General features: G+C 41.3%; 4 protein-coding genes across 8 annotated transcripts in view; 3 read left to right on the forward strand and 1 right to left on the reverse strand.

Annotated features, from left to right (window-relative positions):
- The first annotated feature begins 16596 nt into the window (after window positions 1-16596).
- Window positions 16597-162926, forward strand: kcnh5b (potassium voltage-gated channel, subfamily H (eag-related), member 5b). Its single transcript, XM_086183672.1, has 13 exons — window positions 16597-16826; window positions 23044-23167; window positions 26977-27083; window positions 29461-29589; window positions 43161-43276; window positions 48757-49149; window positions 63531-63688; window positions 66143-66414; window positions 101359-101558; window positions 106518-106577; window positions 109461-109653; window positions 125454-125650; window positions 153848-162926. The coding sequence occupies exons 1-13, from the start codon at window positions 16754-16756 to the stop codon at window positions 154922-154924; spliced, it is 3099 nt and encodes a 1032-aa protein (XP_086039798.1). The 5' UTR covers window positions 16597-16753; the 3' UTR covers window positions 154925-162926.
- A 13562-nt stretch (window positions 162927-176488) lies between these two features.
- On the reverse strand, window positions 176489-180903 carry gphb5 (glycoprotein hormone subunit beta 5). Of its 3 annotated transcripts, XM_086182572.1 has the most exons (4): window positions 180337-180398; window positions 180063-180214; window positions 178827-179028; window positions 176489-177093 (listed from the first exon to the last, which is right to left on the reverse strand). In XM_086182572.1, exons 2-4 carry the CDS (start codon window positions 180107-180109, stop codon window positions 176902-176904), a joined length of 441 nt encoding a protein of 146 aa, XP_086038698.1. In that variant the 5' UTR covers window positions 180110-180214; window positions 180337-180398; the 3' UTR covers window positions 176489-176901. The 3 variants fall into 3 exon arrangements, with proteins under 3 accessions (XP_086038698.1, XP_086038697.1, XP_086038699.1); XM_086182571.1 differs by lacking the exons at window positions 180063-180214; window positions 180337-180398 and adding an exon at window positions 180820-180903; XM_086182573.1 differs by lacking the exon at window positions 180337-180398 and having other exon boundaries at window positions 180063-180290.
- A 17409-nt stretch (window positions 180904-198312) lies between these two features.
- On the forward strand, window positions 198313-205340 carry nubpl (nucleotide binding protein-like). Of its 2 annotated transcripts, none has more exons than XM_086182283.1 (11): window positions 198313-198475; window positions 199696-199840; window positions 200153-200187; window positions 200972-201062; window positions 201227-201266; window positions 201369-201459; window positions 202333-202426; window positions 202826-202911; window positions 203135-203255; window positions 204119-204201; window positions 204306-205336. In XM_086182283.1, the coding sequence occupies exons 1-11, from the start codon at window positions 198347-198349 to the stop codon at window positions 204366-204368; spliced, it is 978 nt and encodes a 325-aa protein (XP_086038409.1). In that variant the 5' UTR covers window positions 198313-198346; the 3' UTR covers window positions 204369-205336. The 2 variants fall into 2 exon arrangements, with proteins under 2 accessions (XP_086038409.1, XP_086038410.1); XM_086182284.1 differs by lacking the exon at window positions 198313-198475 and adding an exon at window positions 198755-199076 and having other exon boundaries at window positions 204306-205340.
- A 42082-nt stretch (window positions 205341-247422) lies between these two features.
- Window positions 247423-288358, forward strand: part of arhgap5 (Rho GTPase activating protein 5) — a 63788-nt gene continuing 22852 nt past the window's right edge. The window contains exons 1-3 of one of the 2 annotated variants that reach the window (XM_086182258.1): window positions 247423-247728; window positions 259451-263394; window positions 266738-266891. In XM_086182258.1, the coding sequence (XP_086038384.1) occupies window positions 259657-263394; window positions 266738-266891 (3892 nt within the window). In that variant the 5' untranslated portion in view covers window positions 247423-247728; window positions 259451-259656. The remainder of the gene's footprint in view (window positions 247729-259450; window positions 263395-266737; window positions 266892-288358) is intronic. The other variant, XM_086182259.1, reaches the window with a different exon arrangement.

The raw sequence follows: 288358 nt of genomic DNA on the forward strand, positions 1-288358 counted from the left end.
ATAAACATTAAGACAGAAAATGCTTTTCATAATGAAATCATTTGATATTCATAGGCTAAGAGTAACAGCAAATGCAGAAATTGTGCATTAAAATGTGAAAAGTACAAGATGATAGTAGAAAGATAGTAGCTGATTTGTCCGAGGAGGGTCAAGCGCCAGGTCTGCCCACCCTTCAACAAGCTCAAAGCCCCTACAGTCTGTCACCCCCAGTCACTCCACTCATATGTTATTATACATATATCACATATGTCATGTTAATATCAAATCAAGTCAATCAGCAAGGCACTGCAAGGGATCGAAACCCGTCCCAGTAAACCAGGACTACCACCAGTGCCTTTTACTTTCTGATGGCTAATGAAAGGAAAAGCAAAACCTGTATTACACCAGCATGTGTGAGTGCCAAGACTTGATATCACGGCTTCATGATCAGAAATTTGCTTCACCAGATGTGACCAGAGCTCGATTCGGACAAGCCTAGAACAGGAAGCAGATCCCATGTGGTTTAGAAACATCCTTGTCTGTTATGCTTTTATTACACACAGCTAAAATATGCAAATACGCTGGTTCTGTTTCTGGCATTTCTAGAGAACCCAGCAGCAGGATCCTGTCCCCTGAGAAGTGGCATCCCACAAAACAGGTCAGGAAGAAATGATCAGGAACTTTGACATGCAGGACACGAGCGCATTGTTTGTCAAAACATTAGTGGGAACTGTGGGGGACGACAATGAGGAATCCTGTGCTGAGTACATCTGACTACACTAATACTGTGTTTACTGGTAATTCTGCTAACATGGAATAAACACTAGTTTTCAAAGACTCCAGGTCTGAGCGGCTTCTTTATCAGCGTCAATTCAGTTTTGACTTCTAAAAGCTGTTGTAAATCGAGATAAAACCTCATTCCCACGCCTTACCGTCTCCCCGGTTCCCCTTTACTGCCTCCATACCCCTCCTACTTCCTTCCTCACACCCTTAAGTCCAGACTACTGCTTCCTTTCCTTTATACTTTCTTCCTCCTTATGATGTATTAAACTCTGCCTTACCGCTTCCTCCATGTCTAGAATTGCCTCTTCTCAGCCACCCTCCTATGGCTAAAGCTATAGTTGCCAACTCAGCTTCCAGTTTCACCACTCAAACTAAGTCACCTCACACTCTGGTTGTGATACTCACCTCTCTTCATGAACTCACCCCTCTGTTTTACCAACTCTCTTCTTTCTATCGCCAAGTCCCAGCTTGGTATGATTTATTTATCTCTCTGAAGCAAACAGGCTGCTGGTGAGGTGACGTGAGCATCTGACAAAGGCTGACTCTGAACACCAAACTCAAACATTCAACTAATGATGCAACAGAAACAGGTGGGAGAACACAAGGGCAGGGAGGCAGCAGGGCGTGAGAAACACTAGGAGCAGAGCTGTGACTGTCAAGGACTAATTACATAACTAGACCCAGGTGAGTTGGGGGAAAAGACAAAGACGGGAAATGATGAGTACACAGACACAGGAGAGAAGAACTAGAAAAATAAAACAGGAACTGAAAAGAATGAACAAAAACACAAACTAAAAACACGGTGGTGAAAAACAAGAGACACATAAGAACGACCGATCCAAACAGTCAGAATACAAAAAAAAAAATCAGAAACTAGAAGTCCATAACCAAACAAGACAAAGTCCTGACGGGACTGCGACAACGTCGCGGTGAAATATCATGGTCAACTCACATGATGACATGTCTAACATGCTAGCTGCATACCAACATGCTTGCTGCTTTCTAAAATGTTCAGATTTATTTATCCACGCATGCATCCACGTGGTTCTATGAATCACCGTGTGACTTCTCTCTCAATCTTTCTTGATAAAAAAGCGCCACTTTTGGTTTCCCCCTCTCAGTTGTCAGTGATGCAGGGACACTGTGCCCTCACTGGACCAGGCTCACATGTCCCAGGAGTGGGAGGACCAAAGAACAATGCCTCCACTACATTTTTTTTTGGGGGGGGGGGGGGGATTAAAAAGTAAAAATAAAACTAAAAATTTCACAGTGAACAAGTTGTTTAATTCAAATTTAATTCCCTCTGAAACTGCTTTGAAAAAACAATTAAAAAAGCAAATGTTATTGTGCAGCATTTGTTCATGGCGTGAAGAAGGAAGAGCCTGAGAAAAGGGGGAGAGGCCTGTACTTGAAATCCTCCTGCATCCCATCTGCCAGCAGTTTAGCAGAGATGCAGTTGTAGCACCCTGCTGCAGAAGCAACCTCTGCTCTGAGTTTAGGTGGAGTATCTGCACTGACCAACATGTCAAGTTTTAGAGAACCCACGCAGGCACAGGGAGAACATGCAGACTCCACACAGAAAGACAGTGCTAACCACTGCACCGCCGTGCCACCACATTACCAACATTCCATCCATCCATCCAACCATTTTCTTTCGCTTATTCCTCTTAAGGGCCCTAGCTGACACATATAGACAGACAACCATTCACAGTCACAGTCACACCTACAGTCAATTTAGAGTATCAATCAGCCTCGTCCTCAATTGCATGTCTTTGGACGGTGGGAAGGAGCCGGAGTATCCAGAGAGAACCCACGCAGGAACAGGGAGAACATGGAGACTCACACAGAAAGATCCCATGCTGGAGCCGGGACTCGAACCCTTCTTGCTGTGAGGCGACAGTGCTGACCACTGCACCACCGTGCAGCCTTACCAACATTCATCGTCGCCAAATAGTTCATCTCACCTCAAACAATCAAAACACTTCAACTTTGTATACCTTGTAAAAAGCACTTCTAGTCATATTCAATGTCATCTCAGTAACATCTTGAGTTAATGTTAATTTAAATAAAATTGTCAGAAGTCTGTGTTAAAGATGGCCCAAGTTATAGAAAGTAAAATCATCAGTATTGCAAGATGAATACCATTAATATTGTAGTATTATTGAAGTATTCATGTGTGAGTGGTTATTTGTCAATTTATTCATCCTAAGATACAAGATATTGTGTTGTGTAAATAGACAGATCCATAATATACCACAAAAATATGAGTGGTATTAACGTGTCACACGATGTCGAGGCAACTTGACAAAATAAATCATAAAATAAATGACTACTCTGTCTTCATCTATATTCATAAAAATGTTCCTAAGATAAAGTACTAGCGGTCAGAGCACTTGAGCACATAATTCCTATGGAAGCCTTTACAGCTTTCTAACACGCCTTTACGTCTTAGTCTATCATCTGTTGTTGTTTTTTGTCTTTACATTTGTGAAATGAACTAAAGAAATAAACGAAAGTACGGGGCATTTAACAGCTTTAATTGGCTGCTGTTAATGATCGGTGACTTAAGCAGCCTCATGAGTAGCGTTAGCTGCTGCCAGATCTAGGATGTCAGCTGTCGTTTCTCTCTTGCTCTGCTGGCTCAGAGCCAGAAGGAGGTTTAATAAAATATAAAAAATAAAAGAAGAGTACTTCAACTTGCCATATCTTGTTGTACTTTAATATATTTCAATAAGAAGTGTTTTGTATTTGGTATATTATATCGATGACAATATGCTCAGTTACGAACTGGTTAGTTCGTGTTCAAAGGTTCAGACACATAATACACTTCAAAATTCACGAGTGTGGTATTTACCGACGTGTTTCATGTTTTACGAAACAGTGCACAAATATCTTAAGTTAGTCTTAACTGCAATGTTCAGGCATTCTACAAAACCCATCAGCTTAAAGAAGAAGGAACCCTGTGTGCAACAATGCTCATTTATTTCTGTGTTTCAGGACTCATTGCTGAGTTCATGCAAGTTTCACTCTAATATAAGAATTGGAGTGAAACTCACAATTTCACATACAAACTTAAGTTTGAATGCTTAAAAAGAAAATGTCATCATTGAAAACGGGGATGTTTTCACCTATTTATGAAATTTTCCGCAAGACAGCCACATGAGAAGAATTTCACGTGAGATTCGGCTTCCGTAGGCCAATAAGATGTCTACTCGGGGCCCTGCAAACTCATGCATCATTTACTGAACCAACTGAGCATCTGACCTGGAAACCCTCTGTTGCTAATGTAATGCCAGTTTATGACAGTCCTTCAAGATGAAACATTAAGAGAGGATTATCACAACATCTAAGAAACTGCAACATGAAGCCAGAAGCTCCCTCCTTGATCGAGTTACCAGTATTCAAGCTGGGAGATTGGATGCAGACAAAAAAAAGAAAGGTAGAAAAGAAAAGACATAGATGAGGTAATGTTCAGCAGCTTTTAAGTGCTTCCTCGCATGTGAATGCAATGTTGAAATTTTTTCCAAAAGAAATTCACATTTTCACGATAATATCAAGGCGGCCTGGTGGTGCAGTGGTTAGCAGTGTCGCCTCACGGCAAGAAGGTTCTGGGTTCTCGGGCACAGGGTCTTTCTGTGTGGAGTTTGCATGTCATCAATCATCGAGTCCAACACCAAACGACCATCTCATCCAGCCATGGAAGAGCCAGCATCCATGAGTGCAAAGGAGCGCTTTTATTGACCAGTAGGCAATTTAGACATCCTGCTAGTTCCCTGATAGAGCAGCTTGATGCTGCAATATAGATGCATCTATAAGGAACAAACCCGTTTACCTCCTCTCCCCTCTGCCTGCTCTACCATCATGTTGGCTTCACACAGAATGCTTCTTCCCCAGGTCAACCTTTGATAGAACTCATAATCGAGCCTGGAATTAAGGTGTCGGGGCATCAGGGGTTCATCTAGGGATCAGCGTATTCAACTTCCCTCGCTTCCTGTAAGGGCCAGTGAGCTCCCGCAGCACGGAGGATGGACTCATTAATTGTGAGAGCCATGAGGAGGGATGCTCCCTCCAGATGTGCAGGCAGCGTTCAATACCTCCGTCTTTCCCCACTCTTCCTCCAGGCCGAGGCCTTCATCTTGCTGCCTCTGATCTCCACCTTGTGGCTTGTTTCGACTGAAGGAAATAAATGACATTAAAACCCTCCTCCTACAAGATGTTCTTTTTTCATGTTAGGAAAGAAGGGTTTGTTCTGTTGATGATGGCAGTTACAAACATCTTTCTCTGGCATCCAGAAATATATTAGTCAGGCTGGCGTGCTGCTCCCTTTCGAGGCCGGTGGCCACAAGCCTCTGTTCCGCATGAACAATGCTGTCCTGACTACTGAATGCTGATTAAGCACAATTGGGGGTTAGTGATGTGGTGTAATTAGAATGATTACAGTCATCAGATTCCTGTAGAGACTCTCCTCGCTGCCCAACACGCTCGACCAGAGACACGTGTGGCAGTGTTGTGGTGAGATGCAAAAACATTTGGGAGTGAGTGTGGATGGGATCGTGCTCTCGCTTTAAACAGTTTATGTTATGCACGGAAACTTACAAAGCAGAATAAAAACAAACTATTTTCGACTGGCTTTGGAAACATTCTTTAAGCAGACAGACTCAACAAAACAAATCGAACCTGAAGGTTAGTTTTAATTACAGGAGAAGACCTTATCTTTGAGCGAAGACACTAATAATTTCCATTTTTGCTGTTGTTTTTGCTAAATACCCTGACTGTTATCCCTCTCTCTCTCTTTTTATATATATATATATATATACACACACATATATATATATATATACACACACATATATATATATATATACACTGTATGTGTGTGTATGTATGTATTTAAGAGAACCCATGGTAGCTTGCAGGTTAATTCACTAAAATCCTACTTTGTATATCACATCAAAGGGGAATAACTTTGTCAGCCTAATGTCTCAGACATGGTTAAGTAAGAGGAAATAATTGTCTGGTCTTTTGTAATTGGAAGACTCAGAGATCAAGGGGGAAACATGGCACACATGGATAGCAAATAAATGGAGGTAAGACGTAAACATTAGTCTAAAAAAGTGAATTTCTAAACCAATGACAGGAAACTCATGCTTCACAACTGAAACTCTAAATCAATAGGACCAGAAGTTCAGGGTTTCCACTGTCATTGTAAGAAATTTTCAGCGTGAGCTGTGGGTAAAATCTCAGTTCACCAGTCAATTTACACTCCAACACTCACCTGATTAAAGGCTTTGGTTAGTGGCTGAAAGAATGAAAAGCAGTAGGATTCCACACGGAAAAAAACCTATGTGTAACATATATGTTTAACATATATGTCCACATATAGGTTCGACATATAGGTGACATATAAAGTTTTGGTGGATTACCTAAATTATAGGTACATATGTACCTATAATTTAGGTAATCGGCCAAAACTTGATTATGTCAAACATATGGTTGCATATGATGGTTACATACAATGGAAATGGGCCAATTTTTTTTTTACATTTCACTTATATGTCAAACCTATGTGGACCTGTATGATATACATAGATTCTTTCCCATGTGAAATTTGCAATTTATTCGCAATTTCCATATTGTTCATATATGATTACTGCCTTTTGAATTTGCAGATAAAAATACAGACACAAGACTTACTAATGTGAGAGAGGTTACCATAGTGTGCTATATCAGCTATTATTGGGCACTGGTATTGTTCCTCATTTGGCCTACATGGATATTAACAAGCTATATAGGCACTCAATCTGATTGCTGTCCTACCATTGAATAGGCATAATCCTTACACCCTCAATCAGGAGACCTGTATGCCCTGTATTATGAGCATATATGACATATATGTGGATATAAACAAGATATATAGGACACATATATGGCCTGGAAATGAACATATATGCAACAGAACTGAACATATAGGCAACCAAGATGCAACATATATTAAGCCGGTTTGGGACCTATATGTGGCATATATGTGCATACATGCAGCATAGAGGTTCTTTCCATGTGGGATGGGAATCGAAGCCCACTTCTTGTTGAGGGTTTCAGTTCCTTGGAATCATTTGCTAATTTTGCAATTCCAGTAGGCATGAATGACACGCACGTTGCATTGCTTACACAAGCTAGTTCACCAGTGCAGCCAGCAGGGAACATTGCGCTGAAGCGTCACAAACGCTCGAAAGTTAAGTTACATTTCACGAGAAAGGATGACAGCAAGGCAACTTGCAATACTTGCAATGTGGATATTTCATTGAATGAATGCTGTGTTTTCGTTCTGCTCCGGACTGAATCTCAACCCAGCAGCAGCAGCAATGTTAGTGCGTCCTCTGCTGTTAATACTGCAGGTAACTAACCAGCTAACACTGCCTATCATGTTAGTGCCACCTCACTATTGGGTTTGTAAGTTTAGGCTAATCGACCTGTTTGTTCTCTTATTTTTCCAAATGAGAACTCGATAAGGGAATCAATAAAGAACAGAATCGCCGAGCAGAATCGAAAACGCACTCGGAATCGTAAAAATCTAGTCAATTCCCATATACTATACATCAGCTGGTCTGGAGTGCTGTAATCTAATGAAGACACCCACATACCTCTGACTTTGGTGAGTGACATACTTTCCTGGTGCCAAGCTACAGATTTGCTCTGATTTTCAGTCACAGCTGGATATTCCTTTACACACACTGCAGGTTTGTTTTACATTTGTGGTGTATTAGATTTGTTAGTGTAACCTGTAACCTGCCTCATTAGCGCTGTTTAGATACAAATATCAGAATGAAGGTCTAATCAGAATAAAAATGTTTAACATAGATATAGCAGAAAATTCTGATCCGAAAGTGCAAGAGGCCTTGTTTTATTTATTATATTCATTGCTTAACAACAACTTGACCAGCACCCCCATGCTTGCTGCTGTTCTGATGTTGTCCCGCCAACCTCACACACATTCTGGGAAAGTGACTGGTCTTGACTGGGGAGACTGTGGAGAAGGAATGGGAGGAATGCTGCTGACTGCAGTGATGATCAAGCGCGACAATGAATTTTGGTTGTTTTCAACAGTTTCATTCAGGACACCAGGGGAGACTGGGAGGGCTTGATCTTGAGCCAGTGCTTGATCCAGTGATGAAAGAGAGCTGTTGACGGGAGATTCTGTTCCAGGGATGCAGAGGAGCCAGCATCCACTTATACCTCTCCTCAAAACATAACAGGAAGGTCCAACTGTTCGACATCTCAGAAGCACAGCTGATAGGGCGACTAATTCTCAGGCTTTGGCTTCTTTACTGGTGAGAGTCCTAACATTTTCCCGACTTCTTATCAGCACCTCAGATTTCATCCAACAACCCGAACTTTCACAACAATTTGTTCCTATAAATCTCTTCACTTCACAGTGACATAATAGTAGATGGCAATCTCAACTTTGCCCTAGATTCCAAACTAGATTGATCCTCAGGTTGAGATGTGTCTTGCTCAAGAAGCAGGAAGATTATGAATGGGTTTCTTAAAAGACATTTGGAGATTCAGAAACCCCACAAAGCAAAGCAGTCTCACCACCTATTTGTCAAAGAACAACGTTTTGTCAAGTCCCCTTGTGTCCACAGGCGATGAGGGTACGCCCTCTGCTTTGCTTGACAAGGTAGACAGCAAATCTGGCATCGTCGGATGATGGCGGAGGGGGATTTTCCATGCCAACAAGACGGTGTCATGGCGATTACCGGTCCCCGACCCTAATCCTAACCCTAACCACGACCCTTACCCTATCTGTAATCCTATCAACACTTGTGTCATAAAGAAAAGAAGAAATAATACCATGAATTAGAGATTGTATGTATAAGAGCATCCTACCATCTAAACATGCTTTAATCTTGCTCAAGTACCTGGATGATGCCACTCTCAGGTGCCAGACTAGTTGGCATCTCAAACCACAATGGTTGCAAAATGCTAAGTTTCTGGAAAGGCCTTCAAAGCCAACAGTCATGGCCAAAATGATTAATTAGAATGAAGCAGGCTTCTTTTTTACCAGGGAGAGCAGAGAGGAAAACACCTGGCTTGGTGTATTAAAACACTGCAATACGAGAGAACAATCAATGGGACCATAAATACAAATGGGGATGAAATAATTAACCCCCGATAAATTAATGAGATTTTTGAGGCATACTGTTCTCATTTATACTCAACGGAAAGCTGTATAACCACTGAATCTCTGCATAATTTTTTGGATCAAATTAAGATTCCTTCACTCGGAGCTAAAGCTGAGCTAGATTCCCAAACTACAAAAGACAAACTGTCTGGGGCAATTAAAAAAAATGAAGGGGGGGGGGGGGCGGCCTCTAGTCTTGGATGGGATTCCTACTGATGTGCTTAAAATTAATATCTCCCCAATTCAATATGTTGGTGGATAGCTTTCAAACAAGTGAACTTCCTCCATCTCTGAGTAATGCTCTCATAGTTCTATTGTTAAAAACTGGGAAACCACAAACAAAATGTGAGTCATGTGGACCAAACTCACGAATAAACTCTGATGCCAAGAAATTAGCAGAAGAGTTCCAACATCAGCCCAAAAAATACCTGTGTTTTCTTATCGATCCCATTCAAAACAGGTTTGTTCAGGGACGTGTCCGTAGGGTGCTAACTATTATTCCTACAAGGTCTGATCGTCAGAAAAAACTTAGATCAGGTGGAGCAAAGCTCTCTCCATGAAGGGCTCTCTCTCACTTTGGTTTTGGGAATTACTTCTCGACTTGCATTAAATATTATGTAATAACTCCAGAGCTTTGGTGGCAACTAATAATATAGTATTAATATACCGTAGTATCAAAAGAATTTAACCGCCAATGCTGCCCCCTTTCCCCACTCCTGTTTTTGCCTTCAATAGAACCATTGGCAATTGACATTAGGCGCAACCAAAAGATAATACATGTTAATATTGATATAGAAATATTAATGTTATAACATAAATATGAATAATATGGACACACACACACACTCACTCACAAACACACACACACACACACACACAAACACACACACACACACACACACACACACACACACACACACACATACACACACACAGTATATGCTCAAATTTATTTGATAAACGGTGAGGGTCTAATTTATTTTCATATTAACTGAATACCAATCATAATCAAATTCAATTCATAATATTAATTGCAATCAAATTAAAACACGTCACTTCTCATACCAGATGGATTTTAATCTTTTCCTATCAGCAGTTTTGTTGTCGATTAGTGAGAGAGAGTGAGACAGACAGACAAACAGACAGACAGACAGAGACAGAGAGTTAAGTCAGATCAGGAGCCAGCAGTTGCCCAGTCTGCACTGTAACATATGTTTGAGACCCCATGATGCAAGCGGGCAAATTAGGCTGTCCCCCCGGAGTGTTTGGCACCGACAGCACACGCTCATTCCCCTTGCTGTAGTATTATTCTGGGCCGGTGTTAACAGGTGCAATATAAGACGTGATATTTGTAATAGTTGAACAGTACAGTGAGCTCCACTCAGGCTGCCGCTCAAGTTTAGGCCCTTAAGCTCCCTGGGGCCCCAATTTACCCTTCATACAAGCTAACGAGCATCCCTTGGGGGCTCCTGCAGGGGGAGACACTGTTTTCACCTCCTCATGGTGGCAGAAGTTGTTATGATTATTCTTCAATCATCTGGAGAGTTGATGCATGCCACTGTTTCTGGCCTGCAGAGAGTTCAACTAACAGATCAATGAGTGTCACTTTCGAAAATGCTGAATCTGATTTGGGCTCACATGAAATTAATTTAAATTGATCCAACCCACTCATGAGATTCTGCAGTATGTTGTGGCAGCAGTCATCTCTTGGAGGAGTGATACTGGACAAATGTTGGCAGTCATAAATAGATTCCTTCGTCAGTGACCCTTCTATCACCTAAAAAGCAAAACACAAGCTGTTTATGTCTCATGGCTCTGAACCTTTAGCTTTAGGTCAGCTCTATTCAAATGGTGTCACCTCTGCTGCTTGCTGGAGGGATGAGCTGGCAGTGACCGCCACAGGAGTTCACTGTTATCACACCCGACCGTCTGGGCATGTAGACACTTCATTTATTCAACCTACATTGGTTGATCTTCAGCCGGCAGGTCATCAAAACTGTATGAAGTTGATCAGTGCTGATCTGAAGACTGTGAGTCCAGTATTTGAGTTCCTCCGCGCTGATATTACCGTGTCTATTAGGCGTGTCTTTCTCCTGCAGCTCGTCTCTCTGACTGCTGCTCAGCTCTGGGGAAGGTCAGCAGGTTCATAAGAGTGGACTGACTGAGGCTCTACAAACGTAACAAAAAGCCAAAAAAAGGCAGAACTCTGGAGTCTGGTGATAATTCCCTGTAGTTCCATTGAAATGTTTTACAAAACTTACATTGATCCATTGGTCTTGTATTGATTATGGTAACTGAAATGGTTTGTATGTAATCTATTTTTGGAAAGACATTGTTATAGATTAACAATGACAGTTGTTTTCCTTGAGTATTAATGATTCAGCAGCATTCTGCTCTGATCTGTCAAGTCATTATTTTACTGAGTATTAATAATTTGTGTTAATTCTAAAGAGAATGTCACCTTCCCTCTAATGCAACATTGATAAGACATCAAACAAGGTGAGCATGACACCATGCCAACATGCAAGCGAACACAGGCATGCATGCATGCATGCACACCCAAATGCATACATTCATGCTACACGTGAACAAACAAGGCATGAAAATACATACGAAGAAACACAACAAACACAAGAAACAAACCACATGAAAACAAAAACAAAGACTTGCAGGCACGCTCTCATGCACACAACATAACACATACACAAAACCCCAAAACATAAAAACATCATGAAAACAAAATCATACATACAAGCTCACTCATCACACAAACAAAACACGTATGAAATCTTTCATAAGACACAACTCTTAGTAGCTGGAGTTCCTTTTGCCATTGTCAAACTATTTTTCTTAACCACATTACCCTCAAGTCAAATTTCTCCAAGAGCACCTAAAGCAAAGTAAATTAAAAGCCATTCTCGAACCATTTTGGAGTAAATGAATAATTTTAGTCTTTTTGAGAGGTAATACTGAAGATTTTTGCTGAATTGTTAGATCCAGTAAGTGCTCCTGGCAGTGAGTAGCAGAAGTATGAACTGAGAAAAATTTAAGATTTGTATTCTCCCACAGATTTTTCCCTGAAATGAGGTTCCTGCAGATGAATAGAGCCAGAATGCATTAGCTGGAACAAAGAATTGGACCATAGCATCAAGACTGACTTAATTTAGTTTCAAGTCTCATCAATATATCATAGAAAATGAGTATTTAACTTGTGTTTTTCTCCAGGGGATGTCCAGGCATCTAGGGTTGGAGATGGGCGAACACAAACATGACAGAGGCTGAAGACTGCAAGCAACGTCAGGCATGAAGGCAGATGTCTGGCAGCATTTTGGAAGAGCTGGACCAAAGCAAAATATTAGGCAAGAAGTAGAAACTAGAGGTCACACATTTTGGAAACACCACAGATCCGTGACATTGCCCATAAACCCAATCGTTTTACACCAGTTTTACATATACTAATTCTTCAAGAGACTTCAAAGCCACAGATAAATTTCGAAGGTTAAAGTAAGATCATTACAGTCTCACTAGAGTTGTTGTGGTCATCAGGTAGTGGTCCTGAAACTCAAATCTAACTGTTGTGAAGCAGTCTATCTCTTCTCTTGGCATTAAGATAACATCCGACGTGGTTAATGTCATTCCAGGTCTTTTGTCTTGTCTTATCTAAATTGTCCTGGTCAATGACATGATCACTGACCTCTGGCCAGCACAAACAGGAAGCTGCAGTCCTCTCAAACTAGTGATGGGAGGGAGGTGAAATAGCAGTACTATTGGATTGTGGTGAAGTTGGAGACATGTCCTCCCACTTGTTTGCTGTTTATTCACTAGAAATGTAATTTGATTCAACCACCAATTTGGAAGTACACAGAGAAACTCAAAACTGCTGTGTAGAACCCCACTGCAAATTGGTGCCTCGGTGGTAAAACTGCAGTGCGACACAGTCAGACCAACACAGATATATCACTGCTCAAAAAATCTCAGAGAGAAACTACCTTAAAATCTGTCTATAACGTCAGACTTTAGTCTATTCAAAGTCTCTTTAAAGTTCTGTCAAAGTCCTCTGGCACATTGGAGGCATAGGACGTTCAACCCCGCATCAACAATCCGCATCTGTGGAGGCATTTTTCTATTGTAGCCTGCATTGCGTAAACTCTGTATGCTCCTGGATTGGAACTCATCATTGGCCCAGGAGGGGGATATACTATCAAGGAGGCTAACCCCTAACCCATAGCTAGTGTCAGCACCCCAAAGTACCCAGTAGGGTGCCCGCTGACCAGCATTATACTGCCAAATGAGCATCAAATTGTCCACATACCCAAAAAATAATAGAGGCTGTTTATATACAGCACAGGTATATACGCCAGTGCAATGCTGTTGAAAACGATGGGTTCCAGCAACTTGCCAATATACTCAGACTGCGCTATGTGTTGCTAACTTGGAAACCTGAGTAAGGTTGTTATGACTTGTTAGGCAAGAGTTAAAAATGGCTTTGTCATTTCACTTAAGTTGGCAGAAAGAGGTACCTTTACTTGATAACAACTGAGATATTTTCATTTTTATTCATATTTTATTATTTCACCTTTAGAATTGTTCTGTCCCTTTCGCTGTCTCTCTCTCTCTCTCTCTTCACAAAATTTGAGTTATCCCCTGCAGTTGCAGTGCAGAGCAGCACAGTGTGTGATATTAATTAAGAACTGCTGAATTCAACTGCATGTTACAGAATGTAATGGTAAACTGTGCTCAGTTTTTAATGTTAATAACATCACTAATACACCAGACTAGAGAGTTATATAATCGTATCTTTGTTGGATTGTCTCTGCCTTTGGCAATGTTAGAAGGTTGAGGCTGAATCTAAATACAAAGATTTATTCACAGGAATCATAGCTTTCACATGATGTGCAGCATGAGTGACAACTGAAGGCTGGTGTATGTGTCATGCTATTCCTAAACAGTCAGGATGGCCCATAGAGGGCCCTTGTAGCACAGAGATATGTAACATCATGGCTCTCCATGACACAGAATGAAGGTCAAACAGCAGAATACTCCAAAAAGACTACGGACAAACATGGCCACAAAGTGTACAGTTTTGGTTAAAGGCATTGGTCAACACGTGTCTTTTTTTTGCAAAACAGTCTGCAGTACCAACATTCCATCCATCCATCCATCCATTTTCTACCGCTTATTCCTGTTAAGGGTCACAGGGGGCTGGAGCCTATCCCAGCAGCTTTCGGGTGAGAGGGTTCACCCTGGACAGGTCGCCAGTCCATCAAAAGGCCAACACATACAGACAAACAACCATTCACACCTACGGTCAATTTAGAGTATCAATCAGCCTTGTCCCCTCTTGATGTCTTTGGACTGTGGGAGGAAGCCGGAGTACCAGAGAGAACCCACACAGGAACAGGGAGAACATGCAGACTCCACACAGAAAGATCCTGTGCCCGAGTTGGGGCTTGAACCCGGAACCTTCTTGCTGTGAGGCAACACTGCTGACCACTGCACCACTGTGCTGCCTCTTTTAACCAACATTCATCTCAGCCAAATAGTTCATCTCACCTCAAACAATCAAAACACTCCAACTTTTTATACTTTGCAAGTCATGAAGATTCATTTCCATCCATTTATCACTGTTTTGTCATAGAATATGACCATCACTAAACAAGAATGAAGATGTTCTTACACTGTTTTTATTGTATTGTATCTGTAATTGTGGAGCACGGTGGCTCTGGGAGAGCGCCCTTCACCGGTTTTCATTGTACCCCCCAGTACAGTGACAATAAAGTTGATTCTGATTCTGATTGTAAAGAAATTTTCTTGTCTATTACTTTAAATAAATTGATCTAAATGCACATGTGAAAAGTACAGATTTGAAAAAAACAACTGCCCTAAATGTTTGAAAATATATATTAGGAATGCAGAATATTAGGGTTTTTTTTTTTGCCAATGGACAATATATTAATGCAGCATTCCATTTTAATTCTACACGTTTAGCCTTTGTGCTTGGTAATGCAATACAGCACAAATTAAAAAAAATCATGAAAAATGATTACTGTTGATTCGTGATAGAGTGAAGATTTACCTGAAAGCAGTTCATCAACCTAGCAGACATTGACAAAAACATTTAGGTTTGACAACTTTATGTCACTTTGTCCAACCATCCTGCATCTAATGACTTTTGCAATCAAGTAATGCTGAGATCTTTTTTTTGGGGGGGGGGGGGGGGGGCTCATTTCACAGAGAACAGACATCATACATTCTGATTAACATTATGATTGATAATATTCACAAAAATTGAGAATTGCTTTTATGAGGTACACAGGAGACTGGAAGCTAATGTCAATTAGGATCTGACAAAAGCACCAAACCATTTATGAAAAACTGCAGTTGTACCAGTAGTGGTGGTGGTGGTGATGGTGGTACAATATAGTTATAATACTAAAACTACTACTACTACTACTACTAATAATAATAATAAAATTAATCATAATTATTATCATGTTATGATGCTTGATGAAAATAATAATAAAAAGAAGAATATAAACATTGGGTTTGTTATGATTAACTATGGTTGGAGGTATTAGCATTTTAAATGACAGGATTAATCCAACTGAGTCAGTAAAGTGTTTCTGATTCTGAATTTCTGCTTCAACGTAGTGACTGATGTAAAGATTCTTTGTGTTTTTTATGTGTTTTAATGGTTTTGAAAACAATGTGTTAGCAGTTGAAAAATAAGCTGCAAAAATACAATGTTTTACAGGTGATGGAGTATGACTGAGACCAGAGCATTAGATTTGACCAGTGTCAAGCAATAGAGACAATGTAAATTGAAGACAGATACTTTTTTCTTAACCCTTCACAGGAAATACCAGTGTCACAGCAGCTTCTAGGCAGACATACCCCACATATTTCCCAAAATAGTACCCATACTTGATTAAAAAAGCTCCAAAAATAGGTTAAGTGAAGTTTATTCAGATGAAGTTAAGTTCAAAGTAAGAAAAATACGTGCAAAGTTAAACTAAGAAAGTAAAAGTGCTGGTTTGCCTTAAACTATATCCCGCGTTGTGTTCAAGGACACACATCAATTTGAAGGGTGTAAGATGATATGGATGTTCTGAGGACAGAGGAACGCTCTGATAGACAAATTTAGACTTTTTTTGTTTGACCTTGAATTTTTGGTGAGCTAATGTATCCATTGAAAATGTATTAAACACCAAATAATCACAAGATGTTTAAAGGGGGAAAAAAACTATTTGATGGAGCTGTTTTCAACTTGTCTACATCTGAAATGGGACCCTGACCACACACTTTTTGGGAAAAGTCATAAGTTAAAACACTTGAAAACCATCTTTAATAATGAGTAGCAGGACTGTTATATTATTCATTCCATTACATCCTCCTAAAAGCAGCTGAAGCTGTCAAATAAGTGAATAAAATGTACAATGTGTCTTTCCGTCAGGTAGAGGACTGGAGGTATAAACAAACTAATTCAACACTAAAGTAACTTACGTGGAGCCTACTGTGATGCAGTTGTGAGTAAATGTACTCTCCACCCCTTCATACAGCAGCTACCGTCACTCCTTATTTTTAGGACTGAGCCTACAGCAGCAGACACGCATGCGTCCTGGCTCTCCGGGCAGGCTGCGGGATGCAGCGCCGCCGCCGTGGCTCAGTGCGCCCCGAGCATCCAGAGCGCACGGCTACAATGAGCTTCTCCATCGGTCCGTCTGAGAGCCAGCGTCCGAAACGAGCTCCGAGCAGCACGCACCCCGCCGCCGACCCCGAGCCACACCACCTCCGCCCGCCCGTAGCAGGATGCCCGGGGGAAAGAGAGGGCTTGTGGCACCGCAGAACACTTTCCTGGAGAACATCGTCCGGCGTTCAAGTGGTGAGTCCATGCGGCTCCGACCCAGACTCTGCTGGAATACCGTCCGGTTCCGGTGGAGAATTTTCACTCACTTTATGTGTGTGTGATTTTGGAGTTCACCTTCTAACATGAGTGTTTCGGATCACAATAAACTGAGTCGGAGAGGGGACCATTTCCACTCCAAGAAAGAATTTCCTGTTTTGGATAATAAAATTTTGCTCATCTGTGCTTGAAGACGCTTGGGTCCGGTGTCCCAGTTTACAGTTCTGCGTTAATCTTTGCATGGATTATTTTCTAACTTCATTCCGCGAAACAGCATCGTTTCTGACGCGTCATTCGATGAAAATTAAAAGTTAATTTTACTCATTAAGACGCTTCCATCCCTTTTTTAATAAATCTTTTCAGTTGTGTTCTATTGTGGTTATTTTTCCTTATACTCGCGTCTCCACACGAACTGAAGAATAAACCGACGTAGATATATTATATAAGAGACTTTCTGGAAGCAAAGTGGCAGTTTAGGGTGAAAGGCAGTCATGTATTCATCATCTTAATAAGCAGTTTTACTTATTGTGCTGCCTCGTCTCGGCTCAGTGTTTGCTCCACCAGGTTGCAGCTCATATTTTATTCTCCATCTGCGCTATGAACTGCGCCAGACTTGGCACCGGCCCCGCAAATACGCGCCGAGCTGCGCTTCCCCGGCTGATCGATAGTTTTCTGTGCTTGATCCTGCCAGGAAAGTAATTGGCAGGAATGAAAGTTGAGGATGTGTGGCAGGATGGTGCAGACGAGGTCACGAAGACGGTTCCAGAAGTGTGTGATTGGCACGTCTTGACTAGCCGTGGGGACCTCTCTGGTGAAGTTCCAGCACTAAATGGCGATTATTTGTGTTGTTAGTGTGTATCCTGAGCAAAGCCAGGAGATGTTTGATCCATGAAAGGGACGCTGATGGCCCTCAGGTGTGTGCGCACTGCAACGGTCACACGCACCTGCGTGAGCTTTTTAATTAATACCAGAGGGCTTGAAGGAATGGCTCAATTTTTTATTAATTGTTTTAAAAATGTTTCAGCTCTTCGCGCTTTTAATTTTATTTCGTTTTTGCTTCATTATCAAAATCTGATACACACTATAGCCGCTTATTGGTACAAAAGACTGAAGGAAATGTTTGACCAATAAAATTTATTTTCATCTGCCAAGTATTTTCACAGTTAATTGACGAATTGTTTGATCCAAAAACGATCAAGAAATTTAGAAAGATGGTAATCATAATTCCCCATAGTCCACAGGGACATTCATTCTTCTGCAGGTCCAAAAATCTGAAGCTTCTTAATTTTCTGACATTGATGACAAAAAGGAGCAAATCTGCTGTAAGATTCTGGAAGTAGCAAACGTTTAACATTTTGCCTGAAAAGCAAAAAGTCAGACACAATTAATCTGTGATTAAAATAGTTAGCGATTGTTTTTTTTTTCTCTCAATAGTTGTTGCAGCTCTACTTTATTGTTGTGGAAAACACTTTAAAATCCTGAATCTGCTTTGTTTTGGAAGAAAAGGAGTTCCGTGCAAAGGAAATTTAAAGTGTAACTCTGCAGTTTTCCCTCTGAGGTGCTTCGGGTGGTTGTGGCAGTGGAGTGAAGACTGCAGTATTTGTGAAAACGCTGGAAATGGGTGGTGCAAGGTGGAGGAAACATTTACATGCAAGAGTGAGGATGGAGTAATTAAAGAAAGTGAGAAAAGCATACTTTTTACGTATTGATAATTATCAGATCTCAGTGGTTTCTTGGCCAGAACTTGGAAAAGCTTCAACTTGAGGCTTTATTTTAGGTATATTTTTGCATACAGATGGTTTTTACTACACAGATAAAACATCCAGCTATATGGATAAAGGCTCTGAATATGATGAAGGTTGGCATTTGGAGTGATTGCCGGAATGGATCCATCATCAGGTTGATAAAATGTCAAATTGATTCTTTACCCAAAAGTATTTTTTTTTCCTTCAAGCTCTGATGAAAAGATGTCTTGCGCTCACGCAGATATTTTTCTCTTCTGCATTGCTTCTTTTTGACTCCCGAATGCAGAAAGAGCCAGCCATGTATATTTAGCTTGACCCTTGCTGGTGCTTCAGTGAGGAGGGCTGACCCACCGCTGTGCTCAGATGAACCAACTTACTCGTGCTTGTCCATGTTTGGTAATGGTAGCTATGAACTGGAAGTTTTACAGTTTGTTTTTGCACAAATCCAAGTGTTTGTGGATGTGAAGATGTGAACTACACCGGACAATGTGCTCAAGAGTTTGTAAACTCTGGTTTTTGGACAGTTTTGCTGCCGATAGCCATCATTAGCTCTGCAAGCAAAGTATACGTGGCTGTCTCTTTCTGCATTCTGGAGTCACAAAGAAGTGATGCAGGAGGGAAACAAAAACATCTTTGGGAGACACCTATTAGTGAGATGTTGAAAGGGAAGGTACACATTTTTGGGTGAAGTATCTCTTTAACTTTTAGATTAAATTTCAAAGCTTCTCATTGAAGTTAATTCATCATCAGTCCAAAATATTTTGTGGTTTAGGGTTATGGCAGCGAGTAAAAGCTGGCATCATTTAAGTGTCCGAGGCTTGATGTAATAAATCATTAAGAGAGCCCTGGACCCTGTTGAACCCTGTTTAAACAGTAGTTTATTTAGGAGCATGCATCATTAAATTTTGACACATGTAGACAAACAGGATTGGCAATATGTGGTGTATACTCATACATTTAATGAATATTCCCAAACCAGTAATATCAATTTATCGTAAATCCTATGAATGAGGGGCCCCTGAGGGTCTGAGGTCTGGAGATGAGTCATTTTGAAAGAGAATAGGCTGGGTTGGTAATCTTGTCTGGCTCAGGAGTGCAGTGACACTGACAGAGCAAGAATATAATACTCAATGAATAAAAAAAGACAACAGCAACCCTTATTAAGAGTGAAACAAAGTCAATTTTGTGTTATTTCCTCCTTGAGAAGCTATTTCATCTGCATCTGTGTGGTCAGTCAGCAGGATTGCATAAAAACCACCAGGGCAAGGATGGGGAGGGGCGAAGAACAAGCCATTAAATTCTGGGACCAGCCCAAACATTTTCATTAATTTCTCAGGAAATATTATGGACCTTGGCAGACATCTTCACTTGCTGAGTCCCTTCGAGGTCATTTTATGTATTTCTGCCTATGAGTGAGGTTTATGAACTGTCTAAACCCACCAGAAGGACTGAAAGACAAGGACAATCTGTAAAATTACACCATTTGTTGCAATCCGAAGCCAAATGAAAATTTCCTCCACTAATTTGTCAAGATCACTTCTTATGTCTGGACAAATAAACAAGCTTTAAATGCTGATATGTCATCAATATCACATCATTCTACACGTCTCTTTTGAAAACACATCAAATATCAGTTCTATGCATAAAGCAAACAACTTTTGTGCCTCTCTTTACAACTTGGAAGTCAGGAATGACTCAGTTTACACCAGCATTCAAGTGCATTTGCTCAGTATGTACAGTAAATTCTGTTGTTTTTCAAATTTTGTATAATGCGATAAAATATATAAAAATAAATATGTGTTTTTTGGACTTTTACCTTCCACTAGTGGTGATTGTGCATCTTTTTTTTTTAAGTAATAAAGGATGTAATATTTCCATGAGCATTGAGCCCACTATAAGTATTTTTCCATAACATCTTTATGCAGTTTTCCTGAGAAAGTTAATGAAGATGATGTTAATGAAGTGACCAAAACTTCCTGGACCCAACCTCTGTCATCATCTGTGTGAGGCTGTTGAAGTAACTTTACTTGAAAATGTGTGTACAGTGGTGGAAAGTAACTAAATGAAGCTGAAGTATCTTTGCTTATGTGGAGTATTTATATTTTAGGGGATTTTGTACTTCGACTAAACTACATTTCAAAGGAAGAATTGTACTTTTTATACCACTACACTTATGCGAACCCAGATGGTGACTTTTTTTTTTTTTAAGAGACAGATTTTACCTGATTGAGATGATGTACTGATGTACTTTCGTATATGAAGCCTGAGAAACTTAATCAGAGCTACTGGAACACAAACCACTCCCAAGCACGGGAAAACACATCAACACCATGTAGATAGTAGACGTAGTGGACACATTACAGCCATGGAGACAGGTACAGATACGTCTACTTGTCACAGATATATGTATGCATTTAGAGATTTGTGAACACATTTAGGGATCTCTACACAATCACACATCCAACTACAGTTGCAAATTTTAATACAGATATGAATATTTATTTAATTTTTATTAAACATGTACAAATCTGATCAGCTGATAAGCCCCCCAAAAAATAGTGTGACCACATCTCTTTGGCTTGAACACACCCATGGGGTGAGCGCAGGTGCACTTGCTAGTTAAACAAAGTGGGAGCAGGGTGAGAAAATAAAACTAGCAGTGACACCTGTGCTGCATGCTGCCTTGTGCCGGGCTTAAGATAGCATCCTCAGAGTCAAATGGTCAAAACTGAAGTGATGCACGCAGTACTCAAGTTGGGTATTTGATTGATATGAAAGATCTTAATCACAGTTTTGAAGCACACGTGATCCGTAACTGCTGTCTATCAACCAGTTCTAATGCATTTGCAACATCAGGATAAGAGCTTTTTAGTTCTGCGCATCTATGAAATAAAAGATTTGGTTTCTCAATTAAGTTTGCATGTGCGACCTTGGTCTCTGGCTGCAGTCAGGGTCATTATTCTCTGATCGTAGCTAGATAGCTAGCTAGAAGAGAAACCTGCAGTGCTGTAACTTTGTCTTACATCTGCATGAATTCCTCCTCTGGGTCTTCTATTCTTCTCTAAACAAGATCCAAATTTAAATGATCTCATGTTGCCAGTCGTGAAACATCCAGGCAATTGAATCAGAGCTTAAAATAATTCAATCAGTGGGTTTGACCAAAGAGTTTCAGTTTGACGATGATCTGTACTTAGGACTGATGCCTGCTTGCCTCTCTGGTAGCCACGTTAGTCAAACCTAGGTTCAGCCAAGTGACTGGTCATGATTCAAGAGGAGAGCAGGAAAGGTCGAGATGATTCCAGTCTTCCTGCACCGCACTAAATCTCAGCCAGCTCTTTAATTCAAAGGGCACACAGGAGACTTCATTTGGCAGGGATGAAGCTTGAAACAAGAGGGTGATAAATTTAAGTAACTATGGTTCATTTTTGTGCTGAAAAATCACTCAAGTCATTGTTCTGAAGGGGAGTCAGCGATAAGCTGGAGATTCTACTGGATTGGTTTGCCGCTGCAGCCTGTTCCAACCAATCGTCAACCAACAGAACACATGCACTTTGTGCCATTAATCAGTGTTTCTTAATGGGCAAAGCAGTTTTTGGGTATATTTTTCATGAGGTAAGTTGGGTGATGCTGCTAGGAGACATACTGCCAACGCTTGTTTTTAGATTCCCAGTATGTGGTCAGTTTATTCAACATATTTATGGCACCACGTTTTTGACAGCTGGAGGAATAATGTTTTTGGGTTGTCTGTCCATCTCATTCTTGTGAATGCGATATCTCTGGAACACTGCTAGATAAACACCTTTCTTCAAATTTGCCACAAATATCCACTGGGACTCAGATCGTCAATCTGACAGCTCAGGTTTCTCCCTTCCAGGATTTCAGTGAGCTCGTCAAGCATTGGAAACAAATCAGTTTTTATTTTCATGAAACTGTCTGAGACAATATTTGTCACTGTCCATCTGTTTATGTGCACATCCTCACTAGAAAAAGACAGGATAGGATGATAAATGCTTGCTGCCAAACGTCCTCCAATTCAGGTGACAAGACATGTTGTTTGATCAGATGTCGCATATGTTTAGTGAAAAAGCAAGAGTAGGCGGGTCAGAGGAGAGGTGTGATGTTCAGACTGAAACTATCGGTCCCAATTAGCAGCCAAAAATAAAGATTATGACATCAGAACACAAAACTACTGTTCATGTCTAATGTTAAACTGCTTTCTTCAAATTAAAAGTCAACTTGCTGGGAATAAAATGTGACTATTTTAGCTCCGTGTGTTTTGTGTTTGACTTGCGTGAGTCACATTTTTTTTTGTTTCTGTTTTTTTTTAATAAAACACAAGACTTGGTTGGCCGCTGTTCATAACCAGGACAAGCAAGTGACAATATTTCAGCAACTCTATGAGTCATGTGTAATGTGGTTCTGACCTGAACTCTGTCCTCTTCTTCTGGCAGAGACCAGCTTCCTCCTGGGAAACGCCCAGATCGTTGAATGGCCTGTAGTTTACAGCAATGACGGATTTTGCAAGCTGTCTGGTTTCCACAGGGCCGAAGTCATGCAGAAGAGCAGCACATGCAGGTAGGAAATCACAAGAACATTTTATTGTGCCAGATGTGTTCTTGCAGTTAGAGTTCCATCCAGTGAGAGGCGGGGTTCACCCTGGACAGGTCCCCAGTCCATCACAGGGCCAACACATAGAGACAGACAACCATTCACACTCACAGCCACACCTACAGTCAATTTAGAGTATCAATCAGCCTCGTCCCCTCTTGATGTCTTTGGACTGTGGGAGGAAGCTGGAGTAGAGGAGAGAACCCATGCAGGAACAGGGAGAACATGGAGACTCCACACAGAAAGACCCTGTGACAGAGACTCGAACCCAGAACCTTCTTGCTGTGAGGCGACAGTGCTGACCACTGCACCACTGTGCCGCCGCGGTTAGAGTTATTACTTTTATAACAGCTATTGTTGAATATGTAAATCATGCTAGCCCCGCTTTAGAGGACATTCAGGATTTATATTTCAACAGGTTAATAGCTGACAGTTGGAAACTTTGTAGCAAGCTTACTTGCACTGGCCCTGTCTGAGAGTTTATATGAATTCGATGAGTCCTCATCATCACCCATCTAGATTCATAGAAATGGGTGAAATCCCCCCCCCCCCCAAAAAAAAAGACCACGCAGCCTCTGATCATCATTACTCAGTGGTGGCCTAATTGGGTAAAATAAAGTTCTAGCACCATGGAAACGATTCTCATCCTCAGTTAGGCCTCCTTGTATAATGACATACTAGTTCAGACAGTGTAAAAGCTCCTGCAATGGACTGGAGACCCTTTAAGGGTGTACCCCGCCTTTCACCCGATGTCTGATTGGCTCCAGCCCCCTCCCGCCCCCGCAACCCTTAATGGATAAGTGGTATAGAAAATGGATGGATGGATGGCGGTAAAAGTAGTAGAGTATGTGATCCTTTATCTTCACTGAATCATGCAGTTTGTGGGTTCTCACTATTAAAACTTTTAAACGTGTTTTATCTGTTTTTTTTAAAAAAGTCTACAAAGATTTGAACATCCTCTTGAGTGCACCAGACGTTATTATAAAGTTCCAGTTAAGTTTCCAGTGTGCTAACAGAACAAAAACAACTCTTGAGTCTTGCTTTATTGTTATTTCTCTCACGGTGAAACTAAACATGTAATAATATTCATTCAAGATTAACATATAGTTGCAGCTGAATGCATAATCAGCATATGCTTTATTTGACTGCTGTGTTTTACGGCTCAACTTCTTTAGATAATGTGAAACTCATAAAAACTAATAAAATTCTTCATCAGTGCCTTCAAAACCACGCGAGTAGTTGTTTTTAAAACTAAAACCACGTCGTTGTGAAAGTGTCCCATTTATCCTGCAAACGTCACTAAATAATTGAATTTCAGTTTCATGCATTATTGAGGCACTAAGAGAGGGAAACTAGATTGAAATGTGAAGGTTTATTTTGAAGCTCTGCGCTTCTGTCATAGTGATCATTAAACTGCGTGGTCATGTTTACATGATGATATTAGCTTTGAAACTGCTTGATAGCTGCTCTGGTATCATGCAAGAATTAAAAAAAAAAAAATTTCCTCTTTCTGATAGACGGGCAGGGGAGGAGATGCCCCACTGCTCTGATATGAATCCAATTTCGAGCTGCCGGGGGAATTGTACCAGGTCCAGCTTGAGGACAACGTTTCACTCGCTTGTCATTCAAGACATTTAAAATGTGACTCCTCTCAGATATGAGCGGGGTTGCCGCCCTTGACTCGCCTGATGGCTAAAAGGGGCACCTCCAGACACTGAGCTGAGTGGGAGGAGGGCCTCTGTAATGTATCCATCTCTCCCTGCATCTGTTGTCTGAGATGAGGCTGGTGGTCCCCTCAGACGTGACTATGGGAGAGACAAAGAGTTTAAAGCTGCAGGCCAAAGTGAAGGAAGATGCTTGATATGGTCCCAGTGCCTCTTTTTGGGAATCATTGTTGATATTTTTATTGAGGGCAGTGACTTCTTTCTCATAATCCCACAGGGATTACAGAGGGTCATAGGCAGTCAAGTGTGACATGAGTTTAGGCGGCCGTAGTCTGCTTCGCTCAGTCTTCAACCGAGCTGTGTTAAATTTTGAGGAAGTTTTATGCTGTCAGCTTGCATCACCTCACAGTCGGCTGATTCACCACACCAACCATAGTCACCAAACGGTTTCCAGAGTGGGGGCTGGGTGCTCCCAAGGGTCCTTCTTCAGTAAAACAGCTAACAAAGCATCTCTGATTTAACCTTAAACTGATTAAATTTTTTTTTTTTCAAAGATGTATTGTTCCTAATTTTCTGTTGATGTCTTTTGCTAATTTCTTGGTCATTTTCCTGTGACCTTTTACTTTTTTTCTCAGTGATTCCTTATTATTCAGATAGTTTTTATTTTATTTTGCCTCAGATCTTCATTTGAACTCACATTTTTTCAAATTTTCATGTACTTTCTTGCATACTTTCAGGCATTTTCTTCCCAGTATATTCATTGCCCTCTGACATGCTTAAAATAAGTAAATGCTGGAAAAAGGGGACCATGGCTAAGAATGTTTACCCCTGGATACTGTATATAAAGCCAAGATGGTGAAAGGAAGTTGCCAAACATAAGGCTTCATAACAAGAGAGTCCACTCAATGATGGGAAGTATGATCCTTCAAACAAGGTTATATTTTTGGTGCTGTTTGTCAGAGGGTGTTCTGCTAAATTAAAGGAGTCTGATTTTTCACCAAACTAAAAAGAAGGGTGTGTGTGCATGCTGCATGGGCTTAGGAAGAATCCAATAACTGTTTGGACAGATAAGTCAGCAAAAAATGGAATTTTTTTAACTTTATGTTTGGCTGAGTTCGCCTTGTGTGTGCTCTGAGTTCTTTCTAGTTTTTTTTCTGAGTGCAGTATCTGATAGTCTTTTCACATCTTTGGCTCACTAACAAATTATTGAAATGAAACACTCTGAGATGAGAGTGGAAAATCAAGCAGTTTATGTGTGACAAAAGATCCTGCACTCACATTTGCTGTGACTCAAACAACTCTGGTGTCCGTTGGATCAGAAGGACTAACAAACCACATGTGACACCATCCTGGCTATTTGTGATACATTCAGAATTTGAAATTGGGGATGGGATTATTTCATGGACAAGATTATTGTGCAGTAACCCTTGTGCTGAAATAGTCATGAACCACACACTTTCTCCCAACTTCATGCTGCAACTCAGGACAAGATGAGGCTGTGATCTAAACCTCCTGCTTTAGAAGCCCTCGCTTAAAGAGTTCAGAAATTCACTATTCTTAAAAAGTTATCGCTTTATGCAGACGAAACGCTTCTTATGCTGCATTCCCATTGGTTTGTTAGTGGACATGCTGTCACACAGTGATCACACAGTGAGATGTTTTTCCTAGATTTCAGTCTTCTGTTCCAGGTCATCTTGGGGCGGAAGACTATGATATGTCTTTGAATCTCTCACAGTGCGATGTAGGACCACTGTTTTGGAGCTATGACCAGAGATTTTGCCACATTTAATCATTTATGTCTGAGATGGCCCAAAATCGCACAGTGCATACCCGGCTCTACCCAATCAGCCTTTTCCCTGCCCTTTTGTTCCCACCTGTTTCTTGTTGTGCAGAATCTGTATTGAAGCTCAGTTCCTTGGTATGTCCTTGCTCGTCTGTTTGTCCACGTGTGTGCCTCCCTGTGGCTTGGAGTTTATGGTACCTAGTTGGAGAATTTGTCTACTTTGCCTGTTGTACTTTAGTTTAGTTTTTTAGTTTGATAGTCTGACTGGAGCAAAGGTCAAAGGTCAGGTCAGTACTGATCATGTTCCCATACCTCCATCTTCTGTACAGTTTTATGTACGGAGAGCTGACGGACAAGAAGACCATCGACAAGGTCCGACAGACGTTTGACAACTATGAGTCCAACTGCTTCGAAATCCTCCTCTACAGAAAGAACAGTGAGTGTTTGTTTCATGTCTTGCATCGAGAAGTGGACAGGTCTATATTGTCCTCCGAATGTCATAAAATAATAAATGAATAAAGCTGCAAGTAGCAATTAGTTAGCTCAAATTCACAAACTATTTGCCCATTTTGATAACAAACAAACAAACAAACAAAAAAACAGTTCAACTGCTCAAATAAAAATAACTCCCATTCATGGGGTTCTGAGGAACTATTCATTTAAAGGATCATGCCATCTTTTGGGGAAATGCTCTTATTTTCCATCATTCCCAGATCCAGACATGAAGATGGATCCCCTTCACGCCTCTGAGCTTTAGGGAGCTGAGACCAGAGACCAGCTTAGTTAGCTTAGCACAATGAATGGTGTGAAGCGTTAGCAAAGCTCCTTCAGAAGACAAAGTGATTCAAAGTAATGAATAGCAGCTGTTGCTTTTCATCAACAGTCATCAGTAAACAGTTGCTTTTATCAGCCCGTGTTTTGAGGTGCTGCGTCATGTCACTACGCCCAGCCAGACAATTTGCTCTGGCTTTTTGTCTGATTCTTACAATGAAATATAACATAATTTAATAGATTTTATTGAGAATATCATGCACAACTTGTTCCATGAGTGCAGGAAAAGACAATATTTTAGAGAGGTGTATTGATGACTTTTGACAGGGGTATGCTGTCTCCATGTCTTATCTTTCTAATGTAATTTTGTTTTTTCTTTTGTAGTGCAATTTCTTTATAAAAGTCACTGATTAATCTGATAAATATATTCGGGATGAATTTGTTGATGTGAGAAAACATTGGGAAAACTATTCTAGAACAACAAAGCAGGCAACTGTAATGGCTACCAAAACTCACAATCTGAATCACTGTATGCCAATTGTTTATACATAATTTTCTTCATTCACACTTGGAATTTGAACCTCTTGAGTAGATTATCAACTTAAGCAAGCAATTCTTCTAATGAAGTGGTGTTTAACCAATTAAATCAGCACCAAAGAAGTTCCAAGCCCATTTTTTCCCATTTAGGAATAAAACTATACCCCTGTCCAAATGTGAAATATAAATCTCTGATAAAATGTGCTGACAGAAATAGTCCCAAATGTTCTTGTCTCCAAAGAGTGATCGCAGAAGAGAGCAAAATGCAAGGTGTAGGAACACAAGGCGGGGAGGGAGGAACAGTAAAAAATGAAAGATCAATTTTGAAATGGCACAAATTTGCTGACAAATCAGAGTGGGACTCCTATAGAGGCTGGACATAAATGGGATGGATCAGGAGGTGTGTGAGACTTTGTCTCTCTTAAAAGTGTGTGTGGAGGCAATAAAGTCCTGAAAAACCTCAGCAGGTTTTGGGGTTTTCTGTACAAAAAGAACATTGAGTTCTCAAAACATGATGACCCTAAGGCTAGGTTGGTAAAACCACATGTGGGTAACTCTGAAAGTCAAATCCTACACTTTTGCATTCTTGAACTGAAGCTGCTTTTAAAATGTAAAAGTCATCCAAGCCTCCCGCCCACATCGGGTTTGACTGGCGACTGTACAAGATAATGGACTCTGGCCCTCAGTGTTCAAGTTAAGCACAGCACACCTTCGTCTTTACTGATGGGTAGAAATACTACCACATCAGCTCAGGGAGAGATGCTAAATTGGTGGTGGGGGTCTTTGAAAACTTTACTATATATACTACTATGCTATATATACTAACTATACTATATATATATATATATATATATATATATATATATATATATATAACTTGCAACCTGCATCAAGTCTTCAAATGAAAATTAGCAATAATGCTACAATTCAGCATGTTTACATCTGTCACCAAAGTTTAGGAATGTGTATTGTTCCTATTAAAATATGTAAATTACTGTATAGGATTTCAACCCCTAGTCTGTGAAATAGGAGCACGTACTACAGAGTTCCTGCAGAGATGGTGGTGGCCTGTTGATGTCAGCGTTTTGCTGGCACACTGTTCAGTTTTGCAAATAGATGTTTGTTTTTTTCACCATGGGCTACATGTGGCACGTATCTGACTACAATGAAAAGAGAGGGGAGCTTTGCAAATGTATCTGAGATCACGAACTTTTGAGCGCGAATGAATGAATTTAATTCTGGTTGACCTCCATACATTCAGAGGGCTACGTAGAAATGAAGTCAAGCCCACGCGACTCAACTCTTTTGGATTTATTTTATGTAATTATCCAGTTTTTTAATGGGAATTTGACCAGAATGGGGTGATGTGTCACTTGGTGGTTCCATGCTCTGCACTTTATGCCGTGGTCATGTCTCAACTCCATTAAAAAGAAGTGGGGAGAAAGCTAAAATAAATTAATGAATCAGATTTTGTATTGCTGGTCCTAAACTATGCATTTCTATAGGAAGTCCTGTCTGGTTCTACATGCAAGTTGCTCCCATCAGGAACGAGAATGACAAAGTGGTCCTGTTCCTCTGCACGTTTAAGGATATTACACTCTTTAAGCAGCCCATCGAAGACGAGACCACTAAAGGTGAGTGTTTACCCGCTTCCTACAAATGTCTCTACTAACAGGTCTATTTGTATCTTTGTCTTCTTCAAGATTCACTAAAAAGATTTGTAGTCTAGTCTTCTTGGAGAGTTTTAAAAAGGTGATATTTAATTGAGATTATTTGCAGAAACGCTCAGGACTCCCTTCGTCAGAATGGTGCTGTAGATAGTTTTCGTGTTGTATTTTACCACTAGGTACCAGTAGAGGGTGGTGCTGCTGAGCTAATTGCATAATGTTGCTTTAACAACAAAAGATCAGTATCATTCTCTATTCCGGGGGCAGCATGGCTTGCAGGTAGAGTTGCCATCTAGCAACCGAAGGGTTGCTGGTTCGATCCTCACACATCTCCATGACAATGTTGACATGTCCTTGAGCAACATACTGAACTCTTAATTGCTCCTGATGATGCTGTGACGGACTGGTGACCCGTCTAGGCTGAACCCCACCTCTCGCCCAATGTCAGCTGGGATAGGTTCCAGCCCTCCCACAAGGTTCCTTGACCCTTAATGGATAAGCTATACATACATATATATACACACACACAGTGGATGGATGGATCCTATTTTCGCTTCAGCTGTTATTCCCCACTATGTTCCATATTTTGTTTTGTCTCTTAATTTCCGTCTCCCTTTTCCTCTTTGTTTTCCTTTTAATGCTCCAATTCTCCTTAATTTCCGTCTTCATCTTTTACAATGTTCTGTTATATCCTCGTCCTTCTCCCCACCTTGCTTCTTTAATATACTTCCAGTTTTACATTTTTCTTCTTTTTCTCCTAGTTTTCCTTGCTGTGCATTTTCTTCTGTCCTTTCTCTGCCCTGGAGAAGTCTCAGAGCATTTTATATTATTACAAAACCTTTCTTCTTTGCATTCTGATCCCAAGCTGCGGAAAAAACGAGTCGGGTCTTGTTTTCTCGTAAAGCAGAAACGTCTCCAGCTGTCAGCTTGCATTTGAAGAGGTTGTGATGCTGTCAGGAATCACAGGAGATGTGGGTAACGGCGGCGTCCTCTGCATCCTGACTGATGCACAGTGTCAGGTTCCTGCCTCGGGAGGCGTTTGCAGCGCTGCTTAGCGGGTTTATTTGCCCTTTGACAAGGACCCCCCCTTTGGTATTTTTGGAATTAACACACGTGAACACGTGTGCTACATACATTCGTAATCTACGCTCATGCCCCCCACCCCTCCCTCCTCTGAGTGTTGTATGATTTGTTCTTTCATTAGTGTGCTGGAGGACATGTGAATAAACATGGTTTGAACATGAAATTAGTGCTTTCGATGGAACTAAAATTGTCCCATTCGTGCATTGACATGAATATGAGTTAGCTGCTGCTGTCACTCTCAAAGGCTAGAGAAGAATGAATTAGATGATCTCTGTTCAGATCAATTTGTTATACACTTTGCTCCTTCCTGTTCTGATACAGTTTTGAAGGGGGTTGAGGTTTTTCAGGGTCAGAGGATTAATATATGTTTTTATCACTTTGCATTAATGTTATAAGTAGGCCTCATTTTTCTTTTCATTGAACAACTTCCAGATGTAAATTATGACCAAAGCTTTATAAATATGTTTACATGATGTCAGAAGAAGTTGGTTTTGTTTCGGTGTGACCAAAAATAGACGTTTAAAAAACTTGCAATTGTGTTAGTATGAAGGGGCAGCATGGCTCAGGAGGTAGAGTGACCCCCTAGTAACTAAAGGGTCGCTGGTTTGATTATCGCTTCCCCTGGTTACCATATTGAAGTGTCCTTTAGCAAGATACTGAACCCGTAATTGCCCCTGATGGTCCTGGACAGACTGGGGTGAACCCTGCCTCTTGCCCAGTGTCAGCTGGAAAAGGCTCCAGCCCCCTCCCTCAAGACTCTTTAACAGATAAGCAACATAGAAAATGGATGGATGGATGGATGTTAGTACGACTGAAATCATAATTCAAAGCAAGATAAACAATGCTAGATAACACTGTTGCAAATGTATTTACTCCAGTTTGTATACTTCAGACTGACCTGGTCAGGGTTTGAAGACTTGCCCTTTTTTTTGGAGTGCTGAACGCTGCTTGGTTCAACCACAGTTTGATCTGTTTATTCTCAGCAGTTCCACAGGAGCAGTTGGGATTAACAGTCTTGCTCAAGGGTTTCCATCCATGTATTATCATGCAAAATTTTTTTGAAGTCTTGCATTACAAAAGGCTGGTGGAAACTTTAACACTTTTTTTTTTTACTCCTGCTTGAGGTGGTTTATACCTTTTTCAAAAATGAATACATTTGGAAAACAGGAGATACTGTAGAAATCCCTTAAATTCTGACAAAGTGAACCTTTAAGTCATATGACTGGCCAGCTGTCTCTGCTGGGGTTTTCTTGCCAGATAGTTCCTAGTAGTATTATAATGTTTCAAATTGAAGTTAATTCCCTAAGACTTCCCTAAGCTAATTTGCATTTCCTTTTGTTTGACATGGTACATAGTTGTTTAATAATTGCTTTGAAATTTTAATGGGAGCTGCATGGTGGTGCAGTGGTCAGCACTGTGGCCTCACTGCAAGAAGGTTCCGGGTTCGAGTCCTGGCTCGGACACGGGATCTTTCTGTGTGAGTCTGCATGTTCTCCCTGTGCCTGTGTGGGTTCTCTCTGGTACTCAGTCTTCTTCCCACCATCCAAAGACATCAAGAGGGGACGAGACTGATTGATACTCTAAATTGACCGTAGGTGTGAATGTGAGTGTGAATGGTTGTCTGCCTATATGTGTTGGCCCTGCGATGGACTGGCGACCTGTCCAGGGTGAACCCCGCCTCTCTCCCATAGCCGCTGGGATAGGCTCCAGCCCCCCGCAACCCTTAATAGGAACAAGCAGAAGAAAATGGATGGATGGATGGATTTTAATGGAAACACAAGTAGTGTTTACACTGTCCTTGCCCAGATGAACCTCAGTATGATCACTAAACAATTGGAATACAATGGTCCCTTGCTATAACGCGGTTCACCTTTCGCAGCCTCACAGTTTTGCAGATTTTTTTTGGTGCAATTTTGCATGCTCCTTTTTTTTCCCCCCTTTTTTTTACAGCACATTGTGTTCTGTGTCCTGATTGGCTGTAGACCGTTGTCAATCAATCCCCTCTGTGCCATGTCTCCTGTACAGTACAGAACGCGTTCAGTTTGCCAAATTTGCATAAATCTTTGACCGCTAGCAGTGGGGCTCTGAAGTGCTGTAATGTATGTTTGCAAGTTTATCCCCAACAAACCCCACAATGTCGATGAAACATTCTGTACCGTCAAAGGCACCCACAGTAGCACCCAAAAGGCAGAGGAAGATGCTAATCATCGCACAAAAAGTTTGGTTGTGGACATGCTAAAGGAAGGTAGAATTTACGCGGCAGGTGGTTTGTATGATACTGACGTGGATTTTTCTGATATTTTCTACAAAGTTTGAACTTTGAGAGTGTTTAGACAAGAGAGAAATTTGAAAATGTTAATGCGTGTCTGAGAAAAGTGTATAAAGTGTGTAGTGAGGGGTTTTATAGCCTTAAAACATCTATAATAATCGTAAAAAAAATAAAGCTGACTACTTTGCCAATTTGGCCTATTGTGGTTTTTTTTTTAGAACGTAACTCCTGCGATTAACGAGGGACCACTGTATTCCATCCTTTTCACACACAAAAGGAATGTAGGGTTTTTCCTTCAACTTGCATTGAACTTAAACATTTTTTTCATTTAGACTGATTTCTAAATGGACGAAAAGGTAATGTCTCACACCAGCGGGTCGTTGCTAATTTGGGTTTGAAGACTTATTGGCATTTAATGTAATTCCTGCTTTGAATATTGTATAATTATAGTTATGATATCAAAGTGATATATGCTTCTGTTTTAAATGAGAAGACGCAGACATGAACGTGTTTCAAATGTTTGTTTTCAGTCAACAATAAATACGATATTGAGCTGTTTCCAATGTGGCCTGTGATTTATTTAATTTCAGAGTCTGACTTACTGTAGACTCAAATGAAATATGAAAAGTCACATGCACAGATGCTTCTTCATTGTTGACACATTAAACATCACCTTAGCTCGATCAGGGGATTGATTGATTGACCTTTAGCCTGGACGTATCCAAATAATTCCTATCAACCCAGCTTGTTTTCAGCCAGTGTGGACACAGGGTTACTATGCTGTGTCTCAGAGTGGCATTCTGCAATTGAACCCGCTTGGTGCTTAAAGGGGTGGAAGAAACCAAGGGAGATTCACTGCTTCAGGCTTCGGCAGCTGAGTTCACTCATGCTGCAGACCAAAAACTGCTCTCAGCTTCTTCTTTGGCAGCTCCGATGGCACAGCACGCTACAACGTGTCAGAATCAGATGCATGGGGGAGAGATCCTGGTCTGATAGTCCATCCTCATATTAATAGACTAATATCTAGTTACATGAATCAAAAAGTAAAAGAGAAAAAGATGGAAATAACTAAAAACAAATTTTGACAAGCTCCACTTCACTATCAGTCTTAAAGTATATCATGATGTCATTTTCTGATTACCCATCCATTTTCTTCTGCTTATTCCTGTTAAGGGTTACGGGGGGGGGGGGGGGGGGGGCTGGAACCTATCCCAGTGGCTACAGGTGAGAGGAGGGGTTCACCCTGGACAGGTCGCCAGTCCATCGCAAGGCCAACACATAGACAGACAACCATTCACACTCACAGTCACACGTACGGTCAATTTAGAGTATCAATCAGTCTCGTCCCCTCTTGATGTCTGGACTGTGGGAGGAAGCAGGAGTACCAGGAGAAAACCCACGCAGACACAGGGAGAACATGCAGACTCCATACAAAAAGATCCTGTGCCCGAGCCAGGACTCAAACCCGGAACCTTCTTGCTTTGAGGCGACAGTGCTAACCACTGCACCACCGTGCCACCTCATTTTCTGATTATATAGATGAGAAACATCTTGTATTATATGACGTGTTTATTAACAGCAGTTACAAGTCAGCTAGCAACAACAAAAAATCGTCAGGTGGCCACAAAACGTTACAATGTTAGGAAAAATAGTTTCCAATGCCTCTCAGAGTGAGTAGTTCCTTACCTGTTATGACAATTATGTCGCCAACTTTGTACCTTTTGCTTTTCTCTGTTTTCCAGCTATCTTTTGTGCAGTATTATTTGGTCCTGATACATCTGCTTTCTGGAGAAAATAAATGGGAAATTAACTTAAGCCAGCAGTCACCAACCTTGTGTGCTCAAGGCACCTGCATACTGATGGGACTCCCATTTCTGAACAGAAGTATCAGTGTCTTCTTCCTTCTAGAGGAAGTCAGTCAGTTGTTGGGCTCAAGTCTAAAAGAAAGAAAATCCTTCCTTCAACTCTGAGCAGAAAGATGATCCCAAACTGCTCGGTTCCTCTTTCAGTACTGCTTGTAAACCTTTCAGGGGACTCCGCTTGGTTGAGTGATGGAACTTGCTCTTTAAGCACTGAGCACCCTTTTATATGCCCTTCACCTGTTGATGTGATTTCCATGATCTTATCTGCATCCTCATCAAAATGGAAACACTACTAGTTTGTGGCAGGCGACTTCACCCTTTGCTTTACAGACTTCCTGCTCTGTCAGGGAAGTTGTGGTGCTTGGAGGCGGAGGGTAATTTGAGGTGATTCAGGGCCTGGCTCCTCCTCCATTTCACCGGGTTCTGTAGACTTCCAGAGTACCTGTAGTACTGGCTACTGTTCGTGCACATCACTGCACTTGTTCTCATCTCAAACAATTGCCTTTCTCTGGTGGATCTTCAGACTTTTTCTGCACACTGTGCCACAGATACATGTTGTACCCATCGTGATTGTCCCTTTGTTTCTGCTGTTGCCAACAGTTCAGTCCGTTTGGAATGTTTATGTGGCCCCTCTCTCAGGCGACTGTGGTTGTATGTTTCAGAAGGGTTCTTCATAGCTTGCTTAGGTGCACCCTCACAGGAGATACAGTCTTGGGTGATAAACCTTACTGTACTGGTTATCTTCATACCTTCATTTAGTGCAACTCATACATGTCTTCAGTGATGAACCTGTGGTAAAAGGGTTTCAGGTCTTAAATCATGAGACACTCACCCAGGTAACCCACCCAGGAGTGATTAGCCCATGACTTGGGTGCAAGTGGGGCATTCATTCATGGATGTCACCTGAAAGAACATCTCAGCTGCTTCCTAATATTCTTGGTGTGTTTTCCGCATGGCAGTCCTGAAAATCCAAGGATTTTTACATAATATGACAAAAATATTAGCTGAAATCTTTGTATTTAATAGTAGGACATGAATTTTTGGCATTTTGCTTTAAAAATGACTGAAACGATGAATCAATTATTAAAAAATAGATTAATTGTTACAGCTACATATTTATCCTTGCACTTGAGATCTGTATCACAAATCCAGAGCACTCAAAGCAGTTTAAGTGGTGGTTACATTATTTAGAAACTGGACCCTGAGGAAGAATTTCAATTAGGGCTGAAATGATTCCTTGAGTAACTTGAGAAATTTGATCTCTAAAATTGCTTAAGGCAAAACATTTTTAGCCTTGAGGCCTGGTTTAAATCTTAACTGTTCTTTGTTTTGCACCAGCGGGTGGGCACTGAAATTTGGTATTAATTGGCTGAATTACTTAAGACCAGAATATTGATGAGCTTCAGTTTAAGTTTTGATATAATTTATTTTCTCACGGTTGCAGCGTCTCTCCACTCTGCGTCAACACAGTTCCTACATTCACGCTCATGCAGTACACACACAGAGGAGGTCAGTGAGTCCCTCTCACCATGTCTGTGTCTGATCTGGTGACTTTCTCCATCAGCAGGATGATTTATAAAGTCACCCCAAAACCCAGATCGTGTTATGTTTTCCATGCATAAATTCACCTGTGAGTCAGTTTCCACAGCAGAAAGCTGCGTGTGGAGGACACTTGTTGTTAATGATGGAGTTTATTAAAACAGTCTAAACTCACGTGAAGGTGAATGACATTGACACCAACCAGATGTGCTTATAATATGAAACAAGTAGAAACGGAGGCCTTTACATTAGACAGGAGAGTCTGAGTCTCTCTGTCAGAAACTGTCAGACCTTCTCGGAGCAGAGAGAACAGGTGAGGGAGGAGAGGAGGGCAGACTGATCACTAACCAATCATGGATGCTGTCGTTGTCTCCGACTGATTAAAAAAATAAAAATGCTAAAACCTTAGTGTCCGCACAAATCGAGTCTGAGTGTGTGAAACACTGCAGAGTGGAACATCCTGCTGTTCACACACAGGCTGCTGTCATTAGTTTGACAGAAAGACAGAGAGGGTCGTGTCTATGAGGGAGCCCCAGACCCGTGAAAGATTGTGTGAGTTTGATTATTTTAGTAGAAACAACCGACACAAATCTTGCGACAGTTGAGCAGATAAAGAGTTTCCTAAAGGTGCGCATCTCTAGAAATCGAAAATCATGCTGTGGTGTTTTAATGTGGCAGGTCACCATAAATAAAACACTATTTACTGAGCCACAGAGTCACTGAAACACTGATCACTGTTGAGATGGAAAACCTACGCAGATCCTTTACTTAAGTAAAAGCATTAATACACAATGTAAAAATACCTAATTACAATTATAAATCTTGCATGTAATTGCTCCCCCTTTTTGGAAAATCAAAATTTTTTGGGTGTATTTTGATTACGAAATACAGACACGCAAACTCATAAGAGGAGAAAAAGGTGGCACGTTGGTGAACCAATCCCCTGCAGGACCTTGTTTTTACTTCAATTAAAAGTAAAGTAAAAGCAGTAAAAGTAAAAGTACAGTCAAAGTAAAGTTACTTCACTCAGTACTTTTACAATAGCATTTCATACTTGTCCATTGAAGAGACCTGTCTTAGTTTCTCTTTTATATAGGACCATTGCTCTTACATAAAGCACATGTAACATCATCCAAAAAAAAAAATCGCAGAATGCGCCATGCTTCATATCCAATTACTTGATTAATCACCAGAATAATCGATAGATCACTTGATTGCTAAAAGAATCGATAGGTGATAGCTTCAGCCCTAATTTGAATGCAAAAGTTTTTTGTTTTAGAAGTTATTTTTGGAATCTTTGGGAAAATAAATTTTAGGTGGAAACAAATGAAATCGCTATTTCTCCATGAATAGGTAGGGATTTGAGTGCAAAGTGGTGGATTTAATCGCCCAAGCTCAGTATCCATACAGTAAACCTCAGTTTTGCGTAAGTATCGGACTTCACTCACAGACTACAAATGAAGTATTAAGATGAAAACCTCCTGGTTTTGTTTAGCGGATGTTCACATCTTTATTCAAGTCCCCTGTGTCCGAGCTTCGAAAAAGACCCCAAGTTAGATTTTAGTTCCAGCCCATTAAGTTTTTAGAAACATCACAACAGCTGTAAACAAATGTTGCTTCGTGACTCATTGTATCATGAGCACTTAAAGAACCTGCAGGGCAAAACAAAGTTTATTTTAAATGTGGCTTCAGCAGAAGACACAGAGAAATATCTGGAATTTGATGTTGGGATTTATCCATTGTGCATGATGAATGATGATCAGCTATGAATGACGATGGAAACAAAACCAAACTGTGTGAAATAAGCCTTAGAGCCCACAGTTGTGTTTAACGAAGATGACAGAATTATCGCATAGCAACAGACATGTAAATTAGCCTTTTATAGGCCATCCTACGTAGTGCACATGTGGAGTAAATTCAAATTAACATCTGTAAGGGCTTGAACAGAAACCATGAACACCACAGCAATGATACATTTTAAATAAATCATCAAAAAGGAACAATTTTGCTCTTTAACTTTTATCTGTCCGTCTATCTGCTCATTAAAAATCAAATATCATTGTCGTCAGAATTCCCTCTGGTTCTACTACCCTGTTTTTATTTTATTTCTTAGCTTAGGCCTTGAACTTTTTCTTTTTCTATTTCCATTTCTATTTTGCTCTAGTTTAACATCTCATACCCCCAGAAATCATCGCCGTTAGCCATAAAAAGACATCTTATTTACTTGTCCTACATTTTTCCTGGTCCCTCCATGTGTGGTCCCTTTGTCCTCACGTGTTTGTGTGTACAGTAGAGGCTGTAAACTGTCACTATGTATTTATACGAGTAGCACTGAACAAGTTCCTCCATTGTACCTCGAGATGAAAGTGGTGCTGAGTCTGAAAAAGCACACTTTCCATGCCAATTGTTCTCTGTTATTCTGTAACACACCAGCTCTACTCTATAATAAATGGACCCTGGTACAGTGAATTATGCAACGGCCGTACAGTCAGAATAAAAGGAGCACCTAATACGCTTGCAAAAAGCAGTAAAGCCACTGTGGAAAGCTCCACTAGTCACAGTAGAAGTCCATTTAGCATAGTCTTTGGGAAGTAAACAAGCCTTAACTATGAGGAAAAAGTAGCACAATTTTTATAGAGTAAACCTTGTAATATAAAATTATTGGAAAATGTGAAAAAATACGCAATGATTGGCATAGTTTCTTGTGCAGAGCTTTTATTTCTTACTGAATTTTGAAGAGTTAGCTTACATTATGGGTTGATACTTAGAACTATTTTAAAGGAATTGTTGCTGTTTTCCAGTGAAGGCAACATCTACAAATGATGGTTTGGAACAGTCTAACATAAACATTTACAGGTTGTTATGTAAGCATGCTAAGCAGCGTCAGCTACCTGCCTAATGTTAGCAACATAGTGAATGTGATTGAGATAGTTCATGTGGTGATGTGAGCGGCACGGTGGTGCAGTGGTCAGCACTGTTGCCTCACAGCAAGAAGGTTCCGGGATCGAGTCCCGGCTCTGTCACAGGATCTGTCTGTGTGGAGTCTCCATGTTCTCCCTGTGTCTGTGTGGGTTCTCTCTGGTACTCCAGCTTCCTCCCACAGGTCAAAGATATGCAAATGGAGACTAGGCTGATTGATACTCTCAATTGACCGTAGGTGTGACTGTGAGTGTGAATGGTTGTCTGTCTATGTGTGTTGGCCCTGTGATGGACTGGTGACCTGTCCAGGGTGAACCCTGCCTCACACCCAAAAGATGCTGGGATAGGCTCCAGCCCCCCCATGACCCCTAACAGGATAAGCGGAAGAAAATGGATGGATGAATGGTTGTGGTGAGGTTCAAGTAAAGGCATCCTCCAAAAATGTAGGGTTTCGTAAACGTGAAATTTTAGCAATATGAGCAAGCCAGCTAGTATTGGCTAGTTGCCTACATATCCTATCAAACACATTAAAGATTTTGGGGGGTTATTATAAAAGGAAAAGGATTCTGCTGAAATGTATTTCTTGGTACCTAAAACAAGGCTTTCATCAAGTTGTCTTTATAGTTTGCCAGCGTTCCTTTTTTCCATTTTTTTCAGGGAGCTCATTTATGAATTGTTGGCAACATTAAAGACACAAGTTAAAAAACACATATTAGCATATGGTTACATATGGTTACTATGTGACAGAGACGGGTGCCAGAAATGTTTCTTACCATCAGTCAGCGGAAAGCATTAGCTTTGGTTATTCTATGGAAGTGACCAGCGACAAAGAAGGGACAGGAGTTGGGAGTGTTTTGGTTCTTCTGGGAGCTACGGCTTCATCGTGATTGCTTCGAGGTTTATTTCAGGCTGATCACTGCCAGGATATTTTCCTTCTGCCAGATTTCCTGCTATTGAATTGCTGGTGTTGCACATATTTGAACTGTGGACCTGGACTGCTTCAGAGTGTCGTGTCGTGCTTTGTCTTTCAGCCCTGGGGTGTTTGTTTAAAAGGTGCCATCTGAGGCACTGGTTTCATGGATTCATTACTGAGAACTTCACCACATCCCACAAACTGGGGCCTCAGCTGTTCCTCAGTCCAACTGAATCCAAATTGGAGATAGCATGAGCTAAAGCTCCTTATTGTCTTGGGCTGTATTTTGCTAACATTCACAGGAACAGGTGCACTGTGCTCTGGTTGCATGCACAAAGGGAATTGACCCCAAAGCAGTCTGTCACAAAAATATCTCTAAAAATACTGATTGTGAAGTTAACGTATTTTCATTCTTCTTCATTATTCTTCGCTGTTGAAATGTTGAAGGAGACACTTGAGGGAGAATGTGTTCCACCAGAGGTTTGCGAACTACAGTTTGAGAACCACTGTTCTAGGTGATCGATTCCATGTTTCATAGTCATTGCAACACAGGACAGAGGACATCTGGGACATTCCCATATGGTTCACTTAAGTTGAGATTGAATAAGGAAATCAGATAAAAAAAAAACGTTCCCCATCTGGCATGGCTGGGAGGTAGAGTGGCTGTCTAGCAACGGAACGGTCACTGGTTCGATTCCCACTTCCCTCGATGACCATGGCGAAGCATCCTTGAGCAAGATACTGAGCCCCAAATCGCTCCTGATGGCCCTGCAACGAACTGTGTCCTGACAAGAGTGTACCCTGTCTCTCGCCCTGTGTCCGCTTGGGGTAGGCTCCTGCCCCCCCCCCCCCCCACCCGCAACCTTTAACGGATAAGCGGTATAGAAAATGGATGGATGGATGGAATATTCCCCATCTACAAAATGTACACTCCCAGAGTGCTTTTAGAAGGACTTGCTTGGAAGAAGCTTGGAACACGTGATTTCAAGTTGGCTATCTCCTTCTGACTGCCGACTTCCCGTCTTTTCTTTGCGTGTCATGTCAGGTGACTGTAGAAACTGCGACTGGCTACTAAGCAGCACTGTCAGTGAGGAAGAGAAATGAGAGAATATTGATTCAGTTGAATGAAAAATGTCGAATGAACTTCTGTTTGGCTTTACATGGCATAACTGTGACTGATACAGCAACTGCGATTGTTCCAAAGTGAATGCTGTTTGACGGTAATGCATACAAGCGTAAAAGCAGGAGTATCCTCCCGATTTAGAAATCAGCTTGCCTACTGAATTGAGATTGCAGTTTATTGTACAATGAATGTAGCCCTACAGGATGTTTTTCATTTGCAAACGCACGCGATTGTTGTCCTGAGCATCGGTGGAAAAGCGGTGGTATTATCCTTTGAGAGGTGTGGGCTGATTGACAGTCATCTCCTCAGCTCAGATGACTCTGGCCTGTTTCCAAGGCTTTTCAGCAATCTACAATATATAATACAATATATGGCAAGTTACACAAGCACTAGCGCAGCAATTTCTCCCCTAGGGAGTTATTGAAAAATGTCCACTTTAGCTCCCAGCAGCCCTGCTTATTATCTTTTGTGGCCCAGAGCCAAGTTTAAGTATTAACATAAAGAAAATCACTTTCAAGATTCTGCTCTGAAACTGAAGTTACACAACTGAGTTTTCCTCAAGGGTAGAGGAGTGGTTGGGACTCAGGTATGTTGTTGATTCTTACGCCTTTAAGGGTCTCTTTGACTTTGTTGCACAGAGAGGTGAGTGGGTAAATCTGCTTCCATTTGAACCGAGAGCAGAGGGGGATTTTAAGGCAGTTGGAGACCCGAGGGTTAAAAGCTGTTTCAAAGTCCACTATTTATTCGTAATGGTGCCTTCAAAAGGTCAGGTCGATGGGGATGTGTGACTGCTGAAGTGATGTGTCTCTGTTCTGCCCTTTCAAACATTTGATTTTATTTTTAGAGCAGTTAAGTTGGAGCACCCACACTCCCAGATTGAGTTTGCCCGCACTCATCTCCATTGTGGCCTGTACCATAGCGAGGAAATGACCACTGCCAGACAAGCGTGTAATATTTCGATAGACATACAACTGAAATTGGGACATTGAAACTTATTGTTCAGCATTGATATAATAAGGACTGCAGCACTGCAAGAGGGAACACTTTGGACGAGTATGATGATGTTTCCTTTTCTTGCGATGCATTCCTAATAAATCATAACATTATAATCAACTGTAATTTATAAGATAGAAACAATCATGATGAAGAAGTTTCATTCTGATCTCTATGCCTGAACTTCCACAGCAGCAGAATTTTTGTTTCAGACAGATGAAATCACTGGAATTGAAACAGTGCTATGTATGGGTTGGTGATAGAAACTGTAATATTAGCTCAACGGGCCACTAATCAACTGTGGTGCAGATGTTAGCTGCTGTTTGGTTGCATGTTTCGTCAGTCCATATATTAGTTCCTCCATGTTACAGGACTACCGGTTGTGATTGTGTGTAGTTTTGACATTCTGGCCATTTGCTGTTTCCATAAAAGGGGCCATGAAAAGAATTGTTCGTTAACAGATGCTTTCAGAAGGATGGTTTTTGCTCTAAAGGCAGGCATCATGCTGCATTCACATCTTGTTTTGTTTGCTCTAAAACTGAATGACCGACTGGGAAAACTCCTTGTTCTTTTTCATCCCTTCAGCTGAAGGCACACGAGCAAGCTGTGGGAATATTTTGCTCTGTCACCGATTCCCTGCTGTTGTTTTAAACCAGGAACTATGTCAACAACATGTTGGCAGATTCAACCATAAAAAATAAAGTCTCATTTGTGTTTAACAAAGCACTTGCCACCACCTGAGACATGAATAGCAAATTAAAGCTGACGTTCATCCTGAAAGCCTGTTGAGATGTGACCAAAATGACTCAAGTAGTGATTGTTGTGTCATTTCTGCAGGATGGACCAAATTTGCGCGGCTGACACGAGCACTGACCAACAACCGCAACACGCTGCAGCAGCTCGCACCCATCAGCAAACATGAAGTCAGCCACAAGCAGTCCAGACTGGCAGAGGTAAGCACTAACTATACATTTAACTTAAGACACTGGAAGTGCTTTCTTTAGCCACTCATTTATGAGGGTGCATGTGATTGGTAATAAAAGAGTACGAAAGCAAAAAAGGCTGAAAATGGCACCAAAACATATTCAGATTTATAAAACAGTGTGTGTGCTCACCTGCAAGCAATTTCCCTTCTTAAATCACAATGTATCTGGAAAAGTGCGCTTGTGAACTCAGTCAACCATAAGCCTTAGCCTCAGATGCTTGAAATTTTCTTTCAAGCTGGAGATGTTTGATTTAATAAAATAAAAAACAGAGGGGTTAGAAACACCACACCATTTCTTATAATTAATCAGTATCATTATTAATCTAAAGGTAAGATTACATTAAATACTAGGGATCCCCTCTGCTCCAAAAGGTAACCTCATTAGTATGGAGTCAGTCAGTTGGGAGCTGCCTCAGCAGGCCCAATGTGAACCAAACCTCCCTAAACACTCGGCAAACACGCCACTATAGCAACTCTCTGCTCCTGACATTATTTCTGCACAGATAAACCCTCATATAAAACATTAACCACTACATTCAAACCATTTTACCCACTCCGACTTCAAACAACCATGCACAGGCATTAATAGAGGCCTAGTTTCTCCACCACACCCTCAACAAAACCAGCTGATGCGCGCACACAGTCGCAGGAGCGCGCGCACACACACAAACACACATTAACACACACTGTCAGTCTCCCTGGAACTGTTTGACACAGCAAGTGGTTCCTATGCTTCCTGGGAATGCTGCGCTCCTGTGGACTGCAGGCATTGTTAATATTTCATGATTGGTAGAGAGACAAAAGGAGCAGGCACTCTGAATGATTGTGACTGCTAGAAATTTAGAAAATGGATTTCCTGAGAAGAAGGCATATGTCATCTCTCAGCTCACACACCTGTTTTATTCATGAACATTCAAGTGAGGTGATTCTTTTAATCAAAATGATTTCATCCCTGCTTAAGACATGAAGCAAGCAGCTTTGTGGGTTTTAGCCAAATGTTGCTTCCAGGGCGGTTTGGAGGTGACGATGGCAGACGAATTGCAGAAGGTAAAAGTAAAGAGATGAAAGAGAAGGTAGAATGAGGAAGGAGGAATTATAGAAAAAGTAGTCAAAGGAGAGAAACAGCGAGGGAGAGGGAAAGAGAAGCAAAGGAAGACAAATGAAAGGGAAGAGACAGAAAGTGCAATGACAGAGAAAAAGGGGATGAATTAATTACCAGAAACATAGCACTTTGGTGATACACCTCTGCAAGTGTGTGTGCCTTTCATGGTGACCGAAATTGTTCCAGTTCATGCTTGAATCAATGTTGCGGTGTTTGCCAAATTTAAGGAATTTGCTCGAGGTCTTCCTGAGAAAGGTGCAAAAATGATAACAATGATGATAACAATAAATAACAATGACAACAATGACAACAAAAATAACAATAATAAAATAGAAATAGAATTGTAATAATAATTAGGGTTGTCCTGATCATGTTTCTATGCCTCCGAGTCATTTGATTTTGATCTGCCAATGCAGAGTCCCGATCTGAAATTTCTTTAAGGTATTTAGAGGGGAAAAAAAGCCTGTATCCAAGTTGTCCACAGCTCTGAGCACAATTCAAATTATTCCAGCACTGATTTTAAACTAAGTAAACAAAATAAAATCTCTCAGTAGCTTATCAGTGGTACAGCACAAAACTCCAGATGTCTGTAGTAAACACGAAAGATGGAAAGATTCCTTACCACCGCCTCCCATTAACTGAATGAATTTTTCTGTTTCTGTGAATGTTGATGGTTTGTAACTTCAGACTTGTGACTTGTAGGTTTTAAGTTAAGTTGTTTGGGTGCCAGCTGGGACTCTCTCCAGGCATTTAAGATATCAGTTTGTATTTTGTTCGTTGAGTATATTTGGGTAATACCCTGCTAAGGACATATATTTCAAAAGTTTACACCCTCCATACTGAAACACAGTAATCACAAAATAAAAGCATACATTTTCAAGCGATTTATTTTTAAAGGCATTTAAAAAAAAATTCTAACTAACACAAAACCAGCTTTGAAGCTTTAAATGCACTGGAGAGGAATTTTGTGTGATGAAGGAATTCATCAGACACAAGAAACAGGCTGGAGAGTCGGAGATGGCCGACGCTGGACACTTTACTGGATGTCCGTAACAGATGTACAAGGTTTGCTGTGGGATGAAGTTTAGTCAGCTCCCACAGAACATCTGAGTTCCACCCCTCGTAACCAGTCATACCAGTACTGTCAGACACTACCAGTAACAACACCTTGGAATGTTACCTTCATACAGTCTAAACACAGCTATGCATCAGGATAACGCTGGCGTCGTAGGCATCAGCTTTACTATCAGTAAGTATTCTGACAATGAATTTATGATTATAAAAGGAATTATAGGTGGCACGGTGGTGCAGTGGTCAGCACTGTTGCCTCACAGCAAGAAGGTTCTGGGTTTGAGTCCCAGCTCGGGCACGGGATCTTTCTGTGTGGAGTCTGCATGTTCTCCCTGTTCCTGCGTGGGTTCTGTCTGGTACGCCAGCTTTCTCCCACAGTCCAGACATCAAGAGGGGACGAGGCTGATTGATACTCTAAATTGACTGTAGGTGTGGCTGTGAGTGTGAATGGTTGTCTGTGTATATGTGTTGGCCCTGCGATGGACTGGTGACCTGTTCAGTGTGAACCCCGTCTCTTGCACGTTGACACTGGAATAGGCTCCACCCCCGCGACCCTTAACAGGAATAAGCGTAAGAAAATGGATGGATGGATAAATGGATGGATGGAAAAGAAGTATGGAAGATGCCACAGGTTCACTCCCAGCCTCAGGTCAAGGCCCTGTGATGGACTGGCGACCTGTCCAGGGTGAACCCCGCCTCTCACTCGCCGAAGGCTGCTGGGATAGGCTCCACCCCCCCCCGCGACCCTTAACAAGATAAGTGGTAGAAAAGGGATGGATGGATCGATTACGCTCATCATCATCATCCATCTACAGAGCAGGACATCAGTGCGTGAGAAAAAGATGTGGAACACTGAGCAGAGTGCAGTACAAAAAATGTGAAACTAGTTGAAGAACCTCCCCTCCATTTTTTGCAGTCTAGTGTCGGATGTCAAAAGGTTCATGAAGGTTGTGTGATGTCCGGAGCATGCTAAATAGATACCCCAGGTGATCCATCTCCTCTTCAGCCTGAAAGGCACAGCTGGCATCTTCAGTCAAGGATGCTGCTGAGAGTCAGAGTTTTTCGTTCACTCGCCATGACGGTGCTTGACTCCAAATTGGCAGTCTTATTTTTGAGCGGCAGCAGTGCTCTTGACCACAGACCGTCTGATTTGCAGCTCTGATGATGAGGATTAGATGAGATGCAGTGTATTCTCAGTTCTGCTGGCCCGCCCTGTTATTTAACACCAGACAGAGTCTAAATGTGAGGACAAATGAGGCTAACCACAGCTAACAGCGCTAGCTGGGAATGTCCCTAGCATCAGTGGAGCAGCAAGTGTAAAACAGAGCAACGGTGCGGCTGTTACATTAGAGCGAATGTAATTATGGACTGTTTAGGATCAGGTGCATTACACACATCCTCTTACCATTATCCAGCAACCCTCTCTGATTGTCATGGAAACAATAAAAAGCATAGAAACTCTATCAAGGCGTGTACAAGACATTTAGGGTTGTGTTAAAACCCATAAACCAATATGGCTCCTATCGGAGGTAAGCAACAGTCACCAGCAACAGGAGGAATGAAGTGAATCCATAGTGTAAATAATACTGTAGCTTTAAGGTCTCCATATACCCAGCATACCTGTGATCACCCTGAAGAAAAATAGTTCACATCTGATAAAGTTGCTTAACGAAGCAGCTACTTTTCACCCAACACAACAGAAAAACAAATTATAAAAAGGTGATTGTTTTTGTTACAACTAGAACAAAGGTTTCCTCGTACCAATGTTGTTGCTACAGCTGTTAAATAGATGTGTTAAAATCAGTGTGATATATATGGAAGCATAATCATTTAAAATGTATGTTCTACAGTTTATTTCTGTCAAAAGCAGAATAAAATGTAATTTGCAGTAAACCGAAAGTGCCGTGTGTGAACCCTGCACAGGAAATCAAAATGTTGTCTTTTCGATGTCGTCTGAGTTCTGCAACGATGGCGATCGTCACACTGCAAACTCTAATTACTACTTTTGTGTTCTTTTTTTGTTAACTTTCTGACAACCAGTTTTCTTTTTCTCATTTTACTCCTCTTGTGTCTGTGTCTCATTTAATGCCAGATTTATTTTAATAATTATACAGTTTTGACACAGTAGAGATGCATACAAAAGGAAACTGGAGTGGGAACAGAAAATCACAAATTTTAATTTACTTGTCTAGAACTACAATCCAGCCTCTCCACACAACAGCATGGGGTAATTATTGCCCAACCAAAAACAAAAAGCGTTTTTGACAGTTTTTTTTTTAATCTGCCTCATCTATCTCCCTAATCCTGTCTTTTCTGTTCCATCAATTCACAATGGTGAAATTATTAATGTTAATATGATTGACAATTAAAATTGTTATTGACACAATTACTCAAACTTTTAATAATATATGGAAGGGATAAATCCCAACAAGGTGTGCGTTATGAAGGAATTAATTAATGACAACGTTTGCGCTCTGCTATAATCCTATTATGAGTACAACCCACAGCTGTCCAACTGCTGTTACACAGCTGGTAGTGTTTCACTTTAAACAAGGGGCATCTCTATCGGACATATGACATGTTATGATGGATTTAAATTTTGTTTTTAACTAAGCTTAAATGACATATTTGTATTAATATTGCAAATTACTCCATTCATTTAATAGCCAGAAGCCATAAAAAACACAAACTATCAGCAGATTATGAATTTTTTGACAAAAATAATGAATGCATTATTTGCAAAGTTCTCTTCAGGCGAGAAATAATCTAGCCTATGCTTATAGGCATCATGTGTCACAATTCAAATTTTGTGAAAAATAATGTGTTTGCACGAACCAGATCCGGTAAAAACATAAAATTATGAGCAAACTTGGATACCCCCAAAAAATCAGTACAAATTCAGTTGAAAATATGTTAATTCTTGAACACCTAGTTCATAGTGACTGAAAAAAGAGAAGATATGTGTCCATGTGATATTGGTAACCCTTATGGGTACTGGGGAAAATGTTGTTTATATTGATTTTATGTTTTCCAACTTTTGTAGAATAAATGATCAAAGGAATCCGATGCTGTTTTTTGTGATTCACAGCATAACTGTGTTCTGTATTCACAAGACAATACACAAGACTGCACAATTCCCCCTTCGTTGATCCATGATTGTACTGGCTCCTTGTAGGAGAAGGACAATATATTGCATTGAGTTAAAATGCCTTTAAATGTATCCAGGAATGTTGTGTTTTTTTGAATAAACATTTATGGTTTCTTCTCCTCTCCAGGTTCTACAGCTCAACTCTGACATCCTCCCGCAGTACAAGCAGGAGGCTCCTAAGACTCCTCCCCACATCATCCTCCACTACTGCACCTTCAAGACCACATGGGACTGGGTCATCCTCATCCTCACTTTCTACACGGCTATCATGGTGCCCTACAATGTCTCCTTCAAAACCAAGCAGAACAACATTGTGTGGCTGGTGCTGGACAGCGTGGTGGACGTCATCTTCCTGGTGGACATCGTCCTTAACTTCCACACCACTTTTGTAGGGCCTGGAGGCGAGGTCATTTCGGACCCCAAGCTCATCCGCATGAACTACCTGAAGACCTGGTTTGTCATTGATCTACTGTCCTGCCTGCCCTATGACATCATCAACGCCTTTGAGAATGTGGATGAGGTATGTTTGCAGGTGTGAGCACGTGGATGCCAGTTGTGTGTACTGTAGAGAGGAATCCAATAATGATACAATGAGGTGTAAGTTATATTCTGTGTTTAATTTATCGTAGAGAAACAGTTTTGGAATCGTATCAGTACACTAATAAGAACTGTTATGTGCTCTTTGATATGATTGAGTTGCACCATCATGCACCATCGAGCCCAATTATGAACCGGTCCACAATCGTTTTTTTAAATTCTTGTTTTCCTTTTTTGAGCGCAAGACTGCTAGCATCACACAAAGCTTTTCTTCTGTATGCTATGATTGACAGCCCTTGACCCACCTCCTTGACCACCTACATATCTGCACATGGTCGCGACAACTGTAGATGAGGTCATGACTACAAAATGCAGTATTTGCAAATTACCACACATAACTCGGAAGGAGGACGGGAATGGTAACTTGAGTGAAAAATAAGTGAGATGCTTAAACTTACTATTTCCGGATCATTTTAAAAATATCTTCATGAGGAGTGTAGATTTGTACCGTGGGTGGTACAAAGGGTTGCTGGTTCGATCCCCGACCCTGGTGACCATGTGAAAGTGTCCTTGAGCAAGATACTGAACCCATAATTGCTCCTGATGAGTAGGTTGACACCTTGCATGGCAGCCTCCACCATCAGTGTGTGAGTGTGTGTGTGAATGGGTGACTGAGATGACACTGTAAAGCGCTTTGAGTACCGCTAAGGTAGAAAAGCGCTATATAAAACTGAGTCCATTTACCATTTTACTGTGTCTTTAGCTAATTTTTCCAAGTTGTGGTATGTTGCTGTGACTACTTTGGTGGGGGGCAGCCTCTGCTTGATAAAGAATATAGAATGATTGTTGGGATGATGATGGTTGATGCACCTCGCAATGACTTTGGTAAGTTAAACATGCCTGTTGCCAAAGTGTTGCTGAAAACAACTGTGGCTGAAAATGTCCTGAAATCTCACAGAAATCAACAGCGGTTTTTCAAGAAACATGAATGCCCTGACATCTCACCCCTGGCTCACAACTTCATGGATGATGTAGGACTGACTCAGAACAGTGAATGAGAAGAGAGTGGGGAAGCTGACTGAGTGAGCACTCTCCATGATGCTGCTCCTGCTCCTGTGAGAAGTTATCATTGCTGGACGAGGCTGAATAATTAGACAGTGGTGTGTCCCAAATTGCATACTTCCATACAGCATACTTAAAATTTTCAAATTGAGTATACTAAGCATACTATGTACTCAATTGCACAATGCGCGACTTTAGAGGTTGCAGTCTTGTCCCAAATCGCATACTGCCACACTGAAATGATGACACGATGTCTTCTTCTTCTATGGCGATTTGTGACCGGCTAGCACCGCATCAGCATCAGCTAATTACTGCCACCTTTTGCCTGTGGTTTTTTGTTGATTTTTGAGGCAGTAAAACAGTGCGCATTGCGCATTGTTATGCCACAATCGGCGCCGACAACACAATGTCCTCCTTCTATTGGCTGAAGATGGAATGGTTTGTGTAGTTTATTTGTGTGATCCATCCATCCATCGTCATCTTCCGCTTATTCCTTACTCGTAAGGGTCGCGGGGGGGCTGGAGCCTATCCCAGCGTCTACGGGCGAGAGGCGGGGTACACCCTGGACAGGTCGCCAGTCCATCGCAGGGCCAACATACAGAGACGAACAACCAGTCACACTCACATTCATACCTACGGTCAAGAGAATCCAATCAGCCTAGTCCCCAAATTGCATGTCTTTGGATGGTGGGAGGAAGCCGGAGTACCCAGAGAGAACCCACGCAGGCATGGGGAGAACATGCAAACTCCACACAGAAAGATCCCGCGCCCGAGCCGGGACTCGAACCTGGAACCTTCTTGCTGTGAGGCCACAGTGCTGACCACTGCACCACCGTGCAGCCCTATTTTCGCAAAATATTTCCATTTAATTTTTTCAAACCCATGACCACTCTGTTCTATAACTTGTTCCCGTTATATAATGTAAAGATGACACTATACAAGTCAGTGTCAACCGACTCTCTCCACAGCTGTCCGCCACCATTTTTTATCGATGAAATGAGTGCGGTGAATGTCCACAGTCGCATTCTCAAAATCTTGACCGATTTGAGTACATCATCTGGGTACTTTTGCATACTCAATTTTTGCATACCATCCATACTTTTGTCCATTTTGAGTTGAATATACTCAAAATTTTAAGTATGTAGGATGGAAGTATGCCATTTGGGACACACCAAAATGAGTTTGTTTTTTTTATTTTCAATGAATTCGCTTTTTTAAAAGACATAAACTTACTCTCTCACTTTATCCCTCTCTGTAATAGCACACTAAGATCACCCCTTCCCCACTGTGAAGAAATTAGTTTTAATGACAGATGAGCAGCAACTTCTGTCCCTTTGAACTTTCAGTGTCATATTGATGCAAAATCATCAAATATCAATAAAAAACATCCATCCATCTTGTTGTCCTTTTGGGAGAGGCAGCAGTAGGTGGCATTTTATTCTTCAGTTGTTGCCATCGTGGGAACTGAGATACAGTATCTTTATTTTAATGGAAGTTTGATGGAGACAGCAGGCAGTAAATGTGGACTCTTAAAACAGTTCTTCTTTTTGTTTGTTTGTCTTTAACATGCTCGGCTGTAATGTTTTGGAATCCATTACTGAAATACTTTAATAGAATACCCCGTTGGCCCAAATGTTGTATGTGTTTAAATTCACTGGGATGTAGAATTGACTTTGGACTCAGTATAATGATCTTGGGATTGTATTCCCAATTTTCTAAAGTGACTCTCAAGAGGTGTAAAAAACAAGAGTCGATACGGATTTAGGAGAGGAACTCATGTCTCATCAGCTGCTCAAATTCAGAGACGTTAGGATAGAAAACCTTTCATGGAGAACTTAAATACTGATTAGCAAAGAAATCTGCTGTATCTGTTGTTTGATCTGTGGTGATGTGTGATCAGACTTCTTTTGAGTCTTTTTTCATGGTCTTCATCGACGTGGCCAAAAGCCCATTAAAGGTGATTTTCCACTTGGTTTCCCACTGAGCTAATTAGACCTCAGCCAGAGCGGAAAGACCAATCTATTTGTAGTCAAATGAAAAAGGAACAAATGATAGCTACATGCTGTTTTCACGTAATTTTACTGGAACAACTTTATATTTTCAAAAGGGTGTGTAAACATTTATGAAAAGCGCATAATTTTTATTTGCGTGCATGTAATGCAAAAATAACCATTGTGAGTGTTTTAAATCTGTAATATTGTGTGTATGTTTGGTTCTGCTGAGTGGGATTTAAATCACATGAGTTTCTGAAAGCCATTAATTATTATAATAGCAATATTTAAGCTGCCAGCTGCTGATTTTTCAACATCAATTAATTCTCAATGACAGAAAGTATCAGACACCTCCTTCTGGCTTTTATTGTTGTCTGGAACATGTGGAGCAAAGCGTTTCGCTAAAACTCAGCTACGCAGATGGATTATTACCTTTAGCAGTGCTTCTTTAAGAACTCAGAATGCAGGAAAAGCAAGCCGTGTATATATAGCTTGAAGCTGCTGGTGCCCCTTTGCTAACAACGGCTACAGCAACAGAACAGCAACTCTCCCAAAAGCCCATTTACAAACTGTTATGTGCATTGTTCGGTAAATCTCACGTCCTCTTTATCCATTTGCACGCTCAGTATTCCACAAATTCTTTGATTTCACTTAAAAACTACTACTGTGCACTAAAGTGGATGGGTTCATAGGACGCAGTGCTCAGGAGCTTTTAAATGGATGTTTTTTGACAGCTTTGCTTTTTTGTCTGTAGTAGGTGGGTATGGAGCCCATTAACTTAGAGTACAATATATGTTGCCGACTCTTTCTGCATTCCCCAGTCACAAAAAATGTGATGCAGGAGGGATGAAATGTCTTTGTGAATTCAAGGCGGCTATTTATGAGTATTAAATACTTATTGGGTGAAGTATTGCTGTAAAGCTAAATTGATGCCAACTGCGTGGATTTATTTTATCAGGTTGATGGATATTTTATACTAAACCATTAATCATAAAAATATCAACCAATAAAGTAGAATAGCAGAGGACTTAGAGCTGGAATAGAAGTAATCTTCTACAGATATTTTGGTAATATTTAGTTCAATTTTACCCTTCAATCCAATTTGAAAGAGGTGTCCTTCACGCCAATCCGACAGTTGTTCAAACATTTTTGTCTTTGCAGAGATGGTGGTTCAAAGCTGTATGACTTGTTAGCTGCAGCCCGGCTGTTCTTGTTTTTGTTTTAATGAAAAGCAGCATTGATCTCATGAAACTTTAGTGTATCTTACAATAAGTCATGTTCAGTTATTCCTGGATGAGTTTACGAACCAGTAAAAGATCAGAGTGTAACAGTAGCTTGCTGGGTACACCTGAAGCTGGAATTACATGTTAATACTTTAATCCAGGATTTTATTTTGGATTCACAGTGGAGTAGATTTTGCACTTTTTACTTGTTTGGGTCATCTGGCTTGTTACACACACACACACACACACACACACACACACAAATCAAGTCAAGTCAATTTTATTTGTATTGCGCCAAATCACATCAAAAATTATTTCATGACACTTAACGAGTCGAGCAGGTCCAGGACCTCATTCCATCAATGAATTTACACCCAACAGTTCTCCATGAGTGAGCACATCCTGCAATAACGGCGACGAAAACCTTCCTTTTCAACGTTGAGCAGGTCCACGCTCATCAATCTGCTTTGAACGGTTGAGGGGAAAGAGAGCTGGAGAGCGGGGCAAGACAAAGACAGATAATGGAGGAAGACAGATATAATAATGTGTGTGTGTATATATATATATATATATATATATATATATATATATATATATATATATATATGTATATATGTATATAGATAGATAGAGAGAGACAGAGATGAATATAGTGGATTATTTTTCATAGGAATAACTTTGAACAAGCCATAACATTACACATTAATACTCACAGTATCATAGATGTGATGGAGACAAAGATGATTTAGTCTCCATATTGGGATGCTTCAAAGTGCATGATCAAACCCAACAGGGAAGAAAAGTTTTTCAAATTGGCATCCTTTTTTGTTTACAGTCAGTTTGACTCCTGATTGAATTAGTTTTGCCTTTGAGAATTAACTTTGGTGCTGTTGCCGTGGTTACCTACAGTTTAATATTCCTTGAGCACAGATTTAGGAGAGCAGTTGTGCTTAGCAGTGTCTCATATGTCCTCATATACCTTTTTTAATGAGGAACTCTCAGCCAGTAAGGAAGAGGGATTTTTCACGGCTTCAGTGCGTTTGGGTAAAATATCCTGGCAACATTGTCTAACAGGCTGTGAAGGACTTGAGGGCGTAATGGTCCTCCTGGGATGGACAAGCGCTTTTATTTAACAGAAAACAATATTGAATGAATAATTAAAACCTACCCGGACAATAAAACTTCAGCATGGTGTTACAGACTGTTTTTACAGCACTGTGGTCAGACTGAAACCTGATTCCATTGGCTGAAGTATGGATATTTAATTCAAGGCTGCTATTGAGCCTGTAGGTACAGGTTGAGCCTCAGGCCTCTTTTACAGTGTGTTTGTGACTCGTCCCCCTTTCCCCCGTTGTATCCTCAGAGTGTGTTGGACCAGTAGTTCAGAGGTCACTTCTCCGTTGTCCTCTCTCTGCTGCTCACTGATGGATGCGAGGGGCTCCCACTGGTTGGGGTTTTCTATTTCTTTATTTAAGACAGCAGTGAGTGAAGGAGACAAGGAGAAGAAATCAATGACACATAAATTTCCAGCCACTAAAGAGGACGCAGCCAAATTCTCTCCTCCACTCTCAGCTAATTGACATTTTTGTTGCTGTTTTCCCGTATTAGCTGGCTGGAAGAATATATGACTGCTGACTGAGGACAGTGTGTGGGAGGCTGAAGGTGCGCTGTGAAGGAAAATAGCAGAGATTATTATAGACCCGGTTCCTATGTTGCTGCCTCTGATGCGGAAGAAGGCAGGATGTAATTTTAGTTTTAGTTGAATGCAGGTTTCAAGGAAAATCTTCAATGTTTAACCATTGAATTTAACCAGAAATACCCACATTGCCATCAGTGACAGTTTGGGGAAATGACACAAGCGCAGTGTGGCATTGGGCTGGCAGGTAGCTCAGCAAATATGTGGTTCAGGAGAAGGCAGCAGGTGAAAACTGGCTTAGTGGTGAGGCTAAATATTGTAATGGATTAAGCAGAAAGCAAAGCACACTGAAAGACGCAGAGAAGACAAGGAGCCCTTTCACACTCTAACTCACATGGTCTGGACCTTCTGACTTTTCAGTTTGTCGTCGTCATTGGTGTTGTCGTCCTTCGCTTATCCTGACTTTTCAATTTGATCAGGGCAAAAGTGAAAGGTCTGACACCCCCCTGGGACCCTCTCCAACCAAACCTTTTGGGTTTGGTCCTCTTGGAAAGTCAGAACTGAGTATGTTTTCAAGTCACCCACCATATGGTTCTCCACAGGTGAGAACTTTATTCAGGACCTACACAAAAGGACAACAGTGAAAGTCTCCTAAGAATGTTGACAACACAGCAAATGAAAGGGGAGAAGGCAAAGGGCAGATTAACAAGAGGGCGCCCAGGAAAGGCATTAGCACTGCAAAGGTGATATGTCATCAGATCTGGTTCTGAATTCCAAATCTGGTTTATTGTCTCTCAATCTAAGTTCTGTTATTGTACCCAATTTAATCAAAATCCATCCACAGTTTTTGAGTTTTCTGAAGAAATGCAGTTACGTAAAGCTCCCTACCCCACAAATGCCCAAAGAAATACTCAACAAATACTGAGTTTTTACATTTTTCAGGAAATATTACTTGGATCCTCACCTTATTTTCTGCCTTTGACTCTACCATACATGGGCACAATGCCACAATAACAAGCTCTCCAAACTGAACAAAGACAGAATTTTCCTTCACCATACAGTAAAGGAGAGATTATTTTTTTCCTGTTGACATTTGGACATACAAAGTGTTTTACATGGAGAGCAACAGCACCTACACAGAAACACATACAGGTCAGCAGTAACCAACCTCACAAGTGAAGAAGGACTGTGAAACAATAGCAGCAGCAGCCGAGTGATGTAACATTCTCACGAGGAGTCTGCTGATGCTCCCTGAGGCGGCAGGGGTGTCAGGATTGTGTGTGCGATGACTGAGGAGGGGCGGAAACTCCTGTGGATTGTGAAGGCACCTGCTGTCATGCCGGAGCCCGGCAGGCCAATGGGAGCTCACATTTTGCGTCTTCAGGCACCGTGGCAACTCAGAAAGTTCTAATCCAGGCTGACCTTTCTGTGTGGTGTGCATGATGCCAGAGGAGGCAGGGAACTTGCGTCGTACAGTCGGGGGTGTGATAATAACACTCTGCGTGTTAACACAGACAGATGGAAGGATAGCAGGGAAGAAAAAAAAGGAAGGGTAGAGTTCTGTGCTTAATGACTCTTCAAATGGGACTTTTGAATGTGAAAGGATGGAGTCATGAAGAGGAAGAACTCAGCTGAGCAAGTGGTTTCAGAAACTGGGCTCTCTGTCTGCGAATCTTTTTTTTAAATTTCTCTTTTTGTCAGCAGGATTACACAAAATGTTGGTAGGTTTTTACCAAACTAGGTGTCGGATGTAGAATGGGCCAAGAAAGAAGTTATTTTAACGCACCTTAAGAACTTGTGGTAAGATGGCCAAAACAATAGGATAGCTAACTGTTGTAACTGGACTCCACATCAGAGCTTTTTTGAACTTCACATCTTTGATGAGAGTCCCTATCTGGAGATATGTACAAGCTAAATTTAAGTCATGGTCATCGTGCCACCTAGTGGTCACATGGCCTGTTAGGTTGTTAGGTTTCACACGTTATGCCCTGCACGCAGATGTGAGGGCTCACTCATTGTTTCTTTTAGTTGTAAAGTTCACCTTGGACCTCGCTGAGTTCTGTCTAGTTCTCAGTACACTTTGCCTGCATTAACCATCGTTAAAATACTTTTTCCTTTACATGGACAGGATATACAGCTCTGCTGAGTCATCACAAAAGTCTACTACCAACAGAAATAAAATTTAAAAATGATAAAGGTGCTATTTCTTCTTGGACCAATGTCTGATGCTTGATTTGGATAAATTATTATATAAATGCTGTGGCACCATTTAATTAAAATTGACATGAGTTCAATATGTGTTATCGCTGTATCTAATGTTAATAAATCATGGATATACTGTAGCTGTGCTGTGATTTCTATTATGCTGAGATCTAAACAAAAACGGATGTATGTTGCTCTTAAGTTTGAAGTTGATGAGCTGTCCTACTATTTTGGTTAAAAGTTGACTTTAATGCTGAACATTAAAGTCTCTAATGGTCCTTGCCAGCTCTGTGGCCTGTTTCATCGTCAAGGTCAAATACAGGTGCACTCCGGCATTCAAGGGCGGCGGGTTTGATGACAGCGTTGGTAAATAGGTTGGGCTGGAACTGAGCTGCAGCTAGTCCTGACGACCTATCTGTCATAACTATCAGATGTTCCTTATCTGTTTACTCAACATGTTCAGACTCTATCTGTACTATCATGTCATGTACCTAAAGCTCAGAACACAGTTGGATTCAAATTTCAGGGACACCTGGCTGGACTGTGTCCTGGATGTTATCTCTTTTCTCCCATCACTTTGCTTCTCTGCGCTACATGGTAACGATCAGCTGTCCTGCAGTATTTTGTCACCTTAATGTTTATTTTAGAGCAAACGACTAAAATTTGGATTTACATTCAATTGCTTTGCAATTATTTGCCTGGTAGCAGCTACAAGCTCTTCACCAGCTTGATTTGAACAGGCCTTGTGCTTGTTGTTTGGATTCAGTGAAGGACTGCAGACAGAAAATATCAAGTGATTTTGAGTGAAATATCAAGTGATGGATAGTGGGGACATGTTGAGAGGCTTGTAGTGAGAGGTGAAGGACAGAACGAGAAAAAGCAATTGTGTGCTCCAGTTGAAGCAGTAAATAAAGAAGAAAGCAACCAGCTCCATGTCATCTCCGTGCCGTCTCACTCTCTGGCGGTTAGAAACAGGTGCCACTGTATGCCTTGCGCTCTCTTGACTCATACTCTTTTCATCTGTTTCATTGGCTCTGTCCTGGTGCTACTTAATTTAGAGGCATTTGCATATGAGCTGGGAACCATGCAAGCCCCTGGGGAGGCCTTTGAAGCTGTGGCTGGAGAGAGACAGGCGGGGAAGGTTTGGACCGGTCGCCTGGGTTTGGGGCATCAGGGTAAGCTGAGAGGAAGGTGCAGTAGCGATATCAATGTTATTGCAGAGGTCAAAACCAGGTCCAATTCTGTCAGAGTCCAGCATCAATAACAAAAGGGATTTCACATCACTTGATCTTTGTTTGATATTTCTTCGGTTAGGGTTCATGCTGTTCCGTTCAATAGAACCGACATCTGTAAACACAAGAAAGACAGAAAATCTACAAGGAAATATCCCTGTCAATCTCACTGTCACAGGCAGCACTGGAATGACAGAGGTACACTGTGGTTTCGTTAGGAGCTTGACATATTACACTCTTACATACGATGAATTAATGTACAAAAATTTAGCCAGAGGGTGTAATATAATGAAGGACCATAGTTTTTATTATGTTGCAATCTCTTTTTCCTTTTATAAGTGTGGAGAATATTGATTGGCAATTGCATTTGTCAGTACTAGCGCTGAACCTGTGTAATCCTCCTCACGTGTAAGAGCAGACACACCTGTGACTCACGCAGGCCGAACAGGCTGTTCGATAGCAGAGGGCTAATGAATGTAGATAACTAATTGTACAGCTTTCCAAATGTTGTCAGGCCAACTGGATCACAATGCAGTAATGACACAAGTCATATCACCAAAAGGTTCTGTGATGCTGTTAACAGTTCATATCCTTTTTGGCAACCTCTTTTTTTCCACAATGAAAGTCCGCAATGGAACACCTGTCTTTGATCTAGTAAAAAATGTCATTTTCATTGGACGCCATATTGTGACAAGGCTGTAAGTGCTGGATATGAATAGTTTTAACAGGAAAAGACAAGGAATTTGCTGTGTTAAAATACTCAGGTAGTGATTTTTGACATGTATTTAACATCTATCAAGAGATACTGTAATTAAACACCAAATTCAAATTGGCAGTGTGTATATTTCTTTTCATGAGACCTTTTAACATTTATGTGTTATTGCAACACTACTCCCGCCCTCTCTGTCCAGCTGCAGCATCCATTTTTAACCCACATACTGGGTCTTATATCAAGTGGGATTACTCCCAGCCGGAGCCGACAGAACTGTGGTTCACTTGAAGTCCCAACCTTTCAGGGTGACTGCGGCTTGTTTGGTTCAACAATGGTTTAGACCGTGGGAGGTTTCATACCTGTAATTTTGGTTCAGATCAAACTAAAAGCCAAAATGTGGCGGGTGTGAAGACTGAGAGTGCATCTCAGTATAGAGCTGAAGATTGAGCTGAGGGTGAAGAGCTCAGATGAGGGAGCAGCTCAGCGGTCTCTCTCTTTATTATATAACCTCCTACATCATTAGATAACCCTGCTGTCCTTCATCTGTTTCTTTCCCAGTCTGTTTCTAAATGTGAGAATCATTTTTTTAAATGCTGGTAAATGTTTAGCTTTGGGTTACACTGTGTCCTCCCCAGCTGGCCAAAACACTCAGCTTTGTTAATCGTATTCAGATTGGTTGTGTAGAGCATGTCAGAGCCTCAGGGTCTTGGCCGCTGCCTCAGTTGTTATAAAGAGTTTTTTTGTGTTCTTGAGCGTCCTTTTCAGCTTGCTGGGTTTGGGTGTAGAGCATAGGATGTCCACTGTCTGGTTTTACACTTTTTCCATACAAGGCTAAGGCTTCATAAAATATAGTGGGCATTAAAATACCATAAAAAGAGGCTTAGCCTATATTGCTAGTGTCTGTATGTCTGTATGTGTAGAGTCCATAGGTCACATGATGGAAGCTGGAGAAAAAGAAAATGCTGAATTTTAATATTAATAATAAATAATGAATTTTGCATCAAATAGAATATAAAGAATATTTATATAGAATATAAGAAGTGATAAAATGAGATAAAAATGTAATGAAATTGAAATAAAAACGAGGTGCCTCCTGTAATTCCAGTCTCGTACAATTGGGGAACCTAACAGTATTGTTAGCCCATGGATCGCAAGACTCTATTAATGTAATAATATGCTGAATTTTGCGATACTTAAAAAGAATGATGAATTTTATACTAAAATATTAATGCAGAATATAAGGGCAAAGAAAAAAAAAACAAAAAGAAAAAAAGTTGTTTTAGTCGGAAGAAGAGCGGCAACGTTCGTAACGTCGCTGTGTTGTGATGTGCTAAAATAAATGCACAAAAGGGAGCTGATGTGTGCGGACTCTTCTTTTTTCTTTGTCTTTCTATTTTGAGTCCAGCACCTGTTTATGGGACGTGGGCGACTTCTCTACTTTTGCAGAATATAAGGGGCAATAAAGAGAGGTGTGTCTCATGTCTGTTAATGTTGTTTTGCATTACTGCAGTGTGTTTAAAAGTAGGTGTGCTTTGAGTAACTATGCTAAACATCCCTTGAGAGCCTATTTCTGCTTTTAAATCTTTTGCATTGACCGCCTGCAGCAGTGACCAACATACTCACTAACATTATTTAAAAGAGGAACGGTGCTGTATATTAACTGTGAACCATTCATAGGCACTGACGTGAAAAATACGGCTTCTTGTTGATGCTCCAGGCCTATCCTCTCACAGTGGTCTTTATGAATTACCTTTCCAACATGTGTTAGAGGGATCATAAAGAGACACTGGTGCTTTACTGTCATGTGACCAGGGTGGCATCATGTCCTGTTAAAGCTCCACTGCATCATACCGTATATTCATATAACTGTGTGCCATACATTAAAGCCCTCAACGAACCAGTGCGCACAGTTGTTGTGGTTCATGGATTGCCAGCAGGATCCACTGAGTGTGTTCTCTCTGCTTTGCCTTCTGCTCATTTGAATGTGGATTCATGTTGTTCATGAAGACTTCCCAAATGTTATTGGACCAGATCTATCTATCAAATTGTGATTGTAACCTTCTCGGGTTACGTAACACTCTCCACAATGTATGTACTGTAACTTTTTGTTACAGTTGAAATGGTGACAGTGGGGTAGCCGATGGCTGAACTTATGGTAAAATGTTCCTCACTGTAGCTGTAATTAAAAACAACCAGCATGCCCCCTTTTTCCTCTGTGCTCTAGTATTCATTCCTCAAGGCTGTTGATGGTAGCGATATGGTCTGGATTATCTTCCTGTAGTCTCTGTAAAATGCTTCAAATTACACTAACTGAAGCCCCTTTAGTTCCTCACAAGCTCGCCGTTGTACAGCAATCACAGGTTGATCACAACAATAGAACACTCTCCTCTCCGTCTGTCTCTGTTGTCTGGACCATCTCTCTTCCCTTGTTGCTCTGGTCATCCTCTGCATCCTTGGTCATATCGTCTCCACCAGACTGGCATGGGTTTTTGAACCAGTGCATGGAACAGCTCAATCAAAAACAAGGCTAACTCATTTCGCAGGCCCACAAGCATGTAATTCAACATCACACACATGCATCAATGTGGTGGAAGATGGCCATGCAGGAAAAAGGGGAGGAGGAGAGGGTGGAATTTCAACACTGTTCAAAAGAAGAAAAAAAAAGTGTTGTTGTTTTTTTTTTTTAAAGCCAGCTACAAAGTCCAAGTTAATACATTTTTGGTGAGAATATTGTTAGCTGTTCATAATAAGATTTGTGAAAGGGTTTGGAACCTGTTCCCCATTTGTTGGAAAGCCCTATGCTTGACCTTGTTATGTCCACAGGGATGTTCATTGTCATGGGTTACTATGGCAACCAGAATTGGCAAGATCAGTTGTGAACAATATGAGTTGTTTGTAAAATCAGAGGACAATTATCCTGACTTCTTGTTTGTAGACGACGGAACTTAAACAATTTACGACCAGAGAACTGGAACCGGAGCCAAAGTTCTGTGATTGAAAAAATATATTTTATATTTCACTTCCACCAATAATTTATCTTAAATAAAACACACGGGACCTTTAACATTGATGGTATCAAGTGTGACGTCATAGGTTCAAGAAATGTAAGTTTCACTTTGCTGTTGAGTCCCCACCCCTTCTTTCACTTCTTAGCCAACTTGGAAACTCTGTTTTAGAATCAAGATTGTGCCTCTCACTTGGAGCCGAAGGCCAGAGATGGTTTATTTTGAGAGGCTTGTGGTTTGTTTTTTCTTGGAAGAACTGTAGGCCTGTCGAGGCCCTGAAAGTGAAAGTTGTCTTTCTTGGTTTTGGTTTCACTGACTTGAGATGAGAGAATGTTTGGCGTACATGCTTGATATGAACATCTACATATTTTCACTACTTGTGGTTGTTGTCATTTGTGTAATTTTGATGTTAGTATTCAGAACTGAATTAGTAGTTATTTTATTGTATTCACTTTTTTGTATAGATAATTCTCCTTTCCACATAAACCTTTATGGTATCTTTAACTTATTCTTCTAACGTTTCCTTATTTGTTATGTATGTTAACATTAGTGATTCATTAGCGCTCCCTCCTTGTTCTTGTGTCATTTGGGTCACCTGATAATGAATTTCCTGAAGTGGTCATAATTACTGTGGCCACTAGGTGGCCTTTATCACTTGTCAGTGTAGTTTTACTGCCCTCATTTGTGATCTATTCCAGTCAGTTCTGTCAGAGTTACAGTCTGAGATTACTGTCACAATATTTGTGAGGTTTTAACTCTATGCTTCTCTTAAAAAAGAAAGAAAAAAGCAAGCTAAGAAAATTATTGCCGACTAGAGGACACATACTGTACTTCCCCCAAAGTGAATTCAGTAAACCCAGTGTAAAAAGGGAAGTAAAGCAAATTTTGCTATGAAAAAAGGATCGCCCAAAAAATAGATCACTTCTCCTTTGACCCATACTAAAACCCTTCTCAAAACCTGGTGAAAATCAGTCTCATAGGTTTTGCATAGTTCTGCTGGGAGACATATAACACCAAAAAAAAAAAGAAAAAAGACTTCATTACTGGCAGAGGTGATTAATACTCTGGCAATTAACAAATCTATTACGAGTCATTTCAGCCCAACTAAAAGAGGACCAACCCCTGGGGCCCAGAGGGAACCATAATTATTGACTTCAGTTAGCCATCATAATTTGAATGCTGTTGTGTCTAGATTATTACCCATACTTACACCTTTGCCATCCCCTCCAACAAACTGTATCTTCTTACATTTATTCTTTCTTCTATTTCTCCTCTCCCATCATCTCCCATCTTCCCCTCAGGGCATCAGCAGTCTGTTCAGCTCTCTGAAGGTGGTCCGCCTGCTGCGTCTAGGCAGAGTGGCCAGGAAACTGGACCACTACCTGGAGTATGGTGCTGCTGTTCTGGTCCTGCTGGTCTGCGTCTTCGGACTAGTGGCTCACTGGCTCGCCTGCATCTGGTGAGGAGTTCTCTTTATAGAATTTCCCTATTTTTCTCACAGTTTAGTGCAGTTTAAACACCCCGACTGACTTGTGGAAATTTACCCATTTTCCTAACTGTTCCTGATTGGTTATGTATGTAAACATTAGCACTTAACTCCCCATCTGGACATAACACAGCACCTGCTGTTCCTGTGCTTATTACAAGCCTTACAGCTCCAAGTGATATGCTCATCTATTTACACATTCCATGTTCTTGTTTTTGCTCAGTCAGCTGTACTGTATAGCAAAGCCTAACACAAGGTTTATTAAACACATAGTTTATTGCAGAAACTCCCCAGCATCTAACAACAGCAGTCATACCTGCGGCCATCGGGGAACACAGGGTCAGGTGTCGGGGGGCCTGGGTCTTTGAACCATTAAATAACCTAATCTGTTGGAATAACTTGTCAAAAATACTTTTGCTTTGGAAGATTAGGGGGCTTGTGAGATCCTCTTATCCCAGGGAGGAGCAAGATACAGACTGGGTCTGAAAGCAGAATTTGTCAGATTCTGCCATATTTAATTGTGTTTATGAAAGGATTTCAAACTTCCCGTCAGAAAGAACTAATATTAACCAAAGAAAAGGCTTTTCTTTTAAGGTTGAAGTGATATGCGTATTAATGTGTATGGCTCAATAATGAAATATCAATACTTTTGATCCCAACAGCTCGATTGTGGCATTGGTTCTCGTTTGAAAAGATTAATATTTAAACTCATTTATTTGGGAGTCAGTTTGATCATCAACAGGGGGACAGTAAACAGGAGCTACATCATTACTGGCATCTTGTCTAATTAATTCTCAGCTGAACAACGTCACCTTCTGCTCACCATTTACTCACTTCTGTACTGCAAAAGCATGGGTCAACACCACTTCTCTGGCCAAAATCTGTACATTGCTCTCCACAAATGCGAGTTCCTTGTGTCTAAAGATGCAGGCGGAACAGATGGAAGTGAAGCCCTGATTGCTATTATTGTTCCTCTTTTAGGTCTATCAGAGATTCATGATTTTAATAACCATATTTAAGGTGTACTCTCGTGGCATGGCACATATTCTTAAAAGTTAATTAAGCAACGTGAGAAGCATGAAGACAAGAGCTTTATTAATCTATTAAGGAGAGCGAGAGAGAGAGAGAGAGAGAGAGAGAAAGAGAGAGAGCGAGCATGAGAACAAGATCATGGGATGTTTATCCTCTGTGTTGCCTGGGAAAGAATAAACACAAAAAGGTATATTCACATTGTACAAAAAGGCCATATTATCCAAATGTAAGGGTTTATATTTTACTAAAAATAGACATGCTTCAGTGTTTAAAACTCCATTCAGAACACAAGCATTTTCATAGTTGTTTGCTTTCATTTTGAGGAAAGACATAGCAAAGCATACTTTGTACAAGTCAGCATTGTGACATAGTTTGACATTATTCTAATCTGTTTATTACAATTAAATCACAATATATTTACATCGGGAGCAGCAGTCATTCAGGCTCAGTTCCTGGAGACGGCTGTGTGGCCTCACATCATCTCTACTCCTGCTCACACTCACTTTTCACATCAGTTTCATTCCTCTAACTGCCTTCATGTTAGAGGGTCACAACAGCATTGTTTACTGGCTCAGAGCAGCAATGTAGTTATTCTGGTCATGGCGGCTAATAAAACATTGAACATAAATGGCTTATCTCTGAGGTACATTGGGCCTAATGTGTTTTTCGTTTGGAAGACCAACCTAAAATGTCGTACAGATCAATCATGCAGTCACTATTGACAAGTCAGTAGACAGAAAAAAAGTAATCAACAAAATGTAATGAATCACAACCAGGTTAAAATCCACAGTGCTTATCCCAGGATGCATTATAACCTATGTTCAAATGTGAATGATTGTTCCTGTCAGAAGTGAGCAGGCCTGCCCTATGAAACATCAAATCTTAGTCAAAACATGCCATTTACATGGAGTAGGTTGCTACAGTACTAGCTGCTTGGAGGTTGTTGCAAGGAGGACGCTTAAAACAGCAGCACACAAAAAGTGAAAGATAAGCTCACACCGGCAACATTGTTCTGACATACTAAACCCCCACCCCTTAAACTTTTGGGAAACTAGAGTGAGTACGTAGGACAAAGAAAAATGATGAACAACACTAAATCAGTAAGTGATAAGAATCTATCAAGCATAATTAAAATAAAAAGTGAAGTGTCTTTGTTAATTTAACCAGAAATGTTGGGATCGTATGTGATGCACTGCTACAAAACAAAACAGAAAACAACAACACAAACAAATGTAGACTGACTAATGACTTCCATAGTCTGGGTTAAAAACATTCGGTCACAGTTGGTTTGAAACATGGAGCCATTTTCGCTTCAACTCTGGTGTAATAATGTATCGTAAATCGTATTTTCTGAAGCCACTAAACAGGCTAAAGTTGAATGTCAATTGTCTACAGGTACAGCATCGGAGACTATGAGGTCATAGACGAGGCCACCAACACCATCAAGAAGGACAGCTGGCTCTACCAGCTGGCCATCAACATCGGATCACCATATCGCTACAACTCCAGTGGCTCTGGCCAATGGGAGGGCGGCCCTGGCAAGGACTCCCTGTACATCACCTCCCTGTATTTCACCATGACCAGCTTGACGACTATCGGCTTTGGAAACATTGCCCCCACCACAGACGGGGAGAAGATATTCTCTGTGGCCATGATGATGGTTGGATGTAAGTATCACTCTTCAACTTATTATCAGTCGCAGCCTTTTGGTGGTTTCTGTTGGAAAAGCGTGTGAGGGAGCTGGTCTCTCTGGGAAACCTGGCAGTGGATAAGCAGATTGATTAATGTAATGGTGATGGCTCTATTAGTGGTGCAGCCTAAGAAAGTGGATGTTGGTTGGCACATTTAACATTGAGCAAGGAAGAAATGTGGTTGAATATTTTGGATTACTCCCTCTTTTGCTAATGTCAGACCAAAATGTCCTCTTGTAAAAAAATGTATTCACATCATTGGATGAACAAGACAGTTTTCCACATTGCCCCTTTGTTCTGTCCGGTGGGAATGATGGACCAGGCACAGTTGGGAAATCGTTCCCTAATAAAAAGGACAGTTTTACTCTTCTCTGTAGTGCTGCTTATCCACATAGAAGAATTCAGATATGCCTCCGATATAATGGATACTTGAATTCTTGGTGTGCTCAAAGAATTACACATGCTTAAAAAAACAATATATGATTAAAAAAAAAAACAATACGGGAAAAATACATTAAAAAATGCAGTATTTTCTCTTTTGAAAATGAATAGCCCAGCCAAAACACAGACATCGTACATACAGTTTCGTGTATGGATGTGACTGAGAAAGGTGGTTGTGGTCAACATTTCTGAGGCATTTATCAATGTGCTTGTTGTCTTTAAAATCAACAACAAATGACGAATAAATCAGTGTCTCTAATTAACATTCCTCTTCTTCTATAACCCCAAAATTAATATTGTTAGGTCCTGGAGCACAAATGTAATAAAAAATCCTTTCATTCAATCAACATCCATTCGTCTGTCTGGCTGTCCATCCTGCCAACCAATAATTTCATTACTGAACTACAACCCCAAAAGTTCTGCAAGACAGTAGTGATTAAACTCTTTTCAAATTTCAATCTCTATTTGGCTCTTACTCCATTAACTCAACAGCTTTCAGACCAGCATGTCGCAAGTGGTTGCGAGTATCTGCCAGTTTCTTTCAACCAGTCGGTTGAGAGGTGGGGTTCACCCTGGACAGGTCACCAGTCCATCGCAGGGCCAACACATACAGTAGAGACAAACATTCATTCACACTCACATTCATTCCTCCGGTCAATTTAGAGTATCAATCAGCCTCGTCCCCTCTTGATGTCTTTGGACTGTGGGAGGAAGCCGGAGTACTGGAGAGCATCCACACAGGCACAGGGAGAACATGCAGACTCCACACAGAAAGATCCTGTGCTTGAGCCACAGCTTGAACCTGGAACCTTCTTGCTGTGAGGCAACAGTGCTGACCACTGCACGTCCATGCCGCCCGACATATTATTTAATGTAATGTAATGAAAATCAACTGTTGCATTAACAACAATGATGATAATATGAGCATCCAACTCAAGGATCAACCGCATTGTTTTCTTTACATTGATGCCTAACATGCTCTGCTGTTGTGTTTCAAGCAGATTCATTTGTGATGTTTGTTAATGCAACAACACCATGTTAAACATGGGTTCCTTTGTTTTTCTTGATGAAAACATATGCCAGTCATCATTAGTTAAACAGTTTTGTCATCAGGAAAGTTAAAGGATAATTATTTGTTCTTTTTAAACTCTCGACCTCAAGCTTAACCTCAAAGAGTCTTTGGATAAATGTTTATCTAATTGATCACACAGGCTTTTTGTCTCTGCTGTCCTTCTCTCTCTCTCTCTCTCTCTCTCTCTCTCTCTCTCTCTCTCTCTCTTTTCTCTCTCAGCTCTCTGCCTTAATGGAGCTTGTGCAACAATATCTAATTCCTAGAGGAAAAGTCCCTTTCAGTGCATCAATTATTAAACCATATGCACATTCTGCAAAACCAAGAGCATAAATTCCTGCAGTGAGTTTTTTAATACCCAGTGGCCTTGCTGAGGTATGAGGAGAAACAAACTGTAGACTTGTTTTTATATTTCAATGTTATGGTCAAACAAATATCTGGAATGTAGTTTTATTAATAAGTGTAGACTGTTGATGATTTCCTCAACATGAGAGGAGGTTGTGTGGCATTTCAGTCTCATCTCAAGTACCCATATCTCGTGTCTTGTGATATTCTGACCTGGTAAAATGGTCTCACCCCTATTTGTCAAAAAACAATGTTTGGTCAACTCCCCCTGACATCCACAGCCGGCAATGAGGGTACCCCGTCTGCATTGCCAGCCAACGTTGAGGGTTCCTCCTCTGCATCGCGTGGTTGTGTCTCTAACGTTCTCATCCATTTCAACCAACAACACAGGACTCTGTCCTACAATTTTTTATTCTGTCTGCTCCAATTTGCTTGCTTATCTAATATTATTTGTAATTAGGGTTAGGGAATAGCAGCGACACTGAGTTACCTGGATGGCTAATCCCCTTTCGTGAAAATCCAAAGATGAGGGATTTGCACTCAAATCTATTGGATATCCCTGTACGTTGTCAAGCAATGCAGAGGGTTACCCTCAATGTCGGCTGTGGGGAGTTAACCAAACACCAGTCCTTGACGAATAGGGGCGAGACTGCCCTGGACCTGGTGACAAATTGTTTGTCAATCGTGTTTTTTCCCCCTGCTATTCCATCATGCAAATAAGTTGTTGGTTTGTGAAACAGCTTAGAATTGTTGCTTGCTGTCCCACATGAAGAAAGTCAAGTGAGGAGCATTCAGTGTATGAAATAAGCGATGGAGAAACAACCTTGAAAACTTTCAGAACAACAGCTTTAATAATTACCATCACACAGCTGAACATTTTTGGTGGTTACATTACCTACACACTGATATTCAGAATTTGATAAGGGTCATATAAACAGCATTTGACCTTTTTCCAATAGCAATTTAGTCAGGTTTTAAGGGCTTCCTTTGGATGCGTATACAGAATATTCTCATGAAATTTGGGTTTTTACAGCTGTTTACAAGGCACAGGACCTCTTGCCTGTTTATGACCAGATATGTTCATCTGCTAGCCTAATGCCATCATGTAGCCTGCTTATACATTCATTGATAACATCATTGGTACAAACATTGATTATGCAACAGCCAAGGTATTTGCAAAGATGCAAACTTTTACATTGATCCTACACTGACATATAGCTAGCTGTTATAACATAGATGTGTCAATATATATTGAAATATACTAATTCTACAAGGGGCGAACATTTGTGAAAAAAATTGCTATGTAGGTAGTGCTATCAATGTTTATTGCACAGGTTTATTGTTTTTGCTTGCATTCTGACCACAGTGCTTCCAAACTCCAAATTGAGTATTCTCAACATAATCAGGGTAAACACCAGACAGAAAATAAACAGAGGGAGGAGTTTTTCAAATACATCTGAGATGATGGAAGATTCCAAGAGAAGTTATTGGACTTCTATTGTGTTATGGTTCTGGACTCTGGATGTACATGTGTGGAAACAGGGCTTGAAACATGGATAAATGTTAAGATTAGAAATATTGTTTAATTTTGTATCCATCCATCCATAGGCTGGAGCCTATCCCAGCGTCAACGGGTGAGAGGTGGGGTTCACCCTGGACAGGTCGCCAGTCCATCGCAGGGCCAACATATATAGACAAACACATTCATACCTATGGTCAATTTAGAGTATCCAATCAGCCTAGTCCTCAATTGCATGTCTTTGGACAGTGGGAAGAACCCGGAGTACCCGGAGAGAACCCACGCAGGCACAGGGAGAACATGCACACTCCACACAGAAAGATCCCATGCCCGGAACCTTCTTGCTGTGAAGTGACAGTGCTAACCACTGCACCACCGTGCAGCCTAATTTTGTATCTAAATGAGTTAAAATAATAGAGGGATATATAAGTGCATGTGGTCTCGTCACTTGTGGTATGTCATGTAATGGCCCTACCTTGGTGTCATCCATCAAAACATGAAGAGAAAAGCTGTTTTGTTTTTTGTTTTTTTTTACAGATTGAAGCCAGATGCTAACTGCAGTCTCCCCTCCAAATCCAATTTATTAACATTTTTAATCTTTATGCAGTAGGAGCACATTATTCCCACTCAAAGGAGAAAAACTGGAACAGTCTTGCCAAAGAATATGTTCAAACCTCAAAGAGCAGAGGAGGCGACAGGGTACAGAATCTGAAAGCTGCTACAAGTCTAGCAACAAAACAGTGAGGACTATTATATTCATCTTCTCAGCCATTTTAACAGCTTAGTCAGAATATTTTCATCAAGTTGGAGTAGCTGTAACGTTTTAAGTGCTACATTGCTCTCCGCTGTTTTTCATCGTTCCGGTGGTGTTCTTATTCAGGGACTGGCATCTCAAATGAGTTAGTAAGTTAGATGCAAAGCCATCTACATAACTAGTTGCAGCTGAACAGTGCCGGCATGTTGCACAGTCAGATCCATCTTTGTGTCTTTGTCTTTTTGTAGTGAACTGAGAAAGTGTCATTTTGCTCAAGAGCAGACTAATGATTCCAGAGGGTCTTAGAGCGCTGCTCTGTCTCAGTGAGGGGATGTTTAGTGGGGGCGGCTGAACAAAAACAATCCGGCCCTCTTCAAACTCTGTGTTTTGAATTACGTTTGACTCAAGTCTGACCAGACGACAATAACCAAAAATGCTGGTATGAATATTTAATGTTGCATTCTGAATATTTATCCAGATTAGACAACAGGGTGGGGAGCGAGGCTTTAGGTCTCTGATGTCATATCATAGTAGCTGCTTACGTTGTACTTCAAGCTGTTAGAGACAGACGTCTTTGTGTTTGAGCAAAAATTTGACAGCCTGGTAAAACTGAGTACAATTTTTGGTTGTTTTATCTGCGAATGTTTTCCATGGCAAGCGTTACTTTGCAAAGCAGTACTTTGCGAAAGATTACTTTGTGACTCTTAACTTAAGAGTCACATTGTCTGAGGGTGTTGATATAATTATCTGTGTCACTTTAGGTTTAAGGAAGAATCAGTCCATTTCTCCATTTGTATGCCCCACCCCTGAGTATTTGACAGCTAGGAATAGACTGAGCATGTGTGAGAAGTGAGAGTATTTGATTTAGGGGGAGATGTAAAACTTTATACCTGAGGGCAATATAATGTTCTCTTGGGTGAACTTTAGGTTAGCTCTGTATCTGTAAGTGTAGGATTTCCTGTTATCTTATTTGGAGTCCGTCTACACAGCTTATACTTACAGTCAACCATTTATATAAAGTAGTGACTAAAAGGCTAAAGCAGTTTACTTTTGCTTTCATTTCTTATACATTTTCTCTGTCCTCAACAATACAATGTAACTTTACCCTCCCTTCTATCCTCTGTTTGTATTTTCTGCTCTACAAAGTTGACGTTGTCTGGGATGCAGATACAAACCTCATGAACACCTGCAACTCCCCATGAAATTTTGAGTGTGTGTGTGTGTGTGTGTGTGTGTGTGTGTGTGTGTGTGTGTGTGTGTGTGTGTGTGTGTGTGTGTGTGTATATATATATATATATATATAAAGAGAGAGAGAGAGAGATGTAGATATAGATAGATATAGATATAGATATACACACACACTCAAAATTTCATGGGGAGCTGCGTGTTTATATATATATATATATATATATAGTCCTGTGGCTTTGGGATTGCTGTCTCCTGCTAAGGAGGTCTTTGTTCAGTTTCTTCTTGAAGGCATGAACACTACTTGATACGATGTCTCTGACAACAGTGTGTGTGTGTGTGTGTGTGTGTGTGTGTGTGTGGGGTTCTATGTTGTTGCAGCAGATTGGAGGAGGCTCCTGTCATGGTATTTTGTGTCAGCCCTGCGGAGTGATGAGTCATGGCTCGCTGTAACCTCTGGGTGATTCCACCTGGGACTTGAGCTGAGGTTATTGGGGCTTTTACGTATGCTGGACAGTTGGAAGTGTGCATCTCTAAGTGGTTGCAATAACTGTTCCTTGATGACTCAACTTATCAACGACATAAGCATGTAGGACATAGCTTTCATTCACATCATCCATCTTGGAGAGGTCTTGTTCCTGGGTGATATCTAGCTATTTGAGAGGATTTAGTGAGCTCATCAACTCTGAGCAAGGAGACCTCCATGATGCTTCTGACCTGGATTTTGTAAATGTAGAATCCTTCCTTCTTCAAATTTGGTGGTCACATCATGAATGTTTTGAATTGCTGTCTAATGCATGTGCAGATGTTATTTTCACACCAAAAGCAGTAGGGCTGCAGCTATTGATTCTTTCTGTAATTGAGTAATCTATCATTAATCGAGTAATCGGATAAGAAGTATTGTGCATTCATTCATTTGAGTCCATTTTCCATTCTGCAATATTTTTGATTATGTTACATCTGCTTTTTTAAGAGCAATGGTACTATACAAGTGATGCAGTGGTTCGCACTGTCGCCTCTCAGCAAGAACGTTCCGGGTTCGGACCCCGGCTTGAGCAAGGGATCTTTCTGTGTGGAGTTTCCATGTTCTCCCTGTGCCTGCGTGGGTTCTCTCTGGTACTCCGGCTTCCTTCCACAGTCCAAAAACATGCAAATGGAGACGAGGCTGATTGATACTCTAAATTGACCGTAGGTGTGACTGTGAGTGTGAATGGTTGTCTGTCTATATGTGTTGGCCCTGTGATGGAGTGGCTGTTTCTACGGTACTAAAATAATCAAACTCACACAATATTTCACGGGTCTGGGGCTCCCTCATAGACACGACCCTCTCTGTCTTTCTGTCAAACTAATGACAGCAGCCTGTGTGTGAACAGCAGGAGGTTCCACTCTGCAGTGTTTCACACACTCAGACTCGATTTGTGCGGACACTCAGGTTTTGGCATTTTTAATTTTTTTTTAATCAGTCGGAGACAACGACAGCATCCGTGATTGGTTAGTGATCAGTCTGCCCTCCTCTCCTCTCTCACCGGTTCTCTCTGCTCCGAGAAGGTCTGACAGTTTCTGACAGAGAGACTCAGACTCTCCTGTCTAATGTAAAGGCCTCCGTTTCTACTTGTTTCATATTATAAGCACATCTGGTTGGTGTCAATGTCATTCACCTTCACGTTAGTTTAGACTGTTTTAATAAACTCCATCATTAACAACAAGTGTCCTCCACACGCAGCTTTCTGCTGTGGAAACTGACTCACAGGTGAATTTATGCATGGAAAACACAACACGATCTGGGGTTTGGGGTGACTTTATAAATCATCCTGCTGATGGAGAAAGTCACCAGATCAGACACAGACATGGTGAGAGGGACTCACTGACCTCCTCTGTGCGTGTACTGCATGAGCGTGAATGTAGGAACTGTGTTGACGCAGAGTGGAGAGACGCTGCAACCGTGAGAAAATAAATTATATCAAAACTTAAACTGAAGCTCATCAATATTCTGGTCTTAAGTAGTTCAGCCGTTCATTAATGAATTTCAGAGTCCACCCTTATGTGCAAAACAAAGAACAGTTCAGATTAAAACCAGGCCTCGAGGAAAATTTTTGCCGTGAGGAATTTTAGTCATCAAATCGTTCAAGTTACTCGAGGAATCGTTTCTGCCCTAAAAAGCAGACCAAATTTTCATCGTACTTCTCTCCCAGAATAATTAGCTTTTTTCTGTGTTACTTATATGAGTTTGGCCAAAGGCTCATTTGTTTTTCCTTGAGAATGGGAATGTGCTTGTTTACATACATTTTAAACATCTTTTAGGTGAGATTGTGTGTGTTTGAACCTCAAGCCTGTGATTGTTTTTTTCGATTAAATCTACAATGTAAGGTTTTGTGGGGCATGGACTGATGCAAGCACTGGTGAGACATGTCAAGTAAGCAGTCCTGGTAACTCCCTGATGATGTAAATCTAAAATTTCATTAAGCGAGAAATCACTAGCTCTTGCATCATACGCTGAAAATTTCATCGTATGAAAAATTCGCTCGCGCCCAGCGTGATCAGAGCTTCAAACTTTCTGTCAACGCATTGTCCTTGGACTTCCATGTGCTTGCTAAGCTCTTTTGACAGCAAAAAGGGTGGGGCTGCAGGATGTAAAAAATGAGTACAATTTAGTTTATAGAGGTTGTGAAAGTATTGATAGTGTGTCTCAATATTTCACAATTTATGAAAAAAATTCAGCTATTGGAACCATAATTTATTGTATTAAAGAAAAGCACCTTTTTCGAGCCACAATTGTGTATTTAGAGGTGCAGGACTTTATATCGATGCTAAAACAGATGACAGAGGGGTTACAGGAGCAAATGAAAAACCCCAGAATGTTAAATTTAAATGAGCCAGATTTCATTTTGAAACATCTCTGAAGGTCTTGTCATGCTTCAGTGATGAAGTACCCCAGGTTGCCATTCTGTTTGTTTCCAAGCTGTGTCAGCGTGGTGGTGAACAATCCAGAGACATGAGATGCTCTTCAGCATCTGCTGTGTCTGGATGTGACTGATGGTTGTCTTGGCGTGGCGGACCATCATGCCGACTGAGTGGGTGGGTTCCTAATCTCAGCAAGTAAGGAAGCTAGATATGGTACATCGATGTTTTTATAACATCAAATCTCATTTTCAAAGATTTGACATTGTACATTTCATCTGAAGTCGGTTTGTGTGCACGCTGCAGCATAAGTGAAACATTTTGGATATAAAACTTAAGGGTTTGCAGAGGGATCAGCATGAGCTGCCTCAAATCATGTTTGTGATTGAGTGCTGTACCAGGTTTGGACATGGAGGAATTCACAGAATAAATCTGATTATTGTTGCACTGATATTGATCCTTTGTGGTGCATTGTTGCATCAGTATAGTTTTCTATTGAGTGGATAATGGCAGGGGATCCATGGAAAAATGGCAAAATACAAAACTTAAAGAAAGGAAGATTTTTGTGCCAGAAATGTGTTCAGGGGTTAAGAGGATTATTATTCATGTCCATGTCCAGTTTCACGTGATTTGTAAATTTCCCAAGTGTGGGATGAATACATAAAATAAAGTACTCTTATTTACTTGAACAGTTTGTGGAAATTTTAGAGTTGAGGTGATTCTCCCTCTAAAGGTAGTGAGGTTGTCTGCTGTGGTGCATACCATCACAGGGCTCACCAGTTTGAATCTTAAAGTCATTGCAGCGAAACTAACCAGCAGCCAGTGATGAGGGTCTCTGTAAAGAAACAGGTGGATGGTGAAACCATCGGAACATTTTTATGGAACCAGCCTCCTGATCAGTGAGGGACAGCTTCAGTTAACCCACTAAAGTTGAAGATGAATATTTAATGACATTGATCTTTTTAGCTCCCTTTTAAAAATGTATTTATAATTGGATTCTATGTGAATTATGTAATTTCTATTTGTTATATCAGATGTGATTTTAAAATATTATGAGGTCACTTTGTCACTTTTGGCGGCTCCAGGCACCCGTAAAATACCACTGCAAGAACAAGAATCACAATCCAAGCTGCAGCTGGCTTGACACAAAGACAAAAAGGCAAAAAGTGGCCGATGAAAACTGAAGTCGACGCGTGGGTCAAGTGCAGCATGTGAGGTCACTTGTCTGTTTGCTTTTTTGCAACCCCTTTTTTTGTCCTTTAACTCAAAGTTAATCTCACTTGACAAATGTTCTTGGTCGGTGACGGGAGGCCAAGTGCGACACAGATGTCGTGTCTTGAGGGAAAATGACAAAAAGCTGCGAGGCCTGATTGGCTCTCTGGTCTGGTCTTGTGCTCTGACTAGCCAAGTTCAGAGTCGGCCAGCTTGGCTGTGAAGACCGATGCTGGACAATTTACTCAATTCATGCTCTTAAAACATAAAACGGACAAGATTATCACCATATGTCATACATATCTTTAACGGTCTGAAGAGAGGAACTGTGATGTTGTATCTTTATTTTTAGCTGATTTTTTTTTTTTTTTTTTTTGGCCAGTGATTAGAGGTTGAAGCTTTAAAATATAACTGTCATGAAGCTGAAATAGATATGAATCCATCGGAGTGAATCACTGCAGCAGTGAAAAGCTGCTGATGCAATAATAACCTCACAATCGCAAATGTTTTGAAATGAATCTCTTCATCTGGAGTCCTTCTCAGCTTTTCATAGGACTCATTCAAATTTATTCTAAACAAGTCTGACTTTGGAATATTTTCACGTTGGTTCCAAAACTTAGTGGCTTGTTAAATTGTGCCACAGTATCTACATTCAGTGCCACTAGATATCACATGAGAGCACCAGCAGACCCTCCACTCCATTCTTTGTGAAATGATCATGAAGACATTCCTAACAAGAAGCACAACCAAATAGTTTCCTGTACGTAAGAGCCATGAAATTAAAAGGCGATACAGCCATAACTTTTGTTCCAGATTAACACTGCAGCAGGTAAATAGAATTATTTTGGAACAATTTGAGACTAAATTTTCTATGCTTGCATGTCATTTGTGTACATGCAGCACTCTAGATCTTTTGAAAATATTAAATAATAGAGAATCATGCCTTGTGTTGCTCAATATGTAGTTTGGACACACTCAGATGTGCAGTTACCAAGTTACACGAAATAATGGACCAATTCAGAACGGTTTTATGCTTTTCTGAGTATGAAGTCAGCAAATTTGTTCCACACATGTGACTTTAGTCCATGCCACTGATTTGCATTATTAATCTAAGTCAGAAAGCTGATTTTAGCTGCCTGACAGATACCTTGAAAAAACATTTTTGGTTACAGTAGCAAGTACAGAAGGTATATTGGATTGGAAATAAGGAATTCTGGTGAAGGTACTGACTTAATTCACAGACTGGAAATGGGAATGATCGTACCCAATCACATTCTGATCTAGATTCCATTCTATATCTTGTGCTGGACCATGAATGCATCCTACCCTGTCACAGATACAGTTTAATTAGATTGCTCGGGAATGGAGGTTAAATGGTATGCATTTTAGTATATTTCTTGCTCTTTGAAAAGAATTACTGTGATTTACTAAAGTTATAGTGATTATACCTCTGGTATCTGAATCAGTATCTACATGTGTTTTGGAACTGAAAAAAATGTGGATTGGTGCATCTAAGTTACAGGTTCATAATAGTCTGCTACTATGTTTGTTTCTAGGTTAACATAGTTTAGTAAAAGCCCCCCAAAATTATGATTGCAAACAAAATCACCATTCAGTGTGGTTCGGTCTGCCATCTTTTATTTTTCCTTTTTCCCAGATTGATGGGTAAGAAATATAGTAGGGATGTGAAGATTCATAGATTCATTTATGTGTAAGATGTGGCTGCATGGATTCAGACAGTCTGTATTGTTAAAAGTTGCAAATAAATTGATGCGGCATTTATTGTATAGATACATTTCAATGTGACCTGCATACCTTTAACCTTTGGCATCATTGAACTGCAGTTATTACTTTGCCTTGTTTTCTCTTCTCCTGTGCCAAACAAGCATTTCACTTGCTTTTTCCTGTTTATGCTTTTTATTTCCTCAAGGTTTGGCACGAAGTGAAGATTTGACATCACAAATGGTATCTTACCCGATCATTGTGTATTTAAGATGTAAAAAGATGTATCCTATCAGTGGAAATGTATTGAGATTTTAGTCAAATAAGCCTTAGCGGGTGAGATGGCAACTCTGAGCAAGAGGCAACACTGAAGATACATCAGCACTGCCTTTCAAATGGAGGCAGTTTGAATATCTTACTATATAGGAATAAAAATTTGAGTGTCAAACAGTCCTTGATACCTTGCTGCCATGTTAGACAGTGTGTCCTCCTGACCGTCTGCCATTGTCGCACATAATGGAGCAGGACTGAGTCGGAAAACTGAAAGTATGCGGACCTCAGGATGACTTTTCTTCCTGTTAGTGTGACCGAGGTTGATCTGAACCTCTCCTCCTCCTCCGTCATCTCCCAGCTGTCCTCCCACATGTCTTCAGCCCTGTTTGTCAAGAGATGGCTCAGGATTAATGGGCCACTTATGTGTATCTGTGACCATCAGCAAAGAGCTGACAGCTTCTCTGAACTTAGAGGGCATGAGATCACATTCGAAGCACTGGGAAAGACACACAAAGGCTTGGGTGTTGAAATTTGGATATGCACAAAGACAGTCTCAGTCAAAAAAGCATGCAACATTATACAACCCAGATGCACTGAGATGATGCATATATACATGATCACAGCAGTGTAGTTCTAACATAGATATATATAGGACCATGCAAACTTGATCAGCGCCATTAAAGATGAATTTGCATAATGGCCGGTAATCTATTCCGTGTCACTTCATTATGTGTAATTACATAATAGCATGAGTATATTGTAGCAGGATATTTTCCATGGTGTGCAAATTTGCAGCCCAGCCACCCTCAACACGTGTGGTTTAACACCCCTCCAGATTTATAAAACATCTTTGACATGGATAAATAAACTCAAAATCATGTTTTTGGCCTCACTAAAAACATGGCGTGATGCTGGGAGCTTCAGACTACAGTGAACAGCAGGATAACAACAATAGGATAAAACAGGATGTTAATGTTTTTTAAACAACTTGGCATGTTGAGGCACTTAGATTACGTCAGACGAGAAGCATGGAGGAATTTGATGTTTTTTTTTTATGATGATTGAATTTCATTTTTGGAAGAAATATTCCGTTAAGTTTTCCTCTCATTTAAAATGACATAACCCTTCCTTAAATACTTACTTACTACCTCCAGTAGATACATACTCTCTTCAGCAGGGTCTAAGGAAAACACACGCACTGCTGTCACATGGGAATGTTATTTGGCGTGTCGTATATTAAGAGTCACTAAAACATTCATGCAGCATCATGAGGTGGCTTGATGTGAGTTGACTTTGTTCTTTTTAATGTTTCTGTGATGCCGTGGAGTCAGCAACACAGATGCTAATTAGAAGCACTTGTTCCAGCCTGTACGCTGCTGCTCATGCGGCACTAACAGCTCTGTTACTGCAGCGCGCCAGGAAGGAGTTGGTAGCCGCTCAGGTTTAATATACTCTAGCCACGGCACCTCACAATACCCAGAGACAACCCTAACTTACTTTCTTTTTCATTCAGAGAAGAAATACATCATCATAATTACTTTAAAATATCATCACCTTCATAAATTAATTGTCTAAGTCATTTTTTGACAACCTTGTTTTGCCTAGATAAAGTCCTTATGATGTTTTGTCTCCAGTTTTCTGCTTTCTCTGAACAATTGAAAAAAAATGATTTAAGGGATTATTTGAAGAATGACAAGTTTTCTACATCGTACAAGTAAAAGTTAAGTCAAATCATAGGGTTTAACTGGAGAGGTCAGGAGATAAAAGATAGAACAGAGGCAATGTCACTTGAAGCCTTCAGGAATAACAGTGATTTTAGAGAACAAAGCGGTTACAGTCTGAAGGAACAGCTCAAACCTCTCTATTAACCCGAAACACATCTGATTCCTGTGATCACTCTGCTCAGACTGACTCTTAGTTGTCACTTAAGATCTCTCCATACTGTATTTCCATCTCCAGTTGAGCCTGCATTGTTGACCGTGATAATTTTTGGAGTATAAATAGCAGACGATTTGTTCCTTTTGAAGAAAATGCAGCTTCAGGTGCTGTTAGCATCCCCCTGTCAGTGCTTTTCAGGATACAGAACAGAAAGGTGTGAATGGAACAATTTACTGGAACAGCTGGATCTCAGAGGTGAGGTTAGTTAGAAGTGATGGGAAAGGCTGTCGCTCTGGTCCTGGTTAAACTGGGCAGAGCTGTCAAGTGCCACAAAAAAAAAGAGACATCTGTGTTAATGAATTTAGTTTAGCCTGAGTCTTTTAAGTTTCCTCCTGATCAAAGTGGAAAAAATGAAGAGCTGAATGAAGTAAGTCCACAGGCTCCTGATTACCTTTTGTGAAATGTTTATTGGCCATTAAAAGAGTAATATAACTTGACTAATAAGAAACACAACTGAAATTCTTCACCCACATTGTTTAGTTTACACAGTCTGGATTGGGCTAAAGATGCACAAATCCACGTTTTACATTGTAATCTGTTTCTCCCATGTTATTTCCAATCCAATTGACATACACATCTGCCTATACAGATACTGACTCTGATACTGGAGCCCTCATTTTTGGGGAATCTGGATCAGTATGTGGATCAGTCCCATTATTCGGATATCCCAGTGCATGAATTTAGCTGATATGTAAATAACATTGGTATAGGCAGCCAATTCCAAGAGCCAATCTCTAGTTTTGGCAGTAGAGAACACATCAGTCATAATATGATTCAGCACCAGCAGTGGACCAAACAAGTAGCCTGAAACATTGTTGAAAACATTGTCTGTACTCATAAAACCAACTGTGAAATTTTCCATTTGGGGAAAGAACATTTTCCAATTCTGGTCCAGAGGACTCTGCTAGTTTGAGCCTGTATGGCTCCCGTTACCAGGTGGACTTTGAGTCTTTGTACATGTTTGTGAAAATAAAATAAACAGCAAGTCTGAACACAGGAGCTTCTTCCGGTATTTACTCTTTTACTCTGGCACAGATGACCAATAAACATATGGAACATTTTCTCTTCTTCCTTTGGCTGTATTGGCAGTAAACCAGCTTATAGGTGCATTACTGCCCCCCTGATATTACGATGTTTATGTGGCCCTTCCCAAAGAAGGAGAAGATGATCCAACACCGTATTTAGTTGTTGAATGTACTTCTTTAATGTTAGTAATGGATCTGGGATCTCCTGCTCATGCATCCCAGGCAAAATAACCAGTAAGTAACCAGACTAGTTGGCACCGTTCCCACAACAAGAAAGTACTCACATATGGTAAGGATTACATAGAAACACATTCCAAGAATATTTGTCTTTAGATCCACGTAAACTTATATCATATGTATGCTTGACTTATAAGTATACGTGAGTTCAAATTATTATCAAAAGATAACATATAAGACAACAAAAACACACTTGATATCACCCCCTAATGTGGTTTGCAGTGATGCGTCTTTGTTTGGAGTCTTCTCAGTGTCAAAACAAACCATACGAGGAAGGATACACTACGAGTTGACAGACTCGGCAACTGATTCAGACCAGAGCAAACTATCCATGCATATAAAACAGTTCTGAGACTCAACCTTAGATGGCATTACAAAATCTTTAATGTTCTGCCCCCCAATTTGGCTCAGTAATCTGCAGACCTTTGTGGTTGAGGCTGCATCACATTGTAAAAACATATTAAAGATGCAGCATCCCTGAGCTGATCCTAAATCCTAACCAACAGAATTAAATGACCATTTCCAAGCTGTATGTCATTTCTAATTTACAAGTGGTTTAATGCAATTTTTTTTCTTTCTGCTACTTTTCTTCAGGTTTTTTTGTCAGTAGTTTGTTTTTCTCAATTCTTCAGTAATTCCATCATCAATATCGGAAACAGTCATACGTTACTGGAATCACTGGTAAATGACCTGTTCTATATGAGAATGTGTTGTGAAAGAACATGGCGTGATGACTATTTATAGGTGGAGAGACGTGGAAATATCAGGGAAATGAGGCCCACTTGACAGGCTCCAGCTCGCAAAGGATTATGGGAATTACCTGGGCTCAAAGAGTTTTTGCGGTGCCAGTGATACGCTCAGCCGGGTGGAAAGATGCAGCCAATTTGGCCTGAGGAGCCTGGTTGATGGCCGTGTAGAAGCAAAACAGAGACTCAGCAGGGGAAACGGTGGGGGTGGGGATGAGGGGGTGCACTGAGCAAAGATCTCCTCTTATATGTTCTCACCTTCAGCCACGTATTCATCCAACTTAGCTGCTGCATCAACACAATCCCAGGATCAGTTTGAGTTTCACTGAGTGGATTGGAATCCTTCCTGAGGGGCCACCCCCACTTATATATCCCTGTCCACATATCTCCACAGAGGGTCGTGTGGGGAGGAAAAGGGAGGCGGATGGGAGATGAAAATGATGCCTTTAGATGAGGAGGTTAGGAGAAGGGGCAAGAATAAGAGAGAGGGGTATAAGAAGAAGAGGAGGGGAAGGATTGGAGTCCGAGAGAGAAGGAAGCGGGGGGGGGGGGGTTCATCCTCCCCTTGGGCTCGCTCTTCAGCTGATACACCTTGATCAAATGCAACACAACCATTGAAAAGAGAGAGCAACACACTTAGAAACAATTGATTGGGGAGGGGGTGGGGGAGGAAAAGAGGCTGAGAGAGCTTAACATTATTTGAGTGGTCCAAGGAGAGGCTGCATGGTGTGGCCTCTTGCTCTGACAGCAGTGACACCAAGGTGATTAGTTGTTTTTTTTTTCAGATAAAGAGCCATCTTTCATTAACATTAACATTAGTCTCCCTGTCCCACTCTCCCTCTCATCAACACTCAAACTCCCACTACTCCTTTAAACACTTGGCAATCCCTCACTATCTTTGTTCACTGAATGTGTGTGTGTGTATTTGTGTTGTCTCTAAATGATCAGCATCATATCTGATATGTGGATGTCAAGTGGCCCGATTCTGCAGACAGGCATCAGATCCATTATTTTAGGGGTGTAAATCCAAATCCAAACACTTGATTCAAGCTGAATGTTTTACCACCAAACCACATAGTTGGCAGTAGGAAAGGCTTTCAGTCCCAGAATTGAAGTGACATCAAGTCACAGGTTATGACAAGTCAAATCCTTTATTATGAGTTAATAACAGTGTAAAGTAAAGGATATGACTTTACTTTACACTGTTATTAACTCACAATAACTTTGCTTTCTGATTTTCAATTTACAGTCCAGCATTTGTAAACCAATATTGACTACATTTACTGTTTTGAACTTGTATTTACTTTTAAAAACAGACTTTTATTTTACCCAGTTTTATAGATGTTAACTTCATTTATTCAATGTTCAAAACCTTTAATAAATGTACCGTTTTGGCACATTTACTCAATTTTAGACCCATATTTATTTCATTTGCTTTGTTTGAACTTATATTGCTGCTTAAGCATATACACTTATTTTACTTAATTTTACAGATAATCACAGCATTTATATTTATCTTCTGTTTACCTTTTGAGTACTCCTGAAAACCATGTTCACTTCAATAACTTTTTTTTAAATGAAAACATAAAATGAATATCATCAATCATTCATTATGTTTGCAGTCAAGTTGCAGGTCTTGAAGTCAAGTTAAGTCAGGGTCTCAGTGACGAGCCAGAAGGGAGCACTTGGAGCTGACACCATCACACAACAGCACAACTATTTGGTTGAGAATGGAGGAAACATCATAAAGTTAAAGTTCTGTTTTGCCACATTGTGAATTGACCATGAATGTTCCTGCACATAATTCTCATAGAGTCTTTAACACTTTACGTGTGGTGATGGTAAAACTTCAAAAGAAATTACCTTGTGCCTACATGCACTTGTACATCATGTGGCAACAGTACAAACAGCAGTCATTTTATGGCGGAGGCTCATTGTTTGGTAGTTGTTCTGTAGTTACAGCGACTGGTGAAAAGACTAAAGCTCGCATCAGGTAAAAAAACAAGCATGAAAATGTAAAGCAAAAAGAGAAATTAGCCAAACAAGCTAAACATATCCATTTTGACATCTTCTGTTTCCAGCAGCTTTTACTCAGGTTGAGAGTTCATCACATTTGTGTTGTCATGGTTACAATAATAATCCATGTTGAAAATGTAAACTGGAGCAAACGTGACAGGAATTGCCTGATCTATGACTGCATTTGCACTTCAGTCACTCGTTTCTTCACAGCAGGAATGATCTGTATCTCAAACATGTACAACATCTCCATATACTTCTTGCTTGCACAACAAGTTTCGTTGTGTGGTTCTTAGTTTTCTTTCTGGCCTACTCTCTTTTTTTTCAAAACTTTACCTCAAAAGTTTTCTGGGCACGTTTGCTATTTTCCAGCAGCAGCACCCTGCTTTGCATTCACACTGTTCCTCACAGTTACTCCTGGGAGCTGCCCACTGGTACTGCACTCCTCTGTTGTTGGACGATCAGCAGCTCTGCCAGGTTTAAAGGCAGCTGCTGTGTTGGGGATGAACCTCAGAGGTGGTGCAGGGTGTTATTTGTTTACTTAATCATGCTGCTCCGGGGTTTTGCAGCAACAACTTGCTGTTGCCATTCATTTGTTTCTCTTAAGTCTCCTCTGTGACTGGATACTGTAGGGCACATGATTGGCTATGAATCTCATGCTTACTTGTGCATCCTTTGTTCTGTCCTCTGGAGGTGGCATTACATGCATGGTTTCATAGTCTTATTCTCTTACATCACAGAACCGTCCTGTCCTCAGCAGCTGCAGAAAGTCACAGTGGTTACTTGTAGCCAAGAAAAAAGATGGGTGGATTTTTGAGAAATATGATGAGCCACTTGGTGAAACAACCCTGCAGAAGTCGCATCAAATTTTACTGTATACATACACAGCCAATTCACAACAAAAGTTAAGAAACTTTGCTAATAGAGCAACCACAACTTTTAACAATGCTTAACATGGTCGTATCTCCATGGAAACTATGACAATGTAAAGTGAGTTAGGAATCATGGAATGGTCTGAACTGATTTGTATGTAAACTCTGGGTTGCAGTTATTGTGAAGGTTAAAAAAAAACACCTTCATTTTACGTTATTCACCGACAAAACCTTCTCACAATGAAATTCATTTATTCAGGTTAATTCAGAAAACTCCTGGTTCAGATTGGTGAGGATGATTTGATTTTATTATTTTATTGAATTTTAAAGTCACATCATTTTGTTTTCTGAGAAAAGAAAAAAGTAATGACTGATTAATTCATTTCAACAAAGAAAGATAAACAATATAAGTTCCTTCCTGGTTTTAGGGAATATATTCTGAGTTAGTATAATTATGTATAATTGAGTGCAATGTTTCACATGCTTTTTCTGTACATATCAACTTAGATATCTGAGTGTACGAGGTGTACCTGAATGTACCATGAGGTCACTTGTTTACATCTGCGGTTGGTGTTGTAGACACACAATCATTTTTAAGTGGAAATCCTCCAACTTCCCTTCTCAAGTGGTTAAAATGATGTGACCTGCTGGGTAACAGCTCAGAGTTTTTGTGACTTGGGATGGGAACGAGTCACAGTGCAGGTGTCCGCTTCCATATGGGGTGGATGTTTATTTCAGACCTGTTTGTTTGTGTTACTTTACAGAACCAGAATGGGGACCAGAGGGTTAGAGTGAGGAGAGGTAATCCCAAAGTAAATCCATTGGCGTGTATATCATTCTCTTAAATGTTGTAAAAAAATGTTAAAATAGGTTTACTGATATGTGATATTTAATATGTAATATAAACACTGTTAGATTCTCCACATATGCAGCATTTCTAAACAATGAATACGAGTAAAAGGTTTTTTTGAAGCAGCTGAATATAAGGCTCTTCACATGGACACACACTAAGACACCAGTGACAGTGAAGCTGTTGTCCTGGCCACTGAGAGCAATTTTAGCCTCTGGATGTTTCTTATTGGCTATATATGGCTGGGAGGTGTGAGGGCTCAAACGCCAACCCAGAGATTAATGGACAACTAGCAGCTTATTAATGCACTTCAATAAAGTCAGGGAAAATCACCAGAGACACCAATTTAAAAAATCGATTCAAATTGTAGCAGAGGACTAGATTGTTAGTTGATATGTGTCAAACTCCAAAAACCCTTGACCCTTCCACTGATAATGCAATGGGATTGTGTCAGTCTCTTGCTGCCCAGAAGAAGCTGGAACTTTATCTTAGAAATGTCAAAACCAATAATCATTATCATGTCAGTCAGTGTCCATTCTTTCCTCAGAAGACACATTGAATGACTGTGTTTTACAGGCAGATAGAGAATAAAGAGACCATACGTGTGTTGACTGTTGGGTTGGTAAAAGGAGTCTGAGGTGGGAGAGGTTGATTTGTGGTCATTGTCTTCCCCAACTGAGGAAGATTCTTGGAGTGGTGAAATATTGATTGAAGAAAAATAGATGCTCTTGTTTTCATATCCAGACACCACATAGGATCCTTTTTGTTTCTTTAAAAACCCATCTCTTATGATATTGACAGACTCATCCATTAAGGAACCCTCTGAGGTACTCTCACTTCCACCCTGACACACTGTATCTGGCCACAGCAGGAAATTAACTCAACCACTGGCCACAGATCACACTCAAATGTCAACTACTGAAACAGATAAGCTATCAGGTGGATGGATAGATGAGCCGATGGACAGATGGCTGTCGGGAAGTCTGTTATCAAGACATTTAACATCAAAGAGAAGGAAACTCTCATTCTTGACCTGCCTCACTTAACTTGTTAACTTCCAGAAAAGCTTGAACACACACAGTTTGGTTTAAAGATTCTTACTGGTTTAATTTTCGACTTCAGGTGCATGGGCTTTGATACTGGTGAGCTTTCTATAACTGTGTAACTGGCTTGTGAGACACTTGAAGAATGAAAAAGAACAGAACCCTTGTTTTAGATCCCCACAAAAAAAAAACAGGATGTTACATTCAAGGGACAGCACCCTCTAAATATGACTGGAGACTAATGGCAATGTATCATGACAGTAGTGCATGCATCCAGAAATATGTGTATTTACAGTATTCTAATGCTGTGCAATAATATCTGCTCATACAAAGCCCACCCCTAGGAAATATGTTGTGATTTTAGAGGACGTTTGTAAAGCCATGTTGCTTCAGGCAAGAAATGTACAGTTCTATGATCCAGGGAGTCCAGTTTGACTTATATGATATATGATGGAGAAAAAGGATAGGAAAGTTATGATGACGACCATCAACGCTGCCTCTTGATGGATGATATCAGTCTTTGGCGCTGTGACCTCACTGACATGAATGAGCGGGTTGCAGATGCAGCGCCGTCGTCTGGGCGGCTGCAAATCTAATACAAAGTTATTCTGAGTGATCACCTTTATCCCGTCATAAAATATCTGCAGGTCGTTTGGGCTCACCGAATCACTTTCAAAGGGTAATGCGAATTTTATCCTTCAGTCTTCAGGTGGATCTCAACACCACCAAACTCAGGTGGGAGATTTCCACACGATCACAACATATATTGAAGGAAGTTCTTTCTCTTTAAGTAAACTTTTTAAAATCTATGGCAAGGAGCACTGCGGTGGATGGAGACCTTACTTCATTTACTTTTCCTTTCATTTGTCACTGTGTGAGAATCTTTGTGTTCTTGGCTAATCAAGAGTGACAGGAAAAATCCTGTTGGGCTGCACTGTTTAAAGTGGCTGTTGACAGTCAGTAAGCGCAGTAATTTAAATACCTCATTTAGACTCATATCGTAGTTTGCACACATAGCAACTGCTCCTCAGAGGTTCTCCCAGCTTCAACACAATATGAGGGGGAGAGAGTGGCTCGTAATTGGTGTGTTCCAGCCCAGGAGGTTATGATTGGTCTTATCACCTGCATGACTGGTGTGATGTGATTGCGAATAGAGGAAGAAAAGGGAGAAGCAGAAAAAGCCAGCCAGAACAACAAAAAGAAAAACCTTTGAAGTTGATGTGGCCAAATCAGCGACTTTTGTAAAGAAACATGCCAACTTTTTGGATTTTTTTTTTTTTAAATCTATTGTCCTCAGAGCCAGCGAGTAAGACAGATACCCCTCTCTCCCATGAGCAGCATTAGGGAGCTGAGAACTTATGTGACAAAACTTTTTTTTAGTGCAGGAAAAAGCTTCTATTTTGGACTATTAAAGTTATTTGTTATTGTAAAATGTTCCGCCTCCAATATCTTATTACATATTTTGGAGATCTTTGGAAAAAAAAACAAAAGTTTTATGCATACATTCTCTCTCCTTAAAAATCGTATTATGGTTGGCCCTGGTCTTGAGCTGATGAGGCAGGTCTGTGCAGTGGCAAGAAGTGGTGCACAACAAAATATAACATTCTGTATTTTATAGCCTTTATGGCATTTAACATTGGAGTAAATTCTTTCAGTTGTTTTTCTTCCCAATGTGCATGATCGATTGTTCATTGAAAATCCCTAAGATAAGGAAGACGGAACACTATTACATGGTTCATCTATTGTATGCCAGCTGCTTCTTTTTGCCAGACAGGGAAGATTTTATCCAGGGGGACACGGGGGGATCGTGCTATTCCCCCACTCTTGGAATAGCTGTCAATTCCCTCTCCACTGGCGCCTGGTTTTGGAAGATTGCGGCATCACAAGTTCACGTGATCTCTTCAGGCTTGAAGTTCTGTGTTTTTAAGAGGAGATAGGGGTACGGTTTAGGTGTGAAACATCAATGGTGGAAGCTGAGGTTAGCATAGATGCTGCTTTAGCATTTCTACTTTCTATATCTTTCTTTCTCAGCAAGAAAGAAGACAGAATGCCGCCGAGTGTCATTCTCAATGGAAAAGAAGTTTTTTTGGCTTCTACGTAAGCTCTTTCATCTGACAAAAGTTAGCTAGACAGTGATATGCAGATAGCTCATACATCACTTGCCCAGTATGTGTTTAAAGTGTCTGCTCTTTTCTAAACAGTTTCTATGGTGATGTCTCAGATGGTTACAAGACAGAGTTAGAACCAGTAATGAGCCCTAAGGGATCCCTGCTGTGGAGGGCACAGGTCTGACATGATGAGATCCATGTCGAATTGTGACCTATGATGCTTCCTATCATCAGCTAATATACTGTACATATAATGGTTGAACAGACTTGGATTAGAAAAGCAGACTAGTACAGCTCTAATTGTATGTCATGCACATGTACCTTTTTTTTTTTTTTTTTTTGACCACTCTGTGGGTCGGTCTGAGGCATCAAACTCCCAGGCTGGAGATGAGTCCCTCTCATGCCCTGATATGAAGGCACTGCTGTGTGTTGGTGTGTGTCGGCGGATTACTGCCGTGTGTACGTCTATTATTGTATGTGAATACTTGAATGTTAACACACTGGCACGTGTTTGAAAGTGTGTCAGCGTGGTGTTAGCACCTTTGAAAGAAAATACTAAAAACATGGAGCCTAGCAGCGATGAATTCTACAACTCTACACTCCAGCTAAACCATAAATAATTAATATCACTTTTATTTATTTTACGTGTGCTGTGTAAATCACCCAGGGGTTTTGGTTTGTAGTGATTCCAACCCCATTTCCATAATTATCAGAGGTTGTAATCGTCCTTACGGCGAATCTCTTCCCCGCTCATTCCTTTATGAACACAATCTCAATCGTTCCCACACTGAAAAGCCTCTAAAGGAGGCAATCACTCCTATTTTTATTATAATTTTTTAATTTTTCCCCTCGTGATTTATGTCAGAGCCAAAAGTGTGGCGCATGCTGTCAGATGGCGAGCTGGTAGAATTGAATAAAGCAGGTGCCAGGCGAGATAGATTGGATCTACTCAAGTATAATTGCTGACATTGGGGAAAATGATCAAAGCCCACATGCTTGAGGACTCTGCATCCACCTCACCTGCTGATCCAAGGCACCGCAGTTGAAAAGCCACTTTACAAAGCCAAAGAATGTGAATAATGCCCTCAGATGTTAGATCCCCGACATGTTGGCTGGTAACTGGTGTCAGTGAGACCTCAGCTCCTCCCCAAGCAGCCAAAGTCAAATGAAACCAGGAGCTGGAAGGTCAATCAATGTCTGCTGCAGGTGTCATCTGATGCTAACGCCCGGTACAGGAGCTATCAAGGACTGATCCAAGAACAACAGTAACACACACTGTTTCCACAGGCAAGGAGGTCACTTCGGGTTTAAATTTAATACTCTTTACTTGAACAGCTGAATTTTATTCCTTCAGCTCACTCCAAGAATCGGAGTGGAAGTGACAAGATTGCAGTAAGGAAATTATATTTAGCTTGAAGCTAATGGTTACTCACGGCTAAAAACAGCTACAACAAAAAAAACAACAGCAAAACTGCCCAAAAGGCGCAGTTTACAAACTCTCAAGGTCATCGTCCGGTGTAATCCACATCTTCTATATCCAGCTGTATGCTCAGTAATCCACAAACACTTTGCTTTGAGCTCAAAACAAACTATAACCCTTCTGGTTCAGTACATGTGCTCACCATAAACAACCATATTCAGGGTTAGGGTTATAAAAAAAATGGAAAATGCACTTGAGAGTTTAAAAAGAGATTTTTTGGACAGTTTTGATGTTAACCCTCAGTCTTCGTCAGCTTAAAACTAAATGTATGAGGGTGCTCTTTCTGTATTCTGGAGAAACAGAGAAGTAATGCAGTTGTGAAAAAACATCTCTGTGAACTCAAAACAACTATTATTGATTACTCGAAAGACAAAATACAAAAAATGTTCGATCTATTGCTTTAAATGAACAGTTTTTGAATGCTGCTCAGCAAATCCATGACGCAGATTTTATTTTGTGAATCTAAAAGTTTGGTCTTTTTTACTTGTCATTTCTTTGGGATTTACCGACAAATGTTTGCAGTGAAAATATATTCAATTTTAAATATGTGACTTACAATCATGCCAAGGAGGCAAGGATCATAATTATGTCAGTAAGACACCTTAAGTGGAATCATTCTGTTGATCAGACTCTGTATGGCATACAAGGAGCTATTCGATTGACTTTTTCTATCATAGGTTGAGAGCAATTGAATTTATCATTAAGAATTAACTGGAGGAGTCAATTTTTGTATTTATTATTCAAACAACTTCGTACCACTGGTAATGTTTGCAAGTTTTCAAGGTATATGATTTCCAATGAGTAAATTATTAAAGCTTTGGTTCATTCCCCGGAAAACATGCGAGCACATGGACCTTCTGGGATTTTATTGACCGCTGAGACATCCTTGATGCCATGAGGAGACTGCTCAAAACAAAGGTAAAGCTCAATACCACAATGGTTGTGAAAAACTATTTTCATAAAACAGGATGAGTAACCCTTGCCCCCCTCTGCAGACTCCACTCATTTTCTCAACACAAATTCCTGAACCACGAACTGCTGTCATCAATTCTTTCATATTGACTGTTGTCCCACCGTCAACAGAGCAGCGAACATCTTGGAAATGATGCTGTCCCTGGTCCTCATAAAAAGCATCCTATTGTTTACCAGGTGCTCATGCTCCTCCATGGGTTCATTACTCCTGCAGAGGCCCGGTCACCGGTCCATAGGGACATCCCCCCAGCCCCTGATGGCCTTGTTACCTGCAGCAGTGAAGCCGCTGAGCCTGTTTATTTGTGCTGTGTTTTAATTTGGTCCCATTAGTGAAACAGCAACACTCTGTCTTCTTGACTTCAAAACATGTTGGCGCTGTGGGATAAAAAACACACGTGCACAACCTGACAAGGATTTATTGGTGCTGTTTGCTGCTGTTGGGGTGATTTTCTTTTTCAGAGTTGTTTTTTTTTTTTTTTTTTTACTCGGCAAATCAGAATAATTGAAAGGATAATAATCCCTTATTTCTTTGTGCCAATGGTTTTTAGTTTCATTATTTCTGCTTTGTTGCTGGAGGAATCATTGATATATCTGCCTCCTTTGCTGCCATTGTTTGAGTATGAAAAATAGATTGAAATGACCAGGGAGATTTGAGTGAATACATGGAGATGAACGAAGAAAAAAATTGGTTTGATTAATGTTTGTCTTCATTTCATTTTCTTTTCAAATAAGAATTAGTATCAACTTTCTGAAAATAGAAGGTTACTGGAGATGGTGAAACAGAGATTGTTGCCATTTTGACCAAATAGATTGTGTGAGGATGACGTGCCACATGACAACGTTCGTGGAACAGTTGGGGATTCCAGTGGTGTCCAACTCAAGGGTACCTCCAGTTAATTGAGACCTATATAACTGACATGTATAGAAATCAACACAACACAAGTTAAGAGTATTGCCTCGTGATCAAATCAGAACAAGCATTTTGAAAGTTGTTCACTTGTTGTCTTGTGGAAACACAAGACAAAGCACAAATAAGCATCATAATGTTATTAAAGTATGTTGGCACTGGTTTGATGCATTTATTAGGTCATGTTATCCAAACAGTGGGGTTTTTTTTCCCCTTTTTTTTGTTAGATGATGTCTTCTGTTTACAGTGAGTGAGAAAGTTAGAGCATAGTGTAGGTTGGAGTGGAGGTGGCTGGCACCAACCCAACACCGAGGAGGGAGGTCTGAGCTGCTCTTGGTTAGTTTAGCTGCTTTGATCAGGTGAAAGGTGTGTGGAGCTGCACTTTTTGTTTCACCACCCTGACAGCTGCAGCTAAGCTAAAGTTAACAGCCATGGAAGCCTAACCCTATCCCAGCTCTCACTGAACCCTGATCTACAGTCATATATGTTTTTGAGCATATTTGTTTTTGTGTTGCTACGCTAACATTATTTCGTCTCCCTTAAGCAAACTGACGCAAGGTTCCATCCATCCATCCATTTTCTTCCGCTTGTTCCTATTAAGGGTCGCGGGGGGGGGGGGGCTGGAGCCTATCCCAGCGGCTACGCGTGAGAGGCGGGGAACAACCTGGACAGGTCGCTGACAACGCAAGGTTAGAATAACAAAACAACGGAAGCATATAAGGGCGGCATGGTGGTGCAGTGGTCAGCACTGTCGCTTCACAGCAAGAAGGTTCTGGGTTGGGCATAAGACTTTCTGTGTGGAGTTTGCATGTTCTCCCTGTGCCTGCCTGGTAAATGGACTCAAATGAACTTCAATTTTCAAAGCTCTTTACAGTGTCATTGCATTCACACACACACTCACACACTGATGGTGAAGGTTGCCATGTAAGGCGCCAACCTACTCATCAGGAGCAATTGTGGGTTCAGTATCTTGCTCAAGGACACTTTGACATGGTCACCAGGGTCAAGGATCGAACCAGCGACCCTTCAGTTGCTAGACGGCCACTCTACCCTGCGCCATGCTGCATGGGTACTCCAGCTTCCTCCCACAGTTCAAAGACATGCAAGAGGGGACTAGGCTGATTGATACTCTAAATTGACCGTAGGTGTGGCTGTGAGTGTGAATGGTGGTCTGTCTGTATGTGTTGGTCCTGCCATGGACTGGCGACCTGTCTAGGGTGAACCCCACCGCATGCCCGAAAAGTGCAAGGTTAGGCTCCAGCCCCCCCGTGACCCTTAACAGGATAAGCAGAAGACAATAGATGGATGGATGAAAGGATGTAAGATGGAAGCAGGTTGAAATGAAAGTTATGTGAATTGCAAAACCTAATAGGTCATTCCCTTAAAACCAAACAAACATCACCTTAGACTTCCCGCTTATAGAAGTACTGCTACTGCAGTTCATTTCGGCATTTATTTATTTTTTATTTCTTGAGATTTGTTTTACATGTCTTTATTTCTTCATTGCAGCTGTTCCATGGATTAACTCCTTTTACTGAAATACAATGAACTATTTGCATTTGTCTGTCCTATAGGTTTTTTTTAAACAAACAGTAAATATACATATCCTCTTTAGAATGTGTTTCTTTTTCCTTCATTTGAAAAATCTTTTGAGTAATGTTATGGAGCTGATGGTGTTTTGCTCTCTATATGCCTTGATTTAATCTGAAGTCAAACAAATCCTTAAATTGTACTGCTTTCAGTTGGTTGGATGACACTGTGTGCTTAATCAATCTTATCATATGAAACCTCTTTGTGACAATCTTTTGTTTGTTTCGGATCAGTTCTTTATGTAAATAATGACTGATTGTTTTGAATGACAACATGTGACGAATATGTCGCTGTCCCACATGTTTCAAGTAGTTCATGTGATTACTCAAGGTGGGACATCTCTGGTGCAATTGTATGATTATTCTGATTTAGTGAGGTCTTTAAACAAAGTCAGCTTTGTCTTTTATACAGCACTAAGTTAAAATTAGTTTGCTAATAGTTCACGCAATCTCCTGACGCCACCAGTGTAGCGACAAACTATATAAAACAGCTTTTTAGTTTTCCTCCCTCGTGAAACTGTTGGAGACTTTTTCTCTTGATAATGGCTGTAAATGTTAAATCTCACTCGTGTCTGGAGTATAATATTACTTACTGGTTGGATGCACACGCACACATTTGTTACACATCAAGCTGAATCACTGCCCCGTCCACTCCCTCCAAAACTCATTATCACTTCTGCACAACCCTAAATAGTCTATTAAGTTGACCTAATGAGGAGTAAACAATGTGGCGTTGGAGAAAGTGCTGAAAAAAAGCATTGTATTTACCGTGTGAGGGTCACGTTACAGACATGATGACTGTGTCTTGAGGATGGGCCGGGCTGTGACTAACACTGCGATGCCTCTGTAGATCTTTCAGTCAATATTTATTTGGAGACAATCAGCCAGAATGTTTTAGTGACCTAGCGAGTGGCTGATGCACAATTACTGCTTGTCAAAACAGATTTATACAGTAGTGGTTTTTCAGGGCGCTGGACTGTGACGTGGCTGACTGGCTCTCTCCGTGTTTGGCTTGCGGAGCGCTGTGTCCTGTCAGTGTGTAATGTGTTGTGATGCAGCATGGACGCCGACTTGGCTGACTGAGCAGCAAATGGACCGGGCTCAATGGCTTGTGATGGAGGCAGCTCCTTTGTCTGGCCTTGTATTGCTTTTATAGTTGGTTTCTCATCTTGAGAGCTGTCTTCTCAGGGAAATTCCTTTGCAAGCTTTCTAATTATATTTATTTATTTGCCTTTATTCCCAGGTGAGATCCAGAATCACTTTCAAGTGAATTCTGACTTAGACAGTGGCATAAATACTTGCACCTAAAATTTCAATAATACACAATATACTTACAGTACACAGCAAATTAGAAACTGCACAAAAGTACATACCTCGGCCATGGTGAACTTTTGGCCCCTGGTACCTTCGTATTTTGATTCTAATTATAGCTCCAGGATGCGATGAGTGGGCCCTTGCAAATCTGCACACATTGGCATGTGCATCTCTTCCATTGAGCAGGAGGGAGGTGAAACCTGATAAAATCTGGATTTGAAAGGAGCAGAGTAATGCTGCACTGTGGTGCAATTATCACTCCCTACGGTCACGGGGTGGTGCGAGGAACACACACGAATTGTATTACACTCTTTGCTGTACACTAGGGCTACGTTTTAATCCATTTGAATCAATTTTCCTTTTAATGGTTTGATATCGATTCTTAAAATCCACAGATCGATTTCTAACTCGCAGAGAACAGCCTGTTTATGAACTCTGGCAGTCTCGCGTGATCAGCGGTTGGCGTCAATTAGAATGGAATGTGATCTCGCGAGAGTTCACTACCAGTCAAGCAAACATGGCGGAAAGAAGCACAACCCTGAAGGGCCCCCCCCCGGTGAGATTAAAGGCTGATGTTTGGGTGCACTTTGGTTTCAAGGACGGAGAAAATGACGACTTGAGGGGAAAAAAAGCAATATGCAAACTGTGCAACGGGATGGTAAAGTACTGTGGGAATATGACAAATCTCCGCAACCACTTTCAAAACATCACCCAGCAGAAACCCAGTCGACACGGCTCAAACAACGCAGCCTGGAGCAGGTATTGGCCCCTAAATTACCGGCAAACTCACAACGCGCACAGAAGATAACCGAGGCTGTAGCAGTTTTTATGTGCAAAGACATTCGACCTTACAGCGTCGTGGAAAACGATGGTTTACGAAGTCTCATAAAAAAACATAAAAACTTTGGAGCCGCGCTACATTTTGCCGACTCGCAAACACCTAAGTGAAGTGACAATACAAAACATGTACGCAAGCTTAAAACAACGCATCGAAACTTCGCTTCAGTCAGCAGAGAATGTGGCATTGAATTGTAATTGTTGGACGTGTCCTGTTTATGTGTCATCTTTGTAGATACTTTATTTACATTGTCTATCTTGTAATTTATTTTAATTTATATTCATTCATTTTTTTGTGTTGTCAGTCACTTGGTCATGTTTAAATAAAAAATCGATGTCGAATCGAATTGAATCGGGAATTGAATCGAATCGGACCTTGGAAAATCAAATCGAATCGATTTAGAAAATCTGAATCGATACCCAGCCCTACTGTACACCATGGTGACACTTGGTACACAGTAGTTGGTGACGCTATGACCATGACTCAAATTCAGCTTGTAGATGTCTTCAGGTCAGGACTCTCATCAGACATGTGACGTTTGGAAAAGATCTTACTGTGTTTTTAAGGTGTGTATGACAAAATTTGGATCATGATTGAGCTACAGTGGAGTACATCAAAGTGTAAAAAAGAAAAAACAGGGCATTTAGCTGTTGTCACTGCAGCTAAATGGAGAAAAAGAAACTGAAGATGCAAAAAGACAGTAAGTGAGCACTTAGGAACAGCATGGGCAAAAAAAGCCGCTGCTGCCAGTTGGCCAAAATATACCAGCAAGATGATCCCTCTGATATATTTTCCCTTTCAACATCTCAGTCAGTTCGGAGACAAACTTCCCTCTGTAGTTGATGAGAACTTTGATAGCGTCTGGTCTTCCCTCCCTGAGGCCATTCCATCAACTAAATATGAGAGGAAGACACCCTCCATCTACTCGCCACCACCCTAACCTCCCATTGCTTCATCCACCAGAGAGGAGAGCAAAGTCAGATTTAAATAAGTGGAGCCATGGGGGACAGATCATGTTTCAGAAATAGTTACAGAATGACAGCTATAAACTTCATCAGGGTTGCTTTGATTGAACCATCTAAAGTTGTCGGGTTTCAACAGGAACAGAAATGTTTTCTGGGAAAATATCTTGGTTCTATAAGAGCCACTTCTCTGCAATTTGGGTCTTTTTAAAGCTCAGTGCTTCTATATACCGTAAGAATGTATTGATGCTTGAAGCACTAACATCAGCAGAATCACTGAGCTTTTTAATCTGAGGATTCTTTGAGTTATTTCGATCCTGTATAACTCTTCACATTCTGAGCTGGTAGAAACAAAAATATACATCTCTCAGAGGATGCTACTGCCTGATCCTGTGCTGTTGTGTTTGATAAGTTTGGCTGATTGATCCTGTTAACGGCCTGTTGTACAGGACCATTGTGAGTCATCTGTCAAAAGGTTTATACCATGTGAGTAGTTGCTGCACGTTGTTGTCCTCAGATGCTTTACTGTACAAACTGTAAGTGTTGAGTATAAAAACAGGTACTCACATGTTAAAGCATTTGCTTTCAGGGGCGGTGCGCAGAATTTAGAGTCATTTTTTAAAAAATTGAATATAGCAGTTAAACTATATTTTATCGGAATATAATCACTTGAAACCATATGATTTGCTGTCTTTGTAGCTTAGAATGAACCTTCATTTTTACGTTGTTAGTGGGTACCCTTCAGAAATGTATAAAGAGAGCAGGATACAGAGTCAGAAGAGGGCCTCCGTTCATTCCTATGGAAAGCTGCTCAGTGGTGCATGAAGCATTTGTTGCATTGTTGAATATTCAGTTCCTTTGTCTCCTAGTCAGTGTTCTTTTTGTTAGATATCTGAAATAAGGTCTGTGGGTTAAAACAAGATGAAAATATTTTAACTTTTTTTTGCAGCATAAAAATGTCTGTAAATATCACACTCTTAAGGTTTTGAATGATGAAAAATGGTGGTTGCTAATAAGCTGCTAAACAAAAGTAGAGATTGCTGAGGACATTAAACATCATGTTAAACAGAGTAGCGTGAAATTTAAGTGTGGCGATGCTGAAATAATGTGTGTGGTGTAGTTTATTATATTTGTTCTTCTAATGACTGTGTATATAAAGAAGAATAAAAGTGGTGGTCATTCATGTTGACTATCTTGCTGAACGAAGCAAGTAGGTCTCAATAGTTGATTTTCTTCTGTCATCAAAAATCAAATCTAAAACTCTCATTGGACTTTGGTTTAGGCAACGTATGGAGATGTTAACTTCTGTATTGGTCAACAGAACTACCTCATCCTTTTGGCACTTTATGAAAGTCTTATCAAAATTTCAACTGAAGGCCCACTGTTTTGTTTTTTTTCTTTCTCTCAAACCAAACAATTTTTGTGCCTGAGCAGAGCTCAACCACCCCATTCATACATGATAAGACAAAACTATTTCTGAATTCAGATGTATTTTATTTTGGAAGGCAACATACTTCCTGAGCAGTTTTTTCCTGCAGTGTTTGGGCACGTTGGAGCAGCAGATTGAAATCATTAAAGCTGGCTTAAAACAACATACAATACAGTCCATACCTTTTTTCCACAACAGCTGTTGAAAAAGTGAAGTGTTGCACACTCTGGCTCCATTCAATTTTCTTTTGTGCAGAGGATGTCCAAGCTCTGCGGCCTTCTTCAAGATCAAGCAAACTATCGTCTAATGCTAAATCTGCAGCAAATCGAAACGGCTCTACCCACTCATTAGGATGTGCTAGAGAACCTCTTGAGACTTCCACAGTTCTGCTTAGTTCAAGCTCAGAGGTCAAAATTCCTTCATTTCACCAGGATGAATTAACCAGATGGGGAAGTGATTAGCTCAAAACTCTCAAACTCCAGGCATGAGGTCTGTCCAACTCAGCATGAAAATGAATGCAGGGGTCAAACCTCAGTTTGTCTTTGTAATGGGGTGGCATTTGCAACCTGCTGAACCTCCAAGTCACCCAATTAGGGGTCTTGTGTCTGGTGGAGGTGGGAGCTGAGTCGCTGAGCTTGCAGTTCCAGCTTGCCAGTCCTTCATTATAAAGTGACAGGGTCCCAGAAAGGTCCTGGAAGGATTTGTATTCGTAGGGACTACAGGGGGACAGTGTTTATCTCCCCACCTGTATTTTTGTTGCTTTCTTTTCCTGCAGTATAAAACACACAGGAATACTCAGCCTTTGTCCATCCATCATTGCCTTCATCCCTCTATTGTTCTACTTTGCTCTGTTTTCCTGTTCTTTCACCCCTACCCTACCCTCTTGGCATTTTTTGTTGCTCATCACTAGACCCTGCCAGTCTTGATTTTTCAACCCAAACATCTTTAAACTTATTGCTTTTCCTCATTGTTGTGTCTTTTGTATTGGCCGGGAGGCGGTGGAGGAGGAGGGAAAAAAGAGGGAGAAACTATTTCGAGTGGGGTATCTATGGCAACAGAGTAGAAGCAGAAGGATGTGGCGCTGGCTGACAGGTCAGCTCAGCAACGCCATTGCACAATGGCTCCAATTTCGAAAAGTGTCCAAGATACTCCCGCTTGCCCTCCAGAAAATCTCCTTTACTGCAAAAGCCACCATTAATGTAGCTTTCACTCAAAAAAAACCCCAAAACATAATTTTCCGTCTTTTACTCAATTTGCTGAGTCATAAGTTTCTCTTGTCTCGATTACCAGTGTGAATTCAAATCAACTCGATCATCAACAAGAAGACACTGGATTTTCTGTGTCATAGGAGCAACAAGCTTGAATAAAGGGATCGTTATCAGAATATGATTCTTTGACGAGTTGCTGAAGGGTTGTTTGGACCTTGTTGCTGAATCTTTTCTTGGGGTTGAAAGATGCAGGCAGCTAATAGGTTATACTTTGTGTTTGACTGATAGATTTACATACTGTAAGTGCTTCAATGATGTGTGTGAGCCATAGGTGGTAAAAATACACCCATTCATTGTACTCAAGTAGAAATTTTTGATCATTTTCTACTCTTCCCTACGTTATTTCTCAGCTGTCATCCCTGTTCTTTTAAAAGACTGAGTATGGCAGATGTCTTCCTCTTCATTTTAGACATTTTATTGAATGCCAACCAATGTTTAGGTGCCGTACTGCCACTTAAGTATACTAGAGTTAACTCTTTCTTGTGCTGTCTTGCTCAAACTTAAGTAGAGCATCTGTTTTTAAAGTGTAAGGAGCAGAAAGCACAGTATAGAAAGTACCAATCGTTGTTAAAATGTAGGAGGTAAAAGTAAAAAGGTATCAGAAAAATACTCAGTCAAGTACAAATACCTAAAAAGTAATAAAAACAGTAAGTACACTTACCTCCCATCTGCTGTGAGTGCAAGAGTGTCTGTTAGGCAGTGATTTGATCCCAGAGATTATTAGTTTAAATATTTCTTAAACTTCCAGCCATGTCCCATGTACTTTATTCGAAGATGAAAAGATAGTACAGTAGATGTAAGCAAAAGATCATTTCCAGTAAATGCTCAGATTTTATTAATCAGATTGATACAGTTGAGCCTCATCGACTGTTGGTTGTTGTTGTTTTTTTTTCTTTAACTGCTGAACAAGCATGTGAAAACTTTCAGAATAATTTTGTTAAATGAAACCTCCTCCTGAGAGACTGTTGGAGTTACGTAGCTGTTTTTGTTTTATATTTTATCCTGTAATGTGTTTAAAGTTTAATCAAGGTCTTTTGTTTCAACCTGCTTTTGTCTTTTGTGTAATTATTTTATGCAGTTGTTCTTGAATGTTTTTTTATGCAAACAAATGACTCACACAAAATCAGTGCGAATCAACTTCAAACCAATGAACTAATTAGTAACCAGAGGACTTATTAAATGGGTCTGCTCCAAAATCAAAATGTATGGCATTTGTCCTTGGCAAATCTATCTATGTCTCTATCTATTGTGTGTGTGTGTGTGTGTGTGTGTGTGTGTGTGTGTGTGTGTGTGTATGTGTTTGTATATATATATATATATATATATATATATATATATATATATATATATATATATATAATATAAATTGCAGTTCAACATTTTTGTCAAGGGTGAATGTGATCTAAACAAGCGGTTGGTTAATGATGTCAGGTCACTGTAAAATCCGTGATGGAGAAAGTAGCAGTACTCATTTTATTCACATTTCACTTTTGTAAGATAGAGATCAAAGTTAATTAACCAGCACAAACACAACTCTTTTCTATTACTGGTGTCAGTAACAAATCATCATACCATTAAGACATAGCAGATTGGTGTTTGCTCTGCATATTGTTTTCAACACAGGAAAATAAGATGCCATTAAAAACAAAAAAAAAAACCTTCAGAATTGATTTTATGTCTACATGAGTTTCAAGGGAATGCACCATGAATGTTGTTACTGTGTGAAGCCGTCTGTCCAGACTCCTGGACTAGTAAAAAGGAACAGAGTTGTTCAAGGGCAGTTTTGACTGTGTAAAAACAAAGGAATACAACGCTTAGGAACAACATCCCCATGACCTCACATTACGGTCATGACGTATGTGCCTTGATGGACTCGCTTATTTCTTCTCTCTGTGTCTTCCTCTCCAGCTCTGCTCTACGCCACTATTTTTGGAAATGTGACCACCATCTTCCAACAGATGTACGCCAACACCAACCGCTACCACGAAATGCTCAACAATGTCAGGGATTTTTTGAAGCTCTACCAGGTTCCCAAGGGGCTGAGTGAGCGAGTGATGGATTACATCGTCTCCACATGGTCCATGTCCAAAGGCATTGACACGGAAAAGGTGAGACTAAAAGGTCAAAGGTGGGGTTGTTGAGCCAACCAACCTTTTATGATTTATAAAAACAATTTGACTGGAGAATGTGCACAGCAGTATGAAAGTAAACAATGACCCTTGTGTTCAAAATTGTGGACACATGGGTAGACTGGCAATGCAGATAATGAGGTTCCAGATTCTCTTAACATTATCATTATCGTTAACATCCAAAACAGCAGTTGTCAGGAGAGTTTTCACACCCATTTTGTTTAGTCCATGTGAATCCAACACTGGTCTGTTTCCTCTCAGAGTGCCTTCATTTTAAGCGGATGTGAATACAGAAATCAAATTGGGTTGCAGATCAGAGCAACCAGCCTGAGATTTCCTTGGAGAGGAGGTCTCAGTCTATTACAGACAAACTCGAGAGTGTTTATTTCTGGTTTATCACGTGATTTTTGATCTATGAACGGGCGACGGCTCTCTCTGGCTATTGGTCATACATTGGGTGCACTTAATTTTTCCTGTGTTAAACCATACAGTTCCGAGACAGAGACACATCGAGTCTACCTACTTATCAACCGATTCAGACAAGAGCAAATTAACTATAAGTATAAAAATGCCTGTAATATATACTAGGATGCAGGACAGTGCGCCTGTAGTGAGCCATAATTGTTTCTTTGAATTTGCGAGTAAATATAGAGAGAATCAAACAAGTCAAATTAAAGTCTGTTCAGTATTTCATCAGTGTTTTTTTTTCTCTTTCGCATTCTCCACCACAGGAGCAGAAGCGTAAAGGACTGTAGTTATCGTGCTGTTCCTATCAAAGATCACATTAAAGCAGGGTGTGCAGGAGGGGCGCGGAGCGGGCACGTCACTTAGATTCATGGGACTTAGAATGTTTTGGCTTAAAAACCATTCACTTTGTCATGTTGTGATCATTGTTTCAGTTGTGTTCAGAGTTCGAATTGTTTTCCGTGAAATACATGTTTTTGTGGTCAGGAAATGTGCTGGTCCAGAACTGCCGTGCACAACCATTAGTGAGATGCCTGTGAGAGTAGGTGAGACCTGGCACCTCATGCACGATTGGTGTGTACATATAATTGTGTGCTACATTTACAGAATTATTGCTTGTTAGTGCTTCAAGGTAGTGACAGACTGTCTTGACCTTTTAAACTAAGTATTGGCACCTACCAACAAGCCCCTAATTGTGCATGTGTGTCATTTACTTTCAACAATAAACAAATGACTTGGAAATTATTCTGTCAAGATCATGTGAGAGATGACATACACAGAGGCAGGAAAAAGAACTTTTCTGAAAAAAATTAACTTTAAATTAGTTGATCTCATTACAAAGAAATATTTTATCCTAATGTGCCAATGTTCTGATGCTGATATGTGTAGATTGCGATGACGGTATATGCTCTCTTAGTAGAATTAATTTACTGAAAAAGAAAAAGCATCCTCCATTTCACATTTATATCAGGGCACTTCTTAGTTGACTGTGTGCAGGGTCCTCGAACCCACCCTCGTGACAGTCTCTGACGTGCTTATTAGGGCCTGAGTTAGAAGGTACTTCAGGCGAAGACCCTATTGAGTTTTTTTTTCCTGTTACTATTGATGTCAGTGGAGACAATGGCAGCTATAACTGTTCTACTATCATCAAAGCACTTTATTTTTAACTTGCTCTCGGTAAAGTTTCCATTTTTGCCTGACTATCCACTCGTCTCTCTCATGTGATCCATGGGTATAGTCTGTTCATTCTTAGTTACGTATTAATATCAGGACAGGGAAGGGGTGGAGCCTGGTACTTTGCTCAGTTCCTGTAATGATCTGCAATTTTGTAGCTCTGTTGATGATATTGTTTACGCACAAACCCACAAACATAATCATCCACCTAAGAAAATTATGCTTTCATGGGAGCATTTGTGGCTCTAGTTACATCCCTGCTATCCGTCAGAGGGCTGTTGTTACCTGCTGTGGGTGCATTAGCGCACTGTGCCCCATTTTGTAATTACAGCCACAGTCTGAGCTTTTTGACCACAGCTTAAAAGATCTGTGTTCAGTTATTGTATCATTTGTGAGGTGTTGTTCATCAATGGAACATCTTCATTTATGAAGAATTGCAGTGATGCTACTCAGTGCTTCATATCCAGGGTTATAAATGGCAACTTTGAGATGAAACTCTGAATAAAGATACTTTTAATTCTAGGGAACACAGAAAGACAAAGCAGCACAAAAGATAGAAAGACATTGGTAGGAGGAAGCATCAGGATGCCACATGACAGCTTATGACCAATCACAGACTGTTCAAAACAGCTGCTTAGTGAAACTACTTTGTCAGACTGCAGTTATGCATGCACATTTCAGGGCATACAATTGTTATTTTCTGTAAAAGTCAATCTTAAGCAGAAGATTTCACACCTCCTGTAAAGCATTGGAGCCATTTATTGAGATATGCATCACCTGCAGCACAAGCAGCCCTCAGCTGGGTCAAAAGAGTTTAATGAAAGGACACACATCAAAGTGTGTGTTTGTGTCAAATTTAAAAGCAGTCATCCCCTTCTCTGTGGCTCCTTTATTTCATCCTGTATTATTTATCTTACTTTAAGCTCTCAGCACAGAGCTGCAGTCAGGGGAGGGATTTAAATGTTGAACTCCCACCTGAAGGATTCTCTCCATCCTCTATTTCCCACCCTGCGTGGCTGCAGGTTGTTTATGTGTATCACTGCATTTTAGAAGCTTATTATGTTGCTGGATTCATTAACTTTGAATCTGCCAAAAATCCTAAACTGTAAATTGTATTTGCTTTGTCCAGCTCATTACACAAATTGCGGAATCCAGCCCAATTAACTGAAGCATTTAGGTAAAACTGTTCTTCTCCCTAGTGTCCTGCCTTGTTAAATATGAACAAATCGACCAGGAGGAGGACAATTCATCATCTTATAGCCTCTGCGACATCAAAACACAACGGTCTTTGAAAGTGGAGGATAATAGTGGCACCAAAACGCTCTGGTATTTTTTGGTTTTACTGAAACAGCTGACTGTGTACCACGTAAAAGCTCCCAAAGTGACAACAGTATCGACTAATTGGCCCCAGTTCTGACTGCGAGGTATTTATACTGAGGGTATAAGACTCGCCTCATGTGTCCTCCAGAAATGCTCATTATCCCCAACAAAAACATCGGAAATGGGATTCATGGGGGTGAGAAGGCTCCCGATCATGAGAGAGAGAGACTTAATGTGGAGGATAAAGTACTGGGAAGATTACGTGAAGACTGAAAGACTCACGAAGAGACAAATATAATGAGGTTATGTGGAATGATGTTATCTGAAATCACCTTTTACATGAATACAGCCGACTATGTCCACAGTGCTATGATTGACAGTTTTTTCTGATGAGTCAATAATACAACTTAATTTAAAGCCGTGATTCTCAAACTGTGAACCACCCAGTCAGAGAGTGTATCAAAAAAAAGTTGTAGTATCCTCTCAAATAACTGAAAAGGATGTTTTTGTTTTTCCTATCAGAATACTACAAAGAACTGCCCTCACTCGTTCATTTTGTGGGGATGTGCATCCAGCCTATCACCATCCACCTTTTTAGGAAAAATACGGTCCTTGAGGCATGGCATGGTGGTGCAGTGGTTACCACTGTTGCCTCAAGAAGGTTCCTGGTTCGAGCCCCGGCTTGGGCAGGGGGTCTTTCTGTATGGAGTCTGCATGTTCTCCCTGTTTCTGTGTGGGTTGTCTCCCAGTACTTCAGCTTCCTCACACAGTCCAATGTGATTGATACTCTAAATTGACCGTAGGTGTGGCTGTGAGTGTGAATGGTTGTCTGTCTATTTGTGTTGGCCCTGCGATGACCCGACCAGAGTGAACTCTGCCTCTCGTCCGAAAGCTGGATAGGGTAAGCGGTAGGAAATGGATGGATGGATGGTCCTTGAGTGATGTCACCTAACTTGCTAAAATATGGATAAACAACTGAATCAATCTCTCCCAGCACCCATGGGAGCAGCACTGGATGCAGGACATCAGGTAGAAACAGAATCATGACTTGCAATAATGTGTCTACCAGCACTATCATTAGCAGTGCTAGCTTAGCGACTGGTGTTAATATCTGTGGAGGTAGAGGGGTACACAGTTGGAGGTTAAATGTTTCCTTGGGAAAGAATTCAAAAAAGTTTGGGAACAACCGATTTAAAAGATAAATCCAGTATTTTTTCAGTTGGGTAATATTGTTACCTATTTCCAAGTCTACATTATTCCTTAGAATTGATCCAATATAAAGTGAAAACATTGTGACAGTAACCAGGAAACACCTGCAGAGTAACCCTTAAGGTCAACTGTGTGTATCAAAGTATGTCCATGTCAAAGTCCATCCACTGAAGCAGCTTTTCGAAAGGATGCAGTGAGGGTTGAGCCCTAGTTATTAACAGAGCACAGGAATGCAGGCACAACCCTTTTGCTGGTTTCTGACGACACTGGCATTCTTGTCAATTTAAATGCCAGGAGAGCCAAAATATACTGTACCTTGTGCACAGAAACTGATGTGTTGCATGGTGAAAGGTCAGAGTCATGGTGAGATCTTGATTTCACCACCAACATGTCTAATTGAGAGAAACTTTCTGTTGGCCTTTGAATTCCTGGGCACCCTACTGACTTATTCAGTGATTGTTTAGATACTTCCATCTGAACTTGCAGTCAATGCTCAGGCTGCAGTCTGGTGACTTGTCATGAAATCATTCTCATGATTTTAGGGGAGTAGCACTTAGCCTCAGTCTCAGTGGCTAAAACTCCATAAAATCAGTATATTGAGCTGCCCAGCACCACCTGGCACTGCTCTTGCACTTCCATCCAATACTATTCATCATTGTCGCTGGAATTCTGGGCAGAATTGATCTCATTAAAGCTTTCTGTATTGTTTGTTTTTTTCATCTGGGAATTTCTGCAAACTCCAGCCTAAACTGCTCTGTCTTTCTCCTCCAGGTTCTGTCCATCTGTCCCAAGGACATGCGGGCCGACATCTGTGTCCACCTCAACAGGAAGGTTTGTATGTATTGGTGCACATTACATGAGAGTTCTAAAAGGATTTTAGCAGTATAGTCATAATAATAATGAATGGGTGGATGAGAATGAAACAGATTTCTGGAGTAGCACGTTTACTCACTCAACTTACTAGACTCAGCATGCGTCCATGGGGGAGTGTTACATAAATGAAGCCTGGGTGTGTGTGGTTCGAGGCTCCCGGGCATCACTTGACAAGACTGACACTGGTCCAAAAACTTTGGCAGACTCAGTTGCTAAACTGGCACAGAGTGAAGGACACCTTCAGTTGTGTAACAGCAACAAATCCTCAGAAGTCACTAAAATTTGTCATTCAGAGCTGCTGACTCTCAATGTGGAGTAAATATCTTAGTGACCCTGAAGACAAGATGGAGGCACTTGGGGATCTCGTTAGGTCATTACTGTCAGATAAAACCCACCATCAATTAAGATCCTGAATTGATGGTGGCGCGAATGAAGAATATACTGGAACACATTTTCTCTGGGATGTGCATATATGTGTGTCAGGCTTGTAATCATGTAGCTAATTAGCCTCTCGGTGTAGCACAGCATGTAAACACCTGTAAGTATCACTTTGGTCCTCTTAGGCATCATATCATTGCTCTTAAAATGCATGTTAACTCGCTGTCTGACTTGTCTCTCATTCCCTTCGGTGTACCACTGACACTCTGCCTGCAAGCTGCTGTCAATCATACACAAACACTGCCGTGCTTCTTCAGTTGACAAAAAAGGATGTTTCATTTGAAGCAGGCATGACAGCAGGAAAAGCCTCATCATCATGAAGCTTCATTGACGACAAAGGCTTATTATTTCACTTTCATGGCTGTCCTTTAGTAACCGTAAAACTATGACCACAAGCACATGGGATGCAGGATTACAGTGTAAATAATATGAGTTAAACCTTTTGAAAGCCACTTTGAAGATGTGTCAGACAGAGATTCTCACAAGTCTTTGAGCTCAATTCCTTCTAACAATATAGTGCAGTAGTATGATGGCAGTGAAGCGTTTACACCATACGCTGGCAAGTGGGGAAACAACAGTTTTCACACACCAGTATGATAAAGGTTAGCCTCCCTCCTTAGATATAACACATTCAATATGCGAATATTCTCACTGAGCTGCCTGATGCTATAATGTGAGTGAGCTAAATTAAACATGTCTACTGACTGTTGAGTGACTGACCTATCAGGATGTGTTCTAGGTACCTTCTAAATTTTGAGGTCATCGTCCTGCATCTTCTATTTTTATGCCACAGACTTCGCCCTTGGCAGTTTTTTTTCGGTTTTTGTTTTTTTTTTTAGACTGAGTGAAATTGCAAAGGTTAATATGAAAAGTTAAAAAGTCCACTTCAGCTCATTCTCATTCCAAGTCCTTAGAGAGTTTTAATCATCACAGTCCTTGTGAATGATACTGGTATCTGAAGCCACAGGCGCATATAATATATCAGGCCTCATATGGGAGGAGTATCACAGTACGGGGTGGCATCTGGTTTTGGCTTAACTGGTTCAACACGTTGGCCAGTCTCATTTTATAGCTAACCATTACACTAAAGTATGTTTCTGAATTTGTTTGGAGCAAGAAATCTGCAAATTCATTCGCAGAATCTTGTTGCACATTTGAGCAATGCTACCCAGTTTGATTTTTGTGCAAAAAATTGTAACCCAGTTGTGTCTTTTGCATAAAGAGGAGCTGAATTTGCGTTTGCAAATTTGGATACAGTGACTTGTCCATTTACTCAGTGGGGCTCTCTCATTGAATTTGGCATTACATCAAATAAACATATAATTCTTGCTCTTTATTTTATTTTAATTGTATTTTTTTGTTGAAGTTCTACTTTGTGTGATGATTCTGGTTATTTTTTTTTTTACAATTTTTTCCTATTGATAGGAAAATTGAGGATGTGTTTTGTATATTTTAGCATGCACTTAGTTACATTTTGCTTTATTTGGATTTATCTTTAATGTTTGTTGGTTGTTTTCTCATTTGGGATAATTGATTTTTGTTTATTGTTTTCTGTTAATTGATATCTTCAGCTTTGTTTGTCTTTGTTCTCATTTGTATTTTTCTTCCTTTCATTTTGTTATCTACGTTGTTTTTTATTGTTTTTTTTTGTTTTTATCGTTTTTATTTATATTTTTGTATCAATATAACTTTACATTTATGAAAATGAAATTTGTATTGTTGGACCCTTGGCAGAATAGCTGCTGCTTAGGCAGTGACTAATGGGGATCTGAAATAGATGAATAAACAAATAAAGAGGATGAATCAGATCTGTCAATCATGTAGCTCAAAGCAGCCTATAGCCTCTGTATAAGGAGCAGCATCTCTCATTGTAAAGACTTTCATGTCATATGAAACACCCAAACCATGACCTTCTTGAACCCTGAGTATTTTTATGATTTGCCAAAAATCAATCAAACCTCAACCACCATGGAGGCATCCTAAAAAACATTTTTCTATTAAAAATCGTTCTGAAAAGTGTTGTAAACAGCTTATGGTCACAGCCTTTTTTTTTTTTTTACAGCCTTGACTTGTTGCAAACACGACTCAAACCCCATCTCCTGCTACAGCTCTTAATGTTTGCAGGAACCATCCATCTCTGCAACTTACCTCCAGACTTCCTCATTAAGTTTACCTTAAAGTAGTTGAGAGAATTCTGTTCGTGTCAGTGATGCCCTGTGTCTTTATATGAGACGTATGGGGAGTGAGCTGTTTGTTAGCCAGCATTTCTGTCTTCTGAACAGCCAATGAAAACATTAGAACCAGTGGTAGCCAGTAGGCATCACCTCTGCTTGGCAATGGTTCAGGTATCAGAATTTTATTGATTAGATAATTAAAGTCCATTTTGCTTCCTTCCTTTCTCAGGTGTTCAACGAGCATCCGGCGTTCCGGCTGGCCAGTGATGGCTGCTTGCGTTCCCTGGCAGTGGAGTTTCAGACCACCCACTGTGCCCCTGGAGATCTGATCTTCCATGCTGGGGAGAGCGTTGACACCCTATGTTTTGTAGTTTCGGGGTCGTTGGAGGTTATTCAGGATGATGAGGTCATCGCCATCTTGGGTATGTGGTCATGTCATCCAGTGGAAAGACCCTCCATTGCAAACCCTTGAACACTTCCTCTCAGCCATAACTCCTCCTTGTTGTTGCAAGTTTCCAGCAAGCTTGCTGAGAGAGTCTGAAAAATAAAAGTGACGATTGCATGATCAAGAAGGAAGACAAAATGGAGAAAAAAATGAATAAAAAGATTTATTGCGATACAGGACAGAGGTTATAACAGCGGTGACAAAATGTGATGGATCGGACAATTTGAAGCCCAAACAGAGGAAGTGCAATATGAGGGAAGGAAAAACTAATTAGTGGAGAGTAAAAACATGACAGAGTAAACCGCTTCTGCAGCTGTTCTTTACATCATTAGGAGTCAGACGAGACAACAGTCAGATAAAAAAAACTTATTAGATGCCTGATGAATAGCTTCATCACACAGAAGACATTCATCACTGAAGTGTTGGAGGGTTGTCATCGAGGGCAATAGGGTCACGTTCACATCTACACGACTGCTGCCTTCACATCCGATGTTTCCGCCAGACTGAGTTTCACACCGCGTCGCTACTTTTGAAGATTTATCATAAAATAATGTTCTGACCACCTTTGAGAGAGCATTCTGTCATTCTCCTGCTGGAGAAACTAACATAGGAGTCTGAGACTCTAGAACAAAGATCTTCTTTGTTACTATGTCATGGATGAGCTGCCACACTACTTGAGCTGCTTTAAAAATGATTCATCACATTTCTCCTCAGAAAGGAAACCATCAGGTCCTCTGGTGGATTTATATACTTTGAGGATGTTTTTGTTGTTGCATCTTTGTCTTCTAGCAGGATTATGCAAAAATGATGGGGTTGATTTTCACCAACCTTGGTTGACCTTATGATATCTTCAGATCTTGATAATGGCTTGCTATGAAGAGTTTTCTTGAGCTTTTGTTACCATGGTAAGGCAGGTGATTGTGACATCAGTATTAGACAAACTGTACAAAAAACTGCACTTGAGTCTTCAGTCTACAAGAAAGATGTGTTTCCTCTACATCCAGAATTTTGATGATCTGATTGGGTGCAGGTCTGTGGCAAAACAGAAAAAAAGGATCAGCACACAGGATTTAAGCTCTCAATACTTGATTGAGTTCAAAATATTGCACAAATACAACTGTATGTCTTCATCAGCTATACTGCTCACATGACTGACAACAAAGACATATCTAGCCTGTCTATTCATAGTCAGCTGGTGACAGTGCTGACAGCAGATGTCCATCAATGAGACTAGATATTAACCATTTATTAGAGGCCAGTGTTTACAGACTCACATGGAGCTCCACCAATCAGAGGAGAGCATTCCATCTACATTAATAGACAGAGCATACACGTGAGTTAATAATAGAAAATCCATCAGAAAAAATACACGGGGCACACACCAAACAATAAGCTACGGAGCTAAGAGGGAAGTGAGGTGGATGAAGAACTGCATTTCTCATTGCTAAAACACGTTTCTTGAAACCCACACCCTTTTTTCTCTCAAAACTTTAAAAAAATCCAAAAATTTAAACTGCATTCACAAAACTCCAGGCTTTTCCATCAAAATATCACATCAAAACCAGGAAAATGTTTATGATGCGCTGGTTGTTGGTGAACCACTCATGTAATCAGACAGCACAGTAAAAGCTCACATTGCCCTAAACTACAGTAACATATACAGGATGCACTGTTTGCTGATCAAGCTGCATATGCACAGCCATGATATCCTGTAGACCATCCAGAAATGTAAAGAGATGTTCCGAGTCATATGGCCCCAGGTTTGCATGATGGTGGATAACCCCCCAGTTACATTGCTGCCATGACATCCGGGCAAGTTGACCAATGATGTTCCTGCCTCTCCACCTAAAATATAGTTTACAGTAGGCCTACTGTAAAAGTAGCAACTGCTAGCCTATAGTAAGTGTAGGTCTATGAGCATAGAATTGTACTGGAAGTGTCAGTGCTGAAAGTTGGTGTAGGTTATACTTAATTGCACATACTGATATTATAGATCTTTGACTCTCGCAGAGTTGCTCTCAAAGGAGGTAAAGGTACTCTGTAGACTTGTTTCATGTTAAGTTTGTTAAGTTGGAGGTCATGGTCAATAGTTGACAGACACACGATTGATTCAGTCAAAGTTGGCATTGTCTACAATCACTCTCTGCTGGATTTCAAGGGGTCAGATGGCATTATTTTGAAGGATCATGTTGAAAACGAGTGGTTCTTGTTATTGGGAGAAGGGGCAGTCATTCCACCTTCATTTGGTCATCTTTCAATTCTACAAAGGGGAAAATGAACTCACAAATATATACAGCTAAGTAAAAAATATTGTAATGGACATCACAGTACTAATAGTATAGTATTGTCTATGTCACATGTTGGTCAATAAGAAAAAAAAATTACCAGTTCTCTTCTCTGAATGTCCTCATGATGCTGGCTACAGAGAATCTGCTTCCCTCATTGCCGTGAACAAGGAGATAGTGTACAATAGTTGCTGAATGTCATTAGTAATGATGGTTCTTGGTCTCCAGACAACGGGTACATTCTTTTAGCAAGTGGGAAAAATTGAAAAAAACAAACAAACAAAAAAACATGTACGATGTCCAATTGAAGTTAAGGATGTAAATCCAGAGGTTAATTGGTTGAAGCAAATTCAGTTTTTCCCAGAGGCATAAAAGCACTAACTTTATGTCGTCCTCAACAAATAAACCAGTATCCAATCCAGATTTTGATTCACACAACAAACCAAGGATAATGAATAAACATTGATATGAGTGACTGTGTAAATGCGATCAAAGATGTCCCAACAACCACTACTTGTACAACGGTAGTGGAAGGACACATTCATTAATTTGCGTGTTCCTTTGTTTTGCCTTCCTAAAACTTCTGATTCTTTTTTGGAAGTCCACCTTCTGATGTTTAGTACTTGGTTTACAAGTTGTTGTCAAAGTTTTTGTTGCATAGCAACCAGAAAAGTCTACCCTAGCAGCAAAGCTTCGCTATGTTTTGTGTTTAAGGGCAGAGAAAAGTAGAGAAAGAAGGGAAGGGTGTGGAGGAGGTCAGTGGAGGAGGGGGAGAGGAGGAAGGGAAAATTGGAACGAGGGAGAGACGAAAATGTTGACAAGTGTAAAAACGAGGGAAGAGAGATAAGCGGAAGGGAAGCAGGCATGTTTGTGTCTCGTCTCTATTGAAAGTTAGCGTCAGCCTCTTGTCTTTGCTCTCAGCCAACTTCCTCTCTCTCTCCTGGTGAAAAAGAAAAGCGAGCTGTGGCAGCAGAGGAGCTCGTGTTGGGAAACAGAAAAGTGGTGAGAGAGAAAAAAGGAGAAAAGGGAATGTGTCTTCATCATCTATCATGTTGCCATGATTCAGACTCTGTGGATGTACACGGGGAAGGTCTTTTGTGTCACTGACAATGATCATGATTACATGCAACACATATTACTATATCAGTCAGAGTACGACAGTATTCAGATTCCATATGAGTTGTGTAAACACCTAAGAGTGGGATGTTTACCCGGTGATCGAGGTTTGCGATTCTAATACATCTGTGAAGTAACGACTGTGTAATTATGTCACATTTGCTTACAGCATTTTAGACTATTTGTTGGTTAACTATGCGAGCTGGAAGTTTAGCAAGGTTGCCATAAGGGAAGTGGATTAGCCTCATTGTGTGTGCCATTTCCCTCATGCAAAGAATAGTTTATTCAGAATGTGCCAACTAACATGTAAAAAGGAATGTTCCCACAGCTGCAGCACATATTTAAACACTTTAATCTGAATATGGACCTCAATCAGAATATGGTGCGCATATAAACATACTCAGTGTTAGGGGAAGTGGACAGTTATTGAGTTTTGCTTATCCTTGTGGAACAACATTACATTTCAAAGAAGAAGCCAGCAGGGCAGAAGGGGAATAAAGAGAAGATGAATAGAAAATGATGACACCAGGTACAAAAGATAAGAACGATAGATTTCGAAGAGGACTGATCCAACATTATGGAGGCCAGTAAAGAACCGGTTTTTCAGAATTTTGATGAGAAAATCTCTCAACACCACGTCAACACACCAGCATCGTGAGAACAATGCCTGAGGAATGATACTCAGCATCCTTTTTTTGGAGTGAAAACAAATTTCCTGAATTTAACTTGAGTCAGTAAATACCTTCTACAAGCCCTGTACGCCCCCACGATTGGTTGGTGGAATTTTACACTACACACAAACACTGCTGTTGATTTTGCCAGCTCTGCCAAGGATTATTACATCTCAATAAATGCGACCTGCTGTTTGCTGTTATTAGTATTTCTACATCTGCAGTATTTACTCTGCCAAAACACTAGTTGGCGGTGAGGCTTCTATGCTTACTTCTAACAATGGCTGCAGAAACTGAGAAAATCATTTTGGAGTTGAGGAAATTTGTAAGACGAACTGTGCTTAATGAAGCAGACCAGTCACAGCTGTTATGGTCTGGGTTGCTGTGACATGCACTTATGTTTCTACAGAGGTGCATGTTAGACTGCAGAGTTTATGTGGCTATGTGTACTTCTGCCATGGTTTTGATAAAATAAATAAATAGATAAAATAAGTAAACTTGAGGTTCGTGTTAACTGATCTCCTGGATGTGATATTAGAGAGACCACTAAGCTGGGCAGGGTCCCTTTTAAGGCTGATAAATTATGTTGTATCAGAGGTATACATGTACTTTATGTACACATTTGGTATCACTACAACTCTACTAAAGAGGCTGGGTCAGTGAGCTTGTAGTCGCCGGTTGTAGAAATGTCAGGAGGCCAAATATTTAGGAGAGGAAGATAAGAGGAACTGGAGAGTTGACATGTCAATGAGAAGAGGATGAAGAAGTTTTTTGGTGGTGCTTTTAAAGCCTCTGATTTCCCCCGAGCTGAGCGATGAGGCAGCTCCCTGAGGCTGCAGCATACTCTGCTCTCATTAGTGCCCTATGGCATCCAGTGGACATATCCTCACACATGCACGCACGCACACTGGCGCACACACACACACAGACTAGCACGAGCGTGTGCAAAGCAACAAAGGTACACATAGGAACGCTGGTGGGATCATTTTAATACCTCCTTGCTGTGAGAATGAATTCTCTCTTGGGGACAATGAAGTAAACACAGAATCTCATATACGGCACATGTAGGATGATACACACAGTATACACAAACACACGTCCCAGAGTAACAAGGCAGTACCATGTCACCTTTGGTAAATACTCATACTGGTCTTATTTCTCATCATCCACTGGGCTTAGTGAGGTCCCGGTCCTATCCAAATCACTCACCTGGGACAGCTTTGATGTGCAGCACATCTCAAAGTCAGTAGATGAGGTTTGTCCTGATTAAAAAGACCCTCATTCTGGAGGCTCAGAAACAGTCTAAAACCCAGTTCTTTAGCTTTCACAGCTGCGTCAGACCTGCTGCAGCCAGAAAAAAGTCAAATAGGTTGACTGGAACTTGAGGTATATTGGAGTAATTCGGGCCTGCATGTATGACAAATGTCTTCTTTATTTGTTTTTTACTGTTTGTTAGTTTGATTAATGAGGTTGAGGACTCGTGAAAAATACACAACTATTTTGATCATTTTCATCAAGTGAGAAACAATCACTAACTGTATGTTCTTTTCAAACTGAACAGCAAATAACTTCCTTGGCCCATGCACAGATCATTTTATTGCACCTTTCAGCAGGATGTCAAGATTACTATTTTGTAATGTGCTTAATCTTTTGCTTTCCAAACAAACAGGGGGCAGCATATTACCTGAACATTGGTATGACTACCCCAATTACAAATAAAAGAATGCTGGCATCCTTAAGTCATGTTCATACACAACACAAATTACATTTTTGCCTCGTTCTATTTGGGGGGGATTTGATTTTTACTTTTTCTCATGAGTGTGAGTTTGATGCCTGATCATTTGAATCTATTTGCCCCTCAAGCTCGGATCTTCAAGTGCCCTCAGCCTCAAGGACTCCCCTGCCCCCATTCCACCTCTTTGTCAAGCTTACAAACCTACCTAAACCTACCTCAGTGTGCTGCGTTAGGGTCCAAATAAGAATAAGAATACATTATTAATCCCTCACTGGGGAAATTTAGATAGTTTCAGCAGCATTTACAAAGGGAAGAAGAAAGGATGATGTAAATTAAAGGAAAGAAAAATATTTATGAAATAAGAAACAAAAACTAAAATAGATATTAAAATTTATATTAAACAATTACAAAAAATACTTTCATGAAGTATGAAAAATAGGGGCGGCACGGTGGTGCAGTGGTTAGCTCTGTCACCTCACAGAAAGAAGGTTCTGGGTTCGAGCCCCAACTCGAGCACAGGATCTTTCTGTGTGGAGTCTGCATGTTCTGAAAGCTGCTGGGAAAGGCTCCAGCCCCCCACGACTCTTAACAGGATAAGAGGTAGAAATTTAATGGATGGATGGATGAATGAAAAATAGGATTTTTTTTTTTAATGCACCATTATTGCACATTGCTGAAAACAGACACATTCACAGTGTGCAGTTGTACAGCCTGATGGCTGCAGGCAGGAATGGCCTGCAGTAGCGCTCCTTCTTGCACTGAGGGTGCAGAGTCTGGAGCTGAAGGAGCTGCTCAGGGTCTCCTCAGAGTGGTGCAAGGTTTGGGAGGTGTTGTTTAAGATGGATATCATCTTGGCCAACATCCTTCTGTACACCTCCTCCTAGATGGAGTCCAGTGGACAGTCTAGGACAGAGCAGCCTCTTCTCACCAGCTTGTCCAGTCCCTTCCTCTCCCTGTCCGTGACTCCACTAAATACAACAGAGTAGAGCTGGTAGAGATGGTGGACAGTCGGCAGACAGAGGCTGCTGACACTTGAAGATCTGAGGCACAGGGAAATTAGTGATGAGATTATGATGAGCCTAGGCCAGGGGTGTCTAAACTGGTCCAGTAAGGGCCGGTGTGGCTGCAGGTTTTCATTCCAACCAAGCAAAAGCAACACCTGATCCAACAAATGAGCTGTGTGGACACAGCTTAGTTGATTTAAGTAGAATCAGGTGTTGCTTTTGCTCAGGTGGAATGAAAACCTGCAGCCCTTACTGGACCAGTTTGGACACCCCTGGCCTAGGCTGATTGGATTCTCTAAATTGACCGTAGGTATGAATGTGAGTGTGAATGGTTGTTCGTCTGTGTGTGTTGGCCCTGCGATGGACTGGCAACCTGTCCAGGGTGAACCCCGCCTCTCGCCTGTAGATGCTGGGATAGGCTCCAGCCCCCCTGTGACCCTGACTAGTAAGGAATAAGCGGAAGACGACGATGGATGGATAATTATGAGCAGGTGTGCCAGCGGCAGGTAGAGTCACTCAGAGGCAGACAGGGAACAAAACCACCCATGGTGCCACCATGACACGATGATGTTTGCAAGCCCTCAGGTACAGTTGTTGCTCCTCTGATTGGAGTTATTGTAAAGCAAAACTTTTTCTGTACACCCCCTTTGCAAGAGGAAAAATTTCCAGCCCCCCCACACACACACTCCAACAAAATTATCACAAAATGGGTCAAGTTTACCTTTTATTGCAAAAAACTTTAATATACTCTTGGTCATCTGCTGTGCAAATGATAAACAACTTCAAGTTCAACTCCATCAGACTGTCTCAAATAAAATATGACAAAATGTGCAAACACCGTTTTAGAACAATGACAATAAATTCAATCTGTCACAAATACAAATATTAATAAATGTGCAACCACCTTTTCAGAACAACAACAATAACGTCTCTCCTCATCTCCAAAATACCAAAACCAAAATAAGCGTTGATTATCACCACTGGCCGACTTCAACTGATTTGTGTCTGGCGTGTCACTTTTCTTTTCTTTCCCATTCCGTACTTGTGCATTTGTGAACTGTCTCTCTGTGAGTGTGTGTGTCTCTCTCTATACATTTATACTGGATATATGGGGGACCCCACAATCTGAGAATCCCTGATTTGAAGTGACAAAGTCCACCACATTCCCCATTTCCCACACATAAGTTAACATATTTTAAAGCATGCCAAATGTTTGCTTTGTTAAAAAAAAACACACAAAAAAAGATGAAAAGATGCCAGTACTCTTAAAGACACAATCTTTATTTAGACGTAAGAAAACCATGAAAAGCTCCTCCATATGAGAAAGTTTACAGTTTCTGTCGCAGGTTTCCTTTTATCATGGCCTCTTTAACCTACACTTCGAATGTATTCCTCCTCTAATCCATGCCATGTCAAAACAGCCTGGCAGATCTTATTGCTGGATGTTGTAATAGAGCCAGCCTGATATGGTTGGAGGCTCATTTAATTCTCCATGCTGATGACGTATCACTTTCTAGTTGTGGGTTAGCATCAGGGTTAGGGAGCAGGGCAATGGGCCCTTGTGGCTACATTTCAGTGACATTTGTGGTCATGCTTTAAAATGTGCTAACTTGTGTGGGAAAGTGAAAATGTGCTGGACTTTGTCACTTGAAATCAACAGTCTAAAACCAGTCAAAGGGATCGGCTCACTGATTTTCCAAGGTCTCAACAAGATCTTTCTGTGATGCAGCTCCATTTACTTTTGATACACTTTTGTATTTACTGTTTTACAGTCTTCAACCATTACTGAAAATAAAACTCCATCATGTCTGGGTCTGTAAAGCCATCTAGAGGCAGTTGAGATGAGGAAATTGATGTGAAAGTGTTCTACTGTGAGCAGCAGTAAAGATGATGGGAGGTCACATAGTCTGGTGAGTCACAAATGTCACCAGGAACTGAACGCCTGCTGCTTCCAACTTACTGAAGTTAATAAAAACAGATTGAATATTGAGGGAATTCCATCCATCCATCTATTTTCCTCTGCTTATCCTGTAAAGGGTCGCGGGGGGGGGGGGGCTGGAGCCTATCCCAGCAGCCTTCAGGCGAGAGACGGGGTTCACCCTGGACGGGTCGCCAGTCCATCACAGGGCCAACACATAGAGACAAACAACCATTCACACTCACAGCCACACCTGCAGTCAATTTAGAGTATCAATCAGCCTAGTCCTCATTAGCATATCTTTGGACTGTGGGACAAAACTGGAGTATCTGGAGAGAACCCACACAGGCACAGGGAGAACATGCAGACTCCACACAGAAAGATCCTGTGCTTGAGCTGGGGCTTGAACCCAGAACCTTCTTGCTGTGAGGTGACAGTGCTGACCACTGCACTACCATGCCGCCTTATTGACGGAATTATTTTGTCAGATCTTTTTAAAAGAGTTCAAGCAAACAACTTTTAAAATATTTTTCTTTAAATGAGGTTGGGAGTTGATCAGCTGCAGTACGTTTGGTTTCAGGCTACATACGTTGTCCCAGCATTAATGCAGACTGCACATTTAAAGTTTTCAAACACGTTTTCTTGCAGTTTTTATTTTGTATCAATACATGGAAACCTTGGCAGTCCCAAAATAGTGAGGTACAAAGGTCCAACAGATCATTCAATTATATGGTTTACGATGTGTAGTGAATGTTGTGCGGTCACAATGTCCTGCATCTGTAAATGTAATCACTGAAATATAGTCAAGCCTCTTTTATCTGCTGGCTTTCATTGGATTCCAGGTTTAATTGTTTCATGAAGCTCCAAACATCGCTTATGTGTATAAAAGTCTTTACAAATGTTGGTCTTGCTGGAGTGGGCAGGATAAGCAACCATTCACCTCCCACCCTGTAGCCTGAATAATCTATTAATGATTTCTCCTCTTGTCTCACTCTGGAAAAATCCACTCACTTTTTCTGCCAAAAACGATGAGCAGATTAACTTCTTAATCTATTATTCATGTTTGGTTATGAGAAGGGGATCTTAGTGGGGCCATCTATTCACACTAATATGTTCTGCCCCTGCAAGTGATACGACGTCAGCGCGGAACATGAAATGAGCCTCCAACCACATGAGGCTGGCTCCATTACAACATCCAGCAATAAGAATCTGCTAGGCTGTTTTGATCTAGGATAGATTAGAGGAGGAATACATTAGGAGTGTAGGTTAAAGAGGCCATGATGAAAGGAAACCTGCGACAGAAACTTGTGTAAAATTCTCTCATGTGGAGGCGCTTTTCATGGTTGTCTTAAGGCTAAACTAAGATTGCGTCTTTAAGAGGACTTGCATCTTTTCATCATTTTTGGACTTTTTTTCAACAAAGATAACATTTGGCAATGAGAATTATTTCATAGGTTGTCACATGAAGATGTACCTATCAACATGTAGAGACACTCTTCTTAACTTGATTCAAGATAGACAGCTTTGTTAGTTCTTCACCACGTGTAAAATATCAGGTTCATTAAGACACAGGGCTCCATATTGCACCCACTGCAATTGCCATTGGTGTCTGGATTTTCTCACCCACATTACTTACTGTTAAATGTCCAGTCATGAATGTCAAAGCAAAGGCTCCTATGTGGTATACAATATATATTTGAGTTAAAGAGATGCAAAATTTCCTGTGTGAAGTATACCTGACCTGTGCCCATCTGTGTATATATATTAGGAATATAGTGTATATAATATGTAATATAGTTTATTTTCCACTATTTATACACACGCGGAATAAATGTGCAGTCTGTCACAGCATTTCAGTGTGCGTGATTGTTATTGTGAACATCACATCCACTTCAACTCAGGTAATTTCTGTGGATTCTTGTTGGACCTGTAGACGGTCCGCTTGCCAAATTTCACAGCTGCTGCAGTTTCCCCCCACAACACATATGGTTAAAGCATCTCCGTGGTAGTGAGAACTGTTTGCATTTACACAGTATAACTTTTTTAATGATCTAACTCACCGAGAGGATTGGTGTCTCAGGACCTTTCCGGATGATGTCTTTACTGTGTTTGTTTGTTGTTGAACTGGTCTATATTTTATATGAGAGGCTGCTTTCAGTGGTTGGAACCATTTCATATGCACAAAGTCTCTACATAAACCAAATATCATGGGATATTCAATCAGAAAATCTAAAAGCAGTAGTTTTAGATTTTAAAGGACAGATGAGCCTCAAGTATACAGAGGGAGCTCTCCAGGGGATAAAGAATGGAGCCTCTGGAACAATTTTAGACAGACAAGCAAGAAACCAGTTGAATTCTCTGTTGAAACCCATTAGCTTACAGACTCACCGGATGCACCAGCTAAATAGCAAATGACTGAGGCTCTTAAGTGCCAGTTCATGCCAAAGATTTTCAATCAGACGAGTTGAAACCACTTCCAGTGTGCAATCTGCAACATTCCGAAACCTGCCAGTTGACACGGCTGCAACTTGATGAAACTGAATGTTTTTTTTCACAGGGGACTTGACAAGCTGCGACAAGTCAGTTAATAATGCTGCAACTTTGAATATTTGGCCACCTTTAGTCACAGTCCACACCAAAGTTTTTTTGCCACAAGAATAGTTTAAACTTCCAACAACTTGCAGTGAACTAGTTTGAATCCTGCTTGTATATGCCACTGCAAATTTATGAGACAGCAGCCTGGTTTCTCTCAAATCTTTTGAAAGTTTGCAAAAAAGAATAAAGACAGATGTAAATTAGCATCTGACCGTAGGTGTGGTGGTGAGTCACCATGCAATGGACTGACTACCTGTTCAGGGTGAACCCTTCCTCTCACCCAAGGGTTGCTGGGATAGGCTCCACCCCCCTGCAACTCTTAACAGGATAAGGGGTATAAAATGGATGGATGGAGGTTATAAACTGGAAACTAAACATGTAGTCGCCCTGGCAATATGCACATTTTTTTTATTCATGGACTAAAGCAAGGAATACTTTGGTCTCCTCGTCAGTCCATTCTTGTCTCTCGTCGCTCTTAGCCATGTTGCCACACATTATGGAGAAACTGGCAAAATGCCATCAGCAGAAGCTTAAGTTGATGCTGTGTCAGAACCTAATCAGCAAAGTTGTCTCCATTCGCCAATTCTTTTACTCACACATCCAAAATCACCTCATGCAAGCATATTTATTGCAAATTAAAGGATTTTTCTTAGAATTTTGGTGTGTCCATCCCCATTTCTGATGTGATACTTCAAATTTTGGAAAAAAAAACAAAACACTTTGATGGAAACCCAGCTAGTGTGCTGTTAATGGCTGGTGATAAATGCAACAGTAGCCTTAAATGATTAAAGTCTAATATCCTACAAATAGCCCATACCCATTGCTTGGAGACTAATGGCACCTTTGCACCGTATGGTGGACTTTTTCATTTAATTGATTTGAATTGATTGGACTTTTGAGCAGAAAGCCAGTTCAGATCGATGAGACAACATGGCCATTTGACATTCTTAGACTTGGTTTCAGATGCTCTGCAAATACCAGTTCACACCAATGGTATTTCTTTTTCTGTGTTGTGAATCATGGGGTTCCACTGGCCTTTAAGACGAGCTTTAAATGGTTTAAGTCAGGCCCCTGGTGTGTACGTGTTGTAAAATGATTCTGTTCATGAACTGATTCTGTGGTTGAAAATAATTAAGTCAATAAGTCACGGATCATTAGTCAATGTGTCTAAAACTAGACACAAATGAAAATATTTTCAGACTTATTAGTCACTATAGCAACCATTTCTCTTGAGTCTGAAACACAATAAGTAGAAATGGAGCTCAAACAATTATAATCAATCAGTCAATCACATCTTATTCTCATAGCACCTTTTGCGGAGGTTGGAGTTTGACTGACAAGCTACTAATGAGAGTATAAATGTAATCAGTGCTTATGCTGTTGTTTGTGGACATCAGTGTCACAGCCGCTGGATGGGTCTCCACCCACTCAGTCTTCCAGAAGAATGGCCTGGCAGGGGTAACAGCAGCAGCAGCAGCAGCAGCACACAAGCTGTAAGTGAAAGCCTGAATGGCCTCTTATTAGACCATTATGTGGCGAGCTGCAATGCAAGATAAAGCCATACGCCCACCAGCCATTTATGTTACTGCTGATGAGGGCAAAGGTTCTGGCGACCGCATTAGTCAGCATGTTAGCTGTGACCGACTAAACATCAGCTGGGGTCATGCTAAACCACACGCATGAAAACCACAGCATCTGCTCTGATTTCCGTTCACTCTGCGACTGTATCATAAATATCTTCATTCAGAAAAATAGTTCATGTCATTGTCTTTCAACAACAACCATGTCCGTTGTGTTAAATCCTCACATCAATGACATGATTAGTGGTCATCGGGACTTTCTGAAGGCAGAACAGAACTGCTAACATCTTCAAGGTCTGTTACATAAACTGAACCTAATGGTGGCTTACTGGTCAAATGTAATTATCTATAATTGTGGAAACTCTCCTGTGCTGTTAAAATCTGTCAAGAAGGAACTCAGCTCTTCTTCATGTTGCACCTTTTGTGTTGTTTTCAACTGGCTGCACTTGCTCCTGTCAAATAAATGGATACAACAGTAAGGCAACTCATCCTGCAGAAACGTGACTTCAAATAAATCTGACCATCTCAAATGTATCTGCTGCTCCCCTTTGGTTTCAACCCAACTGCAGCCACCTGGACACTTGACTTATCAGCTGCCAGCATAAATTCCCCATGCTAATCACCTGTAGCACACAAACACATGTTTACACTTGCAAGCATCTCCTGGGCAACACCACGCTTGTAATGATAATAATAAGAGAGTCAGGACTAATGAAGAGCATCATCAAATGTGTCACAGCAATAATCAACAAGCCAAATCAGATTACTTACATAAAGAACTGTTATAAACATAAAGTACAAAAATATTTATGCTGTTGATGTCCCTTACTTTGCCTCATCTTGGCTGTGACAATAATCTGGGCCAATCAAAAGTGTGTCAACCCTGTCACAACCATCAGCTGGCTTTCAGCTCCGGATGAGACGTGACAAGAGGCAGTCCACATTGTCCACACGCTGTCAAAATACCAGAAGCTTCCAACATACAAAGTGCCTGCCGTATGTGTGTGTGTCACTGAGTGTGTGAGTAAGTGGATCTTGTCTTGACAATCCCTCCTTTGCTCCCCCCTGAGGGCCCTTTTCTCTCTGAACATCCAACAGTGGCACAGGCTGCAGGTCTCCTCTGGAATGAGCTCCCCAGAGACCTGCAGCTCCACGCCAATTAGCTGTGTGGATATGGATTCTGCAGCATGGGCAGGAAGGTGGCTGTGTGCACCCACTGTGACACTTACAGTGGGGTTGAATATCACAGCAATCATCGTTGTCGTTGGGTTGGTGGGACGCATATTGCTGGCGTGACCGCAATTCAGCCACAACAGAAACCCATTGCTCAAGTTCTTCTGAATGACAGGCGTGTGATGCCGATGGTTACACACTGAACGTGAGGTGCAGAAAGGTCCGAGCCTTCTGTTGTTTGCTGAAATTGTAATGTTTTATCAAAAAGCTTCTCACTGCACTTGGACATTGATTTGGGTGCAGCAAGGACAGTTTAGGATTTTTACAATAAACAATACAAAAGGATTCAGGATTCCATGCTGAGACAGCTTGATTTGCTAATGAGAGAATCCCACTCGCCAATCAGGTTACGTGCTTGTCCTGGCTGGAGTCGTGGTGCAGCCAGCATCTCAGGAAGAACCGTCAGACAGAGCAATGGTTGAGGTGTGACTGCAGAGTGATTCCCTGGTTTGTGTTATGATGCGTATTGTGAAGTGTCACATTAGAAAAGATTAATGGAAATGGTAACATTTGATAACCTGCCACCAATTTTGCAAATAAAGATTCATCCCTTGCTTGAAGTGTTTTTTTTGTTTTGAATAAATGCATGGATTTATTTGTACAAATTCAATATTTATCGCCAGTGGGCAACCCAGTTTAAAATAGTTTTCTGTGATTTTTTTTTCAAAAGTCTGGTATCAGTAATGACGAGAGTCTCTGAGCGCACAATATAACACTTAACCAATTCATGCTGATTCCAGTGCTAGTAATTTTTTTAATGTCTTTTTCTCCTGAAGAAGGCCCTGAAAATGGCAACGCTTTAAGTGAGCCCTTATGTTGTTGTCCTTTCTCATAAAGTAGTCATGTTGCTTTTAAACCTCCTCAGTTTTGCGCTGTTCTCCCTGATGATTATCTCTGCCTGTTACTACTCATGTCTTCTCACTTGCTGTGCCTCTAAAGTGATACTTCATCCAAAAGGTGTAGAGTGGGAAAGTGAGAAAGCTTGGTTTGAGTTCAAATAAGCACTTTTGTTAAATGATACTTAACACAAAAAAGCATTTTGAATTTTAAGTACGCACAAATCAGTGTCTTGAGCTCATAAAGACATTTTCCCCTCCTGCATCACTTCTTTGTGACTCCAGAATGCAGAAAGACTTTACCCCATATATTTAGACAAATGGCCACCAACTACTAACAACAGCAAAACTGTCCAAAAATGTCAGTATACAAACTCTTGAGGGCATCGTCCGGTATAATCCTTGTCTAATTTATCCAGCCTTATGCTCAGTAATCCACAAACACACACTTTGATCTGAGCTAGAGCTGGCATTTTCTGACTTATGGATTCGCAAAGAAGTGACACAGCAGCGACAAATATATTTATCAGCTTAAGACTCCTATTTGTGGGTACTTGAAAAGCCAAATACACTTTTTGGGTAAAATATCGCTTCAGTTTTCCGGAAATAATGTGAAAATTACATTATTCCCTCTGTTTTCAGGAACGATTTTCATGAGAAAATTGTCACAAGTATCATCTTAATTTAGAAAAGAGGGCTTTTCTTCAATAAAAAGATCATTTTTCTTGGTATTTCAATAAATAGGGCAAAAATCAGCTCACAATCAACATGCAGTAATCTGTCAATGTTTTGCTCTTCCCTTAGGTAAAGGTGACGTGTTTGGGGACGTCTTTTGGAAAGAAACGACCCTGGCACATGCGTGTGCTAACGTCCGAGCACTAACATACTGCGACCTACACGTCATCAAGAGGGAAGCCTTACTGAAGGTGCTTGAGTTTTACTCAGCCTTCGCAAACTCCTTCTCCCGCAACCTAATCCTCACTTGCAACCTGCGCAAGAGGGTAAGTAAAAAAATTCAAATGTTTATCTAAGCTGCATCAAACCCAATGACATTAAGACAGCTGAAATTTACTTTTGGCTCTTTAATATCTGCATGAGCGTGTAGCAAGATGACATCTTCCCTGCCGGTGAGACTCGCATGTCTAGTCTTGCCATGATTTTGGATAGAACAAGCTCAAGGGTCAGAGATGCCGGTGTTCTTAACCTCTTCCTCTCGCATTCACTTCCTTCACACGTGATTTTTTCTAATAACGAGGCTGTTATTGACTTTCAGTTGTTTTTCTTACATCATATTCCCTCAGCTCAATAAGCCTTTATCTCAGCGTGCATTGAAAAGAATAATTAATACATAGTTAATGACAGCTTCATTACGTCCTGTGCCCTTTTGGCAGCTCTCACTTATGTCCTAGCAGGATGTCTCTTCGCTCGCAGCTGCAGTTTTCACTTAGTGCTGATTTGTGTGGGTTCACAGTTTTATCGATCATCATTATTTACTCCATGATATATATCTAATTTATTCAATTGTGCCCATATGTAGGTGAGTGTGCATGTACTGGACATACAAAAAATTGTTTTTATTTGATTTTCATAGATTTTCGAACTATTTTCTCACTTTTTTGATTTAAAGGGAGAGAAAGCTTCTTCGTGTTTTTTAGCCGCTCTGGCATTTTTACCCTGAGCGCAGTGTAGAGTTTTACCACTGTCTTGAAACAGCACAATCATGACTAGAAGTAAGGAAAACTTTGGTCAGTTTTTTAGGATTTACAGTAATGCAACTGAATTTACTCCAACTGACCAAGTGCACAGCAGAAAAAGTTTGATTTAATTTTTACAATCTCAGTAAAGGTTTTTCACAGTTTGCAGCTTTTTTGCATCCTGCTGTTCTGCTGAGTTTTGAGTTTTTCAGAATCTGTTTCCAAGAAATTTCGTTTATTTCGGCATGGCTCGAGGCGGCATGGCTCGGCGGTAGAGTGGCCATCTACCATGTCAAAATGTCCTTGAGCAAGATTCTGAACCCCTAATTGCTCCTGATGATTAGTGTGGCAACTTGCATGTCAGCCTCTACCATCAGTGTGTGTGTGTGAATGGGTGAATGAGACAACACTGTGAAGCACTTTGAGTGTCGCTAAGGCAGAAAGGCGTTACATAAAAAAACAAGTCCATTTTCCAAAATCTTTAACAAGTCATGTGTCGCCATTTTAAGCTTAGTTTAGCACATCATGGCAGGGTGGCCATAGGGAGGTTTGGGAGGTTCCCTGAATGGCTAGTCTAGCTGGAACATTTTTTTTCAACTCCCAACGCCACTTTTATATTACAGCATACTGGCCACGACTTGTCTCTGTGCCAACGATACACAGACAGCCTGTTACTGGGTCACACAGAGTTCAGTAGCCAAACGCAATTTTTTTAGCTTTCACTTTTGTTTTTGGAGCAGTTTTTAAAAGTTGAATCAGTTTGCTAAACTGAAAGGGACATTTGGTTTGATTTTGGCATCTATGTTAGTTTGGAGTTCCTGTGGTGCTTGATTCACTTTACGACAGAAATATATTTTTCCTTCTTCCTCATGGTTCTTTGTGTTTATATTTCAAAGAAAAGGGTTCTGAACCCCTTCCTGACCTATTTGTTTAGGATTCATGACAGGGGTCATGTTTTATTTTATTCAACTACTTATTTGAATTTATGTCAAAATGGAAATTTCATTTTATATTAGTTTGTATTTTTGTTGTTTTGAATGAAAAGGTCATTTTGTTCTGATTATTTTAGTATTATCGCATGTGGCCTGATCAACATCAATAAATGGACCTTTGACTCATTGAAAAAATTCTTTGTGGCCCTTGAAGATTTAGATTTGCGACCCCAGGTTTAGGTTATCCTTACTCACAGATGGTGCACATCAAGAGCAGCACATTTTTCTAGATTATTTAGTGGACGTCTAGTGTAATTTATTTGTGGTTTTTGCCCCTCCCCTGCCAGCACTAGCACCACCGCCATCCCCACCATCAATTAATGATGTCTAAACTGTGTTGTGGTTGCTCCGCCCCCTCCGCTGATCAAGGGAAGGCTTTACATTCCTACATACTGTATGCACAGAATCACCAGTTCCATTTTTTTTTTTACCAGACAGTGAGGAGTTTCACCAGGGGGATGTGGCACATGGGAAGATCATGCACTTTCGCTATGTTCCCTCCACCACTAAACACATGCCTTGGCTGACCAGAGGAGGCGCCAGTGCAGCAACCAGAACACATACCTTCATCTGGCTTCCGACCGACAGCCATTTTGGTCTGTTGTAGTGCTTAAGTGGGCTTGTATCCACTCTTATGCAGTACCACAACCTCAACATTTTGCTCGCTGGCAGACTGGGACTTTCTTTTGCATATTGGCACCTCTCGCAAGCTGCCAGTACCCAGTTCACTACATTCCCCATGATCACTCGTCATGGCTTGCCGCTATATGGATGCACTTCTACACTGCCATCTTTGACTGCTAGGTTGCTCTGAGCTCTTCTACTATGCTGCGCTTGCTTGCTTTCACACTATGCACATCATACATACACTGTACACACTGAGCTAATCATAAAGGACCTATGTTAAAAGGGTTTTCTATGGAGTTTTTCCTCAGTCGATGTGAGGGTCTAAGGGCAGAGGATGTTGTTATGATGCCACGTGAAGCCCTTTGAGACAAACTGGTGGTGAAAACGGGCTATACAAATAAAATTGCCTTGCCTTGCCATGTATCTCTTACTGCACAAGGTTAAATAAGTCAAGCCATTCATCTTTACTGGCTTTATAATTCGTAGTTAACATATGACTGACAATCGTCAACACACTCCTTGCTGCAAGGAGTGGTGCTAACGTTAGCTTGCCGCTCCCTGTTTGAATTTAATTGTGGTTGAACACATGTTGTCCGACTCACCTGTTCTCTTTGCAACCCTTTGGAAGCAGAAAAACATGATTGACAGATGTGTGATTTACCATTAACACTTCATTAACTTGATTGCAGACAGATACCTAAAAGGAATCATGTAGGAATCAATGAGTGAATGAAAGAAATCTTGACAGCACCAAAGGAATTTGCTCTGTATATAAATCATCAGTATCAAGTCACAAATACACAGTATCTATACTTAAAAGCAAGAGTTGACATTTATAAACAAGAAATAAGGAAAACACAGTCATTGTCACTGTATAGGAAATTGAAGTATGAACTTTCCACTCATGCTCGTAATCACACACACACAATAACTGTAGCGTACAGTTTAAACTACGTATTATTATATCTAATACTTTGATATACTCAACTTGACTCTAATATATGTTACAAAATTAATAGTTTTGCTTTTGAGAATAAACAGTAAATTTTTCCAGTGAACACAAGTGATATCTGAGTTTAATATTTTGCTGATACGTGCAAATATATGAACATGGGGAGTACTGGCACTATACCATATTGCAGGTAGCATGAGGATTCAAACTGGGGACTGCTGTGTTGGTGGGCAATGTAATAAACTGCATTTTTGGAGGGTTTTTTTCTTTAAGCACCTTCCCCTTTTAGCCATGATTGTGTTGTTTCCATAGGGGTGCAGAACTTTATATTGCAGAGAAAAATGAGCCCAGAGTCCACCGGAAGGAATGAAATAACCTTTGATGGCCCTTTGTTTTAACCAGAGTTCCCAGGCTTTCTCCCTTGTTGGCTCTTTTATTTGTATTTAAGGAAGCTAAGATGTCGACTGAGTTCATTGTGAAGATGGACACTTTCCGCATGAATGTAACCCCACTGTACCCTCATGTAAAAACAACAGAAATAGCATGTTGGCACCACTTCTTCCCTTCGCCCTTTTGTTCCCAGCGTGTACGACAGCTGCTAGATTGCCACCATGACGAAGATAAAGCTCTTCCAGCAGCAGGTCTGACAGGTCTGTTGGACTCTGAGGAGACCAGGATGTGTGTTGGTCCTAACTGGCCCTGTCACTCAGATGATTACTGCTGGCTCCCAATCTGCCGCCTTCAGCACTTTCTTTCCCCTCACCAGTACATCTTTGTCCTCATAATTCCCTTCTCCCTCTGCGTCCTCTCTGACTCCAATTTCCATCTTGCATACATTTTTTTCTTTTTTTTTTTTGTAGTAACATACATTGTTTATACAGTATCTGGCCAGGAGCGTCCCTCAGAGGGCTGCAAGCGTCCAAATTCCCATCTATATTTGATTGTCCGGAATTGCAGGACAATTTAGGCATCAAAGTTTTCAAAAACATACTTTAATTAATAATTACTTGCTACATATTTAATAAGGACAGGTAATAAAACACCAAATGATTTGATCAGTCCAGCTAAAATATGAAATGTATACTTTTCATAAAGGTTTTACTTCTTGTGTTCTATGCTTGCAACCCTGTTACTTATACTCATGAACTAGTGAAAAGCATATTTTGAAATATGGTTTAATAAATCCCTTACCATTATCCCCCCCCCAAAAAATCCCATTGAATATTTCAGATATAAGCTGACTTGCTTTCAGGAGGACTTAAATTTGGTCTACCCGTAGTGTTAGCATTTAGCTTATGCTGTAATTTTCTTTGTGTCATTCGAACCATTGTTTCTTCTTTTCATGTACTCAAAAAGGCTTGAGTAGCAGGTTTTTCAACTTCAGTGCACGATTTCTGCAAAAACATGATGATAATTCAAAAAAATTCTCTACATGCACAGTATATAAGCACAAGTGTAATGTACATAACTGCATGTTTATTGTTTTGTGTGTAGAAAACTTGAAATTTAACAACAAACACAAAATCCCTGGTTCATTAGTGTGGTGCTAATGTTTCTTAGTAATTTAGAAAAGTTTTTTCCATCATTATTCAGTGACAAAAGCATCTTGACATGAAATTCACTGTTATGAAATAAGTTTTAAATATTAAGGACAAAAATAATTGGCTAAGGTCAAGAAACATTGTGGTGTGGGTTAAAGCTGTATAACGCAGTGCAGAAAATGAGCCTCGAAACACTCCTGCTACACAGTCGGATTGTTGTTGCCACCACCCACCACTTCAACGTGCCTCCAGGTGCAAACTTTTCCCATGAGTGGATGACGGCATCTTCTGGCACTTGCCAGGTCACATAATTGAAAATAAGAAACTGTTCTTAATGGTTTGCCTCATAAATGGAGGTCAAATAAGAACTAATCAATTAAATGTCTACATATTTATTAAATGTAGTTTATATCCCTTAATGTTTGCCTCGTAACATGTTCATAAACTGCAGACTTCTATATAAATCCGTCATGAGCATCCACATGGGAGCCAAAGACTGGACCAGACTGCTGTGACTGACATATACAACCTTTTATTGCATCTATAAGTGGAAGTGTTTATGAAAACAAGAAGTATGCAGGGACAAGTCTTTACATACCGTAACTGCAGCATCAGCAGAGGATCCTACAGGGATCTCCTGCAAAATTAACTCAGTCTTATTGAAGCGCTTCAAAACTCAAAAAGTCATTATGCAGATGACTTTTAAATACAGTATATTCAAAAGTTTCTTAACTCTCTGAAATTAGAATCGGTTTCACGTTTCCGTTATCTTTTTGGAAATTATTCTTGTCTTTTTTTTTTCTAACTTCTTTCTTCCTTTTTTAACAATTGGGAAAAAGTAGTATATTGAAAAATAACAATTTTACAGACACAAAAGACTCAATTTTTTGTCATATATTCTTTCAGCTTGAATTTAGAATTATTTTAGAACTATTGCTCAATCGATGTGTTGAAGAGTGTGTTCTAAAAACTTGGTAAACCGTGAAGATAAAAGGATTCCTACTGAGCAAAATGACTTCCAAATGGGGTCTGCAGCTCATTCATTGTCAGTTTTGAAAAATTTGCAACCCCAGTTTACGGTTTGGAACTGGCCAGGCGTTTTGTGCATGTTCTGTTAAATTCACTTTTTTGACAAGAACAAAAACTCTTAATTGCATTCATCCGGCATACTGCCGCCCATAAATGTGGACATATGATTAAATTGAACCTCTCACGTAGGAATACGTCAGTACAGAAGCCTTACTAAATTACTTAATGGAGTTTTAACTGTAGCTCTACTGCAACTGTGGACTGACTGACTGACTAATGGTTAAATGCATTGAGATTTAACTTGAATTCTGCTCGCCATCTCCATTTCTGTGTAATCTTTTTTTTTTTTTAAGTTAGAATTTCTCTTGCTAACGCTGCAGGTGAATCTGCAGTCTCAGCACCCTGTAGGTCGATGCCTCTGACTCTAATGTTTCTGAAGATTTAATGAAGAAGTAAAAAGAGAGAGAGAGAGAATTAAACGATTCAACAGCACAGCGGGAGTCAAAACAGCAAGCAGCACCCTGGTACTGCAGTCACCAGAGCTTTTATTATGAAATTACTCTAATGTGCAGCTCTTTTATAGCTTCTCCGCGGCTCTTTGACACATTTTGCCCTGTCTGAAGGAGTTAGATTACCTTGAGAAGAAAATGCAGATCTGCTGTTTCCTGGTTGCTGCTTCAGGGTGTCTGCAGGGCTTCTTTTCCTCGAGTCCCACCTCTGTAACTACTTTTGACTGAGAGAAATGTCATCCTCACCAACAAAGAATAATGATTCATCACAGCCAGAATCATGTTAATCAGCAGATCCAACACACACACAGGACTTTACCAGTTGAAACAAAGCCAACACAAAAGACTTTACATTTCATTGTCCATTTACATATTAGACTGATGTTTATATATTACAGTTGCTGTTTGTGTCCATTCAATATGGGTCATAGGCTGAGTTTTGGGCCGACCAGGACTTGGCCAGCTCCAGAAATGGGTTTATCACTGATTGGTGCAGCAGTCGAGTGTTGGCTGTTTAACAGACGTGCCCCTGGGCCTCTTCTACTCTGCTCCACTCTGTGTTGCCAGTTAGAGGATGTTTAACAAACCTGAAAAACACTTGTTCTTCACCTCAAGGGTTCCACTGAGGCATCATCACTAAATTACTGTTTGAAAGAAACAAAATAGTCATTATTTATCATAGCACTTTACAGTAAGGTCACATTTGCTGACAGTTAATGATTCGTTACACATGAGTTCTGGATAAGTATTACATATGCATAATTAATCATTTGTGACCCTCACTGTAAAATGGGGGACACGTTTCAAAGTGCAAATGATTAGTGAAAAAATATGATTGTAATAATTGTACCAAGTCATCCTCATGGCATCACTATTTTGATAGCAAATGTGTTGTGAGTAGCAAATTATAAAATAGTTTCCAATGTCATGTGATGCAGTGATTGAAGGAACTTCACTACACTACACCTCTTCAGCATGTGCAGTGTGATGTTTTACGTCCATGGCAACTTCTGTTCAGTTGTTTAAGCACCATCCTCCGCTGGACTCGACTGTAGACCACTGCCACAGGAGCAGGACGTGCTTACCATGGAGGCTAAAACGCATGAGCACTAGCATCTGTAAACAGTGGACATTTTAAGGTGTTTGGGAGGGAGACTTATTCACTCCACAGCAGTGCCTGCTACTGTGTTAGAATTTTTTTTGTTCTGTTTTTGTTATGAGAATACTGTGTTCTGTTTTTACAGTGGAAAGTTTTTAATTTGTTCCCAGAATGTTCTTCACTAAAAAGAATAAACTTCTAAAAATGTTAGTTGAGGCAACAATGGTCCTAGAACATTCTCAGAATGTTCCAGTTATAACATTTTGTCTGAGTAAATGTTCATCTTTAAAGTACACCATTTGAAATTATTTGACATTCTTTAAACATACTTTAAATGTTGGATTAAAACATAAGAACTGGCAAATGTTAGCCAATGTCATGGGAACTTGGCCTGCAAGATGGGTGGCCTCTATTACACTGGTGCAGCTCCTTAGCAACTGTTTTAAAGACACATAGAAGTTCATAATCGTGCTATTTCCTGATATATTTCATGCTGTGGAACAAAACATTTAAAGCTTAAGTCTGTTTACCACAGAACTTTTCAGGCATTTAATTGAAAACCCATTGAATTGGAAATGGGGGAACCAGATGTAAAACAATACTAACTCATTCTCACGTTACTCTTTATCAGGTATTTTTGTTAGACTCCACAAGAAGGCTACCCTGATAGCTCTATTTTATATTAATATTTGAATGGAAAATAAATGTTTTCCCAACAGCTTAAATGTTGTATGACCGAGTGAAGCCAAATCAATATCAGGTATTATTATAAGACTTGAGAGTGAGTTTCATATCTTTTGAAACAATTTTTTCCTATATTGTATGTTTGCTGAAATGGTGTTTGCTGCTAAGTAAGCTAATGCATCCACTATTATTATGACTGAGGTCATTGATGGCCTCATGTATCCCTTCATCATTCAGCTAAAAGCCCAAACAGCTAAATGCTTAGTGAATTAACCGCTGCTGATTGTGCGTATCTGCTGAACACCGGCCTGCTGCGGTAGACAGCACAAGCTGATCCGAATCCACAGCAAGAGAAATTGGCGGCGGTTGACTCACCGTGTTTGGTCTTTGTTGTATCCGTCCTTGTTCTGCAGAGTTTTAGAAACCTAAATAAACAAGTAAACAGGCCTCGTAACTGTTTCTTGATACAGTGTGTGTGTGTGTGTGTGTGTGGTGTGTGTGTGTGCTGTGAGGCAGCTTGAGCGCTGGGAGGCTTTTACCAGCTCTCTATTGGATTATTCATGTGACCGACAATAAAGGCAGGAGGGTGTGTGCGTGTGTGTGTGTGTGTGTGTGTCTCCACTCATGCAGTTTCTTTTTATGTATTGAGGCAGATTCACTAAGCTGTGTGTTTTTTTTGTGTGTGTATGTGTGCGTGTGCAGTCTTACCATGTGACAAACAGCAGAACACACAATTATGAATTTGCATTTCTCCAAAGTTCATTCCAACAGCTTTCCTCCCTTCACCAAGGAGGTCACGTGATCAGCAGAGTTGGTTTGACTGTTTGAAGGATAGCGCAAAACATTGGATTTTGATCAAATTTGGTGGGATGATAGAACTTTGGTAGAGGAACAACTGCTCCAATTTTATAATTGCCATTGTTACTATGACCACATGAAAATATTATGTCATGTGATGTCAAGCTATGGGGAGAAAAGTTTAAAACAAAGTGGTGAGGATGGACAGAAATAGGAGGCGACTGCACGACAGGAAACTCATGTTGGAGGCTACTGAGTGTAAAAATTTGTTTTGTCTCTGCTGTATTGATGGGTTATGTGTGGTGAGTGTAGGCTCAGTGATTATTTGAAAGCGAACCCTGCTCATTTCCTTTCTTCTTCTTTTTGAATGTTTCATGTGTCAAGTTGAGAGGTGAGATGGTTTTTGAATGGTGCCTCTTCATTACAGGCTGTTGGCCAGCGGCTCACTTGGGGCACAGCTTCCCAAAAGCTTCATCCCCACTCTGTTCACTCAAAGCAACAACAAAGCAAATGTGATCATTAATTTATTGCTGAGAGGAATTTGTTTCAGCCTTTACTCCTCTGCACAGTTGCTTTACAAGCACAGCAGAATTCATCATTACAAGTACGCAGGTGTAAACAATTCTTGGGAGTTTTAGCAACAATACATTTTAAAAAAACATGGCTTTCTGACGTGAACATAATCGTTGTCATGCGATATCAACATCTCTGGAGCTTCAGAAGGCCTGAGGCTCTCTGTGGCAGAATTGATGCAGACTAATTTTGATATATTGGAAAATTTAGCCATTATTGCCGTCATTAGTAAGCTTTCCTCTCTTCTTCTCTGCTACTTTCTGTGTTTTACTATTGACTAAATGTGTCGTTATATTGCCACAAAGCCGGTGTATGAGAAGGATCTGTCACCTTATCTTTATTTGAAAGTGAACAAAACAGAGATAAACTGAGGTCTCTGTGTCGTCCAGGCTGCAAATGTGAGCTCTTCAGAATGCTTGCATCAGCATCATCACACGCTATGCTAACTATTTTTCACATAAACTCACAGAGGCAATCTGTGTCCTCTCAGGTGACTAATTCTTTTATCAGTTTTTGTTTCTTAGTTGTGCATTTCAAAGCTAGTTTCTCCAGTGCTGACAGACAGACTCAAGAAAGTGTTGATGCACATTTGTTTGATCAACTTTATTCTGTATTTGTGTCTAACACTCCAGGCTAAAAGCATCATGGGATATTCAGAATTAATTGACTTGTAGGCCATGGTGATCACTCCACTGTGATATGAGCTAAAGTAGGCTAAAGGCTTGTTTGGCAGCAGGTTTGGCTCCAATTTTCCAGGGCTAAAAATAGAAACGTAGCTGCAGGCTCACTTGCTTATTGTGGAAGAAAGCTTCAGGCCAGATCTCTGCTCTCTGAAAACGATGTCCACAGGCGATGGAAACAATGTACACGCCATCATATGACCACATTAATTAGTCAGGCCAGTTCCTATCTACCATCACCTGTTCTCCTCTATACCCGTCAGCTAAATGGGATCAGAAACATCAGAGTTACGGTGTTTACATGATACAACAAATGAGGCAAAATCTTTTGATGCCATTAAATTCCAGAAAACAAAATTGCTGCTGTGGAAAAATGCAGAGACATCCTCTTAAACCTCACCACATGTGGGGAAAATCTGAAGTTCACATATACCTCAGTCCTAAACAGTCAGGCTGCAATAATAAAACTAGGGTTGTGCTTAACATTCACTATTAAAACGCTGTTGAAAATAACAAAATGTTATTCATCAGATGGGTATCTATCAGCTTGTCTAGCACTAAAAATTATGGGAAATAAGCTGATTTCCTAAAAAAAAAAAAAAAAAAAATTGGCATATTCCTTTAAAGTGGAACCAGAGGACTGTATATGAAGAACAGATAAATCTTCAACTGCCAAAAAGTGAAACCAAAACATCTTCAAGATTAATTCATATTGAAGTCCAGTGCGTGGTTGCTAACATTTGCACGTGAACATGTGTAAAGTTAGCATTTGGGATGCATGAGGATATTTGCACGTCACTGATGTTGGCTGTCATTTTAAAATATATTGGCATCGGAGTTTTGCTCAAGGCTCTTCTTCATCACATAAGGAAAACATTACTTTTACAGATGATTTCACATGATTTTCATAATGTGTGAAACGGGAAGATCATGTACACAACGCTTTCAATATCGTTTGGCTACCTTTTCAAGTCTGTCAATCAGTATGACCTGAGTTCTGCCTAACAGATTTGCGCTATAGCCTTCCTCATGTATTGCTTGTTTCAGCTCTTTCCTGCCTTAACCTTTTCATCAGCAGCTGAAACACTAGAGCTGGGATTAATGAAGTAATTTAACCCATCACACACTCGTAATTGTAAAAAAAATCTGTAAAAAACAAAAAACAAAAAAAAAACTCCCAGAACAATAAGGAACAGTTTAATAATATTTCAGTCACCCTTTTGTTTAATAATAGGACTCAGCAGTATTTTACAAATTATGCATGAAAATACATCACTGTCCATAGAATAGGAGTCACTTCACTGAGCTGCTGAATCAGATGAAATTGGAATATTCATGTGAAGCACCAGTACATAGCCAGTACCTGTGTGAGAGCTTCAGTGTGTCCAAATAAATGTGAGCTGTCAAGCGTATCAAAGGCTTCTATGGGCCCATATAGGGGAACGTCTACAGATGACTGCTGGCATGTGTGTTCATACAGTATGTGCATGAATACATTAAGTGTGTATGTGTGCAAAGTTTGTCAGGGGTCGTCGAGAGCAGCGACAAGGTGCGGTAGAGAAGAGAACAAGTCATCCATGCATGCAGTCTCATTTCCCGCTCTGTCCTGTTTGGTAAATAATGAATTGCTGAAGTTAAAAGCAAAAAGGAACCCATTTTTTCTCCTGAGCTTGTGTCTCTGGAGGAGTCGGAGCTGCATTAAAGAAGGTCAGCCAATGATTTTCCACAACCAAAGATGAGACAAAACTAATAAGCTCTTTAAAGGACTGACAGAGTCCACATCTAAAGTATGTTTTTTTATGTTGCAGTAATGAAGTATGGGGTGTGTTTGTTGTTATAGCCAGGTTCTACTACAGTATCACTGTTGTGTTGCTAGAGCTGTAAAGTAGTCAATTGCCATTAGCAGCAATCTAAATATATGTGGCTGGCTCTTTATGCAGTTTTTGGGGAAACATGGCTCCTACCAACAGTTAATAATGTGCCTTTACTGTCCAGTGACATTAAAAACAACATAAATGTTGACTTTTTTTGAACAATTATTTACGCCTGGTGGGCGGCACAGTGGTGCAGTAGTTAGCACTACCACCACACAGCAAGAAGTTTCCAGGTTCGAGCCCCGGCTTGAGCACGGGATCTTTCTGTGTGGAGTCTGCATGTTCTCCCTGTACCTGCGTGGGTTCTCTCTGGGTACTCCGACTTCCTCCCACAGTCCAAAGACATGTAAGAGGGGACGAGGTTAATCCATACTCTAAATTGACCGTAGGTGTGGCTGTGAGTGTGAATTGTTGTCTGTCTATATGTGTTGGCACTGCGATGGTCCAGGGTGAACCCCACCTCTCCCCTGAAGGCTACTGGGATAGGCTCCAGTCCCCCCACGACCTGTTACAGGATAAGCAGTAGAAAATGGACGGATGGATGGATTTATGCCTTGCAGGCATATTGAAACCTTATGGTTGCGCAATTTTGGCAGCACTGTCACAGAATTTTCTCATTGCAATATTTATATCCTACTCTAAATAACCCTTACAAAATATGAGTTCCACTACAAAAAAAAAAAAATCATCTGCATGTAATATCAAACAATGGAAAGTCTGGAAAGCCTAGACTGTTCTGGAGGGAGATGTCTATCTCCTATAAATACCAATGATAAGAGTGTGTAAGTAAAAGGTTGGTACCTTCATTAATTACTGATTGAACAGTAACAGTACTGTATGTTAGCTTGCATGTTTATCTCGCATTCATTAGAGTCATGCAGACACATAATCCAAGACCCTCCGTGTCTCTTAAATCAGACCTTTCATGTTTTGCCTTTGTGTTTCTACCCAGGCGTCTCTCTCTCACTCGCTCGTCTATTTTTAGAAGCTTCGTGATACAAGCCTCTTCCACGTCTGCCAGAACCGAGCTTGAATGCTCTTCCTGATGCTTACTTGTATTGTTATTTCATTTTCTAATTGATTCAGGATTGCAGTCGATAGTCAGATACAGGACCGCAAAGCAATCTAGAGCCTTTATTCAGTCCAGCTATTGTTGTGAGAACCAATCCAGTGTCCATCCATCACTTTGACTGCTGCTGTTGTGTGATTGTGTGCAAAGAACTACAACTCCACAAAAAACCCCAGATTTTAATCATGTGGAGGATTGTGAGTGCCCCCCCCCTCCCCCCCCCCCACACACACACACACACACACACATACATACATCTACCTCATGTCTTGAAAAGACATGCACACACGCAGGCGGGAACATTTCTGCTTTAGTATCCAGCATTAAACTGCCCACCAACACTGACTCCGAGGTATTACTCCGCCTGTCACGCTGACGCCTACATGGCCATGTAACCAGCAGAGGCAGCTGAACATGAGGCTACTTTAATGAAGCCTTCACATCTGACTAGTCTGCTCCAAGGTGTTTGACCATTTCGTTTGTGTTTAGACTGCTGTTAAAGCTGTCAGTGCAAGAGGATGCAGATAAACGTCTGGGGTTCGGAGACCCTTATGTGTGAAAGGTATACTGCAAGGTGTATGTATGTTGTTCTTCCAGTACACAAACACAATAAATGAACAAATTGCGGAGGCTGACATTTAAAGGGCCAACATGGTCTAGACAGCGCCTGAGCCATACCGCCCCTATGTAATTAACTCTATATGATGTATATTTTCTATATCCCTGCACTGTATTTCATTTTGTTTTATGGTTTAATGAATGCCCTGTTCATTAGAGCCCGTACCAAACACCATCAGGTATTTTACACTTGATGGGTTTAGGTCTGTGGAGACATGTCTTTGCTGCCGAGCAGACGCTCACCGAGCATGCCCTATCAGCAAAGCTGGCAGCTTCTTGTTAGCCTGCTGCTAACGAGCACGTGGATCAATATTTAAATCACCCAGTTCTTCTAAACTTCCATATGTAAATTAATTTGTGGTCTCATGACATAACTTGTTTCTCACAATTTAGTTAATACATGGTCACAACATATCACTTGTATCTCCTAATTTAATTACATTCAGGCCACAAAATAGAACTCAGCTCCTCAATTAATGTATTTGATATTTTTGAATAAGTTATATGGAGAAGCCAACATGTGCTACGTGTACCCTGCCCAGAGGGGCACCGGGGCCCCACCCTGGAGCCAGGCCTGGGGTAGGGGCTCGCAAGCCAAGGCCCGGCCAGGCCTAGCCCGAAAAGGTGGCACGAGCACGTCCAAGGCGGGGGCCTCGGCTGTCTGAACCCCAGGCATGGAAGCTGGATTTTGGGACATGGAATGTTACCTCTCTGGCGGGGAAGGAATTGGAGCTGGTGGAAGAGGTTGAGCGTTACCGGCTAGATATAGTCAGCCTCACCTCGACACATAGCTCTGGGTCCAGAACCTGAGTCCTTGAGAGGGGTTGGGCTTTCTCTTTTGCTGGAGTTGCTCCAGGTGAGAGGCAGAGGGCGGGGGTGGGCTTCTTGGTTGCCCCTAGACTCTCTGCCTGTACGTTGGAGTTTACCCCGGTGGACGAAAGGGTTGCTTCCCTGTGCCTTCGGGTCAGGGAACGGGTCCCAACGGTGGTCTGCGCGTAAGCGCCGAACACCAGCTCAGAGTATCCACCCTTTTTGGAGTCCTTGGGAAGGGTACTGGATGGTGCCCCGGCTGGGGACTCCATTGTCCTACTGGGAGACTTCAACGCTCACGTGGGCAATGACAGCGTAACCTGGAAGGGCGTGATTGGGAGGAACGGCAGGCCCGACCTGAACCCGAGTGGTGTTCAGTTATAGGACTTCTGTGCAAGTTGCAGTTTGTCCATAACGAACACCATGTTCGAACATAAGGATGCCCATCGGTGCACATGGCACCAGGACATCCTAGGTCGCAGGTCTATGATCAATTTTATACTCGTATCATTTGACTTGTGACCGCATGTTCTGGACACTTGGGTGAAGAGAGGAGCTGAGCTGTCAACTGATCAGGTGGCAGGGGAAAACGCCGTGCAGACCCAGCAGGCCCAAACGAGGAGTGAGGGTTTGTTGGGAATGCCTGCTGGAAGAACCAGTCAGAACGATCTTCAACTCCCACCTGCAGCAGAGCTTTGACCACATCCCGGGAGGGACATTGAGTCCGAATGGGCCATGTTCCACTCTGCCATTGTCGAGGCGGCTGCTGTGAGCTGTGGCTGTAAGGCTGCTGGGGCCGGTCACGGCGGTAATCATCGAACCCGCTGGTGGACACCAGAAGTGAGGGGAGCCATCAGGCTGAAGAAGGAGGCTTAAAGGGCATGGCTGGCCTGTGGGTCTCCAGAGGCAGCTGACTGGTACCGGCAGGCCGATCTCCGGGGCAGAAGTCATTGAGGCAGTTAAGCAACTCCGCGGTGGCAGAGCTCCGGGGTGGATGAGATCCGCCCTGGGTGTCTCAAGGTTCTGGATGTTGTGGGGCTGTCCTGGCTTACACGTCTCTGCAACATTGCGTGGACATCGGGGGCGGTGCCTTTGGAGTGGCAGACCGGGGTGGTGGTCCCCGTCTTTAAGAAAGGGGACCAGAGGGCGTGTTCCAACTCTCGGGGGATCACACTCCTCAGCCTCCCTGGTAAGGTCTACGCCAGGGTACTGGAGCGGAGGGTCAGGGCGATAGTCGAACCTCAGATTGAGGAGGAGCAGTGTGGTTTGTAAAGGGCCATTCGGTCATTCTACCGGAGGAGCGAGAGACTGGTCCGCATTGCCGGCAGTAAGTCTGACTTGTTCCCAGTGAGGGTTGGACTCCGCCAAGGCTGCCCTGTGTCACCAGTTTTGTTCATAACTTTTATGGACAGAATTTCTAGGCGCAGCCAGGTGGTGGAGGGGGTCGAGTTCGGTGGCAGGAGGGTGTCGTCTCTGCTGTTTGCAGATGACGAAGTCCTCTTAGCGCCATCGGGCCATGACCGCCAGCTCTTGCTGGGACAGTTTGCAGCCGAATGCGAAGCGGCTGGGATGAGAATCAGCAACTCCAAGTCTGAGGCCATGGTCCTCAGCCGGAAAAGGGTGGTTTGCCCAATCCAGGTCGGGGGGGAGGTCCTACCTCAGGTGGATGAGTTTAAGTATCTCGGGGTCTTGTTGAGGGTGAGAAGCTCAGTCATTCGGGAGGGGCTCAGAGTAGAGCCGCTGCTCCTCCATGTCGAGAGGAGTCAGTTGAGGTGGTTCAGGCATTTGGTGAGGATGCCTCCTGGACGCCTCCCTCGGGAGGTTTTCCAGGCATGCCCAACCGGGAGGAGGCCCCGAGGCCGACCCAGGACACGCTGGAGGGATTATATCTCTTGGCTGGCCTAGGAACGCCTTTGGATTCCCCCGGAAGAGCTGCTTGAAGTGGCTGGGGAGAGGACAGTCTGGGCTTCCTTGCTGAGGCTGCTGCCCACGTGACCCGGACCCACCGGATAAAGCGGAGGACGACGACGACAACAAATAAGTTATATCCCAATAACAACATTGAGATAATTAGTTATATCTGGTGGCCACAGATTAATTAAGTTGAGCGAACTAGTTGCAATTTGTGGCCTCAAATAAAGTAGGGCTGTTGTCCATCCATCCATCCATCAATTTTCTTCTGCTTATCCTGTTAAGGTTTGCGGGGGGCTGGAGCCTATCCCAGCAGCCTTCAGGCGAGAGGCGGGGTTCACCCTGGACAGGTCGCCAGTCCATTGCAGGGCCAACCCATATAGACAGACAACCATTCACTCTGAAATTTGAGCAAAGTAAAACAATGTTATTGTGGTGTGTGTGTTTGTGTGTTTACAGAAACAAAGGCTATCAACTGTGAAGTTATAAGATATATCATAATATTTAGAGCCTAAATAAATCCATCCATCCATCCATTTTCTTCTGCTTATCCTGTTAAGGGTTACAGGGGGCTGGAGCAGTCACCAGTCCATCACAGGGCCAACACATATAGACAGACAACGATTAACTCTCACTGCCACACCTACAGTCAATTTAGAGTATTCAATCAGCCTCGTCCCCATTTCCATGGCTTTGGAATGTGGGAGGAAGCCAGAGTAGCCAGAGAGAACGCACGCAGGCACAGGGAGAACATGCAAAATCCACACAGAAAGATCCTGTGCCAGAGCTGGGATTTGAACCTGGAACTTTTTTGCTGTGAGGCGACAGTGCTAACCACTGCACCAGCATGCCGCCTAATGCTGCTGTGTGACGCTCAAAACAATTTATCAGTCTTTTCAGTATTTGAATTCAAAGCTAATGGTGAAATTATGCTGTGATTGTGTGCCTCAGTGTGAGTTCAAACATGGTCCTGTAGTGATTCTGCTCATGTGTAACTGCAACTGTAAGATTGTATTTTGCCTTTGTTTGTTGAGCCAGACCCCCAATGTTCTTTGTTCAGGCGTCAGGTCTCATCAATTTTGTAGCTCAAATAAGTAGAGCTGTGCAGTTGGAATGGCTGACAACCCGTCTCAGCTGCTTCACATTTGTTCTGACTGCTGCCAAGTTAAAACTGCCGTAACTCAATCATACATTTGGATCTTTCAGCCTTCAGTTCAACTACTGCTCTGCAAAATTTTTTATTGTTGTTTAGGAACAGATAAAGTTGGATAAAAGCAGAAATGCCTTCGCCACAGTTGGATCACTCTTTATTACTCTGAGTACTTAAATTAATATAATTTACACCGTTTGACAGATGCAGCTGCAGATGGGAGTGTTTGGATGTGTTTCAGTGCACTGAGCTGGTGGTGGCTTCTTGCCGCCACACTGCTGCAATTGCATCAATTCCTTTTACATCAGAGCTTGCAGAGGAAGGTGAATTACCACAGCTGGAGTCCAATCATCCTCCTAATGACTAAAGCAGACACAAATACACTAGTTTTCATCATGTGTGTGTGTGTGTAAGTGAGAGAGTGTGTGTGTGTGTGTATATATGTGTGTATATATATACATATATATATATATATATATATATATATATATATATATATATATATATATATATATATATATATATATATAGTGTGTGTGTGTGTGTGTGCTTTAGAAGGGTTAAAAATGTTTGCAAACTAGTTTCCTCCCAACTTGAGAACTTGAGGCTCTGTCTCTGTCTCGTGTCTGCTGGTTTATCATAAACTGTTTAACAAACAAGTCACGCTCCTCTCTAATGGGCTCCTCTGTCATTCCTGCACGCAACTGTGACGTCCTCTCACCATGTTCTCACACAGCCGCTTCTTGCCGGACAATTACGGTGATGAATGGGGGAGCGCGAGCGGTGTGTGACCGCCAGCAGCTCTGCATAAACAACAAACCATCAGCGGTAAAAGTGATGGTACAGTGGGAGCGATGAAGGGTGACATCAGCTGAGAAATGTCTGAGAGAGAGAGAAAAAGAGAGAGAGACTGGCTGGAGGTAATCATGACCCACCATTGGAGCCACTTATGGAGGCAGAAATCGCCCTCTCATGCTCATCATATACAGTAGACAAGTTTCTTTTTCACAGTCATGAGTGCGCTAGTTCAGAAGGCAAAAAAGATGCTGACAGCCTGAAGTGACTATGGTCAGTCTTTCTGATAAATGCAGATTTTGCATTGTATTTATGCACCTTGTCATTGTAACGTTATGTGAAAAGCCGGCTCATAAGTTATCTGATGAAATTGCTCTTCTAAGTTTGCTTGTCAAGATATGGTTATGCATTTCAGTAAAATGTTATGCAAATATTAGTAATCTGTGACTGGAAGCTCCCAAATAAGTTTGCTGATAAATAAACCTAGCTACGTGGGCTAGCAGAAAGCTTTAATCATCTTGCTTGGTTTTGGGTTAGTGTTGATCGGTGAAGTCTTTCTATCTCCTCCACATTTGACGATATCAAAGAATGATGGTAACCTGTCAATAAGCGAATTAAATCAAAGAAGAAATGGCATGATGACCCAGATAGCAGGGACATATGGAGCAGGTCTGCAGATTCAAGGCTACTTTACACTGACCACATACACACACACAGACTGTATGATATACTAGGTGTATGTGTATATATAATATATATATATATATATATATATATATATATATATATATATATATATATATATATATACAGTATATATAAACCTGTGAACTGTGGATAAAAGAGGTTTTTGCATCCCTTGTCTGAAGAGAATGTGTGTCACCACCTTGATAATTGATAGTTGAAGCTGTAATAGCCTTGATTGATATTGCAATTATATCTTTCCTCCTTGTTCTAGAACTTTGTTAGTTGTGGATAACCTGACGATAGGCATCAGATATATTACTGTCCCTTGGTACCGTGCACTTTAAGATTCATGGGAAACAATTTCCTCAAGTAATTCCTGTGATTAAGCATGCTGGGAAAACATTAATACCTTTAACCATCCAACCAACCATCCAACAATCATCATGTCAAAGTTCAGCTCTCATTTGTCATGTAAAGACAGGTGTGCCCCCATAAGTGTGTGTTTCTGTGGATGATAATCAAAGACCCATTAGACACAAGTATTTATCAGCTTAAGCACCCATCAGCATTAATGTATCTTCCAAACCCAGGTGAACATCTTAATTTCATCCAGCTCGATGCTGTGATTCATTTAACTTCTACTTTTTGTCACAAATTCAACCCACTGAGTTCAAGTAGCACTCTAACGGTCCTGGGCTTTTAGAACATAGACAGGAGCAAAACTGGTGACTGAAACACTGTTGAATGTGACGAAGCGGAGACAAAGCATGGGCGACTTTACCTGCAGTGGGTGAGTGTTCAATTGGCTTCATTACCCAGCTTATAAAAAGACCTGCATGTACAGTGGAAAATGTACATCTAGCGTGTGCAGTGGAAAAGGGAGAGTCGTTGCTCAGGAAAAATGTAAATGTCAAAGAAACAAGATATGAATGGAAATTTTTTTTTTTTTTTTTTTTTTACCACCAAAACCTTTTACAGTTGCTGATGTTGTCTAAACTGACATAGGTCAATGGATCCAGTAAGTTGATCCTGTTATGCTTCCTGTTTCCTGTAAACTCCGTTCCTGAGTTCGTGGGTTGTTGTTTTTTGTTTGTTTTGTACTTGTGGCTGAAGGTGTTGCTTTGTGGCACAGACACAACCCTTCCCCTTCTTCCTCTGCCATAGTTTGTCTCTTTCTTGCTTTTATAATTTTGCTTTTCTTATCATAATTACTGTCTTCCTGAGTATTCTCTCAGTTAACTGACAGACAAGATGAAATTGTGTTAGCCATGCATGTACATATAAACAAAATCTATTCTTTTTGTAGACATGATGTAAGCCTCTTCCCTACTTCAGTCCCAGATTTATACTGTGGTAGTGGTGATAGCGTAATGTTTTCTCTTTCATTCCCACCAGTTGAAATATGGCGGCCTGACTGAAATGAAAACATTACTCAACCTCACAGCGTCTGTCTTTTAAACCCGAAATAAACCCTGACTCGTTCCTTCTGCTGCACTCTTTAATATTTAAACAGTTCTGACAAAGCAGTACATAAATATAATGTTGCATCTGTTCCGTCTCGGCCTGCTGCTCTCTTTCTGGGGAAGACGGTGTTATCCACTCTGAAATCCACTTTAGATTGAACTCTATTCTCATAATGAGAGCTTTGAAGTCGCAGGCCTAAAATAGATTTAGTTCCAAGATGTTTAGAGCCTCTGAAACTGAGGGAGCGCACAACAACCACTTGCTTCAATACTCACTGTTCCTGTTCTTCCTCTTTCACAGAAGCAGATTCAGTTTATTCATTTATTGCCTCTGACACGAGCAACATTCTGTGACAGCTTAAAGGAAAATCATGCATTTTTCAACATGAGCTCTATTTTCCTGTGTGTTTGGATAAAAAAATGATTGATAGCAACCAAAATAGTTTGAAAACAAGACAAGGCAATATATTTTGTGCTAAAATGCCTTATTTTTTTCAAGCTATGAGGAAATGGCCACCTGGGTGAGAGGACGCGCCCTTATTTATATCTGATTGGCTTGTACTCTGTGCCTTCGGACATGTAGAAAAAGATGTATCAGGGTCAGAGCCAATCAGAGGAGAGGGCGCGAGTGTTTGCTGAACATGAATGGGAAAAAATCATCACAGTTTGGGAATCTTGGCAGCAGACAAACTTCAATATTGGTTTGTGAATAGTTTTGGAAGTAACATGACTTGCTCTCAGGCACGGTGGTGCAGTGGTCAGCACTGTTGCCTCACAGCAAGAAGGTTCTGGGTTCGAGTCCCTGCTCGAGCACGGGATCTTTCTGTGTGGAGTTTGCGTCTTCTCTCTGTGACTGCGTGGGTTCTCTCTGGTACTCCAACATCCTCCCATTGTCCAAAGACATGCTGCTATTACTGACTCCTTTTTACACTGTGTAATTGTTTAGATCTTTTTATCTGATCAGTAAATGTCTTCAACCACTGTGCACTCTATCTGTTTTTAGCTGTCTATATGTCTGTCCTTATTTGTTGTGCTTGTGCACTTTAGTGTTTAGTCTACCTCAGTGTCAGTAGATGTCTTGTCTTCACTGTAGGATAGAGAGAAACATAATTTCGATTCCTCTGTATGTCTGGTGCATATGAAGAAATTGACAATAAAGCTGACTTTGACTTTGACTTTGAAGAGATAACTTAGGTTAAATGGATATTCTAAATTGACCGTTGGTATGGATGGGAGTGTGAATAGTTGTCTGTCTCTATGTGTTGGCCCTGCAATGGGCTGACGACCTGGCTGGTGAAACACGCTTCCTGCCTGAAGGCAGCTGGGATAGGCTCCAGCCCCCCCACGACCCTTAATAGGATAAGTGGTAGAAAATGGATGGATGGATGGATGAATGGATGATTTGATCTCAAATTATCTTTCCTGAAATACTGTGTCATGCAAAGGAATGGCAGCAACATATTGATGCTACCATTTATACTTCAACCTGCAGGGGTTTCTTATGTGGTTTGGGAGATTTGTGTCACTGTCGTCGTGTAAGGCCTGCGGCACCATTTTCTGTCTTTAATACAGGCATATTTCAGATTCATTGAAGTGGAGTTGAACAAAGTTATTCTGGAAAACTGGAAGAATGTAAGGAATTAAGTTTGGATTCTCCACTTCTTACACCTTTTAGTGTGTTAAGCTCATGAAGCTGAATGCGTCCTACCTGTCCTGTCAATCTTTCTTCGCAATGGTCTTCATGATAGCGGTGGCACTCCCTTCCGTATGCTCACCTCCTTTGAGTAATCAAGAAAGGTTTACCCCACATAAAAAAGTTTATATTCCCAAGTAATTAGAAGTAAGGCAGAAGTGATAGAGATAGAAATAAAAATGTTACCGTCAGCGACCGTATGGGATCCCATGAAAACAGCCTGTTCACTCAGTAAGCTCCAGCATGAGTCTGGTGCGCTGCAAGTTTAACCTTACTATCAATCCATCCATCACTCCCTCCAACTCTGTTATACGACTTTTTTCCTGCCATATGACTTCCTACATTCCTGTGGTCATAATTACTGCTGCCAGGACCGCCTAGATGGCTGGATGACATCCGTCATTTACTGTATATGTGATTACAGGTTGTTATTGCCGCTGGTGTTTACAACCTCTTTGCTAATTCAGGGTAGAACAGACTGAGTGAAACATACAAATGTCTATCCAACATCTATCACAATTTAATGTGCTGCATCAAGGTTGCTTGAGTGCACCTTATACATGAAAGTCAGCACATCTCACTGCATTTGTGAATCTTCGCCCCGAGAAGGATTTTTTTTTAACAAAACCCATTGCAGCAGCATCCTTTGTTTCCAATATTCTCCTGCTTTTTTAACTGCAAAGAAAGCAGACGTTGTTCTTAGTCTGGAAGTAGAAAACAAGTGGTGGTTGGCCTCTGTGGGGGAAAGAGGATCAGTCTTACAGATGATAGCAGTCCTTCATTCTATTTTCTTTTCAAGGTTTCATTTCCACCTCAAATTAATTCCTATAGATTATTTAGCAAATGAGAGTTTTTGGCTCCAGAAGCTGAGCTGACGTGCAAATTGCTGTTGCATCTTTGTATCATTGAATCTAATGGATCTGAACGGCTGCCAGATTGGTTCTGCAGCTAATGATGGTGCAACACAGCAGCTTCGACTCACACAAATACTGTCTATGTAAGAGAATTTACCAGGCAGCACAGATCAATGAAGACTTAGTGTGATTATAGTATTGACATGCAGTAGTAAATCAAGATGTTTTTTACAAGATAAACATATTATATAGTCCAGACTGTGTCATCGTTGTCATCTCATCTCGGAGGGTTTGTAAGCTGCTACAGACTCAGCTTCCTAATTTCTCATGTCATTAAGATATTTAGCACTGCTGAGGTCTCTGGAGAGCAAAAGGAGGAAACCACTGGGAGTTTAGGATGAACTATGAAAGGACCACACTAACATCCAGGCTATTACACACTGGTTGAATAAAAGAATTGGACATAGCTGTGACATCACCTCTTGGTTTGTGGACCCCTGTTGATCAGTGCTTTTTCCATTTTGTGTTTTTTTGTTATGACTTGAGTGCGGGACTGGGAAAGAGAGATGCTATATTTTGTAGCAAGTTTAAAACAAACTGTACTTGGTAGAAAAAAATGAACTGCTGCCCGCAGCTGCACTGAATGGGGATGGGATTTAACAGAATTTTATATGTTTTACTTTCCCTTAAGGATTCCTGATCATTTAAGTGTTTCAACATTTTATTTTCTTTCAGAACACATTGTAAAATGACTGCTGCCTCACACAATTTGAACTTGTTAAATCCACTTACATCGTGTATCTGTATCAGACACATGAGATTTTTCTGCATTTCTTTCATAGCCAAAATTTTAATTATATTCCTAATTTCCTCTGCCATTTATGATGCCAAACTCTGTGTTTATCTAATTCAGACAGCATGCCAACATTCAGATACAACTGGTGGCTGGACATTATTATAGAGCTATTTTTACATTTACACATATAATACTTACAACATACATAAAATAATGGAAAGTACCATATAATGATCCCCTCAAATAGATGCTAGTAAGTTTTTAATCTTCTCGAAAAAAAATAAACCCAAGCGGCTTCACTACCGTGGAGGAATAAACATTTTGATTTACATGAGTTCCGTCAAAAATCTGTCTATTACCATTACTTCATTTCAAAATGAACTCAGGTAATAAGCTAAAAAGTTTTTATGTAAAGGTCTTACAAGTTATATGATTCATGACTTCAGCGACAATTCCATCCCAGAGTTTCAGCTCTAGCTCTGAAGGCGAAACCATTCTGCTGGGAACAAATGTTTATCAAGCGTGAACGGCTGATCCCATATGTTCATTTGTATTATTAGTGCTAAATGTAGACACAAGCTCCTGGTTTCTCAGCCTTAACATGACAGCTGCTCAACTGAGTGGTGCTAAGAGGCCATTTATCTATTGCTTTGTGACTTCTCACACTGACAAGAGGTTCCATATGTGAGCGCTGGCTGTCGACTAAACAGAAGGACGGAATAATAAGGTCAGCAGAAATTAGGCTGAATGCGAGAGATGAGTCAGGCCACTCAACCTTGCAGCCATCTCACACAGCTTTTAGATGCATGAAGCTGCCAGCTGGTACTGCATTGCCAAATTATTTTCTTTAGTCTTAAAAACTCTCTGACTGAGAGCCAGAGGCTTTATCCTGATGATCAGGGTGAATTACAGTGCATCTAATGCCTCTCTTAAAGTTTCCTCTCACTTGAGGAAGCAGCAGCCCGGATGAAGAGGGGGTTCTAAACCAGAGGCCGTGGGTTTAAGCCCCTATGAGTCAACAAAGGGACATGTTGAAGTTTCTTGAAGCAAGATAGGTCAAGTTTTAGTGATTTATGTAGCCGTGACAGAGGTCTCAGGAGTCTACACGATGTACTCCCTGAAATAGACCATATTTCTATGATGATGATGAAATGTGACATGGGAATACATTGTGACATGTAGTCCATTGTTTCCAAAGAGCAGTTGTGCCAGCTCCTTTGAGATCATTACAATTACAATTATTGTTATTAATTATCAATTCATCGACGCATAAAAATCCAGCATGAAAGTAGGGCTGCACTAAATAAACACCCCTGCTGCAACAAACATGTGCTCCTCATCTCTCCCTCCACAAATAGCACGAGAGAGACATGTTGCCAATTAATAATGGTTTGGAACCAAGATTCATAAACTGGGGTAAAAGGTACCAATGGGAGTCCATACAGTTACATCAAAGGGTACACCAAAAAAATTGCAGTGTCCCCTCAAATTCCATCTACAATAAACTAGTGCTATTTTCCCATCTGAATTCTGTTAACATCTGCTGCTTTTTCTTAGCTTCGGACCCTGCTCCATCTCCTTCCTCATGCCTAAATGTACCAAATACTAGAGTAGGGGTACGGGGACAGTCTTCTGGGGCTGTATGCCCAGTTCCTCTTGAGTTTGCAAAAACACAGCCCTTTCGCATATGTTGCCCAACTTGCTCAAATATGGATAAATGGTTGAATCAACTTCACCCCATGCCCACCACAGCAACAGAAACTTTCCATGGATGCAGTACAGGAGCTGAATACCAATTCCCAACTGTCCAAACCATCTGCTTGTGTTTCTGACAGAGCTAGCATAAACTTTAGCAGTGCTGGCCTAGCCACTGATGGTGTTAGCACCATCTGTGGAGGTACACAGCAGGAGGTGGAACGTGCCAGGGGTACAGGGATTAAATACATTTAGAAACAACTGGTTTCGAGGATAAAATATCTGACGAAATTATTGCGAGTGAATTCGTTCGTTTAGCTACACTTGCAACACACAGTTCTTGTGTTTTATTGTACAGTAATTGTTGAAAATAACTTTCTGCCATAACATATATGGGTCATGATCAGAAATGAGCAAGTGCACTTATATCTTTATCAGTTAAACCATAAAATAATCTGCATCTGTGCTCGGGGTGAGTAGAGCATAAATTTGACGTGGATGTGTTTGGTGTGAACTGGGCAGGGTTTAGTCTGAAATCAGTATTTGAAGCCTGAAATGGCTATGGTTTGATCATAAGTTGAAATATATATAGTTTTTTTATTTACAATTTTTAAAATAAATGTACACAAATAAAACGAGTGAAATTTTAGCAAAGTAAAACAATGTTATTGTGGTGTGTGTGTTTGTGTGTTTACAGAAACAAAGGCAATCAACTGTGAAGTTATAAGATATATCATAATATTTAGAGCCTAAATAAATCCATCCATCCATTTTCTTCTGCTTATATTGTTAAGGGTCACGGGGGGCTGGAGCAGTCACCAGTCCATCACAGGGCCAGCACATATAGACAGACAACCATTAACTCTCACTGCCACACCTACGGTCAATTTAGAGTATCAATCAGCCTCGTCCCCATTTCTATGTCTTTGGAATGTTGGAGGAAGCTGGAGTACCAGAGAGAACCCACGCAGGCACAGGGAGAACATGCAAACTCCACACAGAAAGATCCCGCGCCCGAGCCAGGACTTGAACCCGTAACTTTCTTGCTGTGAGGTGACAGTGCTAACCACTTCACCACCGTGCTGCCCTAAATAAATCCTATACTATCATATATTACCTTCAAGATAGTGATTAGATCCATACTTATTTCCTTATATGGTGTGAGCCAAGGTGAGGAGCTGCTCCTCACGTAATAACTTGGGAGTGGGCCCAAGGAAAAATAAAGGTGAACAGGTAGGTTAACTTGTAGGAAACTGTTGAAGAAGTTGGGAAACTTGTGAGCTGATAGATCTGTGTGGACAGCAGAGTGGTTGGGGTGTGTGTCAGCTACTGTGAGGTCGGGGAAGGGAGGCGGGGGCACACAGCTCCGTATTCATCACAGGAAAATGGATAACAGTTTAATCTTGTGACACTTGCATCCATAAAAGTTATCTGTCCAGGATCCAGCTCATCCTTAGGTATATACAATTTTATTGTAGTACTAGGGGGTGGAATATCAATAAAGTATTTGGAAAAAAAAAGAATATTGAAGTTTTTTTTGTTTTTTTTTTTGTCAAAATTCCCTTCAGTCATTCCGAGGACATCTCAAAATTGTAATGCCTCTGGCCCAAATCTGTTGCCAGCACAGAGGCTTGACGAAATACACCTTTCAAAGCCCCTGGCAGGTTCGAATGATTGAAGAGTTTTAAGATTCATAGTTTTTTTTAACTATTTTCTTAAGATGCACATTAAACATTTGACCAGACAATGGGAAGGAAGTGAAGTCACCTAGGTTAATGAGAAGTAAGCAGTCCATCAGTCTGATCCATCATATAAGCTGTGACAGATTCCTGATTTCTACCGGTGAAAGACTTTTTAGTCTTGGAAGGAAACGAGCAAAGGAACAAACCCACCGGTGATAACTTCTCATTTACTTGTCATCAAAGCTCACGTTACTTGTCACAGTTAATTTAATTAAAATCTTACAGGTTTTGCCTCTAGGTAGCTGTGAAGATTACCTATAATTGATGTTCATACGTATGTCATGGTGCTGAGACCTTGGTGGTTCAGGAAACTCCCAGCAGCGAAGGGTGAGAATAGAAGGTGAATGTAGCCAGTTGGGTAGATGAACAGAACAACCCAGCCCATCTTAAACTCAAATGTCAACTCAGTGTGCCATCTATTGGCTGCATTATAATTTAACCTAGAATATCACTTAAAGTGCCAGTTGGCTGGCTGGCTGGCTGCCTGGCATATGTCTCTGTCAGTCCCGATGTAATTAGTGTGAAAGAGAAGCCAGAAGAGAACCTGGCGCCAGGCTGAATAATACAGGGGAGGTGCTGCTGGATAATTTAACACAGATATCCAGGAGCACCTGAGAGCCCTGCAGAGGGAATGTGACATGTGAATGTGCTGGAGTGGAAAAGTCAAGACAGACTGACAAGATTTCCATAATAATAAACCTGCTTTTTTCTGACTGTTGTAGAAAACGCCTTTATCAGCAGGACTGAATGTGAAATGCACTGCAGAGAACGTCAAAGGGATAATTATTATTCATAGTATTCCCCTGAAATGATAAGTGTTCTGATAAGCAGCATGTTGTTCTTTTCTGTATTTCCCCTTTCAGATAATTTTCCGCAAGATCAGTGAGGTTAAGAAGGAGGAGGAGGAGAGGCAGCGAGCCAAGAACGAGGTGCAGCTCACCATTCCCCAGGACCATCCGGTCCGTAAGCTTTTCCAGAAGTTTAAGCAACAAAAGGAGCTGCGCAACCAGGGTGCCGCCGCTGCCTCCCAGCTAGACCTGGAGAAGAACCAGCTGCAAGTGGAACAACACCTGCACCCCCACAGCCTGCAGCTGGGCCACTCCAGCCTGCAGCACTCGCTGCCACTTAGCCTGCAGCGGCCCCACGTCTCCATGCAGAACGGAGCCCCGCCCAGCAGCAGTGTGTTGACCGTGTCTCAGGTCACGCCCATGCACAGCTCTCTGGTGTACAGCCATCCCAGTGAGCCGCACACCAAGCAGAACAACTGTGATATCATGGAGTTACAGCCCAGTTCTGCTGGAGGGGGTGCCGAGCAGACTGTTAGACTCAAGGTTAGCACCAGCCCTGCGCTGGGTAAACCACCCGCCAAGGCCAGCGGGTGGATGCGCCTGAAAAACAACATGGCTCCAGTAGAGGCCAAGAAGGATGGGCTGAATAATAAGGCAGTGTCTGTGGAAATGCTCTCTCAGGAGGGCAAAGGTCAAGAAGCAGGGGGAGGAGGAGACATAGAGGAGGGTGGCGTGTCCAGCAACAACCCCCTGCGCAAGACAGACTCATGTGACAGCGGTATTACAAAGAGTGAGTTGCGGATCGACAGGGCAGGAGAGGTGAGGACCCCCGCAGCGGTCACTCCCCTCCTCCACAGCCCACTACCCGGAGGGTCCCCTCACCCATTCTGCCCCATCCCAGAGCAGGCCCTGCAGGTGGCACTGCATGAGACTCGGCTGGAGCTTCGGGGAGACATCCAGACTCTGGGAGGCCGTCTGGGCGCCCTGGAGAGTCAAGTAGCTGAGATTATCAAACTGCTGTCAGACAAGAGGAGGCCGTCCATGGGGGCACCATCTGCCTCCACCACCCCCAAAACCAAAATACAACGTCAGGACATTTTCACTGTTTCCAGGCCTGTTTCCCCTGACTCAGAGCGGGACGACGGACTCTGAAGAGAGCTTCACCAGTGGTGTAGAGAGCGATCACAAGGCTTATTGGACTTTGATTGCCATTAACACTTCTCTTGGATCCTGTTACACCACTGGTCTCACTTCTCAAGGAGGCTTCTACAACATTTGCACACTGACTTTTGTCTCCATGTCACATGAGGACACACACTCCTCAGTGACTTGGACACGTTTTTTTGATTGTATATACCTCTCTATGCATGTCCAGCTGGATTCTGGCCTGCCAAAGAAACTACTGAACCTACTTATTGCCTGTATATTATGCAGTTGACTGCATGCAAATGGAGTTTAAATAGAACTGATGTTTTATTGAGCTACACTGTACATATGAATATTTTTCATTGATAATTTACTATGTGGACATTCAGGGTTTGCATACTGGTAGCACTACAAACCTTCAATAACAAAAAGGGTTTTACTGGCAAAGGGATTGTGCATGGATATTTATATTTAGAGAAAGGAATAGAGGAATATTTTCTTTTCTTTGCCTGTGAGATGAAATAGAAATTTAAGTCTACTCTCATGTCGCCCTCAAAGAACTCAGATACTCAAAGCAGGGGCTCTCAAAGTGGGGTCCAGGTCCCCCTGGAATACTTTAATTTCACTTTCATTGAAAAAGCTGCTTCACAAGCATTTAAATATGAGAAATGTGACCACACTTCTTTGGTAACACTTCTAAGTCCTCACCATCTCTGTGAAAACTGAAGAAATATTTCTTTTCCAACCATATTGATGACATTTCACGTCTGTTCATGACAGTAATGGTGAAAATATGTGTATTATGGCTTTTGTCCACCATCAGGTGGTACCCTAGTCAAGATATTTTGGTCTGTACCTCCCACATGGCAGATTTACCCCCTCCCCCGACTTTTAAGTCCGATCTACATGAAGCTTTTCAGGTAGAATCTTTGAACCCTCTTGATAAAAAGGAAAAAGGGTTGCATCTTTGTCAGTTTGTAGAACCGGCTTGGAAAATGTGCATGTGCAATGCATACAGGCTCATATGAGAAGGCTTTTTAAGCTGTTAAAAATCTTGGCAGCCATGTGCTCGGTAAATAAGAAAATCAGCATCCAAACAAAATTGCACATTGTGAGAACAATTTTTAAAAACATATCCATCGCAAGTTACAAAGGAAAACTCTGCTCACGAAAGGAATGTGAAGTCATGTGTCCACCTCAAAACTAGTCAGAATAGATGCTTAGTGGGGAAGATTGAGTTTTCATTCAAAATGGTTTTTGAGGGTTGCCAATTTCTTGGTTAGTTTCATGATAGTATCATGAATTTCTTCTAATATCTTGCTCATCCAATGGCCTTTTTTCACACATTTTTGAGAGGAACCAAATTAATTTGGTTGAGAAGGACAGCGATTAGGAAAATAACCAAAAAAGCATACTGAGGGAAATGCAGCTGTTTAAAGTCACAAAATTGTTAATATTAATATAGATATTTATTCACAGATGTTTTTGTGGGTCAATTTTCTGGTGTTTGAATGCTTGTGAACAGCATCAACCAAGATATATCTGGCTAAAACCGTCCCTTTAGAACGTAATGACCTCACAAGGGGGGGGGTCTGCTGCTTGCTAAGCATCAACTTGGGGGCCCCAGAGCATGAAGAAGTTGCCCCTGCGATAGAGTATGATCCCTGTACACAAGAAGGTAGTTTTCATGGTTAAGGTAAATCTTTTCTATATTGGTTAATGATTTTGCTTCTTATAATAGTTTCTATTTTTGATTAAGGAAATATCCTGGGTTTTATGTGTGGTACACTCGAAAATGCTTATTTTGTTAGACGACTCCCTTTGTCTATGCATCGCTCAAGTAACGTAATGTTCTACTTTTGTTATTCTGTGGGTGAATGAAGGTTATTGTTGTGTTCCTCTGCATGAATCAGAGATGGCAGAATGCACTTTGGGTAAAGCCGGAATGATAGGAAGAGGACAGAGTTTAGTTCACATAGACGTCCACTCAGCACAAAGACATGTAATCCCCCCGGCCCCATGCAGCACTATACACAGCAGCCTCCTCTAGCCAGCGTGTCACCGAAGCAGCTCTGAATCCATTAATGACAACAGCTTCACAGCAAAGAGCTCCAGTAATAAAGAATGGAATAATGTACTTTTGTGATATCGGTTCGATAAATCTGCATGCAAAGGAGTAGTTTTATGCTCCAGAGTGTGTATATATACACATGTATGTCTGTGTGTCTTCATGCATACACATGCACAGTGTGACGGTGTCTCGCAGTGAAATCCCTGATATTCCCAGGGATACTGTTTCTTTACTGAAGGCAAAACAATTTTTTGTTGTCAGATGTCGAAGCTTCAGGTCTTTTGAGATTCACACACTTTCCCCTGCAGACCAGCAGCACTGATCCCAGGATGTACACACGTTAGGAAAATAGGCACGTGTAGCTATCATGGAACCCTGCAATTCTTTAATGCTCCTGCTGGTTTGTCAGATGACACAGAGTGTGAGTGGATGGTGGGGGCATAAAAAGGGCTGATGTGATGGAGACCATTCACCAAACAAAAGCGAAGGCAACCTTATCTCATGAGGTGCTCTACTGCATTCATGCCACTGGGAAATGGGAAAATTCCCTCTAGGAAAGGTTTCTTATCCCAGTAGAGATAGAGATTCACATTACAAACAGGCAACATGGCTGGCGCCAGAAAAACTGCTTTATTTCTGTCTTCAGAAGACAGAAAAGAGACCTCATGGCCCAAATAGAGAAATGAAATGAAGCTCATTAAGTCAGTATTTGAACAGCTAACATTACAGTATCTAGACAAAACTGACTACGAGCAAAGTAAGCTGTCAAGTACCAATTGACATCACAATTACCTGCACGAATGAAAATGAGCTTAATGAACAATGAAGGAGATTATTTTCTGCTAGGAGTAAGTACAGTTCTCGTGGCAACATAGCTTGGAGGTAGCGTGGCCCTCTAGTAACCAAAGGGTCGCTGGTTCGATCCTCACCTCCCCCAGTGACCATGTTGAAGTATCCTTGAGCAAGATACAGAACCCCTCATTGCTCCTGATGGCCCGGTGAAAGACTGGCGACCTGTCCAGGGTGAACCCCGCCTCTCACCCAATATCAGCTGGGATAGGTTCCAGCCCCCCCCGTGACCCTTAATGGATAAGCGATATAGAAACAGATGGATGAACAATTCTCATCTTTCACGCGGTGATAATTAACCAAATTCCCTGAGCTCTCATGAGCTTCCCATTTTCCTAGAGATGTTTCAAGTTTGATTTCAGTGTTCCCAGACTTGCTGGTTAGAACTGTCACACTCCCTGTTGCTTATGAATGCCCCTACCTGTAAAATCACAGCAAGTTGAACCCCGTGTCAAATCAAATGAGTCAGCCTGACTGTAGTAATGATGTGACTGATTTTCTGAGTAACAGATACAAATGGAATGAAAAATTAATTCATGTTATTGCAGGCTCTAATCTGAAATGCCGCCGCCGCTGCTCTGCCTGCCTTTGGCTTCACTTGTATGCACATGGAAGGGCTGGAACGTCGCAGAGCAAAGCCGTACTGCCAAATTCAACTATTATTTTCCTTTTTACTAAAGCGGTCCTGACTCAACTTACTCTTCTCACTCTCATCCACCAAAATATTTACCGCTCATTATTTTGAATCTCTCTGAGATTTTTAAATTTTTTTTTAATTTGCTGCAGTAACTCCTTTAGTTCTGTCTCCGTGCTGTCAACAGACTGAACAGCGATAAGTGACTCTGGGATGCTAATTACTGTAAAATCCCTCAAGATGAAGATGAGCTTGACGCACTTCTGTCACAAAATGCAAATCAGGTATTTCAGATGAAGATGTGAGGAAAATTTCACGGCTTCTAAACTGGCATTGGAACAGTCATCTCAGCTGTTTTTCTGTATCCACCTGCCTCACACTCTCCACAGTCACCTCTGCTGTTTGTCCTGAGCAGATCCCCTGGAACAACGTGGGGTAAGTGCCTTGCTCAGGGGCACCTCAACAGCAGTTTCAGGCAATTGTCCCAAGAGATTCATTTATTGGAGGATTTCAATGATGACTACAAGTCTAAAGCAGCACATATGCTTCTTATCACTTCATCTTACTGATATGTCACTTCTATCAAACAGCGCAAAGCTATGCAAAACTTAACACTTTTCATTAAAGGAACCTGATGGACTTTATAACAGATGAGCCAAGATTAGTGTGATGACTGTGAAAATATTGATCTGGGTTTTCTGTGTGTCTAGAAAGGGTTTTATTCATATCCATCTTAATGTGAAGATGAAACCTGTGAATAATGGGAAGAATAAATGAAGACAAGTTGTTTAAAAGAAGATAGTATAAACTCTGATCATGGCACCGTCAGAAAAAATTTGATGCCAAGCAAGCTGTCTTGGGGAAGTAAAAATAGAAATTATTATGGCTAGTGGAATGATTATTTTCAGTTTTATGTTGTAGATTGGTTAAGCAAAAGTAAGACTGCTTGTTTGAGGGTTAGGAAAAGACCCCGGTTTGGGCTGAACAGACTCCCAACAGCATTGACATGTTAAAAATATCTAGTGTGGATGCAGAATGGCAACTGTATACAGGAGGAGTGCTCGGACGAACCACGTAATTACAAGCATGGTGTTTGTCACATTCCCAAAACAATATTTTCCCATAAAAGTGCATTGTGACGGAGAAGACTCTTAAAAGGTAGATCCATTTTTTCAGCCTTCAGAACCTCCATGAAATGACTCATTTAACAATTTGATCAAATAACACTTTGAGAGTCTAGAGGAGCTATAAGATTGAAGCATTTTATACCTGGTAATGGCTAGATGTTATAAGGCTTGTACGCTTATTCTGTTCTTCAGTGCACCCTGTAGAGCAGCACACTAGTGTCTCCTTCATATCCAGTCAAGGGAGTCAAACTTTTTCTTGCTTTGCTGAGCATCTTTCATAGGAATAAGTGAAGACCTACCTCTGATGCTGTATCCAGTTCTCTTTTTACATCCATGGTTTGTGTCGAAGTCTGTCAGGGGAACTGTTTGTGTTCTTGACAAGACTCCAAAACTTCTGTCAGCCTAAGACTGAAAAAATAACATGTTAATGTTAGTTTGATAACAAAAGAATGTACTGTAGGGATGCTAACAAGCTAATGTTTTACCAACATTCAGCAATTGATGCATAAAGTCATCAGGTGACTGTAACCTTGAAAAAGTTGAGTATTTCAATGTGTGTGCAGCTGAAGCTGCAATATCCTCCAATGGCCAAAAAGATCCCTTCCAGCCAAAACTATTTTTTTTCCGTTAACTATGATAAAATCATGCCTATTAGCATATTGCTTAAGTACATCACAGATGATTGACCTGCTTCCAAAGGTAGATTCAAGCCACCCACCTGAGAAAACCCATTTGTTGCTTATATCTGTGATCGCACTCTTTCGATCATGACCCATATTTCATGACCGAAAGGTGAGTGTAGGAATGAAGACTGACCCCCAGATCGAGAGCTTTGCCTTGCTCTTTTCTTCACAGCAAGGCAGAAAAGTGAGTGAGGAACTGTTCCTGTTGATGTGATTCTACCTATCCCATGCTCCATAATCATCTCACTAACAAACAAACCTGCCAGATACTCCTGCATGCTCATGTGCAGACTGATCATTTCTGCAGACAGGTGAATGTTGAATATGACCAAACTTGACTCTCCAGTAGAGGTCCAGACCAAGAGTCCAGCTAGGTTGCATTGGCCTAATCAACTACACATTTTTTTGTTATTTTTCCCAATTTTTATCTGGGTCTAGGCCTTTCTGCACTGTTTGGGGTCATTGCACTTTGGCTGTGGTCTCATCCTCAGATCATTTCTGATGGGCCGATTGAAAATTTTCTTGAACATGAATGCATTTTTTCTTGTCACATATTTACCAATAGAATTTATCCACCACTTTTACAACTCCGCCAAAAAGGTTTTTGCCATTCAAGTACCAACAAATGGATATCTTGAGCTCACAGAGACGTTTCTTCCCTCCTTCATCACTTCTTTGTAATTCCAGAATACACAAAGAGCCAATAATCTATCTTTAGCTTGAAGCTAAAGGAGCTTGATGGCTTACAGCAGCTGTAGCGCAAAAACAACAGCAAAATTGTTCAAAAACATCAGTTTACAAACTATCAAGCGCATCATGAGGTGCAGTCCATGTCATATTCATCCAGCCATCTAAGTAATCCACTAACAATTTGATGTGAGATAAAACCAACTAACTGTTGACAGACAGACGATGATGCTTAACAGGTGAAAGTGGATGTTTTTGAGGATTTTTGCTGTTGTTTTGGTGCCAAAGCTGTTTTTAGCTGTCAGTCACCATTTGGTTCAAGCTAAATACACGTGGCTGGCTCAGTTCTTGACTTCTTGAGTCAAAAAGAAGTAGTGCAAGGAGGGGGGGTATCTTTGTGAGTTCAGGAGACCTATTTGTTCTTCAAAGGCAAATTACACTTTTTAGATGAAGTACCACTTAAATACATGTTTAATATACAGAACAAAGTAGCTCTGGTTTTCTCAAATATACAAGTGAGTTTGTTTTTTTGTTTTTTTTGCACCGCACTATCAGTCGTACAGTCATTTGGTTTTCTTCCACCCTCACAGTCAACTGTTCCAGAGGACCCCACTCACCCTCATCGGAGGAATGTTTGACAAACCTGCCACAGATAAATCCATCGTAAAACATTTTCCTTGCTGTTCATTGTGGACTCCAGCTGTCGCGTTGGGTGAAAAAACTCCCCACTACTTCTGATAAGCCAGACAGTGATTCGGTTGGCAAGTCTAACATCTCTGTGAGCGATGCTCCCTGAGCAGGTGGATGAAGTGCAGGACTTTAGAAACTCGCATGGAACTTTGCAACTTGTCAGGTTGTGTGAAGAGACATGGGCAGCAGAAAGCCCCTCCTTTTTATTAATTTGACAGGAGAATGAAGGACATCTCTTGTGATACACACACACACAAAATTGTATTTCTATTTGAGGACCTTCATTGATATGATGGATTCCCTAGCCCCCTTACCTGAACCTTGACCAACACAATTAAATCCCTGACCCTATCCCTATCTTTGACCTTAACCAAAAAATAATTATAACCATGACCCTAAAAACCAAGTCTTGACCTGAAAACGCCCTTGTTTTTGTGAGGGCAGGCCAAAATGTTCTCAAGTCAAAATGTCCACACAGTGTTGGTGATTTGTCAAGGGTTTTTTCACACAAGAAAAGAAATAAATGTGCGCACACACACACACATACACACTTTTCAGCACAGGATTCTTCGGCTTTGCCACTTGAATGTACAACAACCCCTCCAACTCTCCTCAACAGTCATCTGTCTGGAGGCTCTCAAGACTTTTATATTTGTCACTCTCCAACTTGAATCTTGTTGGAGCTTCTCTTCCCTCCTGGTTTCTCTTTGACAAACACCTCCTCTCTTTCTTCTTCACCTCCTCTCTCACCCGTCCTAACCCCTCTGATCCGTTCTGTCTTCTCCCCACTCTTTGATCTCACCTCCGAGAATCCGTCCTTCCTCAGTATGCTGATGATGTTCAATCTGTCAGCCAACCGACAGAGTGACACCATGAATTCTCCTCCCTGGGGCCAGTGGGCACCACAGAGAGGCCTCATTTATACAAATTATCCTTTCCCTCGATTCAATTCCACATATTGCATTGAAGAAAAGAAATGGAACTCATTTTCCAGGTACTAATAGGATTTTTTTTTTTTTTATTGTTTCACTTATCGGAGAGAATCAATGCAACCTGCAGAATTTTCTCAACTGGATTAATTTTTCATCAATCTCAGCTTTATCTCAGATTTGGTCATAAAAATGGATGATTTTAATAAATGGGGCCCTTCACCTTTTTTCACTTTCTACTGGAATGTTCTCATATCTGGTTTTGCTGCGACACAGCAGCACTAAAATCCCACACTGACTCATGTATTGTTTTACAGTTGCACACCTAAACTGTAGTGTCAGAATAATAAACCGCGTCTGGGATACTCACTCTGGCCTTCCTGTCTGTCTCTATCTGTTTTTAGAAACATCTTCTGAAAGGGGCATTAAGTGATCAATGAGCTTAATGATGTGTATCGACGCGCAGCGGGAGCTGAACCAGCACCAAGACCAGTTTCTCTGCAGCAGAGCAGTTTATCACCTGCTGACATTTCAGCTGTGGTGGTGAAACGCAAACCTAAAGGGTCTCCTTTTCGAGAGTTTAATGGACTCCTAGTTATGTTGTTCTCTTATTAATTTACATAAAATTGGGATTTTGGGCAAGATTATTACAAAACACTTCAATTTGGCCAGACAAAAACCAAATAAAGTCCTTCAGTTAAGGTACTCACTCACGGTCGCAGTAGCATCAGTATAGTCATTTACTTTTACCTCAAATCCAAATGTTAGTGGATTACCAAGCATACGGCTGGATAAAGACGACGTGGATAATACTGGATGGTGAGGGTGAACCTTTCTAAACTAAACTATAGATCATTTCGCCGTTTCTTATGGCTGTAACTGTTGTTAATTGTCAGTGACTGTTAGCTTCAAGCTAATGAGACGCGGCTGACTGTTTCTCCATTCTGGAGTTGCAAGTGATGTGGGAGGGAAAACAATATCATTGTAGGTTCTAAACTCCATCCATCGTCGTCTTCCGCTTATTCCTTACTAGAAAGGGTCGCGGGGGGGGCTGGAGCCTATCCCAGCATCTACGGGCGAGAGGCATGGTACACCCTGGACAGGTCGCCAGTCCATCACAGGGCCAACATACAGAGACCAACAACCATTCACACTCACACGCATACCTACAGTCAATTTAGAGAATCCAATCAGCCTCGTCCCTAAATTGCATGTCTGTGGACGGTGGGAGGAAGTCGGAGTACCAGAGAGAACCCACGCAGGCACGGGGAGAACATGCAAACTCCACACAGAAAGATCCCGCGCCCGAGCCAGGACTTGAACCCGGAACCTTCTTGCTGTGAGGCCACAGTGCTAACCGCTGCACCACCGAGCAGCCCGGTTCTAAACTCATATAAAAAAAAAGACTTTTAGCGATTGAATGCTCATCTGTAATTTTCTGTAGTCTACTAACATTCGTTGTAAAAGCACTTGAGTCATCAATGCTCCGTGTATACAGTAATGAGCCAATTCATTGTATTTTCCTTTTACTTATTGGACAGCTTGATTAAATGACTCAAGGAACATAAGACATGAAGAGTAACCATGAAGGAAATGTTATTACCACTGAGTTTGATCGAATGACACAATGTTTATAATCTTCAGACTGATGTTTGTCTACCATTATCGCCTAACCTAGTTGTATTGTTTGCAGTACTCTGCCTGAAAATCATTTCATCATAGCTTTTGCTTTAACTGTGCTGATCTTTTTGGTGCTGCAGTTCTCAACTGCAACTCAGCATCACACCCAAGAAAAACACATTTGCCCATATCAAGCCATTTTTTTCTGGAGCTGCTGTTCATTCGAAAGCTGCAGGATTACAATTTTACACAGATTCTTTTGACTCTCCTCTCAGGAGCAGCAGAGCTGGCCCATTATCAGCCAAAACCATCAGTTGAATTTCATCCTAAGATTGGCTGTTGGAAAAGACCCATTTTGACCCATTTTTTTCTCTAGAGGATCATCTCATGACAAGGAGATGTTATCGTATCACAAGTGAGGTCACATTGTCCAGTGTTTAATCTGGACGACCCGCAGTAACCTTAACCTGATGTTTTTGTGATATAAATACAAGTTTCACCTCCATGAGACAATCAAGATTTCTACTTCAACTATCAACTGTGTCAGAAGTCCAGAACACATTTTCTAAACTTGAAGTCGTGAAAAATTTGTCGTGCCCCCCACCTTAACCTTTTCAGCACCTTCGCTAATATGCATTGTTCTCACATCGCTGGCTCTTCCTTTCTTTTTTTTTCTGTGAGTGAGCAGAATTCTTATTAGAGGCTGCTGCTGCTTCCTAAGAGGATCAGTGTAATATGAAATCATCTTTAGCAGTTTAACACCACCGAATCTCATTACGCTTCTTCCTGAAGTGTTAGAAAAGGGTGACACCGTTTGTTAAAATCAGTGCATCCATTTACCTGTCTGCCTCTCCATCCATTTATCTTTCTGACTAATCCGATCAGGCATCTCTCTGACATCCAGCACAGACGATCTCTGTGGCCAATTACCAGCAGACAGTAGAATTATCATGGTTAGTTTGCATTGTGATGGCAAGCCAGAGGAAGTGGTGAGGAGATGAGCCTGTCAGGACTGCAATTCCAGCCTCAACATCTCCAGAAGTTAGAGGCCAGACAGAGCACATGCTAAACCCCATTAGCATCTCCTTGCTGCTCCTGAGCACACAGGAGACGAAACACACTTTAACCCAAATTCATGCCTGTCAGGTGGAGATTTTCCTCAAAAACATAATTGCTGCTGGTTGGAAGTTAAAGTGTGAGAGGTTTGAAGTTAAGCAGGAAGGCACTACTTTTCAGTGCCAATCATGAGAGTATCTTTGCTGTTTTTTTCTCGGAATTAACAGACACTTGTTCCCACCATAACTTTTTAAAAGCCAAAAGAATGTCACCAGTGGTGCCAAAAGGAAGAAATGTTCTACCTTATTGGTAAGGTTAGCATTTGTTTTTGTCTCGTTCACTCAAATTGTCATAATTTATTTTAAATTGGCAGAATTGGCTTGTTATTCCCTTTTGAAATGCAGATATTTTGCCGATTTCTCACTGTAGCCGAGTGAAGAAGCCACATCCAAACCTATTTATTATTCATGCATGATTTCACCACTGTGTTCTCAGGGATGGTTCGGCTGCATGACTCATATGATATTGATGACTGGAGCAGAAGACTTTCAACCAGAGAGAGCATTTTAATACTTTTTGAAACCACTAGATTATTAGAAAATGAAACTTGTTATGTCAATGAGGTCTCCCAGGTTATATTATGCATTAATTCAATAGTCTATTTTTTGTTGCTATAGAATCCTAATGTACACATATGACATTAGGGACAGAGCCCTGGAGTGGTCATGAAGAGAAAATAGATTCTCTGGCCACAGAATATATATATTTCCATGATTTAAATTTATTTGTGGCTACGAGATATAATTTGCTCCTTTAATTTTCACAAAATCTTACTTGTTCCCTCAATTTAATTTAAAATAATACTTATTCCTCCACAATTCATGTTCCACAAGATGTAAATTGCTCCCCAAATTAAACTGATTTGCGCCGTGGAATGTAATTTCTTCTTGATATACAATTTTTTGAGGTCACAGGTTGTATCTTGTTCACTGGGTTTTGAATAATTTTGAGGCCACTGAATAGGATGTTGCTCTCATACTTGAAATAATTTGTGGAAACAACCACATCATATGACCTCTAATTATATTGTGTTTCTATCTGTAGCTACTCCAAGGATCTGTAGAATGAAATCTGTCACATATAAATGACTGTAACCCACACACACACACATACTCTCTCTCTCTCTCTCTCTCTCTCTCTCTCTCTCTCTCTCTCTCACACACACACACACACACACACGCACACTTGGGATCGTATACCCCTTGCTGGCTACAGTAGAGGCTGGGAGAGGGTAGAAGTACATATAAATGACTGTAACCCACACACACACTCACTCTCTTGTGCTCTCTCTCTCTCTCTCTCTCTCACACACGCACACTTGGGATCGTATACCCTTTGCTGGCTACAGTAGAGGCTGGGAGAGGATAGAAATAGCATTAAAGGATCAGTTTAATGGTATTCTAACAACTGAACTGAGGCTTTTAACAATTTGAGTGAACAGCGAACCGCTTTGATAAACCAGACTTGAGCTTCAGGAACAGCAAACCATTATGATTAAGCAGACTTGAGCGTCATGGCCACTTGATCCCGTATCTGCATTATTTGAGGCAATGTTCCGAGGCAGCTGTCTCAGAGCGCTGTGGTGTCATCAGTGTGATTCTGTCTGATTTCAGCAGATTACATCATGAAGAGAAGGTGGAAGGAAAGACTGGAGGGAGATCCAGCATCTAAAGCCACAACGCCTCTGGACCAAACTCATCACCAACATCATCGTGCACCAGCGCACTTCTCAGTGGCAAACCAATAAACATATAAAACAAAAAACAGACACAAAGTTAGACTGTTGAATGAGCATGAAAAGCCGAAAACATGATTTCTTTTTCTCCCATTTTTGTCTTGTGCATTAATTCAGCAACAAGAAGTTTATATTGCGCCCATTTTTATATGTTTGTTTGTTTTTACATGAGGCTATATAATCTGGGTATGCGTCACCTTACAGTGAAGCGGTAAGGAGGAAGGTGTTTGCGTCTCCCTAATGTGCTCTCCTTTTTTATTCCAAACCAACAAATAATGATTAATGTCACGTTCCTGAATAAATGCTGTGTGCTGAATTCTCCGGCAGCAAAAGTGAGTTCATCAATCAGTCTTCAGCCAGGCTGCCTCCATCATATTACATGTCAGCAGTAATAATGCCAATAACGATGTATTGGGTTGGGGATGGGGGGGGGGGGGCGTTGGTAGGGAGCTGTCCCTGGAGATGTCTCAGCCAGCTCAGCTGCTATGCCATTCTCTCCCTCCAGGTTCATCAGTGATCCTCCCTGAAGGAGCGACTGTATTATTCAAAACCTCATTGCTGCCTGTCATGCTGTTTCACTGGTAGAAGAAGGAAAGTTACCCTGAAGGCTGGACTGCTAAATCAGCTCACCTGCACTTAATCTACACAATTTCCTGGAGAAAGGAAGGGTGAAGTTACCCAGTTTATTGACCCAGACTGACATAGTAACCTAAAAGAGAGACCCAGTCAATATTATGAAGTCAACAACATCACCTCTGCTGCTAATTTCTGGGGAACCATTCAATCAGGGCAATTATATGAAGGTATATAATTGGTTGTTGAACTAAAACAACTACTCACTCTGTCTCTCTCTCTCTCTCTGTCTCTCTCTCTTTCATACATACACACACAAAATCAGCTTTCCTCCAGTGGAACACTGGGATATCCATCTTTATCCATCCATCCATCCATCTGTCCCTCTCTCCACACCGATCTTCTGAACATGACATCTTACCAGTCAGGTTTCCATCACTGTATTTTGATGCATTTTGAAGCATCACAGTGGAAAAGTTTTATCGGAACAGTTGAATCTGAAAACTTCCCTTATTTTGCAGGGTTTTTTTTACGATCACTTGAGATATTTTTTGGCTTTTTTGAATAAGAGTAAATGTGGAAATGATGTGCCTTTGTCCAATAATCTCTGACATAGCAGGTCTTTAACCCTCATGACTGACCAGTGGTTTCCACTGCTGTCGTCTTCATGGATACTCCCAAACTTGATCTTAATTTCTAGACAGCAGCACAATGTTCAATATTACCCGCTACTTCAGAACTATGACAACTAGAACAGCTGAAGGGAAATCCTCAAAACCTGTCTTCATTTGTTGATGATGGATGGTTCTACTACTTCTACACAATTTGCTACAGCCATGCATAATGTCACCAGTTCCATCACTCCAAAGCCCTTGATGGAAACATACCTAATGCACATTTTTCTTTCTTTCTTATATTTTCACAGTTCATTTAAAATCCATCCATCCGTTCATTGTCTACTGCTTATCCTTTTAAGGGTCGCAGGGGGGCTGGAGCCTATCCCAGCAGCTTTCTGACAAGAGGCATGGTTCAGCCTTGACAGGTCACCAGTCCATCACAGGACCAACACATACAGACAGACAACCATTCACACTCACAGTCACACCTACAGTCAATTTAGAGTATCAATCAGCCTCGTCCCCAATTGCATGTCTTTGGACGGTGGGAAGAAGCCAGAGTACCAGAGAGAACCCACGCAGGCACAGGGAGAACATGCAGACTCCACACAGAAAGATACCGTGCCCGAGCCGGGACTTGAACCCGGAACCTTCTTGCTGTGAGCAGTGCTAACCACTGCACCACCGTGCAGCCCCAAGAACGCTTCAAAGGAATTTATTTAGATTTGACACATTCAATTTGAGGATGTATTAATTTCATTTTTCTGGTAAAAGTAACTGTGAATGAACAAAAACTGACTTTGGCATCAACTCATCCAATTTTTTTGTTATGGCCAGAGATTGCTTTCTTCTTCACTTTTGCCAAGAAAGCTCAATATAACCCTCTTGGTAATATTCTGTGTTTTGCAGGTACAAAGCAGACTTTTAGAGGTCTGTATAGTCAAAAATCTTGCAAAGCCTTTCTCCCAGTAACTCAGCCATAATTTGTTTGACTCCTGAGTTACCTCTGTAAAGGATGTTCAAGAGAGACAAGTCCTTTCACCCTGAATGAAGGGCATCTGGCTGAGTCACCGTGTCTCCTGTTGAGCTCCCAGAGGAGTGTTCTGACCTCAGGTTAGGAAACCCTGTTGATGCTAAAAGCCCCTTCTCCCATCACTGCTGCTGCTGCATTACAGTCCTCCTGCCAAGAGCCACACCAGCCCCACCCCCCTTGGACAAGGAAGTGGTGATGTCAAGAATGATTAGGGCTGTGGGGGTCATTAGAGCGACTCTCCTGTCAGGGTTGTTGAAGATAACAGAGGTCCCAGGAGAGCCAGCTTCTCAAGCCAGCTATGATCTCTGCCAATTCTCCTTGGAGCCTCTCTATTTACACTTAAAAAAAGACCAACACACTTGTTTATGCAGTCCATCTTTTTCGAAGAATAAGAAGTCTTTATTTGTCACATATACATTGTACAGAAGAATTTAGCCTCTGCATTTAACCCATCTACCCATCCCAGAAATTCACTTCTTCAGTATTAAAGAGCTGTTACAACATGACAAAGTCAACATCGGGTTGGTGCAGTGGTTGGTACTAACAAAACTCAGACAAGTGTTCAGGTCAACTTACACTACTGCATTTCACAACATTAAGCAAACAATGTTTTCTAACCTTAAAGCAGTGTTTCATCCAAAAAGTGCATTTTGCCTTTCCAGTTCTCAAAAATAGCTGAACACCACTTGCATCACTTCTTTTTGACTCTAGATTCTGAAAGAACGAGTCATGTTTCTTTTAGCTTGAAGTTAATGGCAGCTAAAGGCTAACAACAGCTGCAGAAATGAAACAATTGCAAAATTGTACAAAAAAAACATCTGTTTACAAACTGCCATTAGATTGTCAGTATACCCTGAATATTCTTTATCCAGCTGGAAACTCAGTAAAATGGAAACCCTTTGATTTTAGTTAATAACAAGCAATTATGCTTCAAGATTGGTGCTACTGTGGCATGCATGAATAAGCATGACCAACTTGTGCATTTAGTTATATGACTTTCCTTCCTTTAAAATCAAAGTGTTTAATAATAACTGAGCATATTGCTGGATATATAGAAAAAGTGAATTATACCAGATGATGCACTTAAAAGCTTGTAAACAGACGCCTTTGGATGGTTTACCTGTTTTTTTGTTGTTGTTGTTGTTGTTGCTGTATCTGTTGTTCGCCATCAGCTGCCATTCGCATCAAGCTAAATATACATGGCTGGCTTTTCCTGCATTCTGGAGTCACAAGTTAGTGATGCAGGAGGGGGGAAAGCATCCCAATAAGCAGTAGACACCTATTTCTTTAGTGCTTGGAAGTCAGAATAATTTTTTAGGTGAAGTAAAAGCAAGTAGACGGTCATTTATAATCAATATTTTGGCTGTTTTTCATTAATCACAATGTAATTCTGAAGGAAACATTTTAGAAATGTATGTGCACAATGAAAGTCAGTATGTACTTGTAGACTGCTGTGTGAATGACAGGTTGGTTCTTTAAATCAACACCAGTCCACCTCCCTCTCACTTACACCTGGACCTATCAAGATAGCTTTTCATGTTACAATATAAAGTAAGATTGAGTTTAAGCTTTGGAAAAAAAAGGCTCTTAAATCAATGACTGTTAAAGGTCCATTTGACTTCCTGTCCCTCAGGGTGGTGAAATGATGGTTATGCTTAGCTAACCAGGTGTATCAAAGATTAACTCTAAACATGGAGTAGAATCAATAGCACCCAGCGAGTGTCAATCATGAAGATAACAGATCAGCGTCATCTAGATCTGACCTAAGACATTTGGTCCTGGAAGGTCACGAGTTTGATTCTTCGGACAGCGATTTTATCAAATGACAAACCTTTTGACTTGCTGACACTGAGAACATGAATATTCTTGTTTTATATTTTGTTCAGGCAAAGTTGACCAAACACCTCTACAACAAGAAATGCAATGCTAAAAAAAAAAAAAATTTTAGTTGCTCTATCTGATGTGTGGAAAAATGAACCCAGACATTTACAGAGTTAAAACTGGTACTTGCAGTGAAGTTGTTGGATGTGTGAGTACAGTTTGAATTGTTTAAATTAAAAAGTATTAAAGTCATCACAATTCATTGGATTTCATATGGAACTTAAGTCCTTTTTTTGAGAAACTGGAAATGTTTTAAATGAGCATGAAAATTATCACAGGCTGTTAACATGGCATACATCGCATCCCATGGTAATGGCACAAATGGACATGGCACACACAGTGATAGCACACACAGTGATGGCACATCGGCATCTTTTAACATTGGAGTGTCACCACCCCTACAGTACCTGCCCCTGATGCAGGCTTTATTAGGTTTTAACGACAACAAAAACTCTTAGTCACTGGACGTTGTTGAACAAGGGATTCATGCATCCACCAAGAAAAATAATCTTAATTGTTTACAATGCCATTGTGGTCATAAAATGTATTTTCTGTGAGATCACCCAGTTCCTTATCCTGAGTGTAAGAGTACTCATAACTATGGGATAAAAACAAGTTCCAACATGCAAAAATGCAATGAAAGGGTCATGATAGTTGCAACTTAAGCTCAGATACACTAACAGGTTGTGTCTAGTCTGAGTTCAGCGACTTGACATTACAGTTAATATTGCAACAGAAAAATTCTCACCCTATCTCTTAGGGAGAGCCCAGCCAACCTGCAAAGGAAACTCATTTTGGCCACTTGTATTCACGATCTTGTTCTTTCAGTCATTACCCAAAGCTCATGACCATTGGTGAGGGTTGGAATGTAGATTGACTGGTAAATCGAGAGCTTGCCTTTTGGCTCACTCTTCACCACAACGGTCTGGTTTAGTGCCCACATCATTGTGGATGCCACCCCAATCCGCCTGTCAATCTCCCACTCCATCCTAGCCTCACTCATGAATAACATCCTGAGATACTTAAACTCCTGGAGTGGTTGGCAAAGTCCCATGCCCCTTCCAGCACCCTAGCAAGGGTAAAGAGCTGATCCATGGTTCCACGGCGAAAACCACACTGTTCCTCCTCAGTCTGAGGTTCAACTATTGCCGTCACCCTCCTCTCCAGTCCCCTGTTGTAGATCTTTCCAGGGACGCTGAGGAGTGTGATCCCCCGATAGTTGGAACACACCCTCTGGTCCCCTGTCTGAAAAACAGGGACCACCACCCTGGTCTGCCACTCCAAAGGCACCACCCCCAATGTCCACGCAATGTTGCACAGACATATCAACCAAGACAGCCCTACAACATCCAGAGCCTTGAGATACCCAGGGCGGATCTCATCCACCGTGGAGTTGTTTCACTGCCTCTGTGACTTCTGCCCAGGACATTGGATTTGAATGACCCCCACCCAGTCCTCCCCCAACTCTGTTTCCTCCATGGAATATGTGTTGGTGGGATTGACGAGTTCCTCAAAGTATTTCTTCCACTGTCCAATTATCTAACCAGTTGACATCAGAAGCTTCCCGTCCCCACTGTAAAAAGTGTAGGCAAATTGCCGCCTTCCCCCACCTGAGCAACGGATGGTTTGCCAGACCGGTAACAGTCGGCTGCCTATGGAAACCCACAAACCAGCCACACCTCGTAGGCCTCCTTCTTCAACCTGACGGCTCCCCTCACCTCTGGTCTCCACCAGCAGGTTTGTGGATGACTGTCGCAACCAGCCCCAGCAGCCTAGTGGCTGCAGCTCACAGCAGCTGCCTCAACAATGGCAGATCGGAACACGGTCCATTCGGACTCAATGTCCCCACCTGCCCCCGGGATGTGGTCAACGCTCTGCCAGAGGTGGGAGTTGAAGATCATCTTGACAGGTTCTTCCGCCAGATGTTCCCAGCAGACCCTCACTACTCGTTTGGGCCCATTAGGTCTGCATCACGTCTTCCCCTGCCACCTGATCCAACTCACCACCAGATGGAGATCAGTTGACAGCTCAGCTCTTCTCTTCACTCGAATGTCCAGATCCTACGGCCGCATATCAGATGATACACCTATTAAATCGATTATAGACCTACAACATAGAATGTCCTGGTGCCACGTGTACTGATGGATATCCGAACATGGTGTTTGTCAGGGACAAACTGCGACTTGCACAGAACTCCAATAACTTAACACCACTTGGGTTCAGGTCAGGCCTGCCGTTCCTCCCAATCACTCCCCTCCAGGTCATGCTGTCATTGCCCATGTGAGCATTGAGGTCCCCTGGTAGGACAATGGTGTCCCTGGAAAGGGTGCTGGATGGCGGCCAGACTGGGTTGGGTACTCTGAACTGCTAACTACCGCACCAAACTACTGCATCAGCGCAGACAACAGTCAAGACCCATTCCCCAACCCGAAGTTGAAGGGAAACAACCCTTTCATTCACCAGGGTAAACCCCAATGTACAGGCAGGCCTCTCACCTGGAGCGACTCCAGCAAAGGAGAGAGTCTAACCCTTCTCTAGGACTTGGGTTGCGTAACTGGAGCTATGTGTCGCGGTACGGCCAACTATATATAGTTGTATAGTATAGAGAGGTGAGATGCTATGCCCCAACAGCCTGCTTCCATGTCTGGGGATTAGACCACCAAGGCCCCCGCCTTGGTCTGTTGACCAATCCACATAGCACCAGACCCTTCCGGTTCCTCCTGCGGGTGGTAGGCCCACGGGAGGATGAGTCCATGTAATCTTTTCACCTACGGCACCTGGCTCCAGGGCTGGGCCCTGGTAACCCTCCAGCCTGGGTACGTGCTCTCTTTGTTTTTCTTCTCATGAAGGGTCTTTTTGAACTGACTAACTAACTAGCTCCTAGGGTCCTTAGGACACTCAAACTCCTCCATCACAGTAAGTTGATGTTGTCCTGTCTCTTTTTAATCCATCCTCACACCACAAGGCTTGACAAAGAAATTACAGTTTTCTTCAGGATATTTCTTATAATTTTCCACAGCAGTTGTATATTGATCTAAGGTCAAAAATATTAAGAATTACCCACTTCCAACTTTGTGCAGAATGTAGGGTCGGGTTCAAAATGAACTGATTTGATCTCATTTTCATAATCAGTTGAAAGAAAAAGGTTTTGCCAGCAGCTCAGAGCAAGGTGTGATGGCTGCAGTGAACAAACCCAAAAAGAGAACCACAGTGAGGGTTTGAACAGTCATAGGATTTTGCTGTCTTCCCCTCCAAGTGCAGCCCTCAATCGCTGCCCTGCAGCCCTTACGTCACACGAAAGCACTCAGGATTATATAAATGCTGCTCTCCTTAGGCTCTCACCATAACAGTAACCTGTTTACTTGATGACTAATCAGCAGGCAGTTTGGCCTTAGAGCTCAGGTCCATTAATTAAGTGTTAACGAGCAGCCGTGTCATTAGACAAAGTCTGATTATTCTGTAACACTAATTATTTATTTTGTCAATCACTGCAAATGTGAGACTGACACTGATTGCTTTGTTTTCGCAGGAAAGTTCCAAAGTACTGACAAAGAGTGTTGAAGTAAGTGAGAGAAATGATGAAGGGCACCTGAAATTCTGATGATAACAGTCTGCTCTGCTCTGAAGCCTGCTGATGTGAGACAGTTGTATCTGTGCTCATGATCAGCTTCAGGTGTGGGAATACTATGACCAGAAGCTCCCTGATCAGAATTCTGGGCTGACTCATTCTATCTAGAGCAGTCGTTCTCAAACTGTGGTTTGCATTTTTAAAATGAAACAACTAAACAAATATTACTATTAAAACAATAAATGCTTTAAGTTGAAAATATGTAGGGAATTGTACTTCACTGGTGTTGTCTTTTTTGTAATATCTCTGTCAGACCACTGCATGGTCATGTTCATTCATATTGCATGTGCTGACGTCGTGCTGACATGAAATGAACTGTGTAGCAAATGGAGAATACTTTGACTTGTGCTGTTGAAAGCAAATTTGATGACAGTGAACAGAGCACAAGTAAGACCGGCTTTGCAATCATCACAGCTGGAACGTCATTAGCTGCTGTTCCTGCTAATGCTATAAACAAATGATGCAAGACATTTAAGAGATATGACTGAGATCTCCAATTGGAATCAGTTGGATCGAGGGAGAGCTCATCCCCAGTTTGTTGTATGCATGTATGTAATTATCTTGTGTCTGACTGACTGACTGACTGCAGAGATGCAGTTGTACAGCTGAGTTTGGGTCAATGTCATTTTGTTCTTTTCATTCGTCACGTCTCCACCACTGTAATTTGGTACGTTTTAAGACATCACATGAGGATAAGGTGACAGAAACATGAAATTTATCAATTATGCAAGTAAGTTGTATGCTTACTTATCTGGTTTTTAACCTTAATGTGTACATTAGCATGCAAATTACAGATTAGTTGAAACTTCTTTTGCAAATAATCTCTGATATTCTGATGTTGTAGCTCATGGTTGTGGCCAGCTTTTTCTGCTGTTGATGTCTTCCCAAAAAATTCCTAACCTTTGTCTTAGACATCAACAACTTGTATGATACTCACGAGTACTTGAGAACAACTATAACTCGACTGATCCAATGTAATTTCTGAAGTCCTCCAGCCATGTTTTGCTAGTAGAGGGTAAAGATGAGGCATAATGTTGCCTATACTGCCATCTTTTGGCCATGTGACATAACCTATTTTTCTCACTCCTAACTAGTTGATGGACGCACACGAAGTGAACTTTTCCTTTTTGTAACTTTTCCACAGTTGGCTTAAAATTCACTTCACAATTAAACAGACAAACACCTAGTAGGGCAACATAGTTTTTGTTCTATATTTTTGAGTGAAAATTTGCTTTTTAGTGAACATGGCATTTTAAAATGGGGCAGGAACATTTTATGTAAAATATGAAAATGGACCCAGTGTCAATTACATGCTCTGAATTTAATGGACTACAACGGACACAGGTGTAGAAAGGCAAGCATTTATTGGCCTTAATATTTCAGATAAACAGAAAAGAGTATCTGGTTTACATTATAAAGGAGGACAGTAAAGGAAGAGCTGACTATAATATCACCTGCCACCAGATCAGTCAATGATTATTGCAATATTGCAATTCTTATTATTGAATTGCACTAACCACATTTAACCAGTAAGTGGTAGTCACTCTGAGTACTTATAACACTCCACTTTTGTAGTTTCTTCCAAGGCAACTACATTGCAGCGTGTTTTGTTTCTTAGTATGACTGAAGGGACAGTCAACGCACACTCTCTACAGACTATGGACGAATGATTAGCATCAGTACTTAGTGCAGCTAGAAGAGGGCTATAACAGAGGCATAGAAAAATGTTATTGAATTGTTCAGGATGGAAATGGTGTCTTATACAGATTACAGTTCTGTTAAAAAAAATGTTTTTAAGGGGAACAAAAATGTGAATTTAAATGGCAACTCGCTGTATTTTTTTTTAAGCTTCAAGGCCAGAAATTCTATCAAAACTCAGTTGACCTATTTATTAAATCAGTGACTTTATTTCTTGAAATAATTTTCTTTGCATTTCACAAAGGAATTGGGTACCCAAATCATTTTTTTACATGTATGTAAAGACTAAAGACTGCAGTTATACAGTTATTCTTTGGCTGTTGGTCCACATGAAAATTTATTTGTACATTCATTATTTTCGTATATGCCGGCAGTTAAAGCTAAAATGTACATTTTAGTGGTGTTCTGCTTGTCACACAGAGGTGATGCATTCGGTGGTGCTTGTCTGACAGACTCCGCAGTCACATCTCAAGGCCACTGGGTACGTGTACGTCGGGTCCACATGTGGCTGACAGTTGGGCAGTTTCACGGTGACCAGACGCGTCTCGTTGTAGGTACAAACCCTCTGGTAGGACTCGATGAAGGGAGGGTCCAGGACAGGCTTCTGAAAACACACATCCAGACAAAAATTCATATTCATTCTGGTTTGAGAATTATCTTATCTAAAAATAAAAAAAAAGTTATTTAGTTCTCTTGTGTTTTATATCAGTGTTGTGTGCCATTTTTTTTTTAATAGTTGGGTAAAGCTGTACATCTCTTGATTGTGACTGGTATGTGCATCCACATGTTTACACAAGTGGAGCATGAGATGCCTCCAAATATTACACCTCCTCCAGTGAGGTGAAACCAGGTGAAATGAGGCTGTTAAGAAGCGCTCTGCAAACATTGCGGGGGGGGGGGGGGGGGGGCAGCAGAGGTGGAAAGAAGGGTTCAACTCCTAATTTTAAAAAATGTCACTCATCTTTCATTTACTTACATGATAGTGTATTTAACCAGTATGTTCACAAAGGTCCCTAACATGCTACAGCTAAATAAGCATTCAGTCTCAACAGACCTTGATGCTCAATGAAGAAAGGCGATTCTCTGAATAAATAGAAAAATATACCAATCAATATCATAGCTTCATTGAACCCCCACTTCCCTCATCTCCAAGTGGGTGGCTTTTACAATAAATACCTGAGATAAAGTCCATAGTTCACATGAAGGGAAGATATTTTAACGTTTCGCTCTTAAACGTTCTGTCTGTGCATGTGTGTGATCAGACCCTGGTGGTTTACCATGTCACAGTCACATGACATGGAAACAAATCCTCTTTGTTGTCATTTTAATAAGTTCTTTTGTTCACCTCGTGATTATTTGCCTTGTTGTGCTATCAAAGCCTGTTTGAGTGGGGATTTACTGTATGACGCATCTTCACACATCTTCAAAGTCACCGCTAGTAATTGCTTGTAGTTGGTGTTCCTGGATTTTAATCTGTTGCAATAATTAAAAGGTTCAACTGAATTCATGGAAGGTAAAAGTGAGACTCAGCAGACTGTCCTGAGACCTACAGTCCTGAGCAGGACGTCCCTTCGCCACTGTTCCGACCTCTGTGGAGCAGACATAAACATGAGCTCCTTGCTGAGAGAATCACAAAGCTCACGCAAGCAGTAATGAAGAAACCGAGAGACTCATGAGCTTCCTAATGTCTCCCGTCACTGAATGCCACATACCAGATGAAACTTTTTGTAATCAGCATCTGGCAACGTATGAAATCCAATTGTGTCTTTTATGCACTTGAGGCATCGTTAAGGAAACGGACATTGTCACTTCAATCTCGGGGTTCCACGCTACTAACTCAGTTTCAGCCTCCTCAAGTGGTCCTTCGCTCTTACCCAGTATTCACTCTTCAGACAGCCGCTCATTAGCATACCACCATGATTAGACCTCTGTGGGGGATTATAAATACATTCTTCCGTGAGGTCTCTCATATACGTCTGTCTCTTCATATATCAGTCTATTTTTCTAACAGTTGAGCCCACTGGCAGCAGACCTTGTATTGACCTCCCCATGGAGGGAGGAGAGTGAAAGCAAATTTCCTCTGAGGAGTTCCTCCATCTCTCCATCTCTGCTGTCTGAATCTTCATCTAATCCATCTTCTCTTCTTCCTCACAAAACATCAGTTGATGCTACCAGCAACAGAGCAACTTTACTCTGTTTGAAGTTATTAGCTTTGCTGTAGAATTAATCACATTTACATTCATCTCGTGTGTGTGTGTGTGTGTGTGTGTGTGTGTGTGTGTGTGTGTGTGTGTGTGTGTGTGTGGGCGTGCAGTATGCTAGTTCCCAGCTCCTCACCTCCCAAGTCTCACAGCGCCCCCAGCAGGCATCAGTGGTGATTTGCAGCCCCCCACAGCCAGGTTTCCTGGCCTGGAATGTGAACTCCCGGACAGCACAGCCGATGAAGCGGCGCAGGTTGACAGCAGAGGGCCGGGGAAGGGCGGAGTCTGGCTGTAGAGAGATCCAGAGGAGAAGTCCGCATAGCAAGTGACCACGCCTCCTGAAGGTCAGCAGAAAATTCAATGTGATGAAACAACCTCCTAGCACGGACATTGTTATCTGTCTTGCTGGTTTTGCTACATTGCAAATCCTTGTAGTTTCAAACAGGCAAACAAAATTCCACGAGCTGTCACTCAGTATGAGTGGTCCTAGTTTTCTTAACCAAAGTTTAACTCACATTCCATTTGAAAATCCATATTTCTGTGAAATCTGTGTTTTCTTATTAAATGTGCATCTTGGCTTGTGACTTGTTCGACTCAGCATTAATGACATCTTTTGACCGTCTCTTTCATGGCATGTGGACGTGATGCCTTCAGCCCGGGTGGGGCAGGGTTCAACATCAGGATCCAGCATGTATATTGTATCATCGACTTCTATTGGACCTTTTTATCATTGCATGTTATACACATTGTTACTTTATTAACCTATGACCATTCTGTGAGAGGACTCTCCCATCTGAGGCACCCTGTTTTTTTTCCCAGTTCTTCCAAGTCAAATGTCCTTTTTTGCCCCCGGAGGGGTAACTGTGATGTGCAAAAATGTCAATTTTTGGTTTGTTATGTTCTGCAATACATACTGTCTCTTATTTTTATTAGTATTTTTGTTACTTTTATTACTGTTCTATCTGACGTATAACACTGTCCAAAAAAAATTAATTTCTTCTTAGACAATAATTAAAATCTTTTTTAAAACTTCTGCAGCTTCTCCTGAATAAGGCATTTGCAGGAATAAGATTAAAAAAAACAAGTTTCTGCACTAAGTCTAGACTAGGTTAGTACTGGATATCATAAATGCATTTTTATTTGATGTGTTCCATTTAGCAAAGTATGTCCTAATTATTCAAAATATTGTGCTATTGTTCATATTATTCTAGTGTGTGAAACGTGTATTGTGTCAAGTGTTGAATTAATTGTTAAAATGTATCTGTTTGTTTTTCGAATGTTGCTACAATATAAAATTTATGGACAGTTGGAAAAAGATGTATTGATTCTGTGTTTTTTCAATTTTTATTTAAAATATTATGAGTATTTTTACCAATATGTTAACTCTCCTGTAGGCCTGTGTTCAAATGAAAAATCCATCCATCCATTTTCTATCGCTTGTGCTGTTGGGGGTCACGGGGGGTCTGGAGCCTATCGCAGCTGCCTTCGGGCAGTTAACCGCGTCCCCTCTTGCAAGTCTTTGGACTGTGGGAGGAAGCCAGAGAACCCGGAGTGAACCCACACAGGCACAGGAAACAAACGAAAAAAAGCGAAAGCAAAAACAAACGCTGCTCAGAAAGACCCCATGACGGAGCCAGGGCTCGTACCTGGAACCTTCTTGCTGTGAGGCCACAGTGCTAACCACTGCACCGCCAGGTCTCCCCCAAATGGCTAATGTGTATAAGAAGTCAATTTCAAAATGACCAAACTATATTACATATCGTATAAAACTTGTTTGGTCATAAAAGTGTGGCACAGAGTGATGTATCATCTCAGAAAAGTAATAAAAAATCTATTGGTATGAAAACTGCAGTCAGTCATACCAGTCAAAATGCAATATTTATTTTTGCACGAGTTTTTAAGCCTAAAATTTTTTTTTTAATATTCATGTAAAGCCTGCACGAAAACTAATTTTAGCAATTATTTTAATTTCCATAGAGCTGCAGGACTTAATATGGATGTGAAAATACGACCCACATTTGTAAGAGTGTGAGAGGAGCAACAGAAAATACCCAGACCAGCATTCGGGAGTCAATAATATCCAGGATTTAATGGAAAGAAGTCAGATTTAAATGTTTTGTCTCACTTACCATTGCAGGGTCATCCTGACTGCGATCACCGCTTTAGCAGCAGGCCTGTAATATCTGCTGTGTGTAACTGCTAACATGAACTCCTCAGACCTGAACCACCTGCTAATTGATCTGACAGGACAGTACAAGCTACAGCCTTTTTATCATCTTCCCATCCTGCCAATTGGAGGCCCAAGTCCTCACCTTTCTTCCACTGACTCCTCAGCAACCCCCTGAGGCTCTTCTACCTGTCGCTGCCCATCTCGCTCAGCCACCGGCTCCACTCCCACTCCATTAGCTTGATTAGGGAAAGAGTTGGCCCTTTTGTTGGTAGTCATCCACTCGGAAGAGGAGGATCTCCAACACAGTGCCTACCTGTGTTTACTCTCACTCATCCGAGCTCAATTAGCTGGCTCCAGAGAAAGACCCTGCTCCTGTTCTCACACGCTGCTGTGATGACTTCACCCCGAACTTCAACACTGGCTGCTGCTGCTGCTCGCCTCCTACTCCTCCATCTCTACTTCAGGCTTTCTCCTCTCTTTTGTTGCTGGTGACATTTCCACATGACATTTCTTCACACAGAGAGAAATCTGGTTATGTCTTGAGGGCTCCACTACATGGATCATCCACTTTAGACAGGAAGGATGAACAATAACAGGATAGAGATGAGACTGTGTGAAGACGGGTGAGAATTGATTTGGCTGAGTAAGAACTTACCATCATCATGGCCCTGCAGGCAGCATGAGGAGCCAGGCAGCCAAGCAGAACTCAAGTAGTTTTGGAAATTAATCTTTTAAGGTTGAAAAGTTGAACCCAAGCAATTAAAGTTAGATGAGAGGTTAACTCTCCTCTCCGATGCCCTCTATGAGAGAGAATTACTCATCTGGAGGTTATGACTGAACAATGGGAGCAGTGTAGAATAACAAGATGCATGTAATTGGATAACAGTAAGATTACAAAGAGGTTAATTGTAATCCAGTACAAAGGGAGTTAGCCTGGATTTGCAAATCCTGCTTTTAAATTGCAAATGCATTTTTTTTAAAGTTTAGCTTCATTTTTCTAATTTTACACAGAGAAATTCATCATTTTACTTTAACTCAAAGAAAAGCGGGCAACACCCAGGTCCCAGCATCAGTTCTGAGGCCTGATACACCACACAGTATTTACATCTACACTCAAACCTGAAGGCGAGGAATGTCCTGGAGTTCACAATGTCTTTCTGAACTTCTGGTAAGAAAAGTTTTACTTGTACAAAAAGCTACAGAACTCTGAGTGTAAACTGTTGCAGATACTTCCCGACCGAAATGTATTTTTTCCCAGTTTGACGCTAGTTGAAACAATCATTTTCAAAAGACTTCAGGCGCCACAATTTCAAATTTTGAAAAGAGAGCAGCATAAACTGAGTCCTAAAACCTGAAATTAAGTTTGATTTTTGACCAACTGATCCCCTCACCTAAGATTCAAGAAGGTTTTCAAGTGTTGTTTTTTTTTTATTAAATGGTCTGTTGTAAAGTGGCTTTAGATATATTATTTTAGATGACATTATATGTTCTAAATATGCCAGTAAAAACTACACTCTCAATTGTCAAAGCTTCATATTTATCTTAAAACACTGATGATGAGTGGCTAAATAAGCCTGCAGAGATTAACAAGGACATCAAATGACATCACGCTGAGTGAGAAGAAGTTGATGGGCTGGAAGTGGTGACGATGAAGTCACGCATCATGAATAGCCAAAGTTAGCCTTGCGCTGGCAGCAAAGCATTTATGCTTCAAAAATTAGAAAAGTGATATTTATTGTTGAAGATAATTTTGCTGGGTTCATAAATTATGTTGTCTACAGAGCTGATTTTCTGCAACAGTCAAAAATTCAACAGAACAATTCCATTGGTTTTTGGCCGTGGAAACCTATGGACATGCTAACTTCCAGTTGAACTACAAAAACACCTCTGACATGCACTTGACGTGTTTTGAAAAGGTAAAATATATATCGGATCGCAAAGCATTGCACGCATTGCACGCATTTTTCATTAAATTTTTCTTCCCCTTATTTTCTCATATGGTTTTTACCATGTGAAAGTTTGAAGCAACATGATGACATCGTTTATGTGCCATCCATTATTATTGATTAAGTTTTGAACATGTAGTACAGTAGGTACAAGATTTGTCTTCTTTCAGCTGCTTTTTGACAGAGGAATGTGTAAATTGAGTTGTACGTGATCATGAATGGTCTCTTCTGATGGAGTTATCCACGACCACGAACGGACCTAATAAAAATGAGAGAAAAAAGTTGTGGGAAAAAGTAAGTGGCCTTTTTTGCTACTAAAAATACTCCAATTTTTTTTTTTTTTCCAAATGAAGGAGTATAGCACAACCAACAATGTGTGAAATGATTTTATTGGCACTACCCTGTAATAAAGTGACATGACCACATTTTTTTAAAATTTCTTTTTATATGTGACAGTTTTTAGATGGCCCCTGTGAATGTGGAGAGCATTCAGGCAGGAGGATGGTTCAGGCGGATAAAAATGAGCTCGGGGACCTTGTTTGTTTTTAAATTGTTTTTCACTCATAAGTCATAGGTCCCAGAGGTTTGAATCTGTGAATACCTTTTCCAATTTTACCTTTAACTGCAGGAAAAGCTTCATGAGTTAAACAGCTACAGGCAGGGAAAAAAATAATATGTATTTTTCACCTGTTGCAACATCTCATATTGCTCAACAAAAGTTATAAACATGGGCCCAGTCAAACAGAACGATAATGTCATGACTCCTCTGATGTCCGCCTTCTCAGTGAGACGAGTGGAAACCTCTTCTTCTGCAACAGCTGTTGTCAAGTGTCATGTCAAACCTGATGGGTCTTATGCTTTTCAGTGTAGGTCCTGCCCATGAGATTCACTTGAACAGGATGCAAACTTTTCAGATTCACGAACAAAACTTTTTCAAACCATAAGCAAAGGTTTTATGATTCACAAAACAAACAGTTTGAATTGCAAACAAGAGTTTAAGATGATTCCAAGGTCATTTGACTTTGCAATTTAAAAAAAAAAAATCCCAGCAGCTTTCAGGTGTGAGGCAGGGTTCACCTTGGAGAGGTTGCCAGTCTATCGCAGGGCCAACACATATAGACAGACAACCATTCACACTCACAGTCACACCTACGGTCAATTTAGAGTATCCAATTAGCCTCGTCCCCTCTTGATGTCTTTGGACTGTGGGAGGAAGCTGGAGTGCCATTTTCTATCTCTTATTCTGTCAAGGATCACAGGGGAGTGGGGGGTGAGCTGGAGCCTATCCCAGGCAAGAGGTGGGGTTCACACTGGACAGGTCGCCAGTCCATCACAAGGCCAACGCATTTAGACAGACAACCAATTGCTCTCACAGCCGTGCCTACAGTAAATGTAGAGTAGTTAATTTGAAGCTGGGGCTCAAACTCAGAACTTTACTGCTGTGAGGTGGCAGTGCTAACCACTGCACCACCGTACCCCCCAGTGGAAAGGTTTGTTCTTCAAATTACTTTCTTTGATTTCATAATAAAGACACTAATTCCCCTCCATGCATTGTAATGAGATAGTCATCTTTCCCCTTCACCTGTCAAGCGTTCATAATGTTTTGGCTGGCAGGCATATACCTTCTTTTCTAGAAAATGGTGGATCTGATTGTTTGATTGAGTTTTGTGTATTTATAGGGCCTGTTGCCAAATCCAAGCAGCTAGTAAATGTCATTTTAAAAAAGAAATGTTAGCCAAAGAAAAAGCTTGTAATTGTATTTTTTTCCATGGCAACAAATGCTTAGACATTTCCTGATTCTCCCAAAGACAGTGATGTCAGTCAGCCGCATCTGCGTCCTCTACCTGAATCAAGGATTTTCACTCTGCTGTCAGAGGGACAGAATTGAAGCCGCTGAACTCTACTGTATCCTAGCGCAACACATATGTATGCAACCACTTCAGCACCAGATATTTAGCTCTCATTGTCCGTCTGAAAGTGCCATATTGGCCCTTTTATATATCTTTTCTGTCCTTAAATATCCTTCCACAGTCCAAAGACATCAAGAGGAGACTCGGAAAACTGGATACTCTAAATTGACCGTAGGTCTGGCTGTGATTGTGAATGGTTGTCTGTCTCTATGTGTTGGCCCTGTGATGGACTGCTGACCCGTCTAGGATGAACTCCACCTCTTGCCTGAAGGCTGCTGGGATAGGCTTCAGCCCCACCCACTACCCTTGACAGGATGAGTGGTAGAAAATGGATGGATGGATGTCCTAAATTACATTTATGCTCCTAAGCTGGGCACTTGTCTCTTGTCAAATATACACAAGCTTTTATCATGCTTGAAGCAATGACTGTTTCACTATACCCATGATAAATTTCCCCTCAGGAATTATAAAAATTCCTCCGAACTCTGTGACAGAATAGTAGAGGCGAGGGTGCGGTGTGACAAAGACTAAATCAAGGTTGTATCTGAAATCTGTCTTCCCCCTGGACCTGTGGAATGAGTCCTCCTGGACTTCCGTCAAACCTGCTGTTATGTTTTCACCTCTATCATGTCAAGTTGTTGAAGGCAAGAGTGGAGAACACCAGGCATTTGAGCTGTTTTGAACTTATCTTTTAATTTTTTACATAAAAAATTGCAGCAAAAATGGTTTTGTGCAGTGTTCATTGCTTTTCGTGAAATCTTATTTTCTTCAAGTCTGTAGAATTCTATTTGCAGGGGAAGGTATCTCTGCAGCTGAACAGTACTTCATTTAGAATGGTAATGAATTTCAATATTTGCATTTTACTAGAACATGTTGAGATTTTGATAACATTTCTTTTATTGTTCAGCCTTGTAAGCTAAGGACAGTCAATAGTTTGATTTAACACTTTAACACATCCTCCTGTTTGCTCTTCCTCCACCTTTCACTTGGGCTTACTTTAGCTAGCTTAAAGTCCAGCTGCTACATGAGCCAGTTATTTTTCTCTCACTAAAATTGGATAACCCGCTTTGTGCATAAATATCTAATGTTGTACTTCCCTCTGGTGTTCATCTGTGGTATTGCTACTCTAACAACTGACTGATATCCAGTTTTGATGTCACTGTGTAGAGCAGGGGTGGGCAATCCTGTGCCATGGAGGGCCACGTGTATGCAGGTTTTCCTTCTAACCAAATACTTCAACAGGTGATTTCACTGATGAACACACCTTCAGCCACAGAGGAGTGTTAACCAGTGAAATCACCTGTTGAAGTGTTTGGTTAGAAGGAAAACCTGCATACACGTGGACCTCCATGGCACATGGTTCCCCACCCCTGGTGTAGAGGACATTAGTTTCCCCCTTGATGACAGTTTTTCATTCATAATTGTGATTAAAAATGTGCTTGCTATTAAACTGAATTGGCCAAGAGGGCAGCTGCAAACATCAATAAAAATAACATAATACACAACAATTCATGTCTTAACGAGTGTAGTAATTAAATGCTGGACAAAGATCAACAAATCAAAGTCAGAATATGGTTTTAAGACCTAAACTGACTTCATGTCAATAAATATCTGCAGTCATCTGTGTCCAGTATCTGTATGTACGATGTATCCATGTATGATGAGAGGATACAATACATGTGATGCTTGAACTCCACTTGACTTGAATTCCACATAAGCTTTGTCTTAGCATATATATTGATGAAACAAAAGAAACAAAAGAAAAACAACTGGGAATTAATGAAGTTATTTTGGTGTATTATAGAACTATGACGTGACTTTATCATTATTATTATTATTATTATTACTATTATTATTATTATTATTATTATTATGTGGTGCACATCGTCCTCAAGGAGACAGTGCCTACAGAGAGTACAAACGGACCAGCCTTGAGCCTGTCAGGCTGTAGTTTTCTCTGCTGATGAGAAGAGAAAGAGACAGATGCAGCTGCGGCTGCAGCTGCAGCTGCAGATGCGGCTTTGGCTGCGGCTGCAGCTGCAGATGCGGCTTTGGCTGCGGCTGCGGCTGATGACAATTCAGACTTGATCCCAGGAGCTCATCAGTCCAAAAGGATAAAGATGGCTGACTCTCCACAGGGGTAGGCTCACCTCCATCATCCATATCATTATTAATCGAGCGTCAGCGTTAGTTCTGTCAGGCTGTGGTAGTCAAGCGCGATTGGCTTTCCCGTCCATCAATCAAACTGACTAATCAGCAGATCTGCAGCTGCTCCGCAACAGCTGATCAAATCCCTCGCTTCTGATTGGCTCCTCTCAAACTTTAAACGTCACCCGGCCTCAACTACCGCACTGCTAGTTTCTGGTTTATGCTGCTCTGTCTGCTGCTTGTCTGCTCCTACAGGTGCTCCTGCTTCTCCAACTCGCAACTTGCTACCCTCCACCTCCCCAGCTCCACCTCGTCGTGTATAACATGGCATTGATCGTTCCATGTCATGTTGCTGCTCTGTTCACGGGGGTATAATTGCTCTTCCAGTCTTAAACTGGGAGAACCGTCCCTCACGCTGCTGGTCCCCTGTTTCATGGCACTCATGAAAAATATCAGGGGACTCCTCTGAACAGAGCCATACTACCAATTTGTACTATAATAAACAAATCAAGCTCATTATCATCTCTTGTGTTTCTTGACGTGAATGGACCAGACAGAAATAGTGTTTTATTTAGTTCTTTTAAAAAGAGCCATTGTAACCCTCTGAATATTATTTTTTCAGTTTATTAAGCTGCATAACCAAGAAGGCTTATGGGAACAAGAAAGGAACCACCCATGATAGATGGGGACTGAAAGAAGTGCCAGCCATTCAGCCTTAACCAGGAGGACTTAGAAAGCTAGTGAGGGATGGAGGGAGGACGGGTGGGTGGCCATATACTGTAGCTAGGTATGAAGTTCAAAAAAATATTTGTCTACAAGACTAGCAAGACATGTTTGTGTCTAACATGGGACTGGCAACTTTCAGAGTCTTGTCAGGACATCTCTGGAGACAAAATGAGGGACACCTTGGTCTCCTTGCTTCCTGCTCCCTGCTCCTGTTCATCCCTGGTCATCCTACTCTTCTTGTCTGACCTTCATCATGATACTCCCATGTGAAGGTGAGAAACCACTAAGTTGGAAAAAATTGTCACTGTCTGTTGTGCACTAACTATCGTTCCTGGTTATATGTTTGTCACTTTTTACAGCACCTCCATCCATTTGATATAGAACAAATAGCTTCCTTGGGTGTTATAATTAGGAAATACTTCATTGTGTGTTTGTGATATTAATGCATATAATCAAAGATATAACAAACATACAAATATAATCACTTAACATATAATCAAATAATATGTGACCACATACTGTGGATGTCACACGCTCCCTGAAAAAAAGACAATGACTCCACACGTCCAAACTTTTAAACCCTCTTTTTCCAAACATTAAAAGCTAAGTCTGATAAAGGTTAAGTGTATAAGTGCATGTAGGTGCATGTGATTCTGAGGTGAGTAAAAGCGTGTGTGTATGTGTGTGTGTGTGTGTGTGTGTGTGTGTGTGTGTGTGTGTCTGTGTGTGTGTGTGTGTGTGTGTGTGTGTGTGTGTGTGTGTGTGTGTGTGTGTGTGTGTGTGTGTGACATAGGCCTCTACTTCCTGCTTCAGTTACGGCCAATAGAATCTGTCACTCGCGAGGCCCAGTACTCTCTCAGTGTCCAGATGGCCCATGTCATCATGTAGGTGCTTCAGAATCAACAGTCGGCACTGGCCAGGTAGGACTAGTAGAGTCCTCTGGTTGGTTCTCCTGTATTACAGGTCATCTTTACGTGCAGTTTTTCCTCCTCATGCAGAAGCCTTCTCGCTAGGCTACTTACTGTCATTCTCATGTTAGCAGACGGGACGTTGCTAGTTTATTTCAGGGACATTTGATGATTTGACTGTTGTCAGGATCTTTTCCCTGCACTTTCATGAGTTCTTCATGACCTATGCTCAGGAGCATTTCTGGAGGCTGCTCCGTGGGACCATTATGCATCAGGTCCAGGGCAGCCACATAAGTGATATCTTGTTGCCTCGCAGCTCTGCTGCCTTCCTATGTCACCAGGATGGTGTTACTGGACAGCTCCTCCGTGCATGAGCTCACATAGCTGTCATTGTCAAGTGGCAGCCTGGACAGCATGTCTGTGTCAGTGTCTGCATTGCCTGGTTGATATTTGATCAACAACCTGAAGTCAGCAAGCTCACCAACCCATCAGCAGCCAACAGCGTTAAGCTTGGCTGTGCTCATCACATACATTAAGGGGTTGTTATCCATGTACACCAGGAAGTGGAACGCGTACAAGAGGTAGTGCCAAAACTTCTCACAGACTGCCCACTTTAGCACCAGGAACTCAAGCTTGCCTGTGTGGAGGTTGTAGTTTCATTCTACAGGTGTTAGCATTCTCGATCCATACGCAGTTACTCTGAGCATGCCTCCTTGCCTTTGGTAGAGCACAGCACCCACTCCTTGTTCCTATGCATCTGTGTGTAACACAAAGGTCAAAATCAGGATAACCTAGTACTGGTGGGTTGGACAGCATGTATATAAGCTGTTCTAGGGCTCTTTGGTGCTCTTCAGTCCACTGTATCAGGGTCCTAGATAATAACTGTGCCCCTTTCCCCTTCTTCTACATGGTTTATGGCGGCCTGTTGGCCACGTACTTTGCTTGCAGGAGCTCATACATCGGCTTGCTGATCTTGGAGAAGTCTTGCATATATTTTCGGTAGTAACTGAGGAACCCCAGTCGCTTGCACACTTCTCCAACTGTCGGGGGGGGGGGGTTACCTCTCAGAGCCTGGATGACTTCTAGGTCTTTCGGGTCAAGCTGAACTCAATCAGCTGAGACCAGTCTGCACTTGGATGGCCTAAGCTTTACAGCATGGTGTTGAGAGCTCTCAGGACATGTCTCAGCACCTTGACATGGTCTTCTAATGTCTTAGCATTGCAGAGGATGTTGTCTAGGTATGCAGCACTCATCCCTCAATGAGTTGCATTTCTTCCATGCTCCTTTGGAATGCAGCTGGGGCATTTGAGAGCCCTGAGGGGATGCGCACCCACTCATACAGGCCCCATGGGGTTCTCAGTGCCATGATGTGTCGTGATCCCTCTGCGATGAAGCCTTGATATTAAACATTGCCCTGAAGCAGGATTGAGAACCAGCTGTATCCCCTGAGCGTGTCTGTGAGATCTTGAATGCGAGGCAAGGGATGTCTGTCGGGGTCTTTTGATTCAGGAGCCTGTAGTCAATGCATAGGCACAGGCTACCATCCTTCTTGCAGACACAGATGACTGGAGCTGAGCATGGGGATTTTGATTTTATGATCAACTTCTTCGTCAGTAGGTCCTGGATATACTCTTTGACTTCTTTGCACAGGGGCTTGGAAAATGGACCACTGTACTGGAATATCATCCTTCAGGGTTATGTTCATTTGAAGGCTCTCTCGTTGTCATCACGAGCAAATGCATTTGACTCTTCATAGAGCATTTTCTTCACTAATGCTTGTTATTGTCTAGATGACTTACATGGACAGGTGGGTGCCATAGCTGAGGCAGTTCAGTTTGGTTTTGGTCTTCCTCACCAGTGGGAACAGGTGAGTTGACACTGTTGTTCTTGATGTTGTCTGCCTGGGCTGTTTCCACAATCTTCTCAACTGGCTGAATGCTGCCTAACACTGTGAAGCTGCCCAGTGTGACATCTTGTTAAGTGTTGTTGTGTACTGGGGTCTCAACATAGGCTGTCTGGTGTGGTGCACCTTGACCAGTCTGTCACTAACATCTAGTTGCTCCAGGCTCAGGTCGGGATGGTTGACTTCAAACAGCACTGGAGAGGTGAAGTCAGCAGGCACCTTGAATTTGGTACGGGCCACCTGACCTGGGTCAACGATGGTGTCATGGTGAAAAACCCTCACTCATGTCTGACTATGAGCAGGTACATGAGCTGTACAAAGTTCAGCCTCTCTAAGCAGTTGAGCCACAACTTCCAGTCCTCCCTCCTGTCCTAGGATGAGTTCTTGGATCAAGTTAAAACCCAGTATTGGTCTCAGAAGATTCACACAACTGAACAGGAAGGATAGTCTGATGGCGAGGTTTGGATCATCGTTGCCAGGTAAGTTAAAGGTGAGTTAAAGATGGCTTTAACTCCCATCTAATATCATCATACTTTTTAATCATGCCCTGATAGACTGTGTGAAGAAATATTTTCTGTGCTGTACATGCCTCATACTTACTATCTGCATATTTCTGCCTCGGCAGGAATATCACTTTATGTTTTAGGCCCATCAGTCTATAAAGAAACTGCTGCAGTGTTTCATGTCATGCTGCTCAACATTCATTAAGTCCTGCAACAAGTCAGTGCACTCTTTATTCTTTCGTGTGACTATAGGAAGCTCTTTAGCTCTGCTTTTGTCATCTCATCTTTAGCGGCGAGCATCTATTTGAAGTTGCTGGGCTTTATGATACAAAACACCGCTCTGATGATTTTGTCTCCAGTGTGCTTTTCTTTCATGCCTTGGTCAATCTGTTTGCTGACATTGCTGTAGCTTGTCAGATGCATTGTCCCCGATCTGTCCACCATAGATCTTGAATTCCTTCCACTGGAGAAGGGGGGGGGGGGGGGGTCTTTAAGAGCAATCATGCATTGTTGGTCAGTGTTTGAATGAGGTGACTGCATGACATAGGGACTATGGAACAGGTTACAGACACCATCAGTGGGCTGATTGTCATGTTTGATGGGGTGAGTGGGACAGTACTCTGATGAAGCTTTTGGCACAGCTCATCATAGCTAGATATCAGCTTACGTAACTGTGACTCAATGACAGTATGTGATATACCACTGTTGTGACAGTTTCTGTGTGTTTACCCGAAGCATGTGGGTTAGTGTGCACAACATTAGAAACATCAGCATCATCAGACACACATCACATCACATCAACTCTTTCATCACTCCCACCCTCTGTAGAGGGTACACTCTGACCATGCCCTTGAATTCTCTCATCAATTATCTCTTTTATGAAGACTAACTGTGACATACCCTGGTCTTTCAAACCTAGCAAGCATGCACTCTCCATGTATGAAGAGACATAATTAAGATGGACTCAATTTGGTAAATGGACTCAATTTTATATAACGCTTTTCTACCTTAGCGGCACTCAAAGCGCTTTACAGTGTCATCTCATTCACCCATTCACACACACACACACACACACACACACACACACACACACACACACACACACACTGATGGTGGAGGCTGCCATGCAAGGCACCAACCTACTCATCAGGAGCAATTATGGGTTCAGTATCTTGCTCAAGGACACTTTGACAGGGTCGCCGGGGTCGAGGATCGAACCAGCGGCCCTTTGGCTGCTAAACGGCCACTCTACCCCTGAGCCATGCCGCCCAGCAGCCATTAAGACAGCCCTCTTCGTCATGTATGTTTCTTAGCTTGTTCCTGGTCAGATGTTCCTGGGATGTCTGTCACACTCTTAAACAGTTCGTTGGCAAGAAGGTGGAACAGTCCCCTTTTCACCTACCAAGCCAGGCTCTTCCTCATGTTTTTGTTCTCTGTAATTGTAAACAGTCTAGTGCAAAGTCATCAGACACCCTTGGCTCTTGAAGAAGTCCCCCGCTCTGGCCACACAGTCAGACGCCCTGGATTTCAGCAGCCCCTGAAGGGGGAAGTACATTACCAATTATGAACATAAACATCAGGCATCACGAGCCTATCTCTTGGTGATACTTGGTTGCTGTGTGACCTTAATCCAAATCCAAATAGCGGAGCTAGCATATAGGCTATTTTCAATAATGAAATCCTGACCATTAAACCATTTTTCAAGTGTAAAACATCAGATTTTCATTTGCAGCACCACAAAGTTAACAGTAACAAGTAGTCAAAACAAAACAAAATCTATAAATTCTCAGGATTTAAATTCTACCGCAAGTAGCTAGATCAGGACATAGCATTGCGTCGTGTCATGCGAGCTAACATGAATATTGCATGACTGTTCCCCACAAAAACACATCAGTTATAGTCAAAATAAATCTAGTAAGCATTTCCAAACAAAAATAAACATATGTGAAGTGATTATACCAAGGAAAACCTGTAAAACAAGACAAGTAAAGTAATGAGTGACAGTAGCTTTCATGAAAACAGGCTCAGCTCCCCAGCATTCAAAGGAAATCGCAATGCAAAAGTTGCACCACACTGCCACCTTCAAGCGAGAGTGAACTATTACTAAACCCTGCATATTTGCAAAAAGGGGGTATTATTGCCATAATGGCCGAATCGCATACTGCATCCATGCATCCATCCTCCGTCTTCCACTTATTCCTACATTAAGGGTTGCAGGGGGCTGGAGCCTATCCCAGCAGCTACGGGCAAGAGGCGGGGTACACCCTGGATAGGTCGCCAGTCTATGGCAGGGCCAACACAGAGACAAACAACCATTCACACTCATACAATTATCCATTATTATCCATTATTAACATCCAATTAGCCTAGTCCCCAATTGCAGGTCTTTGGACTGTGGGAGGAAGCAGGAGTACCCAGAGAGAACCCACGCAGGCACGGGGAGAACATGCAAACTCCACACAGAAAGATTCCGTGCCCGAGCCGGGACTCGAACCTGGAACCTTCTTGCTGTGAGGCGACAGCGCTAGCCATTGCACCACCATGCCACCCCTAGCATATTGCATCGTATCAAAAATATAACAAACAGACAAATATGATAACATAACATATAATCAATTAATATGTGACCACACATATTCTAGGCATCACACTAAGCAAATATTTGATTTGATGTCATTAAACTTGACCTGATTGACCCTTTCTACTACTTGTCTTGTGTGTGTGATACTACCGTAGCCGTTACTTCAAATAAAAGCATGGATGTTACAATCGCTGATGCAGTGATGATCCATACTATATGACATGTAATGTAAAAAATCTATGAATATATAAATCATTTTTACATCATTGTTAATCAATGGCCCCAAACGGATGTAAGTCATAATATCTGTGCTCATTACTTTCAATTAAACAGGCAGTGGCTTGACGCGTGTCAGTGCTTGCTCCACGCCACTGTCCTTCATTTCTACCCACGACATTCTTCTCCAACTGGTGAGTTTGTACTCTCTGGCTTCCGTAGAGCACATTCTACGAATTGTTACCACTTCCTCTCTCTTTTAGCAAATGAAAAGTAAACTAAAATCATATCAAATCTCACACTAATTACAGTGCCTCTGCCACTGCCCTGCTGCAGATCCAATATGTTTTTCACTGTAGGCACTCTTTTAACATAGAATCCCACAAGTATAACAGAGTTTTGCAACTAGTAGATAAACTGTGGCTCTACAATGAGCTGGGAGAACCACTGACTCATTTCAAAAATCTAGGAGATCTAGGAGAGATTCAGGAGACATTGACATATCTAGTTAGCAACGTAAAAGTGATGGCAAACAAACTGTCATTTCATATTTACGGTTTATGAACCCCTTGCTATGTTATTTACTTTCAAAATCGCTAGCTTAACAGTGGTGCTTGTAGCCATGCAGAGCAAACTATTTTTTTCTCCTTGCAAGCTTGTATCTATGGCCTGTCCTGTTTCCTGGAGTAGTGAATGACCTTTTCATTACATAGGAACCTTGTTGGAGGCGAATAAACTTTCCAGCAGTCAAACCCTCAGCTCTTACCTCGGATATGGAGTCATGGCTTTGAAAAACACTTTTAATTTTGAATGTAAAACAAATGACAATACAAATTAATGGATTATTTCCTTGGTAAGTGACAATGGTAAAGCAGAAAATGCCTTTCTAGGAAATCTCAATAACTGTAATTTTTAACATGATCTAGCAATTAAAAAGGGCCAGTCATTTTAAAACTGCTTTTGGAGTAAAGTCTCCACCAAAGTTATTTTACTATTATTCCTACTGTTCACTCGTCTTTCTCCTTCCATCTTGTTTTTGTCTTTGTCTATTTGTCCATTTTCCTGCTCTCATTTGAGGGAATATACATCTTCTTTATCAAAAAATAAGAGACTTGAAGAAACAAATCAGCACCTTCGTAAAATAATTGTTGATTTTTTTTTGCCTGAATCAACTCCTTATATAGTTTTTTCTGCATTTTTTGTATTTCTGAAAAACTTGGAGAAAAAAATGGCCTAGGCAGTTATTTTAAGAAGGCGACAAAATGTGACTCCAGAATAACTGCTTTGACCTGAATCTTGCCTGAGACTTTATCAGAAAATGACACACAAGCACTGCAGCAAAATAGATTGAATTAAATTTATAGATAGCAGAAGGAGCCTGTGAAGTTGAGGCGAAAATTGCTTGAGGAAGGAGAGCAGAACACTGCCTTTTTTCAGTTAGAAAGCTCTTGTGGTAAAACTGACTCTGACCGGTGATAGTTTGAGAATCCAAGTGAATTACAATCTGAAATGAAACACTTAGGATGCAATAAATCCCCTGTGTTGATGGGTTGACTTTGAAATTTTGTATTGCTTTTAGGGAAAAGCTGGTTTATTTCCTCCATGGTATGTTTATCACAAACACTGAACCTCAAAATCTGACTCCTACCATAATCTCAAGGTCTTAACATGGCAGCTGAGGTTTTTTTTTGTGTTTTTTTTCATGCTATCTGCAAGAGAGGCTGCACGGTGGTGCAGCGGTTAGTACTGTGGCCTCACAGCAAGAAGGTTCCGGGTTTGAGTCCCAGCTTGGGATCTTTCTGTGTGGAGTCTGCATGTTCTCCCTGTGCCTGCGTGGGTTCTCTCCAGTAGTCCGGCTTCCTCCCACAGTCCAAAGACAAGCAATTGGGGACTAGACTGACTGAATACTCTAAATTGACCATGGGTGTGAATGGTTGTTTGTCTCTATGTGTTGGCCCTGCGATGAACTGGCGACTTGTCCAGGGTGAACCCCGCCGCTTGCCCGTAGCTCCAGCCCCCCCCCGCAACCCTTAATAGGAACAAGCGGAAGAAAATGGGTGGATGGATCTGCAAGAGAACACTGCCAATAATCTGTGTGGTTGAATTTCTGAAAATTTTGTGTAGTAAACTCAGCTATTAAAAAAGTTTCAAAATAAAGATGTGTGTTCTTAAAAATAACACTTAATTGTTTCAAAACATTTTTCTCAACAAACACACTTTCACATTTCATTTACAAGGTTTCAATCCTGGCAAACAGAATAACAAATGAACAAAAAAAAAAACACATATAGACAGACAACCATTCACACTCACAGCCACGCCTACGGTCAATTTAAAGTATCAATCAGGCTCATCCCCTCTTGATGTATTTGGACTGTGGGAGGAAGCTGGAGTACCAGAGAGAACCCACACAGGAACAGGGAGAACATGCAGACTCCACACAGAAAGATCCTGTGCCGAACCAGGACTCGTTGGGGGGGGGGGGGGGGTTAAATCGTTAAATCAGATCCATTCATCCATTGTCGTCTTCCGCTTATTCCTTACTAGTAAGGGTCCCGGGGGGGCTGGAGCCTATCCCAGCATCTACTGGCAAGAGGCGGGGTACACCCTGGACAGGTCGCCAGTCCATCACAGGGCCAACATACAGAGACGAACAACCATTCACACTCACAGTCACACCTACGGTCAATTTAGAGTATCAATCAGCCTCGTCCCCAAATTGCATGTCTTTGGACTGTGGGAGGAAGCTGGAGTACCAGAGAGAACCCACACAGGAACAGGGAGAACATGCAAACTCCACACAGAAAGATACCGCGCCCAAGCTGGGACTCGAACCCAGAACCTTCTTGCTGTGAGGCCACAGTGCTAACCACTGCACCACCGTGCAGCCCGTGAATCAGATTTGTTGTAAAAAAAAAAAAAAAAATTTGTTGTCGCCGTCCTCCGCTTAGCCGGTTTGGTCCAGGTCAGTGGGGCAGCAGCCTCAGCAAGGAAGCCCAGACTGTCTTCTCCCCAGCCACGTCCACCAGCTCTTCCAGGGGAATCCTGAGGCGTTCCCAGGCCAGCTGAGAGATATACTCCCTCCATATGCCCTGGGTCAGCCTTGAGGCATCCTCCCTTTTTTTTTTTAGGCCATATACTCACATATCTGAACTAAGGCAGCTGGAGGGTCTACAGCACTGACATTATCAAGGTCCCTCTCATAAGTGGAGAGCAGCTCAGATTCGTGAGTTGAGTTCAGTTCCTATCATAACACATAAAAAAAGTTTCTTCTGTTTTCTGTGTAAAACTTGGAACTCTGTGCATCAGTGATCGCTCAGTCTATTTTTAGTTCATTGTTTTAGAATTAATTAAACCTGTACTAGCAATAAAACAGATGAAAAAAATGTCCAGTTCTGTGTGTTTGATGTTTGGGAATTATAACCTATTTTAATCTGTGTGACAATGATGTGTTTAAACACAGAATATGTCAAAACACTAAGTTTTCATCATACACATACAATCTCAATGTCATATTTTCACTGAATTTTACAGCCACATAAGCATGAATACCAGCAACAGACATAAATTAGCCATATGATATATGGGCCCCATTTTCATGGCAAGTACAAATATGACTCACTCACATATTCCTATGCTAGACATTAAAACTGAAAGGTTCTATATTTTTTGGACCGCATCCAATGAGATCTCTTACCTGTCTGCAGAATGATGGGTTTTACCAGTTTTCAGGTAGCTCAATATGACCACAGCTGTTGTAGACTACAGTCCAGAGCTTGATTAGCTGATAAGGTATCTATCTATCCATCCATCCATCCATCCATCCATCCATCCATCTATCTATCTATATATCTATCTATCTATCTATCTATCTGTCTGTCTGTCTGCGTTGACATTCCACTCTGCGACGGATTGGCGACCTGTCCAGGGTGTACCCGCCTCTCGCCGGAGGTCAGCTGAGATAGGCTCAAGCCCCCCTGACCCTTAACGGATAAACGATATAAATAATGGATGGATGGATGACACTGCACTGTCTGATGTCAGAAGTAGAACCTTTAATATCCTGTTAATACAAATTCCCCAAGAAAGAAATCTGCTAATATAATGTACCTACCACTTTTATCATTAATAGTTTTGTTAGCTTTTACAGTAAGTTTTAGCACGTTTTGCCACAAATATAAAATAAAGTTTTAAGTTAAGTAAAATTGTGGTCTATATTTAAGATGTACATACTCCACTGCTGTACATACTTCTTCCTCTTTTACTTTTTGTGTATTACTTTTAAATATTACTTATTTTTGTACATTTGTACACCCTTCTTATTTATCTTCTCATCCTATTTATGTAAAATTCTCCTGCTGAAACGATGTTAAATTTCTCCATTGTGGGACGATTGAAGGTTTATCTTATCTTATCTCTTATTTTATCTTCATCCAGTTTACATGAGGTTGCGCATTGCTCGCCTTTAATTTTGTTTGTATTTGCTCATCGTTCGTTTTAGTACTTTTTATTCAAAATTCACAAAAATAAATGTTAAAAGTCAAATCACAAGACAACCTCAATGTTTGGCCGTTCGTCACATGCGCTTTCTGCGCAATGTGGATGCGCATCAAGAAAGCGAGTTGAGGGGTGTAAACAGCTCAACATGGCGCAGTTAACATGCAGGAAATTGTCCCGTTTACTGCGGCTATCCGTCAATAAATCTACAGTTTTTGGAATAGAAGAAACAATAAAAGTCGCACCTGCGTGCTGTGTACAGTTTATACGCTGCCAGGTAAGATTATGGACTGTTTCAATGAAGAGAGCTCAGCCTCTGTTGGCCTAGCTTGTAGCTTCTTGTCAGCTACAAAGTGTATGACCAACAACACCGGAAGTGCGACTATGTATTCAGATTAAAATAGTAAAACGAAATTGAAACTACTCTTAGCACATTGTGTTTTTAATCATACTAGGTGTTCTTCTTCGAATAAAACATGTAGGATATAGTATTTTCACATTAACACGCGAGTGTCGTAATGTACGGATTTGTTACTTAACCACAGTAACCGGAAGCGGCATTAATTCTTGCGTACCTGACAGTCTGAGCTACATTTACACTCAGTACTGCTCACGTAATAGGTTGTTTTATTGTTCCTTTTATCAGTTGATATTATTCCTTTCTAATACCAGAATGCAACACAGGCATTAGCAATAGCAGTATTGTAACAGTATTGACTAGAACACAAATGATTCGTTCTTTATGAAGAAATGAATTACGGGAGAAGACTCCTTTTATATTGTTAGACGGATCAGGTATAAGCCGAACCCCTTCTTAAATGAGTCAAGCCTTTTTATATTTGCTAGTCAATTAACAATTTACCAGAGAATTCCTACAGGTAAGGTATTTGTATAACATTTCAAAGCACAAATCAGTGACGGGTCATGCTTCCTTTTACACTATGATGTTTGGCTGTTCAACAAGGGACACAAAACCTATTCAGCTTTGTGTAAAACTCAATAAGAAACAATAATACATGAACAAGTGTGATACATCCAGACAGTCACAATCACATAATCGTGATCTCACTGTTGACTCAAGTAAAAATCAGGATTTTTGTTTTAGGTGTAGTCAAGCAGGCCTTTTCTGTGCAAGGCGATACAGGAAACCTGCTTTTTTGTTCCCAAACGTCTCCCGCACAACACTGCACTTCTGTCTTTCTAAGGATGCTTTCTAAAACATTTGTGGCTGCAGGGTGCATGAACATGAACATGAAGCTTTATTTGTTGAAGTTAAATTTAAATTTTTAGGCTCAATATTGTTTATATCAGCAGTCTTGTCATTTGTTTATTTTAAATGAGATTTTTCACCTTTTGATGAAAACTTCTTTTTGGCAAACTGCTTGTCGTATTTTATTAGGCTTCTGTACTCACACGGAGATCCTCCTTTTCATAGTAGACAGTAAAGAGTCAAATGGTTCAACTGTGCACATTTATGTTGTTGTTATTGCATTGTAGTGGTCGGCAGACCCAAAGGCCTTACAGGAGAGGCAGAGGCAGCACATGGCTAAAGGTCTTCCCAAACAGAGGGCCATCACTGGGGTCAAACAGGTCATTGTGGTGGCTTCAGGGAAAGGTGGCGTGGGCAAGTCCACAACTGCAGGTACGAAGATACATGAACTTGTCCTTCATCGGTCTTCTTCAACAGAGCATTCACATCTCTAGAGTGGAGGAATGAATGCTGGATACGTTTCTTTCTTGCCAACATATTTGGCTCCAGTGCTTCCAGTGGTTCCTTGGCCATCACATCTAAAATACTTGCATAATAGTTCAGTCTCTTATCTTGTCTTCTGTGGTTAATGTGTCTCTCAAGGCAGCAGAAAACAAAAGAGGAACGTTTTTAACTGTAGCAGCAGAAAAGTTCACTTGTCTTTATTGTCAAAAGTGTGAAATGATTGTGCTTCTGTCTATTCAGTGAACTTGGCGCTTGGACTATTGGCCAATGATCTGGTAAGGAATCTCGTCTTTCTTGCCGCATTTCTATGTAGCCTTTTTAAGAAAGAATTTAAAGTGCTTAAGAAGTGATGAACGAACAGAGGAGTATCAGCAACTCAAGATGGCTCTCCTCGCCTATTATTAACCTAATAAATGCAGATTATTTCCATGATGAATGATGCAGTCCATAAAATATCATGAAAATTTTTAAAAATGCTCATCAGAAATGCCCAAACACCACAGTGACGTGTTCAAATAGCTCCTTTTGTTTATCCAACAGTCTAAAATTCTTCACTGAATGTCAGGAATGGAAAAAAGCAGCAAGTCCTATTTAAGAAGCTGGAAGCAGGAAATGTGGGACATTTTTTGAAAAAAGACTGAAAGGATTAATCAGTTATCAAAATACTAACTGCTTCATGCGAAATTGTATGGTCTGGTAAATATTTAACCAGTAAAGAGCCAAATATTTTCCTCAGGAGTTGATAGGGAGCAAAAAAAGAGAGTGAATATTGGAGTTTAAACCACCAGAATGAAGGAAACACAACTCTAAATGACTAACAATGTAGCTGCATAACAAAATAAGCAACTGTTTGCGAGTTAGTTGAACACAAACACAGCATTATGTCGTTTACTGAGAAGCAGCAGCCTCTGCTGGAACAAGTAGTAGATTGCAAGATCCTGGCTTATTCTTGCCTCCTCTGAGGAGAATAAGATGTACTACTGTTACTGTATTGTTTAATAATATTTATTGACTGATACCTGTTGGTCTTTTTCTCTTTTCCTCTTCTTCATCTCTTAGTCAAAGTCAGTCGGCCTGTTGGATGCTGATATCCATGGTCCATCGATCCCCAAATTAATGAACCTGAAGGGAAACCCGGATCTCAGTGACAGTAAGCCACTTTTTTTTTTTTAAATCAAACTTCTATCTTTGTGTATCCACCCTTGGTTCTCTGCTGTCTCCTGTAGATGAACAGTTAATTCAGCGCCCACCAGTAGGGTTTAAAAAGCTTCTGCTTCTAAAACTGACCTGAACTTTTGAATTTTTTATGTCCAGATAATCTGATGATCCCACTCACCAACTATGGCATTCCTTGGTGAGTCCTTCCGTCAGGACCATTAGCTCTTATCTGCCTCCTTCCCTCAGTCATCACATCAGCTCTGACCCCTCCTTTTATCCTCCCCCTCATCTCTCACAGCATGTCAATGGGCTTCCTGGTGGACGACGTGGCCCCCATCGTATGGAGGGGGCTGATGGTGATGTCTGCCATCGAGAGGCTACTCAGACATGTGAGAAACTCAGAAAGTGCTTTGCCCGAACAATCACTTGATCAAACCTGATGACTACTCTTGTATGTATTGGGTGGCCTTGATGTGGAAGGTTCCTTCATCTGAGAGACAGTCCTGTAATGGTAAATGGACTCTGATTTCTGTAGCGCCTTTCTACCTTAGCGGCACTCAAGGCACTTTACAATGTCATCTCATTAACCCATTCACACACACGCACAAACACACACACACACACACTGAGGAAGAAGGCTGCCATGCAAGGCCTCAACCTACTCATCAGGTGCAACTATGGGTTCAGTATCTTGCTCAAGGACACTTCGATATGGTCACCCGGGGTGAGGATTGAACCAGCGACCTTTCAGTTGCTGGACAGCCTCTCTACCTCTGAGGCGCATACCGCCTGTTTTAAATAAAGAGGGAGGTCTGTACTGATGATATGGTGATAATAGAAGAAGGTACAATAACTTTTGGTCTGATGTTAATCTGAATGCTCTATGGGGATCTTGGTATTTATATCAGATAGAATAAAACGTGCAAAATTTGAGTCTTCTTTGTTGCATTTACTGTATAACAGCATTGGTGAATAGTACAGTAAACTACTGAAGTACATCTACTTCAATACTGTCCACCACTGTATAACATGTTATTGGATAATTGGACTCCTGGATCACGTGACCAGTGTGTACGAGGTATTTAAAAATGACATTTCTGCAGTCAGAAGAGCAGCAGCTGGAAATCTCACCATTTTATTCAATTTTGAATTGAAAAACAGCACGCTGATCTTTTAGCAATACTTAACATTAGTTTGACTTGAGTAACTCTCCAGATGCTCCAGAAATGCGGGCAGCAACAAAGATGATTGTGTGTGTTAAGGTGGACTGGGGGTCATTGGATTATCTGGTAGTCGACATGCCTCCTGGGACAGGAGACGTCCAACTGTCAATCACTCAGAACATCCCAGTGGCAGGTAAATAACATCATGCATTGTGTAGCATCTTACTACATGCCGAACCCTCACCTGAAACTTGACCTAGTTCTCACATTTTGTAGTATAGTAATTTAGGCTCTGTAAATATCACAAACCTCTTCCCTTAAGAACTCTTCAATTTCTAAAATATTTTAGTGTCCAAAAATTAAAAAAAAATCAAACTGGTTGTTAAAAATGTGAAAAAACAGGAGGATCAATTCTCCCATCCACTGTCCAGTAACAGATTAGGGGAGCTGATTTCATGTCAGGGGTCGGGTCTTCTCCTGTTCATCATCGTCAGCTTCACATGTGACGCAGCGCTGTTCTACTGAATTTCTCCTGTCACATTTCCTCCTTGTCACAAACTGCTCAGTTTCATGTCTGTGTTTTGATCTGCAGGTGCTGTCATTGTGTCAACGCCACAGGACATCGCGTTGCTGGACGCTCGGCGAGGAGCCGAGATGTTTAAGAAAGTGAACGTGCCGGTAATATTTTTGTGTGAAAAGAAGTGTGGTGATGGCTTGAAAGTGACTCAGTGAGAGATACTATGCTATAAAAAGCCTGGGGGAGCTGGCCTGAGTTCAGTAGATGTCATTAACAGACAAAATATTGTATCAAGCAGTTTTGTTTTGTTTTTTAATATGCAGAGTGACATTTAACAAGGGGATGTCTGCAGGAAGGTGAAAATGTTTGTTGTTGTTGCTGAAGGTGCTCGGCCTGGTACAGAACATGAGCGTCTTCCAGTGTCCCAACTGTAACCATCAGACCCACATCTTTGGCTCTGACGGGGCCCGACAGCTCGCCAACACCATGGGAATCAAGTTCTTAGGTGAGATGAGCAGAGCTGCAAGTTAGTGAAACTGCTGTTGTCAAGATTGCCGAGGGAACACGGAAACTTCTTGGTTAATGCTCTTATTGTCTGTCATCTCCAGAGCAAGATAAGAAGATTGATCCCCTTCTCTCCTCTGCGCTGCATTAGGGAGCTGAGACCCACAGAGACCTGCTGACTGCTTGTTAGCTTAGCACAGTGAAGCTGGTCTCTGTGGGTCTCAGCCTCCTAATGCAGCACAGAGGAAAGAAGGACATCTGTATGCCTGTGTAGCTCAAGGGATAATGGATATTAATGGTATTTCCCAAAAATGTTGTGTGCTCTTTTAAGTTTAGTTTAGTTTATTAGCTTATTTGACAGGGGCCATGTACAGGACAGTTCTAGTACCAGAGTTAGCTATAAAGCTAATTTACATCTGTGGTCCCTGTGCAGGGAGCTATAAAACAGACAGTTAACAGTGTTACTTGTTTTGAAATATTGAACAGTGTCACTTGTATTGAATTTGTTTAGTGATGAGCCCATATAGAACCATGACCTGATGATTTTGCGCATCTTCTAACATGCAGTTTTAGTTTTAACTGTGTTGGTTCACTGTCACAGCTGTAATCCATACAGGCAGTTGTCTGATTCGAAAAAAAACTCAGCTAAATAAACTGTAAGGAGCTGAGTGTTAACCACCAGCCCAGCTGCCAACCTTGTGTATCATCCCAAATAGGTGATACTTCCTGTTGATGAGATCCTGAAAGTGATCTGGATAAATCACTGTAGGAAACAAGACAAGACAGCTCATCAGTAGCTGGTTCAGCAAAATTGATCACCTTACAAATCAAACCTTTAATATCAGACGTTCTGTGTTTCTGCAGGTGATGTTCCCCTCCACATGGACATCAGAGAGATGTCAGACAGAGGTCAGCCGGTGGTGGTCTCCTTGCCTGATAGCCCTGAGGTCTTGATGCTGCCTCCATTCTTGCTTTGCTTCAATGAAAAAAGCTCTAGTGGTACATTGAGATGTTGTTTTATGACTGTGTTCATGTGTGTCTGTCTGTCCAGGCGGAGGCTTACAGGAAGGTGGCATCAACCGTGGTCCAGAGACTCCAAGAGGTCAGCGTGTAATGGCTCAAACAGGAAGTCAATATGCTGTCTGACAGGACACTCCGGGTTCTTAAACAACATCCAAACTGACGAGCTCTTAAGCTGTTGTGACGCACAATAAGTTCAACTTAAAGCACTGAGTTTACTAACAGTCTGACTGAATACATATGTTTCATGTGATATTTAATAAATTGTGTTTTTATGTAGTATTTTTCATTTCTGCATGTTAGCAAGATTTCAGCTCTGTTTTCACAGTCTGAGGGATTAGTAGGGACAAAATAATAGCAGTCACTCCAAAATTGATGAAGAACATTGTTTCTAACCAGAAAAAAGGAAGGAAGCAATAATAGATGATGAGTTTTATTTCTGAATTGGTTACAGGATGACATCTGGTAATCTGGGTGGAGTTGATGTGGGCAAGAACATTATCTATGCAGAGAGCTTGGGGCAGCTGCACTCTAACAACACACGTTGCTTCGGATGGGGTCACAGGAAATATGTGTCATCCACCAAATAAACACTCACTTTAATAAAAATGTAATATCCTTACATTACATGTTTGTTTTTGCTCTACATTTTCCCAAAGTAGAACTTCCTTCAAATCTCTGCGCACTGTAGTACTACGCAGCAGCAGAGATCATCTTTTTGAATTTGGAAGAGCTGCTGTGGAGTGTGACTTGTAGGAAGTACGAAGGACCTAATTGTTTTCTTAGGCGTGTGTATGTTTAGTAGATAAAAACCTCTCCGCAGACACAGTGAAAGCTGCTGCTGCTTTCTGATATTCTGCATAGAAAATATTCTGGCCCACATCTACAGAAACTAAGACTCACACTGGATTACTGCCTCATAATAACCCCACATCAGTAAACCCCAGAACAATAATGAAAATTGGTTTAATGATGAAAACCCAAGGAGTGAACCCTCCTCAGCATCGTCCAACTGAACTGGAGGTGAAGCGTTTGGAAGTGCAGAAAAATGACTTTTATTAAAATGGAGAAAAAGTCAAGAATTGAAAATAAATTAAGTATGTTTTTAAGATTTATAGCACTTTGCAGTTTCATTTGCAAACAACAGATGGCACTAAGTGTATAGCAAATGGAGACAGAATTTATTTTTGTCAAGTTCATAACGCGTGATGTCCCGCTTCTGTCTACTCAGTAGTCTGAAGGGTTTTTTTTATCACAAAATTTTTTAGAAAACATGATGTCAGTTTAAGAAGGGCCCACAGGGTTAAAAGTGGACAGCTTTTTTTGCAGCTGCCGGAGTAAATGAAGCCTTGGAAGCTGAGGTAAGTGATTCCTACAGGGGTAACAACAACAAATCCATGTTAACTTATGTTATCTTCTTTTAATAAACCCTGACAACACATACAAGCCCTGTCACAACTCATAAAGCCCACCCAGGTTTCCTCTCAAGCTCGTGAGCACCGAATTACAAATGACGTCACAAAAACATCTGATTTAGATCAATGACCAAACACAACAATCGCAGTGACCAGATTTGGATGTAATTTCATTTAAGAACTTCTGTCAGCTCCAGAAGAGTCAGTCACACAAGAATTCTTTAATGTGCTTTCACTCCGTTCAAGCTGCCGCTCATCTGTCTGCCGCTACCAGCAGACCTGACTTTCCCCCACCTGTGATGTCATGCTAACACACTCTATTTGTCAGGAAGGAACTGCTGACTTCCCATTGGCTGATCCACAGTTCAGATCTGGGGTCTATTGAAAAAATATATATACAACATATGTTTTAAAAACAACCCCCAAGATACGGACGATAGTATCTATGAACGTCAAATGAATTTTTAATATCAAACTGACTTCACCTCTATTCCACAGATGTTAACTGCACGTGCTTCGTTGGTTTGACTTGAGTGCATCTTACATCTGACATTCATTGTCTTCACATTTGAATGAATGGCAGATTAATAGTAGTAGGCAAAAGTATGAACACCTTGAACATCCATCCATTTTCTTCCACTTATCCTGTTAATGGTCACGGGGGGGCTGGAGCCTATCCCAGCGGCTTTTGGGCATAACCTGCAGTGGCAGATCCACAATTACTGTGACAGATCCATAAACAATCGAGGAAAATCCATAAATGCTGTGGTAGGCCCTCAATTTGCCATGGTAGATCCTCAGACTGCTATGGCAGGTCTTCAAAAAGCCATGGTAGGTACTGAAAAAGTGGAGGCAGGTTGACAGTTGATGTGGCAGGTCCTCAAAACAGGCAGCTGCTAGAACAGGTCTGACGCTACCACTGGGACTGCCACTGTAAGCTGCCTCTGCTACAGTTGGAGCTTGTGTCACTTCAGCAGGGGCTCCATCTTGACTTACTTCCCCAGAGGGTCAATGATTCATCTGGTCACCAAATTCTTGCATATTTCCCTCCTCACGGGTGGAGTGACATCTTCAACTGTGCACCTTGATACCGTAGCTTTCCAGTATGGGAGTTTCTGCATGAGCCCATGCTTCCTATACCTCCTCATGACTTATTGAACATATGAAAACAATTACTTAGGGGCTCATCTAGATTTTCTCTTCTCTTCAACTCCTTGTGACCATTGGCAAATCTGAACAATAAAATACGTTATTATACATGATAGCCGGTGAATGTAACATAGTTAATTCACGGCTCCTTCAAAGCTGCTGAGTCTCTTTGTGGATATTTTTATAATTTCTATTAGTATGAAAATTTAGATCTCTGTATCATTCTGCAGCACCATAGTTTTTCCAAAATGAACTTTAGCTCACAAGCTAAAAGTATTGTATTTTTTTAAACTAGCAAAAAAGTCAAATGTGTACTGCTTTCTTGTGTTACTCATCATATAATACATTGTGGAGATGGTCATGAGTAATAATAGTGAAGGAATGAACTGTGATTTTAAAAAAAAGTTTTATTTAATTATCAATTTTTACAATAAGAGCATATGATTTGGCTATTCTATGTGATGATTAAAAATGCTGTGCTGTGAAAATATAAATTAAAGATGTTATCGTTTCATTTTCATCAAAGAAAAACAAGTAAACAATATAAACGGTTTTGTTTCAATGACCTTGCTGGCCTTTTTGCAACTAGAGTTCTAGGCGCACAAGGTACAATTGAAGGCAACCTGAAGTCTTGCATGCTTTTCAGAATGAATCAATTAAGACTTCAGAGTTTGCAATGTGTGAGAAATGTGTTTTTTATTATCTGCTGAGAATTGCATCCCTTCTTGTTTCAGACAAAGTGAGTGCTAGAGGTATTAAATTCTCAGTGTTTAGTCAGAACAGCTCAAAATACAAGTTGGAAAAAGCTTTTGACCCTTAAGTGTCAGAAAAGAAACCTAAGAGATACATAATTAGGTAACCCTGTTTTTGCCCTACTAAAATGCACATGCACCCCATTTTAAACCAGTACTACTGTTACACGTGAAATTCAAAAGTCAGAATATACTAAATATAGTCTGGGAACAGCTTTTAATCTTGCCTTTATTCTTCTGTGTTTCATTTATGCTTTTCTCTGTCCTCCATCTGAGAACTTCTTTGACTGGTCTTGAGTCACATGACTGTTTCCAGGAAGGAATCAGTGATGTCACCAAAGCAAGACGCAGGGTGTGTGTTCTCACACTCTCCTTGCCAGGAACTGTTGACCACAGCTGTGAAAAGTCTCAGTGTGTAGGTGCGGAGCAGCATTCACTGAGGAGGGAGGGGCTCTCTGGAGAGGTGACAGAAATGAGTGGACAATAACTCGCCTGATCGCAGAAAAGCTCGTTTTTTATTTATGTGTGTGAGAGAGTGAGAGGGAATAGGCCCACACTCAGATTCCTGGCTGCGCTTGGCTGGCAGTTTGCCTTCTGGATGAACACACACATCAACACACATTGTGTTTTATGCACATTTTCACACAAACACACCTGCCACAGTCAGTAAACGCACTCAAACATGGATGAAACTTCCATCCATCACTTTAAAGGACTTTGGGTGCATTCCAAGCAACCAAAATAGTGTCTCAGGATGGTGTCTTAATGCCTCGTTTATATCTCTGGAGTCTGTGTTTTCGTTCAATTTACTGAATATGCCCTCTCGAGGAAAGAGAAACACCGACTCATCAGCCTGGGGTGGGAGGCTAATTTTGTTTCTCACCACCTAGATGTGTAGAACACTTCCATGGTACCAATAGCCTATTGTTTAGCTCACTTGTAACCAGGGGGGAAAGTGGCACAAAGGGCGCGCGCTGCCGACGAAGTTTTACAGTTTTTAATCGGTTTTGGGTGATTTTTATTACAGTTTTCGGGTGTCTATTGCCCACACAACTGCAGCCCCCATAGCCCCACCCTTCCCGCGCTACCCCTGGAAATGCTTTGAAAACTGATTTTTACAGTAATTGCCCACTACAGTGCTAACAACAGGGAACAGGCAGACATGCGTACATGAAAAAACAGATCATCAACATCACTCAATGATTTATTTAGCAAACACTGCTGGTAACGTGACCCACGTCCGTCTGTCAGCCAACCAGAAACACCTCGCATGCGGAGATGCGCTCGTGGGCATGACGCCGTGTCATGGTGGTTTCACACTGAACGTGCAAGGTGCAGGCTGCGCGGGGGAAGTCCATTCACTGTGTCTGTGACGTCACATGAGCGCAAACCAAGCCCAGCAACCCGGTAGCGCTGCGCTTGCTTGCTCCCCACTCCGCACAGCGTGCCGCGTCTGCCTCATTCAGTGTGAAACCGCCTTCAGACGTCGTTTTCTTTATTTAATATGGGATTTTGACAGCTCCCTTCTCCTCCCTTTTTTAACGGAACTCCGTTCCAGCCGTGAATATTTTACCGGAACTGCGTTCCGGCTCACTTTCACCCCTGCTTGTAACCTCCATAAGCTTGTTTTTGCTAGCACAGTGTTCGTGGCCTGTTCAGAATCTGCAGCAAATGTTTATTTTTTTTACTACACCAAAAATAAACAGAGGAGGAACATCAGAAACACATTGGGGATCACCAAGGATTACACAGGAAATGAATGGATATCCTATGCATCATATGAAGTTACGGGCTCCAGATGTTCATATGTGGAAATGGGGTGTAAAGGCCTGTATGTTAGGGTCCACAGTAGGGATGGGCGATATGGCCTAAAAATATAGGTGAATCGGTCCTCAGCAAGATTCCACATGCTCAGAATGTCTTATAACCCCTGGGCAATTATTTCCCCTTTGTGTCATCGGGAAAGTAAATGGTTTGGAGGCAGACGCTTTGCAGAGTCCACTTGTTGCTAACGAAATATACCGTTAGGTGGGTCTGCCTCACTCTGCTGGACCACACATTGGTTGTTGTGGAGTAGAACGACACCCCTTCCCACTCCGCAGTGATCCTTTGGCGTGTAAGCAAGGCAATCAGAAAAATATTTGCAGCCTGGACGCACATACCTGGGGTCTAAAATGTCTGTTTTTTCTTGTATATGGGCACCATAGCTTTTGCAATACACATCGCAACACCGCTTTCCACCGGGCCCCTTTCTCATCATACGGGAAACAGTTTGGAAATGTTTCCAAGACACTCGGTAGTCTGTTGGTGGTGGTGCTTAGGCTGCCACAGTCTTGTTCTTTTTGTAGGGAGCAACACCTCTCCCATTCAGCAGCATGCCTCTGTTTGAGGTTGCTGCAGTAATTTGGTAGTACTGCTACCTTTGGTAGCAACAGCCTTTGAACAGTGAGGTGTTGTTTGTTTTGTGTCTGATTCAACAAACCCGAACCAAGTCCAAATCACTGATGATACGTTTCCTTTCTTGGGAATGAAATCTTCACCGCTTGCCGCATGTTTGTATGTCAAACACGCTGGGGGCGCGCACTCTGAAATACTGGAGCCCAACAGAGAGCATTGTTGGAGGATGTTGTAATCGATTTTAAAACAAATTGACGCAAAGCACAAATTCAAATTAATTGGTAAAATCAATTAATTGCCCAGCCCTAGTCCAGTGTAACATAATTGTCCTCATCTGCCTGTCTGCGAGGGTTCACACACTAATGTGTGTGCTCCAACACTACTGATCCCACATCAATGGCCAATTGGTGGTGTATGCAGATCTACATGGCTTGAAGACAATCTACAAGAAGACAATGGTTGATGATTGTTGTCCTCTCACCAGTGTCCTGTATTCCCTGCCCCACATTATAGCTTCCTTTTGCTCTTTTTTTTCACCTCCTCAACTTTGTGGTATACTACGCTTCCAGCTTAAACACTAGATGAACACAGAAGCTACGAATATCGGCTTGCATGCATCTGCAATGCAATTAGTATGTAGCAGTCTTAAAGGAACATGCCAACATTTTGGGGAAAGCTCATTGTCTTCAGAGTCTGACAATGATAGATGAGACAGTGCACAGAGACCAGTTGACTGCCAGTTAGCTTAGCTGCAATTAATGGTATAGTGAGTGTCCCAGATTGCAAGCTCAGATTCCGGCCTTTCCTTGGAAAGTCCTGCAGATTTCTCCCCTTAACCGGTTTGAACCTGCTCTCGTCAGATTTGTCCGGCCTGTTACTGCCAAACTCATTATCCAACGTATAAAGTATCTATCTATCTATCAAAGTTGTCTGACTTCATTTAAAAAAAACAAAACTAATACATTTAAAGGTAAATGCTAAGTCAAACTTTTTTTGTCTTAACTTGATTACTTTTGCAGACTAGATAGTTTCATAAAGTACTACATGAATATGGCATCTACTTTTCATAATAACAACGTGCATTGAGACGTATGGCTAAACAGTGCAATGATACATGTTAGCTTTGGTGATAGGTTAAACACATAATCATATATACGGTATATGTGATGATACAGCATTTGATCCGAATCTAATTTGTTTTGATTTATTCACATACCTCTAAAATGACTTTGGAAGCTGAGAGAGCAAGAACAGATGGGAGGATGAGGTCGTAAATGCAGTTGAGAGAATGTATCTGATACAATAACAGTAATTCATAATTTCCAACTGGACTGAACTTTTTTCACAACAAATGCTACGCAAAACAATCCAAGCGTGGAATCCTTCCCTGGTTATGGTAATGATATCCTGGGTTGGGTCCAGTCATGATTCCAACACCTTCTGTCATTTTCCTTGCCAGCTTTTTTCTTTTACTTTGCACTTTTTCTCTCCCACCCCTTCATCCAGGTTAAACACTGAGCATTACATATACTGTAAATGAATGCTGTGTTGCCATCATTTACGTGAGTTTCTTGAGGAATCTTACATTTCAGGACATCAAGTTGAAACTTCTTGAGACATTTTATCAACTAAACCAGTGAGGACTCTGTGAGTGCATACAGTAACTTTGGCAAGGCAATATGATGTCTTCCAGCTTCTGCCAGACTTAAGACCTCAGGCAAACCCTATGTTGTTGTGTTGTCGTCATCCTCTGTTTATCCAGTTGATCCGGGTCGCGGGGGCAGCAGCCTTAGCAAGGAAGCCCAGAGCCTGTCCTCTCCGCAGCCACTTCCACAAGTTCTTCTGGGGGAATCCCGAGGCGTTCCCAGGCCATCTGAGAGATATAATCCCTCCAGTGTGTCCTGGGTCGGCCCAGAGGCCTCCTCCCATCGGACATGCCTGGAAAACCTCCCGAGGGAGTTGTCCAGAAGGCATCCTCACTAGATGCCTGAACCACCTCAACTGACTCCTCTCGACATGGAAGAGCAGCGGCTCTACTCTGAGCCCCTCCTGAATGACTGAGCTTCTCACCCTACTGTATCTCTAAGGGAGAGCCCAGCCACGCTGTGGAGGAAACTCATTTCGGCCGCTTGTGCTCACAATCTTGTTTTTTCGGTCATTACCCAAAGCTCATGACCATAGGTGAGGGTTGGAACGTAGATTGACCAGTAAATTGAGAGCCTCACCTTTTGGCTAAGCTCCATTTTCACCACAACGGACTGGTTTAGTACCTGCATCACTGCAGATCCTGCCGCAACCCTCCCGTCGATCTCCCGCTCAATCCTACCTTCACTCGTGAACAACCCGAGATACTTAAACTCCTTCTGAGGCAGGACCTCCCCCTCGACCTGGAGTGGGCAGGCCACCCTATTCCGGCTGAGGACTATGGCCTCAGACTTGGAGGTGCTGATTCTCATCCCAGCTGCCTCACATTCTGCTTTGAGCTGCCCCAGGGGCCAGGACCCTGGGGGTCATGGCTTGATGGAGATAAGGACCACATCATCTGCAAAAAGCAAAGACGACATCCTCCTGCCACCAAACTCGACCCCCTCCACCACCCAGCTGCGCCTAGAAAGTCTGTCCATAAAAGTTATAAACAGAACCGATGACAAAGGGCAGCCTTGGCGGAGTCTAACTCTCACTGGGAACAAGTCCAACTTACTGCCAGCAACGTGAACCAGACTCTCAATCCTCCAGAGACTGAATGGCACTTTGTAAAGGGCCATTCACCCCATACTCCCGGTGCATAGTACTCCCCACAGGGTGCTCCTGGGAACACGGTCATAAGCCTATGTCAAAAAATACAATTGTTCACTAGGTTAAATGGACTTTTCCCAAAATTTCATGTGTGCTTCCTTGCCCTACATCCCTCCACCAAGTTTGAGGAAAATTGTCCTCAAAGTTTTTATCTCATCCAGTTAATGGAGAAGTGGTGCAGCTTCCATGACTTCCTTGGATGAGATAATAAAATGTGAATTAATTGATCATGAAGATGACTGTGATTTGTCAACCGTTGTTTACGGCTGCTGGTGGATCTTTGCAAAATAAACACGCAGAAACACGCAAAGAGATGATGTCATTCTGTCAGTCAAAACATCAATTTTACCTCCCTGTCTGGCGCTCCCTCTGCAGAGAATTTACATCAAACTCATTTAACCTTGTACCAGGAAGTCAATTCTATTTCAGCTCAGGAAATGAAGGAGACAGGAGAGAGAGGAGGAACTTTACATCCTCACAGAGACAACATGTCCTGGATAATTTGATGTCAAACGCGTCCCTGCTGCCTGAAGATGAGCACACTGCGATTCAGAGCAGCTGTCCGTCCAAACCTTTCAATGCCTTTCTTCTCTGTAATTACTGACCTGTGTGAGAGGCCTTTTTCATTTCAGAGTAGGCTACGTTCTTTTAACTCTTATTTGACTCATGCTACTCGTGGCTTCTTCCAGCAAGAAAAATAAGAAATAAAAACCTGAAAAAGAGACAGTTTATGATCATTCACGCTAGATAGATAGATTTGAATTATTTCTCTTCCTTCAGTCTCACTGTATGTGAGTCATCACCGCTGAGAGTTGAGAGGATGAATAATAAAACACACTCACATATATAATTGATTCAGGTTATGTTGAACTTTTTTCCCCCCAAACTTCTTACCTCAAATATCAAACTGGAGCAGAATCATACTTACATTTTAATCTCCTAATTTGATGCTGCTGATGGCAGATTAACTTTGATTGAGAATTATTCATACATGCAGCAAGCATGGAGCAAGCAAGCAGTACAGGAGCCCAGAATGGAAAGATAAAGTCAATCTGTCTTAATCAGACTTGTTAAATGTTACTGATCGTAATGTCTTTAAGTTCCGCCCTCTCCAAACAAGGCGAGTGTTCTACTTCACCATCATTCAACTGCATTCGTTGCTGAACGCCTCTGCACAGAAACTGCTGATCTTACTAAAGATGGTTGTCGTGGTGACCACCAAAACAAACATCCCCACAGGCATGAGGAGGAAAAAAAATGACAAGGGACGAGAGCTGGTCAAGACAACAGAGACAACATCCCTTCCCGTTGTCACGATCAATGTGAGATCGCTGGACGATGAGCTAGTGAGGAATAGGGTAGGGGTGGGGGGTGTTTGTAAGGGTCGCCTGATGTGTTTCACAGAGACATGGCTACAAGAAAATGCTCAGCACTCCCGCGTTTAGACAATAACAATCCAACAACTGAATTTCAAACAGACATAATAGGGCCTCCCTCCATCCTGAAAGGGGAAGCCAAAGAGTAGTGAGGGAGAGGGAAATAAAATAAAAAAAAAAAGGATTACCTAAGTGCATACACAGAACTCCTCCCCATACGAGAAGACCCCTACCGGGTCTGGGGAACGCTCGGTGAGGGATCGATTATCAATTGGGGGGGACCCCTGGGGAGGTCTGGGGGCAACGTGGAGGATGAAACCCTGTATTATACCAATACCTACAGGAGGAATGGGACTGAACTAGAGGGACGGGTAAATGAGATTGAAGAAAGAAGTGTTGTTCATTTATGTTGATCTAATTCTTCTCCATTTTTTTATTACTGGTGTTTTCCATTTGTGTAACCTTACCACCCCCCCCCCCCCACTCAAATGGAATTGGAATTTTTACATTTTTACATCTCTTTTAATCCAGAAGTTATTATTGTCAGTAAAGAAAAGTTTTGACACTGACCTGTGAGTCCATCATCATCAATATCATCATCATCAAATCCTCTTGTTCTTGTTTCCTGCCTCAATACAGTCCTGCCTCCAAATGGGGAAAATGACAAAAATACATGATTTTATACAAAAGTGATGACACATACACGTCACCATGATTAGAATTATACAAAATAATGACATCAAATAATTCAATTTTTGAAGTTCAGCTGCATTTATGGCTAATCCACTTTCCATTTTCCTCCTTCTCCATCATTCATCTTAGTGTGTGTGCATGTGCGTGTGTGTGTGTGCTAGGTTTGGTATCTGTGCCAGTGTTCAGTCATTTTTTTTTTACATTTACATAATAGGGTACACACATAATAAACACTCCTGCATGTGTACACGTATCTCCTTGCTTCTTTGTGATGTAAATATTCTTTGCATATGTGTGTGTGTGTGTGTGTGTGTCTGTCTGAGAGAGAAAGAGAACGATAGAGATGTTGCATTTGCATGCAGCTTTGTGAATATAGCAGAATGTGTGCGTGGATGTGGGAAATAGAACTCTGCTTTGTTATAAATAAAAAAACATTCTGCGTATCAAAATTAGAAACGAAGAAAATGAGCAGGACAGATGATGAAACAAATAGCTACTTCAGTTGCTGTGCGTAGGTGAAGACTCAAATTTATAAACAAGCATGAAAAAGAAGTTAGATTAGGGTATTTTAGTGGTGACACCGTACACCGTGAAAAAGCACTGCAGAGATGTTGGGAATTCTTGAAATTTTGGTTTCTTGTGTCTTCATCTGAAATCTTCAGTTTGCAGAGCAGAAGTGAAACAGGCTCCTTTAAATAACCAAAGAAGAAGTGAGAGTAGTTGAGGGCTTTCCATTCTCTTCATTCATGGAGGTCTTTTTTCTGCACTGCAGGGAAAACTGTGAGTCACCACAAAGTCACAAACTACACAGATGAAAGCAGAATATGTGCCACAAAGAAGCAGATATGCAGCCATAGTAAGGAGGAAGAAAATATAAGTCCTCAATTTCAAATGTGATGAGACGATGATTCAAAAGATTCGGAATAATTAAGTCATCATGTCTGGAATCTGGTCAACCAAGGATTATTACATCTGGCAAGGATTTCATGTTTGTGCTGCTGTTTGTTTGCTAGCAGGATTATGGAGATTTTCACCAAACTTGAGCCCCTTTCCAATCCACTAAGAAACTTGCTAACATCTGGCTTTTTTTCTGCACTGGGAACACGTTTGAATGGCATGCATGCCCACACCAAATGACCCTGCTGGAATCACGGGTAGCTATTGGCTCTAGCTCTGGCATTGATGAGAATACAAATTCCAGATGAACAAGGTAATTTCGGGCCACTGTCAACAATGTATATGTAGACAATGGAAGCCTCTTGCTGGTGATTTCCACAAAGTTTTATCATCTTGGCAACAAATGCTGGAACAGAGACACACCAACATTGCTCAGTCAGTGTTGTATTTGAAAAATAGCCTGGAGCAAAGAGTACAATATAGGGCCCAATTCTAATCCCCACCCTCAGAGGCTCACTGACTCGAGCCCTGAACCCTCACAGAATAAATGATTGAGTGGGAGAGGGCTCGATAAATCTGCTGTAGAGCCCACGTGTCAGTGGAACAGACCTCCCAGGTACACCTATCGAAGACTGTGAGTTTGAGAGGGTGGAGATTGGGGTTAGGCCTGGTAACCACAGAAACACTGTCATTGTCCTCCATGCTTTTTTTTCCGCAGCTACCAAAGCTCGCATACAAGCCCAAGATGCAAGACTCCGTTAATGTTTTTTGACACGTCTTTCTGGTGTGGTGACTGCATTTATGACATTGGTTATGACGCACCAGGAAAAAGACAAGAGTGTGGCATAAGCCAAGAAAGAACCCATCAAATTTTGGGGCAGAACCTTTGAACAAAGTAAAAAAATGTTGTGCTTTTACACATACACACACTAATATAAAATTATATATATATATATATATATATATATATATATATATATATATATATATATACACATACATACATACATATACACACACACACACACACACACACACACACACACTGCACTGGGTTTGCTTGATGTTGCCTTGGGGGAGGTACGTGCTCTTCGAGTGCCACTAGTTTCCACAGTTTCTGTAATGTTAGTGCAGCAGAGGATTTGAAGGTTGAGAATTTTCAATGATACACCTTTTCAAGTCCGTTCTAAATGTGTATTCCAAATGCTACAAAGGAGTGTTGTATGCAGTCTCTGGAGGGCCTGGTTTGGCAGGATCCATTCTATTCAAGAAGGAGCTGTGTGATTGAGAAACATGCACTGTATTTTCATTAGCTTGGAATGATACTTATAATATCAACATAAGGGTGGGTCCTCCTCCATGGAGCACATCGCATCTCCACATTTCCAACATCAGCCCAGAACAGACATACAAAACACTTCTGTGTTTTTACATGGAAGTGGCAGCTTAAATTTGGACTGACGAATACAGAGTTTCAAAGTCGAAGAAGGCAAATAAGGGGTTGCTACAGGTGCTCACTAACCATCTTCTGTTGGGAGATGTTTAAGAAGTCAAATTTTGGCAAATGAAGGTTTGTATGAAATGGTTAGCAAAAGAATAAGCAAGTAAGTTTGAAATAAATCAATCGGGCCAGGGATGACAGAAGATGCTGGGGCTGACTGTTCTGGTGGATGTCATTTCACATACACACGCAGAAAAAATAATTTTTCAATGTAAGAAAATATGATTGCTCTCAGAAATGTAATTTACAATTGTTTGCAAAAACCCAAACCCTAAAGGCCATTGTCGATACGCATGGAAAGAGGTGTGTGAGTAACTGGTTGCAACCTGCAACTTCACCACTAGATGCAACTAAATCTGGCTCGTCGTTCATATTCAGTTGGAAAAATTTGAACTTCACTCAACTAGTCTACACCTCAGCATTACAAATCCCTCATTGTCTAATCTTAGATCAATATTCTCAATAGTAGCTACATGAATTGCCTGGTTGCCGAGTCAATGCAGCCATTCTGCAGCTGGTTTGGATTGTGCTGTGTCACCATGTGTGTCAGCTCATTGACACTCCAGTTATCCATCTTCTCCTTCCTCAAGGAAGATAAAGTGGAACCTCCTCTGGCTACTCCTCGTCCAGTTCATTTCCTCTTTCCACATCTAATATGTATTCTCATTATTTAAAGCTCTTTCGTGGCTTTCAGTCCCACCCACCCTGCTGTCCTGACAATTATAGTGCACAATTCCTAAATTCCTTTGCAGGTTACATCCAGAGGGAATAAAAAGGTCTTGAGAGACAGAAAGTAAGAAAAAAAGATGATGAAGTGGATGAACCACTTGTCCTATTAATTCTCATACTCACCATGGTTTCCCAGAAGGGGTGGCACCCATGCGCCCCCTGTATTTAGGTTCTTCCTGACATCATCAGTGATGTATGAAGGGGACCAAGTGAATTGCGTAGAAAGTCATTGTTTAAACTCTGTTTCTTGTTTGTGGAGGGGAAGATTATGTCCAGGGATAATGTGACTGAAAGTCAGTCACACACCTGATAGCACAAGATTAGTTGCTGCTTGATTGAATCAGCAGGTGGAACCACTGATTCATTTTCATGAACTGGAGGAAACCTAAAACCAACCCAATCAGGTGGCACTTTCTAATGAATATTAATGAGCTGCAGCTTGCAACTAATCCATTAATCTAGCTCCAACGCAGTGGATTGTGAGCCTGATAAAAGATGAGCCATTAGTTCAGGTGTGACAGTAACATGCCTCCTGGGTGATGTGATCTCAAGTGTGTTGGTTCATAACTGGCAAAGGAGTTTCCATGTGACCACTTTTGATCTGACTTCACTTTGTATGCAAATAAACACGCATGTTGTTACAGTTTTAAAATGGGTTCTGGATTTTAGATGATAGACTTTTATAACCCTGAAAGAGATTATGAAAAGACTGGGAGGTTACGCTTTTTTATAATGATTGCAAAAAAGTATCACAGGCTATACAACTTTTCACTTCACCTGCAAAAATAGATTTGGGTGAAGTTGTGGCAGAACACAGTATGGACAGAGTATGGACTCTGAAGACGGCAGAGGGAATTGGAAGCAAGTGAATCAAATACCTTTTAGTAACATTACATGCTGGACCCAACGGTATGGGTAATGGGTAAGTAATTAAGTAGGCTAATGCTCAGTAGGCTAATGTTAGGTGTAACAGGTGGTGGTAGATATACAATGAAATAACCTCACGGCAAATAATTTTGTCATGGTGCTTATTCTTTTTCAGTTCAAGAGAAGATCCAACAATATGGCCTCCACTAGTCCTGTTCTCACAGGAAGGTATCGGTTGAGGAAAATGAAATTTTTCGTCGATGGCCAAGATGAGATGAGAGCTGTTTGATTGTGCAAGTGCAAAGGAAATGTGCTTCAATAATTCCTTTCTCATCTTCTCTAGCATGAGGACCACAAGACCATCCTTCACAAAAGGGAAGGAGATCAATACAGGGATATGGTGTGCATATAAACCTAGATAGGGATCATGTTTACATGCACACCATATTTCTGTAGTGTTTGTAATCATGTTAAATTTTCTTACTTTTTTCTCTCAATTACAGATTCAGAATTGCAAATGAAATAGAAAGCAACCCAAAAAACTGAAAAGTTGTTCAGTCTAAAATATTTTTTTCTTTAAAGCTTATCGTTAAGCTGTTTTTCAGCTGGAGAGTTTCTTCTATCAGGTTATATTTATAACTACAGTGTTTAGTTTTGCTGATTAAATGTGATGATCATGATTTGTGCTGAAGTGACAGACACATTTACAATGATTTGAGCCCAGCTGCTCAAATCTTTAAAGTTAACCAGTAAAGATAGAACAGTACATCAATAAACAACACAATAAGGAAATCAACTGGAAAAGACGAAGGCTTGAGCGTGACAGGAAATTTAAATAATCAATAAAGTTATGTTGCTGTGCACTGTCTCTCTTAATGGGGAGATCATGTCTGCCGTGGGGCCCTGTCAGGGCCCTTCTGTGTTGAGTTTGCATGTTTCTCAATGCCTCAGGTGCTCTTGCTTCCTCACAAACAATGCAAAACATACAAGTTGGCCACAGGTCTAAATGGTTGTCTGTCTTTATGGCCAAATCCCAAACCGGCCCCTATCACAAGCACTGCCACATTCAGAGAATGTAAAAGCTTTGGATCACCCTTGCTACTCCCCCCTGAAAACAGTGTGTTTTGTCATCATGTACATTTTAATGCTTGGTCCTTTGCCTGATAATTGTGTCAGTCTTTTAAACAGTAAATGCAGAACATCTACAAAATCTTCTTTTCAAATACAGTTGTTTTTAATTATGTTGCATGCAATTCAAGTCAAGGGTATTTGAGGACAAAATATTTGTTTTACCATCATCATACATTTCATGTTTAAGGTCCTATGAGATGAATATGCACTATAGTGACCAAAACTGCTGACTGGCAAATTAGTGAGATGGAACCTAAGTTTTGTGATGTTTCCCCCATTCTCACTTAAATGTTGTGCTGAGGGCTGGTGGTGCTTGATGCTCTCTCGCTGAGGGAGGGTTTTATCATTAACCTTCCCTCCATGCCTTTTTGGTTGGGATGACCCTTAATGTGGCCCTCAGGCCCTCAGCAAGAACACACAGATGGAGGGGGAGTTGATAAGGGCTGGTTTAGATTGGGTCTGTGTGCCCTGTGATGGTTGTCAAGGGTGTACACCACCTCTTGCCCATTCCCAAATAGATGGGATCGGCTCCAGCGCCCTGTGACCCTTAATAGGCAATGGATGTGTTACTACAGATATTTATAAAGAATTTATCCTGTTATCAGCTCTCGACAGTGGGTGCAGGGACCCAGTTATTGTTTCGCATTGGATATTTTCCAACTTAAGCCATTATTTGGTAATATTCACTGGAATGCAGTTGCTGGAAATGTTGCTGCAACTCATCCCAAGGGATGTCACTGCACCCAGCTGTTGTTTGCAACAACCATTCAATGATTTATTAGAATACAGATGTGATGATAACAAAATCAAATTATGGAGAGAACAAAAAGAAACAGATTCCTGATGATAAATTATTCACACAGATGCACACGTGTCTGGCTGTCTGGCCTGGGGCTCAAGGGACTCAGGTGAACCACTGAGCTTATTAACCCTCTAACACACACACACACACACACACACACACACACACACACACACACACACACACACACACTTAAAAAACACACATGCAAGTACACACATAGACCTTTAAAAAGGCAAAGGGAAGGTCCAGCTTTTGACAGGAGACATGGACAGACACCACCACCAACGTCTCCGTTCTGTTTCAAACCAGTGGAGCACAAGGCATCTTGGGAAATTAAATTGGAGTCATGTGAGGTAATTCAGTCAATCATTCTGCAATTTTGACTTTGTGTGAGCTGTGTAAGAAGAGGGCAACACAACTGTATTACATAAGTAATATTATTGATTACATATAACTGCTTACCACTGAATTAATATTAATAAAACAAAAAAAACATTACCAATTTTGAACTGAATTTGAGTAAAAAGCACTTCTAGAAAAGAAATCTCAGTGATATTATTGAATAAGAACATCTACATGAACCTGTCATTGTAACTGGATTTATATAATGGAATCAATTACGAGGCAGCACAGTGGTGCAGTGGTTAGCCCTCTTGCCTCACAGCAAGAAGGTTCCAGGTTCGAGTCCCGGCTTGGGAACAGGACCTTTCTGTGTGCAGTCTGCATGTTCTCCCTGTGCCTGCGTGGGTTCTCTCTGGGTACTCCAGCCTCCTCACACAGTCCAAAGAGGTGAGGCTGATTGATACTCTAAATTGACCGTAGGTGTGGCTGTGAGTGTGAATGGTTGTCTGTTTCTATGTGTTGGCCTGGACTGGTGACCTGTCCAGGGTGAACCCCACCTCTCACCCAAAAGTCGCTGGAGAGGACAGGAATAAGCGGAAGACAATGGATTGATGGAATCAATTACATTTAAAGGTGCACTAAGCCTTGTTACATGGTTTCAGCGCAATTTTGTTGTTGTTTTTTTTGCCTCAAATAGGCATCTCTCCTTGATCCGCGAGCTGCCTGCCCCCTGAATAGGATATTCAGGGGGCAGGCAGGGGAAAAAGTCCGGACTCTGGATACAATACTGGGCTCACAAATGGCAAACAAACACTCACTGCACAGGATGTGCACATAAACATAACAAACCACATTCCAGTCAATCACCTACAAGATGGGTGGGGATGGGGAGGTTGGTGTGCATGCATAAATTGTGGCATAAGTAGAGTGAATTGAGTAGTGTAGTAGCAGGCTATTAGATTGCTGGATGGCGTCTGACAACTCTGTTACACTTTCGGAAGTGGCCGTGGCACGACCAGAGAAAAGACATGACTATTTGGCGAGAAGAAGAGAGACTGAGAAGGAACGAACGAAGACCTGGATTTACAACTGGGAATCGTTTAAGAGGTGGCGAGAACTCTGCTTCCTATCCCATGCACAGTTGGCTAAGTTCTTACTTAACAGGTAGGTAAACGTGAAGATTGGTTGTTGTATATGTATGCCCTGCTCACTTGAGCCCTCTTAACAAAATCATTTTAAATGTATCAGCTGTAACTCATTACTTAGTATTGTAAAGATATTGTATAGAGACTTAGAATATAAGTTTGCTAGCTCATCTTAGCAATGTTAGCGTAGCACAGATCACCTTTCCATGTTGATGCACATTCATGACATTTACAGAAACATGGGGGAGCGGAGGTGACAACAGGCAACAATGCTCACTGCATCTTTAAGTTATGTGCTCCAGACTCTTTCTTTCAATGCATCAGGTTGAAAGGTATTTTGGAATCACTGATCTGAGATGCTAAAAAAATATCTTAGATACCCCCACTCTCCACTCTATCCAGCACAAATTTGTTGACTTGGGTGCTCTATAGAGATGTTTTAGGAAACTTTGAATGCTGTCAGGACCACAGCTCAAGTCCAAAAGATAGAAAGCAAATGTCCTAAACCAAAAAGGTTTTTGTTTTTTTTGTTTGTTTTTTTTTTACAGCTGATAAACATGCTACTTATAGAACAACAAAGCAATCCAAATACAAAAAAAAAAACATATTCATGAGAAGTCCATATGCAAATTAAATAGATTATTGTGCAGGACACGAAGGAGTTCATACTCCACTCCTCAGAACCTCCGGCCGGTCTTTCTCTAAAACAGAGGTAAATGAGGGAGTCATGGCACTCTCCTGCTGACAGTTAATAAGCTGCTCTGCTCTTCCAGTAGCAGGCTGAATAAAAACAAACTGACTGGAACAACTTATTGAGCGACTGCATCCAGGAAGAATCCATGTGTGTGTGAGTGTGTACTGGCCTCACAATAGAAACAAAAAGCTTGTAATGAATCAGCTCTTTCTCCTCTGTCTGGATGAAGGAGTGTTGTTCTTCTCAACCACCTCCTTCACTCTCAGCTCGCTGAATCAGAAGTCTTGAATTGGACTCTGGTCTGGAACTCAGACCAAAACAACCTCACTGACATTCTTTGGAGGAAGTGGTCTCGGTCAGTCACACACTAAGTCTGGAGCAGTTTGTGGTGGGAGCATGAGCCGACCTCCATCTGACCCGAGTTATTATAGATCCCACTGCTTTTCTTGGTAAGACACTCCCTGCATACCATTCAAGCGCTTCAATTGGTTGGGTATCAACATTCCCTCCGGTAATGCAGTTCAGGAGTGTTGATTAAAGATTTATTTAGTTGGTCAATGAAAGGAATCACGTAAGGATGATCTAGATACATCTCCACCTTTACAGTGTTTTCCACGTTTGTTTGACTTTAAACAAAAAAACTTTTTTAGGTGAAAAATTGTATTTTTTCAACATATTATGATCTGACTTTTAAAATAACTTTTTTGCAAAATGCAAAGAAAACCTTTTTGAGTTTTTTTGAACATTAATTTTTTTTTAAAACTTCGTTATTGTCCTTTAATTTAATACATTGTTTGTTTGTTTTTTAAATTAACTCATTATACACCACACCCAAGGGGAGGGTATGTCTCCCTCAAGCTCAGGTCCTCTACCAGAGGCCTGGAAGTTTGAGGGTTTTGCGCAGTAACTTGGCTTGTCCTGGGATAGCACTCTCAGGTGTCACTGTCCCTGAGAGTGTAGTCCCAGGAGATATATACTGTATATATATATATATATATATATATATATATATATATATATATATATATATATATATATATATATATATATATATATGTGTGTGTGTGTATATACCTCCAAGCACCCCCCACCAATGACTTGAAATGTATTAATTACATCTGTATAAGGCTTGTGTCATATCTTTTATTTTGACTTCAACTTTGTCTGACTCTGTTTATCCAACACTGACACTGAATGGTTGTGTTTAGTCTTTATCTTCTACTTTTAAGGGTTGTGCAATTGTCCTCGAAACAAGCAGCTGAAAAAAGTTGGAAATCTCAGCACAGTAAACTTTAAACATGAACCCTTGCGCCTGAAAAATCTAGAGAACAGCCTGTTCCCTGCTTGAGGTGTGAACCAGTCACTCAGTAATATTTCATAGAGTACTTCAGTTCACCTTTATCACCATAGCAACCTGAGCTTGTATTTAATTGGAGCCTGAGGCCAGTCTGGATTGCTTTCATCCTCCACACACCAACACACATTATATCTGTGCTCGAAGACACGAACCTTCTTTCTGTCGTGTGAGGCGTTGTCTCCCGATGGGACGGCGTTATGTCGATTATTCTGTGTTCTTGATGTCACAGGTTCAAGTCTGGTTCATCAGTGTCAGTCAGTCATATACAGTCATTCTCAAACATATAATGACATTGTCTCTTTGAATTGAAAAGTTTTCCAAGTAAAAATATAGTTTTTGTGTTTACAAATCAACTCCAATGAGAAAATGTCTTGCAGACTGTGATGGTGATGATGATGCTACTGCTGCTTCTGATGTTATCCTACATGTCATTGTTTCATTGTCTTTTATTTAAAGTTTGACACAATTATGGGCAGCATGGCTCAGAGGAAGAGTGGCCATCTAGCAACCGAAGGGTCGCTGGTTCATTCCTCACTTCCTCCAGTGACTACGTCTAAGTATCCTGTGCATGAGAAGATACTACACCCCTAATTGCTCCTGATAGCCCTGCAACTAACTGGCAACCCATCCAGGGTGAATCCTGCCTCATGCCCAACGTCAGCTGGGATAGGGACAGTCAGTTCCCCCCCCCCCCCCCACTCAAAGGATAAGTGGTACAGAAAATGGATGGATAATTTCATTTTTATTCCAAAAATTCATAATGTTGAACATTTTTGACCAACAACATTTTCTTGCTGACTTAAGTATTAAAAGTGTGTAGATGTGGTGTACCCATCATGGTATGTGTTCCCATATCTACACAACACCTTTGTACAGGAAGTAAATAAACCATACTTTGTGCTAAAACAAACACCCCGAAATGCATTGGAGCTTTGGGCCCTTGCCCCCTCTATAAAGACCGCCCCAGCAGTGGTGCGCCGTTCCGCTCCTATGATCATGTTAACCATTTTCAGAAAAAGATTGAAAAAGAGTTCATTATTACCCATAGATATTTCTAATACTTAAAAGACAGAACCAACAAAATTAATCTAGTTCAATCATCATTTATGGCACTCTAGACGAGTGTTACTAACTGTAACTGTAGAAGCGCTGCCCTCCAGTGGGGTACACTTGATGGGGGGGGGGGGTAGGCCCAATGTGAATGAATATTGTGTTTACAAGCTGCAACAAATCACAATATGAACCTTTAAGTGATCTGAGAGACAACAACACTTCTGTACCTCCTCTTGGCTCTGTTTCTGGCTGTTTTCAGCTGTTTGTAAGTTCCGCATGATTGTGAGACTTTGACCAATAACAGGTCAGCTCAGAGAGAGGGCACGCCTATTGGCTTTTCCACTGAGGCGCTGTGCATGTATGATGCTTCAATGGAGAGCTTAAATCAATGGCAGAAATCTTGCAGGAAAAAGTGCTTTTCCAGCATTGACAACAACTGCTGACACCACAAAACCATCTAAAAAAAGGGAAGAAAGCTGAAAGACTGCAGACTAAAAGAAAAATCTGGCAACACACATGATTAAACATAAATGTTAATACATTATATATGGAAAATTGGGGTGGCATGGTGGTGCAGTGGTCAGCACTGTCGCCTCACAGCAAGAAGGTTCCAGGTTCGAGTCCCAGCCCGAGCATGGGATTTTTCTGTGTGTCTGCATGTTCTCCCTGTTCCTGTGTGGGTTCTCTCCGGGTACTCTGGCTTCTTCCCACAGTCCAAAGACATCAAGAGGGGACCAGGCTAATTGGATATTTTAAATTGACCGTAGGTGTGGCTGTGAGAGTGAATGGTTGTCTGTCTATATGTGTTGGCCCTGCGATGGACAGGCGACCCGTCCTCTCGCCCAAAGCCTACTGGGCTCCAGCCCCCCGGTGACCCTGAACAGGATAAGCGGTAATGGATGGATGGATGGAAAATTGATACACAAGTTTGTTGGCTGTTCTGTTAGTATCAGATTCTCCAATGGGAATGTCACTATTTCAAAATATCAAGTTTGAACAAAGAGGATCATATATGACAACATTTTCCTAACAAATTTAAAATTCCAAATGTAGGAGGGGTGAATGTTTGTGTCACCTGTCTCCATTACACCTTTGTATGGCATGTTCAAAATGGCCGTTTCACTGTGAAGCTAACAACATAGGATGAGAGATTTTAATATTCAGCTGCTCTCGTCATTGTCTCGCCTCTGTTTTTAAATGTCATCTTTCTCTCCCTTGTCTGTTTCAGTGTCTCTCACCTTCTATCTCTTTATGCAAACTCATGCCTCCCTCTCCCTCCCTTCCTCCTCTCACATCATTTGTCTTCTCTTTCTGTCACCTTTCTTGTCATGACCACTCTCATTACATACTTGTTCTCTCATGTAAGTAGTTTTTCCTGGTTTTGTCTCTTTTGCTCTAGAGCCTGCAAAGGTATTTAAGACAATAGTGTCCTTCAATCTTTGTGGCACCACTTTGTGCTGCTCACTTCCTATTTCGGTGTGATACCGCACAATGTTTATCAGCGCAACACAAACTAGTGAGTGGCTTTTGATGTCTGAGGTTCATTGTGAGTTTTAAAATTCATCTTCTGATGGAAGAATTTTTCTCTGTTCAATCTTAATAACTGGTGACATCATAAGAAGTTGGGGCCAATGGTGGTCTAGAATGCTTTTGATACCTCCATTGCACCATTTTGAGTGTCAATGAGTGACAACATTGTAATTAATTAATGTAGTCCATTTAGCCTTCTAACATGTAATATATGTATATATTTACACATATGTACATATATAAAAAAACATATATGTGTATATATACTGTATATATACACGTGTATATAAGTGTATATATGTACATGTAAAAAAATAAATAAATAACATGTCAGTAGTACCTCAGCGTGATCAGATCAGCTCCCTCGCAGACTTCCCTGTGATTTTTTTTCATGTTGCTCCTCAAGTCCAGAGTTGTCTTTCAAAAATCAGGCCAGGCTCCACGTCTGTGCCTCTCTGTTCACCAGCAAGAGAAATCATGTACATTGGTTCCAGGTTCGAGTCCTGGTCCCAGCACGGGATCTTTCTGTGTGGAGTCTGCATGTTCTCCCTGTTCCTGTGTGGGTTCTCTCCAGGTACTCCGGCTTCCTCCCACAGTCCAAAGACATGTAAGTGTGGACGAGGCTGATTGATACTCTAAATTTACTGGAGGCGTGGCTATGAGTGTGAATGGTTGTCTGTCTGTATGTGTTGGCCCTGCAATGGACTGGTGACCTGTCCAGGGTTAACAGGAGAAGCGATAGAAAATGGATGGATGGTGAGCAGCGTAGCAGTGAGGTCAAGCTCCCCCTACTATTCATCTACTATATTGCAGGTCCAGACAACAGGGCCATTCCGCATCTTGGTACTCTGACTGCAAGTGAGGCCAGATTTGAGCAAATTTGCACATTTTTGGCAGGCTAGTCGATGCTGGTATCCAGCTTTTTTCACAGCAGGGAGGTTTTTTTGTTTGTTTTTTTAATGAAGTAGAAAACAATGTTTTCATCAAAAGCAATACCCATCCATCCATCCATCCATTTTCTACCGCTCATCCTGTTAAGGGTTATGGGGGGAGCTGGAGCCTTTCCCGGCTGCCTTCGAGTGAGAGGTGGTGAATCCATGTAGGCACAGGGAGAACACGTCCACACAGGAACACCATGTACACGAGCCAGGGCGTGATCCCAGAACCCTCTTTCTGTGAGGTGACAGTGCTCACCACTTCACTACCATGCAGCACCAAAAGCAACACATTATTTAAAAGCTTATTGCAGCATAAACTCATAATCGCACATTTGCTACAGTGATTATGATACACTCGTGCACACACACTCCTGATAATGGTATCAGGACCTGCCAGCTGCTCTGCTGCAGCAAAGACCCCTGTGGAGGCCTCATAAACCTGCGTGTGGGTGGGTGTGTTTGTGTGTGTGTGTGTGGGGGGGGGGGGGGGGTCTCCACATTCATACTAAGCAGATAACATCACCATATCCTGATGAAAATGAACAAATAGGTCACAAAACTCATCTCTTGAATGTGTGTTTGTGTGTGCACGTGTGTGCATGCGCGTATGCGCAATCTTGTTATTACTTCAGCAAATGAGTGAAAGAAATCATCGAAAGAAAACATCATTAAAGATGAGTGCTTCTGTGTGTATTACAGATCCACAGCTGGTGGAAGCTGAACAGACCCATCAGAATGAACTTTGAAGTTCCAGAAAGCAGGAAAAGGCTGATTCTCTCAATACTGACATAGTTATCATCAGACAGTGTCATCTTGCGGTCAAGCATGTGAGAAGGAGACGGCCAGAGTTCATTCTGAGTCTTTATATCAGTGCTGGCTGAGCTCTGAGCCCTGCAGGAGATCTCCCTGTAAGCTGCTGTCTTTAGAAATAAAATATTCTATCTATAAGTGGAAGATGAGTGAAGGTGCAGGGGCCAAACGGCAGCCTTCCATCGACAAAGCTCAGCTGAAACTCATCCTTTTTGCACTCAAAATCACATTTTAAATACATTATTATCACATTCTACCATAAAAATGAAGCAAGAGATGAAACGTGTTCTGGGAAATGTAGGACTTCATGACTACTTTGACTTGAGTAGCGTCATGAGATGAGTTCTGGTCATTAACACGGGTATCCTGATGAGTTCTGGGTGCCCACAGGAAATACAACTGGCAGTTTTCTGAATCTCGTTGATGAGTTTTTAAATTGATGAGGTTGTTTTCTTGATTTTCTTGTCATAATTGGAATCGAGAAGTGGTTCAACACCAGATTTGTATGTCTCAGTGCTTATCACTTCCTCTTATCAATGCAAGCATGCTTTTCGGACAGTCGGACATTGTACATATTACTGTAGTAATGCACCTATGCTGCAGCTAAGGTGGAATGAGTTCTAGGTGCAGATTCATTTCATGAAGAAACATGACAACAATACTAATTGAAAAGTTTGTTAAATCAACTTTTCAAGTCAGGGTGGAAAATTAACATGCACTTCAAGTGATACCTTAACCAAAATGTGTTTTGTCTATCACAAGAAGGTGTCTTGAGTCCCCAAAGGTATTTCCCCCCCTGCTTCTGAATGGAGGAAGAATGAATGGAGAACTGCCCAAAACCATCAGTTTACAAACTATCAAACTCATAATTCGGTGTAATCCACATCTTCATCGGGTATATAATCAGTAATCCATAAATACTTTGATTTGAGAGTAAAAACAAACTGCCTATAATTTTGAGTTTCTGAGGATATTTCATGGCTGGATAGAAACGGATGATACCGCATGATGTGCTTGACAGATTTTGGGCAGTTTTCTAGTTGGGGGCTATGGAGACCAATTACCTTCAAGTTGAGATTACACGGTTAATTCCTTCTGTATTCTGGAGTCACAAAAACTTAAAATGCAAACAGGGAAAAATGTCATTGGGATCTCAAGACACCAATTTATGAGAACCTGGAAGACTAAAAACACTTAACCCAATAAATGTCAATCCTTGAACATACTTACCAAATCCTAAAAATATCTATTTAGAGTCCACAAAATTGGATCTGAGGTACCTTCCATTCTCCAGGGTAATGATGTTATTATATTCATGCTATAATTGATACAAAGGTTGTGTTGACGTCAGAGAATGTAAATGCATGTGAGGGGAGTGCTGTCTGTTGTTATCAGACTGTATAATTTACAGCTCTGCCAGACTTTAACCTCTAAAAAAGGAAGCTCTGTCTACTCCACTCTTTGCTCTGTAGGTGTCATCGCTCGCAGCATGGCGGCTTCTTCCCAGCCTGCTTTGCATATGACTGCAGGCTTCAGGATCAAACGAGAGGAAGTGGTGAGGCAGGCAGTGGTGGGCCCCCATCTGATGAAATATTTCCAGGAGAGGTTTTACTGTACAGCCGGCACGCTCCACATTTACACTCCAGACGAGTGGCTGACACGCTACTTTAAGGCGACTAGCAATAGAGGTGGTCGGGGGTCGCTGTACTGCTTGAGGACTCATTGGCAGGCACCGGAGGAGCGAAGTGTCTCCCGCTGGTGCCCACCGATGGCCTTTGAGCTTCAGGAGAGAATATTCATAACCACAAAATAATACCTCCTCACATCTAAACAGTCTCAGCACACACAATGGTCTGCATACTGTCCCACTTTTGGCTGATGCTTTCATTTCATTGATGTTTCAACAGATCTTCAGGTATCATTATTACCATCTGGTGGCATGGCACAAAGCATTTCCACTTCAAGACTAGAACATAGACTGCTTAATCTTTCAATCACAGAATGAGAAGAATGTTGATATTGATGATCACTTTAAACCGCCTGCTGCATCATCAATCAAGCAAAGCAATTCACACAAAAAAACCTCAGTAAATTTTAAACACTTACTTCACCTTATATACCCCACAAGTCAAAAAATGAGCATCAGCTTTCACCATCATTAGCATCCCCCTACAATAACTACCTCCAGTCCTAAAAATCATTAAATGGTCACAGTTCTCAGATATGTTAACACATGAAGTAAATGGAGGTCATATTTAAAATACTTGAGTCCTTTTTCAACAGTAACTTTTCACAGCTAAACACCTAACTCACTCATAGAGGTTAAGCTTTTCACCTCATAAACGTCTGCCTCACCTTCTTGCCTGATTTCCTGCCCTGTGTCACTGTGAGCTCTTGGTTGCTAACTGAGTTACCATCTTAACTTGCAGGTGGACTTGAACGCAGGCCTGCACCTGTGATGCTGCAATTAGCATCTTCCTCTTCCTCTCAGGGATAAAGGCCAGTAGTCCTTCTGGCAATCTCCTGGCATAGCTACAGTATAAACTGGGCAATAGATTTGGGGGCATGGTAGTATCTGGTCCTGTGATACACTGTTAGACATTAATATTTGATTAAATAGAAGTTGTGCCATTCGTGGACCAAGATGTAGTGACTTCTGTGTATGTCAGTTTCACTTTTGGTTAGTTTTAAATGTTTGTTATGTAGCCAGAATCCAAAGTCCGTCTCATGATAAACTGATGTCTGGTACCAGCTGGATTGTCCTTTGGGGTTACCATAGTTTCCTGTCCAAAACTGTTCCCACACAACAGATATACACAACTGAACATGAAGTAATACTAAAAGAAATGGAGTATATCTCTTGGAGGGAAGTGACATTTACAGTGGTGGCATTTTTAAAGAAAAGAAATCAGTCCTGACCAGTGTTGAGATGGTTTGTGTGAGTCAGTGTGGATTCCTGTTGGACTTTCACAGCTCCTATTGTTGCCGAGGAGGTGGATATAAATACTCTGCCAGCTTCCTGCTTCACCCTGCTGGGGTTCGGTGTTACCGCCATCCCAGCTGAGCACACAACCGGACACAATAGACCGGCTTGGACCGCTTCACCAAGCCCAGCGGCCTTCATGCAGGATTATTACACAAGTCACAAGTCTCCCCCATAGCTGTATTCAGAGCGTGACAGAAACCTCAAACACTCACAGATTTGGAGAAGGGTGTTTTAGGAGTGCACAGAAAGAAAGTGTGATTATTTCTTTAAAACTTAATCCACCACATCCCACACTCCAACAACAACAACAACAACAACAGGTGCCTCATTATTTATTTGGATGCTTCAGTAACTTTTCGATTATTTTTACATAAAAGCTGATATAGAATGTAAAATATACTTATTCCACTGAAGATTCCATTTATAAATGTATAAGATTCACTTTTTGACTTTTTTCTTATTCATGCTTTTGAAACAAATGACAATTTACATGTAGGGATTTTCAAATAAGACAGTTAGAGATTAATCTTCCAACAGTATGTATTTTTAGACACGCTCCACCTTGACCAGTCATGACAGTGCTGGGTATGTAACATTAACAGTAATAAATATCCAGTACCTGAACATGATCAGCTGCCTGCACAAGCAAACATAACATGTTTCAACCACACCGTTACAGTGTGGACACAGTAATTATACTCATCCTCACTTACAAAGTTGTCCATGATTAGTAGCAGCGCTTCTACTCATCAACAAAAATTTGGTTTTATTCACAGACGTTTTGAGGCACTGCATCAAATCACTACACCCAGTCAGGAAAGTAGTTCCGGCATTGTGCTTATTTCTAAAACTAAAATTTCTCTCAATTTTAGATTATTTCATTGTCAGTGTTATTTACACTCACAATTATATTAATTTCCAAGCAAAGAAATTTGAATAAATGTGTATTTGCTGACTTTCGACTAGGGGCATCCCATCCACCGTGACTCATGCTAAGCTAACAAGCAGTAAGCTGGTCTCTGACGGTCTCAGCTCCCCAATGCAGTACAGAGGACAGAGCAGGATCTGTCCTTTTATCTGGCGGTGGTGATGATGAACCACGAGAGCCTTTCTCTAAAACTTGTGTTCCTTTAAGTAAATGCTTTGAGTATATCTACTAGCTGCTGAAATTATTCCCAGAGGCGTGACCAAGTCATTGTTAAAGTGACTGACCAGGCCTGCTTCATGTTGGCATGCATTACTTATAAATATTGAGCTCAGTGTCTTTACAACAATGGGAAACTTGTGTCGACGTACTGTAAATAAAATTATGAATTTTATGAACAACTCGTAGATGAACAACAATAAGATTGGGCTGATTATAGAATGACATTTAAGCTAGCCCGTAATAACGTCGTTGGATGAAGATGACTGACATATTCAAATGTGTGCAGTGTTATTACTTCATGACACGAGGAGAAATGCTGCCTGTGATGGAGCAGCTGGCCAGAAAAACGCCTCCGGTGTATGAAATACCAGCCACCCTGTTCACTGGAGAGAGCAGCCTGGAGATTGAGTGGCGCTGGGAGGAAGGGCAGGCCGTCCTCTCAGCCCATCCCATGCCTCTTTCAAAGCTCTCACACCCTCGGGCTTTACTTTCAGAGTGGGTTTTAAGGAGATTTTCCACAAGAAAAAAAGCAGATTCGTAAGCCCTTGAGTGCTACTTTTGAATGATGTGTGTGAGGGGGAGAGAGGGTGGGCTGCAGGAGTCTTTTCAATGTGATTTCATTGAGCTGTGGTGAAATATAATCTTTATATTGCTCTCTCCTCCAGTAACAGAAACATTGTCGGGTTCAGATGAAGAGCAACACAGGGAAACATCTTAAAATCACACATGAAATCCCCCTTTTCATTAGTTTTAGGTTGTTTTTTTTTTATTTCCCAATGTCACAACCAAACTTCAACAATCAAAACATGTTTAATTTATGATAAAAAAATACTATTTTACATATTACTTATTTGTAGATTACATTAAGCATAATTTCATAAATCAGGTGGTTTTATTATTATTTGAATATTCTCTCTGCCAGATTTGCCACTTTGTCCTCATTTGAGTTTGGCCACAGAATAATTTCTTTTCACTCATTTCTTTTCCTCATAAAAAGGAAGCAGTTAGTATTGTAGGCAACAATGTAGGTGTTAAATGTTTAATCTGGTTGTTTTACTTAGATAAAGTCAATGATTTATTGCCATAGACCATCAATGTTAAGCGGTCACAGCTGCTACTGAGAAGCGAGGCGTTCTATGTTAGCTGTCCCTGCTGGCAAGAGCTCACATCTCTGTCATGTTTAACCACCACAGTGACATTTGAGCCAGTGGCACACCGCAACTTGATTCGCCCATGCAGGCTATTCTTAGCAGTGGACCATTAGCCTAGTTGCACAAAGCCACTTGCCACCAAGTGGCGAGGGAAGTTAACTGTCAGAGCCCACAGTCCCCCACTGTCCTCCCACATCAGCCGCCCACAGTCCTAAATTGCTACCTCAGATGTCCTGCTAGCAGAGTCTGCTTGTATGCTTCAGCACCAGCTGGCACACGTTTGTTGTGATTATTGCCATCAATAATCCCAGGTTTCATTTCATTATGAATTGCATTTCTTGTTCATATAGTTTCTGTAACCACAGCACAGTCATATGGTTATAATTGATAGTTACCTTCGTTCAGAGAGAGAAAGTGAGAATGCATTTCCTCCGTCATATATACCAAAATTTTACAAGGGGTCAAAAGATCATAGTGAGCAGCCAAATCTGAGTAGAAAATTCTGAGTCTAGTAAGGCCCTAAACAGGAGTGTGCCCCTGAGGACAGCAACACAGATTTGTCAGGCTTCTCTGTTCCCCTCTCAATGGACTCCAAGTGTGTGTGAGTGCATTCCCACATCCTTACTCACCCACCTCCCTCTTTGACTTACCCAGGCTGAACCCCTGGGTCTGCTATTAACCCCAGCCCCCCTGCCCTGGGATAGAAATGAACTTTGTGTTTTGATAAAGGTCATTACCAATTACTCCACTTGTCCTGTGTACTGTGGGTTGTGAAAAAGGCCCTTCACAGAAGATTTTTTTTTTCTCCCTACATAAAATTTGAACATAAGCTGGGGTAACACCCAGAGCAAAATAAGCAACAAAGAAACAAGGGAAGAGAGCTGTGCGAAGACCAAAGGTATACATGGAGAGGAGACTTTTTGCTTTCACACCCATAGCTCGGTGGACTCTGTGCAGTTCAAAGAAGTTCAAACTAATATGAAATTTTCACTTGGCCCTGTTTGCTTTCACACGGTCACTTTGTCAAGTTCACCAAATATTGCAGACAAATGTCATGTGGTCAGAATGAAGAGGCCATCTGAACTCAGACATGTCTTTAATAAAGTTAAATATAGAACCCTGCTTTATTTTCTCCTCTATGTGTCTGTTAACCGCAAGTGCTTTTGCCAGATTATTATGAAAGCTGTTATTTACCTATTCACCTTGCACTCCCAAAAATCCTGCATTTGTATCCACTCCCTTCCTTTCCACTCCTTTTTATTCTTGTGTATGTGCTTCTAACACAAGTTAAAAGAAAAAATAAAACTCAACGACTCTTCCTTCCTGTCTCACACCCTTATCATCTGTGTGTGTGAGCAAACTAAATGAACATTTTTTTAGTTCAATTCCTATACTTGATCTGTTTCCTTTCGCACTTCCAACAAATCATAACAGACTTGATCCACATGGAAGGTGGCTGAATCTTGACATTTTGACCTGTAGTCCATGGTACAGACAACTGGGGAGCATTTTTTGGATCAAACTGAAAAGCCAGAAAGATGGGGCTAAAGAACAAAACATGAATTCAAACAATGTACAGATCATCATCATGATTGTATATGGATTTTGTGAATTGCTCCTGAGGTACCGTAGGTGGAAATTGTACTTTAGGTATAGTGCATATTTACATGTAAATCATCAGTAATATTGATTGTCCCTATCCTAAATACACTGAAATGCAGTTAATGCGACATTACTATGATGCATTAAATCAGATCATACATTAGTTTTCTGCGTTAAAGCAATTTTTTTCACCAAAGCAAGAACGAGGGTTAAGAGTGCTGGTACAGAGTACAACAGCACTGGGACTTTTAGCTCTATGTATCAGTACAACAAACCCAGAACCAGTAGTGCTGGGAAGAGTTGACTGACCAAGACTGACACGAGACACTGAACTTTAGTAATCACTCAACAAGAAACAAGTTGGAGAACATGAGGGCCTGGAAGGAGCTGAATGGGTGAGAAGCACTGGGAGTAGGGCTGTGACAAGGACTGATAAACTGACAAGACACAGGTGAGTCTGAAAAAAGGCAGGAAACAGACAAAGACAGGAAGTAACACAAAGTACACACAAGGGCGGTGAACTTCAAAATAAAAAAGAACTGATCAAGGCTGAAGTCACAACATAAAGACAGTGCAAAGATCTAAACCGAGTCCATGGAACTAAAAGTCAGAGAAAATATTTGTGTAAACTCAAAAATGGCCAGAGTTAAGAAAGAAATGTAACACCTCTCCTATTCCCTCTTGCCTTTTTGAACAATTAGAGTATTGTAGGAATAAAAAAAAAAGTCCCCTTGTGGGCCTCAATGACATTTCCTAATCATGAATAAGTGGTTGTTGGGGCTTTTTGACCAATCTATAATATATTTTAGAAAAGAGCAGTGTACACTCAGTCCTGGTGACCATCACTGCTCAGCAGGCTCCGAGCAACATCTTTCAGTTAGGCAAGGTCCCTACTGTATCTCCTCCCCCTGCTCAGCTGCCTCTCGCTGACCCATGCCTGCATCACTACTCTCTGAACAATCATGCCATTAAATCTGCTGATGACACTGCAGCCGAGCAGGGATGAGTCAGCCTACAGAGATAAATGGATGCCTCTCTAGATCCGACAACAAAGGCAATAGTTTGTCTCTGTAAGTCATGGCTGACTTTCAGCCGTATGTCCCTTGGTGAGCTTTTAGTCTGAGGAGTGAGCACAAGGCACTCCACACCTCTGTTTCCAGCAGAGTGATGAGATATCTTTAGGTTACTTGCGTAACCCCTGTTCTCTGATTAGTCATAGTGTGTGTCTCACTATGGCAAACACCCCCAGCCTGACCTCATAAAAAGCTTTAATATTAACACGCCAGCCTGGCACCAGTGCCATCTACTTCAGGAAGGGGTGGGACCCTCAGCCTCCCCTCCTTCACTATACAGCAGGCTGACATAGCATCAGTCATCATTCAAAAGAAGCTCATCTTTACCTAGCCTCCACAGCCAAGAGGGGATAGTCTGGTGAGACACTCACTCATGAGAACTGGGATTATGCAAGTAACCTTAAGTTCTCTTTCATAGCATTTGGTTCTTATCTCACTTTGGGAAAAAATACTGACTCGCAGATTGCTACTTTTTTGGTACTTCACCAAGAAGGAGCCACACCTTAAGTGTCTGAACCGAGGGACTGCATGCACCAGAAGTGTGAGGCGAAGCCCAGCACACCTCCTGAATGGAATCCCCCCCAGCCCCCCCCCCCCCCCCCGCCGCCCTCCCAAACGCAGCCTGTGAGGTAGCAAAGCCTCTTGTAGAATGTGCAAGAATGTGCATGCAGACCAGCTGGGGCCAGAGACCCCTGTCAATATAGGCCAAGGCAGGAGCCCCCACAATTCAGTTGGACAGGCATTGCTGGGACATGGGCTTAGCCCAGGACACAAACAGCTTTTCACCCTTCCTAAGGCTGTGTTCCCAGTCCAAGTAAGCCCATAGTGTACAAACAGGGCACAGAGAATGCAACCACTGATGCTCCTCAGAGGAAAAGGGTAGGGGACAAAAGGCAGAGAGCTCAATAGGAGAGAAGTTTGGGGTAGGCTGTAGACTGACCCCAGAGTTCCTGGGTAGAACTTTGTACATGCATGAAGCACAGAAAAGGCAGGGATCTCACCTATAGCTCAAGCTACAGCAAGCAGTACAGCAGTCTTCAAAGACAACACCTTTAATCAAACCCTAGTGGCTCATGAGGGAACAAGTGGGCATCTAAATCAGTGGGAAGATCCCATGATGGGACCAGTTGCCTGGTAACAGGCAGCTTCCTGCATGCACCCTACATAAAACTGACACAGCAAAGGGTGTTGGCCTATAGTTTTCCATCCAAGCTGATAAGGCAGGCTAAAAAAGCGGTCAGATTGGCCCTTAACAGTTAAGAAAGTCTTACATATCTCAACATGATCCTGAAAAATGACAGGATCACAGCCATTGCAGCACTGACAAGGAACATCCCTGTACCCTGTGCACCAGTTGTCAAACACGTTTCTTGTGTTCAAAGAGAGTCCTCATGGAAGAAGCCCTGGCTCTCTGAATGGTGTCAGAAACACTGAGATTGAACCCCACTGTCGTCAGGTTAAACCATTCATAGGCCAATCCCATAGTGCCAGCCTCTCTGAGCCCCTTGCCTGAGATAGCAGGTCCCTGCGTACTGGTAATTTCCGTGGCAGACCTACCAGAAGTCGAAAAATCTCCTCAGTAACTGTTCACTCGGCCTATATAGAGCCACTAAAATCACTGACAAGCAACTGTGGATATTTACATGATGGTAGCTTGAAAAAACTAACATCAACTTTGGACCATGACGATTTGCAACTTCATGGGGCAAAGTAAAACTACTTTGAAGTACCAAGTATTGTTACTTCTACTAGCTGCTGAGCAGTATTGCTACCAGCTAGGATTCCTCTTTACATTGTCTTGGGATCAAAGCGCCCACTGACCAAGTTCTGCACCCATTTGGTGGACATTTTTAACTTAACACCTGCTAGCACAGTTATCAAAAGGCTTCCGTGAGAGGCAAGAAGATTCCCTTTAAAATGATGACTGATGCTATGTCAGGCTGTTATTTAACGAGGGAGGGAAGGCTGAGGGCCCCACCCTTCCCGACATAGATGCCACTAGTGCCAGCCTTTTGAATCCAGCATAATGATATTGAAACCTCTGATAAAGGGGGCATTTCTCATAGTGACACATGTAATGAATGCTATGAAAGAGAACCTTACCAAATGTGATGTATACAGCATCCTTACCTCTTTTGTTTTGTGATACCCTTTAAAAAAAAAAGTGCAAATGTTAAAAATCAATACTATGAGTTAGATTTCCTCATTTTCGGGGATAAAAAAGGTTGATATAATCTGAATACAAACACATTTTCCTCACAAACATTTGCCAACTGTGTTTGCCAAGTAGCATAATCGTAAAGGTTTGTAAAGATTCCGTACCAACCTACAACCTGTCTGTCTCTTCAGGTTTTGATTTCTCAGCTTTGTTAATTGCACCTGTCAGTTTACAAGAATCACGACATATCAGCAGAGACTGCTGCATTTGCAATGCAAATAACTGTTAATGTGCTAGATAGGACTCATTATGGACGTTTTACATAAATGCTTTACATTCCTGACGCTGGGGTGAAAGGAACTCTTTGCAAGTTAAATCAGTCATTCTGCAGCAGCAGGTGCATTCAAGACAAGACACTCAGCTCTAGTCTCATCAGAAGATGTGACATGAAGGCAGATACATATTATGAATATATTTTAAATTCAAGCAGAAGGTTGGGTTTGGGGCAGCACTGATTTACAAATTGATAGGTCAGGACCTTACAACAAAGGTCTTTTCCCACAAACTCAAATTCTTAAAGAAGCAGCTGTGCATATTTTGTCTTGATAACATTTGATAGGTTTAGAAGAGCCACCTGATTTGATATCATCGAATTTTATCCCCATTCAAGTAAGTCAAGGGCCAGTCTGGGAGGTAGGCTAAGTGCAGTCCAAGTACAGTACAGTACTATGGCGAAAATGCAGTTTGTCTCTCTCATTTGAATGGGGGTAGCCTGTTTTGGGTGTGGGGGTTTTGTTAAGAAACCTGTCAGAGAACCACAGCGCTACAACCCATTATGCTATTTGACTGGATCAGCAACAGCAATCATCTTCCTTTGGTTTGTGTCCTGTGTGTATTTTGCTGAGGTATTTTTTGGGGGGGTCCAATCTCTCCATACTTCCTACATTTTCTGCTCCTCAACATTCAAAGGAACTACATGTGTTTGATTAGACAAATAAAGACACTCAAACTTCCCGTTTCCTCTTTTGTGGCTCAGGAGAACTTCACGGTGACTAAAGATGATGGCTGCTTATCCCATTCACCAGCTTCCTACAGTCATCCCTCATGCTGAGTTTGACATCACCGTGTCACAGCACAAGTTTGGAGAGAACTGATTCTGGATGCTTGCTGAGAAAAGAGGGGAAAAAAAGCACCCGGTCAGGATTTTACAAACAAGAAAGGTAGGAAACATGAAAGCTGACAGAAAGTGAAAAATCTGCAGATTTCATATGGAGGTGCTGATGGTGCAGCGCCTGTAGTAGGGTTGCCTGTAGCAGCCATCGCCCGCACTCAACACACTCCTTTTCTTTGAAAATAAAACACACACACACACACACACGCACACACACACACACGCACACACACACGTCAACTTTTCTAGCAACTTACTTTTCTTTCCCTTGGATAGTGTTCCACCACTGTTCTAGAACAGGAGGGGCTGTTGATATAGGCCATCTCTGGGGTGACCCAGACCCAAGAACTATATTTACAACTATAGCAATATTTTAATAAAACACAAATTTGTGAGCATTTTCTGACAGCTCAGTTGTTGAATTATTATAGTTTTATTACTAGTATTGCATGCTTTGAACTGCCATCCAGAATGAATGCTGCAATCCAGCTCCATGTCCACCAGAAAACCCTAAGAGGAATGGTGTTGTACTGTATACGTATTACCTTTAACCTTGTTTGTGTGTGTGTGTGTGTGTGTGTGTGTGTGTGTGTGTGTGTGTGTGTGTGTGTGTGTGTGTATATGGACTACTGGGCCTTATTCATCCTTAGTGTAAGTGATAAGATTGGATTAGTTGTGTTCAGATATAGTGTCTAGACTGGTGAGACATGTCCCTACTGGAATCAGACATCAGTCACTCTTCAAATAATTGTTTTATGTTACATGAATGTTGTGGTTGGGAACTGATTGGAGTTTTCTTCAACTTTCCCGAAATTTGGAAATACTATTGACAAATTCTCTCTGACTAAAGAACTCTGCTCCTTTGCATTGCAGCAAATGGAAAGAGCAAAGAACGTCATGGTGTGTTTTTAGTCCACTTAAGTGGTGTGACACTTGTCCATGACTGTGGCTTTGTCCCTCAACCCAAACCTGTCATCTAGTCACATTTTGGTCTCTGTCCTGTCTCTGAGTGAAAACAATCTGGTCTCTGGGTTTCCTCTTCACTGACTGTGTGTCCCTTTGGGAGTGTTACATCAGTGGAGCAAAATAGTGTCTTAAAAAAGGCCTCGCTCTTTTGGCAGAGTTAAACCTCCAATGATCTACATTCATTGTTTGAAATTGCAGAGCCATTTTCTGACATCAGATTCCCATGTAGCTGCTGGATATATACAGATATGACATCATCTCATTTGCATTTGGAAGAGGGACAATATACCAGAATACTGCAAGCAGGAAGACAGAGAACACATCACTATTTCCTGTCAGGAGAGGTTCCTTTCCTAGATTTGATCCAAGCTGTCACATTTCACGTCCTTTATTTCATGTCCTTTGGTTAATTTTAGATGTTCAAACCATTCCCCAGTGGGTGTGTTCACTCATATCTGGGTAAGTCTGTTGGAGCTTTGAGGCTCATTAACACACTATTGCACTCGAGGGAATCCACTAGAACCAGCAGGCCTTATTGATCACAGCACAAAACAACTAAAATATAAATGAAGGATTCTCACTGACCAGCACCCACTGTCCACTGTCCACCACCATCCACCCAGCGCAAGATCAGTACATTCCCAAAAGGTTCTCAGAGTGTTACCTGTGAAAAAATTCTGGGAAGGTGATGCAAGTACCTGAACACAAGTCAAAAAGTGAATTATCGGATGGTCCCGGCAAAAAGGTTCATGCGATGTTACTATGGGTTTTGGTAAACCAGGCTGCTAATGTAGACATAGAAAGAACATCCGATGTATATTTGCTAAAATAGCTCCTTAACATTCCTAGCACATGTTCCCCTCTCTTCTCATGAACTCCACAACTAAGCAAATCTGGAAACGTTATGCAGAGGAATCGTAATGATCCATTAATCATTGCAAGAATGTTCTAAATGTTTGTTCAACAACCCATAGTCCAGACTTAATCAAAATTGAATATTCTGCTCAAGTCATACAGGGAACTTAAGACTGCTGGACTTATACCATAACCCCCCCCCCAAAAAAAAGCCTAAAGAACATTCACAGATTCACAGTGCTCTGGACTTCTGGATTATAAAGGTCCCTTCCTGCATTGGAAGGTCACATTTAAGAGGATGTTTCAAGGAACATTCTGGATCTTCTGTGAATAGGGATGGGAATCGAGAACCGGTGCCTATGGAGAACCGGTTCCGTGTCTTTCAATTCCATGGAATCGTTCGGCAGTTTATCTAACGATTCTCTTATCGATTCCAACCAGCACAAATTACGTCACGTAACTTATGCATGTTACGCGCGCTCGATTCAACAAGTACGACTACGTGATTAGGTTACGCTGGTTTAGCACGTGCATTGCAGTCGTAAACATAACAATGGCACCAACTAGGTTCAAATGATGGAAAGTGTGGCTTCACTTCACGAGGAAAAATGACAACAAAGCGACTTGCAGTCATTGCAAGGTGGAGATAACAGCGTCGGGGGGGAATACGACCAATATGCAGAAACATTTGCTCACAAAGCATGCAATCATTTTAAACGAGTGTCATGTTTTTGACATGCTTCGGACTGATGCATCTCAACCCGGCAGCAGCGGCTGCAGTAGCCAAGCTGTGATCACCTCTGCGGTTCCTACGGAAGGAAACTCTGGTCAGTAGCTCCCACTGCCTATGTGCTTCTTTGTAAAGCATGCAACACTAACGTTATGCGATTAAACGAATGGCGTCTGCATTACATATAGAAGATGACCATGACGAGAGAGAGAGCCTGGCTGGCTCGGAGGCTGGCAGCGCTCGCTCTTGCTGCTCACTACCTGCTCTGGCTTCTCCTTTCATTGAGGCAGGCAAAAGTAAAATGCCCCAGGCCAGGGTAGACAAATGTCACTGAGCAGTCACTAAGTTTGTTGTGAAGGGCTTGCATCCATTTGCTACAGTAGATGCCCCTGAATTTCGGTAGGTGAATGTACTCAATTGTGGAGGAAATATTCAGTTGAGACAATATGACTTAGCACAACTGGAGGACCTCCAAGTTAACAAGATGTTTCACTCATTAATTTTCATTATATTTTCTAGGGAGATGACCAAGATTCTCCACCCAAAATACAAAGCCCCAAACAGAGAAAGCTTAACTAACCACTTGATCCCTGCTTGGTATGCTGTCGAAAAGGGAAATCTGATCTCTGAGCTGACACAAGCGTCGAAGGCAGCCATCACTGCTGATGGATGGACAAGTTTTAGTCAAGATCATTATCTCACAGTTACTCTGCACTTTGTAAGCAATGGCCAGGCTAAGGAAAAGGTGCTTAAAACCAAAGCCGTGTACCAAGCTCAGACAGGCTCAGCTGTAACGGAGGAGATTGACGACATCCTAGAGGAATATGGTGTCAGGGAAATGTTGTGGCAGCTACTGTCGACAATGCAGCTAACATGGATGTCGCTATCAAAAAGCTGCAAATTGTGAAATTGCCATGTTTTGCTCATACGCTTCACCTTGGAGCGCAGAAGCTGTACAATTGCACTGCGATTTCCAACTGGGCAGCACGAGTTCGCGCAGTCATTGTTTGGATGAAGAGGTCCCACATGGCAAAAGTTGTACTTAAAGAGAAACAAGACTTACTCAGTAAGATACTCTCATTACATTGCAAGCAATATATGAAAAATATAGACAGATAGGTTACGTGTGCATGTAAATTATTAGATCATGATGAAATTAAATTCAGATTATAATATAAATATTTACATTATGTATGTGTTAACCCTCAGAGCTGCCCAAGCACATGCTCCTCCTGGATGTAAGGACCAGATGGAATTCTTTGTATTTGATGATGGACAGATTCTGTGAGCAGTTTCCTGCTATCCAGGCTGCAGCCATAGACCCACGGATAAGAAAGCCCATGGAGAAGGAAAGGTAATAGATATACTTTTGAAAATGACAATGTGCTTTGTTTTAAAGTCGGACTGGTTTTGTTTTTGAATATTTATGCTTTATATATCTTTTGCTGTTTTGTTTATACTGCAGGCTGGCCAAAATATGTAATGAAGACTTAAGAAAAGCAGAGGACTTTGTGCTGCTCATGCGGAAGCATTATACCTCTAAACTGGCAGTCTCCAGCGACAAAACTCCAACCTGTGGTGAGATCTTGCCCATCTTGCAGAAGCTGGAGCAACACTACACTGTGCAGGAAGGTGACTCTGCCTTCACAAGGAGCATCAAGGATAACATCTGGAATGATCTTTCCAAACGCTACCAGGTACATTATTTCTCTTAAATGAAATAAGAGCAGTAAATAATTCAGATAGTCTAATGTCATCCTGTCCTCCTTTCTCATGTTCTCCTTTTTGAAATTTAAGGGAACTGATATCCAGAGATTCCTGGAGGAGGCAACCAGCTTGGACCCCCGATTGAAATCCAAAGTGAATAATGATGAAGTCTGGGACAGGATCAGGGAAGCAGCAATCACTGCAAACACAGTGGCAGCAACAGATGAGGTATTTGAATTTGTCTATGTCTTTTGATTGCATTTGATAACATTGTGAGAGTGAGACCTTTCATTCATGGCTCTATATTAAAAGTTAATTATGTGTTTACATCACTTCTCAAGCTCCCGGAGCAAGGAGAGACGCAAAGGGAACGCTGTGAAGATGGAGAGGAGGAAGAAGTAGAGGAAGACTATGTATGGTTAACTAACTAATTTATTTGTGATGCCCATATATATTTGCTTCATGTTCATTTAATTTCAGGCACTACCACCACCAGCAAAGCAGAAAACGACAGCCTTGGAGGAACTCTTTGAAGAGGAGGACAACGAGCTGCAGTTATTTCAAAAATCGCAGCCCCTCCTTTCCCTTGGCCAGAGAGTGGATCAGGAGATCCAGCTGTACAGAAGCCTGCCCTCCATCCCCTCCAAGGATAGTGCCACACTATGGTGGTGGAACAAAAGAGATACTCTGCCCCTGCTGTCTGGACTGGCTGAACACTTTCTGTGTGTGCAGGCTTCCTCCACCCCATCTGAGAGGGTGTTCTCCGCTGCTGGAGACACCATAAGTCCAGAAAGCTCACGTATCCTTCCTGAAAAAGCAGACATGCTTATTTTTCTGCAAAAGAATTGTTAATTCTTCAAAGTATTTGCACTACGCACTGTTCTGTTGTATTTGACAGTATTTATCTTTTTTATTATTTTTGAGTGCTATCAGCTCATATGTCTTTTTAAAAAGGAGGATTTTTTAATTTCTATTGGAAAAATGTTTTAGTAAAATGTTACACATTCTTGTGTATTTGCCACAGTTACATGTTGCCACAGTTAACATCTAAGCTTTGGGCCTCTTTTGACCTCGTTGTGAGATTGTAAGGTTGTGACTTCTTATTAGAAACAAACTTGATGCCAATCAAAATGTTTGTTCCTCTTTTTCCCCAAATTAGAATCGATAAAGAATCGAATCGTTAAGCAATATCGATAATGGAATCGGAATTGTAAAAATCTTAGCAATTCCCATCCCTATCTGTGAATATTCAAGAAATATTTGGGAACATACACAACATTCACTCTAGGCACCCAAAGTTTCCTGCAATTTTATTATATGTTCTAAAAACATTCTGGGAACATTGTGTAAAGAACCAGAGAGAACATCCTCACAGCCTTGCAGTGTGACGTGTCGCTGTCTTTTACACCATCAGAACTTTTTCCTCTAATTTAAATGGCACATTTTCATATGACATGTAGAGAACCAAGTTTTCTTGGCAGCCCAAAAGCCCTTTTGTAGGGAATATAAAGGGAATATTGAACTGCAGGACTTTCATAACCAAACAGTGCATTTTAAGAATATCCCAGCTGCTCTGCAATGGTCTGGGATCACCTTTAGAGAACCTCAGAGAATCTCTAGAGACAATACAGTGGACTGCCGTGGCTGCAGTTTTACTTGTCATTTCAGCAGTGAAATGGTGTCTCAAACAACCTATTAAACAATGCCTTTGATGATCTAATTAATAATAATAAAGGGGTAATTTATTTAACTCTGTTTCACAAGTAGGGAAAATATTGCGGTTAAGTTGACTTTTTGAATGATGTTCACAGAGAAAAGGCTCATCCAGCCATACTTCCTCTGAACCTGCTTTCCCTGTTGAGCACGTTTGCCTTCTTCCCATCCAGGCGCATTATACATAATTAAACAATTTTCTGGGAAAAAAAAAAAAACATCCCAAACATAATTACATCACAGAGAGCGTGAGGAAGCAAGCAAGGGAGGGATTTTAATTTGTGTTTGGTTGCTTTGGCACCGTGGTTCATCTAACATTCACGCCAATAAAGAGGATTATTGAAATGAATCAGAAAACAGGCGTATTATATATTTATTTCCACAGATCAGAGACAGTTGGAGGAAAAAGGCAGCACAGAAAAGGCGATCTGTCAGCCTTTGAAGGTTAATATGTTAATATGTTTTGTGTGCATATGGGGTGTTTGCATAATTATTTAAAATTATAAACTGAGAGATTACATATATATAAATAATCTTCAGGATTTTTGTAACCCTCCCTTGCTATTTCCTGTTTGTGTGGTCATCTATTGTGTACCTCATACTTTCAAGTTTTTGCAAACTTAATGCAAATTACAGGAGATACAGAATGGCGTTTTTAAGCGATGATATTTTTGTACAGCAGAAGTCAGAATCTCCATGGGTTCCTATGACCAAAGCCGATGGGACTGACACATTTTGTTCTGCAAGTTAACCACCCCTGTTGAAGACTACTTTTAGGAGTTTCACCACATAAATGCAATCATAAAAAGTACAAAGCTAACATTTAGGCTATGACGGTTGCCTGTCCGTATTTCAGGTATTTAACAGAAAATTCACTGGAAAAACCAATTGACTTTGAGGAGGAATGAGAAAACAAAATGTCCTACAGTTTGTGAGAGCAATTTTTTGAGAAAGATTCTGTTAATAACCTTATTTTTATGTCAACACTCATGCTTAAACACTTGTATTTCTATATTTTATTTTATTGGTGAATCAACAATGAGATCAACAATCACTCAACAATGAGTGAGATAGAATACCTACAGCATCATAAACAGTTGATGTAACATAAAATAGGCCTATGTAAAAGAAGACCATCTGAAATATTGCTGCTTAACATACACGGGTCACAATATAATTTTATCCCTGCATATCATGATACAATATTGATATCATATTATTGTTTGAATATTGTGAAAGAACAGTATTTCAATATGTTGCTTTATTGACATTATTGAAGTAAAGAAAAATTATACTTTGTTTTTTTTTACATTTCTGAAATATATATGTGCAAAATGGAAATATATATTTTGGTTCAGTTAATGTCAGCATCCGTTCACATCTGCTGTTGGTAAAATCAGTCGTAAAAAAGAGAGAGGGAGAGCGAGAGAGAGAGAGAGAGAGAGAGAGAGAGAGAGGCTGAATGGAAGGGGAGAGCGACATTGGCGGATACTGGGAGGAGTGGTGGAGAGAGAGTCGCCATTACTGCCTGCCAGTGCTGCTGAGAGGGGAGGGAGCAGCCGAGAGACGGACGCAGGTTTCGGCTTTCAGGGCTCACATACCACACTAACAACACTAAAATACACAAAAATTCTGGCCGGCCGGACGCTTGGGACTACCGAAGACTACACATCCAGCTCCCGATCATTCCGGAGTCTGTCCGGGGACACCGACAACCGCAGATTGTGGATTTTACCGCGGAGTTTTTTGCCTTTTAATGTGGGAATGCTTTCTCCTCTTTTCCGTGGTATGTGGATCTGGGAGCGACCATGTTATTAGGTGGGTAGGGGAATGTATTTGGACTGGGAGTTCATTAGCCTAGCTAGCACTCTGTTCTGAGAGCGAAACTCGCCCGCATGATTGCGCTATCCCAGGTTAAATGAGACGAGGCTGTGAGTCAAATTAGCCCAGGGTTTGCGTTAACCTCGCTCTCTTCTTGGGCTGGGTTAGGTGTTGCTAATGTTAGCTAGCTTCCTCTTGGCAGCTAAGCTAGCATAGCCCGGTTAATGTTAGCTTATCGGAATTGGAAAGGTGTTTTTGTTTTGTTTTTTTCCCTGGGGTATCAGGGCCAAACCAGGCCGGTCGGGTTTCCTCCTTTTCCCCAGGAGGAATTAACAACACCCGTACCAAATCCCGTGGTTGCCAGCGTTAGCTACGGCGCTTTGACGCATTAACATCCACGGCTGCTGGTTTTAATTCAAGCTAAACTATAAAGTCATAACTCCTCAATTGTCTCCTACCGCCTTTTTGTACAATTTAATAATTTACTTAGTGTTGGCTTTCATCACAACGTTTAAAATCTTTACAAAGTACTTGGCAATTAAAACCTTTAGTGCAAGCGACTGGACCGAGGTTACAGCTTTCATGTGTGGTGAGTTCTTGGCCATCATTACAGTTTTATCGCCTCCCAAGTTTAGAAGTTGCCAGTATTCAGGGTCCTGCTAATAGCTAGCGTCGGACATAGATGGAGACCCAGGAGGACCTTCGGTACATTTGTCTGTATTATTCGCTGACATTACTGTATTTCCACACAAAACACTCCCGAGGTGTCAGCTGTGGTCGGATATTGTCACCGCACTTGTCACTAGCTGATTATTAACTTTTCTTCCGTGTGTTGCAGCAGTCAGGCCGGTGAGGTTGTCCTGCTGCTGCAGCTCTGCATGTCATTTGCATCGACGAAGCTGCGGCTGCGTTTGCCCTGTCTCAAACTCTTACAAGGCATATTTAACATAGACCTATCCATCCTGGTGGATTGTCTCCTGTCCTCTCAGCAGGGATGCTAAATTGTAAAGATAATTATCTATTATTGGGGCCACTTTGTGTGTAACATATCATTTAAGTTATTTGTTGTTTCCACTTGGTAAACAACATCCATAAAACCACATGGGTCAAGTCACTGATCCATCAGCCTGTAAAGGGGTGATTCTTCAGCCTTTTCTCTTGAATGAACTGCATGCAGAGCAAATCTATTAATCAGTTGAATGATTTTTAGCAGCTATTCCCATCAACTGATAGTTATAACAGTAGGAAACATTTTCAGATTGCATAAAAGCACTGCTTTAAAGCAGAAATTGGGTTTCTGCTGCCCATAGGCTGAATTTACACGGATAGCTATATTCTGATAATAACTTGATTGTCAATACACTGAATAAGACAGTGCCAAGTAAACAACATTTTCTGGTGACCTTAATCAAAAAAAGGCCAGATTTAATTAAGACTTGAGTTTCCCTATGTGAAAAAACAATCCTTTTTTTGCAATGTCACAAAGCGCAATACCAGCACATGCACATTATTATAATTACATTATTATTATTATTAGTAGTAGTAGTAGTAGTAGTAGTAATACTATATTAGATGGGAGGAAAACAGCAAAACTGAATGACTTATTTTTTTAAAACAGGCACATTCCAATCTAAATCATATTACTAAAGTGTATGGCAGACATTTAATGTATTAACCTTAAGTCCACAATTAAGTCCTACTGGTTATTATGTAGCGTTTTCCCAGCATGTACAGCAGTCAAACTGCATTACCATGTATGGCCTAGGTCCCAGGTGTGTGTGTTAGGTTTTAGGCTCAGTGTTTGTCACTATAAACAGGAAAAGACTGAACTTGTATCAACATGACAGAAATGTTTCTGGTAACAAGATAGGATAAGAAACTTAGTTGAACATCTTCATGGAAATTATGTTATTAAGCGTAATGTCACGTCAGATTATTGTCATCCATGTAATCATGGTCAATAACAAAGAGGTGATGTTTTACATTTATTTTCCATTTGTCAGGCAGCGGCCTCTGATATCAGTGTGTGTATATATATATATAAATATAATATCAGGATTGCTAAGTATGGATGGGTGTGTCTCAAAAGCTTTCGATTTGTGGGAAGACCAATAGAAAAATGCACATTGGTATCGGCGAAATGCTAATATGCCTCAGCAAACCATTATGTCCCAAAAGGGATGCCCCAATGTTCCTCTGGCCTTGATCCCAGTTATTTTAACATTGGATATATGCCAATATGAAGTCCAATTCAATACTAAAAAGAAAAACCTGAATAAATGAGCAAAGAAATAGGGCACAGCAAAATGACTTTTTTGACATCGCTCTCCATTATCAAACACTGAGTAAGGGATCAGTAATAGCATTCCATCCCAGAGTTGGAGAACCTGTAACCTCTTTTACATGCAGATCATGTACATGCACGGTTATACTTGAGCTAAAAGTTGTAGCTAGATCAGGGAAATCAGTTGGACTACCGTGTTGCCCAGGCAGAGGACCTGGGAAAAATACATTCATTGGGACTATGTTTATATCCGGATTGGTAGATGGTGGCGTCCCCTTGAAACTGATTGCAGTCAGACTTTTTGTGGGTTACCTTTTTGTTATAGTGGTAAGTGATGATCTTGCCAAACACTGGATTTCAGTTCAAGGACTGGTAAAGAAAAATAGACAACTCCTTAAGCTGAGAAAGCTGTATGTTTTCCTCCTTGTCTTGCCATTTGACTGTGTTAAACTGTGTATTTGACTTTTGGGTTAAATATAGCTGCACAATTGTGGAATTTTTTGGGACCAGGTGAAACATACAAATGCCCGAGTACATTGATTCCCAGTCACATCACCCTAGGCATGTTAGTACAACTTAAAAAAAAACAGTTTTCAGTCTGACTAATGTGCTTACATGTATTTTTAAACTTTAGTTCGAGTTTGGCTAACACAGCAATTCAACTTTTTCAAATGTCATGTGAACATACTTATGGAGATGTTGCAACACGTCAGTAAAGATGACCCGAACATGAAGACACTTGGCTTCGTAGCAAAACCAAACAAAGCTGGTATACAGCGGTCCCTTCCTGTGTTTTTATGTACCTCTCTGGTATCCTCCAGAGTTATGACGTGTAACACAACAGTGATGGTGTCCAGTGCGAGCTGTTTAATTGTTCCAGCTGTCCATTTTACTTATGTAGATTTAGTTCTGTTATTACTTCTACTGCGGACTCAATGGCACAAAACTCTGCCCCAAGTTCTGTCTTTATTTATTTGTACATATGACGAGATGCAACAGTGGTGCAGATACTGAAGGTAAACTTAAATGGATCAGCGTCAGTGATCGTGTATGAATGAGAGTTGAACTGTAGAATGCCACCCCAGATACGAACCATCCACCAGAGGGGGAGAGACTGTTTGAGCATTAGAAACATTTTGTGCTCCGACATCTTAACTCGCAGATGATCTCTGATGTGTCTTGCAGACAGACTTGACTTGACCTGACAGCAACCACTTGGAGTTGTTGCATCGTGAAAGTGAGTGATGACAGATGGAGAGAACACGAGTGAGTGGAACTGATATGACCTGCAGGTGTCCATGTTTGTCATTGGAATCATTGAAACTGGTGATGGTCATGGCAACTGCAGATGTGCTGTTGCTAGTTAAATGTTTCAGAAAGTGAAAGAGAGTTGGAATCAGAGTTAAGTGAATCTTCTTTCACAAAGGAGGATGTTAAGAGGTCAGGGTTGCATGCAAGGTTATGCCCAAATCTTTCTCTCTCGTCAGTTTTCTGCTCTGTTGCCATTGTAACACAACAGCAGCAGGTTGTGGTTGACCAAGCACAGTTGAAAACAGCAAACATTAAAATAGCCATATTATAATGATCTTAACTCGAGCTGAGACAGCCTTGGATCAAGGGTATTTCCAGGGGCATTGGTCTTGACAAGCCCAGCCTAAGGGGTATCAAGGTTGATTGTGCCAGGTGCCTATAAATGGTTGTTCTTACATCATGAACACTTCAGGAAAGGGAATACAGATGAGCACTGCCTGAGTTCAGGCCTGGACCTGACTCAGGAGGTGGGTGACTTAGGGTTTTTTTTTATTTGCCCTGAATTGTACTTTGAAACATTGTAATTTCAGGGTTTTGAATTTCTGCCAGAACAGTTGCCACACCTATGGGGATAGCCCTACAGGTCTGACAACTGTTCTCTGACAACATTTATTCTCTGACACAGCCTGAAATATTTGTTTATATCGTCTTGGATGCTAATGACATTCCACATTTACAATTTGCTGGCATTACTCTTAATATGTGTGGTATATCCACAGATATGTAGATTATATTTTCTTTTAAAACAAATATCTGTATATCCACCCATTGTCAGCCAGTTAATGAATATATGATTATGACCCACCTGAATTACATCAGATGAATTATTTCTAGAGCAAAGTTGTTCCTCTTGTGATTCAAATGCTGAAATTTGAAGCCACATTGTGCAGTGGAAAACATTTCAGTGACAGGTAATTACTCAAAAATGTGAAAGTGAATACACAAAAATCCTGGGAGGCGGGGTCAGTGAGGCGCCACATCCTTACTAGTCTGTCATAACTTACACAATGAAGAGAGAGGAAAGAAATATGTTGCGTTGGAAGTGAATTTTTCAAAGAGTTGCGATCCAGCTCGCATGTTCTATTTCATTTTCTCCTGCAAGAGGAGAGTTGTCTTTATCTGAGATCATAATATGTTTGTGAAGAATGTTATGAGTCAGGAGCATCTCATTAACTGTTGTGTCTGTTGGAGCCCTGCTTTGTGATTTTAGGCTGAAAAATACAACACTTTTATTTTTAATCCAGCTGGTTTTAACTTTAAAAGGTGTACCGTCATTGGCTGCATGTTCAGCTGTGTTTCAGGGCTTAACTGCATTTAGTCATCTCTAAAACCAGCCTGCCAAGTGATACCTTAATCCCCCCCGCCTGCAGCCTCTCACTGGATGGACTAATCATGATGTACAAGACTACTTTTAGTTGTTAGTGAATGGAGTTAGGGCTGTTTTGTACGTATAATAATGCTGTCCAAGGTTCCATCCAGGTGGAACAGTGTACAGCTAACTGGCTAGCCCCACGACCATCGACCATCCCCCTCACATGCTTGGTGACATATTTTATGATTCGTTCATAGGCCCTGTCTGACAGAGGAGGGAGTATAGACCTAGTGATACAGGCTGACAAAGAAATGAAGACCAGATGTTTGGATTTGGGTGAATGATCTTATACTGTGGTTTGGATAGGAATCAGGAATGAAGATTGTGTTGCTGTGATCAGACGGTTGATGAACAGGAAATAAACAGCTTCTGTGACTAATTGCTGAAGTAAAGGTTCCACTTTTGTCTTAGCTGCATTGTCACTGCTGTGAATACATGCAACATTTGGGATTTTTTTTGGCGAATTACGGCTTAAGTTATCACTTGAATGAGCTGACTTGTGATCTGAGGACTTTTGTACAGTTCGAATTGTATTTTGGGATCATTTACGGTGGTCAAATAAAAGGTAGTCTGGAGTGGATGATACAAGTGATGTGATTGAGTGACGAAGTGATACTGATGCTTCTCTTTATTTTAATAGAGATTTGGTGATAAGATTTCTGTGTTTGCACAAGTTTTTTTGACCAGTTTCCTGCATATTACCAATGTCGCGATAGCACTGATAATGCAATCATTTTGGTCACATTAATCAAGATATGAGATTTTCATGCCCTTACGTCCCTTATATAAATATTGCCTCGTGACAAAATTTGACAGCACGTAAGGGTGCAGGTTTTTTGGTGTCACAGGAATATCATTCCATTGAAGCTGCCTTTTGTCAGCATACTAATATTGTATCCAGGTACTTGATTTTTTTCATACATTGAGTGCTACTTCAGACAACAAGTCATTAATATTATCAAATGTTGCACAACTATGCAACAGGAAAAACAAAGAGCAAGATAACAGAGCAACACTGCATCGTGGGTAGAGCTAATATGATTGATTCAGGAAAGAAGCAAGGACACTTACATATTTGAACTTGCCAAATAACTCTTCAGTGACGAGTTGAGACAAAGTCTTTGCCCAACCACAGTATCGTAGACCACAAGCTACAACAAGATAATACACTGCTTGAAAAAATAAAGGGAACATTTAAACCTCACAACTTAGGTCTCAAAAATGAAATATGCCAGTTGAAGATATGTACTGATGAAATAGTTTAATTCGTTGAGAACAAAATAACGTAAGATAAATCAGTGAAAATAAAAATCATTAACCCCATGACAACTGGATTCTGAATCATACTCTCTAAAAGCGGAAAAATGAGATTGCAGGCTGACCGGACAACTAATAATGTAGCTTAGTGGTGTGTACGTCTCCATTTGCCTGTATGCCTTCCCTGCAATGTCGGGTTATGCTCCTGATGAGACAAATGATTGTCTTCTCTGGGATCTCCTCCCAGACCTGGATAGTCTGCATTGTGATGTGGTGGCGGTGGATACAACGATACTTGATATCCTGGAGGTGCTCGTTTGGATTCAGGTTTGGGGAATGGGTTCTCAATAGCATCAGTGATTGTGTCATCCAGGAACTGCTGATACACTCCAGCCACATGAGGCTGCGTATTGTCACGCACCAGAAGGAACCCAGGGCCCACTGCACCAGCTTATGTTCTGATGATGGATCTGTGGCTCTCATCCCGATACCCAACGGCCACCAGGGTACCTCTGGCTAGCACAGGGGGGTCTCTGCAGCCTTCCAAGGATATGCCTACTCAGAAAAATCCCTTATCCACTGCCAACAGTTATGCTGGAGGATGTTTCAGGCACCAGAACATTCTCCACAGCGTCCCAGACACTCACATCTGTCACATGCTCAGTGAGAACCTGCTCTCATCTGTGGAAAGAACAAGATGCCATTGGCAAATCTGACAATTTTGGTATTTTCTGGCAAATGCCAATGTGGCTGCATGGGTTCAGATTGTGAGCCCAGGCCCCATTTGTGGATGTTGGGCCCTCATGGAGTCTTTCTGACAGTTTGGGCAGAAACATAAACTCGTGGCCTGCAGGAGGTCATTTTGTAGGGCTCTGGCAGTGCTCCTGCTCCTCCTTTCACCATGGAGCAGATAGTGGTCCTGCTGCTGGGTCGTTGTCTGGCTGCGGCCCCCTCCGCCTCTCGTGGTGTACTGGCCCGTCTCCTGCTATTTCCTTCAGGCTCTTGACACTGTGCTGGGACAAAGGAAACTTTCTGGCTCCAGCATGTATGGATGTGTTATTGTTCCTAATAGGGGTTTGTCTTGCTAATTGACTCTCATTTACACTGTTGTCTGTCTCATTTGCAAAACAGCAGGTTAAATTGATTCACAATCATTATTGCTCTCTAAAATGAAATAAAATGGCAGAATAAACTATAAGTACAGACTGGGTCATGCCTGCTGTGTGCCAGACAGTTGTCAATAATTACTCAAATGACTATAAACTTTTAACACTAGATTAGTTTTAACTAGACTGATCAGTTGTTTTAGTATTGGAGGCTTAAATTCTTGCAGGTGTTATTGCCACAGAGTGTATGTGCAGGTGTAGGGCTTGACCCTTCTTGCTAGCCTGCCTCCCAGCCAGTTGAGCACTGTAAAACCATAGCTACTGTTGGGGCTTGTGTTTGGATGTATAAACCCGATATACCTGCTGGATTGTTTGCTTAGTGACATCAGCTAATATCCTGGGTGTGTTTGAGGAACAAAGACCTCCTGGTTTGATGATCCGAACTGCGGATCAGGTGACTAATGTGGAAGGCAGATTTCCTGTAGGTTTACCTTCACTTCAAAAGATGCTACAACTGTGATGTCTTAGATCTTAAACGTGGCATACTCTATTACACATTTTAAAGGTCAATAAAGGTGATTTTCAGTTAGATAAGGGCACGTTGATTTGTTTCACTCAATCTTTGAGAGAATTGCAGTATGATTTTTAACTAAAGCTTATTTAAAAGAAAAAAAGCATCAGTATGCAGCTGTTCGCATACCACTGCCAAGGAGGTTCTGTTTTCATTGCACTTTGTCTGTCTGCCTGTCTGTTTCTGGACATTTTTTGTCATTTTCGTTAATTTCTCAGGAAATATTACGTGGAGCTTAATGAAAAATTAAGGCATATTTCTGATGGTTTTGGAAATATCACCAGACATACAATATACATTTGTGGTTGAGTTGTGTACTTGCATAAGAAGATGGGTCACCTCCAGCTGTGTGTGTCTAGTGTCTCTCGTGTCTGTGAGAGTGTCGGTTGTAGAGCTGTATGGTTATGAATTGAGGGAGCAGAATCCTCTCTGAGGTGTGGGGGGGATGAACATTAATCTTTCAGTCAATTCCTCTTTTGCTGTCCATCTTTGAACATAACATTTTAGAGTGAGTCATGGTGGGAAAACTATAATACATGCAACTAGGGCACGACCAAAATGGGATATATTAGCCCGATGCCAATTTTACAGCTGAAAAAAAAAAATCACAGATTGTGGAAATGTGCGTCTGAAACAGTGAATTTTTGTGCTGGACTGAAAAAAGATCCTTTCTATGTTCTTTGTGAACCAATTTTGTGCCAATATGACGAAGCTAAGGCACTTTGAAGGCTAATTTTGAACACAAATAACCTTGTTGATAAATATTTAACATTGTCATACATGACTATTCAAATGAAGACCAAAATAAAATTGTAAAATGCAAAAGCAGAAGCACCAGAGCACTCTCTGCTGGTTACACCATGTTACACCATTTTTAAATCATCACAGGCATTGTTTTTTGCAATTAAAATGCTGTAAAAAGTTTTTTTGCCAAGCACATATTTGAAAATTATATTTGGTGATATACCTGTACTACAGCTGTGGTACTTGTAATGTTGCACTATGAAAATAATACTGTTTTTTTGCCATATATTGAAAGCCCCATAGTGACAAACATTGATCCAAAAAAAGGACCTCTTAATCCTGACCGTCATCAAATAATAAAAACCAATGGAGTCTCAAAAAGATTTTGATTCAATCAGAATTGCTTTGAAATGCAAACATCATTACATTTAAAAAAAAAAAGGTAACTTTCTGTTTCAAGGGTCAGTGTTTGAATCGTGCAAATGTAACAGCACCAGCACAAAATTGGTGGTGTGAGTCACTCGTGGAGGATTTGTTACACTGCAATAATATCACAGATGTTATGATAATGCGCAGCCCTACTTTTGAATAGTAGAGTGTATTTGGCGAAGGCTGCAGTGGAGGAGGTTTTTCTGGCCCCAAACTCCCCTGCAAAGGTGACATCATCACCTTGGCTTCTATAAACAGTCAAGGGAAACCTCTTTCGTTCTTCTCAGCAGACTGACTTTCTATTCTGGTGCAGTTTCTCAAGGTGCAGGCAGCAGCTCCCGCTCATGCACTGCTGTTGTTTTGTATGACTGCAATCTCTGTTATCAGCCCCTTGTTCGGTCATGGAAGAGTGCAACCTTATTTCACTAAACCAGATCACAGATAATGGCAACATAAAGGTGCCATGGTCATACAGACGAGGGAGTTTGCTGCATTTCTAATTTTGACAAACAATTAGTGTAGTAAGTGTAGGAACCTTTCATTTCACCTGCTTATTGATGCTGAAATGAAAGCATTGCTTATGTGAGATGCTGAAAAGGTACTGAGATCATAATCAAGACTGCCAATCGAGACTCAAATGTCAGATGAAATATGTAATCAAAGTCACTGAGGGAATAATCATGTTTGCGTGTTACGGCCATGTTTAGATTGTGTCGATGATAATAACAGATCTTTGAGCTGATTTATTTTCTCTGTTTCATTCCTACTGTGAAGCAAATCATTTCTAGGTCAGTAGCTGTCAAAGGCTGGAGTTGCATGCCCTTTTTATCTTGGCCTCGACACAAATTGGTTGAAAGCACTTCATTTTCTTTGCAAGGGGAAAAGTGACATTGCATGGCCCATGATTGAATTACTTCCCCATTTTCTTATATAAGTTGTACTGTTGCACACAGTTTTGTCTTCTCCAAAATGCTATGTTGGTCCTGCAGTATTGATGAAATACTTCGATTTTTTTTTTTAAATAGTTGGCATTTTCCCCACATTGACATTATAAACCATTATTTTTATCATTACGTAGTTTTTTCCATTCCTGTCAATCACTTAATTGCTAAATCATTTCATTTGTAAAAACTAAAGAAACTATTACAAATGCTCATCACTATTTTAAAGAGCCCAATTGTTGTGTTCAAGTAGTTTCTTGTCCATCCAACAGTCCAAAACCAAAAGGCTGTTCATCTTCTCTCATAAATGACAAGTAATCAGCAAATCCAAATATTTATTGGTTTTGAACTCGCGAATGTTCAACATTTTTTCTTGGAAAGGCTGAAAAGTTCGATTAATTATCAGATTAGTTTAGGCCTGTCACAATAACAAGTTTTGCTGGACGATAATTGTGCTAAAATTATTGCTGATAAACAATATTATTGACACCGTTTTTTAAATTATATATAATGAAAAATTATGGAATATAATGTTGCGAGTACACCATGTCAACAGCGATAAACTTTAATTTCTTAAGATTAAGAACTTTGAAATAAGATGAACAAACATAATAAACAAGCAAGACAACAACAAAAACCCAATGAAAATAAAAGCAGCAGCACCTCCGGCGGTACTTTTATTTCTCAGCTGGGAAAACAGGAGGAGATGATTGTGCTTGAGGTGCGCATGCATGTTCGTCGTATTCCCCTTCTTCGCCACCACTACTTTCGAACAAATGCGACATATCGGCTCGTCCGTGTTCATGGGCTCACCTCTTTCATTTTGTTTGAAACCCAAATGTTCCCACACAGGGGCTGTTGCGTTGGGCTTAGACACCAACGCGGTCGTTTCTTCATTCATTGCGTTTGCTCGCTTTTCACTCACGACGCTCACTTGCAACACTGTGACCGTATGTCTGTGCGTCTGTCTGCGCGTGTGTGCGCTCGCGCGCCAGCGGCCCGCCCCCCCACTGTGACAAAGAGACTGAATGACTGAATTCATTCCGCTATAGGGCCCACGCACCCAGGTGTCGAGACAAATGCACAGAGTGAGAACTCCTCTCTCATCCAGCTTGTTAGGTAGCAAGAGAGGAGGAAAACAAACGCACAGGTCAATTATCGAGGCTGGCAAAATTACGAGCGGTTAGGTGATTTATTGATTATCGCGACAGGCCTAGATTAGTTGCAGATATATCTTCTTTCGATTGACTAATCAATATTTTTTTTCAGCTCTACATCCAAGAAGTAATGCACCAAAAACAGCACTAAGTGATCATTGTGAAGAGCTAAAATAAGACCTTGATTTTAATGTTACAGTTTAAAGCTAGCATATTGTGTTACCCGGGCATGAAATGCCAATCGTAAACTTTTATTAAGCTTTTATCATTTAGGACGGATTATTTTGTCCTGCATTGCTCTGATAACGCTTACTCCTGTTTAATTTCTCAGAACTCTGTGTAATGCCAGATTAACATTTCTGATCAATTGCTTTTAAATCACTACACCATTCATAATGTGTGCCTCGAAGGGATATGCTTAGAAACAAAAAGCTAATTATATTTTTCCTGATAAGGTGACTTAAGTGCTTATGGACAAAGCATTGCATGTATGTTTTTGTTTGTTTAGTCTTTATCTTGCTCTAACTGTGAATTCTGTGTCTTGCAGGCAGGTGATAAGAGGAGAAGCCGGCTGCTCTATCCCAGCTTAAAGAAGACCCCGGATAGAAAGTGAGAGAGCTGCAGAGTTGGAGGGGGACTCACCACAGTTGAGGGAGACACAGAAAATGAAAGTGCCTCTGTACTAGCAGAACTGGTGATGATATCTTGACCTTTTTTCTTGGAAGCAACCAAGTTAGAGATGAACGGGGGGATATGATGGCCAAGAACAAGGATGCACGCCCCCCGACATTTGCCGTCAGTGTGGTTGGCCTCTCGGGGACGGAGAAAGAAAAGGGAAACTGTGGTGTGGGCAAGTCCTGTCTGTGTAACCGATATGTGCGTCCTGATGCGGACAGCTACTACTCTGAGCACACATCAGTGCTGAGCACAATAGACTTTGGGGGACGTGTGGTAAACAATGACCACTTCCTGTACTGGGGAGATGTGTGCCATCGAGGGGACGATGGATTGGATTGTAAAATCCAAATCATTGAACAAACAGAGTTCATTGATGATCAGACATTTCTCCCACATCGGAGTACCAACCTGCAGCCGTACACGAAACGAGCGGCTGCAACAAAGCTTCAGTCAGCGGAGAAGCTTATGTACATCTGCACAGACCAACTGGGCTTGGAACAGGACTTTGACCAGAAGCAGATGCCTGATGGGAAACTGAATATTGATGCCTTTGTGCTCTGCATTGATGTCAGCAAAGGCTGCAATAGAAGGTTTGATGACCAAATGAAGTTTGTCAACAGTCTTTATTCCCAAATTGTTAAGTCAAAGAAGCCCATTGTTGTTGCTGCCACAAAATGTGATGAGTGTGTTGACCAGCATCTGAGGGACCTTCAAGCCTTTGTCGCCAGCAAGAAAAACCTGCTTCTGATTGAAACTTCAGCACGCTCCAACATTAATGTGGAGCTGTGCTTCAATGCCCTCACCCAGCAGCTGGATAAAACAAGGGGGAAGCCAAAAACTGTGCCATACTTGGAGGCCTATAAGATCCAGCGGCAGCTTGTTGCCTCAGTCACAGATAGATTTGAGAAACTGATGTTGCAGATGGTGAGAGATTACCACATCACATGGAAAACGGTGATCAGTAATATGAAGGGCCACCCTGATTATGAAGAGTTCATCACCTTGGAAGGCTCAAGGAAGGGTAGAAACATGTTCACAAAGCACATTGCACAACTGAAGCAGGAGCACATCAAGAGACGGAAGGAAGAGTATCTGACCACGCTGCCAAAGACCCTGAACAACCTCCTCAATCACCTGGAAGAGGTTGAGCACCTGTCATGGTCTGAGGCACAAAGTCTCATTCGGAACCGGTCTGATTTCCAGTATTGGTTTGTGGTATTGGAACATACACCATGGGATGAGACAGACCACATTGACAATAGTGATCGCAGGATACCCTTTGACCTCCTTGACACACCTGATGGTGAGAGAATTTACCATGACCACGTACAGCACCTGCTGTCAGAGAAGAGGAGGGTGGAGATGAAAGAGAGGTTCAGGAAGACGCTGGATAGGGTTCATTTTATCAGTCCAGGACAGCCTTGGGAGGAAGTCATGTGCTTTGTCATGGAAGATGAGGCCTACAAGTACATCACAGAATCAGATAGGAGGGATGTTTACTGTAGACACCAGCAGGAAATAGTTGAAAGAGCCAAGGAGGAGTTTCAGGAAATGCTTTTTGAGCATGCTGAGCTATTCTATGACTTGGATTTGAATGCCACCCCCAGCTTTGACAAGATGAGTGAAATTCATAGTGTTCTGAATGAGGAGCCCAGATATAGAGCACTGCAGAAACTTGCCCCAGATAGAGAGTCGCTCCTCCTCAAACACATTGGGTTTGTTTACCATCCCACAAAGGAGACATGCCTGAGCGGGCAAAACTGTGTGGACCTGAAAGTAGAACAAGTTTTAGCAAACAGGCTGGTGCAGCTCGACCACGGACGCCCTAATCTCTACTACAACAGTGCCAACATAGATAAGATCAACCTCTGCCTCCTGGGAAGGGAGGGTCTTGCACAAGAACTAGCCAATGAGATCCGAGCTCAGTCCACAGATGATGAGTACACACTAGATGGCAAAATATATGAGATGGAGCTTCTCCCAGTGGATGTCAACTCCACGCTACTCTTCAGCCATACGTGGGTCTCCACTTTCAAGCCACATGGTTGCTTTTGTGTATTCAATTCCATCGAGTCTCTCAACTGTATTGGAGATTGCATTGGCAGAATCCGAGCAGAGATGGCACAGAGTAGGAGAGATAGGTTTGCTCAGCCACTTCCATTTATTCTAATCCTGGCCAATCAGAGGGACAGTGTTTGTAAAAACATACCTATCCTGCGGCATCAGGGCCAACAACTGGCAAACAAGCTGCAGTGCACCTTTGTCGACATTCCCTCTGGCGCCTTTCCACGTAAATTCACTGAGTTCCAAATTAAGCAGGGTCTCCGGGCAGTGCTGGAGGGGCTCAAACATAACTTTGATGTTTTAGCCCCGCTGCCCTCAATCAAAGACATGTCAGAAGCAGACCTAAGGATAGTTATGTGCGCCATGTGCTGGGATCCTTTCAGCGTTGATCTCATTCTCTCGCCTTTTCTAGACTCGCACTGCTGCAGTGCGGGGCAGCCAGGTCAGAGCAACACACTGATATTGGACAAGATTATTGGGGACAGCAGGAGGAGGATTCAAGTCACTGTCCTTTCCTATCACTCTGCAATCGGTGTCCGCAAAGATGAACTTGTGCATGGCTACATTTTGGTTTACTCTGCAAAACGTAAGGCTTCAATGGCAACCCTGAGGGCATTCTTGGCTGAGGTCCAGGATGTTATCCCTGTCCAAATGGTGGCAATAACAGACAGCCAGGCAGACTTCTTTGAGAATGATGCCATCAAGGAATTGATGACGGAAGGGGAACACATTGCCACAGAGATTGCTGCCAAATTCACAGCGCTCTACTCACTCTCACAGTATCACAGACAGACAGAGGTTTTTACACCCTTCTTCAATGAGGTGCTTGAGAAAAAGCCAAGCATTGAGAGTTCTTTCCTGTTTGACAGCTCGTCAAGGGAGTGCACCACAGGGGCCAGTGAAGAGGTCTTCCCAACCTCACCCCACAGCCATTCTCCAGCCTACAACACTTATTATCCAGAATCGGACGATGATAATGAAGCCCCCCCACCTTATAGTCCAATAGGTGATGATGTACAGCTTCTCCCCACACCCAGTGAGCGGGCCAAATACCGCATTGATCTAGAGGGGAATGAGTATCCAGTTCATAGCACACCTGTTGGGGACCATGAACGCAACCACAAAGTGCCTCCACCTGTTCGGCCCAAACCAATTCTCTCCAAGCCTAATGTCAAAAAGTTGGACCCGAATCTCCTCAAAACAATTGAGGCAGGAATGCGAAGCAACCGTAGAACGCCCCGTGGACCAATGACGCATGCTGAGGATGTGGAGGCCTCAGACAACTATGCAGATCCAGTGGATACCTTATTGAGGTCTAGGGGCTTTAACAATGATGACATATATGCGGTGCCTGATGACACACACAGCCGCTTAGTCAAAATAAGGAACTCATTTGGTGGGTTACATGGTCTCCATGGAGGAGGAGAGGAAGAAAATGGATTCGACCGTAAGTCCCAGACCGGACGGCGGCCATCAAAATACAAACATCGTTCCAAAATCCTGTTCAGTAAGACAAAGGCCTACCAAAGACGATTCCACTCAGACAGTGATGGCGAGGATACTGGCCCTGCCACTCAAAAAAAGAAAAAGGGAAGAGCCCACCGGGGTAGTGAGGAGGACCCACTACTGTCTCCCGCTGACCCTTGGAAGGGTGGGATAGATAACCCCGCCATCACCTCTGACCCTGAGCAGGAAGACAAGAAGATGAAGAAGAAGAAGACGCCTAAGACGCCAAAAGAACCGAAGAAGGTGAGGCTTGTCTGTCATAAAATTGACCTTTGCAGAATTATGTTATGCCTGTTTTTATCAACAAAAGCAAACATGAGGGTTTGAAATTTGTTTATAGCGCTACAAAAGCCAAAACACAAGAATCAAAGAATTGTCGTCTCCTAGATCTTGCCTCTAAAAGTACTTTGACTGTAAGTAACTTAGTGTGCAGAAAGTATTGGGTATAGCAAGGGTTGTGGGGGTGAGATGCGAGCAGATTTGGGTACATAACAGGTCCCAAACTCAGTTTTAGAATAAACCAATGCATTTATTAATTGATTAGCCACAGCACTGAATGCTGTAAATGGGCTGTGTGGCATACCTCTGTCTTACCTGCTCAGCTTCTAAAATCTGAAGTATGTCCTCTGCGTATTCTGGTTCAAATAACTGATGTTCAGGGTCTTGATTGGCCAAGAAGTCAGCCATGCTTACTGTCATTGTAGAAGATGCCCTGTGACTTATCAACAAATCCTTTGTTGGCTGATGTTTTGAAGTGCTGCATCAAATCAATTGTAATCTCACAAAAAATTTTATTTCACTGAAAATGTTAAACACATCCCAAGTCAAGTCAGTTTTATTTGTATAGCGCCAAATCATAAAAAAGTTATGTTATGACACTTAACAAGTAGAGTAGGTCTAGTACCACACTCCGTCAATGAATTTACACCCAACAATTCTCCATGAGCAAGCACATCCTGCAACAGCGGCAACAAAAACCTTCCTTTTAACAGGCAGGAATGTCAAACAGATCCAGGCTCAGTGAGGACAGCCTTCTGCTTTGACCGTTTGGGGGGGAAGAGAGAAGGAGAACGGGGCAGAGACTAAGACAGAAAATGGAGGAAGACCGATATACAGAAGGAAAGAGAGGGACAGAGATAAAGAGAGAGAGAAATGGAAAGAAACTGATGGACAGACAGGGGACGTGAGCAGGTGTTACTATGGGTGGCTGCTTGAGCCTCTTCAGGTCTGTAGCCTCCTCTGGACTGAAACTGGGAGGCAGTTCCACAGGAGGGGAGCCTGATAGCTGAAGGCTCTGACTCCCATTCTACTTTTAGAAACTCTAGGAACCACAAGTAACCCTGCATCCTAGGAGCGAAGGGTTCTGCTTGGATAATAGGGGACTATGAGCTCTGTCAAATATGAAGGAGCCTGATTGTTAAGGACTTTGTATGTTAGAAGGAGAATTTTGAATTCTATTCTGAATTTGATAGGGAGCCAATGCAGAGAAGCCAGTACAGGAGAGACATGGTCTCTTCTACCAGTTCTAGTCAATACACGAGCAGCAGCGTTCTGGACCAGCTGGAGAGTCTTAAGGGACTTATTGGTGCAGCCTGATAGGATGGAATGGCAGTAATCCAGCCTGGAAGTGACAAAAGCATGGACTAGTTTTTCGGCATCCTTTTGAGAAAGGATGTGCCTGATCTTAGCGATGTTACGTAAATGAAAGAAAGCAGTCCTAGAGATTTGCTTAATGTGGGAGTTAAAGGACAGATCCTGATCAAAGAGAACTCCTTGGTTCCTCACAGTAGGTGGTAAGGTGTGTGTGTGTGTGTGTGTGTGTGTGTATAGGTCCCCCACTGTACTATTTATTAATCATTGTGGCAAGCTAACTCGTGGTGAGTTGGTTCTCTGTGGATCTCAGCTCTTTCTTGCAGTACAAAGTAGAGAATAGTATTGGTCTTCTTGTCTGGCTGTTGGGTCAGTAGAAAAAAAAAAACTGTTTTCCTATTAAGTTGGCATATTCCTTTAAAAACAATAGGGACTTCCTCAGTATACTGCCATTGCAGTGACTAAATATGTGAAAAATTGCGATGTGTTTTTGATTTGATGTCGTGAAATAGCAGTGTTAACAATGGGGATTATTGTGACCATCCTGATCAAGTTGTTTTGCCCAATTTACGTAATATAATTTGGATGTCCACTGATACCAGTATTTCCCCTCAAGTGCATCATATTTGCATATATGAACATTCCTTGCATTCAAGCCCTTGCAAAATGAGTTTGCATAATGTTCATTAAGTGCATTAACACCTTGTAATGACATTGCCATGCTGCAGGGAAGAGGCGTACAGAGCATCCTGTATTGGCTGAGCGCGCTTCTTCTGGTCCTTCTGCTAACTTGAATTTGGATGAATAATGGAATTGTGTGCGTCCACTTTGTTTATTGAATTCCCAAGTGTAATCGGAACAAATTGGTCAAATTTCATCATTATTCAGGGGTTGTGTGACATTCTGAACAATTTATCCACAGTAAATCAGTAATATCTGTTTCAGTTAAAACGTTTGTAGTTCCAGTAAAAAAAAAAAAAAAAAAAGTAATTTACCCATAAATCAGATGGTGACCTTAAAAGTTAGGGTGGCATGATGATTTGTTGATTTCCTGCAACTTGAGTAAAAACACAAATTGCTCAAATCAGATACTGGTGTGCAAATCAGCAGAGAAACAGCTATCGGCACTCAATGGGTGTCATGAATGCAGGGCATTGTTGGAAAATTCAGACTGCCTTTGATAATCAGAGAAGAGGGCGAATGGAGAACCAGAAAGTACAAAATGGAAGGTGTTTAGCTGTTGTACTGGCCAATTAGAGGAGAGCCTCTGCTGCTGTAGGCATGACAACACTTTGAAGAGCAGAGAAGCGCGGGGAATCAAAGCCACCTCTGCACCTTGTTACTTGTTCCAGCCTCAGTCTTGACTCATGGATTTGTCTGTTGTCTTCTTTCTTGTTTCTTGACCCCCCACCCCCCGCCAACACAACCCTTACCTCACTTTCACCTTCTCTCTCTTCCATCATCCCACTAACACTCTATCTCATCTATTCCCCAACTACCCTCCTCCTTTCCTTCCGCTATGTTCCACCTCCTCATTACCCTTTTTGTTTTGTATTTTTTCCCTCGTCTTTCTTCATTCCCTGTTCTCTCTTTAATTTTCTTTATTCTTTCTTTCCCCTCATGCTCTTCCTGCTCTCTTTAAAACATACTTCACCTTGAACTCCCTGACACTGATTTCCTCACTCCTCATTACTTATTTTTATCCATTGTCCATTGGTCTGCTATTCCCTGTCTCCTTCAACAATCTTCTTGTCCCACCTTTGTTTTCTTCTATCCTCTTTTCCCCTGATTCTATTCCACCTCATTCATTCTTTGTATCCTTCTCCCTGTTATATATATTTTTTTTACTTTAACTTTGTTTTCCTTTGGGCCCTACTTTTCCCCCTTACTCCTCATATTCATCTTATTTGCCCCATCCTTGTTTAACTCCCACTTGTTTCTTTCTGTTGACATTTCCTCTAATCTTATTCCTCTTTTTCCAATCACTCTCTCATAGCCAAAAGCTTCCAAGCCCCCCAAGCCTCTGTACCCTCCCACCAGACGAACCTGGGAGAGCAACTACTTTGGTGTCCCCTTGCAGAACCTGGTGACCCCGGATCGGCCCATCCCACTTTTCATTGAGAAGTGCGTTGACTATATCGAGCGCACAGGTGAGTCATCTTTCATCTCTGTTTCATATCCTGTTTTTCTGTTTTTTTTCTCTCCTCTCCTGCTGGGATATTCAGGTGTATTTCAGAAGTAACAGCTGTATTATGCAAATTCATAGCGGTGTTTCCTCTGAAAAGTGTGTCTAATGTCTTTCCAATTAAGTAATTCAGCAAGAAAAGGAGGAATGAGCGAAAGACTTTGGTGGGAGGGTGACACACAAGAACATATATCTTCATGATGAGTTTACATCTCGGCCCTGTTGTCACTTGCCAAATGTGTTTTTTTTTGTCTGGTCTGTCATGTCGGCTCACCAGGCTGCCAGTCAAGTCCATTTCAATCCTATGAGCTTTATTGGCACTGCGTTTGATGGGTTGCCAAAGCACTGCTGGAATTACTGCAAAATATGATGGAAAAGATTACAGACTTCAAAAAAACTTGATTAAGAAATGGCAGAGAGGTTTACACAAGTATTGCTATCTACTGAAGTATTGAAGAGATGGAAAAATCAAATGACTATGTTGATAAGCTAGTGTGGTTAAATATTCAAGGCTTGAAAAAAAGTTTTTTTTTTCTTCTTTTTTTTTTTTTAGTGGAAGTTCCTGCATAGCTACTGTCTTGAAGCACTGCTTCAACCAAAAAAGGGTAAATCAGATGTGTTTTAGTTGGCTTGTTTTTAGGTCAAAACAAAGTTTTTGGATTATTGAGAATACGGCTGGATAAAGATGTGGACTATACTGGACGATGTAGTTTGAGAGTTTGTGTATGGATTCTTTGGACAGTTTGTTGTTGTCAGCTTTCAGTTGTGGCTGGTGTTTTCTGACCCTTGGAGTCATTAAGAAGTTAAGAACGGGGGAAAATAAGTTTGAGAATGCGATTAAACATTGAAAGGCAAATTACACTTTTTGGATGAAATATTCTTTTAAGACAGCATTAATGTATTGAGAAGACTGGTATGATTTGCTAAGTGAAAGAAGGTTTAATATTCCTCAAACTCTGACATCGGTAGACTACTAAAACCCGACCCACTGAGGCCCTGGAGAAAGTAAAAGCATCAGGGGTCATTCGACCTTTGTTGTGGCTACAAGCGACAGCCTGTGTTGTCAGCAGTGCCTTTACGCCGCTGTTAACAATCCTTCAGATCTGTCATGGTGCAAAACCTATCCTGGGATGGGTGGGTTTTAAGAGAAAACACATAACCAAACTTTAAAGAGCTCATCAAGCACATTTCAATTAATTTGAGAAACCCACCATCTTCCCTGAAACTCATCAGCAGATGCGTGGTTGACACACCCAGATTATTGTGGATAAATTGAGGTTAAAAATAAGTCAGGCAGCCTGTTTGGACATGTGCAGTCCAACTGTTGACGCAGGCCCCTATGCATGCTGGATATGCATTTGGCTTTGCACCCACTTGTCGTAAAGAGTGTTTAAGAGATTCGTCAGTGAAGTCATCGTTCAGTCAGATATTTATATGCTCGGTGGGGGATTCTCTATCATATGTTTCTTTGCACTTTATGAACCCCACCAAACTAATTTGTCTGTGCTGTGGTTGACACATTTAGTCAAATTTACTTTTTCCCTCGGACCACCACAATAAATATTTCACAAGTTTAATATTTGATTTGTTTGTTGCATAATGTATGCACACGTGGCCCAGTACTATTTTTGTGTCTTTGAATGCTCTAGGATGGCTTTTTCTTTGATTTTCTTTTTCTGATGAGTTTCCTGTGGAGTTCTTGTTCAGGTAAATCCGACTGATTTTTTATTTTTACAATTTATTCTCTTCTGTGGCTAAATCAGTACAGGAACACCTCAACTGTCAACATAAAATTCTCTTCAACAGAAGACTGCAAACACATGTCTTATCACCTTCCTCACTGTTCTCTCCTCCTCCTCCTGCTCCTTCTCCATATGTGCAGCAAATGTATTGCATGTTGCATCAAAAGGAGGTATTTCCTGCTTTCCTACCAGTGAGTCCGAGTGTTCGGCTCTCTTTTTTTGAAGGTTCTGTTTGTGTCTGAGCTGTTCTTAATTCCTGTCCTGAAAATCCCTTCCGAATATGTTTTGATATTCTGCTGGATCTACATGAGCACATTGGTGTCTGCCAACTAAATTTAGGATTAATCCAAGAGCTCTATGTGTTTGTGTGTGTGTGTGTGGACACTTGCCAGCTGACAGCCGTGTATGAGAGAATTCATGGCCAGTGCCGTGAAACCCTTTTAAGTCCAGACGGTCTGTTGAGTGGATTTTAACAGCTTTCCCCCTCCCTTCGTTTCTGGAATATCATTTCTCACCAGATGCAGTGAGAACATCTTTTTTTTTTTTTTAAGCCCGGTATTGTATAAGGTGCTTTCATATTCAGACAATTCCAGAGCTTTTACAACTCCTTTTTTTTCCTTTTTGGTTTTGTAACTTTATCTACAGGCCTTGGTAGGTGTTTAAACTGTCTGTATAACATATTTCAGTTTATAGCATAGAGGGTGGGGTTGTCTTTGGAGTATACAAGGGTCAAAATGCTTGTGGGTGTTGACGTGATAGCTCAGTGGTTAGACAGACCTTCACTCAGTGCTGTCTGCAGATGTCCCCCCTTGCCCAGACCTGTTCATCCCTGAGCTGCATTTATAGCTGACCTCTGTCCTCTGAGCGGCATTAAAACATCATTATAAGATTGTGTTATTGTTTTTTTCACCTGGTACTTGTTTCATTTATAGGGGTTGCTCTCTGCCAAAACACATTCATAGGGCGGTGCCTCTTTCGTGTTTTTGATTTGAGAATGCAGACTAAAAAATCTCTAACTTAAATTACCTCAAAAATACAAGTGAAGACCACCCACATAATTTGTTTAACACATCATATCAGGAATAGAACTTGCTCAAGCATTGTTGAGCTGTGACACTAAAGCTGGAAAAAAAGCTTTTTTGTTTTGTACTGACCTAAATATTTCTGTTGCACATTGAGGAATAAATTGTCAAGTACTAACATGTGCCATTGAAACAACATTATGCAACTATTTTATCTTAAAACTAAAAACGCTGCACAGGGTGACCTTGACCTTTGACCACAAAAATCTTCTCCCATGTTGTCTTTGAGCTACACGTGGCAGACAACCTGAGAACAGAATTATTTTTAATGATCTGTGAGATTTTCATGTTTTCATCAAAAGGTCTTAGGGTGTCACAGTAGAGGTCAGCAACATAGAAAAAATAAATTTCCTTGGGTTTTTATGCAGTAAGAATGTACAGTAAGTGATATGAAAATGGCTCCCTCTTTTTTTCCCCAAATCCAAACTCCACAGTGATGCTGGTCTCAATGGAACGTTGGGATAAATTGTGTGATTGTTCATTGGTATCCTGGCTTTGTCACAATCAAATGTCATGCTTGTAGCAAGTAGCAGGGAATTCTGGGAGGCCAGGCTGCTAGTGGGTTAAGTTTAACCACATGTAATAAGTTGCCAGCTGTGAGGCAGAGGTGATGATAGCTGTTTGTGGTGCCTGTGGTTTCAGATGAGCGAGAGAGAGCGAGAGACTATAAATGAGACTGAAAGTGTGGGGATGTGCAACTGTAATTCTGTGTGAGAGCATTTATTTGATGGGTTTGTCTGTGAAACCAGACATGTGAGTGTGAGAGAGGGAGGATGTGTGTGTGAAGTGCCTTGCTCAGGTGTTTCTTGGTCGTAAGGGGAGGGTAAGTCCTGTGGTCATTTTGCTTCTCTGGATTATACATTTGGTCATTTTCTCTTTGATTTTACAGGCAAAAAATCACTCTGACATTTCTTAAGGCAGCACCTAATGAGCCCTGTGAACCTCGAGCCGTTAATTTGCCTCCTTCACATTTTTATCCACTATGGGCTCTTTTTTTCACATCAATTTAAAGTACTGAACCTCGAGTGAAACAACACAATGTAGGCTAGAGGCAGTGAAGACTTACGCATAACATAGTCGTCATTCCATAAATCATTAAACGGTAAAATTTAAGTTGATTATTACAGTTGACAAAAAAACTTGGAATCAATGTATACAACACTCCAAGTGTTCATAATAAATGTTAAAAGAATACATATTGAAAAAAATCAATGATTTACATCATTAAAAACTCTGTATACTAGGTGTTTGAACAATTTTCAGACAATTCACATCCTGGAGTCCGCAGTTTTGACTACATTTCATTTAAATTTAGTAACGTAGCTTGATGTCAGCTGAGGCAATCGAGATTTCCCAATTGTGCAAGGAGAGCGTGATTTTATGATTTGGAGATGATTTCAAGATTTCAAAACCTGACGCAGGTCTTATTTTAAATATGCTGCTCAATTTTATTTGTCACATACAATGAAAGTGCAACTTCCAATCAGTGCAATGATATCCATTTTGCCTTGGCACTCACTCAAGCCTTAATGCCTTATTAAAAGAAACAAAAAACAACAACATTCAATGAAAGAGCCCACAATGGTTAAATAGCAGAATTACACAAATATTGCAGTTTGAAGCTTAAATTTTGGTTATTTTTTGTGGTAGAAGCCAAGGTTGGACATGTTTTGTAGAGCAGCTGGCAAGTTGAAAATCTGATGATACCCAGTGTATTCTGGCTGTTATAGATACTTTTTTTTTTTATAAAACACAGTGTTCAGAGGGTTAAGTGCAAGTTGTGTCCAGTATCTGGCATCAGAGCATGATGACAATGGACGTTTATTCTATGCTCGCTGCCTCTGTTCTGTATCAGGAGAGATCTGCTAGTTATCATTTTTAGTGTGTCTCATTCACCCTATTCTATTAATACTACAACTAAAAGGCCTCCTGGGGGAGTTAAAATGCTTGAAGGTCAGTCTTTTTTTAGGAAAACTCTTCAAGGTTTTTGAAAAATAAAAGAGGCCTTGAACACTTTTACCGGAAACTCAACCGCCAAATTTGTACACTTCTCAGGTTTGAAGGTTCCAGATTCTGGGGAAACCCCTCGTTTGCAAATTTTAACTTTGAGAATCTTTCACTGAGAGTTTTGAACTTGACATGATTAGAAATGAGGTTCAGGCCTTCATAATGACTCACATACAAATTCATCAACTCAAAGTCTGAAAACAAAAACTGTCCTTGAATTTGACAGCCAAGGTAATTCTAACTCAGAGGTGTGATAAATCTCTTGTACTGTATATAATGGAAGTAGCAGCCTGTTAGAGTCAGTCAGTGGCTGTTTCGCTGAAGTCAGTCTTGCCCACAGGTCTTTGAGCTAGTACCTTTAGCACAAGTAGAATTCTTTACTACATCCTTTATTATTGAATATAATTTATATTCTCAGAAGAAAAGCTGAAAAGTATCATTTAAAAAAAAAAACCTGCCAATGTTGTTAATTAATATAATTTCTCTCATAATGGGTGAGCTTTTGAATTGCTGATATTGGTGCTCAGTGCTGTTGCTAGGTTGAGTATTAGTTGCTTTGCCTTCTATCAGTTTTTTCAAATTTAGTGTGTTCATCAGGATGATAATGTCCGGATGAGGTTGTTGTTCCTGTTGTCTTCCTGCTTTGCAGGAAAAAAAAATCACTCAAAGAGTGACCTAGAGATTGCACAGTGTTTTGACGTTGCGTCCGAGTTCATATAATTTCATTTATTTTATATGTTGCAGAGCTCCTTAATTTAAGGGCTTTAATTTAATTGTAGCAGAATTTGATATTTTACTGTAAAACAGAGGTTACTGGTAAGACCAAGCCATTTTGCCTTGCAGATATAAGTCCTGAAGTGCATACATATTCCTTTAAATATGAAGGATATATTGAAATTTTCTTTGTATTTGTTTTTGGACAAATAATCTTTTTGTCGTCAAATTGAGAAAAAAAGATGTTGGACTAATCGAAACAATGGTTAGGTGCAGCGCTAAATCCATCACGTGGCTTTGGCGTATAAATTTGACCCACACAGAGTCGAGTATATTGGATATGTTGACTGGTTGTTGATCACGGCCTTTCAAGCTGGGAACTGTTTGATTTCAGTCGTTGATCATAGATGCATCTTCGATTTTTATGGATTCATCTTTGATTTGAGGAATTATGTATATTTTTTGATATATTTTTCTCTTTTGGCAAGGGACTGAGAATGAAAATGAACAATAATGCTGCAGTCCAGCATGTATGTGTCTGTGACTGATCTTGTTCATTAATGTTGACTGCCCTTTTTTTAAATCAAAATATACATGAAGTATTCCTTTGACTAACTGACCTTTGGTTTCATATGGAAGGCAAAGAATCACCAGACTTTTCCAAACTTTGTAGGATTGCTTTCTAAGATACAAGCAAATGAGAAAAGCCTTAAGTGAAAAATAATTTAGCTGAATGAGAACTGACAGGAGGCAGCAAAGTCAAGTCAAGTCAAGTCAGACAGCCTGGAATCTCTGCCCCATTATTCATTTCTTTGCCGCAAATGTATAAATAAGTGGTGTAACAGAATATTGTAACAAAAGAAGTGATCAAAGTGGGGCAACACATCTAGACATTTTCCTTTGATTAGTATCAGTTGTGCAGGGTTCCTCCAAAGAAACTCTGCAACTGTGTGAAGAGCTGCCCAGCGCTGCCAGCTACTGCGAGTCAAAGGTGAATTTAAAACAACCTGAGTGGACCCAATATAGACTCTCAAGTCTACTGGAAACCATTAAACCTACTGTAGCTTGGTGAAGCAGCAGTGATGACTGACAGGACTGTTCTCCTGTGCTGTCCCCATTTTAAAAAGATAAGAAGCTTGTTTTTTTAAATACATAGTGATCAATCAGTCTATCACCTCCCGCACTGAATCAAACAGTCAGACTAACTCATCATACCAATTTTTATTATTGTGATGGTTTAGTATCCCCCCCTGACGAATCAGCTACTGCGAGTCAAAGGTGAATTTAAAACAACCTGAGTGGACCCAATATAGACTCTCAAGTCTACTGGAAACCATTAAACCTACTGTAGCTTGGTGAAGCAGCAGTGATGACTGACAGGACTGTTCTCCTGTGCTGTCCCCATTTTAAAAAGATAAGAAGCTTGTTTTTTGAAATACATAGTGATCAATCAGTCTATCACCTCCCGCACTGAATCAAACAGTCAGACTAACTCATCATACCATTTTTATTATTGTGATGGTTTAATATCCCCCCTGACGAATCAGCTGTCATGCTGTCTGATTAAAAGCTACCACTTGTGTTCCCTAAAACTTAATACTGTAATTTATTAAAATGTAATCATTGCTCTAGTCAGGGATGTGCTTGGCCCCTTATTCAGCCCGGGAGGTAGAGCTTCAGAGGCCTTCGCTGGCACGTGGCCATTTGAGGTAATTTTAGGCACAAATCACTGTCAATTGGTCATGTTAATAACACCTGGCTTAATAATAAGTATAATATGTCAGTTTTGCACACTTGGCATCATCTTGCTGGAGCAGTTTTATTTTCTTTAATCTAATCTTTTCTGCACCACCCATTTCTTTCTCACCTGTCTTCTTTCTTTTTAACATTTTCTTCCTTGGTACCCATCACGTTCAGGCCACAAAAAAAGCTGACTGTGACTGATTGGGATGAGAGCCAAATAGCCAGTCAGATTTGAGCAAATTTAGGTCATTCTCAGGTCAGACAAGACCAGGCAGGTAGAGTTCTCAACGGGTCAGGCCAGCCCGACAAACTCAATGGGATCTGCGGGTTCGGGTCAAAAAAAATATGCAAGTGGGTCAGGTCAGGTCAGACCTCGGGCTCCCCCCCAAAAAAAAATAATCACTGCTAAAGAAAGTTTCTGGCTGGCTGCTGCCTGCAACATGCATCATGGAGAAGGGCGGGGGCAGACCTGATGCTGCTGCATGCACGTCTTTAGCCTGGCCCTCTAGGAGAAGGTGGAGTTGGCGAAAGTAAACTTGCTGCTGGTGCTGTCGCTCGACTCGCTACCAGAGAAGCAGGGAAATCAGAGGTGTGGGAAGTGTTTGATGAAGAGTGTTTCTGATGGAAATTCTAGCATCAGATTACGTTTTGCCTATTGTGTTATCTTAGTATTTTAACTAAAATGTGTGATGGAAAAAGTAGCCCTATTGGCAAGTGTTTGAGTTCTGTTAATTTATTATTTCATGATTTTATTTAATTTTTATCCATTCACTGACAACACCTCAATTTTTATTAAAGTGTATTGTTTCGGCTGTTTGTATTGTTAACTGGCGTGAACATAAAAGGATTGATTGGAATTCCTGTCTGCTGCTGCTGTGTATGAGAAACCATGCCAGCAGAGCGGGGGGTCGGGCTGCTGTGGAACCCAATCTATTTTTAATTCTTTATTTTGTTTGGCTAATTTATTAGGAACTGATTTGGAATCCTTTGATCAGTGTATTTTCTCTTTGCACATGTCAGGATGAGTCTTAGTTTGAATTGTAGGAGTCTCAGTCCCTATAATTCAAAATGTTTGCTTGTATCTTAAGGAGTTTATATGGAAAGGAAGCCTGCATGCTCTTGTAGAGATGTGCTTTATGTGTGTGTGTCTGTGTGTGTCCTTTGTAGGACAGCAAAAGGTTCCATACTTTCTCCAAAATGCAGCAGTCATGGGATTAGGTGTTTTAAACGGTCATGGTTGTACCTGACTGCAAAAGGTCAAGAATAAATCTCTGCTGTGTATGTTCAGGATAAAGCTCTTAGGGTTATCTGGAACGACGTACAGCAAGTTCAGTGGCAGGAAAGATTCCAGTTCCTACTCGTGTCCAATAGTAAGCAGGTGCGGGGTCGGAGCTGTGTTGACTTGATAATACTCCGATGAGAACGGCACTCTGGAAAAGAAAGTGAGAGTGAAAGAAAATAAGTGGAGAGAAGGTGACATGAAACCACTCACTTAACAACCTGTCTTTTTATGAAACGTAAACACTCCATTTTCAGATTTCCTGACTGCACCAGCTGCTTTTGATAAATGACTGATTCAGAGAGCGAGAGAAACGCTTGTGAGGTGAGTTTCAGGTGGCAGATCAGCTCGGAGGTTAAAGGAGATGACCCCATTAATGAAAAGATACAGTTCTGGAGGAAAACACCAGAACCCACTGCTTACTCAAGCAATTCAATGAGAACATGCCAACAATGTCTGAAAAGAAGTATGAAGATTTTCTTCATTATATTTTACACTTCTTGGACATTGTTGGCGAGTCATTCAATTTTGGGGGTGTACTCTAGCTTTGCGTCAAATTGAATGCTTTTTTTGTTTCTTACAGCTTCACCAGTTACTGACTGGCACACTCGACTTTTGAGATACCTTGCTTGATTGTGCTAAATCAGTGTTTTCCTCTTATTTCCTGAATTCTAAATTCTGTAGAAATTAAATGGTCTAGGCTGTTTTTTTTTAATCATTTCCCCCCTGGAACACCATTTTCATTCCAGTCAAGCATCCACATCTGTTTCTGTGGGTCACTTTTGCGAGACACACTGATACAAAGCAGGACAGCCAGCCTGCTGACCTGATGAGGTAATAATGTTTCAATTGTAATGTTACCATCTGACAGAATCAACATGAATTCAGGTGCATGACAACAGCATGCATCTTTGCATTTGGACTTGGCAAAGGTTGATCACATAAAGTTAAAAGAAACTTTGTTCTTTCCTCAATTTTACCGTCGCACAAGTCTTGACTTCGCTGAGCAAGTTTTCTTCCTCGTGTTGTATACAAAGCAACATGAGTATCCATTTGTTCCATCCGGGCGTCTTTTTTTTACATAAATATGTGTAATAATCAAATAGCACTCTACTGGCTGTCTTGTGCTGACTAAGACCCTAAATTAATTGAGTTTTTCAGCCGTGTTTTTTTTTTTTCCCCTGTGGTGCGGTTTGTTTTGTCAGGTGTGAAATTCGAAAATCACTCTGGTGCAAACCAAAGAAACCAGACGGAGACCTTGTTTTGATGGTTTCAAATTAATGGTGGTATGGCGTGTTTGTGGTATTGTTTCTGCCCACAAATTCATCCAACCAATCCATGGGAATCTTCCCATGTGGTTTGCCGTGCCACATGTTGGTTTGCCTGGATTTCCTCTCTGCGGAAAACAAATGGAACCAGCAGAAAAATACTCCGTTTACAAACTCTTCAACTAATTTCAACCAGAGCAAAGTAGAACTGGGAAAGCACCCTCAAACATCTATTTTAATTTCATGAGGACTTCAGTGGATGGTTTTACTGCGTACTCATGTTCAAAAGTTGCTTTATGTTTAATATTTACCCATTTATACCTCATTACTTTCGCTGTTTTATTCATATACAGTTCATATTTTATATGCCATCCATGTTGCCGTTTTCGCAGCCGCTGGCTCTGAAATGAGATAAGTGCTCTGCATTTTGAAAAGTGGATCAAATGGAATTGAATCTCATCATATGGTGAATAATTACCTGGAATGTGCAGTGAAATCAGTATAATCATATTTGTTTCCACAATGCTGTATTTATTTTCCCTATTATCCCAACTATTGGGATAAAATCATATTGTGACCCATGTATGATATGGCAGTAGATTTAGCACGTACAGTTACAGTGTGCAACTATGCAATTATAATGTGACTAGATTGCCTAATGTGGTTAACGACAAATTGTGCTTTCTGCTCTATATTGAAATTTGGAGTAGATTATTGCAATACATATATTATATCGTGATGCATCTTGTGATGTCCCTGCCAATACCCTGCCATAACAGTGAAACGAATTTGTCATTTGTCCTCATTGTTAAATGCAGTAGGTGAAAATCAAAGTAGCAGGAGTGAGGCTCCCGCCCAGTTGTTTTCCTTTAAAATGCTCGCTCACCCTAAATTGCTGACAGCTTGATATTTTAAAAAGGATAGAAGACGCACCTCTGGCTCCAGTTTGCACCAGTTCAGGACATTAAACTTCATATTTTTTATAATTTCCAGTGACTGATTTGTCAGATTGTAACTTTCCAATTCTCTTTGGAAACATTAGAAGTCCATCAAACGTCATTTTTTGGCAACCTCTGGGCCTAAAGCCAATATGTAAGAGCCACAAAGGGTCCGTTTTTGTCAGGTCTGCTTACACAAAAGTCCCGCAAACATCAGTTTGGAAAAGAAAGTCCCCCCCTGAGGAACTGAGTCCCAGAGCTGAAGGAGAGTTTTTTCAGAGGACAAACAGTCGGCTGCGAGTATGTGAGCGAGGCCACACAGCTCTGTGCCGCCAAACTCGATTAGAGAAGTTTTATTAAATGTTTCCTGCTCCCAAGAGACATGAAATGGTATTTGGCATGAAGGCTGGAGGAAAGAGAGTGTGCGGGGGGCTAGAGCAATGATTAAATGGCTTTTTGATGTTGATGCATTTGGAAGTCCCATTGGTTGTTATCTTCCCCAGCACTTAGTTTAATGTGAGGAGGGCCGGATCAAGGAGGAGAGTTTCTCTTCTCTGCTCTTTAAACGAACTTCTATCAGCTATTTTATTGAACAAAACAAAGTTTTCTCCAAAGTAGAATATCACTTGAATACTTCTTTTTGGAAGTTAATGTAATTATTATAGATCTTAATTTCTTCCACTTTCTGCTTGTTTAATTGTGTTCCAGTGAAATCCTCCGATATCTGGGCCAAACTGAATTAAAGTTTTGGTATAGAGCAAGCGTTATTTTAATTTTCAGACGCTTTACTGGAAACATACACCGACACGTTGCTAATTCAAAGAAACAGCAGATCCAGATATTTACTACATGAATACTGATAAGTTTCACTGCAGTTAATAATTGTAAATATTCACGCCGCCTTTGGCATTCACCGCACATTCCCCTTTTACTTAAAAAAAGGGAAAAAAGCACATTGAGGCATATCTGAAACACACAATTCAAACTGTTTGAAGAAACTTAGGGTATTCACTGCCTACATTTGTTTAAGTAAACATCTAAACTTTTTTGTGTTTCTTTCACATTTTTACTCATTATGCACTAATTTTTCACTGTAATATCGAGTTTCGTATCATGATGATAGAAGGGAGAGCTCTTTTTTGCTGTATGATACAGTTTCAGGAACACAACAGTGTCTTCACTCAGAAAAATGTCTGATAAATTATTTTACAAAAAAAGGGAACATTATATGAATGTGTAAAGCATTTTTCCATCCATCCATCCATCCATCCATTCATCCATCCATTTCCCATTTCTTCTGCTTATCCTGTTAAGGGTTGGGGGGGGGGGGGGCTGGAGCCTATCAGCATTTTTCCATTTTAACAAATTTGGAAAAAAACATGTAAACATATTGCACAATCAACATAGCTAATGTGTTTTCAGTTGTTTACAGGTTTTTTTTTTCCCATACCGCTTCATGATTGTTTTTATGCAAAATTATTGTGGCTTCAAAGTTGCTCTAATTAGCGCAGATTCAAGTGCAGAATTTATGTTTTGTTTTGTTTTGTTTTGTGTTTTGTTTAAATATAGCCTCTTGTCAGTGGAGGTAGTGTATAATTGGCAAAATCTTGATCTTGGCCATGTTGACTACAGTTATTTGGAAATATCCCAGTTTACAGCTCATGTTTGGTTATCTTTTCTGATGGAAACGTACATCTCATGATTTAAGGACCATTGAAAGGTATCCAATCTGAATTTTAAAAAAATATTTTAAATAATTTTAAAATTGTCCACTTGGAAGAGTTCAGGTGGTTGTAAATTGTAAATTGATTTTTTTCTTTAAATGTATTTATTGGAATTTCAAACTTTATTGTACATTGCCAAAGAAAATACTTTAGACAAATGGAAAACATATGCAGTAATTAATTTCACACTTAACAGATGTGTATTTCCAAACTTTTTTGAGGAAGAAGTAATTCAATTAAGAAAGAAAAGATCAAATAAGTAAGTGGAAGATTTCACTCTAAGGATGCTTTATTAACATCTGTTAACAGCACTGTTTGCACTCCGTATCTGTTTTATATTTATGGTCCCTTGGGTGTGGACATTTGGAAGGCTAATGATTGGTGTGTTTTCTCTTGTTCCATTTTACAGTGCAGTATTTCATTTGCCTTTCAAACAGGTGAGCTCTTGTCATGTTTTGTGGTTGCTCCAGAGATTATCAGCATGAACAACTCTCCCGTGTCAGTGGCGTCACTTCACACATGTAGATTTCCTTTGGTCCTTTGTTACGCTGCCAGATTTCAATGATGCTCAGCTGGTTCGGCTGCAATAGAGACACACAAAACCCCAGCGGACTGGTTTTAAACTTCCACTCTGAGCTGCAGAATTATTCAGCCGCCATGTCAACCAGGCTTTATATAAAGCTGATTATTGGCTATTTCCAGCCTGCTTTGAAGTCAGATCACCCTTCCTGACTTTGTAGTGGAACAGAAGGATTTTCACCGGAGCAAAAAAGATTTTTCAGAAAAGATTCAGAGATCTTTGAGTATTTACTAGAAGAGTGTCATTAAGGGCAATTTAAGAGGCCATAAAAATAGGAATTTTAACATACTGCACCTTACAGTCAATAATCTCTGTGTTCATTATTATATATGTGTCCAGCTCCAGAGAGAAGACATCATCCAAAGTGAAAGCTCAAGCTGAACATCGACATGCGCGTGCCTCCCATTCATTTCTGTGCATGTGTGGGTTTCCTGCTCATTGCTCGTCTGACGTCATGTCCAATGGAAACACACTGATCATATTTCCTGTTCGATGGCGAGAGCAGCCAGCTCTTTTAGCAGGCTGATAGGACTGTTTGACCCATGGCCTCCTGTTTTTACTGTCTGCCCTGGAAGAAAACCAACTCTCCTTATTTAAAAAAAAACAATTAGAATTTCATGTGATGCAGCATAAGAACAACAGATGCATTAAAAAAAAATACAGGATGTGTATTGTTAGTGAATCTCCAAATGTTTCGTAGCAGTCCACACATGTTCTGTTGCCTGAGGTGAAGACATGGATAACAGAGAAATAAAAACTTCAAGTCTCTTTTCTTTAACATTCTCCACTGGAGCAGCAAGAGTAGAAAATCCTGACCTTTTAGGATTACATTCAGGTCACTGGTGAATTTCATTTTCTCACATGAATGGCAACACAATATTTAAGTACCAGCAGGTGTTCTATTTGAAATATTCCCCCATTGTTTATATGACAGTAGTCTACAGGGACTTATTGATTATCTTCCTGCCTTCTGACCTTTGACACGTCTTGTAACTGAAGCTCATTACACTGTTGTGACGACGAGAGTAAAACTAAGAAACAGAATTCATGTTTTGGCTGAGTAATGACATATACACGCCGGCGCACCGGTAGAAATGCTCTAACGGTGAACAACACACAACTGCAACTCAGGCTTTAGATTGACAAAACTGGGTGACGGAGAGTCATTTGTGTTTCAAATCCACCGGCTGAGCTGCAGAGACGTAATTGGGGCTATTTGCATTGCCTGTGGTTTCAGAGCTGTGTGCGTGCATTGTGTGTGTGTGTGTGTGTGTGTGTGTGTGTGTGTGTGTGTGTGTGCGTGTGTGTAATTGTTACACACCAAAAAGCTGTGTGTGTGTGTCTAACAGGATGTATTTGTGGTAAGTGTGCTTGCGTTGAGGCTAAGGTACATATGGCTGGTAGTTGAAAAAGATGTTAAGATGTACACATATTTCATACTCATTCACATTGTGTGTGTGTGTGTGTGTGTACCTGACAACTACGCAGTTCTACCTACACACACACACACACACACACACACACACACACACACACACACAAAGTAACATCCTGCTCTATAGCCTGTAGTCTTAATCTCTTCCCTGTGGACTTCCTGGTCACTGACTCCGAGACACCAAGTGATTGGAACGTGTGTGTGTGTGTGTGTGTGTGTGTGTGTGTGTGTGTGTGTGTGTGTGTATACGTGTGTGTGTGGGTGCGTGTGTGTGCGCGCGCGCCTGTGGCTGTGGCTTTGGCTGAATATTTGAGCAGCCACTCCCCTGTGCTCCATCTCTGTCTCTGTGTGCTGTACTGGGGAGTAGGTGAAGCAGGCAAGCTAACCTCTCCTCCCAGTGGGCTGCCCCTGCTTCTTCTCCCCTCCTGGCTCTACCCTCTGTGTTCCCCTTCTTTTGTTTGCTGGTCATCCTAAAATAACTGGTGCTGATGCTGCATTTGCTCTTTCATTTAGGTTAAATGAACACAATTGCCTGTTTTGCCTTCTTTGTAGCTCTTTACTTTGGTCCTCGGTCCTTACCGTGTAGTCTTTGGAAAACACTCACTCACAAAGGCAATGTTCTGTCTTGTGTCACTTGCTGTGTGATCACTTTTTTAAAATGTCAATGTAGCTGATCATCAGTACAGTTGAATTTTTGTTAATTGTTGGTTACAGTGACTTGATTACCGTAAATTCTGGACTATAAGCCGTGACTTTTTTTCGACGCTCCATGCCCTGCGGCTTATACTCAGGTGCGTCTTATACGAGGATTTTACCTTCACCCTGGGGTGTGGCGGGCAGCGGCAGCGGGCAGTAATTCCCTATTGTTCCTGATGGTAGCTCCAAGTACCGTACTTAGGGAAATTCCTAGCTAAATGTTATGGTAATTTCTCTAAGTACTGTACTTGGAGTGTCCAGTCCATGCCGCGGTGCAGTGTAAAAAGAGCATCACACGATATTTTCAGTCATTTGTACTCACCCTCAAGATGGAGAGCAGAAGAAGGAATGCTTATGATGCAGCTTTCAAGTTAAAGGCAATCAATCTGGCGGTTAAAGATGGAAATAGAGCTGCAGCACGTAAGTTTGGCATAAACGAATCGATGGTGAGACTCTGGAGGCGGCAACATGACGAACTGACCCAATGCAAAAAGACTACAAAAGTTTTCAGAGGTCATAATAGCAGATGGCCCGGACTTGAAAACGCTCTGGAAGACTGGGTCAAAACGCGAGAACGGGCAGCCGAGGTGTTTCCACCGTGCACCGTGGCTTATTTACCGGTGCGGCTTATACGTGTACAAAGTTGATTTTTTCCCTAAAATAAGCATCTGCGGCTCACAAAACGGTGCGCTCTATCGTCCGGAATTTACGGTAATATCTCAGTAGTGCAACAAAGTTGGGGGCTGCTTCTGTTCGAGCTCATCATCACATTACATCATCACTAAATTGCAAACAAACACTTAGACTTGCAACAGTACCTTAATGTTTGCTTGAATGTTGAATAAAGCTTCCCGGGTAGCCTTCCAGACACCGTTTCAGTCCATGGAAGTTGTGTGATCATGCTGTTCTATTTAAAGAGGAGAACCCCAGCAGACGATGCAAGAAGAACAGACACACACTGACCACGTCCAACCCTAGGTCACATGTTAGAGAGTAGTCTGATGTCAGCCTCTTACTTTGAAGCTTGCACCTTTCCAAATGTGTTTCCTGTGTGTAGCGTCCTGGAGTTATTTTGTTGTAACATGACAAGTAAACGTCCATATGATTATGAGTTAAAAAGAACACAGCGAGGTTCATCAGAGGTCTGTCCTAAGGTTGGAGGTCTTAACAAAACCACCAATTTCCAAAAATCGCATTTTTCTACAAAAGTTTCAAGGCACAGAACACCTTTTCTCACACACTAACCAAACAAACTCAAAAAGTGGAATTGCAAAACAATCTAAAGTAGACTTATTAAGACTTAAATTTCAAATCTGTCTAAAAAAAAGCCACTTGTGAACCATCTTTCATTTTAAATGGACTAAAGTGAATGTGGCATACGTGAGGTTTCAGGTCCAGGCTGGTGAAGGGATCTGTGTCACCAAGCTTGATGATGCACACAAATAACCTAACATAACATCTTGTTGTTGGTCATTTGAGCTCAAAAGTTGCCGATAGATAGAGCAAAATGACCAAATTTGATGGGCAGGAAATGGTAAAAATCATTTTCAAAAATTGAGGCGCATGGTTTTATTGGACAGTGACAGCATGCTTCTGTTATTTTAAAACCGTTATAAATTTTAGCCAGTTTGGGCAAAATCACTCTCTCATTTTCTTTAAGTGAGACGGATGGAAGTGAATGGGAGGCTTAGATGGCGATTGTTATGGCCCTCCGTGTGTGTGCGTGCATGTGTGTCTGTGTGTATAGCGCAGTGGTGTATCACGGCCCCGTCCAACTGCAACCAACTTGAAGGCGAGGGACAGACGAGCTGGGCTGGGGGCTACAACCAACTCTGGATGGCTTGTGTGCGCGCGTAAGATGAATTAGCGTGTGTGTGTGTGTGTGTGTGTGTGTGTGTGTGTGTGTGTGTGTGTCTTGGGGGCAGACTGAGTAGAGAGCGAGGAAAAAGGCTGAGCGAGTAACTAGTGCAATGCCACCTGGCTCCAAGGCAGTCATCTGGTCTAATGGGGCTTGTGTGTCCGTGTGTGAGCAGTCCAGTCTTCCATTAGCTTCCCTTCAAAAGCCCTTATGTTGCCCTTCTCTCCTTTTTTACCCCCCCCAACTCCACCCATCCTGCGCCGATGCTGCCAGCAAATGTGGTGAGCGAGCTGCTAACACATGAGCAGCAAAATGAAATATCAAGACAAAGAAAGTGAATAAAACAAAAGAATTGTATTTGAAGTGCAATTTAAGGCAAATCTTGGCCAGTTGAATTACTGTCATACATAGGAACAAACTTTGTTTGCTGTTTTAAGTTTTATTTGATGAGAAAAACTGTCTTGAAGGACCCTATTTACCAAATCGTTAATCGGCATTAATCTACAATGGGTTTCAGGCCTACCCAGACTGTTAGGGCCATTGCTCGCAGTTTACTTTTTTGAGCTGAAAACACATTTTTGCAACATCTCTCCAAAGTATTTTTATTTTTTTGCAATATTATGAAAAACGGTCTTACTTTTACTAAAGTTACATGAATAGCAATAACAAAAAATATCATTCCTGCTGGGTTTGTGCAGCACTATTCAAAATGATAGCATTTTCATGTGGTTATGTAATTGCACCATCTGACATTGTGATTCATCGTGCAGCACTAGTGTCGGAGTCGAACTAATCCTGACCCTAACCTGACACTGGCATCCTGGCAGACGTGGCGACATCCCTCCACAGGATATCAAATATACACCATATTAACACTTCAGTGCTGCATGGTAAATTACTGGGCTGTCAGTGAACGCCACCATTGTTGATCTGCTAAGTTTGTCAGCATTGAAATCAGTGGAGGTTTTAGCAGAATCATTATTTAACAGTTGGACAGTAAATGGAAATGTGTTGAGAGGATTTTGAAGTCCTGCTGTGATGGACACGTCAGTCTGTTGCCCGTTTGAGAGCCGCTGACCTCACGAGCACCTTGCTGCAGGCTACACAAACCCGTGCACACACACACACACACACACACACACACACACACACACACACTTCTGATTATGTGGCGGCTTTGATGAAGGTCTCTAGAGGGCGTTTAGTCGGCCATATTGTGAAAGACAAGGTGCTGTCTCTGTCCGCCCTTTCTCATCTCTTCTCCGTCTCCTTTTCATCCTTCATCACTCTTCTTTCTCTTTTATTTCACTCCATATTTACAATGCTCCTTTCATCGTGTCCTCATGTGTCTCCTTTCTATCCCTTTGTCCTTTTCACTCCATCCTCCCCTCCTTTTTCTCTCGTCTTCAAACCTGTTTTTTCTTCAATTAATCCTCCCCTACTTGGTTCCTCATCCTCACCCCATGTCTCCTCTTTTCTTCTCTCTGTCCATGTCCTCACACCCCCCTCCTCTTAACTTTCTCTCTACAATCCATCTCTCCACTAAACTTTCTTCTTTGTCTTACTCTGTCCTCTAACGTACATTTCCCTGTTGTCACTTTGCCCTGCCAAAAAGGCATCGAAAGTGTGTGATGACAAACAGCAATTTGCTATAAAAGCTGGAGTGTGTTCATCTTAGCAAGTAGTGTGTGTTTGTTGAAGACACATTATTAGTGGCAGGTTTGATGAAACCCTACCCGCAATTGTAGAGTTTTATTCTTTTCATTGTTGTTGCATCAAACTTTATCCGCTATGTTTTATAGGAAACTGATGATAAGAATTTGGCGCCATCTGAAGGCTCAATAGTTCGGTAGGCAAAGCAGGCGTTGGCGCAATTCCTTTACAGTTTGTGGTGTTTGACGGTGATGAATAAATGTCACTGTTGACTAATAAATGTTAATAAGTGTTTTTTGGCAACAATTGAACCTCTGTGTTGCTGCTGGGAGGGGGAGATAATCAGACAAAAACTGGAATTAAAAATACCGCAAGAGATCAAGTCTGTGTGTGTGTGTGTGTGTGTGTGTGTGTGTGTGTGTGTGTGTGTGTGTGTGTGTGTGTGTGTGTGTGAGAGAGAGACAGGGAGTAAATAGAGCAGTAGCTAGGTAGCTCCGGCTTGACAGCTCAATTTATAACCCAGGTCCATCTGTCTCTGTGACTTTAGAAAATTGGTGCATGTGCCTGTGCGTGTGCGCGTGCATGTGTGTGTCATGGGCTCCTCCTGTCACTTCCTGAATGCCGGACATCTGTCCCACTGTCAACACACATTATACACAAACACACACAAACACTGGCTCCAACATGGAAACTTGGCTGTGGAGAAGCTTCCTTCACACATTTATCTTTTGTGTGTTTGAACCCTGACCCCCTTAAAGTATTGATAGTTGGAAAACAGTTGTTGTTGTTGTTGTTTTTAAATGTCCTGTGTGACATTAGATTAAGTTGTTCATTTGTATTTAAAACAGACTGAGAGAGCACGCTGCACCAGTATTTCAATGTTCTCTGTCTGATCTTATCTGTAACACACAGATCTGAAATGTTGATTTGAGTTTTAAAAACTGATTACATGTTTTATATAGGGTTTGACATTAATCATGGTCCTTTCACCTGTGTCGGATATTCCCTGTAGGTGAGATCTTTCCAATGCATAGTAGCAGTTCCAAGAACATCTTGATTCTTGTCTTCTTTATTTAAGATTTGTGCTGCAATGGCACAGTGATGTCATGCTTAGCGCTGCAACGCTGAGGGAGAACAACTAACTACAATAACTCTGGCCAGAGGAGTTAAACACAACTTATTCATCCATCCATCCATTCATCCATCCATCCATCCATTTTCTGTACAGCTTATGAGTTAAGGGGGGGCTTGAGCCTAACACCTTATTGGGTATAGGTATGGTTAAGAGGCACAGGAGTTTTGGGTGAATTTTACAGTTTTTCTTACTTTTGCATGAGTCAGAAACGAATAAATGACTCAGAACAGACAGTTTTCATGTATTTGGTGATTCTGATGGTCAAAGACCACATAGAATCAGATTTTTATAAATTTCATCCAAAGCATATTTGGGATGGGTTTGAACTCTTTGTCTAAGGGGAGGTCCAACATCTCAGATGTTGAAAATCTCTGGTCTAGAAGTTTTTCATGGTAGAAATTGGCTCATACAACCATGGAGAGACAAGTATGTTCGATGGAGAGTAGAGATCTGGAGAGAAGGACAATACTGTCCTGCACATAATGAATGCTGTTCAGTGCTTACCCTGCTGGGCTTATCAACTTTCATGACAAGATTGCTGTACTTATGCATAGATAACACCAAGCCTAGCCCATTTTTACTCATTTGTATACAGGAGTGTGACACTGGTGACATAATGCTGTCGGTCAGTCGAGAGATAGAGGGGGAAATGGCGGCCAGGAAGAATCTGAATGAGTTGAAAAAGTTGGCTAAGATTTGGGAACCTTTGTTGTAATGGTTCACCCTTTTTGTTAAGTTTTTAGTGTACACCGTCTCACACAGGAATGACCTTTCACATATTTAAATTTCACAATCAACGAAGTAGTTAGTATGGGAATGAAAATATGTCAAAGATATTCACATTGTGTACTTTGCATTTTGTATTGGCAAAAGCCGGTCAATTATGTATTTACTGCAAAACCAATAGGTGCTGAGCCAATAAGGCCGATGGCAATATATGAAAAAAATGAACACAATATCAATGACGTGCCGATACTTACACGCACCCCTGAAATCATGTATAAAACCATGTCACGTTTCCTTTTTTTGAGTTGTGAAAATTTAAAATCTTAGCCGACCAAAAGTTCAACTTAAATGTGACTGCAGTGCGTAACTCTTTTTCTGGGCACTGTTCAATACCATGAACAGAAAGTGCACACTGAACATCTTTTAAACTTCTGTTCACTGGACAGGCATGATGGGAAGTGTTGCTGTCTGGTCGGGGGATGTAATCAAAAGCAGCAACTTTAGATGTTGTAGTAGATTTTAGTATCAGTTTTGGAGCATGAAATCGCAAGTGCAGAGAAGCTGCAGTGTCCACAGTTGGTTTTCATTGTGAATAGAAATGTGATGAGGCAGTGATCCGGTAACACACTCTGAGACCCCCTGTTCTACTGTAAAGACTCCATACTGAAAACAGGCTGCAGATGTGGGCCTTGTTTCTGCTGGGACTGTGTGTGTGTCTGGTATGGATCTCGTTACCCAAGGTGCCCTGATATTAAATCATACACACATACACACTCCTCATAGCTTTCGTATTGATTTATATTGACCTGTGGTTGTGTGGAGGGCCGCTCATTAAATTAACACACCAGCAGA

Source organism: Aulostomus chinensis, chromosome 17 (assembly GCF_037954235.1).
Source record: "Aulostomus chinensis isolate RoL2024-O1b breed Wild chromosome 17, RoL_Achi_v1.0, whole genome shotgun sequence".
Classification (NCBI taxonomy): domain Eukaryota; kingdom Metazoa; phylum Chordata; class Actinopteri; order Syngnathiformes; family Aulostomidae; genus Aulostomus; species Aulostomus chinensis.

What these genes read in the sequence shown, in the direction of transcription:
- kcnh5b (XM_086183672.1), top strand. Translation starts at nt 16,754, where the DNA reads ATGCCCGGGGGAAAGAGAGGGCTTGTGGCACCGCAGAACACTTTCCTG. An exon ending in CGAAGACGAGACCACTAAAG is followed by an intron (nt 29,590 to 43,160) that starts GTGAGTGTTTAC and finishes TCATTTCTGCAG; the next exon opens with GATGGACCAAATTTGCGCGG. An exon ending in CCTTTGAGAATGTGGATGAG is followed by an intron (nt 49,150 to 63,530) that starts GTATGTTTGCAG and finishes TCTTCCCCTCAG; the next exon opens with GGCATCAGCAGTCTGTTCAG.
- nubpl (XM_086182283.1), top strand. Translation starts at nt 198,347, where the DNA reads ATGGCGCAGTTAACATGCAGGAAATTGTCCCGTTTACTGCGGCTATCC. An exon ending in AAACCCGGATCTCAGTGACA is followed by an intron (nt 201,063 to 201,226) that starts GTAAGCCACTTT and finishes TTTTATGTCCAG; the next exon opens with ATAATCTGATGATCCCACTC. An exon ending in TTAAGAAAGTGAACGTGCCG is followed by an intron (nt 202,912 to 203,134) that starts GTAATATTTTTG and finishes TTGTTGCTGAAG; the next exon opens with GTGCTCGGCCTGGTACAGAA.
- gphb5 (XM_086182571.1), bottom strand. Translation starts at nt 180,896, where the DNA reads ATGTTAGCAGTTACACACAGCAGATATTACAGGCCTGCTGCTAAAGCG. An exon ending in GTCAGGATGACCCTGCAATG is followed by an intron (nt 179,029 to 180,819) that starts GTAAGTGAGACA and finishes GCTGACCTTCAG; the next exon opens with GAGGCGTGGTCACTTGCTAT. An exon ending in GGCGCTGTGAGACTTGGGAG is followed by an intron (nt 177,094 to 178,826) that starts GTGAGGAGCTGG and finishes GTGTGTTTTCAG; the next exon opens with AAGCCTGTCCTGGACCCTCC.